Raw genomic sequence first — 288,358 nt, 5'->3', positions numbered from 1 at the left:
CCCAGCTCACTGATGTTGCATTTAGGAGCAGGATTTAGGTCTTGGTAGGTAGGTAAGAAATACTTTGATGTTTTACCTATAGTGCCTGAAAAACAACTTGAGTACCGTGTTAGTTCAACCAGTCAAGTTAAAAAGGTTATCAAAAAATATTTTGTACATTCTTTTATATTTCAAGCATCAAGTAATAAGCTTTCTGTTAAACCAAGTTGTATCACACAACTGTCAAAAATCAACAAAAAGAACAATGCTGGAACAACCATTCTGCTTAATTTTGGGCTTGGTCCCAAAAGAGGTAGTCCATAAGTCACACAAAAAATAAAAGTTAGCCTAACATGCCAGTGTCCTCCACCATATGCAGCCTCAGCACTAAATGAGGCTATTTCATATCTGCAAACATTATAAGTTAGTGTTCATGTAAATACAGGAACTACACTTAAATTTATTTCTTCATCGGTCCAGCTGACCCAATATATTAAACAGCCTTTGAGCCTCAGCCTTGGGAAAAATCCAGCCTCTCTCCAAATTAAATTTCTAACATGCCTCATACACACATCCTTTAAATAACAAAGGATACATGTATCTAGGCCTGGAGAGAGGCTGCAGGTCGTTTAGCCTCATTAGTGATACAGGTCTAAGAACTATTATCATTTCTCTACAAATGCTGCTGCTGCCATCGAATTCCTCATGGTTCCTCTTGCTGAAGCTGCCAACTCTTCAATTTCAGCATTCAGTCTTTTAATTACCCATTCCAATGCTTCACGGCCCTGCAGTTAAAGGAAAGTTTATTAGTGTATAAATCTTAGTGCATAAGTCAATCAGTTAAATTCTTACTGAAAATGACTGAAGTCACAGTAGTTGAAAGAGGAAGGAACAGAAATACATGCCTCTGATGTTATTTCAATAACTGCAGTACGGCTGAACATGTTCTGCCTTTGATTTCATGACAACAATTCCTTATATCAGCAGTTTTCACATTATGATCCACAAAAGACTTTTTATCCAGCCTGCTTGATCATTCTCGAGGCTGAACTCAAGGTATCTCCGGACTGCCAGAGGACAGACTCAGCTAAAATACTGCTCCATTGCTCCCACATGATTATTCATACATTCTGTATGAATGTAGATCCTTTCTGACAGCAAAAATGAACAGATGGCATCAAGAGGGCAGCAAAAGAATGACAGTGTCACACTGCTTGAAGATGTTTTCTCCAGTGAAGATTCAGAGAGCTTTGCCAATAACAATTTATCTTATCTCCATTCACAAGAGGAAAACAAGAGTAGGTTCAGCATGCTGAGCATTCAGTCTCTGCAGTAAAAGCAGCAGAACCATGTGGCTCCTTTCTAAGATTGCTGACAAAGCCAAAAAGTAAACCAGAGATCTTTATTCCCTTTGACATTTAGCCAGTGATCACACATTTCACACAAAGGCCATACTTACTTTTTTAGCATTGGAGGAAATTGTGTTTGCCATTAGCCCTTCTAGGTAACTGCTGAGACTGACACCTTTTACAGATATTATTGCTTCTTGTGTCAGAATGGTTCTGAAACAGAGCAGGAAACTGAATTACTCTGAGTAGTTTAAAAGAGAAACCCCCTCCTCCCCCACAAGTACATTCCCTCATCAGCTTTGCTCTGTAACACAGAACTTCTTGCCCCCTGAACACAACCCACTGCCACACTGTGTAATTGCTTTATGCTTCTACCTCTAAAATTAAGCCCAAGAGTGTCTGGCAAGTCCAAGCCTCCCTTTGTGTCTCTCAGCCATTTCCATCTTTAGCAGAAGGATGTTAAGAGTGGAATCAGCAAATCTGGAGTCCTGTATAAACTGCAGATGTACACAAATTCACACCCTGAACTAGACTGGACTGGACTCCAGCACAGAACGACACAAAGTCTCCCAGGGCTCAGCAGAACCAATGTCACTGCATGAAGTGACAGTCCATTTAATTCTGGTTTAGACAATTTCCTGTAAATAAAAGCCATGTAACCCTCATCTTCTGATCAAGGGAAACCAGGGACATTTTCAAAGCAAAATCCAGTCAATCTCAGAGCAGGGAGGTACTCACTTGTGTGGTTCCTGAGGGTGTGGTTTATAGACAAGCCTCTCATCGACTGACACGAGGTTTGTAAATGAAATCTGTAGAACACAGGACAGGATTACCCTTTAATACAAATAACAGAATACTACAGAGAGCAAAATGTCATGTGATTAGGAAACAGTCACAGTGCACCTACACCAAGAGGCTTTAAAACATTTTTTCTTAACACCACCCCCTCCCCCAAAACTCCTCCTGCTCATCAGTGTGTTCACAGCTTCAGCAGTGACAAGATCCAAAAGCCAAGCAGCTCTTTCCTGAAAACCAGAACTGATCAACTCTAACCACGTTACTTAAACCTTTAACTTGTACTATTCCAATGCAATTTTCAAGTTATTTTCAAGATGATTTTCCTTTTCATAAGTACAAGGTGTGTTCCATTTGAGAGGCACAAACACAACTACTTACATTACAGGATTTAAGCTCCATTGTTTTTTTCACAGGGTCAACAACAGAGTGCTCCTGCACATACGTCCTTGTCCTGCAGGTACCAATGAGCTGGGGACAGGCAAACAGAGATGGCATCAATTCCACCAACCCACTGCAATTCTTCATGCCTTTAAATGCAGTGGTTATGCATTGAACAGACACCAAGAGAGCACAGTTAGGGTTTAGCTTAAAACAAAGCTATTCAGCTGAGGTAGATCTCATTTTCCAGATGGAAGCAGCCTGAGGTGCAGATTTGGCTGTAAGGTCACTGTTAAGCTTTCCCCATACATTAATGCTTAAGCCATTAAACTTTTAAACCATTACAGTTGTGAAATGATACACATCTATTACAGCAGCTGGCTCAGGAGCTTCCCCTCCCTGCGGTGTCCCTCTGTGGCCTGTGACACAACACCCACCGATTTCACAATGGCCGGGATTCCCCACTCGGTGCTCAGGAGCCGGTGGCTGTGCAGCTTCCCGCTGGGATCCACGTGCCTGTCCAGGACATCGACGCCCACCACGCTGGGGTTCATGGGGTTGGGGTATTTCCTCATGGCAGCTGTCATCACAGTTTCCCAGGGGTGACTGCACAAACACAAGCAGGACACCAAGTTGCACACTCTGCTTGCAATAGGATTGTGTCCTTCCCTGAAGAAAAACCTCTATTTCGTTGAGTGGGCAGTGCACATGAAATCACAACATACCTGATTAACTGGGTGTGCTGGTTCTGTTATAACTGGAAAAGATTTTTTTCCCTGTGACACAATGCCAAAAGACTGCACTTTATCCCAATTTACATAATACTGGAGTGATTTATTAAAGTTTCTACTTCCCTCCAACGAGTTCTCCCTCAGATTATTTTAACACAGGAGTCTGGAGCGCTCGGCACCGGGCAGGCCCTCACGGTGTTCGGGAGCCGGGGGCAGCACAAGGACGCCGCTCGGAGCCGGCAGCGCGCTGGCCCCGCAAGGTTCAGCCCCTGCCGAGCTTCCGCAGCCCCGAGCACCGGCCCCGGGAGCCTCCCCCAGCCCGGGGGAAGGTCAGAGGAGCCGAGAGGCCGCGGCCCGGAGCGCCCGGGGGCGGCCCTGGCCCGGTGCAGCCTCACAGCCCCCGGCCCGCCGGAAAAAGCCCCCCGCTCTCGGGGCCGGCCTGTCCGCCTCCCGCCGCCGCCCCGCACGCACGGCACGGCACTCACTCGAACACGTGCTCCGAAGTCCAGATCTTCATGGCTGCGGGGCCGCTCCCGGCCCGGCCGCGCTCCGGAGCCGCCGCTGCCGCCGGTCAGCTCCGCGGGCCCGGCTCTGCCGCCGGCGGCGCGCGCCTGCGCGGACAGCGCCCGCCAATCACCGCGCGGCGCCGCGCTGACGTCACGGGGCGCGTCCCGCGTGACCGGGGCCGTGCCCGGCCGGGGACATTCGGGGTGAGGTTGGGGCGGCCCCGGGCGCCGCCCGTGACCCCCGGCCCGGCCCGGCTCGCCCTGGGCTGGGCGTGAAGGGCGCCCCGGGCGTGGCACCGCCGGCTCCGCCGCCCATCGCGCAAACACGGGCGGGTGCGGTCTGTGAGCCGCGCTGCGGTCAGGCCAGGGCTCGCACAGCCCAGCCCGACCCCGCCGCCCCTCGCCGCCTTATCCGGGCGCGGCGGGGCCGGGGCTGCCTGTGCCCGATGACGTCACAGGCACGACCGCAGGTGGTCGATGACGTCACAGCACGACAGTTCCCTCGTTGTGCCGGCAGGGGGCGCGCAGGCGGGTGTGACGTCACGCGAGCGGCGGCGCGGCCCGGCCCGGCCCGGCCCGGCCCGGCGGGTTTTGTAAGAGGTTTCGTAAGGGTTTCATAACCCGCAGCGCTGGGGCTGCTGCCGAGCGCCTCCGGTCATGGGGATGTAGCAGCGGCGCTGACGGCGCTCGTAAAGCAGCGGGCGCGGCCCCAGACGCAGCCACACAGCCACGGGCCAGGCTCGGCACGGCCCCAGACGCAGCCACACAGCCACGGGCCAGGCTCGGCGCCATCGAGCGCTTCGTGCTCACGCTCCCGTCAGTGCCGGAGTGCCGTGGCTCGGAGCGAGCGGTGTTGGTGACAAACAGCGGCAGCGCTTCGTGCACAGGCACCGAGTGACCTCTGTGCGCCCCTCACCGCACTGAAATAGCCTCAGTGGAAAAGCACAGGGGAACCTTCCCCGAAACTGATCGGATCACACGGAGCTGACACCGCCGGCCGTGCCAGGAACCCCAGCCAGGCTGGGAGCGCTCACCGGCAGTAAATGTCCCCTGTGCAACCCAACATAAACCAGCAGCTTTGTTACAGAGAAACTGCTGCTTAATGAGAAATACCGGGTTCAGCCAGTAGCAAATACTTAATTGAGAGCTGTTAAGCTAATAAATTTTTGCTGGACATACCTGTCTTGATTTTATATTCCCTGACTCCTTCACCTCGTTATTCCTGAACGTGTCTAACTCTGCTGATCTGCCAGAGTGGACAGAGTTACTGCTGGGAGATTGTGAGGCAGCTCTAAATCCATTGTACCTCAATACCCACCGAGTGATTTTTGCAACTAGAGAATTTTGCAAAGGATGTTAAAAATGCAAAGCATTTTGAGAGGTGTCAGCATGACACAGTTGTGGAAGGCAGTGACCCTGAAACAGGCAGGGACACTGCAGCAGATATCCATCCCTTATCCATCCCTTATCCATCAGGCTGCCTGTAGCCTCTCATCAGGTTTTTTTTCTTTAAAAGAAAAGTTATCTACTGGAAGCAAAGCAAAATGTCATCTCCAAGAAGGAGGCATGCCAACATATGGTGCAGATTAGGAGCTAGATTTCAGCAGTTCTTGCTCATGTAAACTTCAGGCTATTTTAACAGGAGATTTGTTAAAGTAGCTTTCTATATCTGAGTGATACCAAGTGTGGAACTACTTATAAACCTGTCCTGTAAGAGAAATAACACAATTATAAATAAAACCGCCAGACTTTAGGAAAATGAAATGTGCATTTGTAACTGCAGAATAAAAAGTGGCACATCCTAAACATTAGAATTATTTATATACATTATAATACCATAAAATCCAATGGCTTTGCCCCTGTGCGTTGTCAGTATCTGTCTAATAACTGAAATAAAAGAAAACATTCTGTCAGTTGAGTTTGTCCAGTCCCAGGCAGTACCAAAATGATCACTGAGGATGATGATGGACACCTACAAGAGAACACAAAAACCTGTGGAAACCCGTGATGAGATTCCTTATGTGCCTTTCAGGGGCTGTTTGCTCACGGCTGCTGGGTACAACCGATACCTGAAATGGGCCTTGTGATTCTATGTTTCAGATTTTGGCAGAGCAATCCCCTTGGCATAGCTAAGAAATACTGGAATACTGGAAATTGCTCCAGGAATTCTGTGGGAAAGTGCTCCTTGGTCCCAAGCAATTAATCTGCTCAATGAGGCATGAAGATTTTGTATTGCCAGACCCATGTTTGCCAGCAGGGAGGTGTGACTTGTCCCCTTTAAGCAGCCTCATAAAAACCTTCTAATTTTGATCAAAAAGCATAAAAATCAGGAAGTAACTCACAGCCCCAAAGTCTCTTTATCTGCAGCATTGTATCCAGATCATTCCTGCTCTCCATAGTGGGTACCAAAACCCCAGATTGTGAAACCCAATCAGGCCTACACTACTGTGTAAAAATACAGGTATTGTGTTTCTATTTGGAAAGCAAACAGCACCCTGGTTCAGAGCCCTGCTCCAGAGATCAACCAGGGCACTCTGCAGCACAAAATGTCACTGAATTCCACCCTGGGAAGGGTTTGGTGACAATGGCAGTGACTCAAGCTGCACTTCTGAGGGAAATGAATGCCTGAAGTGCCATTCATCATGGGTCAGCAGAGCTGAGCTGTGCAGAGGTGACACTGCAGGGGATGATACAGGGAGGGGTGAGAGGGGAAGGCTCTGAGCTCACCTGCTGTGCTCCCTGCAGGGGCTCTGGTTGCTGCCCTGCTTCAGGTATCACAGCTCTGCACTTTTCACATGGCAGCTGAGGTGTTTCTTACACTTCAGAAAATTGTATTTTGTGGTGTATTTCCCCCTGTGATATTCTGAAGTATGGCTGTGCTGCAGTAACACAGCAGTTCCTTGATCTGAAATCCAAGTTTTATTGGTGTGAAATATTGGTATTCACAGGCAATATTAATCAAAACCATTCAAAAGTCTTGCTCTTTTCTTGAGCTGGAAAAACAAATTCCCACTCCCTCTGTCAATCTGGCAGTTGAAATGATAGAAAATTGTCAATGTTTTCTTTTCCAGACATACCTCTTCAGTGACTTCCATGGTACAATTCCTCATGGCTGCCCAGCTACAAACACTCTTTCATCAGCTGTCAGTTCAGGATCAGCCTCCTCGTGCTTGGCTGTATTTTCCTGAATGTACTTCTCAGAGAAAACTTTTGTTGGATAGCAGAGCTCCTTTTCAGTGCTTCCAGGCTCATTAATTCCTGGCAAGTCATAATGCATCCCTGCATGACAAGGTCACATCAATCAAATGGTGCTTTTAATAAAAAAATACTTTTATTGACAGAAAGAAAGCACAGCAATACCTCAGGGTGGTACCAACTCCTCTAGCTTTGCCCATACTTTAATAGGAGTTTTGTTCAAGTAATTTTGATCTTTCCAGATTTCTGATTAATATCTAAAGAAGACACCAATGAGGAAATGCCACCACTACAGAACATTCTGGAAAAGTGGTGTTAGGCACAAATGAGTTTCTATGATGAGACCTTTATTAGGTCAGAACAGAGCTCACACTGTAGCAGGGATTAACATGCTTTGGTGCATCTCTTTGTCTCTTCAGAGAAACATAAATGGAATAAAAATATTTCCCTTTCAATACTGAGAATGTGTTTTTATTGAAGTAACCAGCATTCTTTACCAGTTTTACCTCCTTTGCAAGGCATTAACAGTTCTACTGCCACTGCTGCAGCAATCTGCCCTCCCACCCCAAAGCCCTTCACCTTCCTTCAGAACAGATGTTGTCCTAAATTCCTCATCGCTGAGGCCTGGAGCCCTCCTTTGGCCCATGGCAGAGGGAAGGACCAGAATGCAGCAAAGAGCACTTGGGAGCCCTGAGCTCCCTGAGCCTCCCAGCCTGGGGCAGGGGAGCTGCGCTGCCAGAGTGCCCCAGGGCAGCTGCTCTGCAGCTCTGCCCAGGCTGGGGAGCTGCCCTGGGGGAGCTGGCCCTGGTGCCACCTGAGGACAGTTATTTCTGTCCTTGGGCTGCTGCTCTTGCTGCTCTGGGACAGCTCATCACGTGGCCAGGATGAGCCCTGTGAGGAACAAGGCACCCAAATTTCTGTTTGCACAGTGAGCCATGAATGACATGGAGAAATGACAGGGAGGCCCTGCTGGTGCTGCAGAGCAAGGACAACTGAACAGGGCTGATTTGGCCAGTGCTGTGCACCCCAAAACACCCACTGGAACCAGCTTGGCTTTAGCCAGACCTGCAGCAGTTCTCTCAGTTAGTGCATTTGTTCTTCACCTGCTGACAAGCACTGCCTTGTTTGTATCATGCAATTCTGTTCAATTCAATTAAAACACAGAGCAGTGCAAGACACCAAATGCCTGTGTTTGTTTCTGCACTTTATCAGTTGACCAGAAGAATTTTGTTTTCTATCCTGTAGTATTTGCTTCCTCCCTCAGTTTGAAGAAAAACCAGCTCATAGAAATAGCCAACAAATCTCCTTCCCTTACTCCTTCATATTCTACCAGAAATAGCCATCAAGTTGCCTAGGAAATACAAATAAAAATTTTTACAGATTATAATTTTCTATCCTCAGACTAATACCTATCACTCCCTAAGAAGCAGTGAAATGCCAGTAACCATATCAGCTTTCAGAGAAGAGATGCAGGTGTTCATATCATTACTAAGAAATCAGTTGGAGTCAATTCCTGCCTTCTGTGTGGAAAAACCACGAGAGGGGGCTGGATCACACGTGTTGTCTGTGTATTCCACTCCCTGTGTGTCCCTGTGAGAACTGGCTTTTAGATTTCTATTTGCACAAGTCCTCATCTGTGATGAAGCAGCTTTTCTCCCCTTTGCAGATATTGGTCACCACAGCTACAGTTACACTGCACATCTCTCTGGGATGTGATTTCAGTCAAGCTGCTCTCAGGTAACCTGAGAACAATTCAGAGTGCAAATGTCCTGCTGTGAACCTGTGCACTCAGTGTCAGATAAGAGCGTTTGGTACTTAAGGGAAAAGCCAAGAACATCATTCACAGAATGCAGTTGAAGCAGCTCTCAACTTCTTGAGAAAGTGAGGGAGGGATATGTTTAAAAAATATTAGGCATCTTTGGTGGGAGAGAGAATGGCCTCTTCATCTTGACCATGGATTTGCTTTTTCTTGGAGAAGCTCTGAAAGCAGAGTTGCAGTCAGAAGGGATATGAAAGAGTGCTATAGAAGGTGGTAAATCTCCCATAGATCCTCCTGTGGATCTCCCATGGTGCCCACAGAGGGAATGGCACACCCCAGAGAGCCCCTCTGCAAACCTACAGGGTATTCAGACTGAGCATCACAGGATCAATAAGCAAAATCATTTAATATTCCACTCACATCTGAAGTCATTCTCAACAAGTGAAAACAAAAAAAAAATAGTGATAAGATCTTCAGAAACCTGTGGCCAGCTGATGTGGAAGGACAGCTTGGGATCTGCCCTGCTGATTGGTGATACTGCTACAGCCACTTAGTTTTAGCTGATTGGAGCTAAGAACATCAAGAGGAGACTGAGATTTTGTTACCTGCCATTTAACATCTCTCCCTTCCCCAAATGCCCCTGCACACCTTGGAGAACCCTGCCCAAATCCCACCAATATCCTGCCCCCTTCCCCCAATAAATTCAAACCCAGACATTATCTTTGCCTCACAACACAGAGTTTAAGTTAGGTCACATTAAAAATGTGCATTTTTAATAGAATGATCTGGGACAACCATTTGATTTTCAGATCCTTTTTGTTTTATTTTTCTGCCATAAAATGTGCCAAGAGGCTTAGAGCTGCACACCTTCAGAGTGCTGTTGCCTCATATACCTTCCTTACCCAGCATGTGATACATCTCCTGCAGTTGGGAAACACTCTGTCTAACACTGCCTACACTAACCAGGCTCTGGCACTGTTTATATAATTTGAATGCAAATAATTATTTTTCTTATCAGCTTCCTCCCCCACCTGACAACATCCAAAATGTAAACGCCCTGCACACAGGATCCCACCCAGCTGGCCTGAGCTGCTTCTGACACTCACACTTCCAGCTGCCCTCTGGGCTCCTTTGTTTTAACACTCTCCAATTACTAGAGAGAAATGATTTACCACCTTGCACAGCTGTGCTTGCCTTTATGTTTGGCAGCAGAGGACTGAAACAGGTAGTACATGGCCCTTCAATGGCTTTTGCAAATAACGATCTGGTTTCAATTTAAAAACTGACTCAGAATTTGTAACAAGGTAGGTGCTGTTTGACTCATTTTGACTTTTTAATTTAGGTTGTGCAGTTTCCTTGGTTTGCAGAGTTCAGGCAGTTGGATTATGGCTCTACAAACATCATGTCTGTGTCAGGAGTGGGAGCAGCAGCTGCCACCAGGTGTTAGACTGAGCTCAGGTCCACGGTGGTGCGCGGCTCGTGGATCAAGGGGACTGTGCTGTTGTCTGGGAAACAGTCTCTGGAACTGGGAGTGTGACAGATCCCAGCCAATAAAGTTTGCTCTTGCAAGCATCACAAACGTGCATGTGATCAAGTAGGCAGATGATGATCACATGTTATCACCCACAACTCATGAGCAAGCACAGTAACAGCACAATTAAAGACAAAACCACAAATTCTAAAGTACTTTGAAAATGCTGATGATTTTGTGTTGTTTGGAGATAATCATGTTTCTCTCCCAGTGATTCTTGTGTAATTCAAAAGATGACAACAGTTCTTATAAAAACACTGTGCTCTCAAACATTTGTTGGGTGCAACTTTCAGTGCAAAGCCTGAAGGACCAGTGATGACAGGTCATGGTCAGAATTATGTATTAAATCACAAACATAACTCATGGTCTTCAGACCTTGTTCCCTTGTCCAAAATTTCTGTCAAACTCTTTGTTTCAGAAATCTTGTGCTCCATCAGCTATCTTTGGACATGGTTTCAAGAAACCACAACCTGAAAATAAAAGTTGTGACTTTGTCATACACAAAGTACCACATGGAAGTGGCCCCTTAGTCATCAGTGCTGACATCCTCACTGTCACCAAAGCAATGCCTAACTGTCACCAAGATAATGATCAAATCAATAATAAAAAACAGCCTTGAGGCATGTAGGCTTTCATGTGCCTGAGGCTGACCACCCAGCTCTGCTGAAGGCAAGCCATTAAATTGTTTTTCTTCTAAGTTTTGTGGGCCAGAGAACAGGTGGGTCCTGGATTTGAGAGTTTTTCTGCTGTCCTTAGTGCTGGGGTTGTGTTTGTTCCTGCTTTGCAGTCTCAGCAGCTGAGAACACAAAACCTCCTCTCTGGAACTGCAGTCCTCAGATCTTCAACAGGAACAGCAGTTTAAGGCTCAGTCCCAGCCTCTCATCTGGGCCTGACAGTGGGAATTCCCAACCCCAAACTGGGAAGAAATGTATGGACAGGACTGACAAGTCACAGGGAAACAGCAAGCATGGAAGTCAAAAACTGCACCTGAAATGATCCTTGTCTTTCTGGGGATGAGGTACTTTGACAGTTTTAAATTTTTAATATCTTATCTGGCCACTGGTGGTTTCCTGTTTGTAGCTTCCAAAAAGCCTTCTGAGTAGTTCTCATGAATTCATTTCATCCAACCTAGGGGATAAACTATAAAAGAAAAAGAAATAAAAAATATTAATCAAATAGGAGAGTTTAAAATGGAAACATAATGCAAGGATCTTCCATGCAAATAAAGTAACAGAATACTCTTCATGCACAGCTGGGACAAAAGTATTTTCTTACATGGTATGCTCTAATAACATTTTAAACTGTAAAGTAAGCAGACACCATAAAATCTTCACTAATGTAAAAGTCATAGATTCCATTTAGGAAAAATCAAAATCCAAGGCCATGAGATGGTGTGATCAAAACTGTCAGAGTCCAGCTTGAGAAAATGCCTGAATCTGCACTTCCTGTAGCCACTGTCTGACACCCCAGGCCATGGGGGCTTTTTTATGTACTTAGCTGTGAAATATTACAACACTTAAAGAAAAGTGAGAGGAATATGGGGGAATACTTATAATCTTGGAAATCCTGCAAGAGAGCTCCACTCCATCCTGTCCTGATCCAAAGCCAAACACATTTAACAGGCCTGCACAAACCTGCTGCACACAGACCAAGCAGATTTGAGTCAAACATATGCAACAACTTGAGGAGGGTCTAAGAATTTAGTAAATATTACAAGAACATATGAGCTGTTAAAAATCCATTTGCAGAGCAGCCCTGGGTGGGTTGCACTTGTGAAGAACTGGAAGCAAAATCCTCACAGCCTGGACTCAGCCCTCAGAGTCTTCTAGGCCATCCACAACCCCCATTATTGTTAATTAGCAGAGCTTCATTAGTGATGATTAATTAGAGAGCCCTTTGGGAGAAAATAGCTTTTTCACCATTGTACTGCCTAGACTTAATGTGCTGCTGAAACGAAGCTGTCTGCAATTTAGTGTTTCAGCAAGAATAAGAGGAATAAGCCACGTGTATAAATAAAAAAAGAAAAAGTTGAATTCCATGCACTGCGAAATCATCAAATTTATCCCGGTATGATTAAGTCAGCTTGGATTAATCCATCTCCTGAGGATGGATATATGTTCTCTGTTACATGAGTACAGAGTCCAAAATGTTAACAGACAGCTACAAACTGAAGTTAAAAATATTTTTTAAACGAATTGAATACTCGTTTTAGCATTGAATACTCTTTTCACAAAACCATTTAAAATGCAATTTTTCATATCTAGGTCTTGCATAGTGTACATTAAAGCACTTTCTATCTAGCTGCCTCAATTTAGTTTTTCTCTAAATGGAGTCATTTAGGCACCACTTCCAAGTTGCTGCATATATATCAGTTCTAGTGCACTGATTCAATAGGATATCCAGCAGGTTCATGATTAATAAGATGGCAAAAATGGAGTTTAAGCTTCTTAGTGTCAACTTTTGGTTTTCTTGCTCAGAAATAAGAGGAATTTTTATATACACTTTCTAGTGATGAAAAATTGTGACTATCCAGGAGCTCTCTAAATACACATAATCCTGTAAAGCAGTAATTATTAAAAATAAAAGTCTTTAAAAGGCAAGATGAAGAGCACAGCTCTTCTTTGTAATCAAGATGTGCACTCCATGTGTCTTCAAAGCCAGGAGCTCCCAAGTGTGCAGTGGGATGAGTAGCATAGGAACAGGAGGAACAAATCCTGTGTGACCAGCTGGACACTCCTGAGCAGAACTCACCCAGGGGCTGGTGCTGCCAGGTCCATCAGTGAGGGGGGCAGCAGGCAAGGAGACTTCTAAGGAAAATGATGGTATTAATAAAAAGCCTCCACAAAGCTTCATTAATCACAAAACCTGGAGACAACCCAGTATCAGCAGCAACTAAAACTTATTTAATTTGCTTACTCCAACCTCAGTGTTTGTTCCCTTTGTAAATGTGTGTTTCAGAGTGTCACATATCTTAATCCTTGCTGATAAAAGAGGCTGTAAAGATTTTAAAGGAAAAAATAGATGATGATGATGATGATGATGATATTGCTATCACTGCATCCCTCTCAAGAGGGGAAAAGACTGGGTTTCAAAACTGATAATTTCTGAGTAGCTTTTGTTTTCCTGCTTCCCTGAAGTATAGTGGAGGTATTTGAATTATACTAACAAATTCATTATGTTTGGGGGATTTCTTTATACATTATAAATTGTAATCAGAGATATTCAGATATTCGGTGTTAGGAAATGTTCTCTTTACAAGCCACAATAACCAGTATTTGATGTAGGAATAAAGAGATAGGATATAATCTTCTAGGATGGTTTGGGTTGGAAAGGACCTTCTTGGTGTAAATGATTTTGATTAAATAAAAAAAAAAGATAAAGATAAAAGTGTGAATTTACAGTCTTAAGTTGCAGTAACTACATGGAAAAATCAATGTAATTGGGCAGGAAGCTCTTTACAGCTGGCCCTTAACCTGAAGATCACCTTTTAGTTGGTTTGTTTTAGTGTTCCTGATTCTTTGGTGGTTTTATTGAAGAAAATACAAAATACTCATGCCCACAGAACTCTAGTGAAATATGTAAGTAGTAGTATCTCAGATGTTACAAATATGAAAATGTTGAGGAGATTTTCTAGGATCAGCTAAGGACTCAATTCCCAGGAAAAAATTAGTGGGAGTTGAGCTTCCAACTCACATGTTCTCTTTTCTGAAATCTGCCTTGGGTGGCTTTCCTGAGACAAAGAACAGTTCACCTGGAATTAAAATGTGAGAATTCCCAGTTCAGTCATGTGAGCCACATTTTCTCCCTGCACCTTCTTATTTTCTGAATTTCATTTCCATGCTGGCACATAGGATGGGTGTGTGAAGGAGCCCTTGCACAGAACATGGCATCAAAATTTGCTTTTCTGAAGTAGTTTTGTTAATGATTGTTGGGGAGGACAGACCCATCTTCCCCCCAAACCTCTGCTGATGGCAGGTATTATTGAAAGGGCAAGGTAATTCTATATTTTTTCCATTGCTGTATTTATAATTTAGAGAAGCCTTGAGGGTTTTATTAAATTGCCATGTACTTCAGGGAATTAGTTTTATTAAAATGAATCCTGCAAGGAGAATTTAGGAATGGATCTTTACAAACACAATCACTGAAGTACAGACATGAGTTGAGCTGTTCAGAGGACTGTTGCCATAACAGCACCCAGCTACAGCAGGTCCTCAGAGACACAGGATACTGTTTCTATGGTAATAGAATGTCTGAGCCTCCAGGATGCACAGAAATCCATGATGAAAAACAGGAACTAATATTTTAGATTAAAGAGACTTCCTTGTTCACACTTATTTGTGTTTAGCCACTTGTCACCTTTTTGCCAAGCCTAGATTTTAGGCTGGTGACTCTCTTGAGCTTGTTTTTCTAAAACCAGTGGTGGGATCCAGACATTCTGTCAGTCCACCTCTTACAACTTTTTAAACTGATTTAATTTGATTCCAGTTCCAGTGTGTCTCTGGCTGGGGCTCAGCACAAGGAGTGGTGACACAGCTGCTGGGACATCCATGCAGGGAATTCAGCTGCTTTCTGCCCTCAGCTGAGGGCAGGAGGGGCAGGAAAGAAAGGGCAGAGGTGCAGGATTTGCACTTAGGGTGCTTTGGGAGCACCTCAAATAGGCAATGGTAACAAGTAAATGGAAAGTGCTAGAAGGCAGCACAGGAACAATTTCAGGGTGGTAGGAGAGTGCATAGAGCCACAGACAGTGCAGTGCCACTTTTTGTTTCAAAACATGAATTATGTCCCTGCTAAGTAATACCAGTTGTTAGCAATGCTGGTACTCTCGATTCTTTGTGCTTTTCCCATGTTCCTGCATCCTGAGTTGCTGAGATCCTTGTCTGTAAAAATTCTTCCAGATTATTCTACTGGGGTCAAATCACAAAGGATCTGTAATGGCCTAATACTGAGCAGATTCACAACAGAACCTGTGCACTCCTTTGCAGGAGACCATCAGAAATTGAAAATAATCCAAGTAAAGAGCATTACTATCACTATTTTCAGTAATTTTCAGAGCACCATGTATGCAGCCTGAGCCAGGCTGCAGTCAGTGTCTGGCTGCTGAAGACTTTTCTGAGCATGTACCCAGGATTTCAGGACAAGGAGATAACATGTTAATAGCTGAAAAACTGCTGATACAATTTCAGTGTCTGCTTTTGAAAATCAGAACCATTAATGGTGTCAATAAATTTGAAAAAGTCATAGTAATCCAATTACTGCTATTTTAAAACACTAAGGTTCCTTTGTAGCTATGGAAACAAAAATGCAGACATTAATGAGCAAGGGGAAAAAGCCCTGGTGTTTCCTTGACGACAGATAAAAGCAAAGCTCCATGAGACCCAAAGGAGAGAGGAACAGAAATACCTCTCACCATGACAGACAGCTGAAATCCAAGTCCAGTGCAACAATAAACTTCCTTCTGCCAGGAGTGCTCCTTCACAGCACCATTCCTGCCTTTACCCTGCAGTTACCCTTGCATGAGGCACTCAGGGTCAGAACTGCAGCCTTAGAGCACGTGGGGAGAGCTGGAGCCCTCCTGGAGCCTCCTGGGGCACTCCTGGAGCCCTCCTGGAGCCTCCTGGGGCACTCCTGGGGCACTCCTGGGGCAGGTGAGTGTGGTGTGGAACCTGGAAAAGCTCCTCAGCCCCAGGGGAGAGGCAAAGTGCCAGCTCTGAGCCTGCCCTGCTGCTTTGCAGTGTGGATGTGACTCATGTGCTCCACATGAGCTTGGTGTGGGCACAGGGGACACCACCAGGGCACCCCCAGGGCTTGGAGAGCTCCTGTTCCCTGCAGTGCACCCTCATTCAGTGCTCATATGTACATTTATATATAGCAGCTCTTCACCAAGTGAAAATCTGTACAACTGTTAGATAAAAGTATGACACAGATACAAGCAGCGTGCAACTGCTGCTGTTATCACTTGAAATTTAGTTGGCAGCTCTCACAAAATTCACAAAATACTGTTTGTCAGAGGAACTCAATGTTGTTCAAAGATAACCTAAGAGTGGAATTGAGACAGAGCTAAATAAGAGGACACCAGTCAGGTTACAGGGCCATTTTTCAGTGGATAGCATAAAGCAGAATAGAATATTGATATGTACAATGATTAATAAAATAATAAAGGGAAGAGTTAATTGGCAAGTTTCTCCCAGGCATTTTGGAAGAGCTGAACTTTCAGAAAGGTCTCATTTTAACTCTATCCAGCTTATGGTATAAGTGAAGGTATCTTCATAATGGGAAGGACAGTGTATCAATTGGTTCAAAATCCTAAATTTTGGGATGTCAGTAGCAATAAAGAGCTGGATACTGAGCTACAGGAGTGTAGGGTTTCCTTGACAACACGTTGGGAAAAGACACAGCTCTGTAGAAAGTTATGGGGAAAATAAAAAGAAATGCAGAATTGAGTAGCCTGAGTGGTGTGGACCATGGGTTTACTGGTGACTGGTGCTGGCCTGGGGTCATGGTGATGGGAATGTTCTGCTTCTCTATTTGTAGTTACTGATGCTTCCTTTTATGGGTTTTGACATTGATCTGAGTTGGTTCAAGTGATCAATGACCCTGTCAAATTCTATTCTCTTTTTCTGTAAAACACATTAAAGTCAGTGTACTTGGGGGCTTTAGGATGTTCTGACTACTGTCAGTTGTTCTGAGTTATCTGTTTTATATCCGTTTTTCTGTGACAAATAAGAAACAGATGGAAAAATGAATACATCTGTAGTTTGTGCATGTACAAACCACTGAACCTTGCTGCCTTTTCGAGTTGGAGCAACTGTTCCTCTGAAAGCTGCATTGCTTCTAAGTGTGTCATAATGGAAATTATTCATGTTTGTGATGTGATATGCCTAAAAAAACTACAGCTCATTAATCCTGGAGCCTATAGGACCTGGAAAGACTCTTCCTATTTCTCCTGCACTTCATCTCTTTTGTGGCAGAGGCACCATAACATCTTCCACTTTCAGCTGTCAGCAAAAGGAAGGTTTGGGCAAGGAGGAAGAACTGAAGCTCTACATTCCCACCCCATCACCTGATACTTCAGGAGCAAAGCTGGACTCATCTGCTTTTTCTCTCTGATGTCCAAGGTTTTTCTTGGATTTTAGGCTATCCTTGTAAATTAGTCCATAAACAACCCTTCACCATACCTGCTCATGGTGAATTAATACTAAAAACCCAAACCAAATAAAGCCCCAAATCAAACTGTGTGATCATTCAGCATTTAGAGCCTTACCTAACACACATTAAAACTACATTTGGAAAAAAGGTCTATGGGATTTTAATGGAAGATGGATTGAGGCTGGACTTTTTCCTTTTCTTCTTTTTTTCCTTTCTCCTTTGGGTGAGTGTCTGCCTGTCCAGCCCTGCTGTTGGGCTGTGGAAAGAACCCAAGTACTTTAAAGGAAAAATCCAATTCCTAGTGAAACTGAGGTTGTGTCTGCAACCAGCTGAACCTTTTCAGCTTTGTGGCCGCTTTAGCATTTTCTCAGAAGCCTTGAGTCTTTTTCCTATGGGATCCATTACTTTTGCCTTCTCTTTTAGTTTTCCTTGAACTGACTTTTTTTGGCAAGGAGACCCATGTTTGCTTCTAATGAAGCTTTGTCTCTCCCTTTTGCTGTTCAAGCACATTTTTGTCTTTAAGTTTTTTTCTCTTGGTATGGCCTGACCAGTTTGTGAGGGTTATACTCCTCTTTGGGTGGTAGTTCTTGCTGGCTCAACAAACAGAAAAAACTGCCAGATGAATCTTAGTAGTTGTTATGTGATGTTGATAGGAGGGTGGTAGCTGGCTGTCCAGTTTAAAAGAGTTTGTTTTTTTGGAATATTTTTCTATATTCAGTTTTTTTCCCCCAGATTTTTAATAGTCACTTTAAAATATTCTGCCAATTCACAAAGCTGTGATCTTTGGGAAAAAACAGTCATCTTAATTACCATGCTGGAGATGGTCAAATGTAAGATTTCTGTACATTCCAACTTAAGAGTTCATGTCTAGAAAAGAAATAGTGCTACTTGTGATAACCAATATCCATGTTACACAATGGTTCTTCATGGGGATTACTCCTCACAGGAGGATTAGGTGCATTTAGACATTCCAGGTGCTACTTCACCTGCAGCACAGCCACCAACACCATGGAGAAATGGTGACTTGGGAATACAGCAGCTACAGGGCCGTGAAATAGTTGTCCATGTCATATTGAGACAAAAATGAGCCACACATGCACCTCTGAGAGTTACTGCTGCAGGACCTGTATTTAGTTACTACTCTTTTCAAGCTGAGTCAAAAAAGATTGTAATTAATTTAGAAAAAAAAAAAAAGAATGATAATAAAAGATTGAGCTGATACCACTCATTAATAATGCATGATGTTTAACTGGGCAAAAAAGATCTTCATTGATCAAATAGAACACAAAGATTAAGAGTTTAGAGAAAGAGTAACAGAAAGAAATTGTGGTTCTTTTCTTTTACTTCTATCCACACACAAAAAATGTTTACAATGCCAGGAAAAGGACCAGTTTTACCAAATTGATTTAAGCAATGTCAGCTTGCAGACTACATCAGTTGTGCAATGGCACTGGGTCTGCATGAATGGAGCCCTGCTGGCAGGCAGATTTCTTGTCTCTCCAGACATTCACTTTTCTGTGTCAGCTGAGCACACAGATATTTCTCCAGCAAAGTTTTCCTGCAGCTGACCTCAGCTGTTAGTGTATACATGGAAAAAGAATTTAAGTTTCTCCTGTGGCCAGTGGCCAGACCCCACTTAGTGCCAAGTCAGGCTGTACTGCTGTGTAATAATGGCAATAGCTGAGAGTTTTACCCCACAGACACAGAACTGAGGACTGGTTTTCATCCACTGTTGGGTGATTCACTGTTTCACTCCTTTATCAGTCTTTGTCAAAGTGTGGGATCAGCAGTCTGAAGCCCTCCAGTCCAGTCCTGCTGGTTTTACTGACACTGAGTTGTGCTGGTTTGACATTCAGCTCTGGCTCCTCAGCCCTGGGTGAGGAGGAAAATGACTGCCAGGGGTGAACAGCAAGGGGGGCACCACCCAGAGCCTCCCCTTTTGCTTCCCTGTCCCTGTGCACGCAGCTGCTCTGCTTTTCATTGTCAGCAGGACACCAAAGAAATCCTGCTTGATTTGGGACTCACCTGGATGTGTGAAAAATGGACACCCTGCACCCCACAGTGCACATGCCTTCTGTGCAAGCACAAGATTTTCAACCTGGCTGTCTCTTCTCAACATACTTGAAGATACAAATTTAGCAAGTGTCAGTCCCTTACTATCATGGAGCAGCTAAGTCATAAAGATTCCTTCAAGTTTTCAGGTTTCCTTCTAAAACTGCTTTGTCTGTCTTTCACTCTTTGTGGTAAAAAGTATGTTTGAGAAGTGTTCTTGCTTTTCTGACAAAACCTTCCACCTGTCCCTCTCAGCAACAGTGTGTTCATAACTGTTTTAGTCACTGTCACTTGTGTCAGCATTTTTATATCACCTGAAATCCCATTTTCCTCTCATTCCCCATGATGTGACAGGGAACAGCCCCTTTGTCTCACTCCTGTTGGTCTCCAGTAGTTACAACCAATATTCAAGCCGGTTTTCTGCCCCATTTAGATCAGTAAACCTGAGGTGTTGCTGGACTAGTGAACAAAAGTGGGCTGCCAGCATGTCCTGGTTTTTGGCTGTGTTTTGTGGAATATTCAAGGAATAGTCCTGGGCTCAGGTGTCCTGCCTGGCCAGTTGTGGAGTGGCTGCTCTATTGTACTGTGCTACTTGATGCTACCAAGATTTAGGCACCTATTTAGCGTGTTCTAAAGCACAAATATAGGTGTCCTGTGAAGACTTTCACTAGGGAAATCTGGATACCCTTCAGGAATACAAGCTTTTGTAGATTAATTAAAAAATAGCAGCAAAAAAATGATAACAAAATATTCATACTCTGTAAAATATAAAACCTTCCTAAATACTCAATTTACCTTTTTTCCTTTAGAGGCTGAGGGAGAAACTTGACTAGATTACATCTGCTAAGTTAAAACAAAGCAACAAAAAACCCTTAGAAAAAGATAAAAGGAGAAAAGTCATAATTTTTCATTTATGCCTGATGGGGTTGTGTGTTTTGGTGGTTTTTTTTTTTTTTTTAACTGTTTGCAAATCTTCAGTGTAATGGTTTGAAACCCAGTCGTGTCATTTCTTTACGCCCACACACAGAGCTGCAGTAGTGCAGACACTGTAGCAGGCAAACCATATTCCCAGCATCGGCCATTAAAACTCTTCCTACAGCAGCGTGGGCTGCCTGCACCCCCTGCTCTCTCTGCACACACCCCACCACCCACCCTTCACTGTTCAAATGCTTAAAAAAAAAGGAGAAGAGAAAGACACTGAAAAAAGAAAACAGGATGCTTCTTTTGTTTCAACGCTATTCCAGGGACCTGAACCTCTCCACCTGCCTGTGAATTGGCCACCTAAAGGTTAGCAAGTGTTTTGTTGTCATTTTCTATGGACAGAGCGAGAATTCAATTCTAGATGGCAAGACAGAAATTTTAAAGTTACAGTTTTTTTTTTTTTAATTGTGATGGTTCTTTCACTTAGCAACGAGAAAGATTTTTTTCATAAAACACAAAGCATTTCAGTTCTGGCCCCACTTCAGCTTTTCAGAGGGCTTTAATCGGAATTTCTTCATCATTTAGTCCAACCTTCTAAACTTTAAAAGATGGATTAGGGTTATTATTTTTCTGTTAGAGCAACCTGTTGATTGCAGTCTGCTGGCTGGAGGGTGTTAACTCTTTCCTAACACGGGAAATGCACAGGAGTAAATTTGATGAAAGGATAAAAGAATTGAAATCCTTTGAGGTTTTTAAGCACTAAAAATCCTATTTTTTCCTCATTGTCAAGCCACCAAGCATGTTACAAAACGAACAGATATGTTAGGCATGTTTCTTTTTAGAAATAGTGATGTAAATCTAAACTAGAGACATATAATAAACTAGAAAGCATTTCTTATAGCTGGAGCTGAGAAAAGTAGCAGTGTAAGAAGTAGAAAAGGAAATATTCTTGATACAAATTGCATGAAGAGGTCAAAAAGGCTAATACAGTGTTTACTTACGCATTAAAATGTATTTTAGGCAACAATATTTTTACTGATTTAAGCCTTTGGAGTGTTTTCATTTATGGATATTCAAGAAAAGGAACATAGGAAAATATAGAAAGCTGTATAGTAATGATAAAACCAGCTGCTATTCTGGAGCAAAGGGAAGGTAAAGCAGATCCTGTTCTTCCTAAAAGATTTTAATACTGTATTCTGGCACAATATTTACAGAAATAATTGTTTTAAAAAGCCCAACCTAACCAGCTTTGCTGATATTATACAACTGTAGAAGTGTCAAAAATATTTGTCCTTAGGATATGGTACAAGAATTTCTAAGTTCCCCAGCAGGTTTTCCAGTGGCTTTGTACTTTAATAACACGCTAAGAAGGGCAGAACTTCAGAACAATGACTTGTACCGAGCAGCAAGATTTCCCAAAGTCAGAATTTGAGATGTGACCATGGAAAGACCCTAAAGGTTTCAGGAGATGATGGAATTAAACACTTCCAGCCTGATTCTGCAGGGAACTGAGGCTCCCAACTTTGTTCAGGAGGTACCGGCAGCGTGCGGGCTGCGGGTGGAACTGGCAGAGTTGTGAGATCAGACACAGCCCTTAAGAACAAGGGGAAAGGTGAACTCAGTACTTCTGTTATGAGATCTTTCAAGATAGGAAGTCAAACTGAGAAAAGAGCAAAGGCAGAAATAGTTTCCAAGTAAAATGAGATTAACAGTCATTTCTGGGCTAACCAGGAAATGTGTCGGTTCCATTTTGCTTGATGAATTGAGAACTAAAAATCTCCAGACCTGGGGTACACTCACAAACGTTTTGCTTCCATCACAGAAGGAGTGTTTAAAGTACCTGCACAAAGTTTATTTCAAACCCTATGGTTCACTGTGACTTTATGATGCTAAGATTGAAGTTGAAGTTTTGTGTGGTCTGTCAAGGGAGTTGTGCTGGCTGCCAGTGTTGGATGAGCAAATGGAAATGATAATCCCACTGTCTGCATCTTCCTCTGACAGTAAGATACTGTGTGCTGCTCTGAGCATCACTGCCCTCCCAGGAAAAAATAATAATTAGCAATCCTGGAAGAGACTTTCTTTTCGTTTAACTTTGTGAAGTTCATTAAAACGTGTAGTTGTAGGATCCTCAGAATCTATTTCCTCACCAGCACAAGAGGAATGTTTATTGCTGCTTTCACTTGCTCTCACCCCTGACAAAACTCTGTAGGTGTCCTTGAAAGATGCAGGGTTTTAAACACCTGGGGTGGGACCTTTTCCACTTGGGACCCAGAAATGTGTACTAATGATGTGTGGGTTTAACTCCTCACATCCTGATGGGGACATGAATTGAGAGAGGAGAGCAGCCCCAGAACTCCCTCCTGTGCAGCCCCTGACAGCAGGCTCAGCTTTGTGCATAGTTTAAATTGACACTGTGCTGTCTATTGAGACAACTGAAGTTAGCTGAGTTTCTCTGAGCAGGACAGTATTTTGTACTTAAATGAATATAAATAATCTTGCTTAGAGATTGCAGCTGAGGAAGCATCACATAAGTAGATTGATTAGAAAGAGAAAAAAAAATCCCTTAATTTCAAACAGAGCTAATGCAGTGTAATACTGATGCTCTGAATTTTGTTACTTCTAGCCATTACAGCAGCCTGTTCATCCACATAAATGGGAAGAATCACAGGATGCTGTGAAGGACCCAGAGTCACTTATTCAAGATTTAGAGATTTTAGATCAAGCTTTAAAAGGTTCTGCTAAGCCCTGAAACCTCTGTGATAGTGGCAAATATCCAGACAGCCACTTGCTTTTGTTGTAACTTGCTTTAATTAATTATTGCCTCCTTAAGCCTCTCAGGGTAAACAGTTTGCCATTTTAGCATTTGGAATTCGATACTGAGTGATGTAAATAATGAATTTTAAATGCTTATACATGTTTTCAATTTGATACTAGGTCCAGCATACTGCTGCAATTATTGGTACTGTTGAAATTGTGTCCCTTTTAAGTAAATTCACCTTAACTTAATAATAGTCAGTCTCAAAGTGGAATAAAATATAATGAGCTCCAGAAATGTGATCAAACTGAAGACAAACTAATTTTGACTGGTTATGTAAAATGCCCATAATCATCTGTTTGTATGATTTGATTCATGCCAGTGTTCTATTATAAGATGTGCATCTTTTTTCCCCGTTGGTTTGTTGACTGTAGCATGCAGTAATCCTCCAGAAGATCTCACTTAGAGGTGAGAACACATTCCTTTAGGAAAGTATCTCCCAGCAGAGCTGAAACTATTTGCTGCATGTAATTCTCTCCATCTGGACAGACTGAGTCTGTAGAGCAGAAGCATGAGTCACTGTAAAGCAGTTCAGAATGTCAAGTATTTTCTAGATTCACAGATTTGAAGTGTCTGCAGTGCCATTACCAATTACTGGGAGCATTTCAGGGTATGGGAGAAACCAGGAGGATTTTAAGCGGTAATCCTGGGTCCTGTTAAGAGCTTTTCTGCCCCTATGTGACAGGCAAGAAAGATGGGAAGAACAAGACAGAAATATTTCACCACCACCAAAATTAGAGGCCTGCTAAATCAGGGCTCCAGAAATAAATGGAAAGCAATTCAAAGAGCAGGCAAAACTCTCCAGGATCAATAAAGCTGTTTGAAATGAAAATCCACTGAGGCCTCTGGCATTAGTCTATCACCAGAATTATTAAAAGAAAGAGCTCCCACTGAAGTGGATATTGGACAATTATAACTTTACAGTTTCACCACCACCCAGCCAGGAACAGGCTGCAGGGTCTGGACTGGGCAGCTGCTCATCACAGCGAAAACAAATAAAATAAAACTGAAAAGAAAACTGTATCTTCCAAATACATGGTGTATATATATACATACATATATGGTGTACCTAAGGAAATGATACAGGCCAAAGATGACAATTTTGTAGCATTATTGGGAATGCATATTCCAGTTTGGGATTCACTCAGTCTGCCAGCAGAGGAGGTTGAGCCATCCCAGTCCCTATTTTAAGCAAATGCTTGCATAAAGAAGAGTGGCCCCTCCCAGGCACCCCTCAGTGCTGTGCACTGTGTTGTTACCTGAGCACTCCTTAGGAACTCAACACACAAATAAAATCTAATTTTTTTTAAAATTACCTTTTTAACTGCACTTGACTGTGCCTTATCCCGTTCTCCCTGCAGCTTTCCACAAGTTTATGGAGGTTTGTTGAGCATGTCCCAAACACTTTTAACAATCCTGAGGCATTTTCCCACCTGGTTCCTGCTTTCTCCTGTCCCACAGGGCAGGTTAGAAGAAGCTGGTGGACAGCACCCACACTGGATAAATTTAGCATTTCATATGTGCCAAGGGTCTTCTCTCCACCATTGTCTTCTTTCCCAACATATCTTAAGAGAGCCCTTTACTGTAAAATTAAAAGAAGATTAGCTTTAGGAGTACAAATTAAAAACCCTACCATTGCATTTCAGGAAAATACAACTGAAAGCAGAGTACAAACCCCCCACGTTTCAGAGATTCTTTTTAGAGCTCCCTAATTAAATAGTGATAAAGGATACAGAGAGATTGAAATGCCACTTCATTTTCTTCTGTTTCAACTCTTCCTGTTTTCTGAAGGTTGTTAATGTGACACCAATGTAAAAAAAAAAAAAAAAAAAGAAAACCCCAACTTCCTACTTCTAATCTGTTTCAAGTCTTTGTCCTCGTTTCTCTCTGCTTGCATCAAGTATTGACAGAAATGAGACTTTTTTGCTGAAATGCTGAAATGCCTGGATCAATCAAAGGTATGTGAACTAGAATTATTTCCAGACTAAAGACTTAATTATTTCCAGACTTCCACTTCTGCTCCCTGGTATTTAATCACTAAAAGCGTTTAAAAAAGGTAAAGACTCCTGGTATAATTGAGTATGTTGTGTATGTTCAGAATGTTGAAAACCTGCTTCTGTGGGTTACAAAAATAAAGGGACTCTGTCATGTTTCCAGGTTGTACCTGCAGACCAGGGTGGGGGACTGAGCAATTGAGCTTACAGACTGATGCTCTGCTCAGTACTGTGTCAAAATATGATATGAAAGTGCAGAAAAGAAGCATTTACATGTTTAGCTATTGATTTGGTGTATAATGATGGGCAGTTGACAGAGCATTGCATGTGCCATGCAGAAGACAAAAATCTTTTGGTTGTGTAGTCCAAAATTATACAACAGTGCTGACAAAATGAAACAAGGTTTCTAAAATGTTTGGAATTCAGGAAGAAGTCTATAAAAATGAAACTTACTGGATTTAAAATTAGGAGTTTTTTAATCCACCTCCTGTGTTAAACTACTTTATATTTATAAAGTGACTAAGACAATTTCTGCTACAATGATTTTTTATCTGAAACTGCTCCACTTTCCAGTGTTCCACAGACCTGCCTGTGGTGCTTAGTTAGAATTTCAAGTTAGAATTTCAAATCAGGAACAAAATAATTGTATTTAATGGGATTTTAGTGACCAGTTGTGACAGCTTAAGAAATCATTTTAGAAAATTCTGAGCTGGCCAAATCCTTCATTTAGTTTTGTTTATTGGAAAATTTTCCTTATCTACTTAGGATCAAGTTCTTATGCTGGTAGTTCAGTGCCACAAGTTACAAACAGCTGAGAACATGGGGTGGATGCTCAGTAACAGAGCCCAGGGCAAAACCAACAGAGGAAGTTCTACAGTTGGGCAAGGACTACCCTGAATCAGCCCTGGGGCAAGATTACTTTGAGATAAGCTATTTTTGTCAACTACAAAGAAATACAGTGGCCTTTTTTGGAATATAAATAACAGATGTGAAAAGTCTGATGGTATTTGCCCCAGTAGAATACAAGTCATGGCAGTTTCACTCAGGAAGAAAGTATTTTCTTGCTGTGAAAAGCAGCGAACTACCACATCTGGTAGAGATGTGTTATTACATTCTTAAAAGTACATTAAGTATCACCATTAGCTTACTTGTTGAGATTTATTTAAAACTTTATTTTAAATTTTCTGTCGCCATGTAGGTATTTTTGTTGTAGAGCATTACAGAACACCAAAATGAGTCTCAGGCTGTGTCGTTGGCCCCAGAAACTTAACAGCATTAAGTGAAATTACAGAGCATCTGGTACTTGGGAACCACAGTATGATTCCTATGAAAAACATCTGTCTGTGGTGGCCTTGAAGGGCCCATCAGCTCTGCATGGCCTGGAGGAAACCAGAGAGAGAAACAGTTTGTGCCACTGGAGCAGGCTGCTGGGGGAAATGTAAATTATGTGGAAGTGTATTTCCACACTTCTCTCTGGGGGAGGGAGGGGAGCAAAGACGTAGTGACTTGTCCTGTCTGATGTGATGCTTGTTAGGTGTTCTGCCTACTGGGTATGTAGGCTTCACTTTTCTTCTTGCTGTCTGTTCTCTACAGCATATTTTTTCCCCTAAACTTTTTAAAAAATATTTTGGAAAAAGTACTGCATACTTAATTTGTATCATTGTCTTATTATATGCTGCGTTTAAATTTAAAAGTGACCATATAACTTAGCAACCATCTTAAATGGACTTGACATGTTGATAACATCACTTTGGAAATTAGAGAATTCCACTTTTATTCTGTAGGGGTAACCACATTGCACAGTATGGATAATAACTTATTTCTTTAACAAGCCATATTCTTTTAACATTCTTTAACCATTATAGTCACTACTATAATAAAAAGCCTCTTAAGTGATTATTCCACATAGAAATGTCAGAAGTGCATAAGAAAGGTCCATGCTTGATAACTGAGCTTAATTTATAACATTCATAAGGAAGAAAAAAAGGCAAAATCTAACATTTTGCTGTGCAGAGATCAGTTCATTTTACACGTTGTTGTCTTGGATGGAACCAGTAAAAATTTCAAACCACATTTTGAAGCAATTCTTTTACTGTTTCCCAGTAATGATAACCTATTAAAATGATCCAAAGAAGTTACAGAAAAACCACTAGAGATTATGCAGTAAAGCAACAAATTGCTGATTTCAAATTGAGCCACTGATTATGTTATTCCAAATGGGTTTTTAATGGCTATTTGCAAAAGAGCAGCCCATTATTCATAGCAGCCAGTGCATCCAGTGAGCACAGCTGAGCAAGAATCAAGTAAATATTCACAGATCACTTGATTTTCACCCAAACTGTAATTACAAGGGGTTATGCCCCTAAGTCTTTGAAAGAAAATGTTCATCTTGCTTATTTAGATAGTTTCCTCCTTTGTTTCCTCCTTTGTTTCTAAGAAAGAAATAAAAACAATACAAATTTTTGCTGAAATAAGTAGTCTGGACTGGCACCAACCCTGCATATATCAGGATAGATTTCAAAAGAATAGGTTCACTTTTTTAAAAAGAAGATGTTTTCATTTGGCATTGAGAGCATCTGAAAACAAGCAGTACACCATAGTATCTCCATTAATTATACCAAATTAATTTGGTCTACACAAAAGCCAGCTTTAATTTCTCACACTATTTTCCTATGATACCATCTTTTCTACTTTGCAGATATTTATGCAAACCTGACTTGTAAAACAGGACATGAGTTTCATTTTGTTCACATATTTCCTTTTTACACCACTGGTTGCAATGTGTTTGGCCTTAGCTCCCTTAAACTGGGGAAGCACAGATAATATGCAGGCAAGTTTAATGTCCTGTGTTTGGAACTGGTTGCCCAAAGAAACTGTGCAGTTTTTATCCCCAGAGATTTTCAAAACCAGACTGGTAACACCCTGAGAGCCTCATCTGACCTCGGTGCTGACTCTGCTGTGAGAAGGTGTTTGGATTAGAGAAGTCCTGAGGTCCCCTTTAACCTCAACTGTTCTGTTAATATTGTTAATGAAATTTAGAAACATGATATAAATATGTAATGGAAATATGGTTCCAGAAAATGAAAATTGTATTATTTCTGGTGTTCTTAGAGCCTCCATTTGCAAATCTGAAACTCAGACTTGTTTCCAGTGCTTTGGGTGCTCAGTGTAGGTTGTAGGAGCGGTTTTAAGTGCAGCGTTGAGTGTTCTTTACACTGTAACTCCTAGAGGAAAAACGAAAGAGGAACCAATTTAATTGGGAAAGGAAGTGGTGGTTGTCTGTATAATGCCTGCATGTGTGGTATTCTCAGTTGCTCATTTGCCCAGCCCAGGGTGGGCTGTGTGTGTGTTATTTCAGCCTGCAGACCAGTGTTTGTTCTGTGTTCTCCCTGGCAGGTCCGTGAGCCCATGGCAGCCGGGCCCTGCCATGGAGGCCCAGACCCCGCCAGGCCCGGGCCCGTCCCCGCGGGGCCCCCCGGAGCCTGCCCGGGGCCAGGCCCTGCCACAGCCCCTGTACCTCAAGGCCCTGACGATCCCGCTGCTCCAGCCCGTCCAGCCTGGCTGCTTCCAGCCCCACGGGCCCTTGGTGGCCACCAGGAGCTGCGTCCACCTCGATGGCAGCAACGTCCCCCTCATCCTCAAGCCGCTCGTCCCCTCAGAGGGCACGGAGCAGCCTCAGCCGCTTCTCCAGAAACAGCTCGGGCAAAGCCTGACCTTGAGCATAGTCAGCACTTTACCAGTTTTGTCATCGCCAAGTCCTTGTGTAAAAGCATCTATTGGGAGCCCGGGCAAATCAAAAAAATCTGGGAAATACATCTGCAAACACTGTGGACGAGATTGTTTGAAGCCAAGTGTCCTTGAGAAACACATTCGCTCCCACACGGGAGAGAGGCCCTTTCCGTGCACCACTTGTGGCATCGCGTTTAAAACCCAGAGCAACTTGTATAAACACAGGAGAACTCAAACACACGTCAACAACACCAGGCTGCCCTCAGACTCTGACATCAGTGGGGGACCAGAGCAAAATGAGAGATCAGCAGAGAGCACCACCTCTCCCCAAGGCAGCAAAATCTTGAGTAGCACCAGTGAAGACCAGGGGATGCACATCAAACAGCCCAATTCAGAGACCAGTGCAGCAACAGACACTAAGAAACCTCATGAGCTCTCACTGCCAGCGACAAGCTCCTCATCAGCTGCTTCAGAAAATCTAGAAACAACAAATCAATCACTGAATTCAAAGGCTATTCAGGGGGTTCCTGAAAGAGAACCTCAAAGTTTATCATCTCCAGGAGCTTTGCCAAATGGTCCGAGTCTGAGAAAGAAGATGCAGGAGCAAAGAACTCCGACTGCCAATAAGCACATTCAGCTGCAAAGGCAGCAGGCAACCTCTTCAGAGAAGCAGTGGGATTACAAAGCCTTGGACTGCAAGCTGAAGAAGTGTGAGAGCACTGACTCGGGGTATCTGTCACGCTCTGACAGCACAGAGCAGCAGATGACATCCTCCAGCCCCCTGCACAGTCTCCACGAGCACAGCACAGAACTGGAAAATGAAGCTGCCTTCAGCAGCCCAACGTGTGCCTCCAGCAGCACTGCAAAGCCAGAGGCAGCTGACAAAGCTACAGCCTCGATGCTAGAGAAAAAGAGGCTGGAAGAACACATTTCAAAGCTTATTTCTCACAACAAAAGTGTGGTGGATGACACCCAGTTAGACAATGTCAGGCCCAGAAAAACTGTCCTTTCTAAACAGGGAAGCATTGACCTTCCAATGCCTTACACATACAAAGACTCTTTCCATTTTGATATCAGAACTTGTGATGTAAATAGGAAAAAGAATATTTCTCTTTGTTCAGCAAAATCTACCTTTGCACCCCTGGAGAAATGCAAGCCAATGTTTTTCCATTCAGTTCCCACCCAGTTCTCCACAACAATCGACACTGTGCCTGTTACTCGGAGCAACTCCTTGCCTGTTGTGGAGGGAGCGAGGATGGTGCATGACAAAGCAGGATGCTCAAAACCACTTTCTCTTACTAAGCACTCTGTAAACACAGGCACTGCTGGTTTGCTGCCTAGCAACGATCTCACTGCCAGTTCAGTGGATTTCCCTAATAGCCATCCCCGAGCTCTAGTCAGACAAACTGCAGTGGATGATTTGCCCCTAAGTAACGTGGCTGATCATCCTTCTCTGTCAGAGGAGCTGAAAGGGACTAAAAAGCTTGGGGCTGGAGAAGTAATCAGTGCTAAAAATAAGAAACACAATCAAAGGAAGTTGAAGATGTTCTCTCAAGAAAAATGGCAAATGTATGGAGATGAAACATTTAAGAAAATCTACCAAAAAATGAAAAGCAGTCAAAATGCCAAGAAAATGAAACAAAGAGAGAATAAGATTACAGATAGTACAAGCCTGACTTCTAATTCAATGGAATCAGCCAGCAGCACTGAAATAACTGAGGAAAGAGATGGCAGGAGCTCTGCAACTGACAGTCCTTCCTCCCTCGTGACTGCAGCTTCAGCCATGGGTAAAACAGGAATGTCTACTGATGGTAACCGTGTTCTGCAGAATGTGTCCTCTGAGGAAACTTCAGACAGAGTGTCCAGCCTAATGGAGACATCACATTCCATAACTTCTGGAGCTGTAACCAGCCAAGCTTCCCCAGAGCTCAGTGGCAGAGACATAGAGAAATGCACAGCTGGCAGCAGCACACTGCTGGCTCCAAGCACTGGTGAGCTCAGGCTTCAAAATCCTGAGTGTCAGCTGAGCAGCCACGGGAGGAATGAGGACTGCTTGCCAGTACAGAGTAGCAACTGGGAGAAACCAAGCCCTGGGAAAGAATCCAGTGCATTTGAATTAGATTGTAAAAGCACCTCACACAATTATGGGAACCAGCAGGGGACTAAGGAAAGTGGCCAGCATGGCCTGATGCCCCTGTGGGTCCCTTGCAACGACAGAGAAACTGCAGGGAAATCCCAGACTCTGCCATCAGAAAGGAAAAAGCTGAAATTCGAAGTGGAGAAGACACAAAATGTGATTTCAGTGCCCTGCCCTAGTCCCAGTAGTGAAACCACTGAAGTAAGTGAAGCAGAGAGAGGCCATTGCTCTGGCACTCAGTGTCTTCCCACAGCTCCAGTGAAATTCTCCACTAAAGCAGAGGAACAAAAATCAAGCACAGGAATTAATGAAGCCACTGGAGGTACTGAGAATGTGGAATATAGGAAAACAATCAAACTTCCCACACAGACTCTCAATTACTGTGACATCAACCTTTTTTCGCATCCTGCAGGTATCTCAAAAGCTTCACTGGTGGGATTTTTAGGGTCTGAATTAAGGGGAAGTGATTCCAACTTGCACAATGCAGCAGATGGAGACAACAAATCATGTCTTGTAAAAACAGGAGCAAAAGTGTCACTTCCCAGTGACAATGCTGTGGATGTGTCTTCTAAAAGCCATCATCTGCAATCTGATCATTTAAGTCCAGTCCCACAACAAAATGCCTTCTCTCCAAAATATATCCTTAAATTGCCCCAGGACAAGAGAGCTTCAGATCTGTCACCTTTGCTTCAATCTGAACAGGAGATGGCACCTGGCACACCTGTGACAGACACCTTAACCACCCCACCCTGCTCTTCCGGCAGCACATCCCTCCATACTCATTCCAGTGATGCAGTTTGGTCCCCTTTAAAATCTGAAGTGAGACAAAAGGCTGGCAAAGAAGAAATTCAATGGAATCTTCACACAAACTGGAAAACTCCAGGATTCTGTTTACCAGTCAACTCAGAAACCGCAAATATCTTAACCACAGCAGAGAACACCTTTCTTAACCAAAACTTCAAGCAGCAGGATATTGCAAGAGAGGATTGGAAAAACAAACAGAACAAAAATAAATTAAATTATCAAAGGCAAACAGAAGAGAAGTGGATGAGTAAAAGTACTTGCTCTATACAGACTCCAAAGAAGAAAATCTGCTTTACTTCTGTGTATACAAGTGGCTTTTTCATTTCTGCTGATATTAAAGATGATAGGAAGGCTTTACATCACCTTTGCTCAGGAAGTGACTCTTTGATAAAAACATCAGTTTCTAGCAAAGATGCAGAGCCAACACTCCTGGAATGGGACAGAGAGGGAAGTCCACACATCCTGAAGGACACCCCAGCACCACTGCAGGATCTGCAGCATTCCCAGAGCTCAAGAGACAACCCCACTTATTTTTGCCATTCTTTTGGCACTTTCTACTGCCACACTCTCAGCACTCACTGTAAAGGATTCCCAGTGCTGCCCCACTCTAACAGGACCAGCTGCTCTGGCACTTCTCCAGTGCCAGGCTCCAAAAGCAGCTTCCCATCCCTCAGTGCCGAGCCCCGGCTGACCTGGTGCTGTCTGAGCAGGAGCCTCCCTCTGCCCTCGGAGCAGGGGGGCAATGCAGCCTCTGTCCACCCCTCCGTGCCCCCCTGGCACAGGGAGCCCAGCAGGGAATGCACCCTCTCCAAATACGACATCTCCATTTTCAAAATGAGAAATATTAGCAAGACTGTGGCATATGGCTTAACAAACACAAGCTTGAAAACGTTGGTTTCATCCTTTTCTAAAGGACATCAGATGCAGGAGGTAATATTAATAATTCTGTTTGCTTTCTCAAGAGGGTGTTATTGGCTGACAGCCCACCTCCACCCTCTTATTAGGAAAATTAAATAATTATCAGAAGTGTATTTATGAACATTTACAGGCATTTGCTGATACACAATTTACAATTTATATTTTTATAACATAAGTCTATATTAATTTGATGCATCAGAAAGATATATTTCTATGTGAATATTTAAGTTCTTCACTTTTCAGAATGCTGATAGTGAGAAGAGTGAATTTCTATTTCTTGATTTTTTCCCCTTTATGGGGATTTTTTTAACATTTTTCTCTAATAGCATCTGTTTTCATTCTAAACGAATATTTGACTTAAATACAGAGTTGTGCTACTTCTATGCTGTTCAGTGCTATTTAAAACATGCACAGATTTCCAACTTCTCAGTCAATGTCATTCACAGTTTTCATGTACTTGATTTTTCCCCAATATTCTCAACAGTTAAGCTCAGACGTTCCCAGTGGTTCTTTCAAAAATATTTCAGAGCAAAAGAAGAGAACAGTAGTTTGCAAAAAGGAAAAACTCTCAACAAATAAACTCAAGAGGAGCCACAAACAGAAGAGGATTAAAGTCACCCCTAAATGGTAAGGAGTATAGCATTCAGGTTCACTAGATATAGACATAATTTTGTTGTAATGCGTGTAAAAACTCCACAGAAAAGAAAAAGGTTTACACAAAATTCAACCTTATCAAAACTGTGGGGAAAAAAAGGATAAATCTCTCAGAAAGAGCTGTTCTTATACCAGAGCAAACTTTGGGCCCCAAAGGTAAACTATAAAAATATCAATATGTTGTTTACTATTAGGAACAGACTTTTCTAAGCAAACCAGACATATCCCACAGAAAGAAGATGCCTGGTCAGTTGACTCTCTCTATGATTTAGAATTTACTGGTATCTGCCAAAATTATCAGCATTAACTTTTGTTTGAAGGGGACCAAAATGGTTCTGTTTTTAATCCTGTCCCAGCTCAGAGCAGTGCGTGAGAGCCTTTGTCCTTGGAAGATCCATATCCTGAGGTGGTATTCACAATACCAGGACAATAAATATCAAGTTTAACACCAACTAACAGAACCATCTGTAGTTCAAAGGATCATTTGGTTTAAATAAAAAAGCAGGAAGAATTTGAGCATAAAACTATCAAGGGCACATTGTCTCAATCAGCACAGCTCCTCCCTTTCAATGGGAATTCCTATCAGTGGAACATTTACCCTCTAATCTTTCAGGAGTGTGGGGCAGCAGGATGCCTGATGAATTGCTTCAGTAAGGAACACATATTGTGTGCACACATCCCTCTTTATTTCATGACCAAAATCAGACAGAGTGACTCCCTTGAGGACAAATCAGTGTCAGTAACTTAATCACCATGTCCAGCTCAGCAAACAGCACTGCAATTCTGAAGGGTCATAAGAACAGAAATAGAAGACTCAGGTCTATGTCACCCAGCTGAGTGACATTCTTCTAGGACTTTTTCCTGGTTTGATTTTCAGGTGCTGTTTTGTTGCTGTGTTTTTTTCACGTGCTGGTCTCAGAATGTGTTTATATCAAATTTATTAGGGATTTAATTAAGTACAGTGTCCTGAAAGCTCAGGTCATGCCTATTAGTAGGTAACTGGCCCAACTGGTGACCACCAAATGTAATTGAATTTTCTAATACACCAAACACCTGAATAAGTGCATCCTTTTAGATTTACATCTTGGTCTGTGGATAGTGACAGTCTATTGATTTAGGGATGGGACTTCAGTGTCACTTATTCAGAGTAGAAAATAAAGAAGAGTTGGATTATTCAGTGTGGGTTTGCTAAATAACCAAAATCCTTGTGTTGTCCTTTAGTGATGATGAGCAGGTAGCACTCAAGAAGTGAAAAGGAAAAAACACAATAACCACACAGCCTCAGGTGATTCCTGTGTGGTTCAAGTCTTTGTGAAGTATATTGTTTTAAAATTCCTGATATAAGAAAAAGGATCTGTTATTCCTTAGTCATTTTCTCTTAGAAAATCAAGGATTTACTGAATCCTAGAGAGAAATAAAGATCATAAAATAATTGTGGGTCTCTTGCCTAAAATCCAGCTTTTGTTTTTGATTAGACATAAACAAGCATCTCCTTCCCAGTAATAAACTGTTGTTAGACTTTAATGCACCTGATGAGGTGGTGTTGTTCTCCTCTGGCTGCTCCCACATCTCCCATATTTGTTTATCCCCTCAATGCCCCTGGCACTGCAGGTACAGAGGGAGGCACAGCCATGGATTTGCTCAGCTGAAAATGAACCGGCTGAGCAAGAGGCCCTGTTTTCCCAACAGAGCTCTGGATGCTTTGAGAAAGGGCTGCTCATCCCAACCCCCCAGATTTACTAAGCATAAGAAGTGCCATCCTCCTCAATCCAAGATGCAAGGGTAAGTATTTGGAATATTTGTGTGGAAATATTATTTCAGTGATATAATGAGAAATGTAGCAAGTTCAAGCATGGTGGGGGGGGGGGGTGTGATAAAAATCAAAGTTTAACCAACCTCTTTTCAATAGAGAATTATCTACACCAGCAAAAAGACACATCATATTCCACCTCAGACAAACAACTTTGCAGAAGGAAAAAAGAAGCAAAGAATAACTCAGGAATATCTTCCCATACTGAAAACCTAAACCATGTTAAACAAAAAGACAAAATGGATAAAAAAGTAGGTATTGTACCTTAATTCTTGTATTATTTTTTATTAACAGAAAAAAGAACGGTTAATTAAAACCTGAATTATATTCAGCTATTTTAAAGTTGAAATTGAAACTATTTTGTATCACAGATTTTGGTTAAAATGTTTAAAAATGTGTTAAAGGTATTTTTCGGGGTTAAAATAAAATGAAAACTTACTAATGTTAGAATTAGCTAAAATAACAAGTAAACTTGAATAATTTGTATGAAATTGCTCTGGACTGAAAACTTTATGTATACATTTTTTACCTTCCTAATTTCTACAGGACATTTCTGGGCAAATCAGGGAACACCCAAGAACAAACGCCTCTGTCCAGAACATTACAGCTCCTCTGGGAATAGCTGTGACAGCTCATTCCTTTTCCTCCCGAGCTGATACATCCCTGCAGGAGTTCAGCAGGGACGTGGCCATTTGCTGCTGGGTGACACAGCCCCTCGTGCTGCAGCCATCCCTGCCCGGGCAATCCCGGCCAAGCCCTCGGAGCCACCCCCTGGCAGCTTCCTTTGGGTCTTGTCCTGAATTTACAAACACAGACATAGGTGACCAGCCTGACAGCACAAACCCAGAGGCTGCTGCTCCTCTTTCCTTACAACCAGGAGGAAGCCAGGAAAACATATTGAGGGTAGAGTCAGAGAGCCAAATATTTGGGATATCAGAGCCAGTGATCCAGGCTGCTGGAAGGGAGAAAGCTCCGAGTGAAGAAAACACGGATTCACCTCGCACAGAGAGCTCAGCTCCCAGTTCCCAGCCAGGATGTTCACGTTTGTTTGGATCCCAAGCAGAGTCTGCTCCTGAGACAGTCACGAGGGCTCAGTTACCCAGCGGGGAACACTCACAGAGGGCAAACTTAGCTCAGCATCTCCTGGAGCTGCACGGAAGCACAGACAAGAACAGATCCCACCTGCAGCCCAATCCCTATGGAAGGCCACAGGGAACAGCTACTGCTACCTTTAAGAAGTCCCTAATGACTCTCAAATCCCCTGAGTTCAAGAGTTACTCTGCAACACCCCCCAAGACATACAAAAAGAGAGGTTTAGAGATGATGAGGAAACAAACGCGGGTGGAATATGATGACACGAGCAGTGATGATGAGGACAGGCTGGTTATAGAAATATAGCAGCAGGCTGCTGCCAGGGCTTGTGTGCCAGCCTGGAAACTGCCAGGGATCTTTGATCCATAGTTCTGAAACACCTTAACATCAGCAAAGCCATTCCTCTGTGCCAGAGGCAACACCCTCTTTGGAAGAGCCCCTTCCTTTCAAAGACTCAACCTTTTTAAAAAAATTCTCACTTGAGGCTGGCATGGCACATTTACATGCAAGAGGCAGCCCTGTGCTCCTGACAGGTTTCCAGCATTGTTAATGTTCCTGCCAGTCTCAGAATTCCCACAAGTGCTGCCTGCCCGTGGGTGTGTTACTCCAAGCCTGCAGTGGATTGGGTTTCTTCAACAATACAGCTGCAGCAGCTTCCTCAGCTCAGATTGCCTGCAAGGGTTCACTTGTGTTCCCTTCTCTATATTCCTGTTTCTGTAGTCACTGCCTCTGTACTGGGAGTGACACACTGGCATTAAGGGCAAGATCTGTTCCCTAAGTTTCTGTGATATTGGAAGAGCCTGGAAAAATGCTGGTCTTTTCCATGTTGCACAAATGTCAATGCTTCTGTGTGAGAGATGACACAAGCATGCTTTGCTTTGTGTTTTGTGCCTTTTATGCCAAGATCTACTCAAATATTCTTGATTTTTAGGTGGAGAATATGGATGTTAGCTGTTGGTATTTCCTTGTGGTAAAATTTCTGACAAGGATTTTCTCATTATATTTGTCACATTGTGCTCCAACTGATGTCATCTGGAATGTTTCATTTTTATTGTAATTTTAACTGCAATGATGCCATTTTATGGAGATAAAGAAGCTATATGGCAGAGCTTGTTTTCTTTTTTTAACAAGTTTTGTGCTACAAACCCTAAAATTTACTGGTTTCTATGTGAATAAATAATTAGATATTTCAATTTGACCAGTGTGTTGACTTGCTTGATTAAACTGATGAACACTAAAAACATTCCACTTCTACATTATAGTTGAATTCTGTACTTAAACTTCTCCTGCTCTTGTATTCTGATTCATGCATAGGGATTAATGGATTAAGCTACATGGGATATTTGGAGTTGCTTTTTAGTCATGCTCAGGCAAAAGATTAAACAGATCATACAAAGAAATATAGTACAAATTATCTGAAACAAATATATGTGTATGTGTAAAAAAATGCCCAAGCAGCTCAGAGAGATAAACCATGTGCCAAGTCCTGTGCAATTCCTGTGTGTTTGGATGCCCTACAAATGTGACAAGGCTTGAGGTTGCCACAACATAGCTTCACATTTATTCTTTATCTTGTTCAGTATTTGTGCTCACAAACTGGTGGGTATTGGGGTATTGGGGTGACTCCCAGGAGCACTGAATTGAAATAATGTGAATTCAATGAAGTACACAAATAGAATTTGTGAAGAAAAAGAGGAAAAGAAAGGGAGGAACCATCAATATTCACACAATATTGAACCATTCAAAGTTCTGGAGCTTTTTTTGCTGATGGAATCACTCAAAGCTACAGCTGGATTCTGAATTTGTAGGAAAAGCAGGAGAAGAAGAAACACAAAGCTTATAGAGATCCCCATATCAGTGTTCCCAACAATGCTGTTGGCCAAGCACCTTTAGAAAGCACAAAAATCATGGCACCAAACCCCACCAGCACCTCCACAGCAACAATCTTCACCTCTTGCCTGTGCAAGAGCTAATTATTATAATACATGGACATGTAAGGAATATTCTAAATTTTTTTGCATAATGTTTGTGGCTAATTGATATATTTTAAAGTGGAATTTCTAGATCAGTAATTCAGAAATAATCTAATCACAGACTCAGAAGTGCTGTATAAAGAAACTTTTGTCCTGCATAGATTTTAAGCATGAAAACCAGAAATTTCTGTCTTTCTGCAGCTGTAGCTGGAACAAAAATGGGACAAGGTTAAGGTAACTGGGAAAGTAAATTTTAAACTCAATTTTCTGACAGAAGTTATCCTTGACATTTTAGTTCCCTATCTTGTGTAACAGTTTGACCTAACATTAGTTCTTTAAAAGTGCCACTACATCCATGGTGGCATTTTAACAGGATCACTGCAGAAGGCAGTGACTCCAGCTCAAATCCTTTTAGCCACAACAGCCCTTGGAGCAGCCAGGTCTGAGTCAGGTCTGAGTCAGACTCACCAGTGTGTGAGGACTGGGAGAAATGGTCTTGGTCTAAGTTAGGGACCTCAGGGAGTCTGCACATCCAAATCCAGCTGCCTGTATGGAAAACTGCATTTCAGCTTTCCAGAACACACTGTACTCACAAAAAAACTAAACAGGCAAACTCCTCTGTAGGTTTTACACAGCACAAGAATCAGCCACTGATGTGTTTAATTCACTCCCAAGCAGCTGAACATAAAAACCACAGGAGGGCACCAGGCACAGAGGGAAAAATCTGTTTCCTTCTCCTCCAAAGCCAGCAGCAGTTCTGATGGATCATCTCTTTGCTATAAGCAAAGCTGAAATTCCTTTGCACATGAATGCACCTCATCAACTTTATCCTCCTTCCAGTGAAGGAAGCAAATTAATAAGGAATGCTGATTACTAATTAGGTCTATATTCAACACCTACATCTACCCAGGCAGATGCAAATTAGTGGATGTTTCAGATTTTGCCTCTTTAACTGGGAACACATTTTTTCTTATTGTTTCAGACTTTTCTAGTAGATCTATTAAATATTGATACTTCACCGATCTGCCTGGCAAACCCCAACTCTTACACAAAGGTGGGTGAGAGGGGTGTGAACCAACCAGAGCAAGCCTGAAATCCCCAGCAAATACAAAGAAATACCTTGAATAAAAGTTCTGGCTTGGAGCTGCTGGAACTGGCTCTGTAGGGGAAACTTCCAGCAGCTTTTCACAGAAGCAGCCTGCAGCCCCCCACTACCAAAACCTTGCCACACAAACCCAATACAGCATCATGTTATTTAGGACTGGAGGAGACTTTCTTTCTAGTCCTATTTTTACCCATAAAATCTTGTTTGTCAACATCTTCCCCAAAACACAATTCCTAATATATTTAGTGCTTCAGTATATGCCCTCTGACACACACAGGGAGCAGTACACACCTAAACCTGGTTTTGGATCCTGCCTAGGTTTTATTTGCATCACCAAATTTGGTCCCATTCATCAGTGCTCATATTGAATTAGTTTTCCTGTTGTTAAGTAGCTTTGTTAAAGCATTAATTTTACCTTAAGGATTTGTGTGGTATTATGGCCACAGATTAAGGCTTCTGGCCTGTATTTTTCATTTACTATCATCATTCCATGAGTCACATGGATGAAAGGGTCAATAGTGGGGTTTTTTTTTTAGACTTTAAGATACTTTGAGATTCTTGCAGCTGATTTAAAGTGTCCTGGTGGAACTGGACAAATGTCACGTAGAGGCTGTGTCTTCCAGGGAGCTGTAATGTTACCACAATTTGGTAATAAGGCATCCTCTTAAGTACTTAAACAGAAAAAAGTGTTTTTCTTTCTCACAATCAAGGTACCTATTGACTACTCATGACAATTTCCTGAATATGTTCTGATTTTATGTAATGCCTGAGGTGTAGAGGGGCAAGAGCAGTTAAACAAGGGATGAACTCTCTTGAACAAACTTGTGGGTGCTTTGCAAAGGAGTCAAAGAGAATTCTTGTGCCATGGCTGTATAGATTATTTTAGCTTTAAAATCCTCACTATGAAAGTCTCATTACCAGTCCCTAATGATTGTCAGGGTTCAAAACCCAGTGCTAAACAAGGTGATTCTCATAGAGTCAATTCATTAATCTCTCATCCATTTTTTAACCATCAGAAGGTTTGTGCACGTGCATCTGCCTCATGTTCTTGATTCACTGATTGACAAACAAGCAGTGCTGAGTACAGCACCAGGAGCATGTTCTTAATCCAGCCAGGACTGGAAGTGTTTCAGAGTGAGCTAGTTGGGATATATTAGACTGATTCTTTTCAAAGATTCTTATGCCATTAACAAAAGGAGGGATTGGATGAGAGCCATGGGAGCTGTTTCATAACCTCCTGTGGTCTTGTTTTCCAGCTGACTGTGGCGGCCACTCAGGTCCTGCTGCTCAGGTCAGACATTCTGGACCAGCACTGACAGTTAAGCCTTGATAGAGTCAGCCTTCAATTACACTTTCTGCTTTACACTTAACTCTGCAAAGCAAAGCCTCCTACACATTACAGGGGTATTCACTGGGCAAAATTTAGGTCACATCAACAGCCCTCCCCACTCTTTTTACACTAATAGAGCTATAATCAGTGTTTGTATCTGAAAATCTATGATTTATCATTCTTGAGAGTCAGATTTTTCTTGAAAACATCCTTATTTCATTGCACATGCCCAAATTAAACATTCTGTCTCAAACACAGCTGGGAGTATGACAGGCTCGCTCAGCTGAGCTGCTGTCCTTTCTCCTCTGTAAAAAGAAGCCATTACAGAGATTTCCTCCTCTCCATCCAAATGGTTAATACAAAGAAAAAAAAAAATCCAAATTGATTTCCGTAACATGCTTTGGCAGCTACTGAGGTGAGCAACTACATGGGGAAAAGGGAGCCAGGGTTGTTCCCACCTGTGTTAGGAAACCACAGTCTGAGAAGAGCAATACTTCCCTGGGAAGCTGAGCCAGGACCGTAACAGTTACCTCAAATCTCCAAACTTGTAAGTACAAATGCAATTAGGAGATTGGCACAAGCAGCAGTTCAGAGGGTTCTGTGCACATACACGTTTGTGTCTTGGCTGGGAGGAGAAACAGGTAAAATTACACTCGTTAAAAAAAAGTAATTCGATCATTAGCTCCACAATGCCTCTTAATGCTCCCTTTGCTCACAGGGAATCGTTTGCTTTGAGCTCCTCAAATGGAAAGACACAAAAAGCCATCACAGCCTCTGCAGCCCATGAGTGCTTGGTGTTCCAACTCATCCCACTTACGAAAAAGTTTTGTATAACTTTTTTGGTTCTAGTTATTTATGGGTTATTTTAGCTCCAAATGGAGAAAATGTTGAAAAGGAAAATTATACAAAAGTCTCAGACCTCAAATCACTGTCTGTACAGAAGCAAGAAAGTAAATACAGCAAAGTAAGGCATAAAAAAACTGCCTCATCCTGCCCAATATTATAAGGCTTAAGAGATTATGTGAAAAAGGATTTACAAACTTTGATTTAAAAATAAGAACAAAAGCAAAATGGTCATTATTACATGTTTGATATGGAAAACACCAAACCTTTTTTTATTCATACCAGATGTGTATAGGCAGATGTGAACTGTTGGACAATATTCACAGAAGTGGAATTAGGGAAATATCTATAATTAATAGCATGCCTGTGGAAACATGTTCTGTGCTTCAAAAAGAATTCAGGTGGTATTAGAACTGGAAGAACCTCCTTACCCTGAAGATGTTGACAAATCTGAAGAAATTCCAAGCAGTGAAAAAAATCCTGATGGGAGAAACAGATTACTTGTGCAGAAACATTAAAGGAACCAGTCTTCTGCTCTCAATTACACCAATGTGGTCCAGTTAAATTCAGTGGCAGTCTACCAATAGAACCAAGAGAAAAACTTGATTATAACATATGATATAAAGGATTTGCTTAGAAATGATCAGAGGAAGAATTCCCTTTAGGAAGGAAAGGAATTGGTAAAACATTTTGGGGAAACAATAGGTCCTGTAAGATTTAAAGTGCAAAGAAGGAAAATACAGCCAGAGAATGTTCCACTGTAATAACATCTAAATACCCAGGTCCTCTGGGAAATTCAACAGAAGTTAAAGCACAGTTACTCACTGTACAGAACAATTACACACTGAGGTCTTCAGAGAAAGCCATCAGGCTGTTCTTCCCCTGGATATCCATGGAATCTTCCTTCCTGTTATCCATGGAATCCTCACAACATCTATGCTCATCTTTTCTGTGCCCACATCCATTGTTTCTCCCCACCTTAATTCACACAGTAGTGACTAATGCATTATGAAAATTCATCCATGCTGGATCAGTTATAAAATGTAGTTGCATTGCCTATGTGCTCTGTCTACCAGATGTTTCCTTTTGTGTTCATCAAGAACACATTGTGTAAGAAGAGCTCCTCTAAGCAAAACACCCTCACCATTCTTGCTTTAATTACAGTGACACTGCAAAAAATGGGGCCAGAAAAAGAGAACTCTTATCCTTGGCTCATGGACAATAGTATCAAGAGAGAATTTCTAGGATAGATCTGACAATACTTATATAGAATCAGAGAATCACAGAACCCTTAAGGTTGGAAAAGATGTCTAAGGTCATCAAGTCCAACAATCAACCCATCACCTTGTTCACCACTAAACCATCTCCTCAAGTGCCATACCCACACATTTTTTACCCGCACATTTCTAGGGATGGTGACTCCACTACTCTCCTGGGTAGTCTATTCAACAACTTGTCAAGCTTGACAACTCTTTCAGTGCAGAAATTTTTCCTGAGCTCCCATCCAAACTTCCCCCGGTGCAACTTGAGGCCATTTGCTCCTGTCCTGGCATTTGTTACCTGGGAGAAGAGACCAACCCCCAGCTCACTGCACCCTCCTTGTCAGGGAGCTGTGGAGAGCCAGAAGGTCCCCCTTGAACCTCCTTTTCTCCAGGCTGAGCCCCCCCAGCTCCCTCAGCTGCTCCTGTTAGATACATTTACCAGTTGCTGGTCACAGAGTGCATTAATTTGCTCTCAGAGTTGGTGGGCTTCTTCTTGAAGCTGCAACACCCTCGCAGCAGTGCGCGTTCCCTGGGCGCTGGCTCTCCCGTGGGCACCGGGCCAGGGTCTCTGTCGCTGCCCTTTGGAACGTGGCACCCGCGCTGTGACACAGGAGCTGCTGCCGGCAGCCCCGGGCAGCGGGAGCCACCTGCGGGAACCGCCAACAATTACAGCCCTAACCTGTCCCCTGGGAGGTGGGGAGGGGACACCTTCCCCAGGGAGAGGACACCTTCCCGTGTCATGCCATCACAGTGGCCTTTGAGGATGCTGAAAGCTCTGGATATCCCTGGGATGCTGAAAACAGCACAGTCCTATTGCTGGGTACCAATATGTGGCCAAACATGTTCCAAGTCTTGCTTAGGGTTAAACAAGTAGTTAAGGACCACCAGGTGCTGTTCTGGACATGCTGGACCTCTAACAAGAACTGCTGCCACAAGTGTCACTCCTCGTGCACCTTCCTCAATCCCTTTGGCAGGATGCAGTTTGCTGTCCCCTGAGGGGTGTCCAGTGCAGCTGGAATTGAGTGTCCAGGGGTGCAAACACAGCCTGCCAAGGATTCCTACGGGAGGCTCCAGGGCACCTGCACTGCACTGCTGCCATTGTCTGTGGGTAACACAGCATGTCCTAGCCTGCAGCAAGGCACACACCCCACACCAGATCTCTTGAGCCATTCAGATGACTGTGCCACCCACCCCTGCAACTCCCTGATGTTTCTGGCTTCAGAAATTGATAGAAACCTCAAGGCAAAACAGAACCAAATCTGGAATTTAGCATAGCAAAGAATTGATCTAAAATTAAATGGGATTTACTTTGCCTCCCAAGCTCTGGATGTGACAAATTTCAGAACAATGAGATACGGATCATTTAGAAGTCAGTGATCAAAATAGCATTTCTGATGGAAAGATTCCAGATTGGACTGCAGCAACAGTAACTATGTTGCAGTAAGGCCAAGTCTAAAAAAGCCCCTAAATCCTAAAAAAGCCCCTAAGATATACAAAAGGAAAGAGCCATTTTTTTGCGTGAATATCCCCCCCTTGATCACTGCGTGACAATAAGAGAGCTGGAGTCAACACAAAACTATTTAGTTGACTATCCCTAAGTTCTTTACATAGCTTGTATTGCTTTAAATATCTTTGCCCCCTGAAAAGTTAAATTCATCCCACATTCTTCTAGGAAGGCTCAGGGCTGGCATTCCAGCAGAGTTCCTAAGGGGAGCCTTACAGAACTGGAATGTGTTCACAGGTACTCTCCCTTCCCCACAAGTGAGAAATCACAATTATGGGATGCAGGGAGAATTAACATCATTTGGGAGACAAAGGTTTCATAGTACAGCACAACTTAAAACAGACCACAAGTCTGCATTAAACACAATCAACTCCAAAATAAAAAAATAATACAGAGCACAGTAAATGGCTTCAAGGCAACCTCAGCCTATGAGTCTTTTTTTTCTGCTGTTGTGGGAAATCATGTGCTATTCTCCAGAAAAACCCAGGAGTGTAAAGAAGTCCTAAAAGCAATGAAATCCTAATAGTTTTTTAACAGACTAAAAGGATTTGAATTCTCCAACTAAATTGATTGATCATAAGACTGATTCATAAAAAATCATACTTTAACCCTGCTGGTCTGCAGGGCTGTGTGACTCTGGCAAGCACAAAGGTTGTGGTCAATGAAATAAGACTTGTTCTTCCACTCAAAGCTGCAGATCCCATCATGCCTCAGGTTGTTCCTAGTGCTGGCATGTGCTGGTGTTTGAGATGAACGCAGAGAGCAGGTTTACAAAATTTCCAAATCCTGATTTAGTGAAAACTCCTGTTACCCACTTTTCTAATTATGTTTTACCAACACAGTGAATTTAACATTGTATTTTCCTCTAGGCTCTGGCTGAAGGGGGTGTGAGCTGCAAATAAACATGTATAGAAAGATTTTCAGACTGAAAGGAGAGAATAGATCTCATCTCCTTGGGGCTGCACAGAAGTCCTTCCTCTATGAAAAGCTCTCAGTGGCTTGGAAAGGTGTAACTGCCAATATTTTCATTTTACTAATGCAGCTCAGACTTCAGCAGTTCAGGTGGCAAATTTACAGTAAATTTGATATACCCGGCCTAATTTCTACTACATTCACATTATTCAAAAACAAGATGCTTTTCTACTCTTCTTTGCCCTAAAAGAAATGGAACTCTGGCAACAGCACCTTTTGAGAGCACTCCACAGCTGGTGAACATTTCCAGTTCATTTTGTTCAACAATGGAACAGAAATACTTGTTAGTCACTGCAGCTAATCCACTTTATAACTGGCATAGTCATAATTGATAAGAAATCAATTCCTTTTGCCAGCTGCATAATTTCATTCACAATTTTACTTCATCTTTCAAGCAATCTCAAAAGCCCTCAGGCCCTTCCCAGATGCAGAAGAGAGAAAACCTCTGTTCCTCTGTTTTGAGAACACCCTCAGCTGCCAGTTCAATTTAACACCATGGATTTCTGGATTGCACATCCTTGGTTTTTGGGCTGCCATCACAAAACAGGTGCTTTTACTCATAGAACAGAATTATCTCTTGCAATGCAGAACATCTGACTTGCACATCAGACTGCAGAGTAATTTTAGAATTTTCTATTAATATTTCTTTACAAACTTTTGTTTCAGATAATCTTGTGTACAAGGTGGTTATAGCCAGTGGTATTTACAGGCTTTTTATCTACTCAATGAGCTTTTTTAGTTCTACCTAAAGCTGGATTTTCGTTTCATGAATAGTTAATGTCACACCTATCAGCTCATCGGTTTGATCTTTATCTTTTTCATACAGGCCTTGGCATCTCCTGTGGCATTTAACTATAGGGGAAGAATCTGTTTCCTTATGAAAAATATAAATTGCTTACTTGATCCTTGATTTCTGACCTATTAATGTGCTAAGAAAGAACACTTTCAATTGAAAGTAAAGGTTTTAGGCTTCTTCAAGGATAAAATCTAAACCCCCAGCACGACATGACTGTAATCCTGTCCAACAACACACACAAACCACAAGTTTCCAGTTCTCTGTTGACAGAGAACAGCCATCCACAGTGCTAAAAAAGCGGTTTCTCCATTAGGTGCCCTAACAAAGTTTTCAAACTATTCTAACACAGAGGCATAAATCAAGAAAACAAAGCTTTTGCAAGATGTTACATGTAAGTTATACTAAGAAGTTAAAGAAAACCATCTGGGCATAAAATGTAAATACAGCCAGCATAAAAAAATTAAGAGGAAAATAAAACCAAGCATGCATTTCAAATGCCCCAAAGACAGAGGTTTCATTCTGTAAGACCACTGAGGTTTAACTCCAATCACCCAGCTTGAACAAAACAGTCATTTTTCAAAATACCAATGAGCCAGGGCACTAAAGCTTATGCAAGATGCAGCTCCTTTCAACTTTTTGGCTGATTTAAGATATGGTCCTTCAAGGTAGGGAATTATCAGCATCTCTTCAGTGGCACCTATGAATCAAAGAAAGAGATAGTGGCTTCCTAAATCACCATGGAAAATATCTATCAGGACTAAACCAATCTAAAAGGTTTGGTTCAGTTTCCTGTATTGCCAAATCTTCAGTTTCTGAAGGGTAAATAAAGTACCCTGGACTTTATAGACCCAAGAGATTCTGAGTAACCCCAGGAGGAAGAAAGAGAAGAAAGTCTGAATAAAGTCCCAAAACCAGGGCTCTGCAGTGTTGGAAGGAGATTAGAAAAGGCCTCAAAATCCTCTATCCCTGTACAGCAGCTGTCTTTCAAAGGAGTCCACAGTAAACCAGGAAAAAAGTCTTTTAAAAATCAAAACCTAGAACATACTGGTATAAAATGCCCAAACTCAGGATTTTTCATGCTGACTTAGTTCAGATCACTTACATAAGTAACATACTTGAGATTTGATTACATAGCTAGATTTTTTGTATATTTATTTACTTTTAAACAGGATGCTTGCTTGGGTTTAAATTAGTTTGGGGAAGGAGAAGTAGGAAGATTTTGAAAACAAACAAATTACTTACAAACAGACAAGCTAAAAAAATAAACCTGTAGTGCCAAAGCTCTCCCTGCCTCTCGAGGCTGGTACCTCTGGATTCCCAGCACATTCCTGAGCTCATGGAGTGTCTGGGAGGGACCAGCAGCCTGGAACCCTTGGCAGAGCCCAGCTCACAGAAGATGAGACTCAGTTTATCACCGATTTCAGAGATAATTATCAAGATAGGGATTTCTGGCTTAATTTCCTGATTCGAGAAGGGAGTACGTGATCCCAATCATAAACCATCCTGTGAGCAGCAAATGGTGTCTTAACAGCATTTATAGCTGAGGTTTAAAATACTCATGGAGTTTGTATAAAACAGATGTGAATTTTCAAACTAAACTAACAAACTATTTTCCTAAGAGGAAAGAAGTTGAAGCAGCAGAGGGAAGCTCTGTGTCTTCCTGTGCTTCTGAGGAATCACAAAGGGAGTGATGGTTCTCTCACAGTTAATGTATGGAGTTTCAGTTTTCCTGCTGATCTGTTTTTATTCTCTTCTTCTCAATAATTTTTTCATAGTCTGCCTTTCACACTTCTGGGAAATTCTATCTACACATGCTTTCTTGAAAGGGCTCATCTGTTTATTTAAAAAATACATGGTTTTTTTTTCCCTGCAGATATGATATTTTATTAGTCTTATGTGTTGAAGTTATTGTCCCAGATATTGTATTTACTTGGGCCTTTGGCCTGAAATGTGCATCTGTTCTCAATCCATCCATAGGAGCCCTAATCTCTAAGAGGCTCTGGAATCCCCAGTGTGTTGGGTTTTTTCTTCTCTCCTTTCCTAAACCAGCTAATGTGGAATAGCCTGGGCCATAATTTCCCTGGTTTAGTCAATATTTTCTAAACTATCTGACCTTCAGTTTCCCAACTGTGTAAGCCTGTCTTGACCAGGAACAGTCAGAACAGAGGAAAGTAGCAACCACTTCTTATGCATATGCAGTGGATCAAACAAACACATCCTTCTCTTTTGGCCCTTTAAGTTGATGCTACAAACCAAACATTAAAATAAATAGAATAGCTCTATGTCATTTTCAGGGAGGCCAAATGCTCATAGAGTATCTCCTTTAGCTCCAAAAAGCATATACTGAAAACTTTGTCATAGAATCATTGTGTGGAGTCATGGTGACTGTCAGGAAGGCAAGAGCAACTAAATAAAATAGTGAATAAAGTTTTTCACTGAAAACTGGCAAATAAGTCTGAACTTTAATAGAAAACCTCAGGCTCAGAGCAGAATTTTCTTCATAGAAATAAAACATGCTCCTTTAATTACAGCTTAACATGTTCCTGCCAAGGCACTGCTGTGAAACACAGGCTGGAAGCACAATGGAGGCTTCCAGCGCCTGGTGTGGCATTGCCTCGAGTGGTGATGGACTGGAAAGATTCAGTTCTTCCCAAAGAGTGAGAACTGTGACCCAGCCTCCTCATGAGTGGCAGTCTCAGAAATCACAGAGTTGTTTGTCTGAAAGAAAATCTCTCCAGAACATCAGGCAAACAACTTTTAGTTTTTTGCAAAGCAGACACAAGTCCCAGTGGCCCAGTGCCACAGTGCCAGAACTCTGCAGAGTGAGAGTAGAAGAAATGCATTAATTAACTCAACATTCAACCCCTCCCCTCAAAACCAAGAAAACTGGCCTCTGTAGTAAATAATCATGGAGGATTTACCACATTTGAGAAGAGCACAGAGTTTAAACAGTGTCATGCCCTTTATCCCACTGCGAACTGCAGTATCTGGACATTTGGCACAGCTGCTGTCCTTGTGTACTCTCACAGTTTGGTAACAGGAACCACAATCTCAATACCCCTGAGAACTGTAAATTTGTTACTTTATTTGTGTTGCTGCCTCATAACTTCTCCTTGATCTTGCTTTCTCTACTTATTTTACTGGCAGTAAAACTCAGTAGATTAATAATGCTATTAATACTTTAATTTCTCTGCCAGATCTTCTTGGGTGGCCAGTTTCCAGCTGTGTAACAATCTTTGCTTGCTCACATTTCCTTGTTCTCAATTCCACTGTTTTTTACCTTTTTTATTGTATCCTCCAAATCTGAAGGCCTCAGTGCACTTTCAGAACTCAAGATAGAAACTATTTCAAAGCAGTGGCTACAATTAATGAATAACTCGTGCATCTTTTCTCAGAGTAACTAAAAGCAAATAAAGGTACCTGAATAACACTCTAGCTGGTCAGACATCTATGAGATTTAGTGGAAAAGCTGATAATCATGATTTAATTCATATTTTATGCTTATTTAACTGGAGCCTATAATAATCCTCATTGCTTTTTGCAGCTACCCTGTAGTCAGTGATTTTCTGCCTGTCACTATTATGGCAATGATGGACGTATAAGATCCTTGCCTGCAGATTCTGACTGATCCCAAAGTGAATACAAGTCCTGTGTCCTCTTCAGCTATTTGTCATTATAGAGCCACTACCAGTCTGACTTTAACTCATACACACATTAAGTTAAACTTTGCTGGCAAATTTACAAATATCAAAAGCAGAAACTCTGCCTCCTACTCCTCTATTCCTTGACTGAGAAAAGATAAAACAGTAAAAGGAAAAATGTCAAAACAATAGTAAATTACCCCAGAGCCAGGAATAATAAATTACATTATGGCCTTTCTAATGTGTGAAATGCTGTTTCTCAAAACTGGAAAGGCATGGAAACAATTGCACTCCAGAGTGAGAGAAGTATGATCCCAACTCTTTTGTTCCAGTTCAAACACCACACACGACCCTTGCTAACAGCTTTGGTGCATTGTGCCTCCTTAGGTCAGCAAGGTATATCCAGGCTCCAGAGAACAGCTTGAAGCATCATTGTTTCTTTGGAAGTGAGAGTCAATAAAAATACTGACAAAGGAATGCAGCCAGCCTCTTGGAGTTGTACAAATTCCAGTTCTCCTTTATGCCCTCCCTCATCAAGTCCTTCAAAGAATAAAACAGCTTTTTGAACTTGCCTTTTTTTTTTCTATTTTCCCTCAATATTCTTTTCAATGCTTGCCACAATGTATTTTCTAAAATACATGAAAAGTAATACTGAAATAAGAAGTGATCCCAGACTCTCTATTTTCTCCAAGCCTGTAACAACACAACCATGGCCTGACAATGTTTGCAGCTGAAGAATTTTCAGCAGGGAAACTGCAGAGTACCTGGGAAACTCAAATGACAGGCAACCACTTTAAACAGCCTGGTGCCTGCTTAGCTCTTTGCTTTAAAGAAGCACTCAGAGGCAAAAAACAGAAGCAAAACCCCAGCTATGCTGTTGGAGGGATAAACTTTACCCTAGGCCAGAGATTAACATCTCATTTTCTTCCTTTACCATGTTTCTTTATTCCTTTTCTCTACATCCCCTACTTATGTCCTGTTGTATCTTTTTACTTTTCATTTATTCCTCCTCCTGTTTGCTTCTGTTTTCTTTATAATAAAAAAGATACTTCTGTGAAATGTGAGTTAATTAGTTAATTGACTTTCTCTTTTCCCCACTCTTTGTCTATTGTTTTTCATCATTATCTTTCCCATTTCCCCACAAAACTCTGCTACCCGCCCTGTCCTATTTTGGCTGATGCCCTGGTGTTCCCCCCCTAGGAGCTCAGGGAGTGCACTCTTTTGGCACCCACTCTTTCCTTATAATCTGATTTACTGTAACTTGCTTTGCCAACCCTGATAAAGGAGGTTGAAATGCCGTTGTGGAAATGTGAGAAAGCCCCATCAGCTGCATTCAGAACTTGCATGCAGGTTGTATGGACAGTTCCTGTCCCTCTACCTCTCAGGGTAGGAATACCCTCCTGTTTCAGCCACACAGAAGGTAACTCATGTACTTAGATGTACCAAATGTAAGAAATCCAGCCATGCCTGAAGTTCTGCACGGCTGTTATTCCCAGGCTTGTGTTCTTAAGCTGAATGTGAGGTCAAGACCCTCCACAATAAGCACAACCATGTCAATGAGAACAGATAAATAGATTCAGAATTCCCATGTTACGTTAGGTTTGTGCTCATCTCGTAACTCCCTGTGTTTACTTTGCAGCCCTCTGCCTCTTCTGGAAAGGGCTGTTCCTTTTGAACCATCAAGGAAGATGCTGTCAACTCTTGTTCTTCCAACAAGCCAGACTAAACAAGACATTGCCACAGAGATGAATTTCATAGCTGGGGCTGCTTTGGATATCTGTGCCATCTGGTATTTACCAGCAGCACCTCGAGCTGAGAACAGCTGGGTACCTGGATGTGCCTGCAATCACCCTTTGCCATAGGACATGCTGGGTCTGTAATCACACCTCAGTGGAATTTCTGAATGCACAAAGCCAGCTGTGCACCCTGAGCACTGCAGGAAGGGCTGGAACACTGCACAGGCACCTCAATGCATGAGCTCCCTTAACCTCCCCTGGTGAAAGCCACCCCAGCCCCAGCCCCCACAGCCTGCACACCAGGTCTGCAGGTGTTACCCCAGGCCTCACTCACAGCCCCTGAGCCCCCAGCCAGCCTCTCCAGGACTGCAGTGATGTGACTGCTCAGCCCCTGCACCAAACTGGAGTAACCCCAGAGGGCTGACAGCACTCACAACACTGATGCCAACTTGGCCTTGTCTCTGTGTTCAGACACTTGTGCGATTTCATCCCAACAAATCTGGAGAATTATGATATCATGCCACTGCAAAATGTAATTTATTCACAAAAATAGGTTCAGCAGCTAAAGGTTCAGGTTCAATCAAAGCTTATCAACAAAGCAAGCTGCTCTCAGAGGGCTAGGTGTGAGCAGCACTTGCAGTTTGTCATGTCACACTGTTTAAATAATACAAGTTCATTTTTCATTTTATTTTCCCTTTACTAGTTCATACAGGCAGACACTTGTTTATTTCTCTCTGAAAGTTTTTTCTTAGTGAGAGATAAGTTACTTGGGGAGAGGAAAGGTTATATATTCAAACATGGTGTCAAGGTTGTTGCTAAACTGATGAGTCTCAGCTGTGGATCCTTCCAAAAAAGAAATGGTCAGACCTGTATTTGTCTTTAAAATTGGATTTACCAAGAAGTTGCAATAAGGAGTCACTAACTTCATTAGTAGCTGGTAACTGCTGCAGAACTTTTCTTTATTATACAAGGCAGCACCAGAAACATTAATCTCTTACAAATGTTGTTAAGTACAAATTTGAAGAGGAGATTTGCTACAGAATAAAGGTGGTTATGACCAGCCTGTTTGGTTTTTGATATAGGTGAATAAATTATTATCACACAATATTCTGACTGCTGTACAATAACAGTCTGGTCCACCTGGGCACATCATATACAATAAATCATTTTTTTGCCATCAATGTGCATATTTTTTTTGCACCACATATTACATTAAACTTTGCTTTATAATAAATCAGTTTTTTGCCATCAATGTGCACAATTTTTGCACCACATATTACATTAAGCTTTGCTCCAGACTGCCCTAATTATGTAATAAGACTGGCTGCTAGAAAACACCTGTCTCACCTATGGATTTGTAAATAGATTTTCCTCTCTATCAGGGCTCCAACACAGGGTATTTTTAATACTTGCAGTCACCTGCAGGTCACATCACAGACCGACAGCAAGAGAAAAGCCCCAAAAGTGCTTAACTAGGCAAAAAGGAATCAGCAGAACCCAGAGAGGCCAAGCTTTTCTGCAAAATTCATGCTCTTAATTAAAAGCCAGCAGATGTTGTAAAGCTCTTCACTGCCAGAAGGGCTATGAACCACAGATTTGCAGAACAAGCTTTAGGCTTTTATTCCACCCAAGCTGCTGCATCTCTGCTCAAAGAGAGCTGAAAAAGTGCCCCAGTACCCCCCCAGTGCTGTTCCAGGAGCTCCCAGGGCACCACAGTGGCACTGGCCAACACTCACCTCTCCAGCAGCCCAGGGCACCCCTCCCTGCAGGCTCTGCTCCAGGCAGGACTGTGGATTCAGGGCTTGCGGTCCTTTGGCTTTCCAACAAATGCAAGAAAAGCCTCTTCCAAGGCATCCAGGCAGGCTCCAGCTCCAGGAAAAGGAGCTCCCAAGGAGGAGCTGTCAGAGAAGCACACGGATTTCACTTTCTCTATAACAACCTGAGGATCTGCCATAGCTCTGGGGACATCCTTGGTCTCAAGCCCCCTTCCTCCAGCTTATCTTCACACCTCCCTCTCCTCCCAGGACTGCAGACTCCCCCAGCCACTCGCACTACAAATGATTGACCACAAGTTTCCTATCAGTCTGCTGAGGAAGGAAAACCAGGCCAGACCCAAACCCTTATACATGCACACCACTCCTCCCTCTCCACAGCACCCTCCAGACTGGCTTCTGCCCAAAATGATTTGTTTTGGAGCTTGAGTTTTCCTCCCTGCCATTGCACCTCCAGAAACAAGCTGTCCCTCCCAAGTCCTTGCTCATTTTTAAATGTGTGAAGTTCTTTTGGCAAGACAACCTCCTCAGTTTTTCACCTCCAGCTTCTTATTTGCTGGCAGCTCCCTGTCCATTCTTTACAAACACTGGAAGTGCTCAGATTGATCACATTTTGATATGAAATTCTCTTTGTTCAGTAACATGCCCAAACATGAACAAATGTGAAGGAAAAGAACTGTTTCACTTAATAATTATAGAAAATTCTCTTCCTGTTAAATCCTGTTATTTTCACAAAGACAGAGATTGTTTGGATCAAGGAAGAGAGGTCAGGTTCAGATCCTGGGGAGAGTGGTGTGTAGTGATAATAACACTTAGGATTTCTGCAGCATTCCTTATCCAGAGATCTGAGCCCTGTCTCCAGTACATTACAACAGCAGGATATGTTATCTTATGCAAACTCCTTCCTAAATTTCACAATAGCTGTAACAAGCAGGAATCATTAAATTAGTGTGGCTGAAAAACAGCCACAGAGCTCCTTCTTTACTTTGCTTTTATCTAAATAAAGTGAAGCAGTTAGAGCAGATGTATTAGTCCTCTTCACTGTTTACCGAGTATCTACATTACTCTTAATGGGATATAAATACTAAAAGTAATAAAAAAAAGGGGAAAACAAAAAGGAATATCCAAACTCTCCTCCTTTAAGCAAGTTACCTAGTTGCAACCCCTACAAATGCTCAGTTGCCCTTTTACTACATCTGGTTCAAAGGCCACTAAAAATGGGATTCTTTGCACTGACATCAAAGGGCTTGAATGGGACTGTCTGAAACACGGGGGGAGACAAGATTAACTTCAGCTTTCTGCCTATAGAACGCCAGCAAAAAGTAACAAATAATAATCAGAAGATAAGGTTTTCTTGAGAACCTACTGATTTCAGCACATTTTTCCAACATCAGCTACCACTATGAAGTTGCTTGCTTTGTGAGAGTGGTGCAGAGTGTGCTACTAAACACAGTTTGCAGCTTAATATGACCTTTTTTTTTTCAATAACACTAAAGAACACGGTGACTAAGAAGGAAGCAAGAGGGTGGGAAAAGAAATATGAATAGTTTATAAAGCACTAGATGGGTTGTCTTTATTTAGTACCATATCTGTATTGATCAGGCTTTCCTCCTGGCCTGCTGTGAAGCTGTAAGAACAGGCATCAGCGCCAAAAATCCTGCACTGCTGCTGAAACCTTACCCTACCTTTTAACTACAGGCTTTATTACTTGTGTAAATACATCCTAGGAACTCAGCTTTTAAAGTGGTTCCTCTCAGTAACCAACTTTATTTTAAACACATCTGGAACTTCTTTGTAACTCACAACTGCTTTGTGTAGTCACCTGTATGATGAAGGTTAAATGCTGTGGAATTACTGCTGGGAGCTCTGATTGCCCCACAATCACAGGAGTGGATGTATAAAGCAGGGATACAAGGGGCAGAGGAGTCCTAAACAAACCTAAGATTATGTTCCTAATTGAAATGGCAGCCCAGGGTTTTCGCATATAAAATCTGGAATCTGAGCTTACTTGCCTTAACATCATCTGTTTCAGCTGCTCCACATTCCAGGACTCCTTCAGCCTTGACCTCATCCCTGAGATTATTCTCCCTTCAGTCAATTAGAAGTTCTCAAATATACAATATTTATACCCAGCAATGAGGCAGATCTGCTGATTGTCTTTCTTCAGCTGCCTGGGTGGCCCTAAGAATGAGGAAGTGTCCCAGGACTGGGGAATTCCCATTGTCTGAGCAGGGCTCAGCACTGCCAGGGCTGCACAAGGGCACAGGGGATGTGGAGGAGTTGGGAAGATTGAAGGTATAAAGAGAAGGATTAATTCTACACATTTTGAACACGGCTCTCAAGATTTATGCAAAGTACCCATCCACCTTAATGATCTTGAAACTGGAGAAGAAAAAGGAATCTATGGAGTTAAAACAACTTTAAAGGAAAGGCTGAATAATATTATGAATTAGGTCTGTTGGCTTCCAATCTCTGCCTGCTACTTCCAAGGCTACTACAGTTTTTACTGTTGTTTTTTTTTGTTGTTTTGTTTTTTACTAAATGAAAACACAATCATTAAATAGATTTACAAAACTATTTTGCATCATATGTGAATATCATTGACAATGGTATCCAGATATCTTTTATTTCTTATCCCAAATCAAAACAGACCCTGGATTTAAAAAATTTATTTGTTGCTATTTCCTTAATCGTGTTTCTTGTTTTGAGAGTGCTGTATTTCTGAAACAAAAAGTTCTCAAGTCATTAGGTAATATATGACCCAAACAACTTGATGATCAATGTGAATCAATAAGTGAGAATCAGGCCTACAGTACCAGAAGCATTCATTCCTTTGATGAGAGTATCTTTCTTCCTGTAGAGTCTCTGTCTTATCTTCTACTAAAACCTACATTAGGTCATTTGGCCAAACCCTTGCCCTTAATATCTGAACCCTGGTAGCTAATTTAAGAATATATTTTATTACTCCTTTTGTTTGCACAGCAGTGGGTGCTGATATAGTCTCCCCTGGCTCTTCAGAGATTAAACAGCACACGGAAGAAAAAGTAGAGCAATGTAGAAGATGCCTTCAAAATTTCATGTAGAAAACACAAAAATAATTTTTAGGAAAATGCTGTTAAATCTGTTCACACGCAACAAAATTTTTTTTGTCATGACATATCTATATATATGATACAGTTATACATTTCTCATTTCTATGATAAATTTGCATTATTATAATAAAAAATGAGTAACGGTTGCAATAAGGAAAACGAAATAAACAAATCAGAATTTAGATTGATGTAATTGTTACTTATGATACCTGCAACATGTAACCAGTACTTCCTACTCCCTCAGTTTCTGTTAAACAGTAACTGCACAATAAATCTTCTTTTTCTTTTCCCGATGAGTTAAAACACAATCATAAGCATTTGCCAAAATCAATCCTGTATCCAACAGCATGAGAGTACAATATCTAGAACTTCCTGATCTGAAACAACTAATTTTTTCTAGGTATATAAGAAATGGCAATAACTTCAAACCAATTCCTTTTTTCAGAGCTGTTTTGTCACAATATTTTTCAAAACAGAGCACCCCTAGAACTGTGAGGCTGAACTGTAACTCTGCTGATGTTGGGGAGCTTGGCTTGAACACACACAGACCCCCCCCTACTCCAGCAAAACAAAGGGTACAAACATTCAGGTCACTGCAGTTCCTCATCCCTCAAGGTGAGCAAGCACTTCTTTCCCAGCTATGAACTTCAATATACTCTTAAATTCAGTAATTTACAGGGGTTCTGTATTAGTTTGCAGGTTTAGTAGTTTACAGGTTCCCCCCCGTATTAATTACGAGAACATCTTGTAATTTGCACATATAGTGTGAAATAAGAGCAATTTAAATTTCCACAGAGAGCTGTGGGCTTGCCTGAGGCTATTGCCCTGCCTGGTGACCACCGTGCTTTTGTGAGCAGCTGGGAACACGGTCCACTCCAAAACTCTCAATCTTCAGGCACTGACAAAGGCAAGGCTTGACAAGCTGACAAAACATGACATCTTAATGAGGTTTCTTTGCAAGTGGTACTGGACAGTCCACACCAGAAGCTGGAGTCGGGGGCAGGGCTGGAGAAGAATGTGAGGTTGTAGAGAACAGTGTTCATCAATTGGACAATTCCTGGGTGATCCTCCAACCAGTTTCTTACAGATTTTAGTGGACATGTTAAATTGGCATGACACATAAAAGAAATTTTGGCTGCAGCTCTGTTAGTGTTGAAACATTCTTAAGTGAAACATTTTGATTTAAAATATCCACAATTAAGTTTGCAACATGTCTCAATGTGCTCTCTATAATATGTGTTTTTCAAAACAGGATATATTGTACATACTACTATAAGAATAGATACAGCCAATTGCCTTAAACCCTTACTTATTATCGCTTAATAGCTGCTACTATGATAGAAAATGGGGCCACAAGCTGGAGTGTTCTCCTAGGTCAAGCTATCAGGTATTTCACACAGTACGAAATTTGTCTTAAGTGTTGCACTCTAGGTGGGTTTGCCTGCAAAGAGGTGCTCATAGGTAAGTAGGGAAAAGAAAGTATGAATAAATTGGTGACTTAATTTCACCCACAGAAATCAGTGGCAGAGTCTTGGGGGGAAAAAAAAAAAGAAAAAAAAGCCCTCCAAACAACTCTCAAATCTGTAGCCCAGCTTTAACTCAAAAAAAGCTGCGTCTTTATTACACAAGCGATTCCTCCTGGAATCAGACACGGAGCAACAGCATCAGGTAATTGAAAAGAGCTGACGGCAGAGCAGCACAGCGGGCCGTGGCTCTCCGGGAGGATGTGCTGCCCCAGCCCGGCTGTTACCTGCCCGGGGAGAGGGGCGGTGCGGGGCCGTGCCCGCCCCCGGCCCGCGCCCCGGGGGAGGCCGGCAGCTGTCGGCGGGTGGGAGGCGTCTGCAGCTGGAAAACAGCAGCTCCGGTTGCTGATCCGATTTGGGGGTGGGGTGGGAGGTGTGTGTGGGAAAAGCCGAGCGATGGATCTTCCCTTCTTTTGATAACACTCTCCCCTTCAGGACTAAGTCTGCACTGGAGGAAATTAACTGCGAGGGAGAAGCGCTAATCACACCTCCGAGTGGGAGCCAGCTCCCGGGAGTAGCGTGTGCCGCCGGCCCCAGGATATTCCCTGCCTCCAACCTGAAGCGATCCCTCCTGGAACGGTTCAGTCGCGCCTGCAGTTCACCTTTGCCTGCAGTTAACCAGCGTGCAATTTGGGTTTAATGGAGCTGGGTTTATTGTTCCTCTTTGGACTTACGATTACGTCGACTGCAGGTAACGTGAATTTCTTTCTTTCTTTGCCCACTTCCACGCATGCACACAAAGAAAGGCTGGGTGGTTTTTTTGTGTTGCCTTTTTTTTCCCCCTCCTTCCAAAGGCTGCAAGCAGCAGCCCACTCCGGTGCGCTGCAAAGAACGGGATTGCGAAGCCATCCTTTGGCCGCCCGTAGGTTTATCGCGAGCCCCGCGGGCTGGCGCTGCAGCCCGGGGCGCACACGAACATAACGGTGCTCCCGGCGCCCCGGGACTCCCGGGGAGCGGGGCCGGGCCCGGGGGGGCTGCGGGCGGGGGTGTGCGGGCTCGGGGATTCGCCGGGATTTGCCGGGAGCTGAGCGCGGCTGTTGCAGGGACCGCGCTGCCCCGGCCCCGCTCCGCGCTGCCGGCGGCCGGCCCGGGACACCGCGAGCGCGACGAGAGCGGAGCGGCGGCGGCCGCGGGCGGCAGGGCCAGGGCGGACGGCGGAGCGCTGCGGCACCGGGCCCGGCGCTGCACTTGCTACACCTACAAGGACAAGGAGTGCGTGTACTACTGCCACCTCGACATCATCTGGATCAACACCCCCGAGTGAGTGCGGGAAATGGCGGGCGGGGAGGGGCGGGGGAGCCCCGGGGACCCCGCGGGGGCAGCCGGAGGCGGGGCCGGGGGAGCCCAGCGCAGCCCCCCGAGCTGCCCCCGCAGCACCTGCCCGGCCCGGACCCCGCGGTGCGCCGGGATGGGTGACAGGAGCGATAGCGGTGATTGCCCACGAGAAATGTGTTTCTAACAACTCACCCGCTGCCAGAGCGGGAATAGTGTGCGTGCGTGCAGCTGTACTAGTTTTGATACCAATTAGCGTGGAAAAATACCGAGACGTTAAGATAATGTTTGAAAAATTCAATATGCCAGATTTTAAGATGTTACAAAAGAAAGCCTTTTATAACTGTGCTCTGCGGAAACGCAAGCTTTTGTTTGAACTCGTAATAAAAACAAATTTTGAAGCCGTTTCCCCTGGATTGGAAGTTCTGAGCTCCACACAGGGCGGCGGGGGTGCAGCACACGTGCAGAAAAGCTGCTCTGCTGTCTGCCTGACAGTGCTTAATGGAAGAAAGCATCCAGGAAGAGTGACACTTTGCCTACATCCCAAAGGTTAGGGGCCTCCTTTTCCTACACCACTGTATATATCCTGTCTTACTGAGTAACCAAAACAGACCTCAGATTTGTAAAGATTCTCCCAGGCTAATAAGTTCCTGTAGCAACCACAGCGATCAGTTCAGTACAAAAATAATCAGGACATCAGATGAACCTGACAACAAATGACTTCAGGAATTCAAGATTTTCAGACTCTGGGATGTGAACTTGAAGTATTCCGGTGACTGAAGTCTGGGAACAGTTGTAATGATTTAGATCTGCCTTTGAATCGATTGCAAAGCTTTTAATGAGATTAAAATAACAAAAGGAGTAGAAAAATAGAAAGTAGCCATAAACTAGGTTAAGTCAAATGGGGTTTAGGGCACTTAATTTGTAAATTCACGTGTGTGTCCTGGCTAGAGGCCATGTCTGATGACGTCTTTTGAACTTCTACCAACCTGTGAGTATCATGCATTCACACAAGTCATTCAATTCTTTGAGTTCCATACCTGCACTAATCCACCCCAGGATTACTTAGGGTTATTTTAGCCAAATATTTATGACTCAGTAAATTTAAGTCAGACCTCACCAGTGAAAATGGAGGAATGACATTCCTTTTCCCCTACGCACTGAATAAATAGACTTCTGCTAATTTTAAACACACACTCCCCTTTTTCTTTATGATTTTTTTTTTTAGGATATCCTTTTTTAAGTCTACAGGACTTACAATTTTCATTCCACTGCCAAAATTATTTCATGTGCATTAATTCAGTGACATGGAGAGTTTTCCTACATGAAAGTTTTGTGCCAATATCGCTAAAGAAACAACAACAAATTAGGAAACAAGGCATATAATATTTTCATGATACCTGTAGAATTGACAATGAAGTCTGTATATAGTAAACAGTTGGGGTTCTAAGTCTTTGCTTTCTTAACTGAAGTCAGTTGTACATAAAATAGCAGCAGATCTGTGAAGTCTACCCCCACTGGGTATAAGTTAACCTGAAATGATTTAATGTGAGGACTAGGAAATTCTCTTTTTATAGTTTTTATGCCATGTGCTGGGATGTTTCTATGCAAACCATGGAATGAATACATTCAATTTCAATATTAATTATTCACACAGAATAATACATTTTTAGCTCCAAAGACATAAACTTGTACAACCTAACAACACTGTTGGAACTGGGTGAATTGAACCTCTGAGGCTGATAAAGAGTGGGCGTATGATGGTAAATTAGCCTGGAATCAGTCCAGCAGGGACTGAATTTCCTGAAATCTGTCTGAACTGGGCAGCTTTGCTGTCCTGCTCCATGGACAGGTGACAGAGGTACAAAACTCTCACTGAAACAGCACAGTTGTGATTTTCGGAAATCCTTGGATTCTTCCTAGGAATGCTCCCAGGGCAGAGGTAAACATTAAATTAAGTGTATTGGGTATTTTGAACCCTTTCAGTGCAACAGGAGCAGGATTTAAGATTCCATGTGCCATGAACAGGCACTAATTCTGCTCTGGTGATTGATTTGGAATAAAATCTCAGGAAGTCAAGAGGTTCTTTGGGATGTGAATGAGGGGAACCAGGCCTGCTCGGGCAATTTAATATCCTGAGCAAGTTACACTACTTCTTTGAAATGCAAGTAACCACGGGATGTGTACAGACTGGCTGTTTGTAAAAGGGGCTTTTACATTCCTCTTGTACACATGTTGTGGAAAGTTTTTGTATTTACTAAAAGTTTGGCTCCAATGCAACTTGGAGGATCATATACACAGTGAGAGGCCAGAAAGTTGGTGCTAAAGTTTGGAGACGTCTTCCTGACATCTGTTGATTCTGGTATTTTTCTTGCTTATTTATATTTTTTTCCCCACTACATCAAACCCTAAAATTGCTTCTTATTTTTTTCTTTCTTTCCCCTTGACTTATTTATTTCACTTTATCACTTCTTGTTCCCCACAAAATTTCCTCAGTACTTTCTGTTTTCAGGCTACTCTTGCCTCTGTACTGTAAATACAAACTTCAATTCCTCCTCTGGTTTCTTCTGCTTTTCCCAACAGGAGCTGTTAAGCATTGTTGTAATGTATTCAAAACAAATCTTGGTCGTGGCCTCTCCTCCTTTTCTGGAAAAGCAGTTAAAGTTTTTATTGAAGCTGTTGGAGACAGAGTGACAATAGAAGGTCTATTTCTATCCCTGCTGAGAAACCACTTAGATCAGCAGGGTGACAGTTGTAGAAAAGCACAAAATTGCAGAATGTGGAGCCTCTGACTCCCTACAGCTTTCACCAATTAAATGAGAAATTATCTCTGCACACATGTTTTGAGTATTGCTCTATACTTGACTGTGAACCACTGCTGTTAGTCCAGCCCATGAGGAGCACCAGTGTTGGTTTGATATAGTGAGTCTTTCATTCTGGCAGCAGTGGGAAAGTGGAAAAGAAGATGACCTAAAGAAAGGCAGGTAAGTCAAAAGAGAATAATGCAATTATGTGGTGTAGACAAACAAAGGTTGCATAACAAAGGTAATTAAAAGCTGGTAAACTGTTCTCACTGATAAGATTGATTAGCCAGGGATTAGTTTGCAATGTATTTTTTTTTGGTCAAGTGATTAATTATGCTTATCTTGATCTATAGCTACAGACACATTTTAGAAAATGAATTATCTTTTAGACAGTACCCACTGATGTAATACAGGCACAGCTTGATGCTTAATTTTGTAAGTTAAAGAAGAAAATATAGGCAAGGAAGAAAATATGGGCAACACTACTTTTAGATCTGCACTTCAGAGGGATCCTATATTTCAATATGAACTGAGATTGTACATTCAACAGCAATAATAACAAATATAGTTCATTCAGTAAATAACATGAATGTTGTTGCATGAAGCTCTATTGATGCTCAGAATGATGAGTGATAGATTAAAAAGGTGACAACTCCTAAGAAAGTGTTACTGTCATGAGGGCACAGACACTCAAGTGGTCTTCAATTCTAAAATAAATGAGCACCTATGGCAATAATCCAGACATTTCCAAAGGAGAATTTCTCACTCAAACTAAGCACCAAAAATAAGAACATGTTTTTTGAAGGGTCTAAAACAAAGCAAAAGTGTTTTTTTCTTTCCTAAATGACATGTCATTTTGGTATTTGTTATTATGGTCAAAAGAGGAGTGAATGAAATTCTGTGACCACACTGTTAAGACCAGTTACATGATGATCTAAGAGTCCTGTCTGCCAGTTACATAAATTTCTGAATCAGGCAAATTGGATGGAAAAAGTGAAAGATATATTTTGATCTAACACTGTGTTGCTGCTCTGATCCTCTGTACTTAACACAGGTTCAGTTTCCTCTGGGGGAGAGCAAGGACAGGGACAGGACTTGTGTCTGTCTCTGCTGTGTGGGACACACTGGGAGAGGATCTGCTCAGTGTTCCTTGCTGTGGGAGCACATGGGGTCACTGAAGGATCTGGTATTTTGTCACTTAATAAAAAAAATTTGTTTCTGTGACTCAGGCAAGTCAGATAATCCTTAGCAACAAGTTAGCTCCAGATAGTGCCCAACAGAAATGTGTTTTCCTGACCTCAGGTGACACTGGCTGAGGTGAGAAAGGCTTTTCAGACACTTGTGGTTGTGGCTGTAAGTGATGATGAATGGGTTTGTCAGGAACTAAACAGCCTGAGCAGATCCCAGCTGCACCCAGCTCTCCAACAAATATGAGTTAATGATCTTTGCTCATTACTGACTTAGGTTACCATCAGAAAATCATCTCAGAAAGGAAACAATCTGTAGCCTAGCATTACTTCACTCACAGTTTTGCTCACACACACACAGATGATGTCTCAGGATGGTGTTCCAACAGACAGGATTTAATACAACCCAGTGCTTACTCTGCTCTAACTGCATGTGCTGCTGGCCAATTTTTCCTTTATAGCATCTTTTTGTTACCTGCATCTCTTTGGTGATTGAATTTTGTTGAACAGAAGCCCACAAAAAATTTAAGATGCTTTTAATCTTATGGACATTAAGTGATGTTCTAAATTATCATAATTACCCCAATTCTGGATAATTCTATTCATCATTAAATAAGTATAGGTGATGTATTGGTGTGAAGTATTTTAATGGAAATAAAAGTACACAGCTCAAGATCTCTTGTTCAGCAGAACAATTAAGCAGGTGCTCATGAACTCCAGATCAGATTGAAAATCCCTGCTAGTCAGAGGCACGATGATAAAACAGTGGCTGCCAGCCAGGCAGCTCGAATAAGGAAGCTGATCTGTCAGCTGAACAGTGCACATGGTTAACCTTCAGAACCAAATGCCAAAACTGAAATGATGAATCTTTGTTGAGTTGATTTTATTTTTCTGAATGAAGCTCGCCCTGATTTTGCAATCTTTACTGTTCATGGGAACATGTGGAATCTGTTTGTCTTGCAAAATCTTCATGTGAAATGAAGAATATTTCAAATAGATTTACTGAACAGGCTCCTGCTGTAATTGTTATATTTTATTTGATTTTAGGCCTCTCTATTCAGAGATATTATTACATTTTAAAATGTGTATTCATCTCACACTTTCAGCGTCTCTCTGTCTGAAGTGTGCATAGCTTGCATGCCCTCCTCAGTCTAGAAGTAGAATATTTCCTCTGAGCTTACTGACAGTACTCCCAGGACTGATGTTTTACAGCAATCTCAGGAAGATCTGAAATGATTCGGCTGTGCAGTTCCAATCCTACTTCCCTGCAGGAGCTGGCCCTGAGAAGATGAGGTCAGGGATGAGACATGCTGATAGCCAGGGCTTTGAAATTTCACCACTGCTGCTCCTGCTGGTCTAATTCTAAGAATAAACACTCTTGAGGGCTGTCAAACCACAGTCACTTTCACCAGTCTTACATTTTAACACCATGTGTTTATTTTCCCCTGGGTTTTTGTTTTATTTGTTTTTAAACCAGCGGTGGGTTTTGAACTCTACAGGCTGTGGAGAGAGGTAGGAACATGCAGTAGTGTGTGTTCCTTGTGTGCACTGCTGGGGTGGCTTCTGAAGCAGCAGTAAGTACTCTGAATTTTAGTTTGAAAAAATCTTAATTTTATTAATTTCATCCATATTTCCCAGCTGCTTTGTCTTTTGGGCTTTACCTCAGTGGTTTTATGCCACTGGTAAATGGTAAGAACCACTTACTGATAGTACTGACTGCCAGTCAGAGGGAGAAAAGGAATAATGAGAATTTGGGTCTGACAGATAGAAGATGCTGCTCCAAATTTTACTTATTTCTTTAAATTAATGATGATATATCTTGTAACGGGGCTGGGAGCAGATTGGGATTGACATGAGGCACCGAAGGAGATGCTGAGAGTTGTTTTGAGAGAGGTATTTCTGTGACACACAGCCTCAGTTTATTAGGGCAGGCTCTCTTTATCAGGGTGAGCTCTACCCAGCCTCTCTGGGGATTTGGGATGTTAAGGGACACCCCCAGGCATGATTCATATTGTTTACCCCAATAAATATACCCCAGCTTTTCCACTCCACAACTCAGATATTGTTCTGACCATATTTGAGAAACAGAACCTGTAACACCCCTTTGACAGCTACAAGAGGAGGATGGAGAGTGATAAACAGCTCCAGATTCTCACAGAGCCTGACATGGGTACAAGAAGCCCCAGGGAGAGGAAAATCAAAGAACTCACGTGGTCAGTGAGCCTGAGTGGTGAAGCAGGTGTGTGCAGTCCTTGGCTTATTACCTAAGTTTGCTGTAATTAATGAGCTAAAACGAATTGGCATCCTTGCAAATTAACAAATATTAATTAAAAGATAAGATAGCAAGGTCATGGAGGTGCATCTTTTTGGATGATAGGAGCCTGTTCAGTATCTAGGAACACTGAGCACTACTAAATTTAGGATGTGGGAAAGAAAGGTGTGGCTATAAAAGATAAAAAGTAGTTTCATCTGAAAATAGCTTTAACTTCAAAAAGCTACCCAGAAAAAGTGCAGCTTCTGAGAATGTGGACAGGATGACCAGAGCAACAAGTCAGGCATCCTTTGGAGATGTTTTACTCCTTAAATAATGGTAAGGATGGGTGAATATAGGAGGTGCCTCTATTGTGAGCTCCTAAAAACCCACATCTGTTACAGGAAGAGCTGGAGCCAACTTCCAGAGCAGCCAATGATCTCTTCATCTGCAAGGCTACACAGTGCTACTGCAGTGCCTTTATATCAAAATACACACAGAAATATCTGTTATTTCCCCAGGCATCATCCTTCATTCTGGGGACATTTTGTCTCACTTGGAGGATGGTAAATTTTGCTCCCTTTACTCTCAGTGGTCCTTCCAGGGATCCCATGCATTTTGGGATTGTCTGAAAGCACTGGAGACTGTTGGGAGCCTTGCTGGTCTGGATGTGTGCCAGAAAATATATTGGCTGAATCCTGAAATCACAGCATCTAAGATGATTGCTGCAACCCCCTCATCCCTTTGTTTAGGCTGAAACTCCCCAGTGCCCTGAAGGTATCTGCTGTGTTTAAGTGGCTGGGAAAGTAGAAAATAATAGCAGCTCCTAGATCAATTATAACATAGCATGAGAAACTCAGCCACATGTTATAAAATTAAACCAATTGGATTTGTCTGCCTGAATTCTGAGCCTTCGCTGTGAGTGGAGGACAGAAGGAGTCAGGCAAATCTCACTTCCAATTCACCCTGAAGGTATTAATCCTCCAACAGGAAGTTTTCTTCTTTGGAAGATTTTCACTGTTTCAGAATGGCTGTTCAGTGGAAAAATCACTTGGTACCAATTGCTTGGACTTCCTGTCTTATTTCAACAAACAAATGCCTATTTCTGTTAATTTAATGGCAAAACCTTCCTCAAGAGCTAGCTGGCTCGTAGGGGGAGAGCTTTTCTAATTGTGTTTTGGGGACACAAAGTACACAAATCATCTGGGTTATTTCATCCTCTAGTACCCAGTCTGACAAGAACACACTGTGCTATGATTAATTCTGTGCTGCTCTGTTATACATGAGATTATCTTCATTATCTGTTGCACTGACTAATCACAATTGCCACACATGGAATTATTGCAAGTACTGAAGAGTTGTGATAGTTTTCTTAGGGCTTTTTTTTTGCATACAGAGTCAAGAACAAATAGCTTATATTGAAGAAGCAATTATTTCCTTAAACTCAGACCTTCTCTTTGTTTGTTAGAAAATGCTAAAGCACTGAGCATGCAGACCTTTATGCACCCACTGGCTGGCTGGAGTAATCATAGTGAACCTCCCAAAAGAGTGTAATGCCTCAGAAATCACAGATTTGGATGTTGCCAATCAGATACCAGTTCAAAGGAGTACCTTGGAAAGGCTGTTTCAGAAATGTCTTTGCTTATTCTCCACTTTGTAGAGAAGAAAGGCATGAAGGACTCACAGCACACCTTAGCTGCAAATATATCTTAAACTCAGATTCGTTTACTTCAGGAGAATTTTATTCTCCTAAAGGAAGAAATGCTGCATACTGAGTTAAAAGTCAGGAATTCAAATTTTCTTGTGAAATGTAAACCTTTAAAAAATGAATTAATTAAAAACCTGTGGATGCTGCAGAGAAATTTCCAAAAACATTTAGTAAATGGCTCAGCCAGTACTTTGTCCAGGGACTGGATCATAAAAGACAGTGTAAGGAACTGGTAGTTCAGGATCCTCCCAGTTCTGCCTGTGCCTCACTCCAGCTGATCCTTATATTCACTGAGGGGACACAAAGTGCCCTGTGCATATACAATTCACCAAACTCTTCATGATTATTATTTGAAAGACTTTGGGTTGCTTTTGAAGTGTATTTTGTTTGAGTTTGAATTTTTAGATTAGAAGCCAAAACCAGGCATATTTGGGTTATTGTATTTCTATCTCTGATTGGCAAATCTTCACATTACCTTACACAAAAACTTCATTCTGGTTAAAAGTCTTTGAAACTTGAAACACTTGAAAATGTCATTGCATTGGCACATGTTTCTGGTCCACTGAGAATGAAGTAGCCTTGAATACATTTTCTAAGCTATGAAGCATAATGTACTTAATTAGAAAGATCAGAAGAAGTATCTAAAATATCACTTTCCTCCTTTCCTTAAGGCTGTGATTCATGGCTCTTATCACTTGTAATTATAATTATATCTGCCCTCCTCCCTGTTTGCTGGAATTTACTGTCTCTTAGGAAAGGCAGCAGATTGCTAATGGGCCCCTTCCTCAATCACTGGAGTTCACATAGTGATGGATTGAGGTAAAATCAAAAGTTGATGACATTTCTGCTTGGTCCATTAATTTGCCAATTGCAGCAATTAAGAATAAAACTTATGCCCCTCTTTCTCTCTGGCTATTCAGGCAGAGCCTCTGACTCAGGGAAAACTGTGACTCAGCTCAGTCCCACAGAGCTTTTGGTAAAACTTAACTTTAGAGTAAAAAAGCCCAGTATCATATTTAAACGAGTGAACTTTTGAACAAGGAACCACTTTAAATAATGAGAATAATATATTACAGTGTTTTATGTCTCATTAGCACAATGTAGGATGACATCTGCAAAAGCTGCAAGAAGCTTCTTTATGCCCTGGAAAACTATCTGTCATTAAACAGGGCTCTCACATTGTCTAAAACACACAAAATTCATCTTTCCATTTTAGTCTCAGTTGGAGCAGGAAGTTGAATAACAGAATTTTACCAGACGCTTTTCATAGATGGTTTGCCACTGTTAAAAAGAAAGGAACTTTCCCCCACTCCTGCCTCTAAATATCAGTTCTTACTTCATAAAAACATGAATGTGTAAAAAAAAATACGACCATGGAGAAATTATTTATGTCAGGAGTTCCCTACATTAGCAATTTCACATTCATTATTGTAATGCAGATGTCAGTATAGAATTATTAATACTCTTAAATTATAAAATGGGATTTGCTCCTAATCCTAAAGACAACAAAAAGCTTTTTAAATGATGGTTTGAGAAGGGAGGCCAAAATCAAGTCCTAAAGTCTTTTAAGACAAATGTGGGTGTTCTTGGTCTCTCCCAGTGTCCTGGCATAGGAGCAAAGTGGTGAAAATAAGGAACACTTTCTGCATGGAGGCAGACCAGGACCTGCTGGAGAAAAACCATCCCCTGGGCTCTGAACACAGAAGTATTGCTTGTGATTTTTTCTCTCTCAGGATGATTTTAGAATCAACCCAGCTCTGATGGGTTCAGGCTGTGAAAGACAAGGTGCACTGGTACAAATGCACTAGGAGTGCAGAGGCTTGAATAAATGATTTGCATCAACTGTACTGCTGTTGCATCAAAAACTGTTGTAGAGATTAGGAAAATAATGTTTCTGAACCTTTCAGCCCACCATGTGTGTGGGAAAATGGAAGATTTGCAGCTTTCCCATTAGCAGCCTAGTGATGTTTTTATGAAAGCAGAAATGAAAGAAGCAGAGCTATGTGAAGGTAGTGGTTCCAGACTCATTATTCAGGCTTTGTTCTGTAACCTTTCTGTAACCTTTCTAGACTGACTCTGACTTCCTCTTCCCTGTCTTTTTCTTTTTTTTTTTCCCCACTCCTCCCCTCCTCTTTCTTGCTTTTGAACATGAGATTCTCTTCAGATTTTTAGCATTTATGGATTTGTGTCTTGCTTAGCCCATCCCTCAAGTCCTCAGGAACTTTAATGAGTCTCCAGAAGTTTCATGGGGGGTACAGCTGCTGTTGATTGAGATTCTTTAACAGCTTGGAAGAGAGTAATTTATGACATCAATCCAAACTATTCAACTCTTTTGGGGGATTTTAGCAGGCAGTGAAGAACCATGTCCTTTCCTGATAGGAATATTGACCATAATCCATTGAAAACAAATCATGCAGGAGATAAAGAGAGGTACCTCCTAATGATTTCTTGGTGTGCTGCAGCACAGGATAGGATCTCTATCCTAGGTAGAACCATACAAGGAGGATTACCTGGGAGTTTCTTGCATTTTAAACTCCAGGGGTCATGTTCCAAACTTGATGCAGTAAATGAGTCATGCTGGCAGTTTTCTCAATTGCTCAATGATAAAGTTAATGGCAAATCAGGCTCAGAACCATGAACTACATGACAGCTACACAATGTTACTGATCTGGTGAAATCAGCACAGCTCCTCTGTCACTTCAGACCAGCCAAGGCACTGAATGTGACAGATTCTGTGCGTTGGCTGGGGAAACCAACACAACACAGGAATAAGGAGTAAAATACATGATAACTTGGGGATGTGTTTGCATCACCTCTTAGGTATTCCAATTTTTTTTTCTAGTAGTGTATCTGCCAATTAATCCTTCCAGTAGAGCTGAAGGATTTATAACTTGGTAATTTATAACTGCTAATTTATAACTTGGTGAAAGCCTGAGCTGATGAAGCAGAAGTTATGACCTAGTACAGGGAGAACTTAGATGAGCACAGGGTTTAATTTTTCTGCCACTATTTATTGCTTTCCATCAACAGATATCTTCACTAAACTAGAAAAGAGGTGGAACATAATTTTAATTGGTTCCTGTGTGATTCTCACAACAGGAGGACTGTGCCATATGGACTGTCTAACTACAGAGGCAGCTTCAGAGGCAAGAGGTCCACAGGGCAGACTCAGGGCGCTCCCCAGCCCTCACTGCGATGCTCCTGTTTGGATGCCCATGACAAGCAGTGTTTGCAGTTTTGCAGAAGAATGCAGGACAGAAGGAGGTGAGTGTCTTTTCCTGTCACGGCAACCTGGCCCCATGATGAGGCCATTTCATGGAGATAAATGAATCAAGATGCATTTTTCAAGAGGAACTGATTAAAAGGTATTGATTTTAAATAAACCTCCCCTCTGCAGTTGTGGTGGGTTAACCCTGGCCAGCAGCCAAGCACTTCCACTGATGCTTGTTCACTTCCCCTTCAGTGGGATGGGGGAGTGAACAGGAAGAAAAAAAGCAAGAAAACTCCTGTGTCACATCAGAGTTTAATGAGTGAAGGAAAGAGGCCAGAGCCAGCCAGTACTCCTTGGAATTTTCTTTTTTTCTGTTTCTTTTTATGATGTGGTGATTCTGAAACAGCAGATCTGTCCAGTTAGGGGCATGCTGAACATTGCACTGATCTGGAATGTTTTATGCAGTCTAACAAAGAGCATGACATTGTCATTTCATCTCTGGGGACATTGATGAGAACACAGTGACAAGTTTAGGCAATCTCTATTCTACAGAAATCATGGATCAATGAAAAAGACAGAGGAGAAAGACCAATGCAGGGAAGAGGAACACAATTTTGTTCAGTAGCACAGAGAGTCTGGAGAATTCTGAATAAATCAGGTATGTTACAGATGCTTAATGTTAAAAAGAAATATTCATTTTCCATAAATATTCTTTGTATTGTAGAATCCTTATTCTTTCAACTGAATATTATCACTCCTTCCTAAATTAAGGACAAAATTTGGCCCATGAGTTGTTTGGGTGTTTTTTTTTTTTCCTAATTTAATTTTTAAAATAAACTTTACTATACACAGAACTGCTACAGCCTTTCTTGTGTTGATGTAACCCCTTCAAAAGTTGGATTATTTGGCTATAAGCCAATACATATTTTGGCTTTTTTTTTAGGTCAAGGGCTGTTCCTGTCTATCATGTTTTTCCTCATTTAGCACTGCAGCAAATTAAGCTACACATCCCAGTGCAGTGCTCCAGTAATAGCTGAAGTGTTAAGGTAAAAAAAACAGGAAAAACTTTGTGGAAGAAGTATCTGGAGGGAAAAGTAAATCTGCTTTTGATGTCAGGTATGAGGAGGTTACTGTGACCCAGTAGCCAGTTTCAAATATTGCCACTTCTAAAAAAGTCACACCAATACCCCAAATTCTTTGCTGTGAAGGGAAACACTTGGATTAGAAGTCCCCAAGCTGAATTTGTCGCTGTGATTATTTGAGCAGAGCTAATTAGAGAACTGTGTAGAGCTTACTCTGTACACATAACCAAGGAGGGCAACCACAATTAGCTACCAGGGACTTAGTGCTGAATATTCAACAGTTTGGCTCTATTTGTTTGTTGCTTTGTTTTCTTTAAAGCTTTAACATTTATTTGCTGGAGCTCAGAAACAAGAACTTAAACTACAACTCTCCCTTGAGCTGGACAAACTTGATGCTTCAGTGTGATGCCAGTGGAGAATTCAGCAGTAGGCAACACTTCCATTTCAGCAGTGCCCCTCTGAGGGCATGGGAACCTGTATGAAGAAGCTTTTCTCCCCTCGAGAGAGCCTCAGAAAAGGATAATCTTTATCATGTAACCTGGCAGGGAATGTATCACTATTGAGGAAAACTTCAAAGGCAGACCCAAACTTCAGCAATGCAAAGCTTCAGGAAACGTTTTTCTCTGTGATTTAAACAAGTACAATAGAAACTGTTCCACTCACTGTTTGCTCTGTGTCTGAAGAATCCATCCACAGCTCTGTGCAGGCAGCTGCAAGTGGAGAACATGGAGAGTTAGAGGGAGACTGCCTCTACATCAGTTCTCATTAAGAATAAACAGATACAAAATCTTTCTCTTGTTAATGTACGCAAGCCTGAATCATCATATTGTAACTTTGTGGCAGATGTTTAAATGACAGTATCTATGCAGAATAAATATGAATGGCTAATATAAATATTATTATAAACTATAGCAAGTTAAGAGTATACATTGAGTATTCAATAGATTACCTAATTTAGGCACAAGTTATTCCTGCACTTGGAAGTTCCATTCAAACACACTTACAGTGATTATTTGGGGATGCACTGTAGCTGGTGAACAGAACTTCAGTGATTCATCCCTAAGAATTTCCCTACAGATGCAAGGCTAGCACTGTGGAACTTGATGCCACCAGAGTCATTTCTGTGCTGGCCATTTGCTGTCCCAGGCCCCTACAGGTCACACCCACAGCACATCCCCTGGGCTTTGCCAGCGCTACAAATCCCACCTTTATCTCTCCATTGAAACACCAGCACCAAATAACCCAGAAACATGGCAATAAGGATTAAATCCAACCCTGGACATTTTTCAGTGTAAACAATTTCTTCAGAAATTATGGACTTATTTTTGCTACAAGGATGCAAGAGTAAGCAAAGGAAAAAGAGTAACTTTTGCAAATCCTGTTCTATATTATTTAAAAAGAGAGGAAATCCCTTACTTGTGACATTACAATTTTTTGGGGGGTTTACTGACCTTCATGCAGACTTTCCCCAGGGCACATAGGTTAAACAATAACCCCCTGTTGTTAAATTATATTTTAGAAGAAGAAAGATGGAGATCAAAAGAAAAGTGAAAAGAAATCAACAGTAAAAATATCTATATAGGGCTTAAACCAGTGGTAATAGTTTTTGTTCAAAACAAGAAAGGGAGGTCTTTGCCAAAACATATGATATATTTTATATATATGTGGATATATTTCATAAATAAATTATTACAGTTATAAAATTAAATATATCTTTCAGTTATTGCATTTGTATCAGTTTCTTACTTGCTGTGTAACTGATTTTGTACATTTATAGAAAATAGATTATTTATTGTATAAAACCACTACACACACTATTTTTGGTATTCTTTTTTAAAAGACATTGTATAGTTTTGGGGTTTTTAAAAAAGAATCAAACTTTGTTATGAAGAATACTTAATGTTCCTAATGTTCCTTTGTGACCAAAACCTGGAAATTTCTTCCCCTGACAAATCCCTCCACACAGGTCACACAGCTTGCTGCCTTTAAGGTGTTGATAATTCTCCTGACAGTCTGGGAACTGAGCAGGAAAACAGGAGAGCAAACTCTGTGCTAGAAATCATGCATAAAAAGTCATGTTTCGATTTTGTGTCCCTTTTGCTATAACTGTAACCCTCATGTGTCCCCTAACCCTGGGAGAAACAAGGCAAAGTTATTTGTCCTGAGAGTCCTTTTAGTGGACAATGTCCCTGGAGTTCAGCTCCAGTCCCAAACACATCCCAGGACTGCACAAGCCTCCAGAGCCTCCTCAGCTCAGCTTTTACATGACCTGCTCAGCCTGTGGCTGGAATTCTCCTGTCTTCCCCCACGTGAATTCAATTTAAATGTTGCATTTGAAGATGGATTCACACCTTCCCCAGTCCCAAATGCCTTAATTTAATTTTAAACAATCACAAAAAAAGATAAATTTCTAACTGGGTTCTTTATTTGACGTGGAGGCAGATTTAGCCCTCGAGTGGTGAGCTACAGATGTTACTGTTGTGTTTTCCCCTTAGGAAAGAGAAATCCCTTTTTTTTCCATATGAATTCCACATTGAAGGGGTTTGGTTTTGGGACTCTGGTGCCAATGTACCAGTTAATGTAAAAATCAGTCCATTGTGAATACAGCAAAAGAAAGAAAACTAGAAATAATGTTGTGTCAAGCTCAGAAGTGGGAAAATTTAACTGTAGATATTTCCAAATAAACCTATAAACCAAAGAATTTACCTGAAAGTTGTGTGTGCTGGATTCTAGCTTTGAACTATCATTATTCCATCTGGGAACAGTTAACAACCATGAGACAGTTTGTACCTAATTTCATGTTTATAGGAAATGTCACCTATAGCATTCCTCATTGACTCACTTTACCTAATTTTTAATTTGTACTAGAAGGTGTTAAGCTAATTGGAAGTACAACTCTTTAGAAGTCATACATAGAAATAAACTCATATACAACTAATATATGTTTTTAATTAAGAAACAACTCTTAAAATCTGATAAATCATAAAAGGGTTATTTGCAAAAGTTAGAATTAAAGGCTCTTTCATCATCTTTCAACATGTAATGTTAGCATAGTTAGGTGTCTTCAGAATCACTCTTGTTCTGGAACGTTATTTTGAGGACATTTGTACTTTTACTTTTGTAACAACAAATTGGTTCCAGTTCTTACTCTACTCAATGTAAAACCATATATGTACAAATCTGCTATAATTCTGTCAGAGTTCCATAGCATTCATTCTAATTCCCAGTACTAGAAGTTCAGTTTTGCGTTGTTAATAGCAATAAAAACAATAAATGATCAAAAGCACAGAAAACAATGTCGAGAGGAGCTTTGGAAGAATTTAAGTTTTTATCCTCAAGGAGATGTGAGTGCAACCCCCATGCAAAGGGCTGTGAGGGAGGGGAGAGCCCTGTTTTGTTCCCTCTCTTTCCAGAAGGAATTACAAGGAGCTCAGGGCTCACAGCAAAGCCCTTCAGGTAAACTCATCAGCAGGAGAGGGGGAGTGTCATGGAACAAGGTCTCCATCACCACCTGCACCTCTCCTCCTTGGCTGTGCCTTGTGGCAGCCACAGAGAGCCAGGCAGTGACGGTCAGGCAGTGACAGACAGAGGGGACACCAAAGCTGGAAGGGGCCGTGTCCTCCTCCACTGCTGGGTGACTGTTCCCATCCCCAGAGCAGAGCTCATCCCATTCCCTGTCCTTTACAATAAATGGCTCCTTGTTGCTGTGCCTGCTTGTGGGGACACCATTCTGTTGATTCTGATTCTCCCTGCGTCCAAAATTCTTGTGATGCCTGGAAGCCAAGTTCATCTACAGATCCTTCTCCTTTATGTCATCCCTACATTGATCCCCCACTGGCACCATCCAACATTGTCCACACATACTCAGATGCTGTTTTTAGGAGCTGGCTGTCAGAACAGCCAGGCAAAAATAACTCTGCTGTGACAGATTGCTGAGGACAATCATGAAAATTCGATTTAAGACAACAAAATCGTTTGTCTTGACAAAAGTGAAATGCAGGCTGACTTAAGACTGGGTAATGTAACTAAAAGTCATCATTAGAAAAGGAACAAATTCTATCCATGTGAGCATTAAATCTTTCAATCCACAGCTTGAAATCTATTGGAAGAGTAATCAAGGAAAATTGCAAACAGATGACTCTAGGAACAATGTTTGTTTTCACTACTAGAGTTTTACAATGCATAATATATAACCTGATCTGGAGAGCTTTATGCTACAAAGAAATGTCAGGATTGAGAGATTTAACATGCTAAGCAAGTTAAACAAAGCATATTGCACCCTCTGTTTACCTTGCAGTAGTATCTTCCAAACTTTGCTTAAAAGTACATTTTGAAGAGTAGTTTGACTTCCAAGGTTTTCAGCAGTGCTTTAGAGGACAGACGTGCCTTGATGTGCACTTCAAAGCTATCTCTGCAGAGGAGGGATCCATGCAGATTGTGGGTAGCACAACTGAGCTCCAGAGAGGTTTGGGATGAGGTTCAAGCCTTGGCTCCAGTTTTGCCATGGGAAACACCTCTCTGAAGCCTTGGGCTCTTTCCAGTAGCCTAGAGTGGCCCCAGTGTTCACATCAAACACCCCTCCCCTTATCTAAGTCTTCTGGATTAGTTCCCTCCTTTTATTTCAGTGGGATCCATTTTATAACAGACCAGGTGCTGGTCATTTCCTGAAGGCACCACTTTCAGAAATTAGGGAGATGTGTAGGTCTAAAAACTCCTTGTGCACCTCTGTGTTACTTTAAGGATCTAAATATCTTTACCATGTGCTATCAGTGGTCATTGGTAAGTGGATACCTTGGCTCACACTTCCTGCAGATGTCTCCAGCAACATAAATGGAACTGACTGAAGTTCGAGCCCTTTAACAATAAAGATTAGAAGACTTTGACATTCAGACTCCATTTTCCCCATAAACATTTTTAAAAAATCCTATATGGTCAAGATAATGTAGATACTAAAGGGCCAACATGTTAAACAATGAAATAATCTTTGAGAAGGTGAGGTGTTTTTTTATCTGTTACAGTGGGAATTCCATTAGACTACAAGCCACATTTCTTAAGTAATCATTTCTGCTGAAGCTGGTTCTCAGAGTGTGAAACAGCTCTCCCTTAGGTTACTGAGTATTTATGTGTTTTATTAATGGTACTTTTGCCACAGCTTTCCGGTAAATCTTTGCTCTACTGCAACAAATTATAATAACTGTAATTTTTTTATAGTTCCTTTTGATTTAGCTGTCTTGTTTTTACAATTATTCCTCTCACCCCCACCACAAAGAACTGGCTGAACTTGGAAATGTTTTAGTGTCTCACTGCTTCCCTTTGGTGTTCCAGGCCTGGCAATCTGCGTTGCTCTAGAGAAGAGCTGCCTTCATTTACCACTGCAGGCCCTCAGTTATGCAAATACTTCCAATGCAGATGTGAAGAGGTGGGAGCCTTTTGTCATTAAAAAATAAATGTGCAAACTATTGTAGTAATATAAAATATATATTGAATGGCTAGTGCACGAGGTGAGCTACAAAACCACAGAAAAGCAGATGTAAAAATCAAAGCCCAGAGGCTCCATTAGAAGATTCCTGGAACTATGCATATATTTATTCAATTCTGATATCATTAAGATGCAGTTCCCAAAGAGATGGTTTTTAAATCTGTAGTTTGTTTCCCCATATCTATCACAGAAGAGGAATCCATTAATGTCACAATGAAGCCAGTTTCCAGCTCCTTCTGGTGTCAATTTGGATTGTCATGGGTCAGCTAAAGGTCACATTTTCAGTGGTTTTAAGACACTACAACTGAGAACCAGATTAAACCTAAGCATTTCAATTCTTGAATGTAAAAATTTTTTTATACAAATCTGCTCATGAATTAATACATTCAAAACACCTGTACCAGTTCTCCAAGGGTTGTCTTTGATTAACATTCTTCCTTTAAGCAAAGTTCCAAAGAGCTTGGATACTCTGTATTTGCAGGAGCACAGAAGAAAAATGAAAACTGGAGGAGAGGAAATCCTGCACCAGAGTTCAATAACCCCCGAATCATAGTTCTGATTCTGCTATCTCTCTATGGGATCTTGGGTAAATTACTCAGGCTCTTATTGCAGACACTGACACAAGGGCAAGACCCAAAGCTGTGTTTGTGTTAAGATGCCTACAGAGCAAGTCCTAAGCCATGCTTCTCTCTAAGTAACATTTTTACTTATAAATGCTTCTGGTCATCTTTGAGAACACGTGAAGGATCAATGTCTTTTGGTGGAACTGTCTCTGCACCTCTGATTACTTTGAAAGAACTGATCAGCTACTGCCTACCAGAAACAAAAAGTCCCTAAAATACTACCATAAAGTACACAGAGGAGCATGCACACAGCAAAGAGATTGTTTGGTTCTGGTGGTGATTCAGAGCAGAACCAAGGCATAGCACAGGTCTGAGTTGGTCATGGCTGCCTGTGCACTCAGGCACACATTGGCTGTCTTGGAACAACCCAGTATTGCTTTGGCTGCTTGGCTCCAGTCCCCTGCGTGCCGTTGAGCAGAAGGGTCAGAAACACTTTTAAAAGAGCACTGACGTGTTATTACCAACCTAAACTGAGGAACTGTAGCATGAAAGGGCCACGAAGTGGCATAAAAAACTCACTGGCAATGCACATTCCCTGCAAAAACCCCAAAAATCAAACAATGCCCATGGTGTTCACTGTGGCCAGGTGCTCAGAAAAATCTCAGTATTGCTACTGTGACCAGTAATATTGAAATGCACGTCCCACTTGCTTTGTGCATTCTCTGAGGTACCCCTTGGTGTAGGATCCTGCACATCTCCTTGGGGGCAGCCCAGGGGGTGGCACCAGCCAGGCTGTGCTTGCCAGGGAAGGGGACAGTGAGGGCACCAGGCCCTGTGTCAGGACATGAACTTCCATGAACTGCGCTACCCAAGCCAAGGATTCCTGTCAAGGGCGTTTTACTGCACCAGTGTTTATTTCATTGATGTTGCAAATGTGTTCTCCCAAGGATCACAGAGCAGAGGGAGTACACACGTTTTACCAGTTACATGCACTGCCTTCATAACAGTTCTCAGAGCCTTTATTTCCACATATGCAGCACTATGATTTGGTTTATTTAGAAAGGCAAGGTTGGTTGCCAAGCTCTTTCTACTATGCCTGTCTCACTGTGTGAAAAACACCAATTTCAAAACAAACACTGCTTATTGGAAGAAAATGAGTTCAAAACTCCTCTTTCCTAATTTTCAAGAAATGCTGGTAAAGAAAGATCATGGCACAGCTACAGTGTCTGAAGTAAGAATCTTCCAGCATCTGTCACCTCTGCTGCAGCAAGAGGAGCTTCAGAACAATCTTTCAACAACTCCTTTTTTCCCCATTTTTTGCACAACTGCCAGCATTCTTGATAAATGTTTCTTTCCTCAACTGGCCTGAATAAGGTATGACTTTTTTTAAGCAGCACTTTTATAACAGGGTCGTCTAACAGTCTGAACTGGAACTTCAGCCATCCAGAACGTTCCTAAGTTGTCAACTCCTATTTTTCAAGTGTTCCTTTGTTTGTAAACAGTGAGTAGTTTTCATGCCAGTTTTTGTGCTTCATCTGCTTCCCCTACTGCAGATTCCATTGTCTGCAGATCTCACTTCTGGAAAACAGTCGTAAGACGTTTATCAACTACAATTTTCACTTTAAAGCCTCAGAAACATTTAGTGTTGTACAAAACACTACAACATTGATTTCTTGAAAAATTCTAGAAATTTTTCCTTTTTCTGTCAAACTCATGCATATCAGCTCAATCCCTCATGATTAACAAGGAATACGATCACTTGATATACTCTTAGCACTTGAAATGTGCTTTTAAATAACCAGCTGGTTTTGACATAGACCCATTAGAAAGACATAATTCCCATTTTCTGCTACCAGAATCATGTTAATGGTATTGGAATTGAGTCATTGTTCCAGTTTCTCAAATACAAAACATTCTTCTAGAAACTACACAGACAAATCCAGTTCTGCTGTCCATTGCTGTATTGTGCCTCTTCTGTACAGAGAGACCTTGCTCAAAGTCAAGCCATAACATTAATAAAAACCTGCCTTTTAGGTAATTAAGGAGAGGAAATACTATGTGACATCAGTCAAAGTTTATGTATTACAGCCATAGGAACACTGAGCCATTCATTCTTTGAAAACAGGTTTAAAGGAGTCTGACCTGCATCTGTATACTTTTAAATGACCCTTTTATTAAAATAATGTTTATTCTGTTAATTCCTCACATATTGACACAATTCTTTCCTTCCCCCCCCCCCCCCCCCCGTGAAAATCCTGATTATTCAGCGGATTTTGGTAGAAACAGGGAGGCTGGCAAAAACATTGGTGGATGGGTGATTTTGGGCAAACCTGTAAAGGAACTTTCTGTTGCCTGATGATCTGCTTATACTGAACCAGGCATTCAAGGATATCTAAGACTATTAACTCAGCCAGACATCTGTCAAAAGTGGCCATAAGCAGAAGAAAGTTTGAAAAGTTCAAACACTCACAGCATTTTCTAAAAGGCAGAAGTTTGCTTTCTACAGGAAGCCAACAATGCCTGGAATTTCAGAAATGTGCCAGACTAAAATAAAAATGTAACATGTTACCTAACTAAACAGCTTTCTATGCAGGCCTTCCCTCCTAAAAATAGTAATTACACCTCAAAAGTAAAATAAAATAAATTCATTTCTGTTACAATTTCATAGAAAATGGCAGCTCAGTCGATGTAAAGGAAGAATTTTATGGTTGAGATGCACTGCCAAAAGTATCCAAGCTTGGGGTTTTTTCCTGAAGTTCTCTTGAAGCAGCCAGAGACTTCACTCTTGTCACTGCCCATAAATACAAAAGGCCTCTGTCACTGTTTGACCATCCATGTCTTGGCATTTTCACACTCTACCTTCCCACAGGTAAAACATCTACACTCTGGAATTTTCCCTCTTGGAAGGCAGGCAAAGACCCCCCCACCCAGGATGAAATGAAGTCCCATGGGAGACTTGACTCCTCACTGACATCAAAAATCCCTCTATGCTGCAGCAGCAGCACAAATATTGCAGGGAGTTTTTGCTGTCCCAGAGTATTTCATCTGAAAGAACAATTCATGTGAATAAAATTTCATTTCTGTTCTCCTTTGTCCTTTTCCTCTGACAGCACCACTGCAGGCAGGTGGCAGTCCTGGGTTTGATTATGGAGATTTATTTATCGCTCTTGGGAAGAAGTCCTCATATGGGAATGATTTGTGATTCATGAATGATCTGGACTTAACTGATTTAGAGGTTGGTCCAAGAATATCTGCACAACTATCCAAATGCTTGTGTAAGTTACTTTCACACACTGTTACATACCACTTCACACCTTCTGCTACAGCTTTTGCATGCAAAACCACCCCCCGAAATCACTGAAGACAATGCAAAATCAGTTAGATTTGAACTACAATACCTGACAGGCACGTCATGGTCTGTAGCTGTCTAGTAATAAATGGTTTTTATAAAAATCTTTGGAACACTGAAGTTTCTGGCTGTGTTGCCTTTTGTGACCTTTTTTTTTTTTTTTAAATCCAACTTTTGTAATTCTTGAAGTTTTAAGTGGAAATTTGAAAAACCGGGCAGGGATGTTAAATACCCAAATTACCTTTTTCATCTGTACTTTTATTCTGTAGAACAGGACAAAAGTAACGACTGCATTTCATTGTTCTATTAAGGGCAATCGTGTTCAGTATGGTGTGTCCAGCCCTTAAAGCTTCACTCAGTTGTTTTTGTAGCACACCTCACCCTCAGAATACTCAGTGCTAGTCATAACATCTATTGGAAACAATGGCACTCCTCCAGTACGTAAATACAGTTTTTAGCAGACAAAGATACACAGAGGAAAGCAGAAATGGCTGTTTGCTTTTGAAATGCTGCCAGGAATGAACCTATTTAGCTCCCTTGGGAACTGCAGAGATTCTACTGTACAGCCTGGGAGGACAGGATTATCTCACTCTTACATCCCAGAGTTTATCCACAGCTCTCAAAGCAACGCACAGAAATCAGTGTCACCACTTCTATTTCACCAACAACAGAGGCTGTGAAATAGGCAAAGCTTTCCCCAGGTTCACCCACTGGAAACCAGCCCCTTTCCCCACAAAACTGTTCTATCTCTGAGGCAATTGCAGCATTCTGGGGATCAGATTTGATCCAATTTTTTGGGGGGTGTTTATTATGTAATATCTTGCAGAATTCAAGTTCAGCTTGCAATACTGTGTCTGAATCCAGCCTCTCTTGAATGCAGTTGGGACAGACCCACAAACGCTTCAAGGCATGGGAAAAACGCTGCTCTGGAGAAGTGCATGTTCAGAAGAATAAACAATAACCCTGTCATTACTCATCTGCAGAAGCAGGGACAAGGGGAAGTGGCTGTCCTGAGGAGCTCTGTTAGCTTCCAGAGCAGAATTTAATGCCTGCAAATGTCCCTGAGGCATGGAGCTGGTGGGTTCTGTACTGACAGCACTTCCACAGGGATGGGGTTACACGGGAGCTCAGCAGGAGGAGCAAACCTGAGCAAAGCAGGAATTTATCCTGGCTCAGTGCCATCAGTAACTTTTATTCATGTGGTTCAGGCATTTTTACCTTATTAGTGATTTCCATGAAAGAATCTTTCCCACTCCAGAAAACAGTATCTCCCATATCTACCATAAGTAGCTCCCTAAATCTTAAATAACATAATTTCTAAGACCAGACACAGAACCTTGCAGTGTTTTCACTGAACACAGTAAGATTTAGACATCACTAATTAATTAATTTCCGGAGCAACCTCAACTGGAAGGGAGGATCTGCATTTATAAGCACTCTTGATAAAACAAATATACCTCTGACATTCAGTAGGACTGAGATGACCTTTCTGGAAAAATACAACTGAAATTAAGCAGCTGAAATTGCTTGCACCCCCTTACACATCTGAGTACCAAAATTTATGTTCAGTTTCAGTCCAGACTTGGGAATTACCAGGCAAAGTAGAAATGCATTTATTATTATTATTAGGATAACAGAGAAAAACCCCCAAAACCTGGCAAGGACTGCAAATTATGAATTTCCCAAAAAATGGATTACCAAAGCCCAAACCTTCAGTTTCCTCCTCTTTTTCTATCTAGGAACCTAAAAGAATAAAAATTCAGTTTTTATATAGTATTGTTATATACAAGTTTGGGGTTTTTTTAGGAATGTGAAAGGAAGCCAGCATTTCTATTCTAGCTTCATGTTAAAAAAACCCCAACCAAACCAAACAAAAAAGTGTTGGCTTAGTTACTAACATGGAAATGGGAAAGGGGAAAAGGGCACATCATCCCATTTGCAATCACGTAACAAGAGCATCCAGGCTGTTCCCAACACACACACACACACACATATTCTGAGAAAATCTTTGATGTTTAGTATCCAATAAACAAGAGAGTGGAGCAGGAAAGACACACGGAGGGATGGGCCCAACCAGCAGCCCGGAGCATGAATTACCGGAAACAAAACTACAACAGCCAAGAGCAAATTCCTGCTTGGATCCTGCAGCTTGGTGGTGCCATTCCCTCCTCCTTCTGCCACCCAACCTTCCCTGGGCCCTCTGGAAGCAGCAGAGACTTCAGCTGCTGTGTCAGTTGTGTGGGGGACAGACTGCAAGCAAAGTTTAACAGAGGAGAACACACACTCATCACGCTCCAGCTTTGTCATTCCTGTTCCCACCTACTCATCCTCTTCCTGTCTGCTTTGGGGGAGGAATGAGGAATTATCTACCTTTGACAGCACATGAATTGAAATAACCCTTTAGCTGCATTTTCCAGTCATTATTCTGCCAATTACAGAATTCCTGGCTGAATTCCTGCAATCATCACACCTGACAGAACTAAATCTAGGGACAGCACCGACCCCCAAAGTCACGGATCACAGCAAGTCCACAACTGTTTTGTTCTAGTGCAGCAAAGCAGCTTTTCCACTCAAAAGTGCAATGCTCCCAGGCCTCACACTGCCAGTACTCTGAGGGTTTGGGTTTTTTCAAAATAGAAAAAAACCCTCAGGAAACAGCCACTTCATCTGCTCTTCTGAGCCACTCTCTTTTTGGCCTTTCTTTAATGGTGAAGATGAGAGCGATGAGAAAAATAGGGAAAAGGAAGAAGGAAAAAAGTGCTCATCATACACTTTTAAATTACTATAAACTGCTTCAATTAAGGAAAAAAGTATTTTTTTATAGTAAGGCCAGAAGAAATCCTGCTTTCCTCCCTGAGGTACAGCAGTGGAGCAGACTTAGTCCAGATGCAAACATTTGTTCCTGTAGCAGACAAAAGCACAGGCAGACAACATCCCAGTACTGGTTTGTGCTTACAGGCCTACCAGTAAAGACATCTGGAATAGAACAGTTCAGAAATTATGATTTCAGTCACTGTGTAGGCTTTTTAGTGAGTCCTATTATTACATACAAGAAGACTCCATATGTCCTGCTTTGAACCCCAGCTTATTAAGGTCCAAGAACGACCTGAAAATTGAACATACACCCTTGATTTATTGCCTTTAAAAAAATAAATAAGATTTATATTGAGAATTCCTAGCTTTTAGTATTTACAACATTTTTTTCAGTTATTTCCTTATTTCTGCAGGATTCTTAATATGCCTCCCCACATAGTTACCTCCATGTGCATTCCATATGTGGTTCCTTCCCTTCTCCAATGTGATTAGTGCAGTATTTTTTCTCTTTCTGTCTTTTAAATACAGAGCTATAGGATTACACATTGCTGGGCTTAAATTAAGATGTAAGGACTGGTGTAATGGATAGAACCATGACAAGGAAACATTTATCAGAAGCCAGGATTAAGATTTTGATATTTTTTTGTAGCAAAGCTGGGATGTGGAGTTTTGATGTTGATAGACCCTGATCTTTTTACATGGCCCAGGTCTATGACACCATTCCTGACTTCCCATGCAGAGCTGCCAGTCCCTGGCAGATTTAAGCAATTAGTGCTGCAGAGCATGAGCTTGGTCTGATGCCCTGCTCCTGTATGGTGCCCATGAGGAGAGTGATCCACACACTCTTAGTGCTGTGGTGGTGCTCTTGGCACAAAGCAGAAGTTAAGGACAAATGCCAGGAGTGCCAGGGGTGACACCCCCACTTTCTATGAGTCCAGCACCCAAACCTATCCAGGAGAATTCCTTTGGCTGCTGCTTTCTTCTCTTTTCATTTTTTTTTTCATGCCACAATTACTGTCCCTACACCAGTGCTTAAACAGCCATTTCTGGGCCCACATGGTGAACCAGACAAGTAAAAGGAAAAAAAAAATCTTTCTAAATATGCTGTATCACGTTAGAACTAAAAAATGACGAATATTTTAGAGGAAACCTTTGAAAATCATCTGGTTCAATATCAGAGCTATCTTCAAAGCTAAAGAAAATTTCAAGTTGTGATCAGGTTGCTCAGGACCTTGCCCTGTTAAATGTTGAAAATTTCCACAGCTCCTCTCAGGCTCTAAGTGCTGTGACTGACCATGCTCACCTGGAAGAATTTTCCCTGCTGCAGCCTGTCTGTCACTGGTCACTGATGGGCCCCCAAGAGCCAGCCCAGCCCACTGCCTGCATGGCCAGGCATGAGGCCACTGGACAGTCCCTGCAGCCTCTGCCCCAGGCTGGACAAACCCGGAGCTCTCAGGCTCTGCCTCAGGGCTCTGAGCAGTACCTGGCACTCTGTATGAGTTCAGAATTATCTTTCTCAAGCTTGGCTCCCTCTCAAGCCCCAAAACACGATCTCACAAGTGGATACAGGTTACAACCACCTTCTTGGCCCCTTGGCAGCTTTCTCTGGGCAGAGAGCATTTGGCTCCATTGATAGAAAGGAAGGAGCAGCAAAATTCACAAGAGTAGGGATGCCCAGAACATAAGTTTCCACTGAGACTTAATTCAAAACTTAGTGAAAAAAACCATAATCTTTCCTGGCTTTACCCATTGTTCACTGAGATCCTCAGTAGGGCCAAATCCTTCATGCCTGGGGCTTATCTGCATGAACACCTTTAACTCAGAACAAGGTGCATCAAAGCAATAAAAGAACTTTATAAGTGCTTTGATCAAAATGTGCCAAAATGAACCATCAGTCTTCTCTTAACCACAAATCCTACTTCCCCAAAAGGGGGTGGATTTTTCCCTAGGGATATGAAAGGGAAGAAGGGATAGAATGGATTTCTGCAGTTCTTTTTGTTGCTGCCATCTCATAAGGTGGGAAATAACTGGGCACGTTGGCATAACTACAGTGCAGAGGCTGGGATGGTGCCTGGCCACAAACTGAACCTGGGACACACAGCTCTACACTGGCACCAGAGCAGCAGCAAGAGCATTGATAGGCTTGAGGAACAGTATTGCTTGAAACATGTGTGAAATAATCCCTCCTTTTCAGCTGTACCCTGTCTAAAAAGAATCCTCAGCAAATAAAGAAAGAGCCCAGAAGAACAATAAAGATGGTGAAACATCATGCAAATATGCTTGTGAGAGCAGAGTCAAAATATGAAGGTTTTCTGCCCATGGCTTTCCCCATTTTTCCATTCCTTATGCAGAATTTTTTAGATTTATTGTGCAATACTCCCATGCTAGTCTGCTCTTTCAATCAAATAAAAATTAGACTGACCTTCAATTAATTTAAATTTACTTAATACTGCTCTCTCCCCTTTGCTGTGCTTGCATGAATATGTGCATACTTGCTTTAAAAAGGGATTGTCTACACAATTATTTCAAACACTTCTGCAGGCAGAGAAGAGCTGGTTTAATGTAAAGAACAGACAATGGGGGAGGACACGCAAGGCAACAGTTGTCAGCTGTGTTTAAAGTGCAAAAAGAAAGACAGTAATTGCTTTCTCTCTTGGCTACTTGAATAGCCTTGAATTACAGCAAATGTTACTCATGCCAAATATTGTTTCAAGGTTTTCTTCTGATGAACTTGATGTCCATATGAAAGTGAGCAAGGAAGATGAATCTTAGGAGGATGAAGACAACAGAATCCCAATGATGCTGTGAGAAATACTCTTTCTGGTACAGCTTCACTCTGCATTCTGCTCCTTCTGGGTCTAAAAACGGAATGTGGCCACCATATGTCAGAATGGTTCTCACACCCCCAAGTTTACAAACAGCTTTTGAGTCACAGGATTTCTCACACGGATTAGGGAATGTGAAGATACCCATGTGTTGTACGAAGCCTTTCCATTCATGAATGGAAAAGGAACAAAGGTTTCAGACTTTGGCTAATCACAATAGGCTTGTTAATCATGGAGCAGCCTAAATGAGGAGCATTTACAACGCCAGAACTTTAGAGACATCTCAGTAGTCTTCTACAAGAAGTCAGATGGTTTAGGAATGAGCCAGTCAGTGCTAAATCTACCTGTTGTAGAAGATTTGATGGGAAACTGAAGAACTAATTAGAATTGCTGTGATTAAAAGGGTCTTTGTTTGCACTCCTGGCTCACATCAGCTGCAGGGTGACTCGTGTGACAGTGGGGGGACCAAACACAAGTCCTGATGGGACACCTGGAATAATGGGGCAGTGTTTGCTGTGCATCTTAAGGATGTGTTTGCAGAACACATTTCAGAATTAGTTTGTTCAAACAAAAATCCTTTCCCTTCCTGCAACACCAAGATGTGTCTAAATTTTAAATATTTCTGTGAACTTCATGGAAAGCTGCTGTTCTCAGCAAAACCCAGGATAGCACAGGTAAACCCCATAAGCCCATTATTTCCTTGGCAAACAATTCAAAGAGAAGATAGGACTTATTTCTTTGTGTCAAGTCAGACTGTTTCACCTTTCATCTTGAAAAGAGATGGAAAAACTGATAAATGCAATCTGCTGAAGGAGATATTTGTGAATTTATTCTTCTCTAAAGCCACTGGGAGGTTGGCTTTAGAGGTTGGAGGTTAATTTCAGAAGCATCATCATTTACTTTTCAGGAAAAAAGAAGATCATAAAGTGATGAGCACTTAACAGGTTCTTTAAAGCAAAACTTCTGTATTTAACAAAATACAGTTCTGGTATTTTGTTCTTATACCATGCAGCCTTTTTTTAAATTAGGAGGAATCATCAAATATATTAACTCACTTCAGCATTCACATAAATTTTCAAAAGCATAATAAAGGGCACTTATGAACAGCTCTGTTAACATGTCTGCTGCAAAGCAAAGAACCACTTAAAAATAAATGCAACTTTAAAAAATGGGTAATGGAAGGAACAGTGTTCATAACAAGCTTCAAAGTAAACAGAAATAATTATTAATGAGGCTGTAAATTATCAAGAGAATTTCAGAACCAATCAACAGGTCACATTGTCTCTTCATTCCTAAATATTGGAAGACATTAATTGAAAAATTGTACCACAGAAAGATAAACCTCACACAATTTCAAATAAACTAGCAATGTGGAGTATTGATTTTTTACTAGCACATTACCTCTCCCTTTTAAAATTGTTTTAAACATACAAATGTACTAGCATCTTGAATAAAGAAGTACCTTCCTGATATCTGCATAAAATAAATTAAATTGGAGGGCATAGGACGGCCTTAGAGCCTCCTACATATCTCCCCTCAGGAAGTTTCCAAGAATGATAGGCAAAGAAAGGCTTCTTGAGGAAACAAAGAAATTCGAGATATTTAAAGCATGGTGATAACAACAAAAGAGGAGTCGAGTCTTTCAGTATTTCACCCCCAATCAGGAGAGTTGAAGGAGTGATTTAACTTTGTTCAAAACACCTGACATAGCCCAGGACTGCAAATTTACACAGGGACAACTCTGACACCAGAAAGGTGGACATAGAGACACACCAGGCTGATGGTGCTTTTAAATATTGCTTTCTCTGAAGTGTTTAATTTTCAATATGTTGTTTTAAAAACCAAGATGTGGCCTCTGATGCTGCAGGTGTTGACCTGACCTGTGGCTGGGGATGGCAGTGAGCAGAGGTTTAGTGCCTGAGGGCTCGGATGGGAATGAGCGGGCTGGGAACGCTGCACCTCGGAAAGGGAGGGCTGGAGGCCTAAATGGGGCACCCCAAAGAACTCCAGCAGCAGGGTCAGGAGGCAATTTGTATAGGAATTGCCACACTGCTGACCAGTGTTGGTCAGGGGGTAGAGTGGAATCCCCACTAGTCTGGCAATTCAAATCCCTCGAGCAGAACAAACATTTGGAGCTGCTCTTCCAGCAGAGCCTGCCCTGCACAGCCTGTCTGCAGGGGCCACGAAATGCAGTTTTATGGAAAATCAAATAAATAAGACTTTCCACACTTGTATTGGCATTGTATCAATTCCAAGCCATCATTCTCAGGGGAATCTCTCAACAGGAGAATCCCTTTGCTCTTGTCAGAATGTTCTTTCCAGGCCTTGCTTGCCACTGAACTCCAAAAGGTTGATGAGGTTACAAGCTACTGATGCACCTCCCACCCTTATATCTTACCAATTCTTACCATAAAATGGATTTAAATATATATAAAATGGTAAATGCAGCTGCCAACACTTAGTTAATAGTTTTAACTTTGGAAATAAACCAAGACCATCTGTGTTTATTAACAATACCTGCCCCTCCTAAAACCAGAAGACAAAGCCTAACTGAGAACTTAGAAGGGCATTAATTAAAAAAGCAATAAGCACGAACACTTACAGAAGATTAGCTGTAATGTAGTGTAATGATGGAAAAGTACCAATTTACATAACAATTTTACAAGACTCTTGAATTTTTTTTTGGCTATTTTTCCAATGCCTGACAAGGTCTTGCTCTTTCATACTTAGAATCTGATTTCAGATTATTTTACTGACAATCACTAACAAACACAGGCACTGGGAAAAGTGCTCATGTGTTGATGAATGCAAAATGGAATATATTTTCCAATAGTTGGTTCTGAAATATTTTGACTGGCTTTGAATAATTTTGCAGGAACAGACACAGAAAATTCCCTCCAGAAGATCATATCCAAGCCCTCTCTGGGCATGGCAGTGCTCAGTCACCTGCACAAGACAGAAATTCTTCCTCATGTTCAGGTGGAACTTCCTGGGCATCACTTTCTGCCCGTTGCCTCTTGTCTTATTCCTTGGCACCACAGAGAACAAAACTGAGTTAACTTTGTCAGGATGTTTTTCATTAGTGCATCACTAGAGGCATCAAATGACTAATTTTACAGACTTCATTGAGACTCCTTGAGTTATTCAGTGAAAGGAAGGCTCTCAGAATCGACTCCAAGCATTTCACTCTGCCGAGTCAAAGTCCCTTCTATTTCGCTGGGCTTCAGATCAGAATCGGAAAACTCACAGTTCAATAACCACGATTACTGAGTTTGCCAAGCAATTTTCACCCAGATCCAAAAAAATTTTCCTCTTGGGATATCCATCTATATTAGCAGATCTTAGTCAATGTTTTTAATTTAATTCCAGAAATTTTCTGTATTTTTTTTTCCTCTCTGCACTAAGACATCCATTTAATCCCAATGTAGTCCAAGCAAGTATCTATCCTTACAGATAGGCTGATCCATATGATGGGGTTTTCCAAAGTAGCTGATAAAGCTTGGGAGCACACATTCTTTGTGCTGTTAAGCAGCTGGAAGCTTTGAAAAGTCCCTCCCCTGAAGCCATGTTCCTACAACATTAACATCATAAATAAGGCAGTGCCTGATTCCCCAGCACTGCTTCTGAAGTAGCCTTAAAAACCTGCTGTGCAACAAAAGCAGCTGCAGTTAGATTCTTCCCTTCTAAAGTTTACAATATCTGTTCACTCAATAAACACGGCTTATATCAAGAAGCGTGGACATACATTGTCAACATAACTACTGCTGGTTTGAGTGCAAGAGTGTCAAACCAGCATTCAAAGGCAATTTAAAATGTCATTTAGTCATAATATTAAAAAAGCTTCAAATGGAACAACTTTTTAAAGACATTGCTAAGGATTTCAGAAAGCTAAAATGTGAACAAAATTCAAATTGTGGATTTGGGAAGAACATGCTCTTGGTGCTGGAAATGTCAAATTCCTTGCCCTAATAAGAAAAAAAAAAACAAAACAAAAGGAAATACAACCCCTCATGAGAAAATGTTACAGAATATCAGCAAGTACAGCCAACAGTAGCAGCCACAGCCCAAGTGGACCCTACCAAGGCATGTCTGTACTGAATCCAGCACCTCTGAGTCCCTGTGTGAGGAACAGGAAGCACTGATTCAAGACCCAGACTAATCTGTTCTATAATGTCTAAATATATTTATTTAAACCATGTCTGAGCCGTTCACGGTGCATTATAAAAATGCTCCTCCAGAATGTAATTAAAGCCCAGCCATGTCAGTAACACGAGTCCATGATGTGCAACGTGCACCTGGTTTTTCAATTTTCGCCAAAGGAAAAAGAGCAAATGGATGAGCTGAAATTGCACAGTGGGATTAACTGAAAAATGAACAATAATGAAATAAAAGTTTCAAACTCGCTGCCACCGGCCAAAGTAGCTTCCAAACCCATAGTAGTCTTATAATAGTTTATTATTCCAATTCACAGAACAAATATCTACAAAGAATTCTCCCACACACAGAACTTATGCCTTATGGGGAAGGTTTTCTCATGACTGGTCCAATTCAAACCAAATGACAAAGCAGGAAATTAGGGTCAGAAAATTATAATAGAACAAGAAAAGAGAATGCTGTCCTGTAAACTCCATCTCAATTAAGTTATTTTTACAGATGGGACCTAAACAAACACTCAAGGAGTTTATCAGTGAACTTACTGGGAGATCAAAACCAAAAAGTCCTTTTATGAGGCTGCCACATTTAAACAGAACTTCCATCCTTATGGAGATCCTGAGTCATGCTGCTCTTGGAACCTGCTCTGTAACTGCTTTCAGAATCCTAATTTTGCCAAAAGTTTGGGACCTGCTTCTCTGAGAGACCTGCTGTTCCCACTGCTACAAGAAAATAATTTGGTTGGCTAACTGCAGAATTTTTAGTTTTTTAATCCCGATACTTTTGGCTGTGTCTGCAGCTGCCTCCTTCTCTGTGGCTACTGAAGGTAACGTTACCCACTGCAGCTGAGCAGCAGTGCAGGGAAGGAGGCTCTGGCTGACAGCATAGTGGGGCCTTTTGTCCAAAAGTTATTTATTTTGTGGAGAAACCAGGGCTCTGTCCCATAACCTTCGTGTGGTGGGATATTGTGGAGGCTTATGTTAGAGTACAGATAATCTCTTCCACTTCAGACAAACAAAAAAGAGTATAAAAACAAAAAGAAACATTAAACGGGAATATTAAAAGTTTGGAATACATTACAGTCACTTTCAAAGACTACACACAACCTCAAGGCAAAATCTGTTACGTAATGAAATCCAGTGACTTATTTGCATTTAAACAAAATAGGTTTGGTTTATGCTGTGGGAATATTTAAGAATGATGTACTCAATGCAGGCTAACATTTGGCATATGGATTCAAGGAAAAACAACTGGCCAGAGAAATCTGATTAAAGCTGTGAAAATTCAGAATCAGTGCTAGAGAATTCAACGAGTTTTTTAATCTCTCTGAGATGCCTTGGGGAGACTCCCCTCACCTCAACCAAAACCAATGTCTATCCAACACTCATCAGAATTTTCCACAACATCTGGACCGTGACCCAAAAATTGCACAATCCACAAAATTATTTTCCTTTGAGAATATGAAATGAGTGCCTCACCCAAAAAAAAATCCTTCAACAGATTTTAGTGGTAGAGAGGAAGGGGAAATTAGTTGGTGTCTATTGTGTTATCTTCAATCAATTTTTTTTGAAAATCTGAAAATCTGTGCTTCAATCTTTTGTGAGGATAGTAATTATAAATATTTAAAAAGTCAGCTATCATTCCAACCAAGTCTTAACAATTTCTTCTCCATTCTTGGGTCTCATATCTGGCAAATGTATCTTTTTTTTTTTTTTTTTTTTTTTTTTGTGGTGAGGCAAGTCTGGAAAAGGACCTTCTTGCAAGTTTAATATCTTTAATACAGCCTTCTTTTGGCCAAGCTTGTAAATTATATTATCTTTTCTCATAAATTCTCATCCTAATGTTTCCTCACCTTCTTCTTTAAAAAGTCCTAAGAAAAATTCTTCATGACTAATGAAATATTCACATTTATTAGCCTGGTTTCTTTTTATTTTTTCCCCCCAATCTGCTCAGATAATGAGGTTTCTGACATCTGAATAAAATGTTTTCTTTGTAGGTAAATGCTCTAAATTATGACAGTGCTGGGAATATTCCTGCTGTTTTACCTTTGGCAATCCATACCTGTAAGAAATCTGCCCAGAGAGGATGGGGTTTGCAGCACACAAACAGTAGCTGGGGGCAGGGGCTTCTGCGAGTTGCCCTACAAAGCTTGTTGCTCTGGGAAATGTGTTTCCAGAGCATTCTGATATTTATTTTTAAATCCTCTTCCCTTCATTTTAATAACAAACCCCCCTGTTTGCTTTCTTCAGGCCCAAGTCTTTCCTCTAATATCATTCTTCTCACTCGGATAGATTTCTACAGTGAATGGATGTGGCCACGTCACCAAGTCTGGATGAGCAGCTTCTATGGCAAATAAAAGCTGCCAGTTGGGAGTGATTTCACACCCTCCTCTTGAGCATTGTATTGGTCTGAACAGACCCCCCATGTCTGCAACCCAGGCCAAAGGTAACATGTGTGTGCAGTGCTTTTAGCACACAAAATTCATTATTCATTAAAGGAGTTCCCACTTTCTGAATACCTGGTTGCCAGGTAAGCAGCCAGTTGTTTTTTTCCCATATTTTTATGATGTTACATGAAGTTTCTGCAATAAGTGTGTCCCCTCTGGGTGTCCTCACTGGATGCATGCCTTCCTAATTCTGTCCTTTTGTAAAACCCAGGAATTCCCAGGCTGGGTCCTTGCTCTGGCTGATGGGTCATGACACCTCTCTGAAACGTAGGCTGGGGGCCAGGCCCTGTTTGCTTACTGAGTTTTGTAACTTTTGCAATTCTTCAGAGTCAGCTCATCCCTCCAGGCAGTTCAAACATGTTAAACTCTGCCTGCCACCCAGCAATTACCTCCAGAGCCTCAGAACAGCTCCAGCTGCTCTGTGGCTGTGGGAAGAACTCCAAAGAGAGTCACCAGTGTCTCCTGAAAACGACCTGCTGGCCAAGAAGGGGCACTGAGGCAAAAGTCAAGTGTGACTGAAAATAGAAATTCAATTGAGAATTTGAAATATTTCAGTGGCTGACTGTTCTCCTTGTGGAAATTTATACTCTTCTTTCCAGCTGAAATCTCCCCAGAAGTCACTTGTACCCATTACCCTCATCTTCTCCATATGACTACTAGTAAAAAGGGGGTCCTAGTAAAAATCTTGTTTTTAGCCTGGACCATGATAAGGTTTCCCATCAGCCTTTTTACAACCCCAGTTCTCTTGGCCTTTCCTCGTAGAGGTTCCCCAGCCCTTGGATCATTGTGGCCACAGCTGCCACATGATTAAGGAACTGCCCAAACTCAATTAAATCAATGGGTGACTCTACAAGAGTTTAGACCAGGACTTACATCTCAGCTCAGCACTGCTTTTTAAAGTGTGAGTTTTAAAGTGTGAGTTTAACTTTTACCGGGATAACTTTGCCATCAAAGGTGACCTGACCTCAAACAACTTGGCAGCTCTCAGGACCTGAGCGATCAGAACACACGGGGCACATCCGCAGGCCCAGTAAAAGAAAAATCCCCCTCAGGGCAAGGTGGAAATCTGTCAGTACTGGAAGGGCAAAAAATTAAAAAAAAAATTTAAAAAATCTACTTATTAGGGACGCAAGGGCTTTAACCCATCCTGGGATCCCAAACCATTCCCGCGCCACTCCTGAGGGCTAAGGCGACCCCACAGCGCCACCTGGCGGCGCGGGGCGGGGCCGCCCCTGAGGGACCCGAACCGCGGCCGGAGCCCGGGAAGAGGGACGGTCCCGGAGCCCGGGAAGAGGGACGGTCCCGGAGCCCGGGGAGAGGGACGGTCCCGGAGCCCGGGAGAGGGACAGTCCCGGAGCCCGGGGAGAGGGACGGTCCCGGAGCCCGGGGAGAGGGACGGTCCCGGAGCCCGGGAAGAGGGACGGTCCCGGAGCCCGAAAGAGGGACGGTCCCCGAGCCCGGGAAGAGGGACGGTCCCGGAGCCCGGGGAGAGGGACGGTCCCGGAGCCCGGGGAGAGGGACGGTCCCGGAGCCCGGGAGAGGGACACCGGCCCTTCCATTGGATGGCTGTCCTGAATAAAGGAAACCCGGCTTTCGATGCACATGCGAGCATGCAATTCCCCCACAGGCCTCCTGGAGCTGGGTGGTCGAGTCAGGGGCTGCTTCTGGGCACAAACTCTGCTGGTGGGAACCAGGAGATCAGGGATTGCTCCCTTTCCATTGTGCAGCAACATGAGGAAGGACACTTGTTGTATGTGTTACAAAATCTCCATGAAGAAGACAAAAATTCTCCGAACCACAATGTTTGAGGTTCCATTTCCTCCCCTAGAATGACTGCACAGAAACCAGACATTCTGCAGCCCAGCGAAGCCACAAAGACTGTTTAGAACAGCTCTGGTTACCAAAAGTACTCTTGCATCTTCATTTTTACCAGATTTCCACTAGAACCTCTTCAATGTGCCCATAGAGTTATTTCGCTCAGCTCAGCCTGTTCCCTCACATGACACAGTAACTTTGATTCAGACTAAGACCCATGATTCTATGGTTCACTGTCAATGCCTTCAAAGCAATTAATTCAGCTGTAAGATCTTAAATGGATTGACAAAAATATCTCCATCAATGTTCTATTTTCAGTGGGCAAAATGCTACAGAGCCCACCTGCATTGGTTATAAATATCTGACTCGATATTTAGTTTGGTGTGTGACAAATGACAAAAATTGGAAGACTTAAAGATAGCTTCCATTCCACAAATCAGCATTTCCACTAGGAGATCTTTAAAGAAAAGCTTTGTAATGATTAATGCCTATGTGATAAAGGTGTCAGTCTCATCCATCTGTGGAACAAACTTAGCATGCACCTGGAAGAGATACAGGTCACATCTTAAGTGTTAGGAAATTATCTGGATGCACTTTTTCCCCTGCACGCAGCATTTTAAAATTTAAAAGCCCTTTTTTTCCCAAGTTTGTTATGTTTTCTTAGAATTCTAGAACTTTTTTTCACTCAATGAAAAACACTCCAAATTCTCTATATCACCTGCAATAAAGTATTCTGGGCTACTGCATAGTTTAGGATCATTTAAAAATAAACTACTCCAAATGCCACAGATTAATAGCACAAACAGTAGGCACTACTTGGTCTGCAGGACAAGAACTGACCAAACTTCTCACAATTCCTTCATAGCAAAGATTAAAAATCAAATCAAACAATAAACCCCCCAAAATTCCCTACAAAATCTCCAACACAGAACTGTTCAAACATTACTGACCAAACCCTATGGGAGGGAAAAACAACAAAAAAAAATCTGTTATAATGCTCCTGGGACTTTTTTTGTCCTCTAATTAGAGCTTCAATCAGAAACAAGCATTTTATACTAAAATGGATGAACAAAGCACTGAGTAAAGTGACTATAGAAATAATTATTTAATGTCATGACTATACAAATCATAATTTAATTTTATGAAATTGTTTAAATGAAGCTTGGACCTTGGTTTTTGAAATATCTTGAGGAAAAAATACTTTGCACAATTAAGTATGCAAAGTCAGAGTTTGAAAAATGTGGAAAACATCAGAACATGTTTTCTGATCACTGGCACAAAACAAAAAAATTACATAAAATTTGCAATAATATAGTAGGATGGGAAGAGGGCAGAGCACTTCTTGTGCCTCAGAAAATACATTTTATCTCCATCCTCTGTGAAATTTCATACAGAATGTGAAGAGGCAATTTTGCAAAAAGGAAAGCTATGCTTAAAAATTCGCAGTGTTTTTTCTCCATGCTGATCTTGTTTCTGTTGATGAAAATATTTCAAAGTTGACTTACTGCTTTTGAGTAGCTAGAGTAAAACACCTTATAAATATTATATATTTCATACTTACAAAATGTAACTGTTATTCTGCTTTTTTCCTAGACTTGACTATTAGCTGCCTGGTTTTGCTATCAATCTTGTATTTTTGTGTGTGTAATAACTCCATGAACAAAGATTCTTTCAGGCTTACTGCAGATGCAACTGGTTACAATTTTGGATCCTTATCTTTTGTCCAAAAGAGCTTTATCACACAGTCTCATCTATATTTAAAAATCTGAAATATATCAGCCACCTTCCTAACCCCATATGAACACTCCTTGCCAGATTGTGTGTTGCTTTTGAGAATACAATGTCAGAACTTTTCATTTCTTCAGAACTGGCTCCAAGGCAGAAGCTAAGAAGGTTTTTTTTTTCTATTCTTGAGTCTCTTGCTTCAAGGGTCACAAAGCAATCAGATAGCAAAGTATAATTACCAGATGAGAAAAAATAAACAACAAATAATTTCATTATGACTGGATTCATACCATTGACTTCAGAGAGATTACTCATGAGCACAAGTAAATGTAAATAAGATTACAGAGCCAGATTGGAAACATGCAGTTTTCTGACTGGGCTGTAATCTTGGCATAGTAAAATTCTGATACAAAATGACAAATTTACCATGTAGTCCAACACAAACCCCAAACCACTGCAGCTCAGCAGCTCTGTGCAGTGCAAGGCTGCTTGCTCTCTTCTTCCCTGAGAAGAAAACCTCCTTCAAGTCACATTTTCATTACTGCAGCTGGGGAGAATGGACAGGGCAAAGGGAGATTTCTGAGCCTCCTGAAACTAAGCTGATGCAAAATGAATGGGAAACAGAAAATAATAAAATTGGACAAAAATATAATGTAAATACATTTCTATTTTGGAGCTCCAGGCCCCTTTTCTGAAATCTCAGCTCTCCCTCAACCCATGATTTTATTTCCAAACTTTAAAAAGCAGCAGAACACCTTGCTTGACACTGAGAACTTTTCAGCTCTGCAAGTAAATGTCAGTATAAGATTTTCTTCAGATTGTGAAAAGAAGGGAGAAAGAGCAGAACCCCACCCTATAACAAATAACTCCCTCAGTCATTACCTTGATTACCAAGGTCTGGATTAATTTGGGAACATAGTGGAGCAAGAAGAACTTTGCGTATTCTCAGTTAAGCCTGAGAGCAACTGAATGCCAATAACAACAGCTCGTGATAGACCTCTGGCTTAGTCTGGCTTTTCCTCTGTCTGTGTTACAGACTGTAATTGCTGACTTTTTCACAGTAAGGCCACCACCGATCCTTATTTTTGAGAATTCCTGGAACTGTGTATCAACACACTGAGGACTTCTGCAGTGTTACAGACAAGAATATTTGCAAATGAATTTACATTTGTTCACAGTTCTTAAGCCAAAGACGTATATCTAATCAAGCACTTGATAGTCTATTTCTATTTTCTCCTTCTCTGAATACAACTCTCCATTCTCTGTATGTGGAGTATAAAAATCATTACTAGAAACATTTTTAATAGGAAACCCAATAGTCTTGCATAACTGTGAGGTCCTTCCTAATTCTTTACCATTTTACCATTAACATGCTGAAGTTGCGTAGAACATTTAAAAACATTTGATTTTAGATGACGGCATAATATGTAAGATTGGAATAAGATAACTGTGTAGTTTACTAAAATTATGAAAAAAAATTAAATTCTTGAGAATTCTTATGAAAGAATTTCTCACTGGCTAATGAATAAACAAACTCATCTCTCCTCTTGGGCAGTGAGCCCACAGTGGTCAAGTCTCCCAAATAACTCAGTGCACTCATTTCAGCTATTCACATCTTTATGGTCTCAGAATGGAAGGCTCAACACTAAAGATGACAAATATATCAAAGATCATGAGGGCTTTGAACAAATGTGTACCAGGGTGCTTAAAATCGCATGCGAGCAGCCCCTTCTCTTCCTGGCCTTGCTTTGTCCAGTTATGAAATGCATTTTGTTCCACAAAGTCTGGAATTCTCCTCACTGATGGGCTCACCCCAAGGGTAAACATGTATAAAACAAATATAAATAAACTCAGTCCAAAACCAGCAAAAGATTTTTGCTGAGGACTGAACTTCTTACCAGAGAAAGAACTGCATTTTGGGAGTAAATGGAAAAATTAGAGGCGTTTTGTTTTGTAGGGGTTTGTGTTTGGTTCTTTTTTAAAAAGAATGAACCACATGGACAAAGGCTTTCAGCCACTTTTCAGCTCCTATAAATATTCTGCTAGCTTGTATTTAAAATCAATATATTTTCATAGTTCTTACATTAGGATCCATGTTGCTTCAGAGGCTCTGGTTTATGTTAATTTCTAAATAGATGAAGGCTGGATGCATTTAACACTTAGCAATTTTATCTAGTTAGCATCAACTACATTACAATACTATTCAGAACGCCATATTTTGTAATCATTATTCTCCTGCTGGAGAACACTGGGAAGGTTATTTCACAATTATTCCAGCCAAAATGAGAATGCTGATATGACAACACGACAAAACACTTTGAGACCTATGTAGGACATAACTTCTAATTGGTGGGTCCTTTTATTTATTAAGGATGGATTGAAGTTACATTAGCTGTACATCAGACTGAAAAGCTATTTATCACCTAAAAGAGAATTATTCTTAAAGCCCTCGTTTCTTGTGTGTATTCTTTGAAGAGATCCACTTACTGTTTAAATGTCAAATGACTTTTAAAATACTTGATTCACAGAGCCTGGATTCCATCTGTTAATAAACAGATTGGAGTTTCAGTTGTAAAAGCAAATATTAATATCCTATTAGCTTTAATTTTCCTGTTATTTCTGGTGCTTTAATATTCTTAAAACAACACGTAAAATGAAGAAAACTAAACATACACTAAATTTCATGGCCTTTGCACAAAAACCCCACATCCATTAGAAACAGTCTCTTTGCCTGTGTTTGAGAAAAACCATAACTCTAAAGATGATTTTGATTAATCAGAGACTTGAAAGTAAAACAACTGTCTCAGTGCTTGCACATTTTCTTGGCACAGCCCATAACACCAGAGCTGAAATCCACAGGCTGAGCAGGGAAGGGACAAAGTCATTGTGCACAAACTCTGGCTTTGCTGCTCCACCACCAGTGGCACCCCATGCTCGATGAATATTTGGCCCCAGTTATGGGAAATATCTTTTTCCAGCAGCAGCTGCTGACCTGCACCCCTCAACACTGATTTCACTGAGCTGCAAGTGCTGAGAAGGGACTGAGAGGGGATTTCAGAACTGCAGGAGCTGCTCAAGGACAGGTTGGGCGCTGAATGGCTGAGCAGCAGCTCTACAGAGCAGTTTTGGTCCCAGTGGAACTGGAGGCAGCAGGGAGCTCTTGCACAGGGGCAAAGGACAACTGCACCAGGACCCAGAGCAGCAGCTCCAGCAAACCACCTGCTCCCCTCATGGCACACTTGAGGCTCCTCTGGTTCTGGAATAGCATCTCCAGGCTTGGAACACCCACAAGGATCCTGAACCCAGCCAGGGCAGCAGAGGCCACCACACAGTGATGGGACTGGAGCACACCAAGGCCATGAAGTGGCTTCAGGCAGCCTGGGACAAGGGAGGCTGAGGAACCACTGGCATCTTTCCCTGCCTGAAGTGGGATATGGAGAGCTGGGGCTAAACACTTTTTTTATAGGTCCATGGGGAAAGGACAGGACAAAGATCACAGTAAGGGAGATTTTGGTTGGGCTTATGGAAAAAAAAAGGTTCAGAAGTACAACAATGAAGCACTGAAGCAAGTTGCTCGGGAGACTGGAATCCCCATCCTCAGAGATGTTTGAATCGTGACTGGACACGGTCCCGAGTAACCTGATTTAATTTACAAGAGAGCCCTGCTTTGAGCAGGAAAATCAAGGCCTGGATAACCTCCACAAATCCCTTCCAGCCTAAATGTTTTTAGGGTTCTGTGATTTCTAAAGAGAGATTAGATTTAAATTAAAAAGATATATACAAGAGATCCTTGAAATGCAATCGTAACATTGCTGCTTTTACATTTCAGACAGCTAATGAGAGCCAATTAAAACACAGAGCCCTTCACTGTATGTGAACTTGGACTGACCAAGCATACTTCTTTATAGGTAAATAATCACCAAAATTCTTTCAAAACACAGTGTATTTCAAGAATAAGAAATTACAGGTGACCTCTTAACCTTTCCTTTACATAACTGATACTATTTTTTCAAAGCATTGGTTTATTGTCATTTTAGGCATGAAGGATGTTCTACATAGAACTGCAAGAAGTGGCAGCATTGTTTCAGCACAACAGATGCTTCCAGGATGGGCAAACACTGATGTTCTTGGCAACAGGCAAACAGTAATTTATAATCTGGGCATAGAGAGAAGAGTATATTCCATTTCTTATCACCAGGACAAGGGAGCTACTGCAGACACCAGGCACGCAGATTGTGTTGTGGATTCACTCTCCATCTTTTATTTTGCACTAACAATGGAAAAATCGGATTGCAATTATTAGAAAATCTGCAGAACATTTATTTTCTTTTCCACGTGAGTTTTCAGGGCAAAGGGGCACAATGCATAAACAGAGAAAGGCACTACATGAGAGCAGAAGGCATCAGTGTTCTAGATTTCTTCATAATTAAAACTGACCTAAGTTCAGTCTCTGAGAGCAAATTTAGAGGATTTTTTTATTAACGTGCTAATGTGTCAGTGTTTTCCACACAAACTCCTAATTTGTCTAGAAGCCAGACTTGTTACTCATCAGTCCATTTACAATGTTTACATTCATCAGGTCAATGACTTGCTGAGACTGAGCCACACAAAGCTCATTAGTTCAACAGGTTTATTTTCATTACACTTTGGTTCCTAAACTGAAGTGTTTTCTCTGCATGAGGTAAGTAGCTGTGGTTAGGTAATCAGAACTTAAAGGGTTATTGCTGGTATGTAACACAGGAAATCAGTGAGATTTGGATGGTTACTGTGCCAAAAAACACTGCTAAAAGCACTGCTAATACAGATGTTTCTCCATTCTAGGACACCACAGTAACACGGTAATTTAGCACCATGGTGTAGCACATACATCATACTGAAAACTTTCCGTACCATTCATCATAACGAAAAGACTGAAACAAAACAAAAACTCCTATTAAAAAAAAGAAAATTAGTTCAATTTCACAGATAAACTTTTCCAGATAATTTTTCTGGATATATAAACATGGTTAAGTGTCCCATGCTTTGAGAGAGTCACTAAATATTAGTGTCAGTTTATTCCTGGGACTGCTTTCTTGCTGCCCAGATGGAAGCAAGGGAACAGCATAGAAAAGAACACTGAAATGCACTTCACAAAGCCACTGCCACCTCTCACTTCACAAAAGCCTCCAGGCAGGCTGAACAAACTGGGGAGATCCCACTGTGTGAGCAGAGAAGGGGATAAACACTCAACAGTAGAGAACACAGCAGGGAATGTCAGAGCTAAAAGATGGAGCACTGGGAAGGCAAAGGAAGATAGATCAAATTGTTAACTCAAAACAACCGTAGCACTGATAACATTCTTCATCAGAAGGAACTCATTGCCAGCCACTGTTATAAAGTTTAAATATAAAAGAATGAAACAAACTTGAAGCTGCTTTTCAAAGAGTTACCCAATCCTGCTATTCATACACATCATAAACAACCTTTGATTTTTCTGGCCATCTTCAGCCAAATGAATAAAGTGCTAGAGAATTTTTTTTTAATATTAGTTTATAAAAGTTTGCAGAACTGATAATAGGTGCCAGAAACTGGCCTGAAGGGGAACACTTCAGTATCTGCAGCTCAGTGAGAGGAAAAGCAGTGTGGAATGCAACAGTGGTGAGTGCCTATTGCCCAACTGTTGGTTTGGGAATTTGGAGGGAGCTGTGGATAGAGGGGGGATATTTTGTGGGTAAGCAAAGAAAACAGGAGGGGTTTGGTCACTGAAGCAAAAAGCATTTGATAATGAGAGGCCAGAGACTGGGTAATGCCAAGAGTGCAGTTATGGGAATGGAGTGAAATGCTGCAGGACACTGGGCTGCAGCAACGCTGCTGTTCTGGGAGCAATTCACTGCTCGTGTTCACCCTCCATGACCTGAGCTGCAGACTGGGCAAATGCCACCAGAGCAAGGAAAATGAGCTCTGCAGCAGGAGGTCTAATGCACAGAACTGGAGATGTGATAGAGAAATGAAAGTCACTGACTGATAAGGCCTTCCAGATCTCAGAATGCAACTTTAGCAAAGAAATTCCGAGTTTTACAAAGCAAATTTATTACTGTGCATAGCCCATTAAATTAAACCTTCCCCTTTCCAATTTAGGTAAGATATTAATATTGTCTTGCTTTACATTATGCAGGTTTGTAATTTGTGGGTTCTTTTTCTTGTTTGTCTTGCTTTTTTAAACAGACACTAAGGCCAGGCCTAGGCATTGACAACAGAGATCCAAACAGTTCTGCATCTACCAGTAAACAAAAAAAAAAACCAAACCAACTTATGTGGATAGCCAATTTAGAGAATGAAACACCCAAGACTGAGAAGTAAGCAGAGTAATTGAAATGCTGTAATATCATTCATCACAAGGACATTAACCTTTCAACTGTGGCTAAAGCAATTCCAATTTCATTACTCCCTAGAGGATTCACCTTGGCAATACTCTGCAGCCCCTCCAGGCTTTTCTGTGTAGATGTAGGGGGTATTCTTTGATCTTTTCCTCAGTTCTACAGGAATGGCAATAGCCAACTAGCATTTTATGACTGAGTCACGCCATTAAACCCAAGATAATGCTAGTAACACATTCCCCCTTGCATTATCATTTTGAATCCTATTTCTCATCTCTACCTTCTCTGATTCACTTCTATTGTTCATCTTTGTCTCTCCAGAAGAAAGTGAATTGCATTTTACCAGTGAGGAAAATGAGGTTTTTGGGAAATACTTGCATTGATGGTAATGAGAACACTGGATAGATAAACCTCCTTTTTGAAGCTGGTTACTTATTTCATTTCTCAGTGCATATGGAAAAAAAAAAAATCACCTCACAAAAGAGATGTGAGAACACAGGATATTTGCCGCTTTCACTTCTTTCTAAAAACAAGAATAAAATCTCTAGCAGGCAAAGCAATATTAAGATAGAATCAAGAAGAGTTCTTTTGCCATGAGTGATAGCAGCAGAAAACACAGAAACCTTTGATTTACAGGGAATGGATGAGTGGCCCCAGTCAGCCTGTGTGGTTGAAAGGTGTGTTGGGGGAAAAGACTCCAGATAATTTCAATCCACTGTGTCCAAACATGCTGCAGCTCATTTGGCACCAAGGTTGTTTAACTGCCTTCAGCAATTTGGGGTCCTAATTTGTGTTCATTATCAGATCCATCACACATCCATCTGATTTCCTAGTCTACATATTAGGAACAAGCTTTTCTAAATATTTTGTCAGCTTGTAATGCAACTGGCATGGGGACAGTTTGGCTTTTCATGTCTCCTGTCTTACATAGTCTTAAGAGGGAGGATAGACTGAACAGGTCAGTAGATGTTTGCATTTTTTTCCTAATAGCATTTCTGTACTGAACCATAATTAGTTTACTGTAAAATTATATTTTATCCAAAACAACTACCACAAACGAAGCTTGGACTATGGAAAGATTCCATTGCACATAAGGCCTTAATAAATACTGAATTATATATTATTGTACAGCATGAACCAAATATAAAGGCAGCAACCCAGCCCCAAGAATAAGAGCTAGGGAAAAAAACTCACAATATATTACACCTACATAATTCCATTTGTAGAGCAATTCACAAGCCCAAATATTGTTGTATTGTGATTTTTCCAGAAGTCATTGAATTAACAACCCCTAACTCAGCTGTGTGCAACAACATAAAAGAAAAGAGTTGCTCAATTTCATGATTTAAAGTTGGCCCTCCTGGATTTCTGTTTGATGGGACCTGAACCCAAAACCCCTCTCTGTTTGCATATTTAAGTCCTGTGACTGTGCCACAAAAATCAACTAAGCCAACATTACTTACCAAGATGTCATTTTCCCAAGAAAAACATGTAGTTACATAAGTATAGGATTTATGAGAAACTGATGCAAGGCAAAATGTTTATTTAAATATCACAGCATGAAGTCTCAGTCTGTCAGCTACACATGGAACAGGACTAATTCCATCCAAGGAACAGCTCATAGGCTTTTGTTGTCTTTCTAAAAAGAGCAGAGCTGCAGATGATTGAGCAAATATTTTAAACAAGTCAAAAGCAGCAGCTGGAAAACAACATAATTAATAAAACAGGTAAGAGCACACACTGTTCTGGTGAAGTACCAGTAATCACAGCACAGTGCACCAGGTTCTGCCATAACAAAAGGCAAGTTCCACTGGGATATATTTAGCAATATTTTGCACTTGTCCTTACATTCTTACCGAATAAACAAGAAGCGCTTGAAGGCAGCAGTGGTTGTCTGGTGGCTTAAGGAAACCCCATCAACTTCAGACACACAATTAGCAGCCAGGAATGTTGAGTAAACTTGTAACTTCCACTATGAACAAAATTTCAATCAGCTGTATCATCCCTCTCTGAGACAGGACACCCACAAACCCACATTCAAGAAAAAAAAAAAAACAACCTCACAAATTCAGCATGAGAAACACAGTTTCAAAAAAAAGATCTAAATATTTTAAACAACTTTCCCCCCTCCCAGAATAAAAGCAGATATAAACTGCTCTGGCTCCAAGTAACTGCACGTGCCAGTCCTAATTCTGGCAACAGCCTCAGCTGCTCCAGGAAAGATAAGGGCATTCCATAAAGTCCTCTTAAAGGTAGGGCAAGTGCTATCAGGGAGCACAAAACCCCAACATCCCCATCCTAAAGGTGCCAGGCCAAGTAAACTTATCAGGCTTGGAATGCCAGGCAGGGCACCAGCAGGGCCTTCACTCAGGATGGGTTATTCGCTCTCTCATTTCCATTTCAGAAGCAGGATCGTGGAATAGTTACACTGCTCTGGCCAAGAAGCCACAAAAACTGAAAATCTACAATTTTAGCACCCTATGAGCCAACCAGGCAGGTTTCACTAATGATCTGTCAAAGTGAGCTGGAATTGGTACAACTTTTGCTTCACCTAGACAGAATTTTTCAAATAAAATCCCAGTCTTTGATTTAAACATTTCCAAGCTACTTACTCAGAATATCACAATCCTGCTGTATCACAAGTATCTTTGTTTCCAACTCTCCCACAGAAAGGTTTCTGCAGTGTCACATCAGCTCCCACTGAGCACTCAACTGGCCCAGGTATGTTCCAAAGAAACAGCACTGCTACATTCACACATTACAAATCCAAACCCAAATGTTACTTACAGGCAGGAAGTATTTTCTCCAGGTGTCACAAAGCAGATGATGGCACCTCCTCACAAATGGGAACAGAAACTCTGCAGAGGAATTTCCCAGTGGTCACCCTCAGCCCATTCTCTAATTTTGCCCACTTTGAGAGCTGTGCTCTGCTGGATATTTGCTGCCTCCCTCACCTGTGAGGCTTCACTTGCATTTTAGAGACAACACCTTCCACCTGGAACAGGAACCCTCCAAAACTCCCAGCTGCCTCGCTCTCCATATTCCAGTCTGTCCTAAGGCTCTCATCTTCTACTCTCCAAATCTAAACTCATCTCACAAGAGGAGATACCTGGCATAATATATAAATTCCCTTCCCAATTCAGAAGCAATCTTCTTTTGGTTTACCAGCAGTCTCTTAATTTTTAGATTTTTTTTTGTTGTTTTGTTTTAAGGGTGTTTCTTTGCCTTTATTTTCCCATTCTCTAGCCAAATTAGTAAGACTTGATTTAAAAGGTCATTCTGGAAGACTGTGCCCAATAAAAAGAAAATCAAGTAAGTCTTTAAAGGGTACATTTCAGTCCTTCATATCTAGGGGTGATGGTTGAGAAATTCTTAAGGTAAGTTCCTGATATCCAGTATAAATCTGAATCTTCAGGTGTTCATATATTACATTTGCCTGTCTCCTGAATCCAAAGTCCACAATCATGGCCCAGCATTCACATGTACTCACATCTTACAGATAAATGTTGCCAGTGATTTTAAGATCAGACAGATTCTGACAAACCCAGAGAGGACAAAACTTGGCTTTTAAATCTTTTGAGTTGAATAACTGTTCTTGGATGCTCCCTAAAAGAAAGGAATGCATGTTATAAAACCAACATTCTCCCACAAGGGTCCATCCTGGTCCTCTGTAGCTCAGTGATGCAGCTGATTTTATCACCAGCTTATAAAACAGGAGGAAAAACCTCCCAAACCGAGGCTCAGGTATGTTACTCCCAGTTCATGTTTTTATCACCTTTATACAGGCTTGCTTGTCAGAGGGAGCAGTGATTAAAGCACAAGAAGCAGCATGCTGGGCACGCAGCCCTTTCTCAGCTCGTTAAGGTGCTGCTGACATTGGTCTTTTAGCCCCGTTGCCGCGGGCTCCCCCATGAGCCTCTCTCCCCATCTCTCCCAGCACTAACTGGTCACACCAGTAACAGCATGTTTGAACCACTCTGCTGAGGTTTAATTATTGCATTTGATGGCACCTGCATGATACAACTTCACACTGTTATGAAATATTAATTGCTTTCTGTACTGTAGCATGTAATAGATTCAAGAGTGAAAAATAACGCTGTTACAGCCTTTATAATTTTTTTAACCAAGGATTTTAGATTTTTTTCACCTTTATCACTAAACATGTCTAAAAGATTCTGTGTTTCTCCTGAAAAACATGCATGTTACCCATAGCCCTCTTACCTCTGACTAAAAGGAAATTCCATTATTACTTGAACAATATTTCTCTTTCACTGTCACCTTCTGCCACTCAAGGCAAAAGGACAGATCTCCTACTATTGTCTCACACAGAGAAAAATAGTTTTTCTCTTATATATGCAATAATTCCTTTACCCCACATGCTCTGTCCATTCTCTCCAGAATGATTGTTATCTTATGTCCTCCCTTGGAGAGCTGATAAATGAGAAATGATAAGAGACAGAGTTTTTGCTTTATGGAAGGGGACGTGCAATAATTTTGTTAAAAAAAACCAAAATAGACAAGGAAGTCTATGGTCCTAGGAGGAGAATATATCCTTCAAATGATTTCAGACAGCAGCACTCCTGGCAAATATTTAAATCAGTATTGCAGGAGATTTATTGCATGAATACAACACGCATTTCAAGCCTAACTATTAAGTTCAGCTGTTTACACTTCCTAGATTACTTTAATTAGGGACAGCCAACATGTCCAGGCTCAGCTACAAAGAGGGAACCTTGCAGAACATGTAACATGCAAAGTGTTCCCTGAGGACATGGGGAAACCAGGATGAACTTCAGGCAGTGGCTCCAGCAGGGCCGGGATTTCAGGGCTCTGTTTGCAGCAGCTCAACCCTCACTTCTGTCTCATTCATGTAGAGGAGATCCAGCATCACACCAAATCATGGGAACCCTGATTGATTTGCTTCCTCTACAAACCAGAGGGAAGGAAATCCACCAAGTGGTGCATGCAATGTGCCCTGTTCCCCTGGCTCCCCTGTTTGGTGGGAGGAGTAGGAAAGCACAAATGGAGCCTCCTGGGTGAGTCTACAGAAACCTGAACCTCAGTCGTTCATGGAAATAATCTCAAAAAGTAATTAGACCAATCAATGAAAGTTACTGCAAATAAAGGCCTCTCCCACCCCTACCTAAAAGTAAGAGGAGAACATGATTTTGAAAAATTTAACTACAAATACTGCGAAAAAGAAGCATTTGTCAGCGCACTCATACATGTATGCATTTAAATAAGAAGACTATACAGCAATTGCCTCAAAATGAAGCAAGTTTAATGTTCCAAGACTGAAGGGAAAGAGCAGATTCACACCTACACATTTGGGGATGGATCATTAGCCAGTATAGATCACTGCAGTGTCACAATTCATTTGATGCATTTTTTTCTCCTCCAAGGCATTTATTTCTAAGATAAAGCAGATGAGCCATTGACAGGTATACCTGGGAGGAAGTATCTGGAATATTTTCCTTGAGGAAAATAGATCCAATCTATATGGCTTTCATAGCCAGAAAAAATAGGAGAAAAAATAAAAAAAAGAAGAAAGAAGAATGTTTGCCAACCAAGTAGAAAAAGCTAAAAAATTTAGCTGCACTGGAGCACACATGAAAATGTTGTGCTTTGAAAAAAAGATGCAGTGAAGTGGCTTAGAGTGGGCTGGAATGAAGCAGAATAACATTGTAAGTATATAACTGGATAATAAATGAGAAAAAGGGTTGGGCAACTAAACCAAGGTTAAATAACCCACTTGGAATAATTCTTTAGTAATTCCTGTAATTTTCCCAAATTTAAAGTAATAGACAAAATGTTACTGACTTATCTCAATTTTCCAAGTGGGGAAAAAATAATCTTACCACTAATTCCAGTACTATATTAAAAAAATCTTGTTTCATTCAAAAATAATTGAGAACATCACCATTAATCTTGATATGGATTTTGTTCTGTAGTTTTTTTTCCTATAAGAGTGAAAACCAAAAATACTTTTTTTTCAAGAAAAGAATTTAAATTTGGAAGGAGTGGACTCATTTTGAAACAAAAGCAGTTTAAAAGACTTAAAACCTTTGTAAAACAGATTTTTCATTCTTTTCCAAAGTGGGTTAGTAATATCCTTGGAGACATGCAAGAAGTCCAGCCAGAGGCAAGCCATGTTGGAACACAGAGAGCAGACATTAAAAAGGAATGTTGCCATCCCACTTCAAATAGAAGGTTTTTCAGAGTGAGAATTTTATTGTTTTAAGAAGAACATATAGAGACAGATGAGAACTGTGAGGAACTAGACCTTACCAGCTGGGTAAGGGAATCTCATGGAACGAGCCAGAAAATACAAAGAAAAAATACAGAGAAGGAGAAATTCCACTTATATAAAATAATTCTGGACACCAAGAGAAGGAAGAACTTTGACAAACATTACTTCTAAAAAAATTCCCATCTAAGCTAAGGGTGGGTAACCAAGTTCATAACCTTGACAGTAGCAATTTAAAAGATAAGCTAAAATGCCAGTTTTGCTGTAGAGCAAAATCAAATTAAAAAGTGATGAACAGAAGCCCTCCTCAGACAGTAATCTAAACAGTTTGTGGAGCTAAATGAAAAGCCATGGTTATGTTGTCTAGACCAATAACCCCTTGCTGGCTTGTAACTCCATTATAGTTGAGATTTTTTCAAACATTTTCCAAATTAGTGTATTTTTTCAAACTTAGTAATTACTTCCATTGCCTATAAACAGTACAGACTGCAGGAGATTTAATTATTAGTTGCCCTCAAAAGACAAACCAATTTAGGGATAATTTCTGCTGCTGTCTCAGTCATAGCAATGAAGACTTGATAATGTTGACAGGAATGAATATAAGGCTGGATTAAACGAAAAAAAACCCAACAAAATACCCAATTTTTTTTTCTTTTAACTTTAAGAGAAATTACCATCGTTTCTTTGGCAAAGATACACCTTTTAACAGTAACTGGAAAAAACTGATTCTCTCTCCAAACTCTGCTTCTGCACAGCCAGGTTATTTCTGGGCAGTCAACCTTACTAAGCTAGAGCTTCCAAATTACAAAAAAGCACTGAGAATTTACAATAGAGAATAAAATTTCCTAAAGGAGCTGGACACACAGAAGCAGAAGGAAAAACTCTCCCTTTTTGGTTTTAAATCTTGCCCCAGTTATTTACAAGCATATAATTATTAATTTTCATTTAGTACAAATGGAAACCAAACCCAAACAAACAAAATAAACTTCAAATGGAACAAACAACCCACAAAGACAGCAAGCATTTAGGTGCTTAATCATGCAGAGAATCAAAAGGCAAGCGCAAAAACACCAACCACAATGAAGTGAAAACATATTAAAAAAATAACCATACCTCAGAATCTTTTCCAAGCTTTGTGTGGAGCTTGGCTGGGCCTCACATCAACTCCCCCTGGAGCTGGGCTGCAGGGAAATGCTCCATGGCAGCACCAGCCAAACCTGGGGCAGCAGAGCCATCTCTGCTGCTCAGGCAGGTGCTGCCTTTGGGTTGGTCATTAAATCCTTCAGAGCTCTCTCCCAAGGCATTCCAAGCTTTCCTGGTTTTGCAGGACACTCTCCTCGCCTGCTCCTCCCGTGTTTTACACCAGCACCAGGTTTAACTGCTGGCTCCAGGTGCCACTGGAACCAAATCACTGAGCTGATCACAGGGGAAGCACTGTGGTCCCACTCACAGGGCAGCTAACGAGCCCTGCGATGGATCCTCATTTAAAATCAGTGGCAAATAATCTTAACCCTGCCTTAAATGTAAGATTTCAGAACTTTCAGCATTTGGTGAAGGATTTAGATAGAATGATGGCATTCCTACTTCCATTTTCACACGGATCACCCCAAACCCTTCACACTGTGACAACAGTTTCTAGCTTGGTGTGGGATCACTGCAGTGAGATTATGAAAAAGAAACTGCTTGTTCTCCCTTTTCCTGCCTCAAGAATTAGGTGCAGCCATACAATGGCAGTCTTAAATAAAACATCTCCTTGCCAGCTTGGTTTTCTGCCCCAGGTCTGCCAGCTCCTCACCATTTACACGTGCACAATCCTCTTGCCAGGAAGGGTTCTCAGTAAAGCAGCAAAATCTCCTGCCCAAGACACCAAATCAGGCCCTGGAAGGGACTGTCCCTGCTCCCCTGGACCAGATCCCTGCAGAACCTGGAGGGTAGCTTTGGTCACTGAGGAAGGGCTCCAAGCCTCCTGGACCAGGAGGAAGAAAAAAGGAGAGCCAACCTCTTTTTTCCCCCCAGTTTCTTTCAGCACCCCAATTTACTTGCCCCAGCAAGCTCCACCTCTCAGGGTAATTAGGTGTGCCTTCAGGCCTTGGATTGCAAAATTCACTTTTGCCTGACAGGTGAAATTTTCTTTTTGCTCCACTAGAATGAGTACAAACAACAAAGCCTGTTTCTCCATGATACTCCTGAAAAATATCAATAAATCTACTCTGTACATAGGATGTGGATGAAAAAAACGGGAGAAAAAAGAAAATTCAGGAACCAGGTTTTCTGCGAGATCCCTGGGTAAGCTGAAAATTTACATGTCTCTAAAACCAAGCCAGGCAATCAAGGAATATTTATGCTTGTAGAAATGCCTTCAAGTTTCCACTGATTTCCTGTTTTGCAGTTTCTCCCTTTTACAGAAAATAACCAATTAAGATCAGTTCAGAACAGAGCTCAGGCTCTGCCACTGGGCTCCTCAGGAACATAACCTCTTTTTTTTGCCCTGGAAAAGGCAGGGAGAAAGTTGTGTAGACCCAGCAGGCTAAGATATGTTAGGCCAAGCAATCAATGGTCAGGTGTAACATGAAATCTGAGCTGGTTGAGAGTTTTATCCTGCTGAAAACATATTTTCATTCCTTTGGTGTTCATGCACCTCATACCTGAGAGAGAACAAAAGTGCAACTCACAGCAAAGCCCTTGTTCCAGGTACTGGGAAAAGTAAATGTAGCCACTGGTTATTCCTAAGTGAAAAAAAATCTCTGTCCCAAAGAGCATTTTCCCAAGTGCATTATGGAAACCATCTGTGTCAGCTTTGAAGATGAAAAATTCAATACTTGCAAGGAAAGTGATGCTGTAGCAGAGCCACAGAGCTGAGGGTAACAGCTGGACTGATCAGCTCCCCTCAGCTACAATATGGAATTCCCAGCACCATTAGTGTTTGGTTAAAAATTCCACATCAAAAAGAGGAGAGGACTATCAAGTTTTAATATTTCCATCCTTTATAATATATATGGGCAGATATCTTTCTGTAGAGGTTTTACTTGGCCTTTTAGTTTTAGTTGTTTACTTCAGGACATGTCCAAACAGCTCATGTAAAGCAAGAGAGTTCTAAAAACTTAATTGCCAGTTTGCTGGTAGATATTGCCTGATTGCAGCAAGTAAATGAAAGAATTAGGTGAAAAAACAGGGAGAAAAAAAGAGAACTGTTTTATAATGTACTGTAACCTTCATATCTGAACCTATTCACAGAAGTTGCAAAAAGCTCCAATTTGAAAAGCACTCATTTGAAAAATCTACTTCAGCTAACATGTGCTTTTCTTGGGGAAAAATAAATACAATAATTTTAAATAAGATATCTGAGCTAAGGGAAACAGATTGTTGACCCATGTCTTGAGGCTTTTTTTTTTTTGCCAGTAAAGATGCTATTTTAAGGTTATAATTAGAGCTGGTTTGAAAGAAGCAGTGAAAAGAAATGTGTTGGCAATTTGACTAAATTAACTCTGGTTTTGATGAAAGCCAGCTACTTTGAGTAACATCATCTACAGGCATTATAAAGTCAGCGGCATTTACTTCTTAATTTTAAATTCTTCATGTTTCTGATTGTAGTAATTCTCTTGACACAGCAGCCACTCAGTGTAACATTACACCAGGAGGCACAAAAAAGTGGTTTCTCTAACTTGTCATGCCAGTTTTGCAGTTCAAGCTCTTCTCAAATGCTGCTTTTTGGCAACTCATATTGTGCAATGATTATGAAAGAGGCATTTTAGAGTTTCTAAAGGGTACTCCACAAAGGCAGCTGACTCCCTCATTCCTACAGTGCCTCAGTAATTATTTCTTATCCTACAGGGCTTCCAGTATGTAATTTTATTATCAGGATTAATCAAGGAGAATGATTCATGCTTAGTGGAAAGCAAGGGAAGTTCAAGACAACATTAGGACTGAAAAAATGTGAAGTCATACACTGAACTCACAACAGGATGAAGCTTTAACCACTGGCTCATGTAGACTGCTCTCTCTTCTGTCACTTCCAAAAGTACAGCTCTGTTCCAAGAGTGACAAAATAACAAATGGTTCCACACCTGCTTCATTTCAGTGATGGTACAGAAATGGGTGCTTTGGCTCATTTTCCCAAACTCATGTAACACAAAGGGATGTGAAAAGGAAGGAAGGGAATGGAGAAACTGCAACTTTTAATTTTGTTTCTGAATCCACAAAAATTCAAGGCCCAGATCCTATCTCTTTTGGGACATAGGATTATCTCTTTCCTTATAGTGTCAGCTCTAATAAATATAATTTAAAGTTACACTAGAGCAGCTCAGTGCCTTTTTTACTGGGCTCATAAGGGACTGGCACCTCCTGGTGCTGAACACGTGTAGCTGGAGATCACTCCTTGCTTAGGAAGAGAAGAGACCTGCAAGGCAGCATTTACATATTTAAGAATTCTCCTTTTTTTCTTTTTCTTTTTTTCTGCTAGAAGAAAGCCAGAAAAATTTTTCAGGTAGCTCTGACAGATCAGAGTGCCTTGATCACACACCACCACACTGTCCCTGTGTTTCTCCTCCTCAGAAAAAACAAAATCACTTTGCAGACCATTCAACAGACCATTCTGGGAAGAGTGGATTTACTTTCACCTAGACCATGAAAGTTACCTCAGGACTGAGGGCAACAGCAAGACAGCAGTTTAAAACTCCAGTGCCCTACAGGAAAATATAAAGCATATTTTTCAAGTCCAATTAAGGCTTTGGCTCAGAGCATTTGGCAGAAGGAGAAGAGTAAACATTTTATGACATGCCTTTGCATGGATGGTGGTATGAGGAGTTCATGCATTAACTAACAAGGTCCCTCTGAGGGATTTCTGACTTTGTGAGAGGGACAGGGGAATCAGAGAGGGGAGGGAATGCAGATTGCACCCAGAGCTGATTTATCATCACTCCTGGGGGCAGTGGGTTCAGTAGTGTGTTTTCAGAGAAAAAAAAAATCACTTTTGTGGTAATTGATTTTAAAAGAGGAATTCAAGCAGTTTCTTTGCAGGATGCCTCCAGCTCCTCAGCTCTGCACAGACTGATGCTTATCTCTGACAGCAAAAAATGAGAACAGCTATTTCCAGGCCTTGAAACAAAACCAGGGCACATGGGATGTGAGGACCTACTGCAGCTCCTGTAAGGACTTTTGGAGGCAATTCCTGGAAAGTTTAGATCCAAGATTTCCTGGAAAACCTGGGAAAATTCTTGGGAAGGGTCTAAATCTAGGATGGGAAATTCCTTGAACAGTACAGGAACTACTTCAGGTTCTAGACCCAGGAATCCCTATAAAAAGTGAGAAAAGGTCAAGAAATGTTGTAGGTCCAGAAACTCTAAAATTAGTCTCTGTCCAGGAATTCCTGGAAAGATCACACTTGCAAAGCCCAGGAAAACCAGAAAAGATTTAGATCAATTAATTCCCAGAAAGTGATAGGAAATTCTTTGAAAGTTTTTCAGTACACTAAATCATAACAGAGGTCTCAATCTAGAGATTCCTGGGAAGAATCTTGGTCCAGGATGTCCAGGAAAACTCCTAAAAAACCCCAAATATTCCTAAAAAGCTTATAGAACCAGATTTTTTAAAAATACCGTATTTTGAATGTTGTTTATTCTAAGTTGCTTAAACAAATTGTTTGAGTAACTTTTACATTTCATCACTTGATTTAAAGCCAGTAACACTTTCCATATTGTCAAATCACTTCCCAGCTGAGCACTCTGGTGCTGGCAAGGTGAATAGAATTGGAGTCTCTCTCATGAAGTTTCTTCATTGTTTGTAAAGAAGAACTACAAAAAAGCCCCCAACAAACCCAACAAATGTACAGGGACACCTGTGAATTATTATTTTAGTCAGTTTGGTTCAACTGTCAGAGAAGCAATGTGGGCTTTGTCATCAAGTATTTCAATCCTGCTAATTAGGATTTCAAGTTTAACACTGACATAAACAGATTGGCAAACTAATTTTGGCGTCTGCAGCTCAAGGGAGGTTTTGTTCTAGGTCTGGTCTATTTAGGATGATGTGATGAATGCCATTGTTATGAGAGGGGTCTCTCACATCACCACATATTGCATTTACACAGCTGGCCCAACATTTAATCTCACCAGAATCCAGTTTATTCCCCTCCAGCTGCTCTGACTCAGTAACGCTGACAGAAAGATTTCACTTCAGCAGAACAAGTGGCTCTGCCCCTCAGCACCAATTTCTGCAGGAAGGAAGGAAACACCATTCTGGGACAATTCCTTTGCTGAAGCAGAGCTGCAGACCTGGGGAGGAAAACTTTGGAATTCTGGGCTCTCATTATCTTCTGAGAATGTGTTTTCTTCACAGGCACTGCAAAGTTTTAAGCTACAACCTTCTGCTCATAAAATAAGCTGAAAGATACCAATGATTTCAATGAGAAAGTCCTCCCAAAAACCATACAGGAGCTTTAAAAGGGCAAAGTGTAAACATTAAAGGTCCAGCTGATTTCAGAAGGATGTATGAAAAGAGAAAAAAAAATCTCAAGGCACAGCTACTTGAAAGAAAATAATGCAATTTTTTTTTTCCTGGGGGAACAGGAGAGATAGGCCATGAGATCTAAAAAAATTCAGTGCCAGTTAGATAAGGAAACATCAAATACTTGGATCAGGAGAGATTAACAGGTTAACTCACACAGCATTTTCCCTTTAAATCACCATTTCTCTGAGTTTATGTATTTTACATAGACACACTCCATTTATTTTTTGCTGATTTGAGAACGATTTGAGGCAGAAGTTTTTTCTAAGGATGAGCTAAAGCAGAACTAGATTCTCCCAAGGTTATCTGTGCAGCAGGCAGCAAAGCACCATCACTCAGCCTTACAGTAAAAATAGCCTGTACATTAAATACTACAGGGACTCAGTGAAACCCCACTGAGGGAGAATTACATGTTGATGAAAAAAGCCACCATGAATAATAGTTATGTAAAGCAAAATGCCAGAGGTGCTAAAATCTTGGTTTAATAGCCACTATTTTGTACAGAACACAATAGGACTCTTCAGAAATGGGAAAAAAGCCTTTCACACTGTAGCTCACCACACCCTGCTTTGGAAAAGAGACAATCCCGTAGTGCTCTCTAGTGGCTGCCAGTCAAAAAACCTCGGCAGGCTGCACTGCCGAGTTTAAAAATACACAGAATTACCAAAATATTCAATTGCCCCTGTAGTCAGCCACGACTGCCCAGGGAGAGAGCAATCAGTGTTTGCATCAGTGCTCTGCACTGCCCGGGCTTCTTCTTCTGCAGGACTCAATTCCACAACAGAACCGCAAATACTGATGTGCCTGAAATTGCATAGAACAAATGCAAATGTAACACATTTGATGATGATGATGATGATGAAGTATATGAGGTGTCTCACAAGCTGGTATCAAAACGTGGCACCTTCTGACTCTCACAAACTCCAGCTGTGCCAGATTTCTTCCTGAGCCTACAAATGGTGAAGGGAAAACCATTTCCTCCTGCTTGATCTGGACTTTGCAGTTGAGACAGCCACTTGCAAAATGGGTGCCTATTTTGGGCTATTAAAACTCGCTCACTGTGCTTAAAACACAATTCATAAACCAATCCTGAGCCATCAGTCCTGTATAAAACCATCTGAGCAGAGACAATTAACCTCTGCCACAGTTAGTGGCACATTTCATACCCATTGTCAGGTTGCACTGCTCTTGGAAATTGTCTTATTACTCATAAATTATACATTGATATTTACTACTTCAGATGCCTAAATAAAGCCTAGATGTCAAAATTACCCTTTCAGATAATAAATTAATTCCTAGGGTTGGCATACCAAGAATTTCCTGTCCAACAGCATTTCCTCAGTGGATTCTCTCAGCTCCACAAGACATTTATTCAGCTAAATAAAGAACAAATGGCTGAATGTAAAACCACTACCAAGGGTTTGCAGTATCATCCATTAGCTCCAGGATTTCCTTGACAGCACAAAGGATTGCAGGCTGCCAATTATAATTAAATAGAGCTCCCTATGGTCTTAAGCAGAGCTCCTCATTGCCCTGGATAGGAAAATGCAGGTTAAAACACAAGAGTAATAGAAAGTGGATCCAAACCTGGTCACAATAACTGCAATTTTCAGAGCTGGAAATATCTCTGTAAACAGCATGTAGATGACACTTGCCCTGGGTAGAATGCACAGGCTGTGCCATTCCTGTGGTGTCAGCTGAACTTCTACCCAGGAAATCCGGTCAGAGCCATGAAATGGGAATTTCACAAGCACATACTGCACCTTCAGCTGCTCACACAGAACACCTTACAAATGGAGACACAGATTGGTTTTGACACCTTTGGTTTGTAGTGCATTAATAAACAGAATTTTTGCAACCGCCACGAAGCCAAGGGAGAGAGAAGCCTAAATGTTAAAATAATTCGTGACTTCTGAATGATTTGGAAGAAGCAAACCTGCTAGAATCTTTCTTGACAGATCTAATTGGATTTATTTCCACTTTCTAGGAGAAGGGAAAAAACAACATCAGCAAAAAATCCCTGTTTACTAGTTCATTAAGCAAGGGTATAATTACCTAATTATAAATACCACAGGTCATGCAATCAGCTGCATGAACTCCATCTCCATACACAGGCTTACAAATGAAAAGCTAAGCAGTCATTCATGTACACAATGAATTGAATATTTAGCAAAAATTTGTGTTCCCATCTCTGTATTTTACATCAGGTTAGAATAAAACATTTTTAGTCTACATGTTAATAATAATAATAATAATAATAATAATTTTTTTAAAAATCTAGTTCTGCAACTGAACCTTAAAACTTGAAGGACTTGGTCTTGCAGAATTATTTCTAGGAGAGAGAGGTTTAAATTATCTATGTGGTTCACAGATTATATTAACCTGATGTTAGGAATTCCTTTGCAAAGCATTTTTTTTTTGTCTAGACCTAAAAGGATACATTGGTGTAACAACAAGAGGCACATTTCAGGGACAAGTGAAAACAAAGGGACTCTTTGTGGGAACCATCTGATTCCTGACTTGACTGGAAGAATTTACCAGGCAAAGTCTGCACTTTACTGGTTGGATAAAGATGTTAAAGGATTTATTTCCTAAACACTTGAGATCCCAGCTGCAGGGTCTGGAGGTGTTCCTCTCATTACAGTCTGGGCTAGTTGGAAGCAAGGCTGGCAAAGAGAGTTTTTTACAATAGAACAGCACAGAAAATTCCATGATCCCATTGTTCTGACCGTGCTTATGACAGCATCCATCTCCAGTCTTGAAATCCTGGAACAGAAGATCCACCTAATTCTGACCTGGGACAACTTTACAGGTTAAAAGTTTGTTGTTAGGGCTGATCCTAATAAAATAACCACTGCATCTGTCCAGGCAGGAAGCTGTGATGGAGCTGCTGAGCAGCCTGGCCTTCCCCAGCTCACAGCAAGATGGCATTAAAAGAGCACACAGAGCTGCAGCCCCGAGGGAGGGGATGGCCCACATCTCCTGCTGCCACGGCAACGTCCACAGCTGTCAAAACCCCGTATTTGAAAAGTAACCCAGGTTAGCTGGGTTTTGCTGAGGAATGGTTTCTCAGATGACTCACTGCATCTGCAAAAGAGCAAAGCACAACCTCGCCAGCAGGGATCTTGCTGCACATCCACATTCTGCCTAAATGAGGATGCAAACTAAACCCTTCAGCTCTGAGGAAGCAGTAACTTTGCTGTGTAGGAATGGTATGAAGTCCTAGTCTTCCTTAAAATCAAACTAGAAATTCTGAAAATTTATTGGTAGCTGTTCTGCTTCCCTTCCCAAGACTTGCTTGGAAATTGAATAGATGGAAGCAGCCCAAGATGAGTCCATCCCAGGCAGATATAAACCCAACCCACAGGAGCACTCAGAGAAGAATGAAGGTGTAGCACAAAGCCACCACAGCATTTCTGCCTGGGAAAGCTCAGACCTTGAGCTTTAAATCAGTTCTCACACTGCAGCTCCCTGAGAGTGAGACCTGGAAGGGCTGGCTGGGACTGCTGGGCTCTCATGCAATGCACAGCTTCAGTCTCAGAAACTGCTCTGCCATCCTGGACCTTCCTCACTGCGAGATCCAACCAATTTGAGCTTTCATTCTCTTGCCTTCAGCTGCTGATCAGCTCTGGACTTCCTATATTTTCTTCCATGGATTGAAGCCCAGCTGAGGTTGTATCTTCTGAGAGATGCTCATAAATCCTGATTATTCTGGTCTTCACTGGATTTCAGGTCCCAAGAACTGGAAACTCTGACCTACTGAAGGAAGCTCTGCCACCTGTTTCATGTCTCACTGGCCCCTGAAGTATTTCAACTCTCCAACAGCTGAATTTCTTGTGTATTGTGGTCTGAGTGTGAAATACCAGCAGAAGTCCTGCGTTACACAAGAAATGAAGTGACAATAACAAAATGCATTGAAGTAAATGTTGAAAGGTACTAACATGAGTGGAATCAGGATTTTGTCCTGCACTCTACATCAAAGACTCGTCAGCTCTCATCTAATTAGCACAGAGCACCACTTTTTCCTCTCCACTTCTGCTGACAACTGAATGATCTTCACTGTTAGAATTAATTTGAAAAATGTATACGTCAAAATTATTCCAGATTTGGCAACAAGATGAGATCTGAATCAGAATGTACTGTCTGAATGCAATACATAATAAGAAGAAATGACATCTCTGATCAGGCTACAGGATATCCAAACTTATCTCTGAGGCAAAAATGAGCTGCAGTACTTCTAAAATACAAAGACTTGCAAAGCACAAGCAAATCAGAGGTTCTTCTTTTTCAGATGTACTTTGTTTCCAAATGGAATTTCAGTGCTCCAAATAGTTATTTAAAAAGTCTAGGATCTTACACTGTATTCTTTTATATTTACAGCCAACACCTGTTTCTTGGAGCTATTTCTACTATCCTGAGTTGTAGACCCTGCAGGACTGATGTTACAAATGTAACAAGAAACAGTTCACTGGGTTTTTCTGTTTTAATTTAAAGAGCTTGCAGGGTCTCAATTACACCAAAAATGGCTTTTAGAGCCCCCACATATCTGCAGTTTTTTTGTAGTTTTGGGTATTTGAGATAGTGGAATACTTTGCGATGGAAGTGAGAAGGAACTTCCAGCCATGTGCTTTCTTAAGAACACAGTGCCTGTAAAAAACCAAGATATTCCATATACAAGAATATTAATTCCCCAAAATATGGGCAGGAAGGAGATTTGGACCTGCAATGGAATTTATGTGTACATCCCTTCTCCTCAGACATCCTGAGGGCTAAGGGGGACAAAACAGCAGAGAAGATGATGAGATTCATCCCTTCAAACAACCTTCATGTGGCACATCAGCTGGAACCTTGCTGGCTTGGACAGCACCTCAGGAGCCCCCAGAGTTCCTCACAGCCTTTTCCCTGCTCCTCCTGCACAATGGCAGCTCAGTGACCACATCCTGCAGCTCTGGGCATGTTGTAGACACGAGTTCACTCCCCACTCATGGGGCTGTTGCTGTTATGAGCTGCATAATTTGAAATAAGAGTAGAGGTTCCCCTTCCCATCACTCCAGCATAGAAGGATTGAGTAGAGCTGGGTGTCAGGGCAGGGAGTTGAGCTCAGGGTCCTCCTTTACATTTTTCCCAGCCTCTTTTTCCTGTTCCTTCACCTGTAAAATGGGAGTGAGCACTGGAGCTGGGAAGGAAAGCAAACATGAAAATCAGATGGGCCATTGCCAGACAGCTTCTGAGTATCAGAAATTCTCAATGTGCACACAAGGCCCCCAATAAACAAGCCCTTGATGCTTATTCATTTTTTATTTGCCTTCTGTAGTAATGCTTTGGAGAAGATGTGCTTCAAGCCTTTGTACTTACAAAGTTGTGACTGCTGGCTGATATTTTATCTCTTCTTGGTGACATGCATATATGGTCTTGACAAACAAAGGCTCAAAATAGGCTCTGTGTCCTCTTTACAAAGAAAGCATCTGAGGGGAAAGAACCCCCAACAAAGCAAATAGAGACAAGAGCTTTTTGAGCATGGGAATGCTCATCTCTGTTGTGGTGAGCACGCTGAGCTACAAGAAGCTGGCATAAAAATCTTAAAAACTAGGTTAAGACTCACAAGCAGCAGAACAAATGCTTTCTGTTGCTGCATCTAAGAAAACTGCTCCTAGCAAGGCTATTTGTGCCTTGGTCATCAGAACAATTTGAACATGAAAGCTGATTCTGTCAATCCAAATGTACCCTGACTTCATTTTTCTAAATAACAACACAAACCCCCCACATCAGTGGTGCTCAGAGATCACATGCAGGCTTCAGATTAAGGAAAATGAGGTTGTTTAATATTCTGCTGATTCGAGAAAAACAGCACTGACATGACTCACCTCTTTTCTTTCTCCCCAGAGAATCATTCCTTTCTAACACAAGTTTGGATTTCTCTTTATATAACCAGCTCGTACAACAGGCATTCAGCTGTCTGAGAGAAAACAAACTAATCAAATAATCCATACAATGTATATAGTTGCATTAAAAAAAAATAAAAGGAAGGTCCTATCAAATGGGCATGCATTGCTTTGGCTGTGGACTATGCATCAAAATAAAATTATAAAAAAAATGTTTTCCTTTCTGTGTTTCTTCTGTGGATATTTCATTTCAAGAAGTATTTTCCTGCAACTGAATGAATGCCAATTGCAGAGATATTTGCTAAAAAAAATTCATCATAACTTTTCATCATAAATATAAAAGGCTAGAAATCCTCTGAGAGATAACTAAACAGATCAGATCATTGAACTCTGGGAAAATGCTGAAAACTTGTTTACCACAAGACTCCTATAGTGAGAAAATAAACCAAACAAAAGGGGAGTCATGTTTCTACTAATAGCCATTCTGATCCTGCAAGCAGTTTTGTTTGTGACACCTACAGAATCATATGAAGTAGTAAATGGAAAATTGAGGACAATTTTTCAGGTGCTTTGTACCCACGGGTAGAACCAGGTTTAGTCTCATTCCAATTTCATTCCAATTTCAGAGGGATTTACAAATCAATATACTTGGAATATATTAGTTAGTGCCTGCCTCCATCAGCTTTATTTACCTCTGTGGAAAGGCTCCATTCCTGCTTGGTGTTGGTCTTTCAACACCAAGACAAGACTTTGCCTCACATTGGTTTTTCCCCCTCTAAAGCCCTGCCCCAGAAGGAATGCAGAGCCTGCTTTAAGGAAGGAAGCAGGAAGTGCCACAGATGCATCATCATCACCTCTGACATTTGGAAGTAAAAGACATGCAGACAATCCTACTTTTAACACATGAGACATTATTTAGCAATGTAAGTTTGAATAATTCAACACACATTTTTTTTTTTGGTACCTCCTCTCCTAAACATGATGATGGTTCATTTTGGAAAGAACAAGGTCCAGGGGCAGCTCCATCAGCTGGCACAAAGCACACCGGGGATTTATCCCCACACTGAGCCTCTTGGTGCTTGGTTTGTCAGGGATGAGAGAAAATGCTCTTGAAGTGAAAGCAGCAAGGCAGATTCCAGCCCTGTTTGACTGTTTTGTACCAGGCAATATTTTAAATCCAAAGAAATCCTATAAAGTGTCCTCTATAGAGGCAATCAGTGTGGGAGCTGGTTAAAAATACATCCCTCTCATCCTGTGTGCTTCTACAGTTACTAAAGATGTCTTGGAGATATTTTCTTGGGTTGAAAATATTTTAATATATTCGGTCTTATACAAATGCTTAAATCTGCTACGAAACTTTTCAACCCTACATTTTAAACATGAAATCAGTATCATTCTTCATCTCAGAAGGCAGCTATTGATTAATGCAAACAGACTTTCACGGAATTCACTAGAAACCAGCAGCATTTTCTAGCATGACCTAAAAGCTATATAGAGAAAAACCATTTAGAACTTGCTACTTCCTCTCCTTTTAGGACTAAAAATAGATTTGGCTCATTATCTCACTTGGCACCTTAATGTATTCCATGGCATGATGGCACAGCTTAGATTAAACCTCCACATGCTGCTTTTTCCTTGGGATCTACCTTAAACACCTCAAGAAGGGGCAGTGCTTATTGAACCAGAAACTCTTTGATATTTTACTTTAAACCCTTTTTTGGGCTCTGTTCTCAGGACAATATTCCCTGGTGGATGCAGCAGCTCACCCCAGCCACGGGTGGATGTCACCCCAACAGCCACACTTGGGCCTCCCTCAAATGGAATCTTGGATGAATTTTCTCATCAAGCTCCACTATTAAATCCACACCCACAGACTTTTTTTCTTTCCCCCAAAGGTCAGTGGCATAACTGACTCCCAGGGACACACAGCCCAAAAGTGACTCCCAAATCAGATGCACGCACATTTAACTTTGAAATTCCTGCTTAAAGAAAAGCTGCAAGGAGACATCTCAGTGTGATAAATGGGGGTTAAATCCCCCCAAAACACAACAAATCCCACATAACTGCTCTGTTTGCCTCTGCTTTCTGAAATGGCCAAACCCAATTTTCTTTATTTAAGAGTAGCAAAATATTTTCCACATATTAATGCAAAATCAGAGCCAGGCTCTTCTCAGTGGTGCCAAGAAATAGAACAAGAGGCAGAGGTGAAAAACTGATGCTTAGAAAGTTCCACCTGAAGATGAGGAAGGACTTGGCTGCGCAGTGAGGCTGTGGAGTTTCCCTCCTCTGGAAATATTCCAGACCCCTCTGGGCACAATCCTGTGCCCTCTGCTCTGGGATGACCCTGTCTGAGCAGGGAGGGGAGGTTGGACCAGGTGACGCCACTGTGGTTCCTTCCAACCTCAACCTGTGCTTCTGTGTATGGGAACGAAAGACTGCATTGGTGGGAAATTGTCTGATAAAGGCTCATCCCTAAAATTTTGCAAACTTGCACCTGTCTCACAACAGGAACTTGGTCAGCTGCACATATAACCACTGCTCTTGAGTCAGAAAAAAGTCTGCTTGTAGGTGAATGTATTCCTCAGCACTGGTTCCGTGCAGAGACAAAAGAAGAGTTTAAGGCAGACACGAGATGAGAACCCCCACAATCCCAGCAAGTGCTGAGTGAGCATTCCACAGGACTTTACTGGGAGAGTGATTAAAAGCATCCTTATTTTTTACATGTCAAAACTTCAAGAAGACCTGACCTGCACCACCGGCTACAGACCAGCAGCCCCTCTGCCGGCACCCTGTGCTGCACGGGAGGAGCAAAAGGAAAAAAATCCATAAAAGCAGCTATTCCCTTTAAACAAATCCTCAAACCAAGCTGCTCAGCAGAGTCGGAGCATCCCGTTTCTGCGGGGTCCCCGTGCGGCACCTCCGCCACGAGGCCCCCGCCCCAGCTCCGGCCGAGCTGCGCGGGGTCCCGGGGGCGCGGAGTGGTTCTCGCTCATCCTGCCGGGAACCCCCGCGGGACACCCACCCCCGAGGGACACCCCCCGACCCCCCCCCGCGGGACTCCACCCCGCGGGACTCCCCCCCGCCGGCCCCGGGGCGCGGCGAGCGGCGGACACCGAGCCCCGCGGCTGCCCCGGTGCCGGGGGTCGCGCCGGTCCCTCCCGCGGGGCGAAGCTCCCGGACGGACGGGACGAGCCCCGGGGCGGCTCCGGGGACACGGGCGGGTCCGGCACAGCCGGGGCGGGGCGGGGCGGGCGGTCGCTCCCGCGGGCCGTGAGGCGCTGGGGCGGGGCGGCCCCCGCGCACCTGCGGAGCCCCCGCCTTTGTGCAGTGCAGGTGCGGCGCCCACCCCACCCCCGTGACGTCAGGCGGGAGCCTCGCGGGGCACCATGGGAGAATCCCAATGTTTTCCAACGGATGCGCTCAGCAGCGCGGCGGCTTGAGGCGACTCCGGCAGCGGCGCTCGGGGGGGCGTCCCGGGAGGGGGCGGCGGCGGCGGGGGGCCGGGCCGGCGGCCCGCGCCCCGGCTCTTCCCCACCCCGCCAGGCGGCATGGCCCACCCCCCTGAGGCGCCCGGAGCTGCCACCTGAGCGCCCGGAGCCGGCGGAGCGCCGCGCCGCAGCCGTGCCGACGGCGCCGGGGAAGATGCTGCCGCGGCTGGTCCTGCCCGGCTGACGCCCCGCCGCCGCCGCCGCCGCCGCCGCACCCCCGTCCCCATTGTCCCCCGGCCGCCTCCGGCTCCATGAGCGCCTCCTCCTCCCTCCTCCTCTGAGCTTCCCGCCCTCCACCTCATGGCTGCATCGGAAGAAGGGACCGGCTGCTTTCTCCCGCGAGGCAGGTCGCAGAGTGACCCCAGCATCCTCACGGACCCCGCGGGCCCCGGGGAGCACCCAGGTAACCGCCCCGCTCCCGCCGGCGGCGCTCGGGGCGCGCCGGGAGCATCCGCCAGTTTGTAGGGAGCCCGTCCGCCCCGGGCGGGCAGGAATTGGGAACACATTTCCTGCAGTAAGTGCCGAAATGCTGCAGCGGCTGAGCCGCGCACGGGATCCGAGCGAGAGCGAGCGCGTCCCGAGGCTTTGCCCGCACGCCGAGCGGGGGGCGCGTCCCGGCCGGGGCTCCCGGGGCCGCCGGCAGCGCCCGACCCCCGCTCCCGCAGAGCTCGTGGATGACTTTGTGGGGAGGGGGAAATGAGCGCTAATAAAGCAGGCTGTTTGCATGGCATCGCCATGGAGACAAGGGAAGCAGAGTCATAATTAAACGCTTTCTGCCCACAAGAAGGTAATTTTCACTTCACAGGGAGAAGCGTAATCTCCTTGTGAAGTGTGGGCACAGAGGGTGGTGCTGAGGGGACACAGCCCAGTCGTTAGTGTATAAATAGAATATTGTGATTAGATTTTTTTTTTAACAATGGCAAATGGTGTTTTCATCTTCACTTTAAGGAATAATTCTAAATGTCTGTTGGTGGTGACTCAGTAGTTTCAGATCGTCAGAATCTAAGCAGTGTTGAGACCTTTAGAAAAAAAAAGAAACAAATAGCTACATCACTTTGATGTGATGTGATTGCACGGAAGGCACAACAACAAGCTGGAAGCAAAGGGTAAAAGCCAGTTTACTCTCAGTTTCCCTGAATAGATGGTGGTCACACAAGAGCTGTCAGGTTTCTTTATGAGAAAAGAAGTAATCAAAACAGCGTAAAGACAATGAATGGGGTGTTGATCATCACTACCCACTACTGATTCCTAAGCCTAGAGATGAGTTTAGGTTTTGGGTCAGGCACTATCAGCCTACAGGAAACAGTCCCTGGATGCAATTTCGGGTTGAACTTTGCTCCCCTTTCTCAGATTACTGAGTAAATAAAATATTCCAGGCTCTATTCATACACCTGCTATATTGCTCCCTTCCGAGCCAATGAGGATATTAATATTTGTATCTAATTTAAGTTCTTCTATTTATTTGCCTTATCAAGCAATTGTGAGCACACTGCTCTGGAGTGAAACACAAATTGAATTAAGGCAAACAGTGGATGATTTATCCCTGATTACCAACTGTTCTGATACCCTAAGTGAAGGGAACAAAGGACTCTTCTAACATGAACTGCTCGACTCACTCCCAAAGGGGCAATCTTGGCTGAAAGAGGAATGTATGTTTCTGCCATTTGATTTCTGCAAGCAGAAGTGACTAATGAAAGGAAGGCGTGTGCAACCTCAGTTTTAATTCCTCTAGATTGTTTTCTGCTAATTGATTCTTTTGGCCTTTGTGAGATACACAACAAAGAAAGTACACAACATGTCCGACAAACAGACAAAGATATAAACATTATTGTGCTTTTTGTTAGGAGAAGGAACTGTCAATACCAAGGAGCATTTTTTCCCCCTAATACAGACTCCATCAGACAAACCAGTGTCCCACTGCATGGCAGAAGCTCTACTAAAATGCAAGAGGTGTCTTGTATGTATTCTGTTATTCATGCAATATGTGGAGAGAAACAAAAGGTGTTAAATACATCTGGCTTTTGTCCAGGTAGCTATGAATAGTCAGGCATAGGATTAGCATGTTTGATGAGATTTTCAGGTTTTGAATTTGTTCATCAAATAGTATTGAACATCTCTATGCTTCCAGATGATAATAAAATGAACCTAAATTGTTTATTTTAGATAAAATTTTACCCTACAGTGTTGTGAGTAATCATTATGAGCAATTTCATACATTTGGCTACTTAAAAATCTGGAATACAATTTATATGATTTTAAGAATTATGAATGCTAGATGACTTAATTGCAGTTTATATTATTTTACTGTCCTAGAAAATAATTTTATCATTATCATTATACCAACATAATTCTCTATGGACTCGAAGTCAAAAGACATTCTTAGGAGTGGGAAATGATATGTCCAAAGTTTGTGTTTACATCCCAACCCTGCTCGCAGACAAACCATGTAGAGAAGTGTGAACATGTAAGATTCTTCCTTAATCTAAACATTCAATTAATGTTATTATCATTTAAGTTACATTTTTAAATTACAGACAGACCAAAATGATACCAAAATATGGGAATAATAAGATGGGTATAATGGGTATAATAAGATTTTGTAGGATCCCTACAAAAACCATTCCTGCTTTTACCTGGCTTTTGAGTGATGCCATATTCTGTTTTGTTTTGGAACAGTTTTTTGGCTGTATGATTGGTCAGGGATTATTCTGCACCAACTCATTTGGCTGTGCCTACTGAGGAAACTTGCTTGAGTGAAATGTCAAAGGGAGTTTCCCCATGTGAGAGCAGAGCTGAAGTTTGTTTGTTTGTGAGGTTTTTGTTGTGTTTTGTTCATTTTTAACAAGGACTCTGTTTTCATCCAGCCAGAGCATGGGATAGCTCAGTAACTGGCTGGTTCAAGTAGCCTCAGACGCTGATTTTTGAGAAGTCCTGCACACTCACAGTCCTGACTAATGCCAGCAGAAGCTGCAATTATTACAAGCCTTGAACAATAAAGGCTTCATGATAAAGCCTCTTATCTAGGGTGTTTTTCCTCACAAAGCATTTACTGTAGAAATGAAAAGCTATTTTATAACCTTGATTTAGAAGAGCTGCAATCTTTACAGACTACAGGGAATTTTATCACATGTAAAAAACTTAGAAAATTACCACATGCCACTACAATCTTACCAATATTCCTGTAATAAGTCAGATAAACAAGATGTTCAGTAAACTAAACTGGGGGCAGTTAACAGCTATTTATTCCAAAACAGTGATACAAATTCACTTATTTAGATCCTTCATGTGTAACTTTAATTAAAAGAGCAGCTCCTCACAGTGATCAGTAAAGATGTCACAGTCATGGTCTAAGAAGAAAAGATGGACTTTAGTTCAGGCTCTGCTGACAAAAAGATGATTTTCTCCAGCATTTAAATGGTGCATAGAGGTCCTATTAGTAATGCAGAGAATACTGGAAATAGTGTTTCTTTGCTTTAATTGGATCAGTCATTTATTTTCTCCTTTAAGATAAAATAATGCATTTCAGCTTATATTTAAGTGAACTATTTCATGGCCACTGAGCAGTATTTTATGAGAATTACTGTACTACAACAAACACTGGGCTTCATGCTTGAGACTGTTTAAATTCCCTGTCACGCTGAGTGAGCAAGCCTTGAAATAGGAGGATGTCCTTAGTTTGGGAAACTGACATCAAAATACTCATGTCTTACTTAATTATAGACTGTCTCTAGGCCAGGCTGTTGTTAAAAAAGTGAATTTCATCTCATTCATAGAATCCTAGAATGATTTGGGTTGGAAGGGCCCTTCCAGATCATCTGGTTCCAGTTCCCTTCCTAACCTGATTAGATCAGGTTGCTGCAAGCCCCATCCACCCTGGCCTTGAACACTTCCAGGGATGTCAAGACCTCCTTATCTTATATGTCTTTCCCCTCCTCCACCTTTCCAGATAAGGATCAAGAGAGAAAGGAGAGTCTAAAGGGAACAGATTTCAGTATCACCATCTAACTGAGAGACAGTTGCAGGAAGCCAAAATATTGCTCTCATTATATCCTTCCAGCAGTCACAGGGCAGAGGGAAGATTGACAATCTCATTTGATTTGTATCAAAAAAGGGAGGGATGCACAGACTGGAGAAGAACACACCATGTCAAAACTCTGTATTACTTGAGGAGATACAGACAACCATGACAATGTGTGAAAATGTCACCCCCCTCCCCCCCTTAATTTTGGGATTATCCATTTGAATTTGTATAAGTACACATTGATGCCATCACGTTTTGCTCTCTGTGCTGCTGCCTTTCCTTCCTGGCACCACACAATTAAAGAAAATCTTCAGGATGGGCATTGCTGAGCTCTCCAGCAGACCTTGCCAGTGGTCCACCATGTGTTCCTTGTCCTCCAGTGAAGGATCTGTGTTGAGGAGGGAGCTGTTGTGCTGCAGGCAGTGGTGTTAGATGTTGTTAACAGCTCTGTCATCATAATTTCTTACTGCCTGGTGAAGGGGGCTCCTCAGCCTCTGCTCTGGTGTGGTGTGCTTCAAGGCCTGACAAGTTAAAGCTACTGCAGAGTGGCTGCTCCAGAGATACATGATTATGTATTCACCAGACACTAATTCCTTTTTTATTTCTATTGATACCATGTGTCACGAGCAGCACTGTGCTCTGAATTAACTCCAGGGGAGAACAACTGCATAAGACTTAAAAGGTCCTCCATCACTGTTTCTAGTTTTCGTCATTCAAAAGTTCTGTAGCAGGCAGCATTCTTGTTAGCATTCTTCTAGGATGCTAAGAAGAGATACTGAGATGAGAATTGAACTGTTATGTTCCTTTTACATCATATTTCTTTGGGCTGGAGGCTTAGCTAAAACCCAGCAGGGCCTCTCAGGCAGTGTGAGGAAGGACATCAGCCATCCAAGTAACAGCCAGGGACAGTTGGGATGCAATAAACAGCAGGTGTAGGAACACTCTCTAATATGGCTTTTCCTTTCTTGTCCTCTTTTTTGAAGCTGTGACCTTCCCTGGATGGACTGTGCCACTCCATATCTGTCATTGTCTTCTCTTAACATTTTTGGTTTAGCTGCTAAAGATTTTAATTTACTCCTATTTCTGCTGTAGTTGTTCAATCAAACTTGAACAAGATTGCTCAGTTTGAGTGTTGAGCAGTGGTAGGGAGCCTGTGAGCCACTGGAAAGCTGTGCTGTGCCCTTAACCAGGACACTGGGAACCTCAGAGATGTTGCAAGCTGCTGGCAGGGGATGTTTGGAAACCCAAAAGCAGAGGTTTCCATCTGTAAGGTGTGGTAGGTAGGTTCTGGAATGGAGCAAAGGGAAGGCAAAGACAACCAGGGATTCAGCTGGAGTGCACACAGATTGGTGCCAGCTCTCTGAATCTGCTTGAGTCATTCTTGCTGCAAATCTATTCATGCCAGGCCCATAATTCAGAAAACCTTCTAAGTGTGTGCTTAACTTCCAGCATGAGCTTCAGATGGAAGGAAACTGATGGCAGAGAGATGCTGGGGGTGCCCTGCCTGTCAGCTGGGCTGCTGCTCCATCCTCTGCAGTCGTTTACATCACCACAACTTAAATCAGGGACCTAAAGGCTCATCTGTGATGTCTTTAGTTGTTGCATGAATTTTCAAATTTGATCCTAATACTTGAGCCAGGACATCTGTAAAAAGTTGTTTGGGTTTTGCTTTGTTTTTTCACCAGAAAGATTTCGATTTCTATTTCATCTTTCTCTATCAACAAGTCTGTTCTGTTAACAGAGTTTGTTTCACCTACATTATATTTCTTCTGAAATAGAATTTTACCAGGCCTCCTATATCCTTTCCTTTATTAATTTATGGACAAAATGATCTAGTCAGTGCTTTTGCTCCAGTTTATAACTGGACCCTATATTTTATTTATCTGAAACTTAGTGATGTTCTCTCATTCAGAAGTTGCTATTCCTAACCAGAGGGCTCCTTGCAGAAAGTTACTATTCCACACCTAATGGGGGCTGTACTCAGGAATACTCAGTAGTGACTAGAAACATGCAGGCTATTAGTTAATATCCCATTTTCCTTTCCATCAAAATTCAAATTGAATCCTATAAACCTTCCCAGAACATTTGCTGTTTGTGTGAATGTAGAGTTAATTTCTGACATAGCACCTGAAAAGTCATCACCAAGTACTACAATGGGAATTTTATTTTAAGAAATGGTCTGTGCTTTTGAGAAAGCCTTTTCGTTTCTCATCAAATTCCCATCCCTTCTTGGTAGGATCTAACTGGACCCCAAGTCCCTGTGATGCAGAGAAATTCCACTGGAAGCACAGATGTCCCTTTTTTCCTGTGTCCTGCAGCACAGATGTCCCTTTTTTCCTCTTTCCCCAGCAGCCCTTGACCTGGCACCTGATTCATCTCCCCCATGGCAGCTCTGCTCCAGCACTTTCCAGGAGGGGAGAAGGATCTCTCCATCTCTGGAGAGGAGGATGGGCACGCAGTGCTGGGGAAGCTGCAGAGGTGGCACTTCCTGGGCGTGGATTCTCTTGCTCCAAATGCATAATTTTGGTCCTGCACATATAATTTGTGTCAGTGCTGGGGTATGATTACATTGCTCAACATGATGCACACTTAACACAAACTGCTTTTTGCTGTTGCCTGAGTATTTTACTTACTGATACTCAGTTTATTTTGGGAATTGAGAGAGCTTGGTGTTTAAGTTATGTTTTTAATGCTACTTTTGCAGGAATTAAATGAGGTCAGTTAATAAGTATGCTGTTCATGCTGAGGGTAGGATTTAGGCTTTTCCAGGGTTTGAGTGTTCCCAGTGTTTGGAGATTTGTATTTAGCCAAACTTTAGAGTTCTGTAAAGGAAATACAGAGCTTTAACAGGGAAAAAAGTGTTTTAAAGTTGTCTTTTCTTCTAAATCCCAAGTTGGCAGGTAGTCTGAATGTTGCTGAAAAGACACTTAAACCGTTAAAACCTCTTTATCCAAGAAGTGGAAAAACTGATTATACACCATCAAAACCTAGACTGGATTTATGAGAATGAGGTCATCATATTGGAAATACCTGGTTGTTTTTTATATTTATCTTTGTCTCTTTAATTCAGGCTTTCTTTTAAAATAAAAGTAAACCCCAGGTTTGATTGCATACCTTAAGTAAAAGAACTCAGACCTAATTTACACACCTAATAACTTGTGCACACAAGTCGATGCTTCTCTGTGCAAATAAGAGAAACTCCTGTCTGTTAAATAATTAAAGATCTTCTTCACACTTTAGCTATGAATGAAGGTGGTTTAAGATTATTCATTCAGTTAATGTTTGCACCACACTTTGAGAATGGAATGAGTTACACAATTCTGGGAGTCATGTTTATCTGGAAATGTAACTATATTTTAGTGACTAGTTAAGTAACAGTGTTAATTTTTCCCAAAAATCTTTAATTCGGGAATTCTCTTTCAAGACTGCCCAAGTCATGCTGTAATGAATGGGCTACACAATTTATTTATTTATAAAATTGGTTTTTTAAACTAAATTTATGGCTTTGTCATTTTAAAATTCAATATTTAGAATTAATTGTCCTTGCTTCTCTAAGCAGTCAAGTCTGTAAATACCAAGAGTAAGTAAAACTAAATATGATACTTTGATTTTGCTTCAAAATGTAGCTAGTTTGGATGCTAATACAATGGATTCTTTGTGCCCATTAAATCCCTTGCTTTTGTTTGAAATTCAAGTTGATTTATGGCCTAACATACACACAATTTACACATGCCCCAGAGAGAGCCTCATACAGCAACTTGAGGCAGGTCAATAGCTCCGTGCCTTAGCCTGCATAAATATTTCAGTGAGAAGATCTGAATCAAAGGGGTCTTCTCTTGCTTTCTGTAGTACACTGATATTCTGGGTCAGCAATGTGGACCTGTGGTTTCAGCTGAAGGAAGGCTTGTCCTTATGCATAAAGCACTTCAGAATTGTTCATATAATGAAGAGACAGTTTGTGTGTTCATTTCCTTAATCTATTTTTTTTAACATCCTCAAACTGTTCAGCTGCTGCATAACCAGCAAGTGGACATAGATCACTGCATTACATCAAACCAGTGAAGCCTTCACTGTTTTCTGAGGGCTGCTCCATCCCTCAGGCCAGGCAGCCTTCCCTGTGCCTTGTCCATATTGATCTGCTGGGAATGGCTGTCACTTCTCATTCAGCTGCTCTCGGAACTCTGCATCTCATCTCTCAAACAGCCTGCACCAAGACTTGGGCTTTTATCCTTTAAAGAACACAAGAAATTCTGCCCTGGCTCAGGGCTGAGGTGTGTCCTGCCTAGGACAGCATTATTGGTGGGGGCTGGAAGCTCAGGACAGGCTGGGAGCAAAGGGAAGGGTGGCTGGAGGAACAGAGATAAATTCCACATGAAATCCTCAGGGTCAGTCTCCTGTGCTGCCTTCAAACAGCAGCCACAGGGGTTGATGCTTTGGGCAGCTTTGCTCAGCATCTCCAGCCAGCCCTGCTGTCTTGGGGAGCTCAGACAGAACCTGAGTGGAAATCAGCCTCTGAGAGAGTTTCTTGGCTCCTGCAAGTTCATTTGTAATTGTTCCATCATGAATGAGATGGATCTGTGTGGAATATTTAAATAGAGCGAACGTGATAGTGTATGCAACACTGACTTAATTGGGTTTCTCTGAAGTTTATGCTTTGCAGATGGGACTTCTGTAATTTTGTAAGCTCTGCATTTAGGATAGAAGAAAAAAATGTAATTTTTTTTTTTTAATTGTAACAGCTCTGTAGACTGTGTAGCAGCTTTCTGGGATTGCAGAGGTTTCAAGGAGAAAAACCATCCTATTTTCAGATACAGCACTTCAACTTAACTTCAGCTTAAATGTTTCCTTCCATGACAGTTGCTCATTTGACTTTGCTCAATGTTACAGTGCCTAGAAGGAGAGAATATGTACTCACATTAGACTACCAACTATGCAGAGAAAGCTCTAGAAAAAAGAAAATGGATTCTTGGACTCATACAAATTCTCCACTTGTCCAACATAAGTTTTAAATGCTTGTTTCTTGTTTAACACAAGAAAAAGAATGGAAAAATCAGAGCTGAGATAAACTGTGAGTATCACTTGAGATTTCACAGGAGATACTTAACTGCAGAGAACTTAATAACACATCTTCCTGCAAGTGAGGAACATAAGAGAGCTCCTGCCACCTGGGAATCCCCTGCATTTAGGAACAAAACAGAGGTTCCTGAGAATGTGCTATTTTACTGTAAACTCCTGATACCAATTCAGGATGGAATGGCATGACACAAAAATTGTGTATCCTCACTAAACCCTTGATTCTGTTTGATTTATAGTGGGAGCAAATATCAGCTGCTGCCCCAGGCTGGTGCCTTGAACCCTTGCAGCAGTGGTGAACTTAACAGATGACATGATCAGATGTGGGTTTTCTTTAGGCAAACATAGGGAATGTGAACTACAGCTGTCAGGATGGATAGCAGAGAGACTTCTTAGTGTTATGGTGTACATTTGCTGCTGCAATTCAACCAGAAGAATAAACTGAAAGGAAGCCAAGTAAAAGATAATTTTAACATGTAGAAGTAGAAAGGAATGTCCTTCAAAAATCCAGAATATTGTGCATGAATGAAAATATTTTAAGAAGGAACCCTAACTAATAGAAATTTATCCTGTATCTCTCTTTTTAGTCCAAGGAGGTATCACTGAAGGCAGCACAGGCTGGTCTGGAAGGCTGCCATTCCTTCTGTCTCACTGGGTTGGAGCCTCCTTACATTCTCTTGTTCTCATGTGACAGGATAGAGCTTGTTGCACTCTTTTTACTTCTCAGTCTGTTTTTTCTACATTATTTTACTTTTCTGCCATCCAGTCTGAGTTCATTCTAGTAGCTAGCTCTCCTGCCTTTCAGCAGCTCCTGTTCCAGAGGCCTTTCTCCCAAATGGAGAAGTAGAATGGGTGTTACTGCTGTACCAGCAGAGAAGCCAGCCAGGCCTGCCTCCCTCCAGATCCAGCATTTTCAGTCCTCAATGTGATCTTAAACGGCTCAAAATCCCATTTATGACTGAGGTCTTCAGCTTGGCTCCTCTGTTGCCTAATGAAGGGTCAGACTGGGTGAACCCTCTTCCCTTGAGGGTCTCACAGCAGCAGCTCTCCTTTGGTGCTTTGGTGGGGAACCAAACCTGACCTCACACCCAGGCTCTGACTGCAGGCAGCACTTTCCAGGGTCACTGTTGTCATTTTTCATCAACTCCATCCTTGGCTGAAAGTTGCCAGTGAGCTCCAAAGTCATTGTGTGTGACAGGAGAGGAAGGGGTTAACCAACCCTTGTTTGTGAAAGAAGAACCCAGGAGCAAAAAGCAGGAGAAGCTGTTTTCAGTAACTTCTTCCATTTATATTTTTCTCACTCTTGCTCTCACAACACAACTTCTAGGCTTTATTCCAACGTCAAGGGTCTCTAGTTCTACCAACCTTTTCTGAGAAAGCTGCACTATGACCTAGGGCATTACTCATCTCTCTTGTTTGGGAGATGATATTTTATATAATCAGCTATTTGTGTCCTGCACCTGCAGAAAATCTATTCTGCTTTGCATCCAAGAATTTAATTTTTATTGATATTCCTATTTTTTAAGGATTTTAGACATATTTTGCAATAACTTTTTAAAAAACCCAACAGTTAAAAAAACCCAACCTCTCCAACCCAAACACTTGGCAGTGCCATGAGCTTATGAATTTTCAGATCATGATTTGCTTGGCTGCTCTAATGAAATAATTATAAAAGAGTTAAATTACTGAATATACTTTTAGTGGCTTAGGCATCATAAAATACTAGCAGAGAAATAAACCCAAACTTTCTGAATAGAAAGTTTGGGATGATGTTTTCCCTCTATGCAAAAGGACAGATCTCTCAGAAGGAGGATACACTTCATATATATTTAAAAATATATTTTCTCATTCTATTAATAGAAATGGAAAGCTAATTCTGGTGGGTTTATTTAATTAGTTTTTAATTCAAATTCCCCTCCCTCTCTCAATAAATTCCCCTGCAATTTGCCAGCAGAGCATTGCAGAAATCTTTTTTAGATCTTGGTAGCTGCTGTAAAGTTGTCTGGGAACAAAATCTACTTTTCAGCAGATTAATCTAAATGTACATATCCAAGTAGGGAAAAAAGTGGCAGTAGCTTGAAAACTAACTTTCATTTTAAGTAGGTTTTTGGAGAAGGAGGAGAACTTTGGGTATTACATCATGGTTTTTCAGAAATACTCATTTTTTATATACAAGGAATCTTCTTTTTCCTGCTTTACAATAATAATCTGATTTTTAATCAGATACTGTCTGTTAAAATGAAATCACAGAGACTTAGAAATATCTTTTCTGACAGAAGGGGACAAGACAAAGCATATCAGAGCCGACGGGAATCGTGCAGTTTAGAGATTTTGTTGTTATAGATCATAATGTTCTCATAATACAAGAGAGATTACAGAAATATGGCCTAGTCTTATTTTGTCTGACATTGTAAAGAAAGAAAGACTTAAAGGATTAGTCTTGGTAACTTAGCTGTTCCTTTGCAATGTATTGTGATATAATAGGAAATAATGCAGCGCAGATCCTGAACATGAAATAAAGCCTCTGGTCAGAATCTCGTTAATGCCAGAAATGATTTAAAGCCAGCCAACAGCCCCAGTTTTCTGTCCCAGAAATGACAACACAAGATGTGACGCCTCTTACTCTAATGCTGCATAAGAGCACATCATGCATGTGATTAAGATATGATTGAACACGACTAATTCCTCAAGATTCACTTCTCTCCATTGCTAGAAACCCAAGGAGAGCCCAAGAGAGCTGGCTTAGATTTTAGATGGAAGCTGCTACTTTGACAAGGAATCAAACTACTTCCTTCTCCAGTGTCTGTGGAGAGAGATGGGCCAGGGAGGCAAAGTTAAACGTTTTTCACTCAAGTGAGCCGAGCACCTAATTTACACATTCATGGGGCACAAAGCATCACTGACTGTGCTAACAAATCACCGTAATGAGGCATTTGCACACCCACACACATTGATACTCATGCTGCCGCTCAGCTTGCACCTGCAGTGGTGGTGAATAGAAGTGTAATTACATCTGGAGTTGCTGAAAGCAGGGCTGCAGGCAAGGTCTCTATAGCTGGAGTAAGTGGTTGCCTTTTCCCTTCACTTTGCTGTGGTCGGCAGCTTTTGGGAAGCTTTTTTACCACATCAATCCTGCTTTTCTGTTATAGCAGCTCTGAAAAGCTTTTCCAAGGAGCCCTACAGGTGTTGGCTTTGAGTCATGAATGTGTTGGGTGACTCCTCCAAGGGCTCATGTCTCTTGCAGCATCAGAGCACTGAGAGTCCCTCAGCTGATAACACTGGCCCACTTTGATAAGCTCAGAGCAAGGGCAAGGGCTAGAGAGCCAAAGCTCAGGCATGCTCAGGTCTTGCAGGTAAAGGAATTTGTGAAGAAGTGGTCAAAAAACTGGTGCTGCAAGATTCTCCTGAGAATAACCACTGTTACATACCGAAACCTGCAAAATTTGTCATGACAGTGCTGATTTCCTGCCTTACAGCCTCAAGATCTTACAGCCCCTTGACACCAGAAATCAGCAATCCCATTTTCAGGGGGACCACTAAAATGAAGTCCTTCCACTTCATTAAACATCCAAGACATGTCCCAAACTTTAGATTCATGACTGTTGCTGTGAAATTTTTAATTATACCTTCTAAAGCCCAAATTTTTTGTTCCCTGATTTCCCTTGGAACATCCATCCACCTGTGCACAAACAAAACCATTGCTAGCTCAGATGTTTTGTAAGCTCCAGAAAAAGCACAGAGATTCCATTGCAGGCATTTCACCATTGCAGCCAGCCTGACTGACCCAGTGCTCCTGCTCTCATCTTGTCATTTGGGTGGCTTTCAGAAGCTATGACTTCAAAGGAAAAATGGTGTGTCTGGAGTGGTTTTAAGAAACTGTTTTATTTCATCCATTTTCTGCCCAAAATGCCTTCTGAGATGTGAAGAAGGCTTTATCTATTCCACTGCCATCTAAGTATGCTTGAGGTGAGAGCCTGGTTATTGAGGATGTTTTTTGGTGACAGATGAGTTACTTACAGCAATTGTATCCCAAAGATGTGGAAAGCATCATTTTCATAAATTGTCGGCAGCTTTGGGATCCCAAGTATCACATTCAAATCAACAAATTCCAAGTGGCTCAGGAATCAGATTCCAATAACACTGGTGTTTGAATAGTAATTATATATATATCTTAAGAGTTTTGTCTGAAATGTAACAATTTTAATGCATTTTTGCTGAGCATTTCACATCTCTGTTTGCTACCATCTCTGTTTGACCATCAGTTTGTTGGACTGAGGATAATGGGAACTCACAGTTGCACATCTAAACCAGTGCATCACTGTAAAACTATTTGCACAATTTAAATGACTGGAAACTAAACTGTGATTCCCTTTCAGGTCCTCTGCTATCATATAATCCATATCCATTGAAAATTGATTTGACATGCACAATCACTGTTTAATTGTCATATCTCCCAAGGAGGCTATTTTATAGAAATAAAAATAATAACCTAGGACAAGTATATGGTTTTCTCTAATAAGCAAGTTATTCTGATTACCCTGCCCTAATAGCATAATTGCATTCTGGATGTTCTCTCCTCAGCAATAACTCTGGTAATTACAGTCTATGTGTGGTCCAGGTCCTGGCAGGGGGCAAGGGGGTGGGGTTTGGGGATTTGCTATTGTTGATGTTGCTGCTCAAATCTGAATTTTAAAAATATGTGCCCAGATTTTTCTGCACTGCAGCTATGGTCAGGCTCTAGGATAATCTCCAGGATGAGAGAGAGTAGCTATCAGGTTTTAATTTTTCATTTTTTGCCACTGTTGCTGAAAAAAAAACCCCAAACAATTGCAGCCTTAATTGGTGGAGGGAAGTGAGAAAAGGAGAGGTAAGGAGGGGATGGCAGCTATCACCTGTTTACCTTTGTATTTTGTGTGTTTTCCTGTCAACATATTGTGTGGAAAGCACAACCCAAAGGTATCTGGATTTCTGACATTTTCTTTTTTCCATGGCTTATGCCACTACAAATCCATCAGGCCTGCAGTCACATCTCACAATAGCCTGGAGAGAGCTTACAAGAGGCCAACCTCGAGCACCAATTCTGCCCCTCATATCCATACAGAAGAGGCTGCTCAAACTTCAGCTATATTTAGAACTGAATTTCAGCTGATGCAATACCACTATAAGAGCTCCTTCTCCCAGAAAATGCAGAGCCAAATATTAAGACATTTAGTCATGAAAAGAGATGAGAACAAAGCTTTTAGATCCAAGAGGATTTAAGTGTGGAACAGTCCTGTAGAAGTGCTTGGACAAATCTACTCTGGTAGTCCTTAAGAAGTGCTACAGAACCATCCTCATTTTCCAAAAATGAATTTCCAAAATTACATTTACAGCTGTAATATTCCAGTCCTCCTCTCCTTGAAAAAGACTCCAGAAAACCCAACCCCACCCAAAGTTTGGTCACCTAAAAAAGAGAGAAACCAGGCAATTATGTATGTCTGTAACTAAGTTATTGCTATTGGGCTTATGCAGAAAGCATTCAAATACTCAAATTAGAGCATTAAAAAAAGTGTTGAACAGCCCTAGCAGAACAGCCAAGGTTTGACAGGGCCCAGGTAACCCATCCTGATGGTGTGGCTGAGTCATGATGGGAAGAACAATTTCACTGCTGTTGCATGGGGAATTCTTGTTCAGTAAACAACAACCTCAATTCCCCTGGGAATGTTGCAGTCACTTCAGAAAATAATGCAGCTTGCAGTTTGTTAGTTTGTGATATGCACTTTGTTTACTATACAAGAAGAGATTTAGAGAAATGGTTTGGGGTTTGAAATGGGATTTTTCAGCTATTCAAAATTTTGAAGCTGATTTAACCATTCACCTGGAATTGTGATGCAGAGCAAGTAATTGCACAAGTTAATGGCAATTACAATAACTAACAGACATAATGAAGTGTTTTGCATATGCACTCATGGGATTTTTGTGCATGCAAATCATTTGTAGATTTTGTACAAAGTTTCTTCATTGTATGTAAAAGAACACTTTTATATGTTGTTGCCATGCCTATTTTATTCAGCAGAGGATATGAAACTAAACATTCAAAGAACCAAGCACACAGCTACCACTGATATGTGTGTTGTAATTGACTGACTGCTAAACCAGATTGCATGAATAATGCTTATTTTTTTAATCAAAGGTTGATTCTTATACGTGTGCTTAGTTCTCTGGTAGATCAAGGGCTGTATTTTTTACTAGAAATACAAAAATTTTAACTGAACTTTGAGAAAATCCCTTTGGGCCGGAATCTGCCGGACTGCTCTTCTTCTTTAGTTTTGTTTCATTATTTCAATGTTTCTTTTTAATTTTTTTGGGTCTGAAAAGTCATGCTACTACAAGTCATTAAGGTTATTCACTTTTACTTGCTCCTGGTTTCTCCCCACCCAGTTCCTTTCCAGGTGACCCAAGCAGAGTCCTCCAAGAGCCCAGGCTCTTTGCTTGGTGGAGAAAGGGTTTTTGTACATCTTTGCTTTTGGAAAATTCTGATGCGATTAGCCCTCAGCTCTCTGCATAACCAATTTCATCATGTAATGGAAAAAAAAGAAATGGCAAAGAATCCCTAAATTCAGGGAACCAGCTTGCACAGGAGGACAATCCAGAAGGCTGTAGCTCTATCAGTGGAATGGTTTGGCAGTTCTGTAATGCAGCCCAGACTTCTTCCAGGGAGCAGAATGACTCAGTGCAGAGGAGACAGAGCTAATGATGGCTGAAGAGCCCTAATGATGCGTGTTGTGTACAAACAAAGTACAAATCCATTATATTCTGCTTTCATTTTATTAATTGGTCATTCATTACCCAATGCACTGTCAATTAAGTGGCTCTAAAGAAATTCACGGTATCCTCCTGTTCCTTTTATTCATAATAAATATGTCAGTCTCTGATTAAATGCCTGAGTGGTTAGAACATGTTTAGAGGATATGACATTGTCTACCTCTTCACAGTATGACCCAAGGCTCTGATGACACAATTAAGGCACGCTCCAGCAGACAGAGCAGCTCCCCACAGTGAGTTTCCTCAGTGGGCTCATCCAAAGTCATAAGGGTTATGATTCAACCTAAAATCAGTCTCCAGGAGTGTCTCAATGTACACCCTGCAGGAGAGTCTCAGTGTGCTTATGGCTCAGAACTCACAGTCTCAGCCTGGGCTGGAGTGAAGCTCAAAGTGAAACCCAGGAGCAGCTACCCATGCTTAATAAAATCACCAATTCTTGTTTCAGAGCATTTGGAAACAGATGATGTTTAAATTCTGACAAGCAAGGTACCAAATAGTCATGTTAGTCTGGGAACACAGTCAAATGGTTCAATCTATTCTAATTTGGCTAATTTCTCCTAAAAATTATAGTGGTCTCTCCCATTTAACAAAATTAGGCAGCATCTGTGCAAAAGCAAGGTTTGAATAGCCAAGCATATGTTTTGCACACATGCTAATAAACTTAATTAAGAGTTGCACTCAGTCACAGAGTGAACTGACATAAGGTATTGGACTAGGACTGAGCAGTGCCACTTGTGTTTGGCTGCTGAGTGCAGACAATACACATTTCAAACACTGCAGAAATAATCCAGCACGTACAGGCTGGTGATGGTGACAGGAAAACTGTGACACAATCAAGGGAATATGCAGATAAAAAATATGGAGGTGCAAATACATTACTCATCATGAACTATTTGCTCAGCTATAATGGATGTCATTGCATCTGACTAAATCAGTAAGGGCTGTGAAAGCAAATTTGGGTCATGCTACCACCTAATTAGTAACTACCAATCTTACTAAGCTTATTGCCTTCTCAACCAGGCAAAAACCCCCAGACTTTTGCCTCCAGTTCCCAGATGATAACTTTCAGATTGCATTTTATTTAACTGATTCTGACCTGAAACATGAACAGGTTTTGTCCTTCTCAAAAAATAGAGAAGCAGCTAAAAATGTGAATTGGAGAGAAAGTTCTTGCTTCTTTTTATAGTCACAGTTTGAATTTCATGCATGGCAGTAGCTCTAAGGCACTGAAGCTATTAGATCATTTTTAGTTCTACCTATTATATGAGCTGTTTTAGAAGAGAGGAAAACCTACTCAAATATATTTAAAGATAAAAGCAAAACATGAAACACAGCATTTTGAACGCATGCAGGCGGCTGTATCAATGGCATTCACGAGGCAAGTGCATTCTGAAACAATCACACAGAGCCTGGATTCACAGCCCAGAGCATTACATAAACTCTGGCAGCTTTAGTGGATGTGGCTGTTTCATCTCCAGAGCAGCACTGGGAGGTGGCAGTGACACGTCCCAGCTATGACAGGTCCCCTTTTCCTTTGTCACTGATTCACACCAGTCCCAACAATCAGTGCCAAGGGTGGCTTTACACCCAAACTGGGGACAGACCCTCAGTCCCTGCACCAAACTGGTACCAAACATAGTCAACCCCTGAGATCTCTGGATTTCCAACTGGTGGAAGATGATTCTCCAGTGGGACTGGGAGAGTTAACTCAAGCTGGGGAACTGGAGTGTTCTCTCTCCTTATCTTTCACTTTCTCCCACATACACCCCCATTATCTTTAAAATGTTTTAACTGCTTCTACTGGGCAGAGGAGGAGAAGAGAGGCAGGGTAGGTTTTTGTTACAGTAATTACCTTGTTCTCTCCATTTTAATCAAGAGGGTAGGCCTATGTACCCTCACATTTGGGAAAGCAATCTTGAATTGCTGTTGAAGAACCAGCTGGGAAAAGTCATCCAGATGTGTATAGTGAAACATAAACTAAATAGGGTGCATAAAAATCTCTAGGGTGTTGCCTTAGCAGAGGGCCATTCATAGAACACAGCTGTGATCCTCACCTGAGGTTGCAAGCACTGCCAAGTGCTGCCCTTTCTGTGCAGGTCTGGGGGAGTTGGACATCCTCCTGCAAATAATGCTTGTTAGAACAAGCTCCTGGGCAGTGGGAAATACTCATGAAAGAGTTGTGCAGCTGCTTGTTTTTATACACTAGAGGTGAAAGGTTTACCTAATGAAGAGATACAGAGTCTACCTGGGATTTTGTCTGTATTGTGCACCTTTTTCTATTCTATTTGTGCTTCCTTTTCTTTAAAAGAGATTTGGGAGTGCTTGGTGCTTTGCAGTGCTTTGAACACAGTGTGTAAGGGGAGTGTGGAATTCAGACTTTGGGAGGACCTGTGAAAGTCAACAGGAGATGGGTTTAGAAATAACCTGAGTGTTAACATTCTACTACAAGGACTGCTTGTAATCCAGTATGGTATTCAATTTCTTCTTTTGCTTTCATAACCAGGGAGTTTATGGGTTGTACACATTTTACAACCCATAAAATACTGACAAGTATTTTTAGCCAAAGGTATTTTTGATTCCAGATGCTCCCAGAGGATTGGAATTGGCCTTTTCCTTTGGTCTGGTTCAATCTCTGGGCTGACTCAGCACAGTAATGATGTCTTCCTGAGAGACATCATTTACCTAAGTGACACATTTGTGAGACAAGAAAGGCAAATGTAGAGGGACTCTAGTGAAGATCAAAAGAGTCCATATCTTAAATTTCATCTTTCGTTACTACTATACAAGAATAGAAAAATACTTTTTCCCCATCCTCTGCACGACATGATTTTTTAGACACAAAGCCCTTCATTCTGTAGTAGAAAGATGCTAAAGCAGGTTTCTTGTTAAAAACTACTGTTCACTCTGTTTTTCTAATACAAGAACATCCGTGTTTTCCTGAGCAGAAGTTACATGGTGAAGTAATAACTGAAAAGATCTTTCTGTTTCATTGAAGGAAACGGTTGAAACTTCCATCAACATCAAAGGATCTCTTTCTGTACTCCTGGCCATTTTAATGGTTTTCTCTAGTAAATCTGAAGGCTGGAAGAGCAGTTGTCATGGGAACTGGCAACAGATGACTCAAGAAAACAAAATTAAATGTTGGCTTGATGTCAACAGCTAATCTAGTGCCCTGCCAACTGCAATCACAGCTAACATGAGCCTTGCCCAGCAAGCTGTGATTTGAAAGGAGTTGCAGCCAAAGATAGAGTTTCTCACCCCATGAACAGGAGAACATTTCAAAAACTTAAACTAATGAGGGGACCCAAGAACTTTGGAAACAGTGAAACTTAGAAAAACATGGTTTTTAATTGCTGAGTTAGAGCATTTACAGCCATAAATCAGAGTTTCTTCTTTGACATCAAAATTGTGATGTCAAATTAATTACCATTTCAAGATCTGTCTTAGCATTTTCAGAATCCATATGATTGATTTATGCTGGGACAGAGTCCAAAAATTGTTTCAAATTGTGGTTTTAGTGCATCTGTTATCTAGAAAATCCAATTCCTATTCTATAATCTATTTTGCAAAGAAACGTCTTTAAGTATATAATTTTTAGACATGGAATTTAAAGACTTTTTTCTAAGAAATCATATCTAGCTTCTTTTGCTTGTCATCAGTAGATTTTAAGGCCTAAAGTGCTGCATTGAGGACTGTAATTCAGAGAATATATAAAAAATTGTCTTTTATATCCAGTGATGGAAAATACAGTCTTGCTTAAGAACAATCTGCTAATACTTGGCTCCTCCTAGTGACTGTTAATTTAGCCCATATGGAGTGTAACAGAAAATAGAACAGTCTTGAAATAAAATAAGAGCCTGTTTAGAGCTTGTTTACATAAACACAGCCTATGAAAATCCATGCAGGTTCGCTTACGAAAGCACAGTGGATTAATTAACTATTAAAATCTGTGTGGACACTCATGTTGAGAATTAAAGTGAGCTCAATTTAATTTAGCTTTATTCTGTACCAAAGTAAATGAACCTAAATTGAATTAAGATTACTTTAATTCTAGGAGAGAGTATTCATGCAAATATACTGTGGTTTAATTAAGCTACTTCCAAGCACATGCACTTAGGTAAATTGGATTAGATTTTGCAAGCATTTCCATGTAAAAAAGCCTGTAGGATTCATGGAAAGGACAACTTTTGGGCTGAAATGTCTTTGTGTGCAATGATGTATCAGTCTGGCCACTTAAGTAAACCTGCAGTGATTGATTTTTCTCTTTGTTCTGGGATCTCCCATGTGCATTTTTGCCATGTTCTCTCTAGTCTGTACACATTACAGGTAACTTAATCAGGAAGATTTTCTAACCTTACTGCAGTTGGGGTTTTATGAAGAATATACCAAAATTGTCTACACCCACAACACCTGGAAGTTGTGGAAATTTTAGACTGCCAGGCCAGCTTTGTTGTCAGCAGTAAATTGTCACAGAACTTGTTCAGAACCTATGAAAACCTCTTCTCTAAATATTAAAGCTCTCATTAACTTGATACATAATTAATCCAGTAGGACCTCATTTACCTTTTTACATGTCTAAAATATATTAAGATGCTTTCTGAATGAGCATCTCACACATATCTAGATCAGTTTAAGTCAGGAATAGATTAATCTCAATCTACCCAATGCATCTCCAGATTTTCCATACTCGGAGGGAATAAAAATCAGCTAAACCTACACAGAACCAATCTCTAGAGCCATCCATCCACTGAAGGAACTGAAAATGTCTGTCTGTCTCACTCTGCATGCATGGGGCACACATTTTGGGGGGATGTAGCTGAGGGGCAGACAAGAAGTGGAGGGAGCAGTCGCTTTTTCAGGGGTCAGTGCCCTGCCCTGGTGGCTGAGTGTGTCCAGGGCATTGCTCACATGCTGCTGAATACTCCCAAAAAACCTCATTTGTGGCTGGCCTATCATGAAGCCAAGAGGGAGCTGTACTACAATATTATGTCTTTGGAGATTGTTCAATTTATGATCTTTGTTCAAGCTTGTGCCTAAAGGCACGATTGAGCCCATATATTGTACATAAAGGGTTCAAAGAAAAGTACATGCAAGTGCAAGTGCTCAATTCATCTGGCTTTTCTTCCACTGCAGCTGCATTGTGCACTGCTGAAAGTAAATAGTCTTACAAATAGTGATAACAATGTGTTATCTCACATCTATTTGCATTATATTCCTCGTTGACTGGCCTATAAAGAATACAGAATGAATAAAACGAGAGAAGGCAGTTAATGAATAAAATATAAGGTCTAGATTAAAAAAAAATCATCTCTATTTCTGTTCAACAAATGTTGAGATTTCTCTGTGGTTTTGATGGGAGTTTTGACGTTTTTGTGCATCAAGGTCCTTTTCTATTGGCTGCTCATAGTCCTGAGCTGACCTTGGTGCTGAACACTGGTGTGGCCCTCCCTGGTCCACATTCCCTCATCCCTGGAGCTCCCAGGGCAAGAGATAGCTGTGAGTTTATATAAATAACATGTTGGGATATCCTACCCTTATTATTTGATTAATGTTGAGCCAGTCTCAAATTCTTACAGCAGTTTTGGAGGGAGGCCGATGAAGAGAGGCCCAAAACAACAGTCCATGAAAGCATTAGCAGACAGGAAAATCAACAATTCCTGACATGCTGATTTGGATCTGTGGATATGGATAGAAACTTTATCCAGTTTTAATCCTCCAAGGAATGGAAATGTAGTTCTAAGTCCTGTGCCACCTACACTGTCCTCATATTCAGTTGTTTCATGATTTATCCCATACAGGAAGGACAGTCAGTGTTTTCAGCACTGACTAGAAACAAACTATGTACTTTTATGCAGTGCAGAAATTGCCTTCTCACTGATTATTCTCTGCAAAGACCATCACAACTTCAAGTGAAAAGGCAAGAGAGATTGTGAGGAATGCTCATAGAATGTGGGAAGTGATAAGAGAAAATCCTACAGGGATTACAGTTGAGTGCTACTGCTTTTTCACATCACTCTTTTCACTTTATTTTATGTTGGCTTGTGAAAAAGTGGTCATCCCTGTTTCAAATGATATGCTTTGTGTGGCCAATGTTAGAAGCTACAAAAATCTTATTTTAACAAGTGAGAAGAGAAATACATGTTGTGTGTGGTCTTAGGTAATGTCCGTAAAGCTTCCCTTAAAAATTTATTTAGTGCTCAAACTAGGAATTTCAATTGCAAATAGAGAAATTCATCCCAAGGAGTGGTGCTGGTTACCAACAACTGTTTCACTTTAGTAGTTTTTTGTACAAAATGAACCTGATTTACTGTTTCTTGATTTACCAAAGTTACTCTTGCACTCTGGAAGTGTGGATATTTACAGACTTCTAAGCTTTTCCAGCTTTGGCCAAGTGGAATTTTCTACTGTGCTTCACTGTTTCTGCCTGAAGGTCAAAAACATATATTTGGGGCATCTGTAGAAATATTGGTAAATAATTGATGGATGTGGACGTGTATTTTATTTGTGGGGGTTACATAAGCAGATCACAGGATCACAGAGTGATTCAGGCTGGCAGGGATCACAGAAGATCATCCAGTCCAATACAAAGATTCTTTGCAAGGAAGAGTTTCTAGTTTCTCAGAGGATGCTGTGGTTGGAAAATAAACTGAATTTGTGAAGTTCTATCTTGTTACTGCAGGAACAAGGGTACAGCATGATGATATGTCTTTGTTCTGTCATATACCTTAAGAAGAGCTCTTATTCCTGTAGAAATCGGTGTTGGTGAAATAAAAACCCTAGTGCTGGGTCTTTCACTGCTTTTGGAGTAGTACTTAGGTGTAATCAGTTCAGGATCCCATTATCCATCCCTCACTCACAGGGCAGTGCTTTGCTCTGTGGTTAATCACACAATGGTCAACAGCAATAGAACTGATTTAGTGACCTGAGGAATCCTAGCGGGATCTGTCATTTGCATTAATTACACCCTCATCCTCACTCTGGAAATAGCTGTACCTGCTGTCACAGGGTGCCACAGTATATTTGCCTCAGTGCCATCTTCACCAGCTGATCATATTTCCCATCCACTGTATTCATTTATAGGAGTACAAACATGTATTGATAGAAAGCCCTCAAGTCCTGACCCTGGTGCACTTGGAATGATGCATTTAATCATTCATCACCTGCACTGATGAATCCAGCCTTAATGATTTTAATCATAGCTCAGCATTGCACTGAGTGGCTTCTGTTGGGAAAGCTCTGTGTTGGAATAATCACCTGAGAGCTCTGCAAAGCAGAAATGGCACTGCTGAGTCCCATTGGCTACGTTAGGGCTCCAGACTCTCGCCTGGGCATTTTATCCCTGACATCCCAACTTTAGGTAATCTCTTCCCTCTTGCCCTCACAGGAGCTCTACAAACCCACTGACAAAAGACAGAAATGCCAATAGAAAATACATCTAAATGTCAGCCCTTCATCATTTCAGTGTTTCCCCCTTACAGTAATTTCTGGGCTTGGACAGGGTTTTATACAACTCAGTTGCATAACAACCTTTCAGTGAACCATTAAATTGCTTACACATACAACAAATTTCTGTGACAGATGATGAAAATAAAAATTGAAAAAAGGCCTTCTTGAGAAAATGAAAGGAACTTATTGCCACATTTAAAACTCCCAAATATCCTAATTAAGATGGAGCAAGACAGACAGTGATAGTAGCATGTGAATTTTCTAGCTTTTAAGTATAATTGTTAGGACATTATAAAGATACTTCCAGGAATATATTGGAATCTCTGGTTTCTCTTTTTCTACTTAATGTAACATTAATTTCAAGTCAGCAAAGGTTGCAAATGTTAATTACTGCAGTAGTAACAAAGTTCTCCAAACATGTTAAGTGTATTCAAGTGAAAAAGACTTTAAAATAAGAGAGATTTTTTTCTTTGGGTTCATGACAACAAGAGAACAAATGCCTCATTCTACAGTATTTCTAAAATCTAATCTTAAAGTTTTTGCTTTAAAGAGTAGCTGTTTCCAATTTTTATGATTGTGCCTCTTCTATAGGTATTCATTAAGTCTCATAGAAAAAAAAGTCTCAAAACTGAATCCAAACAAAATTTATGAGTATTTAAGAAATACTGAATGTTGTAGTCCTAATTTCACCTAATTTAAAACCTTTTAAGAAGGATTCCTCAAATGCCAATTTTTCTTCATTGTGAGTGTCTCAGAGAGTCTTCTGATTCTATTTGAAGAGTTCTAAAACTAGCACTCAGCATTCTGATACACAGACAGATTTTTCTCATTATCATCTTTTCTTGGAGAACAGGATTCAAAAGAAACAGAAAATCCATCTTGGAATTTCAAGAGGTGACCTACCCCATTTGCACCCAGTGACCCCTTCCTCAGTGAGGAAACAAGATTTTCAATGGCCACATGCTCTGTGTGCCAGGTTTGTGCTCTGTCAACTGCCCAAGCCATTACCTGGTAACTCTGACAATTTAATCTCTTTTTACTGGAAGACTTTTAAAGAAGTTGCACAGTAAGGCATTGGAAGATGGAATGTTGGCCAGCTTCAGTGAAAGGAGTCACAATTTATTACCAGCAAAGACTGTCTTATATTTTAGCTCTAATCCAAAGATCTATGAATCTCATAAATAAATGAATGTCTTCTAACACAGAAATACATTGGCAGCTGAAATATAAACTATTATCCAAAGACACTGCCACATTCACAGAATTTTACATGAGACATTTGGGATGCTTTATGAACTTCACATACTTGAAGCATGTTTGCTAAGAAAATCTTGACTAAAACCTAGTTCTTCTTAAGAAATGGAGAATTGCATTCCATGGAGAATACAAAGTGGATGAATGAAGCTGAGATTCTAAAAGAGATGCTTTAAAAGGGCCTGTATTCATGGTAGAGATGATTTATTCCTGCAGTGCAAGTACCCAGAGGTGCTTCATATCTGGAAGTGTAAAAATGAGAGTCCTGAGTCTCACGCAGAAAGGGAAGATTAAGTCTGAGTCCTGTTAATGAGGCAAAATTTTATTTATGGCATTGAAAAATCTGAAGTTAAGCCATTCTAGGCTTTTGGGGAATTTTTCCCATCAGCAAGAATACAAAGCATCAGCTTCTTCAAGATATTTATTCATTTGTTTTCCTGTATCCAAAGTTTCCTCTTGCCTTGGCTGCTGCAGTGGCTGTGACACAGCTCCTGCATTGGGTAACTTCTCTAGGCCTGATGATTCATAGCAACTTCTGCACCAGGATAGATTTGTTTATTTTTCACTTGCATTTAAGAAGCTTTTCCCAGATTTTTAAACTTGTGTGCCTAAATTTCAAGTATTTAGAAGCTTAACAAACATAGGTTTAAAACTCAAAGAAGCCTGTTTGGTATAAGGCATCTCCATGACAAATGAATCCTATTAACCTTGTAAAGACTAAGTTCTTGAATTTAAGCACATGTTTGGGAACTTTGCTTTAAGACTCTTTAATTTTTAATAGAGAATTTGCCTAATATTTTTATTTACTTTTGAAGATAGATCTTCATTGGTCATAGCTTTTTCCAGAACTTCAGTAATCAGAAGGGAATGATTTCTGTGCACAGAATGGTGAGAGATGGATATTGTATTTTTTTTAAACTAACTGCCACTGAAATTAATTAAAAGACTCCCAATGATAATAAGTTGTTGAAACAGTACTTCATTAAAGTTATTCCCTAAAGTACCCCTTAGGGAATAAACAATGGGCTGTCCACTGAAGTCCTATTTATGACTGAAAGCTCTGTTTTACATATGTTCATTGAATTAAACCAAATCAATTTTATATTATCCACATGATTAGTGCACTTTTTTCAGAAGAAGCAATTTACCTGAGCTGCAGTGGATCCTTTAGTCACTGCCTAAACTATTCTGGAAAATAAACGTGGGTGGTTGGAGATGATGCATAAGAAGACTCAATAAGAGAAAAAAACTGTTAATATCTATTTCCTGGGGAAAAAAGGATTGTGATTTACTTTAAATTTATAAGACTTTATCAAAAATGCATTTAGATTTTCTCCCTGGGTTTTAGCAGTTCTCTAGTCTATGCTCAGGGCTCCAAGTGGAATTGTTTGCCAGACTCTTCAGGAATTACATGATTTAATATCTACAGAAACAGACAGTGCTCTGTTTACTTGAAAAATATTTTCTTTAAGAAGAGAAGAAAATTAACTTTGGAACATGGATTTACTTTCCAGCATTTCAGTGTACTACAGATGTAATGAAATAGTGCTCATTAGTAAAAACAAGGTATTACTGAACAGTCAGTGAAACTTCAACAAAGAGCTGTGAATATTGATTAAAGTGTACAAGAATTCCTGTACCAGTGATTTTTGGCCAGTTCTGTACAGACACCTTGCAAGCAAAGACCTTCTAAACCACTTTGTTTTTCACTTGGATCTCATTTTCTGCATCATTGGCACAGAATTCTTGCACAGAACAGTCATTGTGGTTTTAAGTCTGCTGTTGCCTTCGTGCAGGAAAGCCAGTATTTTTTAAATATAGATGGTAATAATATGTTCCCACTGACAAAATAATGTAGAAAACCATTCTGAAATATAGCTCTCTGGAAGCTGAGAGCAATGCAGCTGTTCACTGAGTCCTCTCCTGTTTCTTTTAAATCCAGAGCATCTGCCTTCCCAAACACTTCAACATTAAGTCTCCCTAATGAAGGCATTTAGGATTGCAGGAAGGAAAAACTGTTTTCCTGCATTCTGGGAACTATCACTAAGACTGGATGGGGATAATATGAAATGTAAATATTCTAGAAAAAAATAGTAAGGGAAGAGGCCAGGACAGGCTTTCACAACTGTAATTTGGGCTGGAATCTTTTCAAGCAGTGCTGGAGCAGTTTGCTGACAGTGCTACAAGACAAAATTGTCTTGGGGGAAAGGAATCACAGGTTTGATGTGGTAGCTGACCGAAAGTTACGCTGGGGTTGGAGGCATTTTAATGGCCAGAACATCCCTGGTGTGTTTGTTTCTGGTGTTACACCAAGTCTAGAGCTCTGCTCCAGCATTTCCAGTGAAATGTGCTGGTTAAACAGAGATTTTCTGCTGTGGGAGAGAAAAAGAGAAACTTTTGCAACAAAGAGAAGTTGATTTGCAGATTTTCCTCTGGTTCTGCATTTAGAGAGCTGAGCCCAGTTCTGAGCATTCCGTGGGCTTGCACTGTTGCACACAGTCACCATTAATGGTCCCGGTGCCTGTCAGTGCAGACATGCTTTCTGTGGTTAAAGCAGGAAATGCATTCATCTGTTTTACATAATATACACAGACCTGGAGAGAGCCCAAAGGGTCCATCCTCGTGTTTCTGTGCAACTTGAAAGAGAAAGTGAAGGAGTTTCAAGGGAGAGCAGTAACAGAGGGTGGAAGGAAATAACCCTTTTCTTCCTCGGATTGAGCTGCTGCCTTCTGTGTGCTCCGAGCAACAGCAGCTCTTGGAGGTGAGTAGCAAGGGATAAAAGAAATGAATAGAAAGATGGATAAATATTTCCTTCCTGCTATAGATGCCTTATTTTCCTTAACTGATCTGTTTGCTGGGAGTTTTAGCTGAGGTGAGTGGGCATTAAAGCTTCGGATGTTTGAAATGTATTTCTGGGGCTCTGTATTGAGGGAATGCTGTGGGCTTTTAACATGAAGGAATTAGGATTTCTTGGATCTTTTGCTTGTGATAAAATATGCAAGAATGTGTTATTTCTGTGATCATTAGGAATAGAGGAAAAAATTCCATTGGCTCTCTTTTACCTAAACAAGTAGAATTATTCTTTTATTCTTAGGGCTCTGAAAATCATCCGTTCCATAACCAGGAATGTTTTCCTCCCAAACTGGGAGCTGGGGATGGTGCTGGCAGATCAATTGCATAACTGTTACATGTGCTGATTTCAGGATCAATAGATACACTTTTCCAACAGGGAGAGGGATTTATGTCTGCAGTTATGTTGCAGAGAAGCTGGAGGGAATGGGGGCAGGAAACAAGGAATTTTTCTCACTGCAAGTGCCACAGTACTTTTGAGTTTAGGATGTGTTGGATAGCTCATTTTTTTCTTCTTAGCACTGATGAGAAAAAGAGTTTTGCTAAAAAAAAAATCCAACAGTGCAAGAAAATTTCTGTCTGTGAAACCTCTGAAGTCTGGTCAGGTAATCTAACAGTTGTCCAGCAAGCCTCTGATTGCATTTTGCTGTAGTTTGAAGATGCAGAATGTTTCTATGCTGCCTAGTACTTTAGATATTGATGTATATTCATTTTCAAACAGTTGAAAAAACCAGGAAAGAAATGTATTCTTTTCTAGAACATGAACTTTTTCAGTCATGTATATAAACCAACATATAGGAGCATTCAGGAGATGTTTTTCCCCTGTAAATTTGGATCTGCATTATGATTAAAGTGCCTGGTGAAATTAAATTCACATACTTAAAAAGAAGCTATCAATTCCCTTCCTCTCTCACTCTTCCTACACATTATTCATCTGGTATGTGAAAAGCTGTTCTGTGGCTTCCACATAAAAGCAAAGGGAAAAGAAAGCCAGGGATGATTTTGTTAAATAACGATTATTTTCGGGATCCTTCTAAAGCACAAAACAAAATGTTCTCCAGATACAGTGAAAAAATATATGTAATTTCAGATAATCACATGTTATATACCAGAAAGCTGCTATGTTAAAAGCACATTATGAAGATTTTAAAAGCAGACACTAAAAACTTAGGAAGTGCCAGAATTATGGTTGCCTCTACAATTTTCACTTGGTTTCTTGTGCATATGCATTGTGATACAGCCTTAAAGTGCACATCACAAACATTTTTTTCCAGTAATCTGTGAGGGCAGAAGTTATTAATATATTCAGAAGCTTTTATGTAGTGCCTGTCACTACAGCACCTGCTGCACAAAAGCTCTGAGCAGTGTGGGGCTGGAGTGTCCACCTCACAGATTGGAGGGGTGTGCAGGGCAGCAGAGAGAGATTTGAAGATGCTGATTTTGACTGCCTCACTTGAGATGTGTACCTCTGGTTTTCCAGACCCATTAGATAAGGCAGCTCTTTGCATGCTTAGAGAATAATGTCTTACTCAATTCTGTTGTGGAGTCTCAACAACCTGAAGATTTACATGTCAGCTGTGCTGTGAAGATGAGCACCTTGTTTAAATGATTTATTCTTTTCCCCCTGGAAGTCTGGCAGGAGAAAGAAACAGATCTCCAGGGCCTTCTCCACTTCCTTTTTCCACAGTTCCCTGACCCATCCACAACTTTTGCAGCCAAGCCATCATACAATTTCTCAGGGAATGACTGTAGAATATTGTATAAGATTATGTAGCCAACAGCAGCCATGTGAGAGCTCTGGTAAAGACTTCAGAATATCAATTAAAACAGCCCCAGACCTTCTGCCACAGAGTTCAGCACCAGGGTTTTGTCAGCAGAGCTGCTGCAGGGAGTTACAGGTGACAAACTGACCCAAAGGTGGAACCTTCACCAGCACCCATCAGGTATTTCCCAAGAGAGAAACAGTGTCTGAAATCTTGGATTCCATTGGAGCCTCTGGAGGACAGTGTGCTGTGAGTTCAACTTGTTTCATTACCTTCAGACCTCTCCAGCTGAATTTTGTCTCTTTTGAAATTTTCTTCCTCTCTTTTGTATTTCTAATCCTACACTTTACCATTCCAAGGCACGATTTTTCTTCTCTTAATTCTAAGTCTGGGATAGAGTTTTAGGATGTGCTTTGTAGGCCAAACCAATCAAGAAGTTGTTCTGCCTTTAGCTATTTGTTTCCTTTCCCACTTGTAGTCCATCATCCTGCACTCAGCTCCTCATCCTCAGTTTTGCCACTCAGTATTTTCTGAGGCAATGCTGTGAAATGTAGCATTGAAATAACCCAAGTTACTTCTTTAAAAAAGAAGTTAAATAATGCACATTAAAGGGTTAAGGAGATTTTCAGTGTTTCTTTTTAAAGTGAGCCTAGAAAGAATATTTTAATCTCCATTGAAATGAATGGTATGGTTTTTTTGCCATTAGATTTTTAGTATTAGTCAATAGATTGAATCTGTAATGTGTAATTTCTAGTAGTGGTAGCCTTCATAACATAATAATCTATGATAGCTATGCTGTAAGCATTAAATGTTGGACATAAGAGCATGCTATGAGTGCTGCATGATTATTGATATTATGAGTGGGTAAATTATACTTGATTAATTTATGGAGCTCTAATCTTGTCCAGCACCAAGCCCTTGTTTCTGCTGGAAATTTGGCACTATTTTGCAATTATAAAGCAGCCCTGAGCTGACAGAATGTGATTTATGCAGTTTTTAATGGGTTGAAAAGGAGCTGATTTATGGGTTGCATTGTGGTATTTGTTTCAGCATGGTCTTAGTAAAAAGTGCCCAGTACAACTTCAGACTTGTGTGACTGGAGCACTTTCCCTCACTCTCCTGCTGGTGTTTGAGGTGAACAAACCTCAAATGAAAACAAGTAAAGGATTTCCAGTTCTGCATTAGTGTTTTCCTGCTCTGTGGTTTTGACCTGAACACTCAACAGACTCGTGTGGTAAAGGGAGAGTGGAGCACAAAGCTGTTGGGAGGAGAAATCTGCTTTCCTGGGGAAATGGGAATCTTTTCCTTAATGAATGGCCATCAAATGAAATCTGATTAAGCACAGAAGTTATGAAAATCCCAAAGGCCTGTATGGTGAACAGAATTAGATTCCTGTTTGATTTGTAGCAGACACTCTACCTTTGCATTGCATTGCAGTTTGATTTTTCTTTTTCTACTCTCAGAAAGGGATGTCTGGGAGAGGTAACTTTGCATGGTAGGATATTTTCCATCTTTTTTGGCACTTTACAATAAAGGCTCTCACTAAAGCAGCTGTAGGGAACCTTAGTGAATAGTGAAACTTCCTAAAATAAATTAGATGAATGACTGATCTGATTTACACATTTCCTGCTGTGACCAGAGAACTTTCTCATCGTTTCCAAGCATTGAAAAAAAATTCTATTCAAACTTAATTTTTTTTTAAGTTATGGAATTTTTCATGGCACAAGAATTTTTGTTAATATATCTAGTGTTTATGAAAGCACTTTCCTTTGATTTATATTGTTTAACTTATTTTTTACTGGAGAGTCCTGTGGCAGATCCTCAGTTGATATAATCTGTAATAGATCAACTGATTTCATAAGAGCTGGAAGGATTTATAACACTGATACTGGATCTGCCCTTGAAAAGTTATTTTCCAAAGTGCTTGGTTGTCTGTGGTCGGAAAAGATTTTGTGGTTAGAGAACTGGATTAAGGAAAGGATCTGTTGTTCTCAGTTCTTCAAAACTTCGGAAAATTCATTAAAATCTATGCTGTAGTCTGTCTTGTAAAGCTGGGCTAACCTTCTTTAGAATATTTAAATTGCAATCTCTTCAAAAAAAGATTCTTGTTTATCAATTATTTTCTTGGTTGTTTTTCCATCTTATTTTTTGGAATTGTTAAATAGCTCCAAAAATACTCTAGACCTGCCCTGCAGCTTTTATACCAACAGTTTTTGAATTCTAAGTTGGAAAAAATCCTGAAAAATTCTTTGGCAGGACTGTAGAGCCCATCACTGTGGGTGAGCCTGAGCCATTTACAAATAGGGGCTGGTTTGCTGTGAGCAGTGATCACACAATAATCATGTTATGACAGAGATCTAAAACAAGAATGAAGATGTCAGAGCTACCTAGCAGCAAATGTAAATTTAATCTTAAGATAAAAGGATATCAAATATACCCAAGTGGCTTTTTGCCAGAGATGCTAATTAGAAAAAGCTGGATTATGCAAAGCCATTTGTTCCAAATGGCTCTTCAGGGATCAGGTTAAGGAGGAGTTTCCCCTGTGTGGTTTGGTCTTGTTTACAGAGGTTGTTAATATTTGCAAAACCATCTCAGTGAAAAAAAAAACCCATGTCAAGTGAATAAAAGAGACTTAAATGGAACTTCGGAATTTTCAAGTTTCAGTGAAAAAAAAAGATTATGAGGAAAAGCTGTAAATTGCAGATAGTATCAATGGTAGAAGGTTCCCCTCTTACAGCCTGGATCCTTTTCTCTTTGAGACAAGAGGGATGAATAATTTTGGACATAGTAAACAATTGCTGTACCCAACAGCAGTTTCAGGACCCAAAGAAATGAATTCTGAATTTCATCTCAAGTGGTGCTTGGGGCTCACCTCAAAAGGTTTGAAGGAGTAAGAGCCAAAATACAGTTTTATTTTGGGGGGGAATAGGAGGCCCAGTACATCCAGGTGCTTAATTTCTAGGAAAGGGCCCATGTAAAAATGAGGTGATCAGGAAAAAAAGAAAACCCTAAAATAAACAGTCCAGAAAGGAAGATGCCTACAAGATGACTTAAAGTTGATAAAAACTATGTTTGAAACCAAGGTGAAAAACTATGCCCATGACTAAAGATAAAACTGTCATAAACCACAATAAGTGGCAGTGGAAAAATTAAGGAGATACTGCAGGGAGAATGTTGGTATTCAAAAATTAAAGTTTGCCAGGATGGATGGAGCAGGATCACCTCAGAAACTCTGGGCATATTTCTCCTTCCCCCTCCTGAGCCCTGAAATGGTGCTCCTGTCACAGGGAAGGATCCTCCTGCCAAAGCCACTGCCAGGAATGTCCTCTCTATTAAACACACATCCATCCGTTATCCCAAGACTCCAGAGGACATTGCGAGTGGTAATCATACCTTTCAAAGTAAATTAAATTCCTTGTATCCCTTTTACTCAAAGAGGATAAATGAAACCCAGAGGGAAGGGAAAGGTTGCTCTAGGCCAACAGACAAGTCAGTGGTAGGGCTGTACAAAGAAAAAAATCAACAGATCTTCCAGGTTTGGGGTCTCTTGACTCATGCACAAGACATGCTTTATGAAAAGTGACACAAGAAATGTAAATAGTGTCCAGTTTATCAATATCTGCCTGAAGTAAACCACACTGAAGCATAAATACCATAAAACTTGGGGTTGAATCCTGAGCTGACAACACTGGCTGTGTGAGAAGCTCTCTAAAATAATATCTAATTAATCATGAATTTGCTGTTGTGCAGCCAGTGGAAATGTATCAGTTTATAAATAGTGTACATAGATCTCCCTGGCTGCATGACAGGATTACTGCTGTGAAATTTTTGCAAATCTTTGAAATCCTGCAAAAGGAGGCATCATCAGGCAGCAGAGGAAGGGATAACAAAGAGAGGAGGAGCCTGGGGAGAGGCAGAAATACAAGACTGGCCCTGTTAGCAGAAAGCTGAATTTTAACCTGCAAATACAGGTTTAAAATCTGCAAATGTGATACTCCATTATTTAAATATGTAGTAGCACAGTCCCTCCTCTGACTGTGCTACCTTCAAAGATGTTTCAGTTTTAATAGATTATGTGACATTTAAAAATCCAACTGTGGAGAGAGTTGCTAATATATTTAGACTGGGGAGCTTCATTTTGGTCATCTCTGCCTCCAGCTTCCTCTTAAAACATTTAATGGACCTTCATTCCTCTTGGCTTCTCTGAAGTGGGGACTTTAATTTATTTATGCTGATGAGGAACTTTTCAATATCCTCTTCCCCTCCTGTCATTACAGAGAAGAGAGCAACCATTTTTAAAGGAAACTGTTTTTTATCTAGAACATGCAAAATTAAAAAGATACTGGAAAATGCAGCATAATTCAGGCTCACAGCACTCTCGAGACCTAGTTAAAGAATACCTGTTAATGGATTAATTTTTCATGCTCCACATATGCAGAGAAATGCATTTCAGGGAATATATAGCCTAAAATATAAAATCAATTTAAGAAGTTATGTGATGAAATGGTAGAAGCTGATGAAAGCACTGATTTGTTTGAGTATCCCATGATTTGTTAATTGTAGAGCAAATTCCTGACCCTTGTGCAGTGGCTGAAGAGGAAAATGCCACACGTGGCTGATCTGCCAGTTACTGGAATATTTAATTCAGCCAGCTCTCCCTCAACCTTCTGCTTCTGGTTAATCTGTTTTATGTCATTTGGCACCCAAGTATTCCTTTAGAATATTCCTTTAGATTATTCCACATGAAGGATGGCTCTCTCCCTCCTGTCTTCTACTGAGGCTGCTTGTGCCAACTTTGTGCACCAAATTCCTTCAGATTTGTTCTCTGGTCTTTCCTTGTTCTTTAATTCTTTCTATAAAAAGTTAATCTCCCTCCCCCAAAAATCTTAAGATTTTCTTAGAAGTCATGTAACTTAAATTAAACCATGGGCTATTGAGCCCTTATGACTCACTTTACCAAGCTCTGCTGAATAATCACGTGGCCCAGAAAATTTAATTTATTTCTATTGTCTATCTGCAAAATCTATTAATGCTCTTCAAGAAGAAATAAGCTCTGTCACTCACAGAAAACTGAGCTATCAGACCCTAATGTTATTTTTGCAGCACTAAATTTTTTGCCAAAATTAGATCTCAGTCTCTTGCAAGATTCTCCAGACATGATCACCAGGCACCACTTCCTCAGCAGCACTTGGCAAGATGGACAAACACATCCAAGTATCAAAATTTCAGAATGTAAATTTCTGATTTTTACTTTGGAGGAATAAGCCTTGAAAATTTGATGCACATGCACTCTGCTGGTTCAAAAACCAGATGGCCAAGGGGATCCATCCCTTTTTCTTGCCCCCCTCCTCCTGTTAAAATAAAAAAAGGCCAGGGGGATATATGCAATTTTCAAGGGGATGTAATTCACACCCCTGGCAATGGTAATAAAGCCAAAGGACTGTTTCTCTCCCTGTGTCTGCAAGTCAAAAATCTTCTCCCTTGTTTTCAGTGCCAGACAAATAAAACTGGACCTATTTTATGGCACAGGCTCAGTGCCCCATGGAGACTTTACACCTGCACTGCTGCTGGAAGTCAGCTAAAAACACTGCCCAGATTAGAGAAAAGCAGCAGGATCCTCTCTCCTCTCCCTTTACTCCAGATAATGAGAATTTCTTCCATTTTTTCTTATTTTTTTCTTATCTGGAAGATGAAAGATAGGTGAAAATTCCTTTTCAATACAGGATTGTATTGAACAATCATCTGAAAGGTGATAAATGCAATAATCCAGAGAAATTAGTGCAGTGAAACCCAATTAAAATGGGAGAGAACTGTGGTGATCTGCAAATCCAGAGCAGGCAATTTATGCCAAATGACACATCAGATTATTTTCTTCTGAGCATAAAATTGCACAGCAGCTTCCCAAATACCATTATCAATGCCAGTTACTGTTATTTGCACATGTATCAAGACACAAATAATATCTTCATTCCATAACTGCTGAAACACTGTCTGATGCTTATCCCACTGAGCTACTTTGTTTGGGAGTAGTTAATGATTTTTCATTCAGAATTCATAATAGAAAGCAACACACCCCTGAATGACTTTTAGATTTTTATGGACCATAGATAGGTGGCTACTACAGAAATTCCCAGCAGTTCAGCTGTATCCTGGTCTACAGAGTTCTCACTTCTCTCTCAGGTGGGAATGGAGCTGGATTCATAAGCAAACCATGAAACAGCTCTTCCCCCACTCTGAAAGACAGAGCCCGGTTTGAGAGGGGGGAAAATCCCTGGAAATTTGCATTAAACATTGCTGAAGATTCAAAATAGCATTTCAAAGATGCTTGTGAAATCCTTGGAATGAAATATTGAACAAGGGTTTAAAAATGAACTCTGATTATTCAAAGTAAGCAGCATAGAAAGAAAATTTGTATTGTAAGAAGAGAAATGAAATGTTTACTTTTTATATGTCTGCTCATTAAAAATGTGATTAAATTGATAAGGTGAGATAAGGAGACCAGGTGTCACGTATCTCACTGAAGAAAGCCAGTCAGCATCAGATTTGACTTCAAACTAAATTCCCCTGTAACTGTGCATCCTGGCAGGGCTTGGTTTTATTACATGTCCTCATAGAAACTGTTACCTTGCTGTATTTGTAGGAAGTTGTTGCTGGTGCCATCCCATCTTTGCCTCAACCCTCATTAGCCTCTGCTCTCATTTTCTCCAAAGATTAATCTATTTTGGGGAGAGTCATGGCAGGAATTTGTGCTGGTGCAGTGAGGTCTGGCTGTGGAGGCTGAGCCCTGTGAAGTTTCCTCTGTTTGCATGGAATGTCCAGGAGGGGATGAAGAACTGAGCCTGCAGGAAGGTGTGGACAGGCAATCTCTGCCTCTGCTTGTGCAGCTGAGTGGATCCACATCAGAACAGCCCAAACCCACAGCCATTATATGATTCATACCTCCAGCTGGGGCAGCAAGATCTCAAATTAGGTCTGAATATGCACATCCTTCGTGTACAGCTGCACGCTGCAATCATTGAAAATATTTTTCTGTGCAGTCATTCTGCACAGCATTCAGGTTTGGTTAAAAACCCCAAAACAGTTACATTATCCATTTGTGCACCCTCAGACCTCACAAACTGTGAATTCTACCATGTTCAGAGCAAGGACAGGAGAGCTCTGGGGAACTTCCCCAGCCTGTGACCAGTCAGAAATTGCTGGGCTCTAGGATTTAGCTCAAGAAGCTAAAAGGCAGAGTTCTGGAGCAACATTCAGAGATGAAGTTTCTCTTTCCAGCACTGGATAAACCTGACTCAGGTCCCACTACACATTTTAGCTTTCTTCCTCTGTAAAGCACTTGGGTATATAATTACAAAACAGGATTATGTAAGACTCAGCTGTTATGTTGAAGTAACAACTGGAAAACATGACACTAATACATGATACTAAGCTACTTCATGTGGGCTTTTTATTCTTAATGACTGTAGAGTGCCCAGGTTAGTTTGTAAAACAAGATGTCAAGGACCACTTTAATTTAAAATTTGTGTCTTCAAGCCTCAAGTGGCTTTGCAGTTGCCATGATAAAATGTATTTACTGAGTGCCAAAGAGCATCATGGAAGAAGAGAGTTGTTTTCCTTCTTAAATGGTCAAAACATAAGTTAAACCTGCCTTTAGGCTAGCTCAGCATAGCCTGAAGCCATCCTGGAATGGTTTCAACAAATAAGAAAAGTTGGCAATTTGGAACACAAACATTTGGGTTTTTTCAGCTGGCTTTGCCAGTTTTGGCTTGGGAGATGTCAAAGCTTTTCACTTTTAATGTTGCCTAAATACAAAGTAGCACTGCCCTTCTCCCCTTGCCCTTCTGCCAGCTCTGGGGGCCAGGGGTGGAGAAACATGGAAAAAAAAAAAAAAAAAAAAGAAGAAAAAAAAGAATCAGAGGGAAGAAAAGCCAGGAGGGATGAGGAGACCTGAAGAACCCTTTAATGGAGCTGCAGTTAACTCTTGTTTACAGCCCTTTCACTGTGCATTTAGGCACTGGAGCGTTATAAATATGACTGTGTAAGACAGTGCTGTAATAGATGCCAAAATCTAATTCTAACTCTTGCCTTATCTTGTTTTATTTGAAAATCATCATGCATGCTGCTCAGATGAATGAGATACATTATTGAGGAGGGGTTAGGAGCAGCCTGGCTGAGCGAGGCAGGCTCAGCACTGGGGAGCTGGGTTGGGTTTACAAAATCTCTGGTGCTGACTGTGCCCCTCTAAAATCAAGCTCCCAAACCCTCTCCCACTCTGACCTCCATGAGAAGCAGCTATTTTGTAACCAAGTCCATATTATCAGCAGACTCTGTGATGGATTTTTTTTGATTTTCAACATGTAGTTACATAATATAATGTGTAATGCTGCGTGCATAGCCATATTCAGTATGGACATATTATACAGATACAGACTACAGAATAGCTACTGAATTGTGCTGCATAAGCCAAGAAGAGCAAACATGAGCGCAGGGCATCTCTTCTGCCCTGGAAACAGAGATGTTCTGCATCCCCCCTGCAGCTGTGAAAATCCAGCTGCTGGTGAGAGTTGAGGTCACTGAGCACAGTGAAGTGCACAGGGGCTGGAGCCACCATGGGTGTCTCGTTTTTGCCACCCCAAGCTCAGGGCTGAGATGTTCCCTGAGTTTCCCATCACCTACTGGCACTGCCAGGCTCTGCCATCCTACGAGAGGCTGGTGTTGACACCAGGTCTCTGCACGAGGGCTTTTAACAGCAGGACAGGTTTCCTGCAGAGCAGGCATGGGCAAATGACCATATTTCTGTCAAATCAGCCAGAGCTGTGTTACACTTTATGCCAGCTCTGTGCTTTATGCCAGACTGATGCCAACTGGGGGATGACAGACAATTCTTGATACAGCACAAAGTGCAAGTGGTGCAGAGAAATGATACCTGATCCAGCAAAAAGCCTGCAGGAACAGTGTGGACTAATCAATGTATTTTAAACAATCTGAGAGGGCAGAATGAATTTCTATTGGCTCTGCACTTTGTACCATTGGAATTGTGGTCATTTTGATCATTTACTGAATGCCCTAAAACTCAATTTATTGGATACCAGTCCAAGAGTCTGTAAACTAAGACCTGCTTGACATGTCTGTATCTTCTAAGGGAAGAAGATATAAATTCTTGTGGAAGAAAAGCTGTGTTAGGGGGTCTGAGCTGCTGTATCTAATCCCATGCCATGCATATATCATGGAAATACATAATTCCTCCCATCCAACAGCCTGCAAATGGGGAATGCTGCTTAGCTCTCCATTTTAGAGCTCACAGCCATGCAGATGCTGCAGAGATAGAACTGGGTTTGGGTTACTCAGAGATCTTTAGCACAGAGTTCACTTTACAAATCCTTTGCCTCCATTTCCTTATTGAAGCAATAACAACATCCACAGAAGTATTTTATTTTCAGCTTTAAGCCTTCTGTTCAGGTTTCACTGTGTTTATTGTGAGTCACATGTTTTGGGCAACACACCCCTGTGTTTTTGTGAATGTGATCTCTGCATGATCCCACCAGGAATGCACAAGACACATAACTCATAACTCCGGAGTGAATCCCTAGAATGGCACCTGGGTGCAGAGTCAGCATGTGAAGAAAATTACCAAGTCCTAGCACATGTCAGGGAAGTAAAGCCTAATGGATCAGGTGCCTGGAAGCAGGATATGAGCTATTGAGTATAAAATGTCCTTTTAAACTCCTGGGGAGGTGTTCTGTTTGCTGATTTATTGCCCACATGAGATGTCATCCCAGCTCTGGTATCAATTTCATCCCTCTGCAGGGAGGTCATGGGGACAGAGCAACACCTGCTCTGCTCATCTTGGGGCATCTGGGTTAGGCTCAGGCTTGGCTGAGCAGCACCTGGGGAGATTCTGCTGCTGCATTAGCCCTGCCTGCTTTTGGGCACGAAGGAAGATCTGTGGCTTTCAGGGCTGTCAGTCTGGGATCCCCCAGTTTGCTTCCCCCAGCACTGAGGGACGAGATGGGTGGGATTCTAGCAGGGGTGTCTTAGCCATGGGATGCAAATGATGCCTTGTCTATCACCCTGCCTTCTTTCCAAATAAATGTGTGCATTCTAAAGCCACTATCTGAACTCATCATCTAAAGGCTGTACTGATAGCCAGATGGCAGAATCATAATTTTTTGTTCTTTCAAGCTTTTCCCCAGTAGCTTTAAATAGAAGAATAAATTTTCCACAGAGAAAGAATCTTCTATTAATAGCATTAGATCATTTCAGCACTTGAAAGGAAGAAATTAGTTGAGGGTTTTTATAAGAGTTTTTTTTTAATACTTTCTAAAATATTATAAGTTCTTTTATTGCGCAGGCAAGAGTGTCCGCCTTCAGAGTTTTAATTACTAGGGAAAAAAAAATTCTCCTTCTCTGAGTTCAAAAAACAAATATAGTGAATAAGATTATGTGAAATGACTTAAAATAAACATCTTCAAACAATCTGTCCCTATGTGTCAGTTCTCTGTCATGCTTTGATAATCTCATTCTGTTGTTGAAATAGATTTACACAGATTGCAGAGGAGGCTTGGAGCTGATTGAAAAGATTTCTGCTTATCCAGTGCACTGAATTGCCAATCAGAGGTGATGTTCTGGGGAGCAGACTCAATAAATTCCTCACTGTATTTTCTCATAACTGAGAAAATTCAGCCAGTTCCACTCCTGTGATCACACATTCTACGATCTCTCCTCATTCATTAAAGAAAATGAGAGGAAAACAAGCTGCAGGCTTCACCGCCTTTTCCAAATAAACTTTGTTATCCTCTTATGTAAAACACGGGGATATTCCAAGTGGCAAGGAGCTTTATACACAGCTTCACTTAAAAGCAAAACCATAAAACATGTTTTGTTCTGCAGTCACTAAAATTCCAGTCATTTATAGCAATGAATGGGCAATGTCAAAGGAACATATGGTATTTTTAGCTCTGCTTCATTACCCAATGTTGTGAACAAACCCTGAATACTTGTAATGTCTACAAGCTTTCTCAGAGAAGAAAGGCTGTTCCTGCATAGTCTTGATTAAAGTCAGGCTGTTCCTGTGCAGAGGCTCAGCAAACTGCACTGAGCAGGGAGGGGAGGCTGCAGGATGAGCAGTCAGAGCTGTGCAGAGGTGAAATGACAGCAGAACAGGCTGTGAAAGCAGAATGGCTGGAGAGAAGGGGAAGGGTAGCCCAGTGAGAAAGGGAAGAGTCTCTGGTAGGGAGATACGATTTCAGTGTGACCAACTCCTTGTCTATGGGCAGGAATTTAGGACTGAATCTCTGTGTTAGAGGCAGATAAGCTCCAGCCAACAGGACTGAGCCAGGGCACGCTAAGGCACAATCACACAGGCCTATAAATGCTGTACTGCTGATGGGCACATTTGATACCAAGAGCCTCTGTTAATGTTTCACAACATCTTTTTACTCTTGTGTGTTTGCTCTTTGAATCCGTTTGACCCCCCAGTGAATTTGGTTTATGATTAAGTTGACCTTTTTTCCTTTTTCCTCTCACTGCACAAGATCCTTGACCTGGTTTGCTCTGCCCTGCTCAGTCCAGACATGAACCAAAGGAAGAGGGGTCTAGCTTCTTCTCAATAAGTTCTGGCATTTCAGAATGAAGGATGCTTTCCCCCCTTGTTTCTAAATATTTCTTAGGCAGCTTCAAACAGATTTAGTTTGGATGTAACTTACACTGTACAGGAAGGGACATTGGATGAACTCATTATCTTGGAACAGTGTGGAGCAGTGTGGCAAGCACTGAACACCCTCCCAGTTCTTATAAAAGCCTGTGGATTTCAGAGTTTCTTGGAACATCACAGGACCAAATCCAAATTATGCCTAGACCAGTGAAATTCAATGCTGTCATTACACAAAACAATCCACAAAGTCACAGCAGTCTGAAATCTCTACAAATGCTGGAGAATAATTACATGAATTTCAAGAGAGTTGTATGGAAATCCTCTGATATCTTTGTTATTATTACACTCATAAATAATCTCTTTTTGCAGCTAAGATATTGTCACTTCCTCTATTGGTTCTCATGGAGGTTTCTGGTACAAGGAAGCTCTCAGGAGATTTTTGTGGCTTTTTAGTGGTATCCCCCAAAACACACAGAGGCTCCCTCTGAGGAAGCAGTTATTACAATATTGTGGGGGGTTCTTGTTCCCAGCTCTCTGTGACTCATGCAGGCAGCTGAGAACACAGTTAAAATATGAGTGCTGAAAAGAAACTGAGAAGAGGGAGTAGTTATTCCACTTCTCTTTCTCTTGGAAGAACTAAACCAAACATAAATTTAGGTCAGACAGGGTAAAAATATTCCATGCTGGTTTTCCTTCCAAGCTGTTTGGGCTTAGTGAGACATAAAAACAGGCCCAGGGTATGGCTGAAATTAACAAGACTATTATTTACTTGTTTAATAAAAACCTCTTGCACTGAAACAGAAATTCAGTTCAGATTCTGTGGTGGTTATAAAATGATAGTTTTGTCACAGAGTTGGTTATTCCTTTTGTGTAAAAAGTAATAAATTAAGAACTAAAAAAATAGGAGAATAAAGCAAGAAAAGAAAGTCAAATATTCCTGCTGATGAAAGGCAAATGTTAGAAAAACACTCATTAGAGGCTTCAGTCTTGAAAACATGTCCTGAATGAAAATCAAGAGCTGGAGACTAAGGAGCTGTCTGGGTAACTTGGTTTAAAAAATGTGAATTTGAAACTTGTGGCCAGTAAAATGAACAAAATTTGCCTGTACAAACAGAGAGCCTCCTGTCATGCTATGGTTTGGGAAATGGTTGTTACATCTTGTACTTTTGCATAAGTCCTGGCCAGAAGAACAGAAGTGGAATCACGTGAACACCTCTCAAAATTGTAAATTCTCCACATTTTCTTTCTTTTTTTCCACCATTACATTATCAATTAAGTGTCTAAACACACAACTGGAGTAATCTTACCTATTCAGACAAAGTGTGCACAGCAGGACTTTGCAAATTCAAATTCAAATTTTCCAAAACATATTGTGATTCACAAAGAACAGCCAAGCAGCAGTGTCTGTTTGTGGGGCATGGTGCAGAGAGGGTCTGGTGTTCCAGGGCACACTGAGGCTGCTCCATCTCTACCCTGCTGGCCCCAGCCCCTGAGGTTCCTTGACAGAGCCATGGGAAAACGTTGAGTAGGAAAATGTTGAGTAGGAAAATGTTGAGTAGGAAAATGTTGAGCAGCTCAGGAGTTGCTGCATCCTCTCCTGTTGGACCCAGAGGCTGCTGCAGGAGGAGCAGGACAACACTGACACAGGTGACACTCAGAGGAACCTGCCAGCACTTAAAGGCACCTCTGGAGGGTTTTACCAGTAGAATTCTAAAATATATCTATAAAAAAGCCATTTCTCAGCAGTTACCATGTACATTTTTCTTTGTCTGTGCTCTGCTTTGAATATGTTTCTTCTGGTGTGTATTTCCATTTGAGGTGTAACCACTGCAGTCATTAAACATCCTACTTGTCCAGACTACTGCCTAATATTCCTGGAGGTTTTAAGCAGCTGCAGACATATTGCTGAGGTTTATTCTGTGCCTGTTGCAGTTGTTGGAAGCAGTACAACCTTACCAACCCACAAGTCTTCTCCTTGAAAACAACTTGAATTTAAAATGACCTTTACAAGATATCTCTCCTGTTCTTTCAAACCTAACCATTTCAATAAATGGTGACAATGTCTTTTCTAAAATGTTTTTAGCAGCAATTCTCTAGATTGCATGGAAAGAATGTTTTATGAACTAAGAAATGAATACAAAGCTCAGTTGTTGCACTGAACTGCAAGAAGACTGACTCCAGTTAATAAAACCAGTACAACTATTGTTAATGCAGGGTCCTTTCTCCACTAAACTCAGCGCACTGTGAACATTAGAAGAAAAGCTGAAAGAAACTCATCCATCTGTGCATTAAATTTGCTTTTTCTGTCATTTCTTTCTTTCATCATTCTAGGAATTTTGAACTTGCCATTGTTAATTTATGCATAGCAATTTACTTAATGCTAAAATGTGTTGCTGGAAGACCCTGGGAAGGTACCTGTCACTCTGGACACAGGCATTTATAATGGAAAAATGCAATATAAGGACATTTCAGATAAGCTCTAATGTGAGGAAAAATGCAACACAAGGGAGCTTCTACTTTACCAAAAATTTAGGAGTCAATGTCTTGATGAAAGTTGGTGAATTTTGATACCAACAAGTTTTATGAATTTGCATGTGTGATTAGGGGCTTTTGAATCTTGCAGTTTAGTAAGACAAATAATGATTTTCATCCATCCTCTGGGAAGAAAACACAGGCACTCTTAGTTTATTTTTGGAAGGCTGCTTGTTTAGTTTAGCTGGTATTTTTATTATCAAGAAGAACCTTGTTTCCTTTGCACTTTGTGAGGAAAGAGCTGGTTCACTGTCGAGTTGGAGTCACAAGATCACACCAGTGCTGCTTAACAAGTGCAGCCAGGAGGTGTTGAGTCCTCAGCACCAGCTGCTCACAGCCCCACTTCTAACACTGCATTTCTTGCTAATGCAGACACAGCCAATAAATCACATTAGCAAGAGGAATTGCTGTTATTTCCATAGTTCTCCCTGCTTGGCTGCTCGGTGACACAGGGAGTTAATGGACAGACATTGCTGTTCTCCTGCCAAAATTCTCATTTTGTTATTGCCATGTGGAACATTGTCTCTCTGTTTTGCTGTTCCTTACACAGGCCAAGGATTACAACTCAGTAGCTTGTTTTTCCTAGTTCCTATAATAGAAGAAGGAAACAACCTGGAATGGAGTAATTCCAAGAGCAGCAGAGGAGACAGCTTCATATGTTTAGAGTAATTTCCATGTTTATTCTTGCTTTGAAGATCCTGCCATTTCCATTAGGACTAGACGGTGGTCTTGGTTCAGGCAAACACTGATAATCACTACAGTAAATGTGATAAGCAATTATTTCTCTTGGCCCTTGACCAGTGAAGAATTGAATTTTAGAAGGCATGCTGCAGTTTGGTTAGACCAGTGCTTTAAAACCCTCATGTGAGCTTTGAGAAAGTTCCATGCTAAGGATGATGTTTAATGTAGGATTTAACAGGTGACAAGTGCCATCCCCCTTGGGGACTTGGTAGCATCTGATTCTGCTCTGTGTTTAAGCACAGATGTGGCTTTGCAAAGGAGCTGGGGGTTTGTGGTTCCTTGCTTTGGAGAACTGCTGAGTATTTAGTGTAATTGCCTTGGTGAGAGGCACCAGCAGACAGTGGAATAAATGATTCTTTAAAAACAATGTTCCCCTTTAGGTATTTCCTACGTGTGCCTTATATTTACAGAATATTATGTCCAGCAGAGCAAACCATCCTGAGAAAGTATTTAACATCCATTCAGGTGAAGTAACCTCCCAGGAAGGGTTTCATTACAATTTCCATACCAACCAGGTGTACAAATCACTGATTGCTTTAGAACAGTTTTACAAGGAGCCACATTGGATGCACAACCTTAGACAAAAGTTGAATTTGGTCACTGTGCCTGTTTTCTATCTACCTTTCTCTGCAGCTGGTCTGGTTTATGTCAGATTTTTATTGTCTAAGCATTCCTTCTCCCAAATCTGTGCCCTGTTCCCTAGAGCAGGCCTGGAATGAGCACCAGACTGGTGGCTGAGGTGTGTTTGTTGCCAGTGGGTGTGGGGAAAGCAAGAGTGTGAAGCAGCAGAAGTGATAAAGGAGAAAACAAAACAAAAGGAGATGCTCCTGCATTTCAGAGAGCACAAAGGCTGTTTTCCATCTGCAGCAGTGGCACTGAACAGTGACAGCACCAACTGAGAGCTGTGATGTGTTCGAGCAAAGAGGGAAATTATGCATGGAATTACAAGGGCATGAAAGTGCCTAGGACATGAGGATTTGATTAATTCTTGAATAGACAAGGTTGGGATAGATGTAAAGTGAGAGCTGACTGTGTGTCTGACAGACACAGACTCCCATAAGCTGGAGAAACTCTAAATAGATCAGTCCTGGGCTATGAATCCCAGAAAAAGCAGTGGATGAATCCCAGAAACGAGTCCAGAATCCCAGAAAAGCAGTTCCTGCTGGCAAACACTGCCCTTACACCAATGGCTTCCCTGGGTATTCCATGTCCCTCCAAAGGCAGCTGCTGCCAGGGATAACTGCAGTGGAAGGGATTTGAAGGTGCCTCTTGGAGACAGCCCAGGGTGTGTTTCAGTCTGCAGACTCCCTGAGGATGCTATAAAAAACATCCTTTCAACAGGTTTGCAGCAAGGCTACAGCTAATTAAACAACTGCAGGTGATGAAAGGCTGGTCCTGCAGTGCAGACAGCAGTTTCACTGCTCTGAGGGCATCATCCCAAACATCCCTGTGTTCCCTGTGTCCTGCAGCACAGCATCCCTCCAGGAGCCTGGGAAACTGCCCAGCCCTGGGATTTGTGTGTGGCACAAACCCCTGCAGCTGCAGAGGGACAGACTTGGCACAGGCCCCTGGCCCTCTGCAGAGGCAGTGCCCATTTGAAAGGATTTTTATTTCATTTGAATGGATTTTTTGTGGGGAGATGCTGCTCTGCTGCCTGAGCCAGCTCTCACTGGGGGAGAGGCTTTGCCTTCTCCAAAGACATTGTACAGGCTCAGGTAACTGAATTAACAGTGGTTACACAGCAATCCCTCATCAGGCTCATTTTCTTATTGTTACTGAGCTCTTTCTTAGCCAGGTAAGGATGTTGCAGGTTCCTTTATGCAAACACTGACAAACCTATTTTGCTAATGAACTGCTAATGTCACACCGTGCATTGTAAATCACAGCAAGTGGTGTTGGAGCTTGACACAATGATCCAAAACATGAAAAGTTCCTGATTAATTTCTTTGCACCTTAACTCACTTGGTGGTAATGCTGGTAGGTGATATGTCAACTTTCCCAAGGAACGTTTTCTGGAAGAAATCACAAATCTCAAGCATACAAAGCATATTTTTATCTAAGAGATTTAGCTGGAGTTGCCACTTCCCTGCTCTCTTTCCTTTGATAAGCATAATCTGTTTCCCCATTCATGTCAGGGTAACCTGGTTTTAAAATCCAAATACTTTGAAGGAGGCTGAGCATGACAAAATGGAAATAAACTTCCCTGGCAAGCACAGCCCCCTCCTGCCACCCACAAGTTATGCTTTGGGGTTTTTATTTTATTTCCTTCCATTAGAGAAAAATGTTAAATTGTAATTTAACATACTAAAGAGCAGTGGAAATTATAGAACAAGGACAAATGGCAAACCTTTTGAGTCTGAAGCAAAAATGTAAGTTCAGACTTTGGAGACCACGTAGTAAACTTGCATTTCCAAGCAGGGAGGTACAAAAACTTAATCGGGATTTATATCTCTCAGCAAAAGGAAAAGGGATTGAGGCCAAGCACAGCCTTTACTGAGGGGAAGCTGAACCCAGAGCTGTCTCTGTATTTCCCTGCTGTTTATCTTTGCATTTTCACCCTGCTTCATGGATCTCTGTGAGTCTGCAGCCTGCACACGTTTCCTGTGCCAGATTTTCCCCCCAAGGTAACTCAGGGGATGACGTGGATGCCATGTGGATAAACCTGGCCCACTCTCCATCTGCTCCTTGGGAGGTTCAGCTCTGAGAGAGATGAAATCCACGGCGGGAAATCAGGAACACAAAGGGTTGCAATAAGAGAAGAATTCAAGCCATTTTTGTCCTTACACCATTGACCATACAAAACCTAAAAATTTGGATAGGTAAATGGCTGAATTTGCACCTCAAACCTGTAGTTTTCCCTGCTTTATTTCAGTGGGTTTTTTGTCTAACGAATATGATGTGTCAGAGCAGCAATCTATGTCACATAAGCAGCTGTGCACCCAAAATCAGCTCATGATTACATTCAATAATTGCTACAGCTCATGATTACATTCAATAATTGCTACAGGTACCTTGCCTTTCTAATTATCTAACTGTTAAGAACTAGGTTTTCTCTTTTACCAAGGATTCTGTGTAAGTTTTTTCCAAACTAGTCCCAAACACTACTGCAACATTCACAGCTTCAAATACAAAGTCATTCAAAAATTAAATAAATTTCAGATTCATCAAAAACTTCTTTTTTATAATTTTCAGTTCTAGTTTCTAACAGTCATTCAAAACTGCAAAAATAAAAATACTTTATGTTAAAAAAACTGAAATGGAAACTTCAAACTGGAACATTCTGCTGTAGTTCTCTTTCAAAGAGAGTCAAGAAAGAGAGCATGTCTGCAGAAATGCAGGTGACAGAAAGCATTTTTAGAACAAGGAAGAATTCCATCACAGGAAACATCTAACTGGTGCAATAAAAAAGCTCTTCAGTTTGAATTCTGCTTCTCTGGAACATATGACAGAAGCATTCAAAGGCTTCTAGACACAAGCAACTTATCCCTATCCTGCATGTTCATCACTGTGGTCAGTTCTCTATTTTTCAGGATGCTAAAGTAAGAAAAAGGGGAATTGTTCCTGCTGCTAATTCTCTTTCACAATGCTCAGGATAATCTTTGCTCTGAAACCAGCACCACCTTTCTGCCTTCCCTGCCCTGCAGGCTCCTCTCACTGCTAGGACCACCTGGAGGGAAGTGCTGGCCCAGTTTGGGAGTGACCAGGGGGACACAGGAACCCTTTAAAAGCTCAGCTCCCCCTGTGTCATCCTCCCTCACCTTTCTAGAGGAACTCCTGAATTCCAGGCAGCACTGAAAGTTACTGGTGGTAAAGGCACCTCTATCCCAAAAGCCAGATGGGCCATTTTGATTCCACTCACTGTCTCTGCCCTCTGCAGTGGACCAAAGGGAACCTTTATTTCCTTTTTTAGCTCAATACATGAGTTGCAGAGAGAGATGCAATGACAGTAAAGGGGAAAACATGCAGAGCTGCATCACAAACCAGTTCATCAGCAAACAGAGCACGCCTGCCTTACAAATTTGCCTGCAGCTCTTGTCTGCTGTGTTATTTTTAAACTGCCTGCAGGTTGCAGATTTTTCAGTGGTCCTTCTCCTACTAATGTACACACAGGATTTAGCAAGGCACAACTTTCATTACTGTGAATTCAAGTTACCAGAATTCCCAGCACATTAAAATTCAGCATCCTTCATCTTCCCACAAACTTCTTGCTGCATTCACAGGAGGACATCCCGTGTCCCCTGCAGCCTGCCTGCATGGCAAGGTCAGTGTGACTCAGCCCTGCATCCCTGATGTTCCCAGCTGCCCTTCCTCAGCCTGTGGAATGCATCCTGCAGTTGCTGTAATCAGCAGGCATCCAGCTCCACACTGCAAAAACCCGAGAAGATAAAACCAACTCAGTGAGCCCAGTGCTCAGTTGAACAGTGCTGTTATCACCCAGGATCACCTCAGCACCAGCCCCAGCTGCTGTAGGAACAGGGCTGTGGCACTTCAGGGCACTCTCCCATCACATAATTCACAAACCTGCCCCACTTCTGTGGGAGGCTGGCTGGGATGGAGGCAGGGTCTGACATGTGCAAATGGGAGAGCTTCTCTGAGCAGAAAACCTTCAGAAAGATTGCACAATTCCCACAGAGAGGGGAATTGAAGGAAGAGTGCTCTATTTATGGCACCACAATGTTTTAAGGAAGAGAGCAAGGGGGTGTTCTTCACCACAACTGCTGCTGATGTAAACAGAAGCTGCAGATGCTCAGACTTTCTGAGGGGTCAGACCCTGGAGCCAAATGTAATGAATATTATGGTTTGTTTGCTTCTTCTTTGTTGCCTGGTTGATTGTGCAGCCCAGAGCTGCACTGCAGAGCAGTGTCACTGTGGAACCTCTCCCCTCCTCTGTCTGGGGATGTCTCAGACATTAACCCACTCACACTGCACCACTGCTAGGAGCTCTAGAAACTACCCCAGCTAGCGCTGTGAGAGGAACTTGCCCACGTCATCAGCAGGGGCACAGCCACATTGGTGTCCACCCCTTTGGCACACACAGAGCAGCTGAGGAGTTTGTGATATGGGAGGGGTTTGTTCTGGGGCTGAAGCTCCAGCACAGGAGTCTTTGCCCTCAAATGTGTACAGCGAGGAATTTAAAGTGATTTTGGCATAAACAGCAAATAAGCTTTAGCCAGAGCAATATCCTGTGGCCCCACAGGGCTGAGGATTGCCTGCTTGTGGGGCAGTGAGGGCCAACAGGCTGGTCTGACTGTGCTGGGGTTAAACTGCTGCTCTCTGGACCCTGATAGTGACTGTGCCTCATCCTTCCACATTACACAGAGAGTTAAGCTGCTGCTTGCTTCCCCCTGCTGATTTGGAGAGTCATGGTTTGGCTCTTGGCTGTTTGTATTTTGCAGACATCCCCTGTGTAATTGCATGGCCTGGCCCCAGGCTGTCAGGCTCTGGGAGAAATAACCACATTATTCCACAGAACAGTTAGCATAATTAAAATATTGACTGCAGATTAAAAAAATGTGCTGAATGTTTCACAGAGTGGTTGGAGGGTTGGCAAGCCTTGGCAGCTTGTTGGCTGCAGGAGCTGGCTGATATTTAGGAGTGCCTTCTCCAGCAGTCGCTGCTGTACGTGGGAACTGCTTTTTGTGCTGTCAACTTCTGATCTCCCAAGCAGCCAACCCACAACCAGGAGAAAATGAACTGACTGGAAATGAGGTGCTCCAAGGGCTCTCTTGTGATTCTCATTGCCAGTGAGACCACTTCTTTGTTATTTAGGACTTCAGGACATCTGTCTTGCTGTGTCTCTATCTATTTTTGTGTCCATCTCTCCCAATACACAGTATAGAAACTGCATATGGTGAGAAGGACTGCTTGTACCATATGAGAAACATTAATAAAGTTAAAAAGCCCACAAAAACCTCCACTGGAACATATGTTTTATCTGCTATTCCTTCTTTGGCATCAGATTTGTACCTGTGTTTCATCTGCAATCAAAATCTTTGCATTTCCACAACCAAGAGGGCAGAAAGGGAGGGAAGAAACTCAGTTGGCAGGGCTGGTGTAAACCACAGAAGCACTCAAGGAAGCCTCAGTGTCCTTGTGATATCTCCCCATTCCCCTTCTAGGGGAATATCTGGGACCATGAGCATCGCTGGAGACCCACAGGTTTGGGTTCAAATGATTTCTTGGTTCTTTGTATATCTGTATCTTTGTGCATCTGGCAAAAACTTCAAATGATCCCGTACTAGCAGTATTAAACAAAACATGTGGGGGATACCTGACCCACTTTGCAGACACCTCCATCCCAAAGGAAACACAGCAGAGCCAGTAAATCAGCTTCTTGTTTAATCCTCCCCTCCATGCCTGAGAAACTCCTGGCCTGGGAGGAGCAGCAGTGCAGGGTGAAGAGGAGCAGGGACAGCTAAACTGAGCTTGTCCCTCTCCACTGCAGCTCCCAGGCTCTGATTCACAGCCTCATCTACAGCTACTTGGAGATGAGCTAATTTCATGAACATTTCTATTTCCACTCAAGAGGTGTCACAAGAAATGACCAAATGCTATTTCCTGAGGCTTCTATTAGAGCTTTAAAGTGATCATAATAGCAAGTTAATAGGAGATCTACTCTGCCATTTTCCATTCTCATTGCTATTGCTGTAATCAAGAGGAGCTCTAATTCTTCAAAGCTTATTTCTGTGGTACTTCTCATTTTTGAATACACTGCTAGGAAAGGAGCAGAATATCTTGGCACTCCAGCTGTGGTCTGTAGGCTACTGCCTTCCTTCTGTGCAAGGCTCATTGCTATTTCCTGCTCTCAACTTAATACTGACCTCCAAATTGTAAATTATAAATATCTCCTTGGGTAGGCACCATGAGTTCAAAGGAAAAAAAAATTATTACTTTAAATCTCTTGTAAATTAAACCTCCAGATAAACTCAGTGGAATGAGGAAAAAGGTGCTCTAAATTCAATACAAAGAAAGAGAATTTCACTGGGCATGCACGATGTGTGTGGGGAATTGTCACAGCTTTTCTCTGCTCTAATAGCTCACATAGCCAAGTTTTTAGTTTGTCTCCACTGAGTGATTCATCTCTATTACCAGTATTTTCAAAATTAAATGGAAGAGGAGGAATGTGTTGATTCCCCTGCTGTGTTTAATAATCTTCCAAAAATTGTTTCCTGTTTACTTGGAAATCCCCACCTCCATGCTGTGATTTAGGCATTTTCACCCTGTTAACTTAAAAACAAAGCCTAGAAGATGCTGGATCTGTATGATCTTGCAGTCATGAAGCAATTTATGATAAATGTTGCTGTTCCAGAGAAAACTTACTTGGAAATGTACATATGTTCATAGCTTCACATTCCCAATTAAAATCTTAACTGGTTGTTGGGAAAAAAAATACAAATTGCTGCTCAGTTTGTATTTCTGTAACAGGTCTGATGGCAGCTTCTCTTTCAACAATTACTGCACTGGTGCTGTAATACAGATCTCAGTAAAGACATCAATAACCCCATTTAGGGGACTGTCCCACTGTCCTCCATGGCACTGGCTGGCACACAACTGTGAATACTCAGTGGGTATTGTTTCATCCAACACTTGTCTATAAGCAAAACTTGTGGTGCATTTCAAGGAAAATTATTAAAAATACCTGAATTGATTTTCCAGCTGAAGCATTATCTCTGAATTCCTGTGGCTTGGCTGGACAAAAAGGAAAGAATTCTCCCCTTAGCTTTCTCAGGGAATAAATTTTCACAGTAGTTCTGAGATTTTACTTACATAGCACATATCAAACAAACTCTTCTTTATATAAGATTTGCATTAGCTCACAAAAGTCAGGGTGTTCTGTGTTAGCTCATATGAAGAGTTCATTTAAAAGGCAGCAATATCCTGTGACCCAGGAACAGAACTGGAATCTGGGGATTCCAAAGGGATCTGAGCTCACTCACACTTCCTCTCAGCTTTTCATAAAGGTCTGCATTTTTTAAATGAGCATTACATTTATGTGATTAACTGGAGGCCACGTGAGCTTGATTTACAGATGTGTTAAACTTCCACTCTCCTGTTAAAGCCACGGGGAGCTCTCAGCTCTCCAGGGTTCAGGAGGCTGTGGCAGCTCCCTGCAGCTTTTGGGGGGACAGTGGCACCACTGCCTTGGTGAGCCCCTCTACCTGCCCTTTGCAAGTCACTGTGGGGTTTGGTCTAACAGGTTTTTCCTCTCTTCCCCTCTCAGATGAGATGGAGCAGTCCCCTGCAGTGCGTTCTGACTACTTGGTCTCAGGGATTCGAACTCCACCAGTGAGGAGGAACAGCAAACTGGCAACACTGGGCAGGATCTTCAAACCGTGGAAGTGGAGGAAAAAGAAAAATGAGAAGCTAAAGCAGACATCTGCAGGTAGGCTGGGAGCAGGAGAGGGATGCTGCGCAGCAGAGCTTTCATGGGACATGTTAAAGGTGACCTGAGCCAAACCCAGTTCAGAGATTCCAGCATTCAACAGATTATTAATGTTTAAGGCTCAGAGGGGCCCATATAGGCTGACTTCCTGTATAACACAATTGAGTACATTTAGAAGGAAAGGTCAAAATATGAGAGTGAAGCACAAGCCTTGCCCCCAGACTGCTTTGCATGGGCTGTCCCTTCTCCACACTGGCTACATTTATGGCCCCAAGTATTGTCACCCCTTTTATTTGGGGTGAAGTTTATATAGGTCACAGTAACATGATGAGAAGTGACAGGAGGGAGCTGCAGCATGTGAAATGCCTTCCCTCAAGCAGCTGTCTCTGAGGGGAAGGAGCCCAGCACACAGCACAGCCTCCTCTCACTGGTCTCCAGAGATGTCCCAGGAGATGAGTATGGAGAGAATCTCACTTGCATTTTCATGAGATGGGACAGTGCAGTTCCCTCCACTTGCTCCTGTGTCCTGTGGGAGTGTCCCAGTGGAGGACACTGTCCAAGGCAGCTCCAAGGTGCCACTGTAAACAGCAGGAAGCTCTGAAATCCCTGTGGCTGCACTCAGAGTGATCTGACAGCACCTCACACCATAAACCTGAGCTTTACATGGTGTGATTTCAACAAAGAGGCAAAACCAGCTCATCAATTTTTGCTCCCCAAAACAAAATCCTTGCAGTCCTTTCCAGGCACACAGGAGTTGAGACTAGAGGGAATTTCCATGTTGCCTCTTTCTCACCCCATTACATGAGTGCTCTGTTGGTAACTGGTGCTGTGTTGTGCCATTACTTTGTGCAGTGCTGGAGAAGAAGATGACAGCACGGCAAGGGAGGGATGAACTCATTAAGAAAGGCCTTCTGGAGATGATGGAACAAGGTAAGTCAAAATTCTTCTTTTTTTTTTTTTTATCAGAGGCTCCTTCAGGACAGTAGGAAACACGTATTTGCAAAAGCAGAATAAACAAACAAATGAATAAAAACCTTCAATCCAAACAGAGTGAAAACTCAGTGTTTGAGTTTAAGGCTTGTCATCCTTCAAGCTCCTCCCTGCTGCAATCAATCCATGCAGTTCAGTGTTTGATGCTCTCCCATCTCCCATGCAGCTCTGTGTTCCCTTGCTTTACACGTGCTGCAGCCTCAGCTGGTATGTAGGTTTTATGTAATTGCTCTAAACCCAGCTGAACCCCTCTGCCAAGAAATCCAGCTCAAGCTGGATAAATACAAACTTCAACATACAGATGCAGTCAGCTAACATGAACAACCTATGGATCCAGATCCCACCAAATGATCCCAATCTGATGTTTTCAGCTGTTTTTCCAGTACACCAAGTTTGTGATGTAGCATGTTACCAGTCCACCTGCTTTTCATTCCCATGGAAAAGTGAAGCATTTAGTGGAGTCATTTTAAAGCTTTCCTGAGTACAAACCAGAAGTCATGGAAGGAAAGATGATAAAGTGTCAGAAACAGTCACAAAGGACGTGGTTCTTGTGCTCCAAAGCCCTGACAGATGCTCAAGGGAGACACAGATCTGGGTGACTGTTCTGTGAGATTAACTGAGCTCCCAGTGTTATGGACAACATCCCAATTGCCATTTCCACCTAAACAGAGATAAACCCCACAAATCCATCTTTACTTCGAAAACATCACAGCAGAAAGGACTGTCATGAAAGAGGACTGGCCTTTTGAGTTTGATTAATCTCACAGATAGAAGCTATATTCTTGGAAAGTAGTAATTGAGTTTCTTTTGTATAAAACAAATGCCATGCCTATAAATAACCCCTGGGACAATACTGATGCCAAGCTGGAGTGAAACTGAGCAACTGAAGAGTCAGAAAAAGAGCATTTTAAATAGGATTTATTTTTCCATGGGAGTAAAGCAATTTTAATATTATTCTGTTGGATATATTTTAAATTTTATATTAAATAATCTATCAAACCATTCATTTATTCTAAAATGGAAGTTCTTAGAAAGTTCATTTTTAATTCCTGTCCATTGAAGTCTTTGTGTCTCTCACAATTCTAGATAATTACTTGTCCTATTAGCATATTAGCATTACTGTATATACATGATCTCCACTAGGAGCAGGAAAGTTCCCTATAATCCATGAATTTGAAGTCATGCTCTGCAAAAAAAACAGTAAAATAGAACTTCTGTAGAGCCCATTAAGAGGCAATAATGAGGAATCAATAAACCTCTTGCATGCATAAAGAATGGTTGGGAGGAAAAGGTGATGCCAAGCAGCAAGATAATTTTAACAAAATTAAAATAGTTCAAATAAATATAGTCCAGTGAGGTGAGAGGACAAACTGTGCTTTTAACTAGACAGCTGCAAACAGACTGCCTACCTGTCTGCAGGAAAGTTGCCTGGAGCTCCTATAAGCATCACACAAATTTCCAGTGCCTCCCTGTGCCCAGAAAGGGAAGAGTGGATCACAGTCAGCTGAAGGACATTGCAGCTGCCTGCAAGTTATTTGTCTTTACAGAGTGTTGTGAATCTCCAGGGTTATTTTATTATATTAGCAGAAGCAGCTTATTAACTGGAATAAAAACTGACCCAAATAATTCTCAGTAAATGATTAGTGCCCTACTTGGACTGAGCTGAAGTGGCAGCAGTTTCAAGGCTAAGTCCTCGTTTATGCAGTTAAGTTGCAATTGTCAAAGCAGCAAAAAGACTACAGTAAATCCTCAAATCCCTCTATTCCATCAGGCTCTACTCCACTTCCAGGGAGCTGATTCCTGCTCACTTTCATAAACAGCCCAACTGGGAGGATGCTGCAGCCTGAGAAGCCTCGTGCATTTGCAGTAGGTGCCACTCAGATGGCAGTGGCCCTGGCAGTGGCCCTGGCAGTGGCCCATGTGGCTCTGAGCTCTGCACAGGGCTGGTGCAGGGTCTGCAGTGCCCTGGGAGCAGCCCAGGGTGAATTGCACTGTCCCTGTGTGGGTGCTCAGTCACCCTGGCAGGCTGTGTCCCCCTGTGTCCTCACACAGCCCCCACTCCTGGCTGGCCATTCACAGCATGGCCTGGGCCACCTCTGTGCCCTGCTCCTCTGGGGCTCTGCACACACAGGGCAGATGCCAGCTTGCCCCTGGAACACTCCTGAAATGCAGCTTCCCTCTGGGAACCAGCTTAACTCCCTGAGAGAGAACATGGGTCTGGCACACGGAGGGGTTAATTCCCAGCAAAGTCCCAGCCCTGCTCCTGGTTACCTTGCAGTGCTGAGGGCTGGGCTTCTCCTTCCCCCTGGAGCTGAGGTCTGTGCTTTGTCCTGCCCCCAGACCATCTCTAAAATACAGTGTTGGGACCCTCTGGCACCCAAAGCAGCACACCCACTGTGATGTAAGCACCAGCTGATCCTTCCTGCCCCAGAACATCGCTGTTGTGAGTCTCAGAAATGCTCCAAAAGGAACATCTTCTGCCTGCCATCCCTTCATTAGCCCTGCCCTCCCAGGGGCCGGAACTTGAAGGTGTCTCTGGTGCAGATCCTTTGTGGCCCAGCTGCCTTTCCCCAGGCTGTGCAGAGCAGAGTTACCTTGAGCATTTTAGGGAGCTCCCCGCTCGATGTTCGTCCCCTTGGTGAGCACAAGGCTGATCAGGTTTATCTGTGCTTACAGCTCTGGGCAGGGGCTGCCTGTCAAACCCCATGACAGTGGTTCACACACCCATGATTATCTACAGGCTGCCTTCACAAAGAGCTGAAATGTAGGCAATGAACTTTTTCCCCCCTCCCCTTCCCTGTATCATAGCAACTGTGCTACTGCAAGGGCTATTTTAAGAACAGTAACTTTTCACCAAACGTGATTATGAGGCAGACTGAGTGAGCTCAGTATGCAAAAATACTGCATCCCTTCCGCAGCATCTCTGGGCCAAAATCTGATACCCTCACCCAAAAGCACAAGAAATTACCCTGCAGATTGTCCAAATAGCATCAAAAAGAGATAATTGTGAATGTTGCTGTTTTAAATTGATGTTTAGGGACTTGTAATGATAGCATTGCAAGAAAACACAGCCCTGTCAGGAGCTTCCAGAAAGGAGTGTCCAGGGATGAGAAATACAGGCTGGGAGGTGAAGGGTGGACAGCAGGAGCATCCATCAGCATGGAGAGCTGCCCAGGGACGGAAGTGATTGCTTTCTGTGTCTTTGCAACAGTGATGTAGACCTTGTAAATTCTGAGGGAGTAAAAGAGTAGTTTGTATTCTGAAGACTCTTGCCTGAATAAGAGAATACTAGAAAAGCTTCAGTCATCAAGATGCGTACAGCTGCAGGGATCACTGGCACAAAAATCTTTCGGAGTAAGCAAAGGGAGCAGTTTCTAGGTCTGCATGAGGAGGGATTTGAATTTCTGATCAGCTCAATCACACAGGATACACTTTTCAAAGCTGAGTAACTAAAACTGTGCTAAAAACCTGCAGTTTGGTAGGAATATGAGCAGCCTTTCCTTCCTGCAGCATTGCTGGATGGCAGCGAGTCGTGCACAGAGCCTGGCACAGCCCAGACATGTCAGATCCACCTGGAATGTGCTGCACCACGGGCTCTGCTCATGCAAGGAAGGAATTGCCTTCTCCAAGAGATGTCTGATTGCCCATTGCTCATCTCCCACCTGGCAGCTGCTTCCAGAGCACAGTGGCCACTTGCTGAGGCAGCTGGATGCCCACAGAAAGAGGTGTCTCCTTGAGAAACCTGAGTGGGTTTTTGTGCCAGACGGGCTGGTGCCCACAGGATTTGCATCACAGGTGGTAAACACAGAGATCAGGTGCTGCTCTAGAAGTCTCAGTCCCCTGAGAGCACGAGCAGCTTTAAGAGTCCCTCTTCTCAAGAGGATAGCAGGGGGACCTCAGCTTTCACTGCTCATGCTTTAGCTAAGATGAAATGATGTGTTGTTTTAGATACTGAAGGCAAAGCCTGCACTGGCGACGATGGCACGAGGGTGACACAGAGCGAGGCTCCAGCAGCTGTGTGCCAGGCACTCACCTCAGAGGAGGAGCAGCAGGACACCACAACAGCAGCCACAACGAATGTGACCTCCTTTGGTGAGGAGCTGCACTTGGATGAGCTGAAAGAAGATGCAGGTATTGCATATAAAATGTTTTCAAAAAGCTATGAAGTGCTATAAAAATACTTCTGCTGAGGGGTCAACTATGTCAGTGCATTAAAGGGTCAAAGCACCTTGTTCAGCCCAGCCCCACACTAGATTAGCAATTGGCACTTAATAGCAGTGATTTTTGAAACTTCCACCAAGCTGAGGAACTACACAAAGCTTGGCATGATGGGATTAGTTGAATTATGAGATGATCCAGTCTTGGCACGGTGCCCCTTTGGTAGTAGCAGTGGCTGCTGTGAAGATGAAATAAGCTTCTGTTAAAAAGATTTCTTAAACTTCTGTGCCAAGCCTGAATGTATTAGTCCTGGCTCAGGATAACAATGCCAATACACAGCCCACACTGTCCATGTCACCACTGTGTCCCCAGCATGCTGCAAACACCAGTGAATTTTGATTCCAGGAGCAGAGATCAGCTAAGCCAGGCTCCTTTGGTGCAGCTCTGTGAGCTCATCCATGGCAGCCCTGCCTAGGCACTGGAGCAGCCAGGCACAGCCCAGCAGCTGCAGGGCTCCATTCACCTCCTGACAACCAAGAAATGCAAAGCTGCAGAGATAATGCTTTATCCTGGTTTGTGAGGACTGTCATGTGGTGATCATGGATTTTCCTGGCCTCTGGGCAATCTTTACACCTTCTCCATCTGCCCTGGCTGCCTTTTGTTCTCTGTCCCATCCATTCAGGCCCTGCTTTCTTGGGGGTCCCAGCCCCTGGCTGCTTCCACCCTCAGAATGGAAATCATTCCCCTCACCAGCTGAGGCAAAACCCACTCATCTCCCTGTTCTTACAGCAACCAGATTGAATCTTGACCAGATTACAGGTTTCTTTTCTTCTTTCTCTATTCTGGAGCCTTTAATTCTGTATCACTAATGAAATTTCTTTCTGAACTTGTAATTCTTACCATTGAGACACACTAGCATGGAAAGATAGCACTAATAAGGTGTCATGTGTCTAACCTCATGGCTCTGCATAACCTCGCAGTGTGATTTAAAATTTACCTTACAGTGTGTTCAAAATCATGTATTGAAGCTTTCAAAATCATCCCAATTTCTTTCCCTAATCCTAGTTCCTTTTATTGTCTCCCTGAAACAATCTTTCCTGTCTTCTGTATTTCTTTTCCTCCATTTTTTGAGGTGTCATTTTCCCAGGTTCCACAAAAAATAACAGTGGGATTACATTCTCCTGTCTCCTTAGTCGGAGAGACTCCAATTTGTAGGAAGTCTTTCTGCCTCTCCTATTGGTGGCCTCTGGCTTTCAAAATAATTAGTGCTGATCTTGTCTTTATGTGCTTATTTCTCCCTATCTGTATATCCTAGCATTCCTGTCTCTAGTAAATGCCACCTGAAGGAATTAATTGGGTGGGAAAGCTCTTCAAAATTGTCAGTGTGCTGCTAAATTTATTATGATGTTGAGTTTTTTATAACATTTGCCCTTGGGCTCAATCTAGGCCTAATGCAGCGGGTGTCTTTCCAGATTCACATGAATAAGTGACCAGCTAGAAACAAAATGAATGGATTTACTTTATACCCATCGTGTCCTGTGTCATCCTGAGGATGTGGGATAAAGGCCAAAGAGGGGAAGAGGAGAAAACAAAATTTGCAGACTTCATGTTCATGTTAATACACAGAAAAAGAACAGCCAGGGCACAGAGAGGGCAGTTTTCCCCACCTAACCTCGCCAGTGGGCTTGGGGACAGTCCCAAGGGGAGGATTTCTACCTGGTAATGAGATGGCATTTTGACAAGTGGCACTCCATGAATAATTCTAGTGCTGAGCACTTGGAATACTTTCAGCAGGATAATATTCACTCTGCAGTATGAATCTGTTAATGGGGTTGTGAGCTCAGGACTCAGGTCTGCCTGACACCCTCCCAGAACAGGGTGGAGCTCAAGACCCAAAAAGTTTGGCAGGGGCTGGGAGCCTTTGGGATCCACCTGCTCTGCAGCAGAGGCCCCACTGTGGCTGTGCCAGGCAGCCCCTCCTGTGCCAGAGACAGCCAGAGGGGAGGATTGCCAGGGAAAGGATTGCTCCTCTCAGGGGAATGCACTCAAATCTGACTCATTTTCCTCTCCAGCTCTGAACATCTACTGGGGCTCTTGATCTTTCACTAATGTAACCCATTAGTGGCTCTGTTTTTCCCTTCCTCTATTACACATTTTGCCTCCTGTGCAATGGGCACAAACACCCAAGTGATGTCACCCTGGAACAAGGCATTTCCCTAGAAGTACATTTTAAAAAAATTATTTCCTTCTGTAATTCACATAACTATCCCATACAGCAGCTTTCCTGTCATGACAAATTTCACAACAACTCCTGGTAATGATGCATATTTATTTTTTCCTGTCTCTTTTGAATGATAAATACTCATTCCTCCCCTTCTAGGCACACTCATTAATCTGTTTGTCAACAAATTAAATGCCATTATCTTGCCAATGCTATTGTTTCCAACTGCCTGAGTGCCTCGGTGCCTCCCCACGCACTCTGAGCACGAGGCTGCTGAATGTTCATTAATACAGAGAGTTTGAATTCCCAACGAGACACAAAACTGAGCCAAGAAAAGATTTGTGATGCAGCAGCTGTGAGTGCCACTGCAGTGAGATTTCAGGAGATGGCCTACAGTGGTTTGGAGGGAAAGGTGCCCTGGACAGACAATCCAGAGTGCCCAAAGGAGTGGGATTTGCCCAGGAGTTTGGGCCTCTCTCATGTTCTGCATGACCCCAGCTCTGGATCCTCAGCACAGGAAGACATGGAGCTGCTGGAGGTCCAGAGGGCCACCAAAAGGATCAGAGGGATGGAACAGCTCTCCTGAGAGGGCAGCCTGAGAGAGTTGGGGTCAGCCAGCCTGGAGAAAAGAAGGCTCCAGGGAGATCTTGCAGCTGTTCAGTACTTGAAGGGAGCTTGTAAAAAAGATGGAGACAAAGGTTTTGATAGGGCCTGTTGTGGTAGGACACAGGGCAATGTTTTTAAACTGAAAGAAGGAAGGAATACTAATATAGGCTAAATACAAGGAGGAATTATTTCATAATGAGGGTGGTAAAACACTGGAACACACTGTCCAGAGAGGTGGTAGATGCTTAATTCCTGGAAACATTCAAGGTCAGGTTGGATGGGACTCTGAGCAATTTGGTCTTGTTGAAGATGTCCCTGCTCATTTCAGGGGATTGGACTAAATACCTTTAAAGGTCTTTTCCAACACAAACTATCCTATGATTCTGTGCTTAGGAGAGATTTAAACACTGATCTTCCCATTTGGATGAGTGCTTCCCAGTCTGGGGTAGGAAAAATAACCCTCATGGCTACTGCTGAGCCCAGAGTGGCTGGAAGTGCAGTTTGGAGGGAGCCTGGCCATGGCTGGATCAGAGTCAGCCCCCAGGATTCCTGTGGGCCCCTCAGCTGGCCAGGCAGGGATCAGGACATGTGACAGTGAGGCTCTTTGTGAGCCTGGGCACTGCCAGGGCAGCTGTATCTGAGCAGAATTCAAGGATGCTAATTTTGGACTTCATCACTGAAATTCCACCTGTGTCCTGCTTCACTTCATGCCTTTCTGCATCTATTCCCCTGTGCCCTCATCACAGCCTGGACAATTTGATGAACTGCTCAGTGATTCAGCCTGCACTAACTTTCACAGCTAAGTGCTTCTGCCATCCCTGCAGAGACAGTCCTGAAATGAGCAGTGCTTCACCATCTCAAACCAGGGCTTTGGAGACTGATTTCTTTGCTTAAGTACTTCACCAATTCCCTGTTCCACTCTAACTGCTCAGATCCAATAGCAAATCTTTTTTTTTGTGGCAGAGTCTTTTTGGTTATCAACTTTAACCTCAGAAAATGCTCAAAAGCTCTGGAGTCAGGTACAGTAAAAGAGGACTCAGGAAGCAAGTTGAAATAATGTATTAAATAAGATAAAAATCATATTGGGAAAATTAACACACATGAACTATTGGAAGATCAGTTTTTAGGTGACACTCTGGGTTTGATACTCCTTGCCCTTTGGCTGTGTGTTCCTAGACAGAAGAGTGCTCACCCAGGAACTGTGCCACCACAGCTGTGTGCTCTAAGAAAATTCATTGCTGTTCTCAAAAGTTGCTTTGCCTTGCTATCCTCATTATTAAAAAAAAAAAAAAAAGGAGAAAAAGGCTTGAGGGAAGTAAAGGAAGCTCAGCAGTTTTCTCAGGAACATCAAAACTAACATTTCCTCAATATCCTCATATGTTTTATTCTTCACCTGCCCTGGCTAGTTGGCTGTTTCACACAGTTGCTTTCACAGTGGAAAAGAAGTGTTTCTAGCTGTGTGCCATGTGTTCAGTTTTTCTGAATGTTCCTGGCATTGTCCCCTGGCCTATCATTATTAACTTCATGTTCCATTAATCTCACTCATCTTCCCACTAGCCAAGAAACCTTCAGCACCCACGGAAGAACTGGAAGATGCCAGCCTGCCAGCATCTGAAGACAGTCCACAAGCCTTACTTGTACCTGAATCCACAGATTCCCCCCAGAAGCAGACAGAAAGAAACCCAGCACAGCTTCCCAGCCCTCCATTGCTCCCAGCTCCACCACCTAAGGCAATCTCCAAAATCACCAAGAGCATAACAGGTCAGTCATCACTGCTCAGTAAAGATTTCCCAGTCTTGGTGTGTTGTTCACCTCCACAGCACTGTCAAATCCTTTTCTCATGCCTGTTTTGAAGGCCCAAACTGCTGAGAATCACTCAGTTATAGTGAGCAGTGACCATGTCTGGCTGCCTGATAACAATGCACTGATCTTTGTACTTCACATATTTATCTGAACCTCTCAGGGGATTATTTGTTGTGAGTCTGCAGCACTAAACACACATAAAACAAATCAAACCAACTGCAAACATCTGCTGAATCTCGTGCTCATATTGATATGCCATAAAACACAAAGGAAGATTTAAATGTTTTCATTACCTGGGCTCCCACTGGAGAGCAGGACAGCAGCCAAAATCTAGTTCAAGTCAAAGGTTCTGCAGAGGTTTCTGTCTGAAGGGTTTGCTCTCTGGGGCAGGTCTAAACTAGAGCTATGAAATCTGCTCTGAAGAGTGATACACCTGGCAATCCTCTGTGCCAGACTTTATTGAAGGTTTCCAGAACCAATTCCCCTGGGCCCGATTTTCTAATGTATTGCCAATGTTGTTACATGTCTCAACATTCTGGCACTGCAGAAAGGGTGCTAAAATGAGAATGATTTTAGCCAGTTCCAATTTCAGGGCCCCTACATATGGTAAAAGCAGCTAAAAGGGCCTTATTGCAAATGAAAATCAAGTCCTGACATCTAAATGTCAGACCTGTTGGATATTTAGGCTTTTAAATGACAGCCATTATGTGAGCCCTGATTTGCATCCACACTCATCATCTGGCACAATGAGCAGGGTTTTCAGAGTCACCAGGAAACAAAACATCAGAGGGGTTCTGTGACCTGACCACTGGGGCTTAGAGAAAATATTGAGGTTTTCAGTCTCTTTAAAGAAAATTACAAGTATTTGTTTCCCATGGGAACAATTCATACTTTGTCTGTGCTTAAAAGCTGTAATAACTCAAGTGGGAGCTGGATTCAAAATGGTATTTTAGTGCTCCTCAGGAGCTGCTGTTCAGGTTATTTCACTGTCCTGTGCTGTGGGTGAGGCTCAAGCCTCCCCTTCCACCCTGCAAGAGGAACAGGCATCCCCAGCCCCCCTGCCTTTGCTCAGCTGAGGAGAAGGCCATGCTTGGCATCAGATGTATTTGGAAACCTGACCCACTCAGGGTATAGAGATTACACCTCCACCAAGCACTTCAGAGCATTCAGAGTTCAGGTTTTTGCTGCTTAACTCAAATATTTCCTGTAGCATCTGAGATATTTTGAGTTTTGGTATTTAATTCTCATTTACATCTTTCACAAAGAGCAACTTTTAATTTTCTCAATGACTCCAGTAACTCTAGACCCTTTTCCAGTAGTGATTATACACGTTTATTTTTGTGGGGATGTGGGGGCAGTGCTAAGTTAAAATTAAACAAATACCGTCAGTGAGTGAGAGGAAATACAACAGTGTGGGGAGAGAGAAAGGGCAATTATGAAAGAAAAGGAAGATGAAGGGGTTGAAAAGCTCTTTTGTGTTTAGTTTTTTCCCTCCCTTAACAATGCTAGGGGATGCTGTCAGCAGAGCAGTGAGGAGTAAGTCAAGCACCAATTAATCAGAGAGAGGAGGAACAGGGTAAGGTGCCAAGACATCACTTTGCAAGATTATTCACTGAACATCTGCCATTAGGACAAATAAGGTGTGATCTCAGGAAATTCTCAATATTGTCCAAAGCTGCAATGAGGATGAAATCGGCCCTTGACCTGTTCCAGGAACAAGCTGGTGTAAAGACAAAACAAATTCTTCTCTTTCCCTGCTTTGGGGTTGAGCTGAGCCCTGGCTCTTGCTGTGAGGAAACACAGCCACCCTCTGTGTGCAGAGGATAAAGTGGCTCAGGAGGTGCTTGTCCATCCCCTCAGGCCATGATTCAGTGGGCAGCAATTGATCAGAAATCAATTTATGATTTATGATCTCCACAGCAGCACAGAATCAACCCCCCTGAGCACCAAACCCAGCTTTGCTCAGCAGAGCTCGGCTGAATCCTGGCTGGAGCAGCAGCTGATCAGTGCAGGAGGAGCTCTGGGGTGGGAGGGTGGCTCACACATGGCACAGCAGGCACTGCCTCTTGCAGCAATGCCCCTGAGCCTTCAGACTTCCCAGATTTTAAACTGGGTAAGTTCTGGGCTAGCTTGAATAGAAATGAACAAAGCCATTGCTAAGTTCTGGGCTGGAGGGACACAAATGTGCACAAACACCTTCAGAGATAAAAAAGTAATTTTAGTTAGACCTTCCTTAGAAGAGAGATTTTATTGTGGATGCTCTCCTCCTCACCCCACAAACCCAAAAAGAAACCAGGCTTAGTGTTGCCACACTTAGATTTTCAGGGTTTGACTTTGGTTATGATTTCAGGAGCTCTTCTTAAGCAAAATTAAGAAAATGCATGTTTTTGGTAACCCTTATGCAGGATGCTGGTTCTGAGAGGATATATTTAATAACTGAAGTTAGTATTTTTTGCCCTCTCCAGTTTTCTAGCAAGCTACCCTTCTACCTGGAACCAAGTCCTTGTTACAGGACTACTTCAGGATAATCCTGGCCTGAGCAGAAGTTTTTCTCTGCTATGAATTGAAGGGTTTATCTCCAAAGTAAGAGGGAAAAAAAAAAGGGAAAATTACCTGTGAAAGTATGTTTGTACCAAAGCTGAGCAAGCTGTGCCAGTTTAAATTCCTGTGTGAAGCACTAGGTGGCAACAAGGGACAAGGGACAAGGAATGCTCTGGGATGAGGAGCTCAAATTGCCTTTATCCACCCACATGCTGTAAACATCTGCATGTGCCAGAGGCGTGGGACACGGATATAGGGGAGAGGGAAAGGGGAAGAGGAGAACAGAAAAACGAATCAGCATCTTTTTCAGGGCAGATGTTCAGTTCATCCTAAGGTATGTTGTGTGAAGCCACCAAATTTACAACCAGGGAAATGTCCACTGTGCTTCAGACTCAAATGCTAGGAAATGTATAAATCAGTCTAAATGTGTAATTCTAATTTCAGACAAAATGTTTACATTGCATAGAAAATAGCTGAATTTGGGGCTAAAAAGAAATTATATTGCCCCACCCTTCTTTTTTTCTTGTTAGTGCTCAGTACCCCATCTTTCATTTGGATGTCATTTGGCAAGTTTTGTTATGCAAACATTATCCTCATAATGATTTTGGCATTTTCTCCACGGGCATATGAAAGACAGAGGTCTGGGCTGCAATCACAGAGGAGCAGCTAATAGACACTGGTACATTTTGTCCAGACTCAGAACCACAGGGCATAAATTTTAATACAGTCTGCCAGAGTCCAGCAGAGAAAATGCTAGATTGGAAAGCCACCACAGCCCAAGCTTTTGGTGGTTAGGAGCAACAGTGTGGGCAAGCAAAAATGCAGTGGTGGGCTGGGAAAAAGGAGAATCTGAGCCTGTGAGAAAGAGGGGAAGTGAAGAGGCATCTGTTTTGCTAGATTAAAGATCTGGAGTGATACCCCAAGAGCCTTTTGAACTCAGTTACTCAGCCAGTTACCTCACAGCAAGAGCAAAACATCACCATTTATCCTTTGTTCAATACAACAAATTAAGTTCAGTGCAGACTCTGTGTGAAAAGAAGAAAACAGAAAAAGCATTGCACAACCTCCTCCCCTCTTGTGTTTTGACAGCAGGAAGCGAAACGGACGATCCAGCCATGAAATCTCCTCCTTCCACCATCCTGAAGAACTATGTCATTGTGGGTTCCTCCCAAATCTCAGGACAAGCTGCCCTCTTCCACCCCTCTGGCCAGAAAAGCTGCGAGCCCCATGGCAGAGGCCAGGTAACAACGCCCACCGGTTCCCCTCACCTGGCTGCCGTTCATCTGCCTTTACCTCCCAGCAGAGTCATTGAAGAACTCCACAGGGCTCTGGCCACCAAACACCGGCAGGACAGGTACCTACAGCCTGCAGGCACAGGGCTGCATGAGGACACTCATCCCACCACTTCATTTCTCTTGGAAAATGTTCCTATCCTGTTGTTGGTGTTTTAATTGCTGCTACAGCTTGGGTTTGCCTTCCTTGTGGTGTCACTGCTTGGAACAAACATCTTTAAAGTGCTTCATTTGGCAGCTATTTCATTGTATGTTCTTCCTTTGTAAAGAGGCTGCTGTGGTGCAGAAGTATGTTTTCAAACAGGTAGAATCAGGTGATAGTCCTTGATCTACTGCAAAAGAAAATCTTCCCCACAAGATACCAAGTTAGAGTAGCAAAGGCACTGCTCCAAGTACTCCACAATGAGAAATGCTGTAATTTCTGTGTCTCTTGGCTGACACAGCAGCACATTCAAGATCCATTTTTAATACAAATGTTTTCGTGGGAGTACACTGGGTGCTGTATCTGGGTTTCATTAGAAGCCCTCCTGTGTATCAGAGGAGGACAGAACTAACCTTTGCCATCCCAGAGCTTTGGAGTGAAGTTGGCAGCATTTCTCAGTTCCCTAAAAGTACTGCCCCAGGGAACAGATTCACATGATGTCATTTCCAGGCCCTGTTAAACCTTTGTCATGATCATACAATATCATATGAATGGTCATATTTCATGCCATGCATGTTTTACATTAGAAGGATGTGTTGTTGTGGGGTTTTTAATCACTACAGTGTATCTTGTGACCATGTATCAAAGAAAACCATTATTCACCACCCCTCCATGTCTTATTTTAATGGCAGAGGCAGGAAAGTAGATCCACATTAGCCATTCTCAACTTGAAAATGCCACCCCATGTTGGTCCATGCTGAACTCCCTGCCCTGCCCTTTACGAGCTACAGGATGTTTTTCTCATTCTCATGTAAGTTTCTACGGCAGCAATAAAACAATGTTTGTAAAATCTGGGCTGTGCATCTTCCACCCATAGCTTCCATGGAAGAGAAAGCAAAGGCTCTCCAAAAAAAAGGGTGGATGTCCGTCCCTCAAGAACATCGAGCATGGAGCGCAACAAAGAGAAGGAGAACTCGCTGAGTTATGGCAGTGACTCAGAAAACAAGAGGAACTCAGTTAAAGAGTCAGATGAGAACAAAGAAAACATGATCATGAACTCAGAGCTCAAGGAAGAGTCTGTTTTCTATCAGGATGAAGAAGTTCTGAACGACTCTGTTATTTCTGGTAAGCAAAGTCACTGTATTGCAAAGATACATTCCCACAACCAAGGGCATGCTCTAAAGGCAGCAGAAAATGTTGGGAAGGGTAAATTCCTCTACTGTTACATCAGCTTTTTGAAGGCACCCTGGTGAAAAGGTGAAGTTAAATTGGAGTCACAGTGACTGTGACTGAGCTGTATCACTGTGCTTTACCCTCTCAGTTACTGCTGCACCCTGGGCTGCTCTGTATGAGCAGCAGCACTCCCAGAAATCCCCCTGGGAGCAGCCAGAGCTTTCTGTACACCCAGTGCCAGCGCTGCTGTGTTCTGCAATTTCAGGACTATTTTTCCACGCAGTGATGGTACATGGAAAAGTGATAGAGACCAATCAATCCAGGAAGGATAAACACATAGAGAAAATATCTTAAAGAATAAAGTTTCTCTCCATCTGGTCCATTTTACCCCTTCTTGAGACATATGGGGAATGCATTTTATAATCCTGTGCAATTATTTAAGTGAGCTTTGGCAAAATAATCAGCTCTCATTAGAAAATTTGTCATTCAAGCTTTTTAATGTTTTCCATGTTAGCAAGACAGATTAAATCTGAAATGAATCCTTCACTGTCTTCATGAATGCATTAAAAGAAGTCAGGCAGAGAACAATTTATAAAAAAAATTGTTATAGCAGATGAAAGATGAATTCTAAAAGGTGTCTTTGAAAGCATGAGCCTGTAGACAGGACATGAGTTCTGCTGCTGTGTCTTAAGACACCAAGTAACAGAACAGACTCGGGAGGTAAGGAGTCTAATTGCTGTGCATTTAAGAATAGCTTAAAACACAACAAACACCTTTTAAGTTCTACTTTTTCTGGCTGTGTGTGTAAAAGTGGCCTCTTTTGATAAAAATTCTAAGAGCTAGAGGCAGCCAGGCAAGAAAAATACATTATCCCCAACAAGCAAACCCAAATCTGAATATTTAACTGTTGAAGGTGAATCTCTCTATATTTAACAAATAATTATTCATTGTTATGATGGTTATTATACAAGTGGTTATTATACAAGTTTCAGTGATATCTAGAAGCAGCTCTGGGCTTTCCACAATAAGTGGTCAAGTTTTGGAAAATTCCTGCAGTTGAAGAACAGTGCTGGTGTACTGGGGATGGTTGATGCCACCTGAGAAAACCAGAGCTGCTTTAAAGATATTTGGGCATTATTGTGGCTGCAACAACACTGCTGCTTGGCACAGAGGATGCTGAGCTTTGACTGATGTCCCAGAGCAAGCTGGGACATTCCCAAGGCATTTCTGGTGTGGAGGCACTGCTGGTGCCAGTGTTCCCAGGGACAGCACCAGAACAATTCCCTAAACATCTCCAGATTCTTTCTGGTTTGAAGAGATCTGGGCTGGTTTCCAAGTCAGGGAGTAAAACTATCCATTAATGCTGAGCTGCTTCACAATCCCTGTCCTGCCTTAGCAGTCACCTGCTCTGCCACTGCCACCACCACAGCGCACAGTGCCACAGCCCTGGGGCTACAGGGAGGTACAGACACGTCATAAGTCTGGAAAAAGTGAGGAATTATGCCTTGGTTTTCTATTCCTACTCAATAAATCATTATTTGAAACCTCTGAAAACACAAGGCAAGATGAGCTTAAAAAACACCATTACCAGAACATAGCCCACAACTGATAACTGGTGCAATCAAGGTCTGTCCAGCATCAGGCAGTGTTAGGATTTGCTATTTGATTGATAAAACAGTGAATATGATATAAAGAACAGTAAACAGACAAGAAATTAATTGTAATGATCTGACTGAATTGAAACAGGGAGTTTTTACAGGAACCTGGAGCCTGAACGTGAAAAGGGTGTGAATTTCCCAAGCATTTCTTGTTGACCTAGCTGAGGTGTGATAAATCACGAAACAATCCAGCCTGAGATAGATGTTCAGGGGCAGACTGGCTCTGAATGTGCCCGACTGACTAAGAAAAATAACCCTTAGAAAAAGAATACTTAAATAAGGGTGTTTGCAGGTTCAGTTTCTACTGAGGTAGTGATCAGGAAGGAATTTGCCTCAGGATACTGAAAGTGGATGTGGAGAAGAACAGCTTGGGGCTTTCTCTTTGCTCTCTACTTTTGTTTTATTCATGTGCACTTATTTTCTCTTAATATATAGATTTTGCATGTATACTTGCATTTTAACCTGTTCTGGTAAATGATGTTTCATTAAGAACAGTCCACCTTTGATTGACAGAGGGAGCTGACACTGTTAATAAGAATTTTGACCCCACTTCCTTTAAAGTCAATGACAGAAATCCTACAGATTATATTGCTTTTCATGCCCCCAGGGTGCCCTGCCCTGGACACTCTGCATGGCTAATGCTGCAGCTCCCATGGACACAGAAACCTCCTGACACGGCCAAACTCCTCCTATGACCTCTCTAAAACACTCAGGTGAAACTGGGAACGTGTGCAGGGATTCCCAGGAGTTTTCTAGCCCCGAATGTCCCTCAGATTATTTCCAGCAGGAATTCTGTTGGTTCCTCTGCACCCACTCCCAGTGTGGTGAGAAACCCTGTCAGAGTCCCAAGTCTGTGGCTTTGTGAGCCAAATGCTCCTGATGGAGTCAGATATTCAGTTAGCAGAAGGCTCTGTGTGGCAGCAGCCAAATCATTTCACTTCCCTTCCCATCTGTTAAATGTATATCTGCTATTTCAGACAGGGCTGTGTGGTTTAATTTAATTAATGCTTGCAACAGACTGTGAGAGCATTTCAAGGAAGGTGCTAAATAAGGGCACAGCTTTTTAGGCTCCAGAAAAGGGGTTTTGAGCTGATTATGGTTTCTGAAAAGTTTAACTTTAGATCAATGCAACTACCAAGAGATTTTTCACTGCTCACACAGGGAGCAGTGAAAATTACTCTACTCCACTCTTTCCAACAGGTAAATGTGGGACGGAGGCTATATAGACTCCTCCCTCTGCATAAAGAAATTTGAGATCAGTAGTGATAATAAAAAAGGAGGTCCATAGATCCCTAACAAATAAAACCCCAGTATTTGAGAATGAGAACCTATTTAGGATTTAGAATCTTGCCAACCTCCAGAGCATCCTTTAAAAAATAGACTTTAATCCTATCTCAAATGCCAAACAAAAATACCAATTAAATGTCATTTTCTTTAAAGATGAGGTGACCTTCTCTCGAAAAGGTGAGGCATTAAATTTAAAAAAACCCAAACCCTTTAAAGCAAAAAGGAACCAAAACAAATTAACCTCCTATTTCACACCATGCTCCCAAGATGAAACAAAGATTTAACTGCAGTTCTTGCATGCCCTGAGGAATATTTTCCCTCTGCATTTGCAGGGGTTTTGTGTCTGAGCCCTGCTCAGCTGCAGTGCTGCTTTCTGACATTAATATGTACAAATGCTCCTTGCACAGCAGCACACAGATCACTGTCACTCTGGGCCATTCCTCTCTCCAGAAGTTCCTGTTCCATCCCCAGGAGCTGCCTTTCTAATAACTTTCCTTTCAATGCATGTCCCAGGTACTTTGCCAAGAAAATGCAAGAAAGAGCTGCTGGCAGTAAAGCTACGGAACAGACCAAGTAAGCAGGAGCTGGAAGACAGGAATATTTTCCCAAGGAGAACAGATGAGGAAAGACAGGAAATCCGGCAGCAAATTGAAATGAAACTCTCAAAGTAAGTGTTGTGAATGAGAACAGGGAGGAGCCTCCCTTTACAATGGAGCATCCTCTGGGCCCTGTAGAGGCACTGCCACCCACCCCCAGCTCCATTGCCTGCTGGGAACCATCCACAAACCAATACAGCACATTTTCAGCTGTCAATCAGCCACTGGAGAGAAAAATCTTAACTCTCTCTTCAGTCAGGATTGCCTTGATTTCACGGGAAAACAAGACAGAAGTCAATTTGGGAGACAAAATCCTGCCAAATCTACCTGCAGCTCTGCTGCTGCAATCAAGATTTGGAGGTCCTCCAGAAAACCCAGTGCTTTAACAAAAATAGTAGTATAATTTTTATCAAGCAGATTTGGCTTTTTCAGCTCAAGCTGAATGTGAGCATAAAGGCAATTGTTAGAGCTGCACATTTACTTGCCCAAGGGAAAGCTGCTGCACTGGTGCCTTAAGGCAGCAGCAGCATTGCCCTCACCTGGGGAAGGTGTGAGTCCAGCTGCAGGCACAGCAGGGATGCTCTGGTTTGATCAGTAACCAGGGCAACAGGGGAGAGCTGTGAGAGAAACAGCATCACTGTGGTGTGCAGCCTGAAGCAAAGGCTGAAGGTAACTGGGAGGCTCAGGCTGCACCATTTGGGTTTTGTGTGTGCTTTTTTAAGGGCTGCATTTGGATATCTGCAAACATGAATATTTTAGAGGAGACAAAGTGGATTGTTAAATAATCTGTGCAGTGCTGCCCACACAGGGACAGCGAGCACTGCTCACCGCCAAAATGCTTGGAAACAAATTGGGAAACATGAACAGAAATTCATTTTCAAGGCTTATTAAATATTAAATATCTCAAGCCTCTCCTGAAAGAAACGTTTATTGATATTTAGACTAACTCATTCATGTGCATGCTTTTGATTAGACTTTACCTCTGGGGACAGGGAATGAGAACAAATGTGTGGATCAGAGCACAAGTCCTAATGGACCAGAGTTTATGGAGGAGAACATCTCTGCCTTCACCACTCCTGCCCTCAGCTAAGGAACAAGCTGCTGAGGGAACACAGAGGAGGTTCTGGGTGCCCTTCACGGTGCCCCTGCAACAGCAGAGATGGAGTTATTGTCCCTCCAGGCTCAGTGACTGCACAGCAGCACTTTGCACCCAAAGGGGAGCAGTGCTTTGTGCCAGGGGCTGCACAACTCGTGCAGGTGACAGACCCTGCCACAGAAAACATGTACATCCAGACAAGCAGAAAAGATCCCCTACAATGCACATTGAATTCCAAGAGTTGCAGGCAGAGCAGATCAGAGGTGTTTGTTCCATTAACACCCATCACTTCAGGAAGCAAAGATGGGTCTTGATCACCCTGACCTTACAAGCTTTGTGCATGTACTTCAGGGGAATATTTCACATTGCACCCAACTATCATTAATTCCATTATTTTGGCCATTTGATAACTCATGAGATCTCTTCATATATCAAGAGCCTAATTTGATTGCTTTAAAATACACAAAAAATGGCTTCCACCCTACTGCATCCCTAAAACCAATTCAAGCATCACAAACTATTCACTGAATGAGAAGATTGTCATACCCAGCCCCATCTCCTATTGCTGAAATGATTACAAGGTCACATCTCTTTTCAGCCCTGCCTGACTTCTCTTAGTCTGAAAGGTCTGATGAAATTGCAGCTTCAGTTGCTGTAACTACAGCCTTTATCTCTTTATTTTCATTTGCCATTTGTCTTGCTTAATAATGAGCCTAAAGAAATGCAGCGAGGGATGCATCCCTAGAGACAAATGCCAGTACAAGGACTTGCAGAGGACACTGCTGGACAGGTGACAGGGACTGGCCACCACCAGGAGGCAGGAAATTTGCTGTGTGTAGGTGAATGCAGCTAAGGGAGCCTCCCCTGCCTGCTGTGATCTCAGGCAGCAATCTGGGGTGCAGCCCATCAGTGTCACTGGTGATGTCTAGAGGATGGCTAAAAGCCATCTTTGTTCCAAGTGTTGGAAGTCAGGCCTTAATTTGGTTCCTTCTTCCTGGAATGTGGAGGATTGAGCGCATTTCGGGGAACAGACGGCACGGAGATTGCTGGAATAGCCAGGAAAAAAGGCAAAACAGATTGGGAGCAGTCTCCCACACAACTTCCAGCACATATGTGCTGGCAGAGTTCAGCTCAGCTCTTAACTCATCCACCAGAATAGAACACGACTGTGCAAACAAGCTCAGGTGGTGGATGAATGCAGGAAAATATTTACAACACCAGGAAAAGCAAGTGGGTGTCCAAAAAACCCAAAGGCCAACCAACAAAGTAAAAGTGAATTGTGGCAAAGGCCAAAGAGCCAAAGCCCTAGAGGATATCCCTTTGGAGTTTCTGATTAGGACTCACCTCACAAAACCCAGGCCACCCCAGAGCCCACACTCGGAGCAGAGCCTGGCTGTGGTGTGGAAATGAAACCAAACTGGGAAGAGTGAAATTCTTGGATGAGCTTTTGAGGTGTTTGCACTCATTCATTTCACTGGTACTTGTACAGCACAGTCTCTGTGTGACAACCTGGAGGTTTGTAGCTAAGGAAGGCCGTGCTGGGGTGGGAAGTGCTGCCTGGGAGATGGGATCCAGTAGAAATGTCTGTTCTCTCCAGGGCTTTGCCACTACCTGTGCAGAAAAGAGCAGCACTGCTGCTGCAATAGCAACACTTAGATAACAGCAAATCCACATGTACCATCAGGATATAGATCTGTGTTTAGCACAAAGAATGATCTGTGGGCAGATCAGCAAGTAGTTATTCAATGGCTGACTGCATAAGAATGGCACATAACCAGGCAGTTGTTAACAGGGTCGATATTTTTCAGCACAGTTGCAGGGGTTTGATGATCTCTAATCTCTCTAGCAAACTGCCTCAGCCCCACAGCTAACAGAGCCTCACTCTGTACTCTGGAGGGAAGGATGTACTGACATAGATAATGTGCAAAATACACCAAATAATGGTGTTTATATAGCTTTAAAAATGGGGAGACAAAAGAAGAGCATCTTCTCAAAACCACTGTATTATTTAAGTGGATCTGGTTGTAACACATTTCAGCAGCAGCTGTGAACCTGCTGAGAAAAGCTACTCTGCTATCACTCTGATGGGTGTTTATGAAGTCAAAGCTAAAACCCCTATTTTCCTTCACCTTCCCATTCATTCCATCTCAAAAGAGAGATTGGGAAATTCTGTATTTTGAGACAAATTCTACTTTTACAGCAGTGCAAATCTACCGACTTCAGAATTATTATTGACTGACAGCGGCATGAGGAGAGATTCCAGGATTCATTTATGTGCATCACTGCTTTTGAAAAGTGTATTTCCTGTATTTTGTGCTCCCAGCCAATTTAATCTACCACTTGTTGCCGTGGAAACGTGGACTTTCCTCTCCTCCTCCCTCCAAAATGGCAGTATTCCAGTTTTCCCTATGCTGTAGTGCTTCTCTAATCCATGCATGCCCAGTGCCCCAGAGCATGGTGAACTCTTGGAATACTCTACTGTGCACTAGGCACAGGGCGCCCTCCAGGTCTTGGTTCCATTATTGTGTGTTCAGAGCACAGATAATAAGCCCTCGATGGAATTCAGTGAATCGAGAGCTCTTCGTGTCACGAGGCAGAAAAGACATTTGCAAGAGGATTGCTTGCAGTATCTGCTTCCTGTCTCACAGACACACTTTGTTCTAGAAGGGGTTTCAGCTGAAACCTGGGGGAGTGAAACACTTGCTAGACTGAAGGGTGACTCAGGAAAAGGTTGTTTAATTAAATTTGATATCTGGCTGTTTAGAAAGTTGATGTTTGAAGTGCCTGGGTGGCTTGTGCTTCTTGAGAATGTAACCATGGTTAAAGACACTCCAGTATAACTCAATGTCTCAATGAAAATACAAATTCCTTGAAAAGATTATACTTGTAATATTCACTTTGTGTACTGCTTCACCTGCTCTGGTATTTGTACAAGTACAGATGATGCATGAAGTGGCACTTAGAATATGATGGGGACAGGAATTAAATACAGAAATGTGGGCAGAGGAGGCAGACAGGAAGAACAAAGGGTTTTTGCACACAGAGAGGAGCCAAAACTTGAGCACCTAAAGCTGATCTTTACCACAGTGAAAACACTGGCTCAGGGAAGTGGATGATGCTGGACCAAGGTTTCCTGGCAACAAGAAATGAAGAGGAGGCCTCTTTATTCAGTTGTTACCACATCTGGAATCTGTAGGTGTGGCGCTGCCCTGAGGTTCCTGGAGAAGCATTTTTGAGTTGATTCACCCAGGAACTGCAGATGTAGCCAAAAGCACACCCAGATGAGACCCTGGTTTGTCCCTCAGGTAACAGAGTGTGAAGTTCACAGTGCTGCTGGAGACAGAACAATACCAAGCAAAAAGCACTTCAGACTGGCAGTCTAAAAGCAAAACAGCACCACAGCTCAGCACAGAGCACTCACAAAGACAGTTTCACCTACTGACAGCACAAAAGCTGTGCCATGTTTCCCAAGGACAGCACATCCAGTGCCACTTCTCCACAGAAATGTCTCAGGGCAGCTTTGCTCACTGAAAAGCCATCAGCCCTTCAGACTGTGACACTCAGCAGGGAGCTGGGCTGAATGCACAGAACTTTGGGGAACATTTTGTTTAGATTGACCAAAAAAAGTGGTTAGTGGGTACATGTACAGACTACTTGTAGTCCTAATGCAGAAGTTTAGGAGATGCTGAACTGAGCTAAGCTCACCTGGGGATTAGCAAGGTTTTTCTGATGAATCTCCAGCTGTGCTCCAACTCCTGGTCACTGGACTAAAAACCAGGGAACTGCCCTAATTTCAGAAGGCTGGGAAGACTTGACACAGATTCATTCCAGAGACAGAAAGACGAGGGGGGGCAGATACAAAGAACAGATCAGCTGTCAGCACTAATTGGCTGTGTACAATTTAATGCATTTCAGGAACCATCCAGGTAAGCATCTCGCTGATGCTAAAAATAACTTCAGCAAGCTCAGCGTGGGTGTGTGTGCAAGGCTCAGCCTCTCACACCAGACAGGAGCTAAATATAGAGCCACAATTGAATTCTGTGGGTGTGGGGAGCCAAGGGAGTCTCCTGTCTCCTCACTCTGCTCCAGCAAGATGTGATGCAGCTGCTGTCAGACCTGCTCATGGCTGCAGGATTTTATTAGGAGTGTGCACAGCACCCATGTGCTCAGTGAGGATTTGGGGTTTTTTTAATGGTTTGCCCCTTTGCAGTTATGGCCTCTGCTTTTCAGGCTAATAGAAAAGAAAGATGTTGTGAGGGATGGAGGGGGGAGCAGTAGGAAGAATGAAGGAGGTGCAAGTGAAGCTGAGATTTTCTTTTTGATGCTGCCTCCAGGATTAAGAAGTCCAGATTCCAAGGCTGGAATATTCCCTATGCTCTTCCTTGGTGCCAGGCAGTGGCACACAGCTGGAAACCCTGCTGTGAACACAGTGACAGACAGCACTGGCCTGGTCAAGGGGCTGGGCGTTAGTGCCTGCTGCCAGAGTTCCTGAGGCAGCCTTCAAGGGTAAAAATGAGGAGGAAAGGGAGAAGACTCAAGTGTCATTAAGGTCTCTGAGCAATGAGTAAGTTCAGCCTCCTGTTCATATGGCTTGTGAAGTCCAGGGGAGATGTAGTGCAGTTCAAATAGAGCATTAGAGAGGGTTCAAGTGCATCTGTACATGCTGTACCTTGACAACGCTGGCCTCTTGTCTAATGGCTGAGAAAGGTTTGTTCCCTTGCAGGTATTAAACTCCAAGAATAGAACCAAACTCAGTAACACCAATCCCTTGGTCAGGTTTACTTGCCAAGCTCCCCAAGTGTGTGATCATACCAGGCCCTCTGGACAGCAGCTCTTGAAGCAGAGATGCTTCCTTGCTTCAGCAGCACTTGTACAATTAATAATGGAGCACCCAGTCAGCTCAGGGCAAAAGCCTTGATCTGCAGCTGAACCAGAATGAGCAATTTGCTGTCTCAGACCAGCCCACAGCTGGTCTGGCAAGAATTTTTGAACACATTAATTCACTTATAAAGGTTGAACCACGGTTGCATTTGTCCAGGGTTATTTCCTGGTTTGAGCACAAGCACACGACCCAGAGGTGCTCCCAGGGTAGGCCTGTATTGCTGAGGATTCAGCATCCACCTCCTGCTGAAAATGGGGAGTATTTGTGCAAACATGAGGCAATGTCACTGCAGAGGCTGTAAATTCTGCCGGGCAACAACATGAAGTTCCAAATTCCCAGGGCACAGCTGATTAAAGATTGTCTTCTGAGAAGACACTATCTCCTTCCACTGCTCTATTCTACTTGCCTGGCTCCAGTGCTGGGAATTCCTAATCAAATCTGTTTTCCACAGCACAGTGAAGGCAAGGGCAGCAGGTCAGAGCACAGCAGGCAAGAGAAGAGCAGAGCAGCAGGTGGAAACACAGATAGGAATATACAGAGCTTTTTCTGGGACACAGAGTCAATTCCTCGAATAGATCTGACATAAGTGGCACAAGTGAAACTAGAAATAAAAAAATCAGAGCGCAGAAAGCTGTAAGTATCACAGAGCAGTATAATCACATAAATAAACTTGCAGAAAAACTGCTTAAGCAAGTGTCATTGAATAAGGAAAAAGCCTTTTTTGGGAAGAAAACAGTGCACTTGTTTTGCCCTGCCAACCCACCCACTACCAGCAGCTCATGCTCAGCTGAGATCCCTTCCCAGAAATTGGGCACCTCCCCACGCCTGAAGATCTGGGCTCAACCCCTGTGGTGAGACAAGCAGTCATAAAGCAAAAAGGAAATGCATAAAATGCCAGTAATGCTCTGTAATGCTTCACCTTACACTGGATTATGATTCAGGTCCTTGAGCTTGTGTGGGTCTGCAGTAAAAGTAATTACAGAAAGAAATTACTTTAATTTAATTTGCAGAGCTTAATCGATAGAGACCAAAGTAAGCTTCTCTGGTTGTCACAGTGATTTGTGCTGTTGTGGGATGAAAAGCTGACCAGAACAAGGTGCTGTAACACTTGTGAGCTCCTGATAACCCAGGGGTTGGGCAGGGAGGGATTCAGGCACTCACAATACCAGCCCTCACTTTGTATAAGCATGGTCACTGTGTCACTGAGAGGATTTAGGATTATGGTTTTTTGGGTTAGATCTATTAATGAAATTCAGGAAAAATGTTTTCTACACTTAAAGCCAAGCACTTACTTCACTTAGTTGGAACAGAAGCCAGATGGGATGGACAGTGTGTATCTGAAAGGCTGTGAACTGTATAAGCACAGTCTCAGACAGAAAGGGGTTTGGCTGCTTTTTTTTTAACACATCCATTTCAGATGTGCTACTTCAAAGCATTTGAGAACAAAGAGAGGGGTAAAGTTTGGATGTTGTGTTGGTTCTCCTCCCACTTGCCTTTTAAATTTATAAAGCCAAATTTTCAAATTTTAAAAAGAGGGGTAAAGAGATTTTTAAAAATTTTTAAATTTTTAAAGAGGGGGGTAAAGTTGGAGGTTCTCCTCCCACTTGCCTTTTAAACCTAACCAAATTTATAGGCAGACTGGATGTCAATGAGTGTCACCATGACTGTTGCAGTGGATTGCCTGCAGAATACCTAAATGGTCACTTCTCCCCCAAAATCTGAAATGTGGCTTGGTTTGGAGAAGAAAAAGCTCCTTAATGTGCAGAGCCACAGCTGCACACACTGTCCCTGGGGCACAGCACTGAGTTATCCCTGTTTTATGGGGAGGGTTCTCAGATGAATCACCTGTGCTTTCCCATGAAGAACTTGATCATATTTTTGGGCTCTCTTCCAAGAAAACTGTGCCTCAGCACATGTGATCCAAGGAAACTGTAATTCATACCCTGCAGTTTCTGGTTCACCAGATTTTGTGAGTTACTACAGTTCCCTCCTCCTGCAGCTCTGAGCACAACTTCTGTAGCCTGGTTCATTCAGGATCTCAATTCCTCCAGGAATCACAGGCTTGGGCTTGCTGCTTTCATATGGAAAACTGGGTCAGTCTAGCACAGTTCCTGTGTTTTTGAAATAACTTCAGAGAAGGAGAGGGGGGAGAAAAATGAAAGAAATAAATATTTAGAAAACAGGAAGTGGGGGAAGGAGAGAAAATAGGTCAGAACAGAAGGTCACTGATTTTCCTCAATAGATGAAGTGCAATTGTATCAATTATTAAAGCATGGCTCTAGCCAAGTCTGATTCCATTGCCTGTGCCCAGCTGGAAAGCTGCAGCTGGATAACCAGGTCTTGGGAGATACTTCAGTCAGCCAGAGTACTGCAAGCTTCCTTCAGTATCTGTTTTTCAGGATAATTAACTCATCCAAGTACCCAGCACACTTCCTTGACCTCCCCAGACTCTGGAGAGTGTTTTTTTTTTTCTGGAAAACACTCTTATTTTCTATCTTTTCCTTTAGCTCTCACATAGAAAACACCAGAAAACAAACAAACAAACCCAAGCACTCACAGGTTTATCAATCCTTGCTCATGGTTTTATCTAGTGAAATTAAGAAGAAATTGACCACACCTTTGGAGCTTGAGGACCTCCTCCTGTTGAAAGTCCACTTATGCAGAGGACATCAAGGCAACTGGGAAACAAGAACCAGCAAGCTGACAAAATCTGAGTCTTAAATCACATTAGAAACAGGTACTGCAATCTAGCTAGTCCATTGTTCTGCAAAGATGTGTCAGTCACTTTGCTTTCATAAAGCTATGCTGAATACAGGCAAGAAACAAAGAGCAGAATAAAACCTGAGTGCCTCACTGCAGGAAAAAACGTCTCAAAACCAAGACTACATGGCTCACAGATGAACCACCAGTGTCATTTGCTTAAGATGATCATATTCATTAAGCAAATTAAATTCTGAATCAATTAATACTTCATCAGTTTCTCAGAAATTATGTTAAAAAAAATGAAAGCCAGGCCCTCTCAGCAGGCTCTGCAGAAAGCAGCTGGCCTGTTGCACAGAGATCAGCCTAATTTGAGGGTGTCTGCAAAAGCCATATTCTGGCCAGGCTACACTGCAGCCTTGTTAGAATCATCACTGGGAGTGGCTGCAGCACTTCCAAATACCACCCAGCTGGGGAAAAATCCTCCTTCTCAAGAGAAGGTTAAACAAACCAGGACTGATGTGGTAAGGGAAGTTTTATTTATGGGCGTAGTGCAGTTTAACTTACAGAAATCCCTTTATCAGCCTGTTTATACCACGAAGGAAAAGGTAACAGGGAATGAATGGAGTGTGTGGAAAAGCCAAGCTCGTGTCCAGGGGTGATGGGAGCAGGAGGCTCAGGGTCAGCAGGGAGTGCTGGTGGGGAGAGGCCCAGCACTGCAATGCTGGGCCTTGCTGTGCACCAGCTGCAGGGACAGGAGCAGCTGCAAAAGGCAGGGAAATGGCTCTGAGGGAGGTGTGTGCACAGAGCCAGGACCTGTCTGAGCTTGGGAGCCACTGCCAGCTCCCACAGCTCTGCCTGCCCTTCCCCAGCTGCAGCCCCTCCTCAGCAGGGAACAGCTCTGAGGACAATCACGGAGGTGGCACCAGGGGATCCTTTCCTGAGAGCCCTCCCCAAGGTTTTGTGTGGCAGCCTTGAGCTTTGGCAGTGACAGTTCGTGTTGTACCGCAACAAATCATGGCTGTAACTTCCAAACATAACGTCACATAATTGAATTCTTACATTTTATTCAGTTTTCAGAAGATCAGAATATTCTGTTCTATGTGACATTTGCCAGCAAATTCTATTTGGACTTTCGTGACCATAGCTAAACACAGGATCCGAAACAAAGTTAAGGAGGATCCCAGAAGGCTCTGGGGAAGAGGAGGCAGAATATGAGGATGACATTTTAAATCTCAAATCCTGCCTGTATTTTCCTGTAAGTTAGCCTGTCTGCAGCGCTCAGTGTCACAGTGGCATCAAGTGACAAGTCATACTCCTCACCCTGTCCAATTTAAAAAACAAAGGAAAACAGAATTACTGAAATACCACTTGCACAGGGAAGTGAATAAATTCTCAGAGGGGCTGCAAATCTGGTTTTCAGACAAGACAGTTTGCCACATTGTCTTAATCTGTCCAACAGATATAACCACATAGACCAGCTTTGCAGAGCACTGTGAGAGCTGCTGGTGAAAGAACTACAAAACTGATGGTTATTGAGACCAGGGGACTCACACTCCTACAGACTTTTTGGACCACATCTTTGAGCTGTCAGTGGAATTTCTCATTTCACTCCGCACTGAGAGCAGGAACGCTCTTTGTATTGAAAAACCAACAGATAACCTCAAGAGAAATTTTGAAAGAAGCAAAATATTAAAGCAAATAAGAGTGCAGTAAAGAGCAGGGTTCAGAGCCTGCTGCAAACAAAGGCTGGTGTGGCTCTGGCCAGCCAAGGTTGGTGACAGTGTGAGGCCAAGCTGCTGGTCTGACTGTCCTGGAAAATGCTGGGCCAGCAAGAGTGTGTACGAGAGGAACAGAAACTCATGCAGCAGATGGTGAAATGCTGTCTGCAGGCAGGGATCCCCATCCCTGGGAGGCTGTGTGGGTGAGTGACAGGCGAGAACTGGAAGGTGCTGCCTCGCCAGGGGAGCGTTCCCAGCGAGGTTCCTGCAGCCTGGGAGCAGCTGTGCAGCCACACACAGCTCCCAGCAGGGCCTGCCTGTCCCAGCAGCAGCTGCAGCTCCACAAATTGCTGTCATTTATGTTTTTCCTTCAGGGATTACACAGAGTACTTGGAGAGTGCTGCATTTGCCTTGATTTACTTCAGTAATTCAGAAAGCTGCTCCTTGGCATCAAGCCTGACACTAAAAAGGGTTTGCAAAAAGTGTCACACCATGTCCCCTCCTGCCTGGAGCTGCTGCATTAGGAGGGTCACAGCTCCATACCTCCAGCTCTGGGGTAAATCCTCACTGCAAAGCCACTTGCAGAGATTTACTTGTCACCTGCCAGACTTTGCAGATTGCCAAAGGGTCCTTGGTATGCACCTCCAGGTGACAGGGAAGGATGTTCTCCCAACCTCATGGGGAAATTCCCAGCAGCTCACACCCATGGCAAGAAGGGCCACTCTCACATCCTTCTGCATCCAGTGAGGGGGAGGAGGAGAACTGGCACACAGCTGACAGCCCCCACACACCAATACTTTGTCTGTGCTCTGCAAATCCAGCTGTGGTTTCTTCCAGTGACCCAAATCCCACAGCTGCACATTGCAGTGGCATCTGTTGTAGGGGCAACTGTTTATGGATTAAGTGCACAGTACTGCAGGATCTTAGTGCAGCCCTGAGCATCCCAGCTGAGGCCAGGACACACTGAGACACTTCCATCCATGGACAATATCTCTGCTTGTTGCCCTGTGAAACAGAGCTAGAGCTACAGACAGAACTGACATGTCTCCCTGTCACCCTGTCCCTGTCCTCACTGAGTGCCATGGCTGGAATTGCACTCCTGGCTTCCCAGGAAATTGAGTCACGAGCCTACAGACATTTCATTTTGTACAGGGCACAAAGGTGGCTGACAAGGCAGCCCCAGCCTCTCTGGAGGACAGCAGGCACGAACATTGTATTAGGGATTGTTCAGACAGTGAAGAAAAATCTAGCTTTTTTATTTTCTTACCTTTTCCCCCGCTTTTCTTATTTTTTATCATAATCCAGTAAGCACCCAGGAGTACACAACTGTCACTTGGACAGGACAGTCTCAGGTCAGTGGCAGTCCCCACCACTGGGCTGAGATTTGCCTCTGTTGGCTGCGTATTTCAGACTCCCTCCTGCTGCTCATGCAGTTGCTATCAGAGTGGATTTTAGTATCATTTCAGCAGTAGATACCTAGCATTGCTATCAGAGTGGATTTTAGTATCATTTCAGCAGTAGATACCTAGCATTGCTATCAGAGTGGATTTTAGTATCATTTCAGCAGTAGATATGTAGCATTGCTATCAGAGTGGATTTTAGTATCATTTCAGCAGTAGATATGTAGCATTGCTTTTTGCTTTTTTGTTCTGTGGGAACACAGAGCTCCATTCCTATTTCAGGAGAGAAAAGAAAGGGGGGAAAAAAGAAAGAAAATCTCTTGCTTTACAATGGAATGTTATTAACCATTTTCAGTGACCTGCACAATGTGACCAGGTCATACCCAGCACTTGGTTTCTCCTGGAAGACCCTCCAGTACCCACTGCCTGGAGCTCTCCTCAGCCTTCAGCAGAGGAGGGGCACTGGGAGCTGCACCACTCGCTCTGTTATTTGAAGAATCTGTTCTTTCAGCACTTTGCCTTGCTGAGCTATTTTTAGCTTGAAAGTATTCCCCAAACCAGCTCTTTGCCCAGCTGCAAGGCAGAGCAGAAGTGAGAACAAGCTGCTGTTGATGAGAACAGTGCTGCTCACACTGACATTGCTGCTGAACAAGACACCCATCAAACTACAGACAGGGAACATGGCTTTGGCTGAACAACCCATTGCACTTTTGTCACCCAAATAACTAAATATTGTAATTCTATCACAAACAGGACAGATCCACTATCCAGCAGCTCTATTAAACCACAGAGTGGGGAAGCAGGTGGAAGGGAGATGAGGAAGCTGCTGCTCTGAAATAAGCAGTTATTACATTTAAACCCCATGCCAGCATGCTAGTTCTTGCATATTAACTAATAACTCAGATGAAATTTAAAGCTGTTCTTTTATGTTGGTCCCACAATGTGCAACAGCATCCTCCAAGAATCTTTATCTGAGTGTGGAGAGAGGTATGAAAGCAAAAGTCTGCTGAGGGTGGAGGAAGGATGCTCAGCAGCTGCACTGAGCTTTGCAGCAGGGCTTTGAACTGAGCCCTGATCTGCTCCCAGCTGTGCCTGGCCCTTCTTCCTCACACCTTGGGAAATGAGACACCCAAAGGTCAAATGCAGCAGGGCTTTACAGGTGGTGAGAACAGTGCTTACCCTCAAGCCTTCTCTACCTGAGTCCTCTGGCACAGTTAGATCCTGGCTGTGCTGTTGTTTCAGCCCACACAGTGCTCACAGCCCTGTGCAGTAACAGCCCTGTCACAGGGCAGGTCCTTCAGGGACAGTGGGCTGCAATACAAGGGTCATGCTGGGCAAGTGTGTGGTTTCTATTTCTGCTGAAATCTGAACCCTTTGCAGGGCTCCTATCACAGAAATGATAATGATGGACAGCTGTAATTGCCTGGTAGATGAGTGACAACATAATTAACTGAACTCGTGCTGATTTGCAGCTTTGAAAATCCAGACAGAACTAAAGGCCAAACAAATAAATAGCACACGTAATTAAGGCAACATTTAAAGCCTCTGTGTTTATCTGTAGTTTTCTTATTTGGATGCAAAAAATAGTACATGATGGCACAGAGACACAAATATCTGGGAACTTTAAAGAAGGCAACTCACAACATTTACCAGACCAGCTCACCCTTTTCACCCTGCTCTGAGCTGCCTACTTCCAGAGAAGCTCAGTAACTCCTCTCAGGATGACTCCAAGGGCTGGAGAACCTCTGCTTTGGGGTTGTTCAGCCTAGGGACAAGAAGCTTCTAAGGAGACAATGCTGGAGCCTTCCAGGGATTAAAGCTGGTTATATAAAAAGAGGGAGAGCAACCTTTTACCTGGGCAGATAGTGATAGGTCAGGGGGGAATGGTTTTAATCTGAAGGAAGGTTGGGTTAGATCAGATATGAGCAAGAATACTTTGACAGTGAGGGTGGTAAAACACTAGAACAGGTTACTCAGAGAGGTGGTGGATGTCCCATTCCTGGAAACATTCAGTGTCAGGGTGGATGAGGCTCTGAACAACCTGATCTGCTCGAAGATGTTCCTGCTCATCGCAGGGGCGTTGGACAAGATGCCTTTAAAGGTTCTTTCCACCTCAAACTATCCTGATTCTATGATTTTCCTGTTATGGGAAATGCTGGCACATCAATTCCCACTTTTTACACGATCCAGAATTACCTTGGGGTAAAAACAAGTTTGTGTCTCGATGTCTGCCTTCTAATTTTGTACAGACAGTAACAGAGAAGTCCCTCCCACCACAGATTTACTACTACCCATAATTGTACATTGCAAGCAGGCACAGAGCAGTGCGTGGGTGACTCAAAGCCCTGGCACACATCCTCTTCACAGCTACTTATAGGCAGGATGAAAATAAACTTCTTGTTGAATTGAACATGATGTTCTGGCAATTTAAGAGGCAGAGCCTCTGCCTCCTGATGGGCAGCAGACACAAGCAGCTTTATGAGAAGCAAAACCAGGGCACTCCCATTTCCCCTCCCTTTGCCTGGGCTGTGAGAGGGATCCTTCCCACCACCTCCCTTCCCAATTCATCTGCAAAACCACCTGACATGAGGAACAATCAATGCAGTTGCTGCTGGCTACAGCTCATTTACTGATGGCTGGATTGATTGCTCCCTTGTCAGTGCAGGGTCCACAGGCACACACACGTGTCCAAGTGTACCCAGTTCACTCCTCCCTTTGGAGAGGATCATCACAATCACATGGATCCTACTAACACCAGCAACAGGAGTCCAAAGTGAAACTTTTGGCTTCAGCTACAAATCCAAAAGAAATTCAGTTTTGTGGCAATCATACACACAGATGCTGTGCAACAGATTCTATGAAAAAACATATATGGGAAACAGGAACACATTTTGGGGACAGATAAGAAACCACAGAAACCTGAGCTATTTTTCACTGGATTCTGCTTGAATGCTTGCTTGAGTCTGGCAGGCAGGTGAGATACAGACTAATTGGAGGAGAGAACTAGAAAGGAAGGAGTGTCTGAGGTGTGAAAAGTCAGCACAGCCCCACATGCACACAGGGGGCTGTACCTGTCCCAGCCTGGCCTCTCATCAGCCATGCTGTGCCCACACCTGCAAGCCCTCAGCCTGCTGTGGCTTTGCTGGGACGCAGCTCCCACAAAGGACAAAGCAGACCCTGCTGAGGGTACCTGTGAGGGCAGAGCATGTGGCAGCAGCCCCTGCTCCCAGGACACATTGATGCATTGCCCCTCTGACTGCAGCCCTGGCTGCTGTGCCATGCAGATCCTCAGCCTGCTGAGCACTCAGTTGCCTGTAACTGTCCAATGTGATCAGCCCTTGTGTAGCAGTGCTCCCAAGACATTCATTCCCTTCAATGAGAAGGGGAAATCTGGCAGCATGAAGCAAACATTGATCTCTGATCAGTAGCCAGAGGCACGTGTGCGAGTCGCTGCGCTCACAAACGTGACCTTGCTCCAGAGGGGATGAGCCATTTGTGGCTTTCCCTACACCCCAGATCCACATCTACACTTGTGCTCGTGTCCAGCAGGATCCTGGCAGGGCTCTGATGGCAGAGGGAAGGTGTTTTGCTGCAATTATGCACCACACATGCTCACCAAAGGAACAAGCCAGGCACCACAGCTGCCCTGCCCCTCTGAGAGCAGAGGGAGCTCATGGACGTCACAGGACTCACATTTACCTTGCACTGGGAAAACAAACACCTCGAGGCCATGTGCAAACTGAGCACTGAGGTGCCTTGAGACACAGCTGGCTGTACCTGCAGGGTGTTCTGGGGAGAGCCACACGTGACTGAGCTAACTTGCAATGATCTGCTCCTCTCAACCACAGGAGGAAGACTGGGAGAACATGGGAGCAAGCAAAGTCTTTGGCTTTTTAGAGATTATAATAAATACATGCTATCATCTCTCTGAGCCCAAATTACTGGAGAAAACATTCTAAAGGTAGCCTGAAAATACACCCAGAACACTCCCCAAGCTTCAAACCACTGAATAATACCTGCTGCTTGAAGGTTTATGCTCACTTTGCACAGAACAGCAGTAACATAAAATCTTTGCAATTTTTCTGAACATGATAAAGAGCTGCACATAAAATACTGTGTATCCATTCCCTTTTACCCCCCCCTACACTTAGGGTGATTAGTATTATGAGGAAGTGTTGGTGTCTGTCCAAACTTGGAGCATCTCTGACATGTACAGCAATCTCTGAACTGTACCCAGACACCGCTTACAGCAAAATGACTCTGGTGCCTCCAGCTGTGCTCAGTTTCCCAGAGGCAGCTGCAGTCACCTCTGAGTGCTGCCAGTCCAGCTCCACTCACTGCTGCTCTTGGCATCCCTTGGTTTAAACTAACAGGGAAACAAAATCCTGGGCTGAGCACTCTTAATATGAGACCATGGCAATTCCAGTGACACTGTGGGGGAAGCTGGACAGAGGTAGGAGCAGCCTGCAAGTAACTCAAGCATTTTCAAGCAAGGTTCAAGACCTTCCCCAAAAGACCTGGCCCCACAGGTGCTCAGAGGGAGCACTCCTGCCTCACCAGGCAGCACAGAAATACCAAACCTAGGTTTTCATAACACCCAAGAACAGAAGAGCATTAATTGGCTGTTTTTCCCAGAAGCAGGAAATAGATATCCAAATCAGCTAAAAGGAAATCATTATGGTCACACAGCAGAAGTGGTGGACTATGTAAGTGCTCCCCATGGAGCTCACAGTCACCTTGCTGAGGTGAGTCCACGTGGGGCTGTGAGCTCCTGAGATAAAAAAGAACAGAAATGAAAAGCACAAGACTCACCCAGCCACGACCACGCTGTGTTGCAGCAGTGCTGGAGCCTCCTGTCCACCTCAGGCACCTCCAGCCATGGCTGCTGGGCAGCCCAGGAGCCAGGCTGGCCCCGGGTGAGCCCTCCTCAGCCAGGGGCAGTGACTTCACTGGATCCACAGGAAATGAGGCAGGACTGATTCAAAATCACCTGCACCATACAAAATCCTCTCTCTGCAAAGTCCGTGGGGACCATCCATAATTACTGAGGGCTCAGGTTTTAGCCATCACAAAGGCTCCTTCATGGCAGGTGCGTGTTTCATCCTCCAGAGCCTCACACCAGAGTGATTCTCCCTGCTCTGCAGTCTGCTGGTAATTGTTATTCAGCTGGAGTTTGTTTCCTTTAAATATGAGATGTGAGCATCCTGTCTGGCTGCTCAGTCCCTTCATGCTCTGTTCTGTGCTCCCTGTGGTGTGAGGGGAGTCGCGGCCACGTCCCCAGGCCTGGTGTCCCTGAGGCGCGGCGGCGTTCCCGAGGCCACGGCTCCCCCAGGGATGGACAGTCCCTTCTGAGGAAACTCACTGAGCTCTGCACACAGGGCGTGTTTCTGCTTCTGCCAGAGACAGGATTTCACAGCTATCAGCTTCAGGGAAAACATGAGATAAATATCCAGAATAGAGCACCTGTTGCTCGGAGCCTGCAGCACGCACAGGCCGGCTCACCTGAGCAGAGGCACAAACTCACCCAAAATGGTTTCTTACATTAAAGCTCCTTCAGCAGGGGTGTGGATTCAACAGGGGTGACCTGTGCTCTGCCAGGAGCCCTCACTCAGAAGATCTGTCCTTGTCTCGCTCTGGCTGGCAGCAGGTGGGCCCTGAAGGCGTTCCTGGGGCTGAGGGGTCCCCACAGAGCAGCTCGGCAGGGCGGGCTCTGCCCTGCAGCGGCCACGGGGGTCTCGCTCTGAGGGGTGAGCGCACAAGGCAGGGGAGTCACTCCACAAGCGGTAAAGTGTCACAGTTCAGATGGCCACGGTACCCAGAGCATCCCCATACAATTTCAGAAGGCTTTAACCCATACAGAGCAACACCATACCACATCAGAAGGCTGCAAATATCTGCCCTTTTTAAGCCTTTAGCCCACGCTTTTATCCCCCTCATGTTAATGCATTGCACCTGTGTGCCCTCTGTTCCCTTTGTGATTGGTCAGTGCCCCTGGGCACTCCATGGCTCCTTGCTGCCAATGCTGCTCACCTGTTTTTCACAGCTGTGCCCATCCCAATCCCCACAAACTGTGTGCTCCACACAGCCCCATCCCAATGACCCCAAACTGTGCCACACACGGCCCCATCCCAATGACCCCAAACTGTGTGCCTGCAGTGAAGTCCTGCAGAAAGGGGGTCTGGAGCCCTGAGTCACCCTGAACCAGCTCAGCAGAGCTGTGTGGCCCCAGGCTGTGCTCCAGCCCCTGTGACCCATCACTGTCAGGGCACCTGGAGCCCTTCCCCTTCAGCAGCTCAGGAAGGAAGTGAAAGTTGTCTCTGGGCACAGAGAGGCTTCTCCTGAACAGCAGAAATAACAAATAGACCTGAAATGTCCCCAGACCTTGATAACAACATTGTCCGAGGTTTTTGCCACTTCTCCTTTGATTGTGACTCTCCCTGTACTTGGTGTTTTCACTCTATCCCCACCTTCCTGAAACCCTGTTAGAAATTTATTTTTAACCAAAGTCTGTGTCTAGTCTTGTGACTGTGACGCAACGTTTGGAAGTGTGGTCTGTATCTCTGAAAAACCCAGGATAAACCCTGCAGTGCTCTCAGATGCACATAGTCCTGTGTCTGTCTGCACCTTCTCATTCTGCTGGGGGTAAAGCTGAGGGTGTGCACAGAAAAATGAGCACTTACACGTATTTATCAAAGCCAAAAGGGAAATGGGGTTTAAATAATCAACCATCATACATATTATATATAAATACAGAGCATTCACACAGAATCACAGAATATTCATATACATTTCCATTCTCATACTGCTCTAATTATTCTGTTAGGCTTTTAATCCCCCAGTTTAAAAGGGGCCTCTGAAATCTAATGTACAGATTTGGGAGAATCTATCAATCTCACATGGCAGGGCTGTAATCAAGAATAGCTGAGAGAAGCATATGAGCAGCAGGTCGGGTGATCTTTCATTTGCAGAGGAGCTCTCCAAGTAAGGCATTCTTCCCTGATTTATATTACAAAATTCACTTTATATGTTTCAAACAAAACCTAGCTGGACTTGTGTAATTTCTGAGACATGCAGGGAGGAGTCCAAGGGTAGCAGGAATTTAAAATACACGTTTAAAGCCTTTAGTTTCAGCATCATTCCTGTTTCAGTTGGGATTATTGCAACTTCTGCTGCTGGAGTATCTCACCCAGAGGTCAGGAGAAAAGCCTTAGGTGATAGAAAGCATTAGGAAGGGAGAGTGAGAGTTAGGTGTAGGTGTTTCTGCACAAGAGCTCATCTATCTAAGTTTTCTGTTAGTGTGAATTTGGTGCAGTAGTTGTGGCGCTTCCTGTTGCCAAAGATGAGAGTTTTTCCAGAGGGTTTAATTAAAAAAGGGTGAGGAGTTGTTGGTCTGATAACATATGACCACTGAGTTATTTGGAAGGTGTATTGGGTGGGGCTCACAAAACAAGGAAAAATTAGAATTAGGTGATTTTACTGGTTTTGGTTTTTTTTTTTTTTGCAGTGTGTTAACAATTTTCTTCATTTTTCCATATGTGATAAAACATAGATCCTGCTACAGCATGACTTTAAAATTATTCATTTATATACCCATCAGAGGAACAACTGCAGCAGTATGCAGTGTGGTCCCCACTCTGAGTATTTCTTTGTGTCTGTAACTTCATCTCTGGTTTGGCAACATCTGCTGGGAGCAGAGGATGAGAATCCTCAGCACTGCCAGAACGTGGGCCAGGAAGCATCGGGAGCTCTTTCCGATCTGCTGGCTGCATTCTGACATGAAAACCAGCAAATGCAGCCTCTCTGTGTGTGTCTGTGTCTGTGTGTGTCTCTGTGTATGTGTGTGTGTCTGTGTGTGTGCATCTGTGTGTGTCTGTGTGTCTGTGTGTCTGTGTGTCTGTGTGTCTGTGTGTGTCTGTGTGTGTCTGTGTGTGTCTGTGTGTCTGTGTGTGCATCTGTGTGTGAGTGTCTGTGTGTCTGTGTGTCTGTGTGTGTGTGTGTGTGTGTGTGTGTGTCTGTGTGTGTGTGTGTGTGTGTGTGTGTGTCTGTGTGTCTGTGTGTGTCTGTGTGTGTCTGTGTGTCTGTGTGTCTGTGTGTGTGTGTCTGTGTGTGTCTGTGTGTGTGTGTCTGTGTGTGAGTGTCTCTGTGTGTGTGTCTGTGTCTGTGTGTGTGCATCTCTGTGTTTCTGTGTGTCTGTGTGTGTGTGTCTGTGTGTGTGTGTGTCAGTGTGTGTATGTCTGTGTGTCTGTGTGTCTGTGTGTGTCTGTGTCTGTGTGTGTGTGTGTGTGTCTGTGTGTGTCTGTGTGTCTGTGTGTGTCTGTGTGTGTCTGTGTGTGTGTCTGTGTGTGTGTCTGTGTGTGAGTGTCTGTGTGTCTGTGTGTGTCTGTGTGTGTCTGTGTGTGTGTGTCTGCCTGCCTAGGGGAGGGCTGCAATTACCTGAGATCCTCTGCAGATATCCCAGTGCCTCCTCGTGGGGGAGGCTCATTTAGTATGCGCAATAAAATCGCTGTGGCACCGATCATATGATTGGGAGAGTCAATCCTGAGGCAGCACTACTGAAAAGGGGAGGTGGAACCAAGACACTCCGTGCAGACAGCCGGGCTGTGAGCAGCACACGAATTGCACTCAGCAGGCAGGAGCAGAGCTGGGGCATCGGGCTGCTGGTGAAAATCCCAGGAAAGCTTTATTTCTGCCCAGTCTGCCCCTGTCAGGATGCGCTGCTGGTGTGAGTGAGAGAAGGAAATGTGCTGCTGTGCATGATTAAAAGGTGAAGGCAGTGATAGAGGCAGAAGATCTCTGTGAAACTCCTTTGATAACCACCTTGAGAGTGAATTTTACCTCTGGAGAGGGCTGGTTCCAGCTGTCTGGAAAGTGTCATGAAGAGGATGCAGGTTCCGAGGAAGCGTTTCACTGACAGCAGAGCAAACTAGAGGAGAACTTTTACCTGCATTCCTGGCATTTGGGAAAAATAATATAAGAAAGAATTCTCTGCCAGGATTCTTTTTTTTTTTTCCTTCTTCACGAGTCCTGGAGAGAGATTTTGTACACACCAACCAGAAGTCAGAATTCTACAGACTTTCCAAAGAACAGGCATGGTACAAAATGTGATTTTGGTGTTTTTCCGCAGGCGACTCAGCCAAAGACCCGCTGTTGAGGAGCTGGAAAGAAGGAATATACTGAAACGTGAGTACTTTTTTTTTCTAAAGTATTTTATGTATGTCTGTTGAAATTAGTGATTGTATTTCAAGAACATATTATTTTGAAATAGATAAATTAATTCACTGGGATAATTTTCTGTGCCTAAAAGTTTTAATTTTTCACAAAGACTTGCAATTTGAGGACAGAAAGAACCGTTCAGGTTCAGGCTTTCAAATAATTTTCATTCTGATTCCACTGTTACTGGTGTCTGAGAGGGGAATGCGATCTGAGTGTCACAGTGCCATGAGACTTGGAGTGACATTTTTCAAGACATGGATTTTCAGGACAAACACTGAATAGCACTGGCAATAGAGTGGCTGGGGGAAGCATCCTTGCAGAGATGTGATTCTGTCCAGCTCTGTTTGCTCATGTCACTGGAGATCTGCCAAGTCAAAGATCAGATACCAGAGATACCAGAATTATTAGAGGGACAGTCCCAGGCCTGGGACAGGTGCTGCCACAGGGGAGTGTTCTCAGCATCTCTCAAATTCAGGCAAAACTTGCAATTCTTTTCCTAAGTGTTTCCAAGGGATCAAACAAGTGATGAACATAATCCCTTCCCTTAAAACTGCTGAATTAGGGGAAGGTGAGAGCTTTGAAATTGTCTCCACTATGGATCTCAAAAGGGGAAATCCATCTGCTGTTTAGTCTCTTTAATGCTGAGAGACAAAACCCAGAGTGATGTGAACTATAGGTTCTCATTAAACAAACATAAAGCATAAAGCCACAGAAATCTGTCATACAAGCAGTGCTGCCTACACTGTTTGATTTGTATTTAATCATGAGATTGTAATTCACTAGGAAAAAAGTCATCAGCAATGCGTAACCTAAAATTGTGTATCTCAAAAACTTTCTTAGTGATTTCTAGGGAAAAACCTTATGCTCTTGCCATTGAAGTTATTTGGGATTTCATTCAGTTTTCACACAAAGGGGTTCCACAGGCAGCCTGTATTTAGCAGTGTTTTCTGTACAGTTCCAATGCACAGATCACACACAGTAAAATGAACTCTATTTTGCATGTGCACAGCTTGAGGAGGAAAAGAAACCCTCTTTGCAACATGAGTGGGTGAACTTGGCCAAACTTCACCTGTCATCTACCAGAGAGGCAGGAAAATGCAGTAACCCAAGATCCTGAATTATGTGGAGACAGATTTTCAAGAGTCGGTAACTAAAATCTCTGAAAATCTGTTTCTTTGGTTTTTTTCCTTGGCTAAGGAAAAGCTGATCTCCACTGAAAAAATCTGTTCCTTTATGTTTACTTTTTTGAAGTGTGCTGGTTACATCCTTAATCTGGGTTAAACTGACCAGTTTTAATAATAAAAAAGTTTGAATACATTCATATAATGAGCTTAGAGAGAGATAAAGCAGAAAGGAGATAAAGCAGAATTAAAGATACTTCCTGAATACCAGCTAAACATACTGGTCTGGATTTGTATCTCATTTAAAGAGCTCCCAGCATGGAGCAAATTTATTGACTTCTGTTGAGTTGCTCAGGCTTTATACAGGTTCAGCTGGGATCAGAACCACTTCCATTTTATTTACCTCTGCCATTATAATAAAAGCTGAGTATCCTGTACAGCTGTAGCAGTATAAAAGCCCTTCAGTGAAATCCCCACGACCTCCTCCAGGTGTAATAAGGGTTTGTGCAATTTTGTGCATTTCCCACCATCTTTGATGTTCATAATTGGTACTGCTGACAGAAGTTCTTTCATGGACTCAGAATTCACATTTGTACAGCTCTGGTAAAGAAAGAGAAGCATATTGCAAAGTACAACTACTGTCACTTTAAAGCAAATCTCAGCAAGATTTCAAACAGTGATTTCTTATCTCCTTCAGGGAGTTGTTTCTGAGATAAAAGTAATACCTAAAAAGCAAACTTAAAGCCAGCACTTTCTTACAATTTTGTTGATTTTCCAAGTCCTTTAACCATGGAAACTCTACTGGCTTCCCACCAAGCATGAAAAGCAAATGAACTAAAATCACAGGCCAGGTGTCAGATGTGTCCTTGCTGAACAGAAAGCCCAACTCAGGCCAAGAAGGCATCTCTTGAACCCCACTGTGCAGTCCCAAGGAGATGCTTTGGTGTCACACAGAGCTCAGAATGAGCTCCAGCTCTGCACAGGCCCCCTCAGCACTGGGAGATCTCTGCTGAGATTTACAGAACCAGCCCTCAGCAATGAATGGAGCTGTGTGGGCAGAAGGATGGTGACGGGAAAAGCCTCTCTGGGCTGGCTGAGTAATAATGCCTGAGTCTTAGAATCCCCTTGCCAGCATTTCATATCAAATCTCAGGTTTGTTTTTTTCTTTTTTTTGTAAAAGAACTATTTCTTTTATTTCTTGAAGCTGGAAATAAGCACTGAACCCAAGTGAATAGAAATAAGTTACTACACGTTTATATTTGGAAAAGTATTTTTTGATTGGAAAGGTGTATTTTTGGCTTTTCTTTGGGAATTAGAATCGCAGAATCACAGAAATGTTTGGGTTGGAAGGGACCCTAAAAATCCTCTTATTCCAGCCTCTGCCATGGACAGGAACCCTTTCCACTGGACCAATTTCCCTCTAAGGCTTCCAGGGATGGAGCAGCCACAGCTTCTCTGGGCAGTTCTTTCACTGCATATCACATCATATCTTTAAAAGGCACTACACCACAGAAAATTATCTCTTTTTAATTAAAAAAAAATACGAAATAGGAATATCTACTGTAAAATGGGTGAACTAAAGCTGAATGAATAGCTTCTTGCAGGTGTCTCTATATCTAAGAATACCCTCTACTTTTGAAAGCTGTTCTCTTTTACACATTGCAGACTGAAATAGCTGCTCATCCCTGACACAGCACTAATTTTAGCTGACCTGTTCTCTTTACATTTTGTGCCTTGCCACTGAACTATAATGCAGCACATTACAGCATTTTAAATTCATTTGATTCACATTTGTAGCCTAGCCAGGTGGAGCTGTGCACTTCTATGTTATTTTAAATAGATTTGATTGCATCTCAGTGTCATCTAATGAGCACAAAAATCAGGGAGAAAAATGCTTCATTGTTAAAAATATCTTGGAAATCCATCTGCAGTGCTAGTGGGTTTTGGAGGCATAGTAGAAATCACGTGTGTGCTTTAACACTGGAAATATCTAATGCAAGAGGTATAATAAACCTCAGAGTAGTACCCAGAGAATCCCTGAATGGTTAAACCTTTTTCTCTGGCTCTGCAGCTTTGTTCAGGTCACGGGCTCACGCCTTAATTTAGTAACAGCTAGTACTGGGAATAGAAACGCCATTAACTCCTTTCCTAAGGCAGGGGATCTATTTCTCACTGTTACAGCACTCCAGGCTATTTTTAGAGCCAGCGTGTAGGAGTTCTCACGGCTGGAATGTTAATAGGCACAACACACAAAGACAGGGGCCGAGCTCAGAGCTCTGCACAGGAACCCTGGCAGGAGGAAGGGGTCTCATGTCAGGGAAAGCCAAGGTGCCAGCCAGTGCCAGGAGTGATGCAGCCTGAGGGAGCAGGGCTGAGGGCAGAACGGGCTCTCCCTGGAGCTGCTGCAGTGACTCCTGAGCATCTGACAGCATGAATGGCTCCAGCAGTATGGAGAGTAAAAAAGGAAGATGGATCAGCTATGGAGTGTGTTGGTTTTCCTTCTGAAGCTGATCCGAGTGGAGTGTTGGTGTGGCTGTTCCATTAAATCCCCGTGGAGTTCAGAGCTGACACTGGCACCAGCACGGTGTCCTCACAGAGAGGTGACTCCGTGCTCCAGCTCACACCAGAGATGCACTGAATTACCAAAACACACAACTGCCAGCTGCTTGTTGGGCTGTGCTCACTATTGCCTGGAACCTGGGAGAACACCAAACTTCCTCATGAGGAAAGTCATCTTTTTTTTTATATTCTCTGCAGAACGAAATGATCAAACGGAACAGGAGGAGAGGAGGGAAATCAAGCAGAGACTGACAAGAAAGGTAAAATCTTGCAATACTTGCTATTAGCTTTTAGAAATTTAGCAAAATTATTATAATATCACCCAGCCATAGAGGTTGTTATTACACAGAACCTCCCTTAATATGCATCCTCCTCAGCAGTGTCTGGTAGCAGTGTCTGGTAATATCAATTATAGACATACCTACCTTATCTCAGCTAGATGAAATTGAGTAGAATATTTACATATAAATTTACTCAGAAAATGGATATCATGGCATATTTTTCAGCTCCATTGCTGGTAAAGGACTTTTTCATTCTTTGTAGCAGAGCTGACTCCTTGCTGAACACCATGTCTGCTCCCATAGTACATTTCTTTTTGCATTTAAAATATTCTCAGCGTAAGAAAGAAATCTTGTTGTTCTGTTCTTGGAAATCCCTAATGGAATTACAGACCAATATGCTGATAACTTGTTCAGGCTTGACTGAAATTCTTACAGAGTCTAGTGCTGAGAATCTCACACAGACAATCTGCCTCTGCCTGTAGTAGACCATCCTCCAGCATCCAGAATTATCCAGAGATCATTAAAAAATCCTTCATGATTCCTTTACATTTTGAAAATATATTTTATCAATATCTGGGTTAAGATATTTTCTTCTTTTGTCCATGATAAAGGCACTGTGCTGTAGCTCCATTTAAACCATTATTACTCTCCTAGCAGTTCTCCAAGTGGTGAAATATTTCCCTGGAGTTTCCAAGGGTTGGGTGGTTTTCCATATTTGTAGATGCACACTGAGCCAAGATGAAAAGAAGCAAATATTGCATTTTTCACTGACTCATTTGTTATTAACCCTGGTTTTATTTCACAAAATTCTGAATACAGCTTAACCAGAGACCTACAGTTGATGAACTGAGAGACAGAAAGATCCTGATTCGATTCAGTGATTATGTGGAAGTGGCAAAAGCACAGGACTACGACAGGAGAGCAGATAAACCATGGACACGACTGTCAGCAGCAGACAAGGTACTGACAAACAACAAAGTTCTGGTTTCTCCTTGCTTTGTAATGATACATGACATTCCCAACAGACTTGAACCTCTGCAACATTTCAGCTCTGTAAAATTTTCCATGATTTTTTATGTTGAAATCATACAAATGTCATAAAAAAGCCGATTTAGTACTCAAAAGGCTTCCACCTACCCACCCAAAGAGGTGGATACAGTATTTAGGTTCCAAATCAAAACCATTTCCAGCCAAGAGAGTATTAACCCTTATTCTCAGACTGGAAGTTTTGTCCCACACATGCAAAAATTTCCTCTCCTTTTTCCTATGAATGCTCAAGGAGTCACTGGACTCACATTCTCCTGAGCATGAACTCTCATTCTGCCCCATCACATACCTGCCACGGAGCTGATTCACAGCCCAATTTAAGTGTCACATTTAGGTGCTTGAGTAGTAAGAATAGTTCACCATGATTCCAGCCAGAGCATTGGGAAGTTTCAGGGCTCCAGGAAGCAGAAGGAGCAGGATGCTGAGACCATTACTGGGAAATGGCAAACACAGGACTGTTAACATGGCTTTGTGCTGAGACCTCAAACACTTTGGTTTCCATCCCAGTGTCTCCCCAGTAAGGGACAAATGGGATTAGAGAACTCATAGAAAAGGAACAGAGCACTTCTACTCCTGCAGCTGCTCTCCCAAGCTCTCTGAAATGGTGAAGAAGCTATTCCATAGCAATCAACAGAATAAGAATTTAATATTTTCCTTGTATATACCTTTACTACAATTAGACTTTTCCTGGTTTTACTGTGTCAATGTTCATGTTTCAATTAACAAGGCAGCTTAAAGAAAGTGACAGTTCTGCTCATACTGGTGGCACACCTCAGGAAGTCAGGGTCAGAGCTGCACCTCTGCACTTGTGACTGAAAAATGGATCAATTTCTTGGCAGCTTCTCCTAATCTTTAATAAATTTTAACTGGAATCTTATTAAATGTGAGACAACCAGCTCTGAGGTGTTATTCTGTCAGAATTGCTTCTAGACAGCAGTGACCCTGTCAGAAATCAATAACAAATGAGAAGTATTGTGTCACCAATCCATACAACCCAAATATTCAGCACCTCTACCAGCACAAGAGTGCTCTGCTCTACCCAATACTTGGTTTATCTACCCCAGAACACTGCTCTGCTCTGCAGGTCTGGGATTTTGCTCACAAACACAACATTATTTGTTCATGTTTTTCTCTTTTCAATTCCTAGGCAGCAATTCGGAAGGAGCTGAACGAATACAAAAGTAATGAAATGGAGGTTCATGCATCGAGCAAACATTTGACAAGGTCAGTTTTCCAGCTGTTTATCTCTGCTGCCTGCTAAAAGCTCTGACTCCTTGACTCCTGAACCTGTGGATTGCATTCTTATGTGCTGGATGCACAGAATATGCAAAGGGAGTTTAATATTAAAAGAAAATTGGAGCATTTCTCTTCCTGAAGAGAACCAAATTTTCTGATTTTTTGGAGGATTTTATTAGCACATACCAAGAAACCTGCAGACATTCTCCAGAGCATCCCTCAGCTGGCATTCCTTGCACCAAAGATTCAAAGATAGGACAAAAAAATTAAAGTATATAACACAGAAAACAATATGATTTTTAAAAATAGAACAACATAATAAACTGTTTAAAGATCTCTGAATTTAATGTACTCGAGCCTGCAGCCTTATCACAAACACTGAAAATTCCCTGCTCAGAAATACAGAACTGCACTGACCATAAAAGGCCAGTGCCCAGGGGTAATGCCTTTGTTCTAATTGGATTTGTTCTAAAGCATTCAGCCTGGGGATTTCAGCATTCCCTGTCAGTGCAGTTGCTATTGGAAGGAGCCCCAGGTAACTTAATGACACTTAATGACACTCCCTGTCAGGAGGAGGTCGGGAGAGAGAACAGGGCTGGGCTGTTGTCACTCTGCATGTGACTGGAGATTCCTCTGGGAACCTGGGCAGGGCAGTGCCTGCTCCATGTGCCAGTACTGCTGCCAGGGACTGTGTTCAAACACAGACCAAAACATTCATTTCCCTTCTTCACGAGGAGGACCAATATGAGAGGCTGATTCCACAGCCACTGGTACTTGCAAAAGGGCATCATTAAGGGCAAAGCAGCTTCCCTGCACTGATGGAATGAACGTGGGAAGGGAAAAGGGATGGCTGCAGCTTCAGTCTGGCAGTGAGCTACACATTTCCTAATTGGAGCTACCTGGGGAGTCTCACTAGATGATAATGAGAGATTCTGAAATTTGTTCAGGATATTAGGAGTAAACAGGCTTCCAATTTACAATTAGTGCTAGGGCATTGCATATGATTGGGGCTTTAATTATGGATCTCAGCCAAAAGAACAAGGCTACAGAGCAAGAAGAATATTTATTCCAGAATCTAAGACTATCAAACATTTCACCAACAGTATCTCCTCATACTTCATAAAGAATTTCAACATTGCTTAACTCTTAAAAAAGATCACTGCACAGTGAAGAATATTGTTACCAATGACAAACTGTGGCTTCTTTTACTAGACAAAAAACCCCACATCAACTCCATACCTGGATTTGCAATTGCATTCCCAAAGAAATGTAAACGAGGTACACTGGCCCTGAGGACTGAACCTGCACCGCAGTTGTGGCACAGGGCTGGCAATGTGCTGGGGAAAATCAAGAGTTGCTAATATTCTTCAGCACTGTCACTGTACCTTTAAACAGAATGAATCTCTCTGTGGGCTTTTAAAAATTTTGTTAATCTAACATAAAATAATTGAATCAAAAATAATTGAATTATATTGCAAAGAGTTTTGAAAAATGTCTCTCTTTCCTCCTAGATTTCACAGGCCATAGAAATTTTCTTCTGAGAAGAATCTGTCTTTACTTTTTGATATTGCTGCTGAACACACATCAGGGAACCCTGAAGCCTTTCCCTGAGGTTCAGTGCAGGCTCCCTGGACGTTGCTGTGACAGAAGGACTCTGCAGTGAAGCCTCTGCAGCCCTTGGGGACAGGACGCCAGCCCCGAGCTCTGGAGGCAGGAGGGTCTGGCCTGTGGAGTGGGACAAGCTGCTGAAAAAGACTGAAGTGAAGCTGCTTGGAAGAGCCTCCTCCTCTCCTTTCCCACCTGAGTGGAACTGTTTGCAGGCTGCCTTGGAAAAGGAGATGTTGTGCATGTACAGGCTTTACCATTCCAAGGCCTCTGACATAAATGGACATGACACTCTGTCATCCAGTATTACGTTGACAAGACATTTTGAACTTACCACAATTAGTTTGTAAAACACCTAAGTTCATGTTCTAAAAACTAATTTAATGTATTATAATTTCATTCTTTTTTATATACTGTCTAACAGAATCACAGCTGCAAGCATTTTTGATTCCTGTTACTTTTGTTCTTTAATTAAATGACTACTTATTGCAGGAAATGAACATGTTTCCTAAAGCTCTTTTTTTCCCAGGGATAGTTGGGAAGAGATTATAATTATTATGCACCAAACCATTTGACTTCTTCATCAACACAGGGTCTGCAAAAGGATGATCTCAGCTAAGGTTTTCCACCTGGTGGAATAGCATAAGCTGGTTGTCACTCTGCACCAGTTGAGGCTGTGACCCTCTAAAAATGACAATTTGGTTCACTGTTATTCCAAATTCCTAAACTGGACAACCAGAGGCAGAAATGTAACAATGTACTTTGATGTTTAGCAAACAAATGGTTTTAATGCTTTCTTGACAGTAAGAAGAAAAAAGTTACTAAATGCTAATAACAAAGCAAATAGAACTGGTTGAGAAAAATGTAAAGCCAGGCATTTTAATATTTCCTGACATGGAGAAGCACCTGAGGATTTACTCCATGCTACCAAAAAATAATTGTGAGAAAAAGAACACATTGATAGCTGGGAATCACATGTGGTGAGACAGAAAAAATGGTGAATCCACTCACAAGATCAACATTTCTCTGCAAGACTGAAGTGCTGCCATTCTGGGGAGTCATTCAATGTTAAACGCTTGAAAAAGGCATTATTGGTCCTGTAGCTTCATTGAGATGATCTCCATGAAGTGTGAAAATAATAAAATGCAGTCTGTCAAAGTGCTTGTATAGACTACTAGTGAATTGCTGAGAGGTGGGGAAGAGCCCCCACACAGGGACAGCTCTGTCCCAGTGGGGATGGAACCACAGGAACTGGAGCTGCTCCTGGAGGAACTGCCAGGCAGCAATGGGAGGTAAGGACACCCAGTGCAACACAGTCTGTGGCAGTGCAAGGGGGGAAGGAACTCAGGACTCCTGGGAGAGGTGGTGTCAACATTTTAATGTTTGTCTCATTGACTATCAGCTGAATGACCCCATCACTTGACCCAAAGATGTGTTTTTTCCTCTTTATTGTGATTTTTTAACTTGCTGGCTTTTCACAGAAATATGTAACATCATAACTAGCCTTTTTAACATACATCTATCTATCATTTTTTATTAATAATACAGGAGTAATTCTTAACAGCAATACAATGACAGTCCAGGTGCAATATACAAAGGCTAAAGAGAAAGGAGAGCAAGGTTTCTTCAGCAGAAGAAGCATTTTCAGTTTGAGATGAGCCACTGTTAACTACAAACTAAACTTGGCTAATAACCCATGTACTGTATGTCCTGTTTAGCAGGGATGCACACTTCCACTGCCAGTAAATATGATACAAAACACATTACAATTATGTTGAAAAACATAATAAAATTATAGTAAGGCTAACTTAGAGCAGGTTTGAAATGCCAAACACTGCCCCTGAGCTGAGTCACTGCTGCACCTGAAGCCTGAGGTAGCTGTGAGTGGCTCCATCCTGTCCATGCTCTGATCCTTCCTCAGCCAGCCTGGCCTCTGCTCTGCTCCTGGGGAGGCACAAGCTGTGACACTTCCAGAGCCCCTGAGCCCTGGCCCTCAGCACTGCCTGCTCTGGGGGCTGGGGAGGTGTCTGGACATCCCTGGGCCATGGATTCCTGCTGCAATTTGGGACCACACCTCTGAGGGCACATTTGGCTCAGGGAGGCTGCTCTTCCTCCCAGTGGGAAACAGGCCTGCAGTGCACAATGCCTGTCCATAACTAAAAACAAGGCAGGAGTATTAATTTTCCCACGTGGCCTCATTGTAAGAAAGAATTTGGGCCTTGCAGTGCACTTTTAAAACCTTGCACAGTTTAGAGACAAGTCCTGTTTCACTCAGATGAAATTCAATCAGAGCAGTGGAAAGAAAAGTTTAACATCTCAAGGAGTCCATCTAGTGGAGATCACAGTGAGCACAGGCTCCAAAAAACCCCCAAACCACACAAAAACCAGAAGCTCAGAAAACATTTGTACACTGCTGTATATGGGATGAATGGACCAAATTACTGGAAATTTCAGTGTAATTATTTCCAGAGAGACAAAACAGCCTTGTGGCTTTAAAATTCTTACCCAAAATATTTGCACAGCAGCTTTATCTGACTTCTTACTGATTTAAAGCAAAATAACAATGATATTGAGTAAAAAACCCAAGAGACAGCATCTGTTTTTCTTGACTGCTTTAATAGAACTATTTGCAAGACAGTTCCAACACAAGTGTTGAGAGTGTCCTCTCAGAAAATCCTACTGAAGTCTAACACCACAGACAAACAGGACTGAGATCAAACCAGGTGGTTTGGTCCCTAAATAATTCCTGGCTTGTATTCTGGATCAGACCCAAAACATTGATTCAAAGTGAAATTCAAAGTGATTTCTCTGAAAGTCAGTTAAGTAACCTATAAAAATTGTTAAAGAATTATTTAGAAGTAGTATGTGCTAAAAATAAAATGGCATATGACATTTTAGCAGACTCAGTAAAATAATTCCAAATCTCACAGGTGAGTGGGTAAGTCTTATCCACACATACTTTAATATTAGTAAGGTAAATATACTTTCATTACAGTAGTGTCCTTGAGTGTGACCAAAAAAAAATTTACCAAATTTTCCATTACAAAAGTGTTTATATTCACCTTGAATTTCAGGAAGAAATCTGAAAAATCATTTCAGAATTCTGCCTTTGATTGAAACAAGGTCTGCAATCCCCGGCGAACGTTACACAGCTCCTCTTCTTGCTGTACAAAACAAATTGACATTTATCACTTTTATCACCCTGTATTTATCACATGCTTTTGAAAAAAGGCAGATTCTATTTCATGTATTGCAATCCTGGTGCACTGTACATGCTGCTTAGTCTATCAAATATGGTAATTTTCATCATTAAGACAAAACTAACCGAGTCCATGCACATCTCCCTGTGGCTCCCATCCCTCAGGTAAGGTTTTAAATATAGTAAAGTCAGTGACATTTGCATTCTGACTAATTATTTTTGATAGGGGACTAGAAATCAAAATTTTAGTAATTTAGTGTTCAAACTGCAAAAAAAAAAAAAGACAAGATAAATTTATTTACCATTTCTTTTAGAAATTTCTCTTGGAGTCCTTTTATGTCTTCTTTCAGCAGATGCATCTACAAAAAGACACTGAATGTACCTCCTCTGCTCTCAAGTGCCACCACATTTTCAAGCAAACAATGATGTCCCTAAATGTGTCATAACCAAGAGATGCAGATGCACCTGCCCTAGGGAAAAGCATGTTTTAAATTTTTAAATTTTTTTCTTTCTTGGATGAGTAACATCAGTAAACAAAGTCATAGAATCCAGGATAAGTCCTGAGAACTGCACACAGCTTGCAATGGGTGAAATCAAGGCACAAACACTGAATATTGTGAAATTTATGGCAAAAGCTAAAAAAATATTATGGACATTAATATAATGCTGAGGATAAAATCTTCAGGAAAAAAGGCAATACTGGTATCTGTGGGTGCAACTGAGGAATTACCACAATGAGCAAAACAGAAGTTCACCATACCTCTGAAGTAAAAACATTTTCTTCACAGCCAACAGAATGATAGATATTCTTTTCAAATGAAGTTTTAAGAATCTGAATTCTGAAGAAATAAAGGCAGTTTAAACAGCTTTGCTACATAAGAACTTGCTACAAAGAGCACAAATACATCCCATTGTTGGGAGTCTATTTGCATTTAAAGCATGGATTAATATCCCCATCATTGTTACTGCTGGAACAGTCCCTCAGCTATGTGGGGAAGTTTAACTGGAGAATAATTACATGAACATTTTAATCTCATTTTCTCATCAACCATCTCTCTTTTATGGAAGGAGTTGCAGAGAGAAGAGAAGTTGTGCTGATCTCCCTCAAGTGAACAGAACAGAAATCTCATCCCAGGATTAGTTGAACCCTACTGACCTCTGCTGCTCATTTTTTATGTACATACTAAAAGTGTGGGAATGCTTTTTCCAAAAGGTCTGGAAAGAAAAATATTAAGAGATATTAATCAATGGGAACTGATTTTCCAAACTAAAAGTAATTGATTTCTAATATGAACAAAATGACAACCACAGGCTGAACACAGAAGGGGCAGGAGTTACACAGCCCCCACAGGAGCTGGAGAAAGCCAGCCCATTAAAGCACTTGTAGGAGTTTATTGCAGGAGGAAAAACATACAGGAGTTCAAACAGTGGATGCATGCAGGAAAATACAGAGGGACCTTGGGATTCCACGAGCATCCTGACACCCCAAAGGCATTACTTGAAATTTGACCCAATTAGAAGCAAAAACGTAAGAGCTTTGAAAAATCAACATTAATGATACTAAATTAAAGATAATGTGAATGATCTACAGATTCCAAAGAATTCCCTTTTACCCATGAGCAAAACAACTGAAATACAAACCGAGAATTCTTTTTCCATGATTTTCAGGGACTGAGAGTCATTTTCAAATTTCTCCAGCTCCTCAGTGAGAGTAAAATGGAACTTGTCCAGCTGCCTGATCCTACCAAAACAAACCAGGTTACTTGCAGAAGGTATTCCCTGCATTTTAAGGATGTTGTAACAGAAATCTGCCATTACTGACCTGCATTCATGGAGTTGGTAACTCATGGTGGCCAAATGCTGATGGGCAGCTCTCAGGGTTTGCTTATTGAAATTGTCCATTTTCCGGGAGCGGTTCTAAGAGGGTGTTTTAACGTCAAATTCAGATTATTTGCACTTTAGAAAAAACCCCAAAAAACTGTAATATTCAGTACTGTAACTGCCTATTATCACAACAAACCCCCTTTAAAAATGTAATGGTGTGGTGCAAGCCAAGCTGTCGCCCATGTGCTCATGTACTCCCCAAGTGGTGCACATGAAGGGTCTTGCCTCAATTTTCTTGGTAAATTCTTTCTGGAGCTGCTGACAAATGCTGATGGTTGAGCAATCAGGCTTCCAGAATTCTGCATCCAAACCAGACAGGTCATTTGCAGATTGAGTGGAGACACTTTCAGACACTGAAGAGAACAAAAAAATGTCAAATTCAGTATTATAAAGTCCCCAGTCTGAAGTTAGCACAGGGCCTAGGACAGCTTTTGTTCTACATAAATTAATGTCATCAATTAGATTAGAATCTGTTGCTATTTGCATATCAATTTTCTGACTTTTCATATGGATCCAGTCTCTAAATATCTAGCATTTTTTATTCTTTGCTTTAACACTTAAAATGCCTTTTTATAGATATTCTATTTTCTTGTTAAACCTTGAATTTGTCACATTATTTTAAAACTTTGCACTGTCAGTCCATGACCAACCTCTGCAAGTAGCAGCATCATCTGTTTTAAATAATTTTTTGGGCTGTAAACTTCTCTCCTTCCTTTCTTTTCCTCCTCTTTGCTTGTTTCTGTCTCATCAGAGCTGCCTTCTGTGGCACTGTGGTAAGTTCGTTTGAGGAATGTTGGTACACTTGGTCCTTCAACAAACATGGAAACAATGCTGGATTTTAGCATTATTTACAACAATGAGATGGGAGGATAAACAAGGTTTTATTGACACATTGCATGCAAACTCTAGGAGGATGTATCTTGGCTTTAAAACATGAGAATTATATAGGAATTAATAACCATCACACTTATAGAGGGCGTGTTCAACTGAGCTCTGACTGATGAGCAAGTCTGGGATTTTTTCTGATAAAACCATTATCCCCATTTTTTTTTCCCAGTATCAGTAGGAACACCTCTAACTTTTTATCTGGAGCACAACTACCTCTTTACTAAAGCTGCATTTTGGAGCCTGAGTTTAGTTTTTTGGGATAATTAAAACAGCAGAGACAATGAGAAAAAGAGTAAGAAACTGAATAGTACTGAAAATATATAAACTATAGGAAGATTTAAAAACTTTGGCCATATTATTATGCCAAATAAAACATTTTTCTTAACCCTTATGGAGACACATAGGAAGTCTTTTGCTTTGAGTTACATGTCTGTACCTGACTCATTCATGGAGCAATAAGGTTCTCTAATCCAAGGCTGTACTCTACTCCTGCTGGAAGCAGACAATGGGGATGGTGCTACACAATCCTAAAAGAAAAGTCACTGACTTATTTATTAGCTTCAAAATTAAATTGCTTTTAGAAGTGTCCATCAGAGACTCACATTTATGTTGTGAAAAAATATTATTTTTTATTGGAAGTCACTAAGAAAATATTGACTCCCTGTTATATTTTTTTACATATGTATTGTAAGTGATCTTGTTGGGATATAATTCTTTCACTGTATCCAGATGATAAACCATTATCTAATTTATCTCCAATATTTAAAAGTTAACTATTAGCAGTCCCCAAATCTGTGTTAACTACTGAGATGCATTTCCCTTAAACCTCAGCACGTGCAGAGGAGATAACAGAGATGCCAAGCTGCAGCTCTGTTCTGGAGAGCAAGGAGTGCACTAACTCACCTCTTTACTTTTAGGGAGAGCTTTGGTGGGGTCCTGGAGCTTGCCTTTAGCACAAATGTCTGAAAAGCAAGACTGGGGACTTGAATCCTCACTGTTACTCCCTGCTTCCAGCACAGCTCCCTTGGCATGTTTTCCACTGTCAGCTTTATATGCTGTTAAACTGAGCTACACATTGAGGGAAAAAGAAATCATTGTTGACAGGAGATGTCCCTTAAACATCATCACTTGTAAGCTGATAAAGCAAAAAGCTGCAGGTCTCTTCTGAAGAGCAATGAATTCAGGAACATACCTCTTCCTTATTCTTGGGGATAGGTTTAGTGATATCCTGAAGCTTCCCTTTAACAGAAAAAGTGTCTGAAATGCGACGTTGGAAACTCGACTCTTCATTATTGTTACAGATTTCTGCTACAGCTCCCTTGGAACTTTTGCCACTGACAGTTTTATATGTGGTTAAGCTGAGCTGCACATGAACAAAAAACCCCAAGCATTATTGAGAGAAGAAGCAAGAAACAGTTGGCAGCCAAATGGAACAATTTCAGTTAAAACAACTCTAGAGAAAGGTTAATGCTCTTACCAATGATTTTTCAGTTAGAACTGGTGAGAAGCTTTTCCTTCCAAATGCCAACTTTGTTGTCTCAGGGGATTCAGTTACACCCAGGCTTTGCATAGTCTTGTTTTGTGGACAGAAATTACTGGGAGAGGATCCTTTCTCAGAGTTCAGCATTCCTCTGTCCTCTGGTGATGACTCCTGCAGACCAAGTGACCTCTCACTGGAGCTGGGCTCTGGGCTGGCATCTCCTGACACCCTCTCAGCACCTGGGGAACAGTTCCTGCACTGTCAGCACCAGAGGGGGGATACACAGGGCCAGCAAAGCCCCACACTGCTCCCTGCTCCAGCCCTGGCAGTTTCCAAGTCTCAGATGTGTGGGATTTGGCACAGGCCTTGCCACCCTTCCCCTTTCTCCCTCTGCCACAGTTTCAGCAGTACCAGATTTGCTCTAACACTGATATAATGTGTTTCTGTATTACCCTGATTCAAAGAACTGCACCAACCTACACAAGTGTTAGTGACAGATTAATACAACTCCTTAAATTCTGTGCAACAACTGGAATTATGAGATACCTCATTTTAAAAGCATGAAATAAATGTTAAATTGTACTGCTGTGATAACCCTCAATTAACCTCCACCTCAGTACTGCTAGAAATTAGAAGTGAAAACACCTACATCTCATTGTCTCAGGGGAGGCAGGGTCCTCAGCTGAAGGCATTTCCAGTTCCCTCTGCTCTGCAGAATTCCTGGATTCAGCCAGTGCCTTCTGCACATAGCTGTCCACTCTCTTTGGCTCCACAGGTACAGCCTGCAGTACCTTTGGCTGCTTGTAATCCTTGTTTGGCCCATTCATATGTTTCTATCAAAATACAAAAGTTATACAAACATCTTTGTAACCACAGTGTCCATAGAAGCTGATAAAGAGAGACAGAGGTCTGTTATCTATATACCATTGATCAAGCAGAAGGAGCACCAACAGAAGTACCTAAATCCATAACAAGATCAGGTTTTCCAACATTAATAAACACTGATTTTCTTTAACTCAACACAAATTTCTGTTCTTATGAGCTACTTAACTCCTGGAGGCAATCACTGATGTTTCAGGATTTAATGAATAAAGCTTATAAACCTTTTCATATATATTGACATGTTATGCTAAAACAATGAAAATGTTTTAGCAACCAGTGTCCCTTTGCTAAAAATCCATTTGGATATTCAGCAAATGTATTGACACAGCATTACCAGCACCACATCAACTCAACAAGATTTGGCTCACTAAACCCTCCCAATTTAAGGACATTTTCAAAATATTGTCACATTTTCAAAATACAGCACACAGTAGTTCTTTGCAGCAGAACAAATCTCATAAATAGAATCCAAAATCTATTATGACTAAGAAGATTATTCAGGACTGATTTTCTTAGCAGCTCAATACTTACCATTAAAAAAGTTAAAAATATTAAAAGAAAATTAAATTAACTTCAATTTGCTTATGTTGGGCACTTAAGCAAAGTACAGGAGTACCAAGTACAAAGCAGGGCAGAGTTTACTTTGAAAAACATGGCAGGAATGGGTTTTTAATAATCAAGTGGAGCTGCACACCTGTATTTTGGATTTCTCCTCCTTGGAGGTGCATGTTGGAATCCTTTCTTCACTCTCAGACTCAGAACTGGAAGGCTCTTTGTAATTTTTTGTTGCTGCTGCTCTTCGAGGGAGCTTTTCTCTGGTGGATTTTACCAGCATTTCATCCATTTTTGAACTCTGGGGTTTACATTTGTTACTCTTTGGAAGAATAAAATCATCTTCAGTTAACAAGAATGATTAATACATACATAAGATAAAATGGTAGATAACTTGGTTTGATTACTTGAAATTAAAAAGGTTTAAAAAGCTTTTTACCAAAGCTCAGAGAATCCAACCATCAGTCTACTAAAACCAGCACCCAATGTACAAAATCATTCTAACTCACTCCTGACTGAAAAACCAGCTAAATATTATATGAAAAGAACACAGTACTTGAAAAAATAAACTATATTTAACAAATGATCTGGGAGAAATGTCACATATTTATGACAAATTATTTTAAAACAGTTTCTGGGGGGAATGAAGAGATTTTTAGTCCATATTAAAATTCTAGCTACCAATTCACGGTTACCTTTTTCTTAGTTGCATTTTTGCCTTTAGCTTTTTCCATGTGGAAAGCAGGTTCCAAGGATTTTTTTGCTGCTACAATACAAGAAGGTTGAAAAATCAGGAAAATACTCAAATGTTTGACATTAGTTTCAGCTGTAAAATAACAGAATCACTTTCATGCCCACAAATTGTTTGATTCATTAACTGCTTTCAGCCCATTATTTTGAAAAAGACATTTTTTTAATTGACAATAACTTGTACCTGTCCCAGCCTTCCACACTTTTCTACATTAAAATGCAGAATTTATGTAAATTGATCTTTATAAATTATTAGAACTAACTTAAAAATTCTTTATGCTTGGAAACAAGACAAAAAAAAAATATATGACATTTGCAACACAGCACATGCCATGCTGTGCACTTTCTATCTGTGGACAAGTTACTGCAGCATTTCTCAGAAATATGAAAAATAATTCTTACTTTTGTCTGTGGTCATTGGTCTCCCTGATTTTTTACTTCTACTGTAATCAATTATCTGGGCTTTAGGTTTCCTCTTGGATTCCTGCAGCCAGCTAATCTCTGTCTTGCTGTCATCCCCTCTGTTTTCTGTGTCTGAGTCACTAAAGAGATGCTTCTTGTCTCGATTGTTTCTGGTCTACAAAACCCAAAAAAGTTCCTAAGTTATTAATTTTTATACACAGCCTGCTTACATAACTGGAATTTAAAGGCAGGAGGACAAGCTGTGCTGATCCATAAAAATCTGAGCCTTACCTTTTTTCCTGCCTTCCCTTCTGTGCTGGATTTATTGATGGTTTTGCTCCTTTATCAGAGAAATAAAACCCATCTTTACACAATACATTTTAAAATAGTTGTTCTCAAGCTTTTTACTATTCCCATGATATCTGGATTAAGGATTCAAACGAAGGTACAGACTTTTGCTTCCACATGATTTTGGGATTACCTGTGCACCTTAAACCCTAAAGGCTGTGTTTGTTTCCCAATTATCAGTAGGAGTACACAGCAACAACACCCCCCTTTCCAGGAGGATCATTAACCAAAACCACCCCCCTCTATTCAGCACTTTCTCTCCCTGTAGTTTTCCATGAGGAGAACTATTTCCTTCATGGAACACATCCTTTGCTTTTTATCACCTTCCCAAAGGACCATCCAGGAACAGCCTAGGAGAACACAGCAGTGTTTATTGCTTAAAAAACCAACCCAGCCAAGATATTCTTGTCATGCAGCACTCCCTGGAATATTGTGACTGCCTGCTGGAGAGTGCAGGCTGTTCCAGGATAATCAGCAACCAAAACAGAACATCCTACCCTTTTCTGTTTGCCTCTGTATGAACACTCAGTTCAGTCACACACAATTCTTGGATCTAAAAATGCAAACAGAGAAGAAACAAAGGAAGATTTTCAATGGTTACAGAATCTGTACAAAATTAAACAGGCCACCTGCCAGTAACTGCTAAGGAGGTTTTATTCCTTAGTTATTACACTCAGCAATTAAGGGTCATTAATTTCTACCTTAGAATTTATTTAATAGAGCTGACAGTTAAAGCCAACAGCAACTGACTGAAGCTTTCAGGATCTCAAAGCAATACAAGAGCTCCCACCCACCTGCTTCACAACCTTCCCCAATTCACTCCTCTGAGCCACAAGAAGCAAAACTATCTTTTATCATCATTATATTTTCTTTTTGCTCCAACATCTGCACAAATATGTCTTTAAAATGGGGATTAGAAAGATGCCAATAACATTTTCAGGATAATTTAAAATAATGATACTCCTAATACACTGTTTAATTTTTAATTCAGGAAAAACATCATCATGCCTGAATTCCTTAATTCAGAAAAAACACCTCATGCCTGAAGTGGCCAGAATCTTAAGAGAGAGTCTATTGTTCAGTATTTGAGAATGCTGGAGGTATTTACAAGACAAACTTTCTCCCCACTTAGTTCACTGATATAATTTGAATTTTCTGATCTTAATTATACTTTCAGTACAACATTTGACTGATTTCCTTTCTATTCTATTCATAATAGAAATTTCAGTTATTTCTTACTCCAAGCTTGATTGTCGGCTCATCAAACCCGCTGATGTTAAAGTTGTAGACATCATCCCTGTCAAACAGTCAGAGATCAATTTTGTGACTGAATTAATGAAAATTTCACAGAATCAGGTGTGGGCAATCAGTAGTTGTAACTACTTACAGGACATGGCCAGCAGTTATATTGAGAAAAGAAGCAGTTTTTAGGGTCCTGTCCTGAACTTCTTCCTATCCATAAATGAAAAGTTATCTCTGTCAAATTTGGACTGTGCATTCATAGACACTGTCATCTCAAAAAGCAACTTCTTCATCATGAAGATAATCAGGTTGATTAGCAACAGCTCAATATGGCAAAACATACCTGCAGTCAATGCATACTTAACATCTACAGATACTTAATATTCAATGGTATTTATGAACTTTCCCTTTACACCTATTGACTTCCACCATCTATGTACATATTAAAAACAATTCCAACAAAAGCTCTAATGTGTTACCTTGGAGATCCAGGATTTATTTAAATGGGCCCTAAAAATAAAGATACATTTTGTTAAATGCTAATTAGAATATATGCATCAGAAACTGCCTATATTAAAAAACCCCATCAAACCCAGTAAATTTATTCATGCATTTAAATACAACATCAATTAAAAGATGGATTAAAAGAGCCCAGCCCCTTTCATTTATTAGCATTCATGGGTACATCACAGAAACAGCCAGAGGCACACAAAAACAGCACAAAAGGTTCAGATTGTACCTGTTAAAGCCCAGGGAATCTCTTGCTTTGCTCTTCTCATCACTCTTGTCTCTGTATCTGTCACTGATTTTACTGATCAGTGATTTGGCTGCATCTGCCATTTCTTTAGACTTTGCTTTCTGTAAAAACAGTTTAACACTCAACTTTCAACAGAAGAACAAAGCTGCAAACAGAACTTCAGGTTCCTAAGAACCCCCTAAACTTCATTAAATGTCTCTTAATGGATTAAATTGCATTCATTTGAAAACCATTTTCCCTTGCATGACAATAAACCCAGCAGTTTTGAAACACTGAAAATTGGACAATTCTCTTAAATGCATTTGAAAGAAACAAAGGTAAGAAACTCTCACTGTCTTTGACTGTTTTGGATTTGCAGTCTCTTTTCTGAGGAGAACATCAAGGTCCTCTTGTGCAAGATCAGAAGGCAAAGATGTGTCAGACACTCTGGCTGAAAGAAATGTTTTAAACCATGGTTCAGTGGTAGTTTCAGGATTTTTCCCTTCTGTATTTAAGTTTCTGTTCCCAATGATCAACACTCTGACTCTCCACTGAGGATGGTATCAATTTAGTTTGCTCGGTTCTGTTTTTTTCATTTGTTTATTTGGAGAGGTACTTCAAAAAGCTGAATAAATGCTTTTTGTTTTACAGCTCTTTGACTACCAATAGTAATAAAGGGAAAAACAATCATCACTGCCAGTTAATTTCTCTGAATCTAGTTTTGAGAGCAGCTGTTGACCAAGTGTGACCCTCACCTGGATGGGATGCACGTGCCAGTGACAGATTTGCCTTCTGCTTGTCCCCAGTTGTTACATTCTTCTCAGGAAGAGGAATGTTCTTTTTTTCCATGTTTCAGTTTTATCAAAAGAAGTCTCCAAAAGACCAGGCAGCCTAACAAGGACAACACCATCCTACTGTCAGAACTTGAGTCTTAATTACAATAAAAGTGTATCATAAATAGGAAAATGATTATATCTTAGAGATGTCAAAGCATTTTACATTGCAACAAAACGTCAATTCTGGTAATGCTTGAAAATTCTCCCTTCAAAGTGAGTGACAACAATGACTTGGAATTCTTTTCTAGTACTTACAAAGGTTTGTTGCTTCTCCCAACTGGCTGAGAATCAGGAACAATATCTAACACTTCATCTAAATGAGACATTAATTTGGTGTCAATTATTATGGCAAAAGAAAAAATTAAAATAATTACAAAAGTAAGGACTAGCAATGCTTGTAAAATTACTTGCCTAAAGTTTGCTTTTCTGTGGTCTCTTGTACCCTTTTTAAGACTTCTTCAGAACGCATTTGCTACAGCGAATGACACCCAAAAGGAAATATTAGTGCAGGACCATCAGCAATACAACCTCATAAACTTGTGCTTTCTCTAATAAAACACTACTTTCTTGTTCTCACTTCATGGAAGTGCTGTTCCCGTACCTTCCCTTGTATTTTTGCCTCATTCCTGGTATCTGACTTCCTAATGTGGTCTGTTTCACAGAATTCATTGTCTGCTGTGCATCTCTGCCCACTCTAAAAGCACAGTAAGTAACACTGCCACTTCCAGCCCATAAAAGCCAAAGAAATGCTCTAAAGAAAACATTCTGTACATGAAAGCCCTTTTCAAAGCATGGCTGTATCAAAAATGCTTCAGAGTCCCATAGTCTGGGGCTTGGCCTGAATCTGAGCAAGGCAGACATTTACAACATTTATGTGTTCTTGATTCATAGTAGTGAATGCCTGATCAAAAATGCACTAAAAAAATCAATGCTTGAAATGCTGCAAGCTGAAGACCATTTCACAAGCACAGCTGAATATATTCTGTGTTTTAGGACTATTTCACTACTGCATAACCAACTAGAAATTATTGCATGCACCTTTCTCCTGTTATACACAAAGGAAGAACTGAGGTTCCAGAAATAGGAAGTTAATTCTGGGGTCAGGACTGATGAGTGAATGCAAATTGGGCCTAATTTTGTTAGAGTTCAGTCTGACTTCAAACATGTTAAACCTGAATTTCTGAGGGCAAGAAAATATAATGCAATAAAGTAAAACATATGATTTTCTAAAAGTGACTTGCTTCCTGTAAAACTCTAGCTCTTTAAAGTATGATTTAGGATCAAATTAGAATAGAAATGAATGTTATTCTAAGAAAAGGACTTAGCTACAGAGGACATGCGTACTCCAGGAGGTTCCTGATAGAAATTCTTTGTTCTGCTCTCATTTATTGCATCATTGTCAGACCTGTTAGTAGAGCTGGTCATTTCCAAAGGCAATTTACATCTCCCTTTGAAAGGAGTGGCTGAAACAAAACAGAGATGTGTTAGAACTCCATCAGTTCTCCCCTTACAAAAGGAAGAGTTTTGCTCACTATCACAGCTATTCCACAAACTCCAACAAAACTGGTTAGTTTTGATACCATCCCCTTCTGGACCTTTAATAATTCCATTTATTCCAACTCTGTTATGTGGAGATTAAGAGCCCACTGATTATGGATGTCTGGAGGCAGAAGCAAAGCTTGTTACAGGCTGGATCTGGTAGAAAATAGTTGGTTTCTATTTAAAGGCTTCAGTGTAATATATTTTTACTGAGTTTTCAGCAGGCTCCAGCACCTGCCAGCAGCAGCAGAGGTGCCAGGTGGCCCTGGGCTGTTGGGAAGGCAGCTTCCCCCTGTCCCACACCCTGTCTATGGACCAGGAGCAAGGGACCCTTCAACGTTTCATCTGCTCAGGAGATTTTATCTTTCTCCTTTTCATTTCCAGCTGTGCCAAGGATCACAGTTCATGCCTGAGTTTCAAAGACCACTCCCAGTGTATTTTTACCCTGAAAGCACCAGCAAACTTACATGTGCTGACAAAAAAGAGTGAGCTCCTTGTGGACACACTGGTAGTTCCAGGAACACACACAGATGCTTCAGACACTTTCCTTTTATGGGATGGAGTTATCTTGGGGAACACAAAGAACTTGACCATAATACACTGATTTAAGGATGACAGCACAAGAATTCAGAACTTTTATTACCAAGAGTCTCTTGTCCATTTTTGGAGTGTCAATTGCTGCTGCTGCAGGCATCAAGGCAATGTGATTTTTATGCAATTATATTTCTACAAAATATTTTTAAACTGAGATTTGTGGGTTTTGTTTTCTAAATTAATTCAGTGAAGTATTGGCAAATCCTATCCCTTGTGCACCAAGGGATTCCCTGGAGATTCTGCAGAGCTACCATCTAAGCACAAACTGGTTTCTGAACACCCACTATTGCACAGGAAGACACAGTAACTGTTTCAGTTTGTAGCCCCTCTCCAGCAGGGCTACATACTTGAGGCCATCCTTGACTTTTCCATACTGGGACATCTGAGCATATCCTCAAAAACTTCTCTTTAAAGAGAATTCTCAGAGCATCATGGTCTAGAGATCATTAACAATTCCTTTTTATTTCTGTCACGTTACTGTAGTTTCAAAATACCAACAAATTTTTTAGCAAAAGATTTTTCTAGCTTAGTATCAAGTCACGAGAAAGACAATCCAACTTTTATTACAGTACTGACTATATTGCAAGTGTCAAATAAGAAGGTGTTTAGACTATTAAATACTACAAATATTTATACTGACATGCATTTTCTCCCTACTCCTCTTTTTTTTGACAACCCAATTTACCTTGGAGGAAACACCTTGGAGTTTTTCTTGACTGTTACTTTTACTCTGAGTCCTCAAGCTTCCAGGAGATTGCTGAGCTTTGTATTTACTGAGTTTCTCCTTCTCCTCTCCAGATTTTTCTTTGAATCCTGGTGACAACTGACTTTCTGGTACCATTACCTATAGAGTGTTTTAATTTCTTTTAATTTGTGTACAATATTTGGATTTTATAATGTTTTATTTTTATACAAACACACATAGCATCTTCTTTACCCCAAGTAACACATCCCCCACTGGAGATTCTGTTAAACTTAACAGGTTACAGACTTTTAGTTTGAAAAACTTCCAACCTAATTGCTATTTTTGTTACAAGGATGGCTTTTCAAGTAACAATGCACATAAAAGAACTTGCCCTGTGCATATTTATGTTTTATTCTATGATTTGGATATTAGTATCTCCCCAAAAAACCAATACATACATACTAGACACCAGTTGCCTGGCTTTACACTTATCTGTACTTATTAATATTTTAAAGTCCTTGTTTTTACTGTTTATAAATGATGAATAATCAGACTAATTGAACAACCCCAAGAAACCATCTCAGCACACTGAGGCAGAATACCTGTGATCCACTTTCATCAAAGACAATGTGGACAGTTGTTTTGGCTACTGATGCAGACTGCTTCTTGCTGAAATCCTGCAAAGGGATTTGTCAAAACAGACACTTGGCTCTTTTTTTAAACAAGAAACAAAATACTTAAGTGAGAGACCTGTAAGTGTCTGGAATCAGACTACAGAGGAAAACAGACTGCACAAATTCACAGCAGTTTCATCCCTCAGGAGCTCCTCAGTCAGACTTCAGGACAGAGCAGTTTGTTGGAAGCAGAAAGGTGTAAGGTGTGGCTTGTTAGAAATGTTTTACTAAATGAGTAAATTCATGAGTGTTACTTGCAGTGCAAAACAAGACAGCTCATGAATCATTTCTGGAAGGATTTGTAAGCAACCAGGCTGTGTTTCTGGAAAAGTAAATATGCACAATTTGACATTAAGGTATGGTGTTCTCTTTCCAGCCTGGAAGTTTTTGTTGCAATTCATTTCCAATGTTGGAATGAAAGAACCATTTCAGGTGCTTGAGTCCAGCACTTGAGCCCAGCACTAACCCATGTCCCCAGGTGCCACATCCTTGTGTGTCTTAAACAACCCCAGGGATGGGGACTCCACCACTGCTCTGGCAGCCTGGGCCAGGCCTTGACAACCCCTCCAGTGGAAAGAATTTCCTAAAATCCAACCAAAGCCTCCCCTGCTGCAGCTTGAGGCCATTTCCTCTTGTCCTTATGAAGCACCTTTCCCAAAGCTCAGCACATGGTGAGTTCTGTAGCAGTGATGTTAATGAGAAACTCTTGGTATGGAGAGATTCCAATAATCACAGCTGGAACTTTTAAATGGCAACGAGACATTGAGTTTGAATCAATTGAAAACTATTCAAAAAGGTGTTTAAATCTTACCTTACACTTATGAAATCCATAGACCTTTATGATCACATCTTTGATTTCCAAGATAGAATCAAAACAGAAAAGAAATTTCTCTCCTTCAAGAGCACCCACACTCATTGGGCTTTTTAGATCTATTGTTAATAATTTCTTTGAATCTTTTTCTGGACAAAAACAAAATTTGAAAAGCAGCTTCATTTCAATTAAACAGCATCTCATATAATCTTTGGCAACACATGACACATTCTTCAGTTCAGGTACTAAGATTAATATTTTATTTAATTCCCTCTAATCTACAATAATTTTATTAACAAAAAAAATCTAATGTTTGTATTTGAGAAATACTTATTCTGTATATTATTAAAGAGAATTTTCTTTGAAGGTTACTTACTATAGCTGCAGACAAATTACAGGTATTTACTGTTCTAACAAGTTCAAAAGGAATATTGTTACCTGCCATTGTTTTATGCCTTATTTTGTATTGAAATAACTCTAAGACATAATTATTAAATTATTTTCCTAAAATCATACCAGCATACCCAAAGTGCAGATGTGACTGCAGTGCAGTTTTGTCCCTGATAAAAACAGTTCCTACAATATTCTAAGTGAGAATTCTGCTTTGCTAGAATTAAGTCAGTACTTTAAGGTTAATCAAATTGAAATTAGATTGAAAATCCAAGTTAGAATACAATGAAAGGTCCCATTTTTGAGTTCAAATACCTTCCAGGCTGTACATGCTGACATCTTCTTCTTGTATAATGACTGTTTCCCACTGCTGGTCCTTATATGAAAAACACATTTTGAAAGATAGAAAAGTATTATATCACAATTAACAGAAATCCAGTGATCAAAGTCATCCAGTGACAAATTCCCAACTTTTTAAACCTCTGTTACAGAGTGACAGGAACTCTTGCTTCACTATTTCTCACTGTGCACGTGGTAAACTATTCCCAAACAGCATTGGAAGTCATTACTGTGAAATTATTTGATCTAAATATCAACAAATCTGATTTTTTTTTTAGCCCCATCATCAGTGGAATGCACATGTGAGCATGGGGAAATCAAATCTGACACACTCCAAGGAATGTGGATTTGCTGCCTCAGGAGAACCTGGAGGGAGACAAAACTCAGCTTACTGCATCCTCTGCTGCCACATAGAAGGAAATACTTCTGCTGCCAATGTTGAAATCAATCCAAAACTCTTCCACGTTTTCATCCAATGGTATCTGCAGCTAAAACAAAAAGAATAAGATCAAACAGAGCAGAGAGCACTGATTACTAGCAGCTAAGAAGCCTCATGTTGGTCTGAACCCCTGACAAACTTTCAGTCCATGCCTATTTTATACTTCTGAAAAAAGGTAATTTTCTTATTTTTATCTCGATTTTTTCTTAACTAGAAGGCAGAAAACCTTACCTCATACTGATCAAGAGCTGCTGATAAACATGGGAATGTAAAAACCCTGTAAGAAAAGGATATTTTTTCAAGTATTCTATAATGCTGTAAATAAATTTTGCAGATCTGAACATAGCAAATGGATTCTGTTTGCACAAGCTTTAGAGACTTAGAGATCCCAGCAAAGTGATTTTTACCCCAAGGAGGTAACATGAAATTTAATCACAACATAAAATCATAAAAGAGAAAATACATTAGCATAAAAAAATAAATCAGTTTTACCTTCTTTTGTCTCCAAGCATGCCATTCACCTGGTTGAGAAATTTTCTGCAATCCTATTAAAACATAGACATTTCTTATAGAATTGTAAGATGGAAGTTTCCCTCCCTGGAAATATTCCTCATGTGACTTACTGTCTCAAACTCTGAATCTTTAATTCCTTTAAATGCACTGGACACAAACTCCATGGGAAACAGCTGGGAGGCCAGAACTCTCCTCTGCTTCTCTGACACCATTCTGCACAGAGCTTCTGTGATGGCCACTTGTGTGTCATAGTCTGCAGCCAAGATAATTCAGAGCAGGAGCAGATTGAAATAACTACTGAGGTGGACAATGTTATCAGGAAACTGGGGTAAGCAGTGCTGAACATAATCTAGATCCCACTAGATCCAAACATGTAACCATAAAGGATAATTAGAAAAAGAACTAAGGGAATAACAATGGCTAAACAAGTTATTTTTCAAAATGAACCAAGCTTTCCAGGGCTGTCAGAGTGACATCAGGTGTTTGAACAAGAGAGAGAAGTTCTCAACTTTCATCTCTCTGAGCTGGGAAATTGCTGGATACCAAAATGATCCCTGAGGGAAGTTGCAGTACTACTACCCATGGCCACAGCCCCAGCCTCAAAGATTGACTGGTTTATCATTTTTCCTATTTGAAAACTTTAATTCTAGAAAACCAAAAACTTCCATGAGTTTTCCATCCACTGGACAGACAGAAACATTCCAGGTTGCAGACTGTTTTCATGCAGTACTTAGATTTTTATTATTAGATAACCCTAACCATAACATTCTGCAGCTTCCAAATGCCTTCTCTGCTTTCTTAACTGGTCTGCATCAAATTAAGAAGCTCAGTACTAAATTAAGTCCCATGCTCACCTCCAGCATCCAAAATTGTCCTCCCCATTTCACTCCTGCCAAACAAAGGAACATTTCATCAAAATGTGACAGCAACACAAGGGCAAATAATAAGTTTATAATAAACTTTCCAAGTATGAGAAAAACCCCTGATTCTGTTAAGACTTCCAAGGGGTAAATACCTCTGGGAGCACTGCTTGGGGACCTGAATCACCTGACAGATACAATTTTGACTCTATTTGCTTTTCTGAAGTGCTGTAAAATGATTTCCAGTGCAAACAGCCCAGCCTTCTGGTGGTGAAAGCACATCTTTACAAACAGGAGTTTAATTATTGGATGACAACTGGGATGGGGAGAAGCCTGATTCAGACTGGGAAAGAGAGGAAAATTCAGGCTTCTGATGGAGAGTAACCCATGAAAATACCTGTCCATAGCCATCACCACTGAGAATTCATAGCAAGTGCAAAAGTTGAGTTAAACAGGGACCAATCTGCACAACAGCTGAGTAAAAACCACCTCCCAACTCTGCAAATGATGGAATGCTATAAAATTATACTGAAGATCAGTTACATGACAAGCAACATCTCCTTTGTAGAAAGTATCTTTTTCTTGGAATCTCGAGGGATCTTCTCCAGCAATAAATTAAGTTTTTTTATTACCTAAGAAGAATGGAAAAAAGGGAATATAAAGTAAGTTTGTTAAACTTTGAGTTATTCTTATTTTAACGTATTGTAATGTATTTCATACCACTGAAGAAAGCAACAGGCTTAAGTAACTGCAAAACAAGAAAAGATAACAAATTTTACATGATTTTAAATGGTATTCATCATGCTAAAACAACCTCAATTTCAATCAATTACTTTAGTTTCAATGGGAACAGTAGTTGTTCAACAGGTGTTTCTTATTTGCAGGTTTAAATACAGAAAATCTCCCAAAGCCAGAATTCTGTCTGCAGTTGATTGCTGAACTAAAGTGTACCTTAAATTAGCATAAAAACCTTTCCTTTGGGGATGCAGCCTTTACAAAAGACTTTTTTGTAACATTCCCTTTCTTTAGGGGGAAAATCCCCTGACAACACGAGGTCACTAAAACAAACAGAAGAAATTCAAAGTGTACTGGAGGAACGCAAATCTCCTGCAAGTGACTAAAGAATTAACAACCAACAACCTTAATCCTGTTTCTAGCACTTGCAGAGCTCATTTTTTCCTATGCTTTTAAACAGCTTCCTCACCAGAACTTTCATATCACTGTTTTGGAATTGACTCTTAACAAAACCCCAACAAACAAACAAAAAGCCCCCACAACCACAGGTCAGTAATCTGAAACACCCCAACATATAAACAACAACAAACATTCCCAGAGAAACATTATACAACCCCTCTGATCCTAGAGCACTACAATATTCTCTGTTTTGTAGCATCTGCACAGTTAAAGAACTCTCTCCACAAAATCTGTTAACACACTAACCAGGAAACTGCTGCTTAGAAAGAAGGATGTTTACCTCCTGCTGAACATAAATATTAATCTTGCATCAGTAATGAGGGAACACGTTCTCAGAACAAAGTTTTCTAGTATTTGCATTTTACCTAACAGGAAAGAAAGAAATCAAAGAGTTGTCAAGAGTCTGTTAGGGTGCCCCTCATAAACATTTGGGAAAGGATTCATTTTCATTTAGAAATTAAATACAGCGTGTCTGTCTTTTTATAAAGGATTAGTGATATGCAAAACAGAATAGTTACTTCAATTTACAGTAACCATGTTTCTATTCCTGTGCATCACTGTGTAATTCCCCTGGGCAGGAGATCATTAATTTTTTACATGTGATTGGTCAAGTCCATAACTCAGCTCTCTGGGACACAGCTCAGGTGCTGGAATTTCTCTCCCCAGGGCCAAGGAAATGAATCCTTCACTCTGACCATGACACCAAACACTCTGTGGGGCCTTTGCCCCCAGTGCCACACGGAAAGGGAAGGGCAGGGTGACACTCCCAAGGACAAGGGCCATAAGGAAGGATCACTGGGCTGTGCTGAGCTGTGACAGGACCTTAGGAGAAACTTATTGTAGGAACAACTCAGTTCATTTGCCATCTCTGGAACTTACTGTGCTTGTTTTATTATTGACAACAGAAAGTGACAAGGAAATCTGTCCATAGAGAAACCCCAAACTAAAGCTGATGCCTTAGGGAATGAGAAAAGGGGTCCTATGTGTGTCCTGAAAAAGACATTTTAAACTCTCATTTCTGCTTTTTAAGCTCACCTTCAGGTCTGCTATCACACACAACCTGCAATTAAAAAAAAATCATTTTGATAAAGAAAATATTACAGCATTACAAAAAATTATGCAACATGGACCTGAAGAAAGTAATCAAAAAGTATTTCAGATTTTGAAATTATTTTGTCCTTAACAAAGAATCTAAGATATTATCCCTACTAACAAGTGTGTTTTCCCAAAATTATATTTCAGTTAAATTTACTGAAATTATTTCACCAATGACAACAATTTTCATGGAGAGAAGAAAACTCAAAGAGATCTTATAAACTGGATTAGCATCCCAATAATGGGTGTAATCAAAATTTAATAAAGATTGAAGTTTTTTTTGTTAATTCAGCATTCAGTGTTACTGTTTTTTTTATTTCATGATGCCAGCCAAGAACAGAAATTAGTATGACTACAGCAAACTGTTTAACCAAAATGATTTATAATCTATTTCAGAAGTCATTGTAATGCTAACTTGAGGAAGATATTAAACAGAAACATATTTAGGGTCCTTTTACTGCTAAACTAGTAACAATTACTTTGACAAATTTTATTATCAATGTATTTTTACCAGCAACGTGATGAAGAAATCCTCAGCCAGAGTTGTAATCATTTCATTCTTTTCATCTCCTCTGAGGACCAAAATTCCTTTTAACTTTTCAAACCAATTGACCATGTAAAGGGAAAACAAAGGTGAATCTATTTTAATAGCCTGGAACAGGACAATGGTTTGTATTCTACTTCAGTAAAACTACACAAACTCTGAAATTATTAAAAGAACAACAGCAGCCCCACTCTGCTGAGCAGATGTTAGCCCCAGACTGAAATTCTCCACTCAGGCCAAACAAAATCAGGTGGTTTTAAGGACTTTTTAGCACAAAAACTGGAGATCTGCTTTGACACCTGCCTCCACAGAAAAAGCAGCTGAAAATTGGTAATGGCTGAATGGAAGTGTGTTGTTTGATGAATGCAAGCATAAAGTTATTACCCTGGTTTTGTTTGTTATTAAATTTTGTTTATTATTTTGGGCCCTTGTAATGTATTTCATGACACTGAAGAAAGCAACAGGCTTCAGTAACTCAAACCAAGAGAAGATGAGTTCTAGATGACTTTAAATGGTATTTATGTTACTAAAACAACCTCATTTTCAATAAATTACATTAGTTTCAATTGGAACAGAAGTTGTTCAACAGTTGTTTCTTATTTGCAGGTTTATTATTATTATTATTATTATTATTATTATTATTATTATTATTATTATTATTATTTTGTTTCTTTATTATTTGCTTATTATTAAAGCAGTTGAGAAGGCAATTGAGTAACTCTCATCTGATTTTGCCATTAATTCTCTCCAGTGAAATCTCTGGGGAAAGCAGAAAGGAAGTGGGGTCTGTTCAGTTTTTGCTGAGTTACAAATTATTAATGCACCTAACATGCAGGTTAAAATAATACCAAACAATTAGAAAATCACTAAAATCTTTTGAAAGAGCAGGTACAAAATGACTGCTGTGTGAATTAACAAAAAAAAATAAATTTAGAGAAACCCCATGGCACCAGGAAATTCTAATTCCTGAGTCAAAAGCAATATAACAAAGCACATGAAAATACATCTTGTTTCAGCTGCTCTAAGCATATCTAAATTAATTATATGCTGTAAGCATATCTAAATTAATTATATGCTGCACGATTTGCAAAACCCTCACTGGGAGAGAGCAGCATCCCTTTATAAGGGGTTACATGACAAAAAGCATTCAAATATGAACAATATTTGTTGCAGAGTTATGGGAATCTCTTAATTCTGACTCAATCAAGGACCAAATCAAACCCTGAGCTGCCCAGCACTGAAGCATTGCTCATGCACTTTATCCATGTTTATTTATTTATTGAGGAGTTCACAGGTGCTTTATGGTTTTACTTATCCTTCCAACAAGGCCGTGTTTTATCATTGCTGTGAGCCCATCTTCTCCTGCTATGCTCATCTTCTTCCCACACTTCTGAATAGCATTTAGTAAAGTAGAAATGCTTTTGACTTCTTGTTTGTCAAGTGCCTGAAATCAAAATTACAACATAAGCTTTAGTCTGAAGTCCCACAAGAACCTGTATTTAATTAAACTGATGCCTTTTTTGTTCTCAAAAGCCACCTTAACTGCAGCTTGAAGGAGAGATTTCATTCATAAAATTTATTTTTGGTTCTTAAATCAACTGCTAGTGTCAATCAAGGCAAATGAAAAAAATCTTTTCCACCCTCTTCCAAAGATGGTGCAGATGATTTTGATGCAATGATTACATTACCCAACACAGAAGCTTATCCAATTTGTTGACAAACTGTTTGCTGCATTTGTGAGAGACATTTTCACATTCTTCCATGGCCAGAAATTGCTCTAAAGATTGGAGATCCTTCTTCCCTGCAGCTTCATCAATTAACTTTTCAAGCTGTAAACAATATACCAAAGTAACTGCATTACTGTATGCTTAACACTGATATAAAACATCTAATTAGCACAGATTTGATGCAAGTTTTACACAATCACCTGCTGCACTTGAAACAAAAGTTCTGATTCACAAAATACGTAAAACCTTAAGAAAAATACGTAAAACCTTAAGAACAGAGCACCCTATCTGTTATGTTATGTAAATCTTGCAAATACTTATGCACTGAGATTTTAATTATTTGCTTTAACTGGTTTTAGTTTCCTCATATTACAGCTAAATTCCTACAGAAGTGTTTGTTGTATCAATGCCCCTTACTTGGTGTATTTTACACTTCTGAGTTACCTTATCCATTTTGCCCCTTTATTCTTTCTAAAATTCTTTCAATTACAACTGGATTTCAACATTTTGATCTTAAGTATCACCTCAGTTGATTAATCTCTGCTGAATGCATATGATTTATTTTCATCAGTAGCAATTCCCAGTTCCTCTTGCTTTCCACCCAGCTGCTTTGCACCAAGTCACATCAAAAGAAAATTTCTTCCTACTCACACTGCACTGCCACACTGAAGACTTTCCTTACAATCAAATGCTAGTAATTAAAACAATCAATGCTCATATCCTGCTCCATCAGCACGTACCTGCATCTCACTCCTGGCTAGCATTTTTGCAGTTCACCAACTCAGCTGCATAAAAGGGAACAATCATCACACTTTTAAAGAGGTTTTACAAACACATTGGGAATCAGTCAAAATACATTATAAACTCCAAAGTTTGTCAGTGTATAAATGCTATTTAAGCAGCTGGGAAAGTTTCTTGCGTGGATAAACCATTGTTTAAAGCAAAGGAGAGGAAGGAACGATCAGTTTCATGGCTGGAAACCCTCAGGATTTCCCAGCAAGGACAGAGCACAGAAGGTCAATGCCAGGTTATTCAGGACAGGTGAGTTAACAGCAAAACTGCATACAGGCCTCACCATAAAATGGTGAATTAAATCATTTAACATAAATACGATAAATGACACAAAAAGACTTCTGGATTATACATACAGTGATGGGCTCTGAAGTGATTGTCACCAGCTAAAAGCAACATGTGGGTAACAGAGGTTTCGGAAAATAGTGTATTAATACTCAAGAGCAGGAAAAAATTTTTGTGGAACATTTAAGAAAAGCAACAAATCTGTACATGCTTTGTATGAATTATTTTACACCAACAAAATCAAGTGCAGTTAACAACGTGCAGTTTTGGTCTCCCCATCCCAGACATTTACACAGACAGAACAAATAATGATTAAAGACAGGGAATTACTTCTGTAGTAATCAACTGGGAACACAGCCTAGCTACTCCTGCACTAAATAAGACAGAAATAACAAACATGGGGTGATTTTTTCCAACACAAGAACGCAGCGGGGCTCCTCAGAGGCCCGTGCTGGCAGCTCACAGCTCTGGGGTCCCGGCCCGCTCCCACAGCCCTGAGGGGGAGGAATCGCAATTCCCTTCTCCGCCCTCCGGGCCCCGGCGCGGCCTCACCGCCCGCCCTCAGCCGCGAGCCCTCAGCGCGGGCCGCGCCCCGCGGGCCCCGCCGGCCAATCAGCGCGCGGCAGCGCGGGCGCGGGCCAATGGCGAGCGGCGGGGGGCGGGCCCTGCGGGCCCTCAGCGCGGCGGGCGCTGCTCGGCACCGGGGTTGCCTTTGTCTGCAGCCGCTGTTTAGCGCTGATTTCCGTGCACACACAGAAATTACTGGGCATGGCTGGCTAAACCAGTGTAATCCATTCCTGTGCTTAATTTAGAAACGCTTTCACTGCCCGAGTAGGTGCAAAGACACGCTCGGTTACAGACCTGCTGCGGGCAAAGGGCTTCCACTGACGTCTGTGGTGTTTATTATGCAGAGAGAACTGGATAATGTGCTTAAGTGGAACCCAGCAGTGCACTGGATAATGTGCTTAAATGGAATCCAGCAGTACTGGATAATGTGTTTAAATGGAATCCGACAGTGCCAAAGGCGGGCTTCACCTGCACTGGTGTGGTACTGGTGTATCTATTGCCATATCACAAATACAGATGATAAAATAAATCTCACCTACTCCAGAAGAGTATCAAGAAATGTCTCCATTCATACGTAGAATAAGCAGCAGTAGTGAAGCATCTAGGAGAGAAGTCACCTTTCACAGCACGTAAACCTGCAGCACTTGTAAATAAAATAGTACTGCTGATTCCCTGAAGTGAGAAAGATAGATAAAAACCCAATACTATAAAAGAAAAAAAACACTGTACAGAAAGTATTTAAAATACCACGAGATGTCACTGTAATGCAAGAAAATGACAAGTGGTGTCAGAAGTGGAGTATCTGCACTGAGGAGCTGGGAGTGGGCAGTGCTGAAGCAGATTTGTAAAACAGCTTTACTGAGAAACCTCCCAAGGACAAAACTTTGCATGAGGAACTTGAAGCATCAGAAATTTTCTATGCAAACTGAATCCTGCATTGTGCTTTCACCATACGAAACAGAAATAATCAAAGACAGTTTGAGGTCGAAGTTCCCCTTACCATGAGCAAACACAGAGGCTGAGCCTGCCCAGCCTTACTCATTCTATAGCAACAGAGAGTGAGATAGTCCAGAAGTGGATCACACACTTTGCTTCCTGCAATCCACACTGAGATTACTTCAGCTCATCTCTCATTCTTTAACTTTAGTCTGTTTTGTTTGGTTTAGCAGAAAGGAAGTCAGAGAGGAGTTTCATCAAGTTATGCATTAAACAGAGCAGAACCAACAGTGAAATTACTTGGCCACAGTCATTTCAGACACAAGTGAGAATATCAGAGAAAATGGAAAAACTCTTTAGGGTAGGGTAGCACTATTTACAGGGACTTTTATTCACTACAGTAGCAGAAATATTTACCCTTATTACAGTTAAAGGAAGGCATTGTGCTGGCCAAGGTATTTTCAATCTTTGGCACAGCTGCTGTTGTGTGTGAAGGGTCAGAAGTGTTGATACCAACAGTTTGAATATCAAGTGTCAAATGAAATACTTGCAGATCTGAGATCACAGGGAGAGAGAAGTTGGGAAAGAAGTCATTACTAACGTTACACTCCTGTTGCCAAATGAATAATCATTCACTGCAGTTCTAAGTCTTTACCAGCTGTAAAGTACAACTGAGCACTGATGATACACCACATTAAGTGCTGTAGTTACTGACTATACGTGTACATTACTGTGATTACAAACTGCAATTTAATTTACAAATAAACTGTGAATTTGAAACTAAATGTAAAAATATCACCTATATTAAAAGTAGCACCAGGAAACTAGGAGACAAATTTGATAGTTGGATGTTTGCAGAAAATAAATGGTAATTTTCTTAAATAATCTTATATTTTTGAACAACTTAATAGAGACATGCCCACGTATTTAAACTGATTTGCAGTAATTAACACTGATTAAAAAGTAACTGCTAATGTATATTTTTATTAATTTTGTCTGCTAGTTAAATGTCTTCATTTTGCCTTAGGAGAAACATGGCAACAGATAATTCCCATCCTCAGCTCTATCAAGACTGACCCCAATGGAGCTGCATTTCACATGGAGGATAAATCAGGCACTGCACAGAGACACTCCTAACATGGCACAGGTAGATTTTCATGAAACCTGTCAGGGGAAAGAACCTCGTTTGGGAGGAAAGGCTGCAGCAAGGAGAACTGAAAGAAAAGAAATAGAACAAATGTAATAACACAATTGTGAGGCCCAGAAATGAATGTGTTAAGTCCAGCACAGATTTGAAAAGTGCAATCTGAGGAAAACCCCCTTCTTCTCTTCTCTTCCATGAAGCTGTACTGGAATCAAGTGGCAGCAAGCCTTTTTCCAAGCTTGGATCTCAATCCTGAAGGTGCTGCAGGCACAGAATTCTGAGGTGAAAGGAGAACAGGTTCCATGCAGGAAGTGGCAGCCCAATCGTCTTTGAGATACATACAATGATCACTGTCTCTTTATCAGGTGCTGTTCATTGTTTAGCCACTCAAACCCACTTTACTTTCCAGAGTATGTTACTCTTTAAGTGGCAACTCAAAATTAAGTTTCTTCATGAGCCTTCTTGACAGGACTACCATTGACAGAAACAACAGAAAATTGTGAAAAGCTTTTATTTCAATCTTCTGTATTACAATAGGTATAATTTTATTATTGCTTTTTAAAATTAATTAAGCACTTTGCATTTTTACAACTGATGGACCTTTTGTCCAGCATATGTGTTTCATTGATATACTGTGTAATGTACAACCCCTTTTTATTTACATGGATTTCATGTTTCTTTAAAAAACATGCTTGGAAGAACCTTGAAACTGTGGAATACTAGACATTCATTTACTGTATGACAATAATAAATACATGTTTTTAAAAGTGCATTATATGGTGATAACCCTTGTGAAGAATTCACTTTTACAAAATCCTCCTTATAAGGGAAGTTCTCAATTTGAACACAGTGCAAGCAGTCAGGTTGTCCTGAGAAGATAAAAATGTGCTGTAAGTTTACCTTCACAACAGGTGCATATGAGCACTAAATGGCTTAATCCCATTTTTGTCAACCAGAAGCCATTTGAGTTCATCACTGAGTGTGGCAGTAAAACCTAAGTGCAAATATCAGCTCTGCTGTGGCAGGTGTCAGTACTGGTGTGAAGCGTTAGCAGCTTAACCCGGAGATGGCTCCCAGCTCCACTGCTCCACTGAGCCAGCAGCGCCAGGACTGCACTGTCAGCCCTTCTCCAGCAGGGCAGCCCAGCACAGAGCAAAAGGAAACCTGGAGTATTTAGTATTCTAGACTTTGCACATGCCAAAACCCTGAGAGGTTGTGGAAGGAAGACAATAGAAGCCCAACTGAGACTGCTGAGACATTCATTTCTCCACTCCTCTCACACTGTGCTACATCTGGCATGAACCTTTCTTGTGACAGCCTCAGCTTTACAAAATCTGACCTGGCCAAGGGAACACTCAGCTCTGACATTTGCTAGCACATGACAGTCTGTGCCAGAAGACAGCAACATCCTTCTGGCATGAAAGCAAGTATTGCTCTGAGCTCTAGCAGCACCCACTGTGAACTGGTGTCTGGTAAGAGAGGGGTTTTTATGGTGTGCTGTGTTTGCTGGTGGAAGAACAACAGTAATTTGAGAAGGAAAAAGAGGAGGGAACGATGCTTGAAAATAGTCCCTTTTATTCGGCACAAGAACTTCTGTGCATGTGTTTGCATGTTCAGATAGGACTGAGCTTTCTGAGCACTCTGCAAAAGGTGCTCAGCAGCTCACAGAATCCTCACTCCTGACTTTGGTTCCTCTGAAAGGCAAAGACCAATGGAATGAGGCAGCTTCCTCACTTAAAAGCCCAGCTTTGCTAAATGGGTGTCACAACAAAGAAGCAGCATTAAGGTGCGAGACAAATTCATTTTCTTGGGGTTTCTGCACTTCCAGAATTACTCAGTGGACTTTCCAGACTAATATATAACTGGCCCTGGCTTGCTTACAACTGTGATTTTACAAACAACTTGTGATTTTGATAAATAAGCACCAATTCAAAATAAGATGCCCAAGTAAGTGGCCTGATTTTCATAGCATAGTTCTAAAACACAGCTCTTCTAATATCTTCAGCCAGTCAGCTCTGAAAGTCTGTGTTACACATATAAAGCTAAACTTTCCATGCAGTAACGATTATGTATGGGAACAATTATGGACAAACTTTTACTTCATAAATTTAAGCCTGTTGCAAATCTTAAACCACACTAAAACCACAGAACAAAAACAGTAAAACAAGAAGCACAGGAAGGTGGTCTAACAGTGTTCCAGTGCTCTCCCTGCAGCAGAAGGGATTCTGTTTAGGGGTCTGTGTAATTAAGTGTTTTCAAGTTCCTGCTTGTGTTGCACTGCTGCAAGTCTTGGAAGTTCAACTGTTTTACAATGGCAAGCAGTTAAATAAAGAAGTCAAAGCTACTTCTGCAGTAGTTCTGGAACACTGGGGAACAACTGTGATTCAGGGTTCTGGAATGCTATTCCAAGCTTCCGTACCCTGCTCCCTGCACTACTTCTTTTCCTTATATATATTTATTTATATCATATCCATTTCTTGATCTATAATTTTACCGGTAACAGTGATAAAATAAGGAGCATTCATACAGTGCTTTGAGACCTTCAACTGCATTTGCAACACAAGTCCAATACTGGTCTTGTTTCCCTTAGTAAAAGCAGGTGCACCAGAAAAAGACAATTCCTGTACCACCACCTTGAGGAAAACCTACTTGGGCATCACTTGACAAAGGTGAGAATTTCCCCAGGCAGATGTGCCTTACACACACTTTGGTAACAATCATTCCTGCTGCAAGGAGGAGACAGGAAAAGGCACCTTTTGTTTTTTTTCCCAAGGGAAACAGAAGGGCTGATGGCACATTTTCATGTATGTTTTGCTCATAGTAGCATTGAATTTCCAACTCAGATATTAATGGAAATATTTAACGTGACTACAGCCTTAATAACAGTTATATAAATACAAGTAAAGTACTCCCTCCCTACAGTGTCTGTCATCCAAATTATGCATAAATGGAATAGTGCCCTGACTTGGTGAAGTAATATAAACAAAATTAGAAACAAAACCAGTTAAGCCACACTGTCCACTTAGAAAACAAACAGTAAAAAATGGTAAGAGAGATCAGTTAGAAACATTCTATGCAACCAAGAGTATCACTAGCAACAAGAAATGTGTTGTTTTGCTCTCTGGTAGCCTCACAGCATTCCTGGGAACCATTCTGCAATGACTCATGCACCCAAAAAACCCACATGGCTTTTCTATGATGGTATCTCACTACAGATTCTGGCCCTTTTAACTTTCCCAGAGGTTCAGGGCAGTTTGCACAGGCCACTGGCTGCCTCCCAGCCCTGGGACACTCGGCCAGGTTTGGCAGGTTTCAAAAAGAAGGCTGTTGCCATAGGGGCAGAGCGCCATGCCAAGGCACAGAGTGCACCAGAGCACTGACAGGCTGCTCAGCACCGCTCCCTCTGCTCAGATGAAGTGGATCCAGCTCTCCTCACACTCCCTCGGCAGCTTCAGGGGGTGAGTCCGGCACCTGAGGGTGTAGTTCTTGCCTCTGTTGTTATCCCAGTACTCCCGGCCGTTGACTTGGTACCTTGCTGCAAACTGGACGAGAGTGCTCAGCTGAAGGAGGAAAGGAGGCACAGGAAGGAAGAAAGTGAACACATCAACGTGATCCTGCCCGTTTTTCTCTGGGATGCTGCAGTTCCAACGAGCACACACCTCATGGATGCTTTCCCACTGGTTGAAGGTGTAGCGCACGGACACCCGCTTCTCAAAAGCAACATTCCGACCTGGATGGTGCCACTGAGCCCCAGATCTGAGCTGCTCACCCGTTCCAGACACACCTGCTGCTCCTGCAGTCGGGATGAGAAATCCACACAGTCTGCAGGCTGCTGGAAGTCAGGGACCAAGCATTGCATAGTAAACTCCAAGTTCAAGCTGCTGTACCAGAGGTCTGAGTTTATGGAGAGCCTGGAAAGGACGTGCAAAGGGATGGATGGATCCTCCCCAGTCTGGAAGACTTTCACTTCAGTGAGCTCCAAGCCTAAAGCATCGGCAAACCTGACCCTGTTCATGCGGCAGCCGGGCTCCTGACACTGCACTGCTGCTCTCTTCCTCCTCTCGGGTGATGTTGGCAGGGACCTTGCTCGGCGACGCATGATGGGCCGCAGGGCTGGGTCACAGCTGGAGGAGGTGCTGCTCGCATGATTATTTGGCTGGGGGCTCTCCTTGGCTGGGGCACTGCTCCGAAAAGTCTTGCTGCTACTTGTGTGGACTGCTGGGGGCTGCTGCTGCCTTCGTGCCACTGCTCCTTCAGCCCTTAACATGTTCTCATAGAGATCTGAGAGGTAGCTGGGATTCCTTCGAGGACCACGCACTTCCATTCTTCACTGGTGACAAAAAATCAGCAGGTTAATTAACACTGCAGGTAATAAGGAGCACTACCCCTCTGAAGCACTTAATTTGGGAATGGCAGCCACAGAAAGGTCTGAGGTTGTTGCACTGGATACAGCAAGGATCACCTGGAACAATGTCACCTTGGAACGAGAGGCAGAAGCGTGGCAGGTCTCAGGGCAGCTGGCAGAGAGCCAGCAGTAAGGCGTTGTGCGGGAAACTGAAGGCAGAATCAGTGCCCGATGAACTCGAGATCGCTGTGCTGGCTGGTGGCTCCCAGGCTCAGGCTGGAAAGGGATTCAAGGCTATCACCGCTGATGCTGGAGGAGCTCACACCCAGGCTGGAGAGCGACTGGAGGCTGTCGTGCTGGATGAAGGACTCCAGGCTATCGGAGAGGTCGCTGGAGGCGCGGTGCGCGCCGAAGCACCGTGTGCCGGAGCCGCGGGCGAGAGGGGCCTGCAGGCTGTCCTCACTGCCTGCGGCCGAGCCCGCGCTCCGGCGGCAGCAGCAGCACGAGCAGGGGGGACACTCCAGGCTGTCGCACTGGATGCTGGGCGAGTCGAGGCCGGGGAAGGCTTGGAGGCTGTCGGGCAGGAGGGAGCCGGGGCTGCTGCAGAGGCTGGAAGGCGGGCGAGAGCTGTCGGGCGCGGCCGCGGCGCCAGGCTCGGTGTCGTGGCTGGCGGGGGACGGATCCGCATTCGGGGCCGCCACAGCGCCCATGGGCGGCGCGGCCCCCGCTGCAGCCCGAGCGCGGGAGCAGCTCCGAGCCCCGGCCGGACAGCGCGGCCGCTCCGCTCCGCAGCCGCAGCGCAGGCGCCGGGCCGCTTCCCCCGTCCCGCCCGGCCCCGCCCGGCCCGGCCCGGCCCCCGCGCTCTGCGCTCGGGCGGCGCTGCCGCTACCGCTGGCGACGGACGCGCCGTAAGGGCAGGTACCGGGCCTGGGCGGGGAGCGCCGGGGAATGCGGGGCGGCCCCTGAGCGAAGGAGCGGCCCTTGTGGAGCGCGGTGATAGCGGCGGCGGGAGGGAGCGGAGCGGGCCCGGCTCGGCGGGCGCTGCGGGCGCAGTCTGCGCCTGCTGGCACTGCTGCCATCCACCGCGGGCACTGCCTGCCATAGCCTGCCACCATCCCGGGCCCTGCCACCATCCCGGGCCCTGCCACCATCCCGGGCCCTGCCACCATCCCGGGCACTGCCACCATCCCGGGCACTGCCCGGCCGGCGCTGCCCCCTGCGGCCGCTGCTCTGCCCCGGCCGGTGCGGGATTGCGGCGCTCCGGGGCTCCGGGACTCGGCTCTGCTGAGCGCGGCCGGGACAGGATGGGATAGGAGGGGATCAAGTGTCAGTAGATACGGACATTAATATGACTGTAAATACATAAACAGCACTGCAGTAGAAGTAAAGGTGCGTCAGGAGAGCTGCTTGTCACCTGTCACATTTGCAGACCATTGTGAGCCCCTAGAACCGTGCACCTCCCTGGTAAGGGAATGCAGTTCCTCTGAAGTAAAAGAAAGCAATGGATACTCCTGCTAAATATACTAAAAATACTCCTGCTCTGAGTAATTTTAGTAGGAGCTGATGAGACATTTGTTTTGGAAAAAGAAAACGATGAAGTATTGGATACAGGATTTGCATATATGCATATCGGAAGAGCGCATTTTGTGGCACAGAAAGGCCGCTCAGCTCGCACGGCAGCAGGGGTTGGTGTCTGCTCCCCATCCCCTGGAGCAGGAACTCCCACCCCCAGGGCTGGGCCCAGCTCCGGCAGCGCCGGGAGCTGCGCAGGCTGGGCAGGGATGGGGATGAGCACATGACACTGCCCGGCCGTACCTGCAGGTATTCCTTATTTTGGGAATAGTAAATGGAGCGCTGCTGCTTCCCGCTAAGCGAGTGCTGCGGGAGGGGACTGTTTCCCTGTCCGGTTTGGTAGCTGATTATGTTTATCTTCCTGCTTTAAAAATAGAATCACATCGGGAGGATTTTGTTTGTCGCCAGCATCTCCAGGACGTGGGGATGTCTGCATTGGATAGATTGTGTCTTGCAAAACCGAAAGACTGGAGCCGTTTGAAGATTATGTAACAGTAAAGGTGCAGATTCCCTTTGGAAAGAGGAATAATGGGACCAGGAATTCAGGAATATCCCTTATTACTGCACAGAGAGACACAGCAGAAGGAAAGCCACAGCCACACCAATGAAAACCACAAAGGAATGGTAAAGTAAGGAAATTAATTTCACTTTTTATAGTTACTGAAATGTCAACATGCTGGGCTTGGTTAATAAGTGCCTGGCTGTCCTGCTCCCACTGCCTTCCTCTCCCCTGATCCCAGTGACAAAAATGATTGTGCAGGATGATCGTGCAGGTCACAAGGTCACAGAAGTGACTGCAGCAATGCTGGAGGCACAGGACTTAGTTTCATTCTTTTATAAGCTCTTGAATTTGTGAAATCATGTGTTTTTAAAAACAAAATCTGACTATACTGACATAAAAACTGAGAACAAGATGTACAGCCAGGCAAATTAACTGAACTGCAGTAATGCTAGATTAGATAGAAGGACACAGTTTGATTATTCCTGTTCTGAAATAATATTTTGGAAATCAGTGATGCTTCTTGTTTGTAGAGCAAACACTGTTCTTATTCATACAGAATATGCTGATTTATTTATTCTGTGTGCTTGCTTACACAGAAATGTATCTGGTTTAATTAAGGAAGTATGTTTTAGTTCTAAGCTGCCCAGATCAGTAATGCCATTCCTTTTGCTTTCATATGAGCTTTTTTCTCTTAATAATATTTTCACAAGCCTATTATAATATGAAATAAGGAATTTTCTTATGCCTTCATTGTGAAATAGTTTGTATTAATACCAGAAGAGACCTTATGCTCCCTGTTTACTTCCACTCCTTATCTTCAAAGGAATAATCCTTTAAATTTTGTTGAGAATGTGCAAATGGGAAAGACAAGCGATATTTGGCTTCACATGTGACCTTCATATCGTACTTTATAATTAATTCTGGTAAATTGTAATTGGAGCACCTACCAGGTACTATAAAAATCAGTAGTTAAATATCTGTAATATTATTATGTCCAAAGAAGCTTTGGGATCCTCTGTCAGAGGATTCTATAGAAGGGCTACATTTTATTATTATATCATCTGATAGAATTATTCACTTTTGTATTAATAATATTAAAAATACAGCAGTGCATTTGTAGTATAAAAAGTAAAAAAGTGGCCACAGTGGCATAGTCCTGATGAACTTCAAGAATGACTGCAATCAGCTCTTTTCTAAACTCAGTTGTACTCTCAAGTTTTTATTGTACCTCTACTCTGACACTCATATATGCTGCTATTTATATCTGATACTCTGTTTAATCCTTTGTGGTTACAGTAATGGAAAAAGCCATCCAAGCACCAAAGGACTAAATAAACCAATTTCTTATGTGAAATCTCCTTCTGGAAGATTAGGCAAAAATGTCTCAAGTGCCATTGAAAAGGTAAATAATCCCCTTTTTTAACATAAAAATGGTACCTACTCTAAGTCAGCTTCTTAATAACATCACAAACTTTCATATCCCTTCAGATTTCCCATGACACTCAAGATGGTCACCAAGCAAACGTTTATAAGAAGGGAAGGAACCAGCTGGATGGCAATAATCAGTCAAAAAGGTAAATTTTATGTTAAGATTATCTGTTTCATTCGTAGTCATTTCAAACTGGTTGACAAAATGATTGTGATGAAGTTGGAGCTGCATTTGGCTTAGAGTTCACCATTTATGAGAACAACCAATTTAAGTTATCAAAATGGAAACTTGCTATCCTGCTTAGTGGGTTCTCAGGCAAAACCATAAAAAAAATCCCAACAACAACAAATCAATTAGTACGCAATGTTATCTCTACCAGCAATTATTGATTTTGCCTCATTACCAAGTTTCTGTGCCAGTTTTAGCTTCAGTCGTGGAGATGCCCATCCTTGAAGGGGTGGCAAGACCTTTGTAAGCTGCTGTCCAAAGGCACTGACCATTCTAACAGGAGATGAACTTCCTTTTCCTTTAGGATCCCCAGTGTTTGCAGCTCACTGCACAGTGCACAAGGACCAAAGAGGAGTCCCCCAGAAAGGAGGCAAAACGAATCCTTCCTGCACAGGAGTCCTCCAGAAAGAAGGAAAAATGAATCTTTCCTGCACAGGAGTCCTCCAGAAAGAATGAAAAATGAATCCTTCCTGCACAGGAGTCCTCCAGAAAGAAGGCAGAATGAATTCTTCCTGCACAGGAGTCCCCCAGAAAGAAGGAAAAATGAATCTTTCCTGCACAGGAGTCCTCCAGAAAGGAGGCAAAATGAGTATTTCCTGCAGAGGAGTCCCCCAGAAAGAAATCAAAGCGAATCCTTCCTGCACAGGTTCCCCCCTGGCACAAAGGGCAGCACACAAGAAAACTTCTGTAGGGCTAAGGATGTCCCAGTGCAGCATTTTTATTGCAGTAAAAAGGAACAGTTGGGGAAGAATCACGAAGAATACATTGCTGGAGCCAGTCCAGGCTCTTCAAAATGGCAAGAAGCATCCGTAGGTGAAATGTTTCTTGATTTTGAATCGGTGCAAATTATTAAAGAAGATGCTGAAGATGATAGTGCCAGTGACCTCTCTGACTCAGAAAGGATTCCCATTCCCCCCTCTCCCTGCACTCCACCAGAACTCATCCTCAGAGCTGAAGAAATCGACCCGCTTTGTTTGGAACACATCCCTGAAATGGGGTTTAAAGAATCCGAATATTACTACCCCGACTTCCTGCCCCCTCCTTTCAACTCGTGGGACCTGAAGCAGCTGGCCACCTTTGCCCACGTGGAAGGGAGAGCCGAATTCCGGCCCAAGCCCTCGGGAGCCCTGGAGAAGTACCTGGAGCGCCTGCTGCAGCTGGAGTGGCTGCAGATGCAGACGGTGCAGAGCGAGCGGGGCAGGGCCGCCAAAGGGCGGCCCCAGACTGCCCCCGGCCCCAGCCGTGGCCTCAAGAGCCCCGGGAAAGGCAAAGCCTTGCTCAGCCCTGTGCCCCCCAGGCAGGCAGGGCCCCTGGAAGGGGCTGCCAGGCTGCCCAGGAGCTGCCTGGGTCCCAGGGCAGAGCCCTGCTCTGAGGAGACTCACCAGGCGCGGTCCCCGAAGGTTCCTGAGAGAGCTGGGGCTGCAGCAGCTCCTCAGAGGCAAACTGGAGATGGAAGGAGGGACCTGAGAAAGAAACCAGCTGCAAAGCAGCAGCTTCTCAATCTGCAGCCCCCCGAGAGCAGCTCCAAAATCCAAAGTGTTGGGAACATCAGGCCCCCTAAGCAAACCCCAGCATTCCACGGGGCAGCTGCTCCCATCAAAGGCTTAAAAACATACACGGGTACAAATCCAAAGAAAAATGGCAATGCCAGCGATTATGTTCCTCCTAAAAAAACAACAGTGGACAGGAAAATAAAAACAAATGGCACAAAGCAAACACCACGCAAATTTCAGTGAATGTTGATGCTTGTTGACTGCTAGAAAGCATCTGGCCAGTGCAGAAGAACCTTTTTTTCCTTCATAGGAAGATGCTGAGAAAAATGTTCCTGGCACGTGGTTCTGAGTCAGCACTGTTCATTTCTATAGATTTGATCTTAAGCCAGCAGAAAATGTTTTCTCTGAAGGCAAATGTCTTCCATTGGTCTTTCCTCAAAAATATTTATAATTGCTCAGTGAGGATAACAATAGCACAGTGTGAAGTTTAGAGAAGTGTAGAACGTCCTGACTGCACCAGCTGAGTGTTCCTTGTATTTACCCTGCTGGGTATGAGGGAATAGGGTCCATGCTCTTTCTCCCTGCCTAGATGTGCTTTTTGTAAGACAGGTTTGATTTTGGTGTTTTTATAAAATAATGGAGCCTGTTATCTATGCAAAGTCAACTCTAATTCTTCACAGAAGATGATGAATTGGATTTTTTGGATGAAACACAGGTATTATTTTTTTGAGAAGAAGAAGAATGGAGATAATGTTTTGAAATATTTTAATGCAGAAAGAATTCTTTTTAAGACAAAGTATTAGGGACCAGACAGCGTCAATAATGACAGATTAAGAAAATGGAATGTGTATTTTTATACCCTGGAATCTTCACTGTGTTTACAGACAGCTTTCCTGGGAGTTCGTTTTGTAGGCCTTGATGCTTTTTGTCATTTAGGGGAAATGACCAGATTTCAAATTGCACATGGATATATCTGAGTCATGCAAACTAAGGCTTTTAGCAGAGACTGTGTGGCCTAGTTTTCAGAACTGGTGGCCCCTCTAAATACAAGAAACAGACTCTTAAGGGAAGAATTTAAAGGGCGTTGTAGGTTCAAGTAAAGATATATTTTGATACAGAAGATACCTATTTTTAGTCATCTGAGATGACTCTTATTTATCCTGTGGTCCAGTCTTGCTTTAGGCTGAGGGAGGTGAGATGGGGAAATGTCCTGCAGAAGGAAATCGTACAGCACAGGATTGGGTCCTGTTCTTGGGCCTTCTGTCTTCTCTTGTGTCTGTGAGATACAGGAGAATACAAAGGACAGTTCTGAGAATATTCAAGTGTCACTTGGTCTATTACAATTTCAAATCACTCACCGCAGCCAGGGACAGGATCTTGTTAAGATGAAATTCTACAGAATGTTTTTAACTTTCACTTTAAAATGCTGGTGAGGTATTTTCCTCCTCAGCCACCAGCCCCAATCTTCATGAGAAGTGAGCTGAGCTCTGATGGACCAGATTCTGCAAGAGGATCCTTCACATTGTGATAGAAAGTGAAAAAGTAGCAAATACTAAAGAGTACATTATGTAAATAGCTAAATTGCACTTCTCTTGGTGAGCTCATCTTGGTTTTAAGATGCTTAGCTGTTTCTATCTTTCATTGTGCCTACCAGATCTTCAGCTTTGTAAAATTTCAAAGCATGAATTTATATGTAGTTTGAAAAGTGAGAATATTAAGAGATGTAGTAATAAAGTAGAGTATTTTACAGTACATAAAAACATTGCTCAGGAATAGCCTAAGAAATATTTTTAGTGTTTTTTTTCCTAGTCTACTGGAGACCAAATGTGAAATTTTGAATTGGTAAAGGAAATGAATGTAATAGACAGTATGACATGTCCAGAATCAGTATTTGTAAAGTTACACTTAATAAGAGTTGTAGTTGCATGTACATTCAGCTCTATGCAATTCAAGTGGAACTGAATCTGAGATGCTCAAAGAGCAGAGGGGGTGGCTGTGTCAGAGGTGTGGTGGCACTCAGGATGGGACTGAACACCAGCAGCTGCAGAGGACCAGCGCATCCCAGTGCTGCTGTTTCACCCTTTTGTTTTGGTCCAGCCTCCTGTATTTCAGCTTTTTTAGATGAAAGGTTCCTGCACCCAGTGCTTGTATTTCAAACTCTGGCCAAATTCTGCAAGCCTGCCTTAGCCAAGTTTTCCTGATTCACATGAGCAGTAGTGAAAAACAGAAGAGCTGCTTTGCCAATAATCAGGATTTTAATGCACTGTTCTAGTTCACTGTTACAAGCTCCAAACCTGAGGTGAGCAGGATCCAGGCAATAATCAGAATAACATTTTTTAAAAAAAAAATCTGTTAGATGCAGTAAATAAGTTAGCATGTTGTTATAGCATTGAATATTGCTGGATGCTAAATTTTCTAAATTGATGCTTCCTTGGGTTGTAAGGAGAGCATGTAGATAGAGGCACATTTTGCATGATCCCTTCTCTAAGAATAAATAAACTCCATTTCAACCAGCTGTGACCACAGCAAAGGTGATTGGCACTGGGAAAAGTCTTTTGTCACAGAGGTAGGAAAGTTAGAATGTAGTGTTTGTCATCTTATGGACACCAGTCTGTCATTGGAGACTAAAAAGGGAAGCAGGTGGAGGTGGTGATGGCACTTTAAAGAAGTCTGAAAACTTGTTCATCACTGGGCTCCACCTGAGATCTGGCCAGGTTGGTTTGTCTCCCGTGGTAATCACAACAGTCTAATTTCTGTCATTGATTTGGTACTGTTGACATGCTTGTCTTTGTTCATACACAGACAGAGAAATTCTGTGTTTGCCTCGACAAGCAGCTCTTGGCTGAGCAGACCTCCAAGGGCTGGATTTTGTCCTGTTTCTGTTTTAACTTCACTGTGTTCTGGGCCTACAGATGAACGAGCTCCTTTTATGAAGAGGACTGTGGTTTATATTTCTTTCATTTTGTATTGCTGGATACTGTCTTTAGAAGCACTTCTGAACAGAGCAGAAAAATTTATTCCATCAAACACATTCAGTTTAAGATTAATTACTTAAGATACTTCCCCAGCACCGTGTTTGTGTGGCTATTAGCCTTTTTTATACAAGGTTTAGCAATATGATCATGTGGATCTAAGCCTAGCACTAGTGATGATTCTTGAAGAAGAACAGATTACTGTGATGTGAGATATTTAAACAGTGATTTATTTTTTTGCTAGAGAATGTAAAGGTTTATTGTTCTGCAGTATTACCTACAGAACAAATATGCTCAGGTTGTACTTCAAATAAACAGCCAGACTCTGCTTCAAGTTGCATGAGTATAAACTTTGAACAACTCAGTTATTCTCAGTGAAATGACCCTGTTAGAAGATGTGAAGAAACAGAATTTCACTCTAATGTGCATAAACTGTTTTCCTTTAAAATTTAAATACTTAATATTTAAAGCAATATTGTTTTTCTTTTGCCATGTTCCTTTTCTCTTCATTGCTTGCATCTCGTGCTGAGGGCAGTAATTTTCCCACCTCGTTTTCAGTTGGATACAGCAGGATAATGCTGCAGGGAGGGATGTGCTGATTCCATTGGGCTGAGCTGTCCTGTTTGACTCCAGACTCTGAGATCTGCCCTCATCCTGTCACTGTTCATGTCCTTTCTGTGTTTCATTCATTGTTTCAGGTAACTTTGACGTTATATTTGCTATTTAAAGGATCTTGTTAGAATTCTGAGAGAATTTTGACAGTTTTTTCAGCCAGTATGTGCTTTTTTGGGGCTGATACATAAAATTTCTACAGTATGAAATTGCCTAGAATGCACTATTTTTTGCCTTATTTTAAAGGTATTGAGCCTTTTTTGCTCCCATTGCATTAGTGGGTTTTCATCTGAAAAATAAACAGACCATGCTGGAAGGACTGAACTTGATTAACTGAGGATTTGCAGACCAGCTTTTGATGTTGATATTCATGTATTCTTATTTATTTGAACTTTTTGTGGGTATTTTTGCTAGTGATTCCTTGGGAAAGTGATCTTGTCATTCAAAGGTCCCGTATATTTGCTACAATAAAAGTGAGATACTGCCCTGTTTGTTACTGACTTGTATTTCTTTCTCAAGATGGCACCACTGAATTTTCTTGGGGAGAATTCCAGTATTGTGCTGTCGGGTGGAGGGGGTGGCTCAGCACATCCCGGATCCTGCTGGCCACGGGAAGCCAGAAAAATACGGAATTTTCCTTCATTTTGGGCAATTCCATCCGGGATCCAGGGTGCGGGAGATCCCGGACTGGATTCCAGCCGGAGTCCGGAATGGAGTCGGAAAAAGGAAAAACCCGGACTGGATTATGACTGGAGTATGGAATGGAGTCAGCAAAAAAAGAAAACCCGGACCGGATTATGGCTGGAGTCTGGAATGGAGTTGGCAAAAAGGAAAATCTGGACCAGATTTCTGGCCAGGGTCTGGATGGAGTTGGTAAAAATGAAAACCCGGACTGGATTCTTGCCAGAGTCTGGAATGGAGTTGGCAAACTGGACTGGATTCTGGGTAGGAGAAGCTGAGTGTGCAGTGTGTCTCATGGCCTGTCAGGTTGTGAGATTCAGCATCAGCTCATCTGGGTGAGCTCAACTCACTTGTGTTCCAGGTAACAGGCATGACTGCCAAAACTGAGGTCATAACTGCTAATTAACAGCTAATAGGGCATATCTGCTTATTAAACTGCTTTTGTCTGGAGTTTTCAGCCAAAGGGCAGTAGGAGCTTTTGTATGCACTTGCATTGTTTCTTCCCTTCTTTAGAAAATGTGCTACCAAAGCACCCTGGAAGATTATGGGGACACCTGTGAACCCTGCAGATACACTGAGGAAGGAGAGTTAGAGCCCAGAAACTCCCCCTGCTCCATCTCTGTTTGCAGTGAGGATTGCCTGATGATTTTTTGAACACTCTGGGCCCAATGTTTTCTCCTCTGGAAGAGATCTGTCAGAAGTGATCTCCATCACTCAGTAATGTCAGAAGTGACTGTGGTGCTGCAAAGGCTTTTGTCAGGAGCAGTGACAATTTCAGCAGAAAGAACCATCTGTGTTTGAAGGGATTGCAGTGTTTGCAGCATCTGCAGTACCTGATCTTTCACTCTTCCTCCCTGCTCTGTTTCATGTGGGCAGCCAAAAACCTGGCGTGTCTCACGGTTTCGCCGTGCAGAGGTGGTGGGGGGATTTTGACACTGACACAAATAGAAGATCTGATATTAAGGATCCTCAATTCAGTATGCAAAGGGAAAAAACCCTAGATCAAACTAGGCTTGAAATTCCAGGCAGAGTTCCATATGGAAATAAGTCAGTTTTGAGAGAGAAGGCAGCTATCTGCTAGACCAGTGTATAGTCCTTTCTCCAGTAAGTGCCCTCCTTAAATCCAAGATTAAGTTTAGTACAGTGCCACATTTTATATTCTTTACATATTACAATGAACATCAAAGAGAAAGTTCACTTCTCCTCTGGGTTCACACACTTGGGACAGCTCTGCACTGTTACAATCTGCTATGGAACAGTTGGCCTTCACTATTATAAATTTGCTTTTGCAAATTATTATAACTGTAAAAAAAAGTAACTGCTTTATAGATACAGTGCAAATTGTAATTGTTTTTGTGAACAGTATAACTAAAGTTGTGCATGAAGCAAGGCTATCACAGGATGTAAGCAGGCTTGCAGAAGATGGATCACAAGACATGACTGCTCTTGCAAAATGTATTGATGCCTCAGGTTTTAGCTTTTGTATTTTTCAGATTCTGTGCTGCTTAAGTCCAAAACAGCCCAGGCAGAGAACAGAATGCCATAAAAGCAGAAAACCAAGTCTGAAGTGGCATCAGGAGGAGGCCTGAGACTGTAGCTGTGGCCACAATGCTGGGGCAGCCTGAGGCAGAGCTGTGGTAAACGGGCTCCAATAAAGCGCAGGCATTTGGGGAGGTAAAGCAATTCAACAGTATCAAGGACTGCTTGCTAAAGAATTGGGGGTGCCTCTGGCTGCTGCCATGCACCCAGAACTGTTACTTTTGCATTACTGATCTGTTCCTTATTAGCCCTTATTTAACTCCTAAAATTTTGAGGACTGGGCTTCATTTCTCACATGCACCATCCCTCCTTTAGCATGAAAGAGGCACTTTTGGTGCTCGTGTGTGTGCTGGCATCTGCTGGCTGTTGGTATCATGGCACCGCTGTAAATAATACCCTAAAAGCTAAGGAATTGTTGTCAGATGAGGTTATTCCTTTCAATGAAAGAACTTCCTGCTCTAAATTAGCCACAAGTGCCTCTGAGGGGGAAACTCGTGTGTTTCCCCCAGCCCTGCTGATAAAACAGATGAAATTATAAAAAGGGAAGGTATCAAATTTCCCTATCAGGAAACCACAGATGTGTTACTTTTAAATTCTGAGGTTTGAACGTGTCTGACTGTGTGTGATTGAGCTCTGCTCATGAAGGCCTTTGGTCTTACAAAACAGAAATGAGGGAAGAACAGCTCAGGAGATTGTGTTCTGCCATTAGGTAAATTATACATGCAGGAAGTGTTGGAATTAGTTGCAAATCTTACTCCTGTTCTATTACAATTTTGTGCTAAAAGAAAAATGCTTTGCCTAAGGCAAGCACTAAGTCTGGGAGCTAAGACACTGTTTTTATGTTTCAAAGTTTACTCAAACAATAAATTATGCTTTCGCTCGGATATTATTAACTAATAATTCAAGGCTGGGAACTTCAGTCAAGTGTGATAAAAGAATTTGGCTGAGTGGCAGCCACGTTCTCCTAAATGCCAGCAGCAAGATCTGTTTACACAATAAATCACTCCTGTGATAAACAGTCCTTAACTTACAACTCCAGATGGAAGACTTCAAGTCAGGCCAGTGATTTAGCAGTGCTGCTGATACCTGAGGTGACATTTTTATTGCAGATGATAATAACCATATTGGTAAGATTAGAGTTATGCTGTTTCTTCTGAAAGTTAGGCAAGGCTGAAAATAATCATGGAAGTGCTCTGTGTGCTCATTGCTTGTGCAAACTCCTGTTGGGTTTGGAGCACACCCAAACCTGAGATGTGATCAGACCCATGGTTGCTAATGTTGGTAAAGTTCTCTCTGCATGGGACAAGAACATGTTTTAATGAAACCCTCTTCCTTGGGGAATGAGAGTGTTCCCTGGAAGTTCTCCCAGTTGTGCCCACACAGGTGGTAACATTCAGTGTTTCAGCTTCTTCAGGGGTTTGAAGACTTGCACACACTAAGCTGGCACAGTTTCCCAGCACCACTGTGAGTTAAAGATGCAATGTTTACACTTTAAAGAGCAGAAATTTAGGCTGAAGGAGCTGCTCAGTTGAGCACAGTCACACAGAGAGCTGTGGCAAACCAAGGAGTGGCACTTAGCAATGGTGCTGCACGAGTATCTTGCCTTTCACCAACATTGTTGACCTTTGCAGCAGCTTTTAGCCCATTCCTTTTGGGCAGACCTGAGGGAAATGTGCTCTGCTGGGGTCACATCAGACCAGTACAAAATCTCTGGGAACAAACAGTAATGGAAGCAGCAAATAATTAAAATCTTCATTTTACAGATAAGGGACAGATGCACAGCAATTCTAAGTCAGCTCCTGTAATTAAAAAGAAACCTCTAGAATGGATCTAGATGTTCAAAATCCTCTTTTGTCACTGTAATAACTGAAGTATCATTATATTCATAATTCCCACCAAGCCCTGTCTTTTATGCAGCTACCTGGCCAAAAATATTCCTCCTTTTTCTCCCTCAGCATTTGCAGTCAGTAATTTGGTGATGTGACACTTGAACTCCTGTTAATGATCACTGAATACTTTTATGTAGGAATGACAAAACATGGTACAAACACCCAAGTAACCACTCAAACTGCTGAAAGCTGGTATGAATCCTGTTGTCAACACAGGGACAGGAAATCTGTCATACATCAGCTGGGGGGATCTGGAGCACAGCAAAACTCCAGCACTGAGTCTGTGTGACAGCTCCATGTGACAATTGCTTCTTTCTCCATCTGTGCATTAGGTTTGAGTTGACATTTTTCCTCAAAGGGGAGTGAAGGAAACCTAAATTAGATTATTAATCTCCCATTGTTTTAAAAACTAGAAACTTCTGCTTGAGACACCAGTAAGGTTTTAGAGGAGTTTGGCAGAAGGGAGGCCTAGGCTGATGAGGAACAGCTTCACTAACAAACTACTACAATCAAAAAGTTTTATTTAGAGGCTTTCATGAGGAGCAATGATTACTAAGAAGTGAAAATGAGGCATAAACCAGCACTTTTCTCCCCTACATCACACATTTGCAGCAATCACACTTTCAAGGCACTATTGCAGGCAGCTGCTCAGCGAGTGGCTCTCAACCATGGGAGGGAATCCAGGAGACAAACCAAGAGGGAAGAGCTGGAGGCAGCAGGTTCACCTGTGCCACACCTCACAGTGAATATTGCCATGCCACCCCAGCTGCCCCACTTTGGCTCTCACAGCTGCTGCTGCCCTGTCTCCATGGCTGAGGGAGAGCCATCAGAGTCCCATCACTGAGGGAGCTTTCAGAGGTTCTCCTGGAGGATGCTCTGTCCCTGCTGGACCCACACCATCCCTGCAGTGCTCCACAACAGTGGATTTCATCCACACCATCCCTGCAGTGTGCTATAGCAGTGGATTTCATCCACACCATCCCTGCAGTGCCCCACAGCAGTGGATTTCATCCACACCATCCCTGCAGTGTGCTATAGCAGTGGATTTCATCCACACCATCCCTGCAGTGCCCCACAGCAGTGGATTTCATCCACACCATCCCTGCAGTGCCCCACAGCAGTGGATTTCATCCACACCATCCCTGCAGTGCCCCACAGCAGTGGATTTCATCCACACCATCCCTGCAGTGCTCCACAACAGTGGATTTCATCCACACCATCCCTGCAGTGCCCCACAGCAAGCCCGGGCTGGGGATTTCACCTTTAGCACAGGCAGGTGCCTCATTTCCTCCCAAGGCCCCTCTGCTGGTGCTTTCTATGTCCAAGCCAGGCAGAGAAGTCGAGCAGAGCCCCCAGGATCAGCCAGGAATGGCCCTGAGTGCTCTCTGTGTCTTACCCACGGCCCCAGCCCAGGCTTGGCTCATTCCCACTGGCACAGGGACTGTGTGAAGCCTCTGGCTCATTCAGGGTCTGCTTTAAGCTAAGTACCTCCATGGCTTGCTGTTTTCCCACTGCTGGAGTGTTTCAATTACCTGTTGACAGTGAGGGGTCTAATCAGGACTCCTGTGAACCCCCATTACTTCTGGCCCCTGCTGTGCCCAAGCCAGTGGGAGTCCCAGCAGCACAAATGTTTATCTCTGCACAATCTTCATCTCTGTCTTTGTTTTGCCTCGTTTATAAAGATCTTACTTAAAAGCAAATGACACACAATCAGTAAAGGGGAAATTAATCAGGCTGGAACCAAAGTTCTGGCACTGAGTTTTAAAGGAAACAAGAGACACTGATCACAGGCTGGTCCTACAGAAAGGGGATGTCAGCACGTCAGTGATAAAGTCTTTTTGTCTCAGGCAGAAAGCTCTTCCCTGTCTGCTGTTTCATCCACTCTGCTGAGCAATGGGATCCCCTGGGATCTTTGGGCTGCCACAGAAGGACTGTGAGTTTTAATCAAATCTTCCTGTGCCAGTTTGGGGTCATTTTCTTCCCTCTGAAACATCCATTTGTCCTGATTAAGGTTTTACAAGAAGTCACTTAAAGGACAGATAAATGACAAGAGATTTTATAAGTGAAGGGGAAACCACATACTGAGAGGGTTATAATTAATTCCTTCTATTAATGCCTTAGGTGTTGTTGTATTTCACAATCCTAATAATTAAACACTTAGTAGCAGAGTGTTGGATTAGTGTTTAAAAAAACCCCACAGACCAAGGTGGAGGCTTCTCTCAAGGTTTTCTGAGAGGGAGCAGGGAGCAGACATTGTAGCACATGGCAGTTTCCCAGCTGAGTCCAAAGGCCATGGTCACCTTCAAAGAAACTGGAAATAGGCTTTTCCTTTTTTAACATGAGCTGATGCTGACAACTGAGAACAATGAGAGATTTATGCCATTCCAATGGCTTTCCTTTTCAGCCTGTAATAGCACATGGACAGAAAACTGGTGCTTGGGGAAAATTGAGGGAAGGCACATGCAAAGCACAGTCAAGCAGGTGCTGAGCATCCCTTCCTCTGCTGCCTCTGCTCTTTGCACTCCCATTATTCCATGCTTTCCTAAAGTGGTGAGGAGCCTTCACAATGGAAACATCTGCTCCTCTTAGAGGAACGTGGCCCATTGGCCTGGGCCTGCCCAGGACCCCTCCTTGGTGCCTGGAATAGCAGAACTCTCCATGCCTCCTGTAATTACTAAATTCTATCCTGAATGCACCATTCTTAGGGACTGGACATTTCTCAAAAAACAGAAGGCACTGGAAAAACGTGAATATTTGGTATCTCAGATGCCCACTTTGTTTTCCCTAACACTTTTAGAAATCATCTATTCCCAGTTACTCTGTGAGGTGTGAACTGCAACTCAAATTCACAAAGTATTTTTTACTCTGAAGGACAAATCCCACCATTTTCTCTGCTCTGCCTGTGCCACCTCTCCCACTGAGGATGCTGCAGGCAAACCCAGTTTGCAAGAAAACCATTCTGTTCTATGGAAAATGAGCAAAATGAGGTTCCAGAAGACAGTGAAGGTCCTTCAGCCTTTCCCCTGTCCCCTGGACAGGTGTAATTACCCAATGTAAGGCTTGGCAGGAGTGATGGAATGAATGAATGGAGCAGCAAAGCTAAAATTTCCAGAAGCTCATACAACAGCATCTCCTCTTTGTAGGTTTTTCTACTGCCTGCATCAGAAATGGAGAGTCCCACAGCACAGTTATGCCCAGCAAAATATTTTGTGACATAGTTAACATCTGTTCCTTCTTTCTGATCATCCCCAAAAGATTAACCCCCAGTCTTTTGAGCAAATGGATCTCCCATTAGCAAAATATCAGTACAAAAAAGTTGTTTTTTTTTTTTTGCAAAAGAGAACTCACTAAATATATCAGTATTGTAGGGACTGCAGTTACAAAGATCTTTTTGGTACAATCTACTGATTATTTGTAGTAGTTGAACATGATATGTTATTATTAATCCTGTAGTTTTTGAATTGTTCTAAATTTATAAAATAAGAAAAAAAATTGCTTCAGGGATTCAATTAGCAAATTATTTCAAGGCACTGATAATTATTAATGTTGCTCAATAGAGGCTTTGCCTGTGCAGAGACAGTTCTGTAATTACCCAGGAGATGGCATGAGTAGGCCAGTTATCGACCTCTCAGAACCAAGCAGCTACACCAAGGAAGGATTATTAATACCCTATTTGAGAACAATTCTGCTTACAAAATGTATATTTTGATATGGTCAGAGGAGAGGTTTTTTTCTCAAGAAAAAGCCCTTTCCTCATCAGCATCACACAAGGAAAGGGTCACTTAATGGCTACTCAGCAGCACTGAGGAAAAGGCATGTGAGGAGTCCAATATGAAAATCTTAAGCAGATATTCTGATTTTCTCCCTTAAGCCATGCCCTTTATATAGAAAACTTTCTATTTGTCCACTGTTTTTTATGAAGAAGAGACAGCAGCAATGACTGATAAGAAATATATCTGCATTGTCCTCTGTCTGCCTCATTCCATCCTGGGTGCTTTTCCAAAGGGTTTATTCAAAGAATTTCTAAAAATACAGAGGACATGGTAGAAGCCATTTAAACAAACAAATGAACACTTTCAAGTTCGGAGAAGGAATTAATGTTTGCATCTGGCCTTCAATATATATCACTTTCTATATGAGCATTTGACATATTCTGATAAATATTGTCACTATTCAAACCTATCAATCCCATGAACAGAGTGGATGCACACTGTGGTAATGGATACTTCAAAAAAAGAAACAAAAATCTGAGATCAGTTTCCCTCTCTCCATTCAGTGCTTCCAAATGCCTAATTCATGGCTCAGGGAGACATTTGATAGTGTCACACTGCAGCTCCTGATGACAAAAATGTACTTGGGGTTAGTGGGAAATTTCCTAACTTGAAATCTGCTGCCTGTCACACTGAGGTTATTGTCCAGAACTGAGACCTCAGAGAAATGCAATTAAACAAGAAACCCTTCCTTGGACCTGGGGTCAAACCCTGAATATGCAGATGCTGAAAGTGATCTCCATACACTCTGCATTCTCTTTTTTTGTTCCCTAGGCATTTTCCAGGTGCCCCAGGATGTCACAGTTGAAACCTCCCCTGATGGAAGGGCAAGAGCTGAGTGAGAGGAGTTATTGCAAATCAGCTCAGTGATGCTGCAGCTCAGCCATGCAGGTTTACATGACTTGGAAACAGCTGGCAAGGCAAGCACCACACTTCTAAATTCTGACTTAATTACAAGGAAGTGCTAAAGGTACCATGTCTAGGATTAGGGGGATGAGCATATTGATATAAAAGAGAAGAGAAAATACTAAACTTGCCTATTTCTTTCAGGACTGTAGATCACCAGTTCATCATCCTTCCTGATCTCCACCAAACATCAGTGAATCTTATCCATGGATTGTGTGGGCAGGTGGCATCTTTTAGTCCTTGACAGAGCCTGAAAAAAGGGATTTTAGTGCTTAATTAGGGCTTCGAGATGCTTCTGCAAGAAAAGCAGTAACAGACAGCACTACTGTTTGTGCTTTTGAATTTTTTTGGACATATTTTGCAGGATATCTGTGAAAGGGTGGTTTGGTGTTTTTATCCTGTAATATTTGCTTCTTGCCCAGAATAACTTCTACATAGCCAGAGATAGAAACCTCATGCTTAAAAGCATCCATGTTTTTGTTTTCAGACATTTTGTTTAAAAACCATCAGCTGTAGCCAGGACTATCATAAACCCACAAAATCTCAGCCCAGTACAGCTTGTCACCTTGCCAAGAATGCTGCTTAGATTAATACAAACACCATCAAACTGCTTAATTGAATTGCATTTGGGAGAGATAAAGAAAAGAATACAAGGTGATTGTGGAAGCTGCACCAACAAATCTTGTAAAGAGCATGTTACAGAATTTTATATATGGAAAAAATAATAGCAAACGTATTACAAGGCTCTGGCACTCACAGTTGCTCCTAGCAGAAGGCAACATAAAGAAATGGCTTTTAGTGTAGAAACTGGAGTGTATCCTGGATCCTGCAAAGCTGCTGACACAGGCTGTAACTGATGGAAAACCAACAGAACCTGTCATCCCCATGTTTCAGTACTGACAGTGTAAAAGGCTTTTTTTCATTTAGAAATTCATTTGAAAGCAGTAGTGACAAGTGAAGTCCTATTTCCATCTACAGTGGAAAGAATTTCCCACTCCAATGGCTGATTCTCCTTTTTGTTATTTTAGGGAAAATCAGGGATGATTCTGGCAAAGCCAGAGTGATGGAATTAAGCAAAGAGAGAGGATGGGGCCCCACACATTTCTGGGGCAGAGCATTCCTGACTGTGACCAGGACATTCCACTCACTGATGCCACCAGGACACAGTAGGAACCGTGTCTTGTTGAAGAGAGGATGTTTTGGAAAGTTTGGATTCAGAAGGAGACACCTGGAATTGGGAAAAAACAAGCTTAACTTTCCCCATGATCTTGGAGGGTGAGAAAGCCTGGACTGTAGAATCTGGGCAGCTCCTTCCTCAGAGATGCTCAGGAATCACAGTAGAAAGGATTCAAATCCAAACTGGAACAAACAAGGAAAAGGAGCTGTGGAGTGACTCAACACTAAACAGCTGGAGAGGTTTGATATGAATTGTTAGCAGAGCCCTGTCATGGGCAGGGTGTGACTGCAAACAGACATCACTGCCTGATGCAGGGAAGAGTGGAACTGCAGAATCCCTCTCCACACACAGCACTGGCTCCTCCCAGGAAAATCAGGATCTCAGCTGCAGGAGGCAGTTTGTGTTTGCATCTTGTGCCAAGAGAACAGGAAAAGGTAACTGGAGCCTGCATCCAGCACAGGAGCTGGGCAGCACTGCCAAGGCCAGTAATTAAGGAATGATTTCAGTTTTCTTGCTTGAAGATCCAGGTGGCTCCAAAGCAGAGTGAGAGAGCAAATACCACTGTGGTATGATGGATAATGGGGAAGGTTTGGCTCAGGCTGAACTGAAAACCTAAGCTAATGCTGCTCTATACACCTGGTCATGGTATTTAAAATGAACTGCCCTCAGCATGAAGGGAAAATCAGGAAGGTTTGTGTTCCAGCAGGTTCATTGCTGAGCCACAGCTCTGAAAATCACACTTTGTCAGACTCCTCTGTGACCCTGGGCAAGTGACATGCAGGCAGATTTTAATAAACTATTCAGCATCTACCTGCACTGGAATTAGTGGAAATTAAATGTCATAAATCTGTCTGTTACATCTCTCCAGCTGTGAAATGGGAACTGTCCTTCCTGTCTCAAAGAAATACTTCCAGAGATTCTGAAGTGTTTTGACAGGGAAGTAATAGGAAGTGTGCACATATCCTAAACAGAAATATGAAGTTTCCTCAGCTGATGCTGAGCTGATGTGCTGAATAAATATTGTCTTTAGTTTTTTGGCAATATTCAGGTTTATGAGCCAAATGAAAGCCAGGCATGGATGGTATTTTTAATGTGCTGAATAAATATTCATCAGGATATTCATCAGGATATGCATTTTTTAAGCTAAAGAGCCAATATTATTTATAGTCTGTGCTTTCATGTAGAGAAGCCAGTTATATGAGAAATGAGGAGGAAAAGTGACACCCTGCTATGAGGTTGCTGGATATTTGCTAACAAGACCATGATGGCAGTGAAACAATCCTGTGCTTGACTGGAATGGGGAGTGTGGGAGATGAAAAATCGAGGTTTATTTCAGTATCTTGTTGAACTTGGATGGTAACTTTAGGCATTCAAATAGTTGGTGCAAGATGCTTGGCAAACATCAGAGTGAGACATTCACAGAAACAGGTGAAAAACCCAAACACACAAATTTACTGATTCAGAGTCCCAAGATCTTTCAATGTAGGTGGTTTTAACACAGCTCAGGAACATTATTATTGGGATTTTTTAATGCTCAAGAAAAGCTTATGCAAAACCAGTAGCAACAGTGTCTCTCCTTCCCCCAGGACAACTCAGGGACTGTTTCCAGTTTGTGCTACTGTACACATTCTATCATTATGTGCCTCTAAAAATGAAAAATAGGTCAAGAAATTGCAAGGTGAAGGAGTTAATGCATAAACCATTATCATATTCAAGGGCCATCCAACTGAACACCTTCCATTTAATGACGAGGCAGTAAAGTCAGCACAGTGTGGTGACATTAATCATTACAATCCTCAGATTTGTTACCATGGTGTGTCTTTTAAGAGGAAACTATTTTAAGATGTAAATTAACTTTGCCTTAGAATTTCCCTCCTCACACCCTCAGACAAGCAATAATCACTGTTTGTGGGCATTGTGTTGCAAGAGCAGCTCAGAGATGTTAATAAATGCTCTCATCAGAGCTGCATCCATCCTTGTTTTGGCCCCATTGCAAAGCCTTCCCATTTCCCTGCTGTCTCTTTGCACTTTATAACAGATATTTTAGCAGTCAGGGGATGTTATGCAGTGACAGCAATGAACTTTAATATCCTTTATCTAACATGAAGAATCATAAACCAGGCATTATTTGCCTCCCCTGGCCAGCCCAGCTCTCAGGGCAGCAGGATGTGTCTCTCAGCCCTGTTTGTTCTCCAGACAAGTCAGCTCCCTTGCAAAGGGACACAGCTTTTTGTGCACATGCTGATATTACTAGAATTTACTCCTGCAACATCTGCCTATGAAGCTCACAAATCAAACTGAATCTTCACCCAGCTCTGCAGGTCCATCCACATCACACCCAACTCTTGGGTTTATGGCCTAAGGTGTAATTTAGGCTCTCCCAGCTGGACAGCAGCACTGAGATGATGGACTGGGCTGATTTCTGGAAGCAAACCAACTCCTGGGGAGAGAGAGCTGGGAATAACGCCTTGGATCAGGCCCAGGTCAGAGATGCTGAGGAAGCATTTCTGGCCTGGGCTGAAGGTCTGCTGAAGAGATGTGGTCAGGGAGAGTAAAAAGGTTTTTTGGGTGTGAGAAGCTGGAGGAGGTGATATTGTCTTTTAGGCAGAAACCTGTGATTGTAAATCTGTATTAAAGTAATCATTCCCATATCCACAGAGCTGGATTTTCCATTGAGATACATTTTGTCATCCTGATTGTGACCACAAAACAGTCCCTGGAAGTCAGGCTAGATTATTGTTATGGCCATGAAGCAAATATTCAGTTACTGTAAAGGGCAACCATTTTGTGCTTCCTGAGCTGAAAAACTATTGTCAATAAGTTACAAATTCAGACCAGAGCCTGAGGGAGTCAGACACTCAAATGCCATTGAACTTCATAAACAGCTGAGTGCTTACATCCTTTAGGCTCCTAAATCCTCCCCTTAAATTACAAATCTGGTCTATAAACACAAAAATCTGATAGTTTGAAAGAAAGGTTTGCAATAAAGCATAGATCCAGCCCAAATCCTTTGTTCATGAGATGCTGATCAATATACATAACTCCAGTGTCAGCTCATCACTTGCAAAATCTTTTGACCTTGAACTGTTTTTACTTAATTTCACTTTCTTAATTTTTTGTTGCCAGCTATCTGAATTGGAGCTCTCTGAAGCAAGGAAAGTCACGTTATTAATTCTGTGTCCACTGGCTCTAAGCAAGGTGGGCAAATCTGTATCTTTTTGCTTACAGGCAAATCCCTCTTGCAGAACAGTTGCAAAGTTTTCTGTGTAGTCATTTGAAGCACATTTTCAGCCTCTAATCTCCTGCTGCAGTGAAATTCAAAGCTGAGTGGGATTTCTTTCTTGAATTTGTTTTGCTTTTAGTGGAACTTCAGCATTTCTGCCATTTGACTGGAATCCCTTTGTCCTATCCCACCCATCAGAGAGGTCATGCCCAGCTCCTTTTGGCACAGAGATGCCATTTTGCTGGGGAAAAAAGGAGCTGCAAGCAGCACACTGTGCATTTGCATAACCTCTTTGGTAGCAGTTTGTCAAGAATCCCTCTCACTGTTATTTCTGTATTGTTCTCTGTCTCGCTGAGAGAACAGCGCAGTTTCTAAGGATGCAAAATGATAGCTCTGTCTGGTGTATGATAGAATATTAAATACATTATTAAATCCAGCTACTTCTGACGGTGCTCTTCTAGTATTTGTCACTTAAGGGTTTGTTGGTCCCACACAAAGCACATTTTCAGAGAACTGAGCGCAAAGTTTCTCTTGGTAAGAAAATTTTGAGGTGCCTTTTCTTTTTTTCTTGTTTTGCTTAACTGAGATGATTATCAGACATGTAAACAGGTTTTATTTTGCTAAATATCAACACATTCAACTGCTTCACTACTTTTAGCTTCTGATCTTAATCAAGATTTAACCAGAACACACCTCTGGAACCTTTAGCAAAATACCAAGTGCTTTTCAGATTCCCTGAACCTCTGTTTATTAAAGCACTCCCACGACCATGCAGGACAGCTGAGGGAATAACCACAACTTAACCAAACATCCCTACACCTGCACAGAGATTTCAGTCTATTTTCTGAGTCTATTTTCCACCTATTCTGAGAGGTGTTCTGTATGTTGTAGGTCAGAACTGAGACTCTGCAGTGGTGGTGTCTGTTGAGGTGCATCCACGTTAAGGTTGGGGTTCTGGCAGCTCCTGGGCTGTGGGTGCTCAGCAGGTGGCACTCAGTGTCTGGAGCAGACAGACAGACTGACGGTGCCTCTCTAAGCAGGAGCAGAAGGCAGCCAATGTCCCCAGGTGCAGAATCAACCACTCAGGGTCTGTGACCACTGACTGCAGAGCAGTTTAATCAGTGTCTGCCAGCGTGTGCAGCCCCCTTTGGATCTCTATCCCTGCACACCCCTCCCATGTGTCTGCCACACACTGGGAGCTGAAAAAGAGGAGTCAGAGGCTGTGAGGGGAGCCCTGGCTGTGCTGGGAGCAGGGCTCACCATGGCTGTGAACCCCACCAAACACGGGTGACATCCACATTTCATTGCCCCAACACTGGGGCTGTTCTCTGTTATTTCCCCATGTCAGAGATACTTGCAATAAATTTAGACAACACCAGAATATAAAAGAACAAAAGCCCTTTGTTCCATCTAAAGTGGGTGCTGATAAGCAATCACCATTAACAACGTGCTGTGGAAACCTGTTGTACAGACACCATTCAGCAGTGTCTAAAACACTTCCCACTTTCAACCACTTCAGATTTCAGACACAAATGCCCCTGTATCTTAGCAATCATTGTCTGACAACTCCTAGACTGTTGGAAAAACATATCGGAGTCCAGCAACAAACTCCAATTGCTCTCACTTAGCTTGACTTTCCAGGAACTTAATGGAAAAAATAAATTGTATTTTGTTTGATAGATTAGCTGATAAGTCTGGTGTGAAAGGGGCTGCACACAGTTGTTTTGTTCAAAGGCATGAGAGAAACTGATTTTAGAAATGTTACATACATAGGTAGATTAAATACAAGGTTACATACAAGGTTAGATTAAAAAAATAAAAGAAAATAGAGAAAAATAAAAGAAAATAAAGATTAAATCACTAGGCATAGTTTGATTTAAGAGCAATGCACATGAAGATAGTGTGGTTTTTTTTGTAAATCTGTATTAAAGAATGTTTTAAGGAATATATGGATTTCAAAGGGATTCAATTGCTCCATGTATTGAAATTTGTAGGAGCTGAATTTCCCAAGCTGTAGCTGTGTTTCAGAATTCTACCAGAGCAGCTGGACCTGCAGCATCCTTGTCTTGTCAGTGATGGGAATATTTGTCCTGCACTGGAAACACCAACCCCAATAACAGGCCAACAAACATCCTTTAAAATCCACACTAAACTGGGGGAAAAATTACTTGCAGTATAGTTTGGCCACAGGAATTATTTTAACTTCTGTTTTGTACTGAGAAGTAAAGAAGTGGTAGAAACAAATGGGTTCTCAGGAAAGTCTGCAGCAATTTGCCCAGGGGCCTGTGGGAAGTCCTGGTGCTCCTGGCTGCTCACCAGCCTGAGGCAGCTGAGGAGGGACAGGGGCTGCTGGAGCTGCCTCCTCTTCTCCTCCTCTCATGATTTACCACGTGGATTTGGAAACTGGAAGGTGGACCAAGGGTTCAGGATGGAGGAGCTGCAGCCTGGCTGTGTCACAGCTCTTGTGTTCTCTGACATAAAAACAAACCACAGAAAAGCCCCAAACCAAAACAGCTGCATTGGTAGATGGAGAAACAAATCCCATTTGGAAAATATACAACTTCTGATGTTTTATACAAACCTGATTATACTGGCTGACATTATTGATGCTGACAGCAATTGTAAAGTGAATTTGGAGAGATTAAGTGTATAGGGGCATTGTCTGTAATTTTTAATAATCCTCTTCTCTTAGATCCTGAAGAAAAGGAACATTATTGTTGTGGATGTATTAATGGAATCTGCCTGTCAAAATAATGAAATTGAAAAAGCTTTTATTGGGTATGTATATCATAGAAATGTTAGCATTATATATGTCCCTTGTGCCAAATGCATTACCACAGCAATAAGTGGAGAAGCATCAACAGGAATACAGTATATAATGATGCTTAAAAATCCCTCACATATTGACATTGCTATAAATCTAGCCAGGTCTAGGAGCCACATTCCCCCAAATAATTTGCACCACTTTCTATTAGCATTTAGCATTTATTGTTTCCTTCTTTTTGAGTATTATTCTAATAGGGAACTACCAAGAGATCTGGAATGCAAATCCAAAGCCATTCATGTCAGGTGCAGCATTACAGAACCCATTTCCTCTCCTTAGCAAACCTGATCATGTGAAATGTTCTATATCCTACCCCTTTCCATCACGAGGCTGAGCTTTTCCGTGAATGATTGGCCAACCAGATACAAGACAAATTCAAGATGAAATCCAATTGAATAATTGCTAAATACTGCAGTCAGAAAAGTATGTAACATGCATCATAATGCAGAAGTTTTGTGGGAACTGTGGGATTCTCTCTGTGTATTGACCATAAGCTCTGTGGCAGTCAATAAGGCCACGTTATTGCAGAAGAAAAAGTAAAATAAATGCAGTCTTGGTAAAATACAGACAGCAACTATTTGTTTGCTTCAGCTGAAGTAAATTATCTCTGGATGTGAAATTCATGTTTTGGGAAAGCTGTTGAAAAAAATGAAGTCAGAGAAGAGGGACTAAAATGGCAGCAGATGTGAACAAAAGACCTGGACTGCTCTGCTGAAGCAAAGACAACACCGAGGGTAAATGAGGACTACAAGATATTTCAAGCATGTCACCATCAAATTGCTCTCCCTGGGTATAGAGACCATGAGAAGAAATGTAGCATTTCACCTTTATGAAGGGAAAATGAAAAGAGTCAGTTTTCTAATGTTGGTAAGGGATCAGATTGCCTATGGATACAGTGGAATCATCACTGAATAATTTAAGACATGTGGTGAGAATGGTAAAAATATCCCTGATAATCAAGAGGGGAATGCACTAGATAATGTACCCACACTGTCACCCACCTGTGATCTGCAAGGCCACTGCAAGTGGCTTAAAGGAAATGTGGAACCCCAGAGTGAAGAGGACTTTTTGATGCCCTTTAATGCTAAGAGGTTTTTTTTTCGACATGGGTAGTGGACTTCATACTGGTATAAGTACAACATTATATACTGGAACACAGCCTCACATGTACATTTTACATTATTCACATGAATATTAGTAACCAGAAATGTTTGTTAGGACAGGAAACTGGCAGTGGGGATTAATTTTTTTTTTAACTTTTGGAATGGATTTTTGAAGCAATGACTCAACTATTTTGTGTGGTTTTAGTATGCACACACATAAACTGGATCATATATCTGCAGGAAATTTGCATTCCTGAAGATGAAGGATTTTGTGTCAGTGTTAAACAGTGTGTGATGTACAACACCACCACCCCATCTCCAGAATTTATGTTCTAGTTAGGGAGTCTATGATCAGGAAATTCTAAACAATGTAGGAAGAAATTAATGTGTCAGCCCTTAATATCAGGTTAGAGAGTCAAAGTCAGTCTTGCTAAGGTAGGAGACACTTTTTTCTCATCCAACACTTCTGAGAAAATGAAATCTAAAGTTGGTGCTGCAGCTGTAAATTGGCAAGTTTAAACTGCTGTGGAGCTGCAGCAGCAGCAGGAACGGGGAGGGAAATCTCCTTTGCAGCAGAGGCTGCTTGGAAGGAGAACCTGTGTGAGGCACTTGGCAGTGTCTGCAGGGGGGGTTCCACAGAGACACTCCTGTCTTCCCTTCCTTGCAAGAATGATAAATCCCTGCCTCTCAAACACAGCCCAGCTGTTTCCCCTGTTTTGCAATGACTCCATGGTGGGGCTGGGGCCCTGCAGACTCCGAGGGCTGGGCTGGCAGCGCCAGCTCCTCCCTGTCCCCGCTGCTGGTGCTGAGGAGCTGGGAAGGGCTGGGCTGACTCTGCTTTCCAGGTGAGCAGAGGATGCACAGGGAAGTGCCAAAGCCTTCCACCCAATTAGTGAGCATCCCTGCCTCTAGCAGCAGGAATGAGCTACAGCTGCTACCAAAGAGGGACACTCAGGTGTGGCTTTGTCGCCCGCGCTCACGTGCAGTGATTTGTTCTTGTACGTGTGAATATTTCAGAAATGCCTAAAACACTTGAAAGAGCCGCTGTGCCCCAGCCTCACTGCAGCTGCTGGCAAGCATTAGGCTGCTTGTCTCCTCTTTGTTGAACTGGCATTGCTGGGAGCAACACCCCTGGCACGGCAGTGACTGACAGGAGATGCTGAGGAGAGGCTCTAATTGGGGGAAGCAGAGCAGCAGCCCAGGGCCCAGGGCAGCTCCGGGAGGGAAGGCACTTGCAAAGTGACCTGGACTGCTGCTGGTGGGGAAAGGACAAGGCAGGAGGGCTGAACAAGCGAGAAAGGACAAGCCTGTGTGAGTGGGTGACCCTGAGCAGCAGCACAAGGTCGTGTTATCAAGTCAGCTTTTTGCCACGGAAGGAAATGATGTAACAATTCTTTTTGGATTAAAAAATGAGAATTACTGTGGTGCCTACAAGCATGAGAAACTTATTTGCATGCCCTGTCATCTGGAACCTTGCTTCCCTTTCCATCCTGGGTGCTGTCACATTTTTCATACCATGGCTCAGTTCTTGCCAGAAAACCTTCTTATGGACCACTTCTTTCTTTCTTTCTTTCTTTCTTTATCCCATCATGGACTACCTTGTGCCTTCCTCATGGGAAGACATTATCCAGATCTCTCTAGCAATTACAGCCCAGAAGGTCCCTCTTCAAATACAGTTGTGCCAGTTAAAAAATGGACTCTCCATTGCCATGACAAATACAAGAGCACAGAAACAAATAAAATAATACCATCACCAAGAGCAAGGCTTTAAGAACCTCAATAACAACTAATTGTAAACACAAACCTCAATGCTGGGCATTGAACCCCTGATCTTCTCTCTGAGCTCATTATGGAAACAGGGCAGGAAGGTTGTCCTTGCTGTGGAGAGGGAGATGCATGGCACAGCAGAAACACTGTCACTCCCTGTGCTCACAACCTGATTTTCCTTACGTGTGGACAAACCTTTCTTCCACAATATCACCATCATTTCTTTATTCACTTCAGATGGTAAATGTTTCTGAGCAGATATTGCATCTTTGTATTTGCTAACAAGGTAGCAGGACAGATGGCACACCTGAAGTGTACCACGGGATATATGTTTCTGTGTAAGTACTTGAGGGTTTTCAGCATGCAGGAACGTGTATTTATTTTTGTTACTAGAACCTGTATATCTGTATTGGTCAGCTGCTGATCTGGCATGGCATCCATGTCAGTTCACAAGACAAAATTTCTAAATTCCAAATGTCCACCTGATCTTTAAAGGCTTAAATTGAAATTAACTCTGCTACTCAGCTACAGGAGGTTGATGTGGTGCTTGAGATCTTGTGTTAGAACTCAGAGCCATGTGATATGACTTGAAGAATGGAAGATCCTTTAAACAATTGGTGTATAGACAAGAGTGGAAGATATTTAGCCTTGCCAGTCAGGTTTCAAATACCTCATGGCAGCTGAAAAACATTCAGGGCAGAAATTCTGTAAAATGCATTTGTGGCTGTGGAATGGATCGCAAGAGAAAGGAAAAAAAAAACCAAAACGACAAAACAAACCCACAACTTGTTTTTGGTTGGGGAAAGGATCAAAGGTATGGCAGTGCAATTGCTTTTGGAAATCTCTCCAGGAGCAGGATTTCATGCAGACACCTGCTGGTGCCTTCTGCTGCTCCCTGTGTTTGTGTGGCCTGTGCCAAGGAGACTTTTGGGGAGCATCTGCAAAAATGTGCAAGTTGCTGATGGAACACTGCAGAAAGTGGTAAAATTTGTTACTTAATTTATACTAACCTTTTTGTTTTTGTGTGTGGATCACATTTCCCTGTGTACTCACAGCACATGTGAGGCTGAGCCCTGACAGAGCCTTGGAGTTCTGCAGGACAAGGAAGGATTGGCTGCAGGGGTTTCTTCACATTGATTAAAACTGAACCAATGCCTTTCAAAATGGCCTCAATGATCTCTCAGCTCTAAGCTGGAATCACTGCATTTCTCAAAACATGAATCTGGGCTGGTTTTAGATACCTGTCTTCCAAGCAGAAAACAGAAGCATCTGTGAAAAATTTTACTTCCTTCTGCCATCATGTGAAATATTTCACTTAGAGGACTTGCAGTAAAAGTGGCAAAATTAATTTGTCTTCTGTTTTCCATGTGCTTGGTTTATCCTACTACTGACATGGTTTTAAACTACAAATGGTCAATAAGAAATAGATTTTTAATTATTCTTCATCAGTGTCCTGATTGTGATTATTACACAGTATTTTAAAGAAAATGTGGGATCTGGGAGCTATAAATTTTTCCAACTTCTGGATGAAATAGGGACACTTTGAAACAGGGATGCTATGCATGAATATAAAAACTCTTTTAAATTATAAAACAAAAGCTGGCCACACAACCAAGCCTCCTTTTCATCTTCTTGTCAGTCCAGCTCAAGATGCAAATACCCTGAGTGAGTAATATATCCTTAGAGTGACAGCACTGGGCCATCACTCACTTGGAAAAGCCACACCAGCTGCAGCTGTGACAGAGGGGATGGAAGCTCTGCAGTTCTGCTGAAGGCAAAGCAGTGAAAAGTCATCTGAAGTACAGAGGATGGATGTTCTAAGCACTGGGAGGGGTTTCAAGTCTTCGTGTAGAATGCTGGGAGAAGGTGTGGGAGATGTCCAAGTCCCCCAAAGGGACACCAGGAGCTCCTGGTCTCTTTGGCCCAAGCACAGGAGGACTCTGCTTCTCAAGGGTAGCACAGAGGAGAAAAAGGAACGTAATCAAATGAGTGGTCCCTAGTGCAATGTATCAGGCTTCAGTAGGAGATGTTAAATTGTACTTTTAAAAATACTATTTATTGTAAAAACATACTGGGAGACCTAATGAACCTATCCATAGCCATGGGCTGCCACGAGGACCTATCTGATCACAGAATATAACACTGAGCACTCAGTCTGGTGCTCAAGGCACCTCTTGCAGGAAGGATGGTGGATTTTTCCAGCTGGTCTTTGTTAGAAAGTTGTGACACAGCATCTCCCTGTAACAGAAATGTCAGTTTTTGCCATGTGGTTTATGCCAGGCCTTTTGAAACACCCAGGGAGATTCATTCTTTGGTGACTGACACTCACAAAAGCTGTCAGGGCCTAAAGGAGCCCTTCCAAACAGAGGAGAGCTGGGATTGTTCTGCAGGATCAGGCTCTGCTTGCCCCACAGCCATTAGCACCTAACATCTGATGCAGATATCATCAAAAGGTTGAAAGGCATTTGCAGCCACACAGATTTCTTGTACACAACTTTGCCAGCTCAGATATTTTGCTGCTTTTCTCTCTCTGAAAGGAGCATTACAGCTCTTCCAGCAATTTTAGAAGAATTATCTAAACAGCCACCTACAAACCTGTGATAACTCCCATTCCCTTTGCACAGGGCCAGCAGAGCTCCTGTCTCTCACACTTTGGGGGTTTATAACCCTTCTTTTCTGCCTCTGTGCCCCTTTGTCAGCCTCCCATTAGTCTTGCCCATCCTGAGCTCCTCACCAGGGCAGGCTGAGCAGAGCAGCTGCCTCTCCACAAGTCAGATTGATGCACATGATTACATGGACTGTTAACTTGGCTTTAAAAAAATTATTTACCTGCCAGCACTCACAGACACCTTCACAAACCACTCGCTGATGACACTGGTGCTCACCTTGGGAAGGACATGGAGTGAAGAGCAGGGTGTGACATCCTTAATGGATTGCCTGGAATTTGCTGCAGCGTCTGACTCATGTCATGTCTGAGAAATACAACTCCTCCAAGAGCCCCAAAGATTTACTGAGGAAATAATGTCTGTGTGTCTGTATTATTGAAGACATTACGTATCTCAATTTTATAGTGCTTCTCTCAGCTCCATGTTCAAAATACATTTTAAAAAGGTAGCAAAATATCTACTCTGGAGTACAGAACCACTCATG

General features: G+C 42.0%; 7 protein-coding genes and 2 long non-coding RNA genes across 14 annotated transcripts in view; 4 read left to right on the top strand and 5 right to left on the bottom strand.

The window, feature by feature from the left end:
• PRELID3B (PRELI domain containing 3B) overlaps window positions 1–3,825 on the bottom strand; it is a 5,048-nt gene extending 1,223 nt beyond the window's left edge. Inside the window, 7 exon segments of the mRNA XM_036395711.2 lie at window positions 1–695; window positions 698–764; window positions 1,439–1,541; window positions 2,067–2,137; window positions 2,505–2,594; window positions 2,942–3,110; window positions 3,721–3,825. The exon segment at window positions 1–695 is cut by the window's left edge and continues 1,223 nt beyond it. Of these exon segments, the coding sequence (XP_036251604.2) occupies window positions 532–695; window positions 698–764; window positions 1,439–1,541; window positions 2,067–2,137; window positions 2,505–2,594; window positions 2,942–3,110; window positions 3,721–3,752 (696 nt within the window). The 5' untranslated portion in view covers window positions 3,753–3,825 and the 3' untranslated portion in view covers window positions 1–531.
• A 1,665-nt stretch (window positions 3,826–5,490) lies between these two features.
• On the bottom strand, window positions 5,491–24,505 carry LOC118694496 (uncharacterized). Its single transcript, XR_004981453.1, has 4 exons — window positions 24,477–24,505; window positions 11,214–11,366; window positions 6,819–7,020; window positions 5,491–5,713 (listed from the first exon to the last, which is right to left on the bottom strand). It is a non-coding gene; the product is annotated as an uncharacterized LOC118694496 (long non-coding RNA).
• ZNF831 (zinc finger protein 831) lies at window positions 20,490–37,496 on the top strand. 3 transcript variants are annotated; one of them, XM_054516651.1, is made up of 5 exons: window positions 20,490–20,711; window positions 25,062–25,118; window positions 28,551–32,754; window positions 33,227–33,369; window positions 35,008–35,305. In XM_054516651.1, the coding sequence occupies exons 3-5, from the start codon at window positions 28,582–28,584 to the stop codon at window positions 35,180–35,182; spliced, it is 4,491 nt and encodes a 1,496-aa protein (XP_054372626.1). In that variant the 5' UTR covers window positions 20,490–20,711; window positions 25,062–25,118; window positions 28,551–28,581; the 3' UTR covers window positions 35,183–35,305. The 3 variants fall into 3 exon arrangements, with proteins under 3 accessions (XP_054372626.1, XP_054372625.1, XP_036251495.1); XM_036395602.2 differs by lacking the exons at window positions 20,490–20,711; window positions 25,062–25,118 and adding an exon at window positions 35,753–37,496 and having other exon boundaries at window positions 28,559–32,754; window positions 35,008–35,178; window positions 35,283–35,457; XM_054516650.1 differs by lacking the exon at window positions 25,062–25,118.
• LOC118694495 (uncharacterized) lies at window positions 24,505–43,332 on the bottom strand. Its single transcript, XR_004981452.1, has 3 exons — window positions 43,251–43,332; window positions 41,981–42,126; window positions 24,505–24,742 (listed from the first exon to the last, which is right to left on the bottom strand). It is a non-coding gene; the product is annotated as an uncharacterized LOC118694495 (long non-coding RNA).
• A 14,898-nt stretch (window positions 43,333–58,230) lies between these two features.
• On the top strand, window positions 58,231–74,067 carry EDN3 (endothelin 3). Its single transcript, XM_036395813.1, has 5 exons — window positions 58,231–58,538; window positions 58,891–59,107; window positions 70,169–70,333; window positions 70,833–70,938; window positions 71,682–74,067. The coding sequence occupies exons 1-4, from the start codon at window positions 58,487–58,489 to the stop codon at window positions 70,903–70,905; spliced, it is 507 nt and encodes a 168-aa protein (XP_036251706.1). The 5' UTR covers window positions 58,231–58,486; the 3' UTR covers window positions 70,906–70,938; window positions 71,682–74,067.
• Window positions 74,068–125,208: 51,141 nt separating this feature from the next.
• On the top strand, window positions 125,209–225,349 carry PHACTR3 (phosphatase and actin regulator 3). Of its 3 annotated transcripts, none has more exons than XM_036395555.2 (13): window positions 125,209–125,404; window positions 177,360–177,521; window positions 178,374–178,451; window positions 182,460–182,642; window positions 187,054–187,257; window positions 190,933–191,194; window positions 192,152–192,399; window positions 195,906–196,059; window positions 216,912–216,967; window positions 220,879–220,940; window positions 221,781–221,921; window positions 223,156–223,232; window positions 224,756–225,349. In XM_036395555.2, exons 1-13 carry the CDS (start codon window positions 125,302–125,304, stop codon window positions 224,769–224,771), a joined length of 1,746 nt encoding a protein of 581 aa, XP_036251448.1. In that variant the 5' UTR covers window positions 125,209–125,301; the 3' UTR covers window positions 224,772–225,349. The 3 variants fall into 3 exon arrangements, with proteins under 3 accessions (XP_036251448.1, XP_036251447.1, XP_036251449.1); XM_036395554.2 differs by having other exon boundaries at window positions 190,930–191,194; XM_036395556.2 differs by lacking the exon at window positions 125,209–125,404 and adding an exon at window positions 152,149–152,360 and having other exon boundaries at window positions 190,930–191,194.
• A 2,097-nt stretch (window positions 225,350–227,446) lies between these two features.
• Window positions 227,447–250,216, bottom strand: SYCP2 (synaptonemal complex protein 2). Its single transcript, XM_036395650.1, is given in 48 exon segments — window positions 227,447–228,013; window positions 228,351–228,407; window positions 228,809–228,887; window positions 229,205–229,263; window positions 229,690–229,789; window positions 229,871–229,965; window positions 230,158–230,285; window positions 230,583–230,636; window positions 230,639–230,740; window positions 231,257–231,347; window positions 231,724–231,888; window positions 232,013–232,183; window positions 232,298–232,539; window positions 232,950–233,133; window positions 233,877–234,056; window positions 234,430–234,500; window positions 234,887–235,061; window positions 235,178–235,226; window positions 235,732–235,787; window positions 236,029–236,058; window positions 236,474–236,531; window positions 236,622–236,686; window positions 236,956–236,986; window positions 237,216–237,334; window positions 237,566–237,663; window positions 237,968–238,045; window positions 238,048–238,103; window positions 238,304–238,361; window positions 238,460–238,520; window positions 239,393–239,511; window positions 240,055–240,154; window positions 240,867–241,025; window positions 241,469–241,543; window positions 242,352–242,500; window positions 243,057–243,117; window positions 243,473–243,568; window positions 243,751–243,796; window positions 244,012–244,064; window positions 244,143–244,285; window positions 244,887–244,921; window positions 245,436–245,524; window positions 246,367–246,395; window positions 246,398–246,451; window positions 247,122–247,146; window positions 247,693–247,797; window positions 249,041–249,169; window positions 249,414–249,554; window positions 250,193–250,216. Coding segments are annotated over 48 exon segments (4,413 nt in total). The 3' UTR covers window positions 227,447–227,944.
• Window positions 250,217–253,670: 3,454 nt separating this feature from the next.
• On the bottom strand, window positions 253,671–258,214 carry PPP1R3D (protein phosphatase 1 regulatory subunit 3D). The gene is given in 2 exon segments (XM_036395828.2): window positions 253,671–256,906; window positions 256,909–258,214. Coding segments are annotated over 2 exon segments (915 nt in total). The 5' UTR covers window positions 257,501–258,214; the 3' UTR covers window positions 253,671–256,583.
• Window positions 258,215–258,351: 137 nt separating this feature from the next.
• On the top strand, window positions 258,352–266,820 carry FAM217B (family with sequence similarity 217 member B). 2 transcript variants are annotated; one of them, XM_036395690.2, is made up of 5 exons: window positions 258,352–258,439; window positions 259,470–259,722; window positions 260,892–260,997; window positions 261,084–261,169; window positions 261,557–266,820. In XM_036395690.2, the coding sequence occupies exons 2-5, from the start codon at window positions 259,622–259,624 to the stop codon at window positions 262,986–262,988; spliced, it is 1,725 nt and encodes a 574-aa protein (XP_036251583.1). In that variant the 5' UTR covers window positions 258,352–258,439; window positions 259,470–259,621; the 3' UTR covers window positions 262,989–266,820. The 2 variants fall into 2 exon arrangements, with proteins under 2 accessions (XP_036251583.1, XP_036251584.1); XM_036395691.2 differs by lacking the exon at window positions 258,352–258,439 and having other exon boundaries at window positions 259,361–259,717.
• Window positions 266,821–288,358: the final 21,538 nt, after the last annotated feature.

Source organism: Molothrus ater, chromosome 17 (genome assembly GCF_012460135.2).
Source record: "Molothrus ater isolate BHLD 08-10-18 breed brown headed cowbird chromosome 17, BPBGC_Mater_1.1, whole genome shotgun sequence".
NCBI lineage: Eukaryota > Metazoa > Chordata > Aves > Passeriformes > Icteridae > Molothrus > Molothrus ater.
Note: the sequence above shows the minus strand (reverse complement) of the source record. Positions and strands in the feature narration are given on the sequence as shown.

Coding starts and splice junctions, on each gene's coding strand:
- ZNF831 (XM_036395602.2), top strand. CDS start 28,582: ATGGAGGCCCAGACCCCGCCAGGCCCGGGCCCGTCCCCGCGGGGCCCC. Junction 33,370..35,007: donor ATTAAAGTCACCCCTAAATG/GTAAGGAGTATA, acceptor CTGGCACTGCAG/GTACAGAGGGAGGCACAGCC. Junction 35,179..35,282: donor CCTCAATCCAAGATGCAAGG/GTAAGTATTTGG, acceptor TAAAAATCAAAG/TTTAACCAACCTCTTTTCAA.
- EDN3 (XM_036395813.1), top strand. CDS start 58,487: ATGGAGCTGGGTTTATTGTTCCTCTTTGGACTTACGATTACGTCGACT. Junction 58,539..58,890: donor TACGATTACGTCGACTGCAG/GTAACGTGAATT, acceptor CGGCTGTTGCAG/GGACCGCGCTGCCCCGGCCC. Junction 70,334..70,832: donor AGAATGCAGGACAGAAGGAG/GTGAGTGTCTTT, acceptor TCTATTCTACAG/AAATCATGGATCAATGAAAA.
- PHACTR3 (XM_036395554.2), top strand. CDS start 125,302: ATGGCTGCATCGGAAGAAGGGACCGGCTGCTTTCTCCCGCGAGGCAGG. Junction 177,522..178,373: donor GCTAAAGCAGACATCTGCAG/GTAGGCTGGGAG, acceptor TACTTTGTGCAG/TGCTGGAGAAGAAGATGACA. Junction 192,400..195,905: donor GAACGACTCTGTTATTTCTG/GTAAGCAAAGTC, acceptor TGCATGTCCCAG/GTACTTTGCCAAGAAAATGC.
- FAM217B (XM_036395690.2), top strand. CDS start 259,622: ATGGGACCAGGAATTCAGGAATATCCCTTATTACTGCACAGAGAGACA. Junction 259,723..260,891: donor AACCACAAAGGAATGGTAAA/GTAAGGAAATTA, acceptor TTGTGGTTACAG/TAATGGAAAAAGCCATCCAA. Junction 260,998..261,083: donor TCTCAAGTGCCATTGAAAAG/GTAAATAATCCC, acceptor ATATCCCTTCAG/ATTTCCCATGACACTCAAGA.